This window comes from Euprymna scolopes, chromosome 32 (genome assembly GCF_053919585.1).
Source record: "Euprymna scolopes isolate OS-2025 chromosome 32, ASM5391958v1, whole genome shotgun sequence".
In the NCBI taxonomy this organism is placed as follows: Eukaryota; Metazoa; Mollusca; class Cephalopoda; order Sepiida; family Sepiolidae; genus Euprymna; species Euprymna scolopes.
In genome coordinates, this window is record NC_136513.1 from 17,175,001 (window position 1) to 17,452,500 (window position 277,500).

General features: G+C 33.8%; 1 long non-coding RNA gene and 1 pseudogene across 2 annotated transcripts; both read left to right on the top strand.

Moving 5' to 3' along the window:
• The first annotated feature begins 23,557 nt into the window (after nt 1-23,557).
• Nucleotides 23,558-193,129, top strand: LOC145256103 (uncharacterized). Of its 2 annotated transcripts, none has more exons than XR_013863933.1 (3): nt 23,558-24,027; nt 157,564-157,661; nt 192,649-193,129. It is a non-coding gene; the product is annotated as an uncharacterized LOC145256103 (long non-coding RNA). The 2 variants fall into 2 exon arrangements; XR_013863934.1 differs by lacking the exon at nt 23,558-24,027 and adding an exon at nt 156,132-156,159.
• LOC145256696 (5S ribosomal RNA) lies at nt 28,078-28,194 on the top strand (annotated as a pseudogene).
• Nucleotides 193,130-277,500: the final 84,371 nt, after the last annotated feature.

Genomic DNA, 277,500 nt, shown 5'->3' on the forward strand with positions numbered 1-277,500 from the left:
TGTTAACACTGTATTATACGGAGACAAGAGTCTGTTATGGCTGTATTGATCCAAAGGAGCAGAAGGTATGGGTATCTTAGAAGTTTAAGCTAAGCTTCGTATTATTGTTTTGAGCACCGGACAATACCTGATGGTATCCTAAGATGCAAACCTCGAGATAGTACATGCACATCACGAAACAAGAGACAGCAAAAAAAAACCAATGCTCCATCAGGAAACTAGTCAAACATTATGAACAGGATTATTTTAGAAGTGATATTAAATAAAAATAAGTTTGCTTAAAAAAGCCAGAAGAGTCATCAAAATAGGCCAAGATCTTAATTGCAAAAAATAAATATTGAATAAAAAAAAATAAAAAGAATAGTCCAATTAATAGCATATCACGTAGTTTCTGGACTAAATCACCGAAGATGATATAGATGCGTATTGCTTTAAGACTGGCCAAAACGAAGATCGTCTTACAATTATTGGGATAATATTATAATAGTTGTCTAACATCAAGGCGTGATGATCGATACTTTTAAGATATGTGGTCTCAACTATGAAAATTACCGGTCCTGTCACGCAGAATTAAAGAATGTGAACCACCTGTCATCCAGCTGTATGGTTCTGCTGGGGAACAGATACTGAACAATGTGACTCAGTGAAGGATGTATATACATACACTGAATCATCTGTAAAAAAATGAACTCACAAGCAATTCCTTGGAACATATACCAGAAAAACTAGTTAGAAATTAGTCATGCCTCAACCACAGCTATAAAGCAAGCATAGAGTTATGGGGCATAAAGTAAAAAAAATAAGTAATCTATCTTTAAGTTAGCGTCCCCAGTGATATTAGGTTTAAACAGGGTTTAGATTGAAATGATAACGAAATATCGAAATCTTATGGATAACATCCAAAGAAAACTGGAATCTAGGGAACGTCTCCATTATTGAAGTTATTCCATGAGCAACCGGATTCATGAAGAAGAATTTTAAAAACAACCTAACAAATATACGCGGTGAATCAAGTGCACATTTCAGTCAATTGTGCTTAAAGGGGCGGTGATAATTTCTTAAAATCTTGTGGTTGATATAAATTAGGTGGCGGATGAATGTCTACCAACAGGCAGGCAGCCCCAAACGCTAGATGGAAAATGATAATAAAGTTAAAATAAAAAGGAAAAATGAACGGTGTTTCTGTTAACGTTGATAGGAAAGTAGAGTATAGGATCGTTTTGTATATATATATATATATATATATATATATATATATATATATATATATATATATATGTATATATGAATATGTATATACATGTATATATATGTATGTATATATATATGTATGTATATATATATGTATATATATACATATACATATGCATATAAGAATATGTATATACATGTATATATATTTGATGCAAAATAAAAATCTATTTCTTAGTACTTTTGCTAGTATATATATACATATATATATATATATATATATATATATATATATACTCGGGGTTTTTTATATTCAAAAGTAATGGACTAATGAATTCAACGAGGTTGTTAGATAGTGCTCAATAAAAAGAGCTGATAATACTTGTTTATTGTTATATAAACATGCTCACATTCCGCTGCTACACACAGCCACTTGTTTCAATCAAACAACAGATATCATCAGGCAGCGACTTGACTATTCAAAAGTTCAATGAATAATGGATTTTTATTTTAGGTAGGAACTCTTTAAAAGTTGGAGTTAAAAAACTTAAAACACACAACTTTAATTATAAGATGTAAAGAGGGAGGGGCAATTTAAATAAAGTTAAAAGATTATAATAGAGAGAGAGAGTGATTAAGAAGAGAAAAAAAGAAGAAATAGAGAAAGAAATAGAGAAAGAAAATAGAGAGAAATATATATATATATATAATATGGAGAATAAAAGAGAAATATATAAATGGTTATTATAAAGAGAATAAGGACTAGAAGGGAAAGGAAAGAATGACGAGATCTAGTTAAAGAGAGAAAGAGAGAAAGTAAGAATTTGACAGTATATAGAAAAAGAAAAAGAAAAAGATCTGCGTGTCAACCAATTTATGAACAATTATATAATTCAGTAATGAAACATGTTATTACAAATACAAACAGAAGATACAATCCAACCGTTAGAAATGAGCATGTCAAAAAAGACGGCGAATGTATCCAGCCAACATATTTATCATCTCACATACGTCACATAATATCAACGCAGTTCAAACATACGTCTACAATTAATTAAGCCCTTTATACTAAATGATATAAGTTTAAAGTTTTCGCGTTTTTATTAGATAAATATATAAATAAAAGTTTATTCAATCCATTTGTATGCTTTTATGTGTGCATGCATCTATCTGTACTCTTGCCAAATAATTTGTATTCATATGTATTTCTATATATTTAGTTTATGTAAATTATACATATTTATGTGTGCGTATATATATGTGTGTGTGTGCGTTGTTGTATATTAGTATATGACTATGTGCATATATTTGTGTATTTTTTTGTATGTATGTGTATACATAAAATTATATATATATATATATATGTTTATTTGTATGTCTGTTGGTTCTCTGTGGGTATATACATTTGTATTTTATTATTTTTAATTTGGCTACTATCTACCTGTGTGTCGCTACTTTTGAGTATTTTGTTGATTTAATTACTTCTTTTGCCTGAATATATTTATATATTTATATGTAAGTGTACTTGTATCTGTGTTCTTTGTAATACTGTCTTGAATGTATTAATTTGTGATTTAATATGACTTTATATCTATACTTAAATAGCTTAAACTTTCAACTTAATACTATAGTTACACCTTTACTTATATGCATGTATATATGTATATATATATGTATATATATATATGTATATATATATATGTATTGTATTCTTTTTATATACATAAATATTAGTAGATTTTTATTTATAATTATTAGTCCTATTTAATTTATTTAATCCCCTCTTATGGCTAAATATGTTATATTAAAAAGATAATAAATATTAATTTTATTCTGTTTTTATTATTATTATTATTATTATTATTATTATTACTATTATGCTTATTATTACTATTATTATTAATAATAATAATTTTAATATTGTTTTATCATTATTTTTTCTTTTATTTATATATTTATCTAATAAAAACGCGAAAACTTTAAACTTATATCATTTAATATAAAGGGCTTAATTGTAGACGTATGTTTGAACTGCGTTGATATTACTCGTGGACGTATGTGAGATGATAAATATGTTGGCTGGATACATTCGCTGTCTTTTTTTTTTTGACATGTTCATTTCTAACGCTTGGATTGTATCTTCTGTTTGTATTTGTAATAACATGTTTCATTACTGAATTATATAATTGTTCATAAATTGGTTGACACGCAGATCTTTTTCTTTTTCTTTTTCTATATACTGTCAAATTCTTACTTTCTCTCTTTCTCTCTTTAACTATATCTCATCATTCTTTCCTTTCACTTCTAGTCCTTATTCTCTTTATAATAACCATTTATATATCTTTTCTTTTCTTCTCCATATTATATATATATATTTCTCTCTATTTTCTTTCTCTATTTCTTTCTCTATTTTTTTCTCTTCTTAATCACTCTCTCTCTCTCTCTCTATTATAATCTTTTAACTTTATTTAAATTGCCCCTCCCTCTTTACATCTTATAATTAAAGTTGTGTGTTTTAAGTTTTTTAACTCCAACTTTTAAAGAGTTCCTACCTAAAATAAAAATCCATTATTCATTGAACTTTTGAATGGTCAAGTCGCTGCCTGATGATATCTGTTGTTTGATTGAAACAAGTGGCTATTTGTAGCAGCTGGATGTGAGCATGTTTATATAACAATAAACAAGTATATATATATATATATATATATATATATATATATATATATATATATATATATATATATACTAGCAAAAGTACCCGTCGTTGACTTGGTTGAAAAGCAGCCTACAGAACATGGACTCTGATTTATGAAAATATGATAGATTATGAAAAGGAAGGGTTGTAAAGAGATAGCTTCGAATTTACGGGTATCAAGACCAAAGCAAAATATGATGAAAGTAAAAATAAAATAGATAAACCCCGTAATTTATTATACCATACGCAGACTCCACAATTTTATTATACCATCCCTATTTAAGTTAAAACATACTTATCAAAGTATTATTATGTACATTTATATAAAAAAAAAACTTGTAAACGTTTTTATTTTTTATATTTTTAAATTTTTTATTTCTATACTTTGTGAACCAGACGCGTACGCAGACCCCACAATTTTAATGAATCATCAACACGCATGCGTATATTCTATAAACTATTTGGACAACAATAGTTCTAAGTTGATAATTTGGCAAGACACTAACAGGTACTATCACTTATTAATAACTTTTATAGCAGTTTGACAAGTTTCGTTGGCAAGAGACTGGCGTGATATCTAAACTGACGATTTTAAAACAATTTGGCAACAGCATATCCCCCAGGAAAATGCTATTATGAATCAGCGTGCTCTTCACCAATTACCTATTCACTGATCTTATATGCTAAAAATACCTTTCTGAAGTTATTATTCACTTAATAGCTGGTCGCCCGAATGTTGTTAATTACAAAGCGTATAGCGATACTCAACCTCGCATGCAAGAGGCTTCACGGGCAAATATTAGTTTGGCAAGCAGACGTTTAGCAGAACGCAAATAAAAATGGACAGTGATGGAGTTACGTATAATTTATATTCAATTTGGTGAATCAGATTATTACCTGTTTACTGTCTGTGAAATAGATTTATTATCGGTATATAAATATATAATGGAGATGCAAAACGCGGTAGATCAAACTTGTAAAAATGTAGATATTAAAATTAAATTAAAAAATAACTAATGTTTGCATTCAATCGTTTTTAGAACTGTTATCCTCATCTTTACTCTCATTGTTCGTTAACCACGTTTCGTTTGTCTTTTGGATTTCTCTACGTGATCTCTTTCGCGACGTGATAGGAATGCTGAGTCTTGTAACTTTTCCGCTTATATTTAGAAATTAGATTTGTGACGTCTAGCAATAATCACCTTAGGAACACATTAATTGAGTTTCTAAGGTAAGAGTAAACAGTTATAGACACCTCATTAATCCGTTCTAATGTAGTTATCGCTAGACGTATCGTTTCTAATATTTTACCTAGCATTATCTCTCCTTCTTGTAAGAAGTATTAGGCTTAGAAATACCAAGGTATGAAAGCATATATATTCCGTATCCCTAATTGATGTGATTTCCTTATTGAATGAACAACTAAATGTCTATGCATTTGCATATATATATATATATGTATATAAACTGAATCTGTGTGTGTGTGTGTGTGTGTGTGTGTGTGTGTGTGTGTGTGATCACGAATAGGCTCCTATATGGTTGACTATTTAAAAAAAATGATTACATATAATGATAGAAGATATATCGAGACACAGAAATGGGTATTTTTGATCTGGAAGAATTGTGGTCCATTAAAATTGTGGAGTCTGCGTTCGCGCCTGGTTCACAAAGTATGGAAATAAAAAATTAAAAAAAACGTTTACAAGTGTTTTTGATATAGATGTACATGTGAATACTATAATAAGTATGTTTTAACTTAAATAGGGCTGATATGATAAAATTGTGGGGTCTACGTTAACACCTGACCTCCATGGAATGTAAATAGGCACAAAGTTTAATAAAGACTTTTCATATCTATCTGCATAAGTATACTTTGATAATTATGTTTAAATTTGAAGAAATATGGTATGATAAAATTATGGGGTGTTCGTTCGTGCCTGACCTCCATGGAATGGAAATATGTCACAAGTTTAACAAGGTTTTTTTTTTAATATAGATTTACAGAATATTGCTATTAGTGTTTCAGTGTGAACAGGTATGGTATAATAAATTACGGGGTTTATCTATTTTATTTTTACTTTCATCATATTTTGCTTTGGTTTTGATACCCCCAAATTCGAAGCTATCTCTTTACAGCCCTTCCTTTTCATAACCTATCACACTTTCATAAATCAGAGTCCATTTTCTGTAGGCTCTTTTTGAACCCAGTCAACGACGGGTACTTTTGCTAGTGTATATATATATATATATATATATATATACGTGAAAGTGTCCTTTGTCTATCTGTCTGTCTGTTTGTCTGTGTGTCGGTATGTGTACATAGGTAGTACGCAGGCAACTTTTAAAGAAAGATTCTATTGGCATAAAAGTTCTTTTACTAATCAAAATTACTAAAAAGACACATCATTATCACTTCAATATTGGAAATTAATAAAGGAGAATAAAACTCCAAAGTTAGAATGGCGGATCATAAGAAGATCGAAAGTATGTAATTCATTACATGCACCGTGCTTTTTATGCCTTCATGAAAAATTAGAAATAACGAATTTTAAAGACCGGGAGAAACTATTGAACATTAAACAGGAAACAGCAATTTCCTGTAAACATTTCCAAATACACTCACTGAAAAAATTATAAGAATATTAACGAATTAATCATACCATCGACTTATATATTGTAATATGCTTTATTATTTATTTCAGGATTTTAAACGCTAAATCATATTTACTTACTTATTTATTTTAAACGCCAAATCTATTTTAAACGCTAAATTTTTAACGAAGAATCTATCAAATTTTATAAAAATAATTTTTAGTGAAATTTTTACCGTGAAATAATATAATTAGACTTAGTTACTAATATACTTAACCATATTATAAGAGTAATTTGTATATATATAAAATTTCACGTTTGTTTGTATATATGTCTGTACTTTTGTATTATATAGAGAAATAGCGCTAAATTTATAGTTTAGCAATATATGTATATATTTATATCTCGATTTTAAGGGGAAAAAACCTTAGTTAAATTTATGAATTGCTCTGATATTGGAGTAATAGTTCTAAAAATCCGTATTAACAAAACAAACGAAAAACAATTATAATTATAATGGTTGGAGCTAGAAAATTTAATGCAAACTTATAATAAATCTGCTTCAGAATTATACCTTGAAAAACCTAACATTATTTTGTGAATAGGTTATATTTGTTTTGATATAGGTTGCTAGTACCCCTCTTTCTTTTTAGAATGGTTCAACCCTGTAAAGTTGACTTTAATATAAAGGGATGGTCTTGATTGAAAGTTTCGTGGCTGGTTTTTGGCCTGATGAGGTGATTTTCCCTGCTAGGGGGTCATTGAAACACGTTTGCTAATGTGTAGCCAATAGCTCTCCAACAATCAATATATATATATATATATATATATATATATATATATATATATATATATATACAGACACACATATGTACATGTGTGTGTGTTAATATGTCTATGTGTCTCTTATTCCGTTATGTATTTTCGCACAAACTGCTGAGCCCATTCGGCTGCGATGTTTTATAAATCATTTTCATTATAATAGTACAGCGAACTAAATAATATGATATACTTCGGTGCACATCGAATACTTTATAGCGAATAAGCACAACAAATCCATATAACAAATAAACTAATTATGTCGCATGTTCTTAACAGGATATAATATTTATTGTGTATATATATATATATATATATATATATATATATATATATATATATATATATATATATATATATATATATATATATGGATCTATAATATAAAGGTGCATGTATGTGTGTGTGCCTGGTCACGAATAGGCTCCTATATGGTTGACTATTTTACAAAAACTGATTACATATAATGATAGAAGATGTATCGAGACACATGAATGGGTATGTTTGATCTGGCAGAACGGTGGTTCATTAAAATGGCGGGGTCTGCGTTCGCGCCTGGTCCACAAAGTATGGAAATAAAAAATTTAAAAATTAAAAAAATAAAACTTTTACAAGTGTTTTTGATATAGATGTACATAATAATACTTTGATAAGTATATTTTAACTTAAATAATGATGGTATAATAAAATTGTGGGGTCTGCGTCCATTGAATGGAAATAGGCACAAACTTTAATAAAGACTTTTCATATCTATCTGCGTAAGTATACTTTGATAATTATGTTTCAGTTTGAAGAAATATGGTATAATAAAATTATGGGTTGTTCGTTCGCGCCTGACCTCCATAGAATGGAAATATGTCACAAAGTTTACAAGGTTCTTTAATATAGATCCACAGAATATTATGATAAATGTTTCAGTGTGAACAAGGATGGTATAATAAATTACGGGGTTTATCTATTTTATATTTACTTTCATCATATTTTGTTTTGGGTTTGATACTCCCAAATTCGAACCTATCTCTTTATAACCCTTCCTTTCATAACCTATCATACTTTCATAAATCAGAGTCCATTTTCTTTAGGCTGTTTTTGAGCCCAGTCAACGACGGGTACTTTTGCTAGTATGCATATATATATATATATATATATATATATATATATATATATATATATATATATATATATACCACTAGCAGAAAACCCCCAAGTTGCCCGGGTTTTAATGATGATCAAAGAATATTTCACACTCATATTTTTTTATTGTCATCGAAATTTATGAAATCGCCCAGGGGCGAGGAGCTTCACATGACTCTGTATAGTAACTTAGTAAAAATATGTGTTATTCTACATTGCACTCTAGAGAACTTACTGTTTTTTTATAAAATTATTTTATACAAACTCCTTTCCAGTTACAAAAAAACTATATACATTAAGCAATTTCGATGTGGTGTTTGAACACCGTTAATCAAAAAAAATAAAAAAAATAAAAAATAACACGTAAATTTGTAAATGTTATAGAATTCTTTGCAGTTAACGAAAAAAGAAATTTGCGTGCGGAGTTTGAACCTACAGTGCATGTCATGCAAAATAGAGGGAAAAAACACTATCAACTTAACTATAGTTGAATTTTTGCCACTTCTACAGAATTGGGACAAATTTTCAGATAAAAAAAAACTGAGTTTAACTGATTTTTGTCAGTTCTTATTACAATGGTATCTTACCAATTATGCAGTCGAAATTACCTGAATATTACTGAAGTATTAAACAATATAACTTTAAACGTCTTAGCAGAAAAATTGCTGCCGTCTTATTTAAATCAGAACAAAAAAAATACCTACCTTTATAGCTCTTCTGTGTCTTAAGATTTGTTTTCATCAAATTCTATTTTTTTTCTTTAGTAAATAATTTTCTACCTTATTGATTTTCGTAATTTCTTCTTATACTCATCTTAAATATACGAGGATTACGTAGATACTATTGTTTTCATGTGACATTTTAATATTACGATTTCCGAAATTCCGTTTCCCGGCCTGTTGTTGCTAAGCGATGACGTGCAAAATATTGCTTTATCGATGATGGATAAATAAAAATTACGATTTCCATTATCGATCATCGGTAATTTTCGGGGGTATTCCGAGACAAAATTTAAGATCACACCCAGACTTATAAAGTTTTGTAAATTTTTTAAAAATCTGTACAACCGTTTAGGAGTCTATAAGAAACGAACTCACACACATAGACACAGTTGTATTAATATAATTGTATATGTATCCACACTCTTTATGTGTGCCTAAACCTAAATGTAGATTCCATGAACAAAGTTTCTTTCTTAGAACTGCACACCTGTGAAACACTCTTCCGATTGCCTGCTTTCCAGCTGACTACAATCTGATTGTCTTCAAGTCCAACATAAACAAGTTCTTGATGAACCGTCTCCCCTAAGTAATTCAATTTACAAAATCCCCACTACTTATGTTTACTACTCTATAATCACATTGACGAATGGGTACCCATAAACCCTTAGCCTCGAGTGGCCTCCGGGTCTTGATAAGTCGTGATTCCTGTGTAATATATATATATGAAGAGAGAGAGAGAGAGAGATGTATATATATATATATATATATATATATATATATATGAAGAGAGAGAGAGAGAGGGGGGAGAGAGAGAGATCTACGGCTGGGAAAAGGTGTATGTCTAGCCGCACTGATTAATTGTGATACAACGAAACAGTACGGTATGTGTATGACTAAGAAGCCCCCCCCCTCTTTGGGTTGAGCACTTTGTAAATATATTTCCCCCCTACGCTTATTTAAGCGAATAAGCGAAGCCCACTGTTTGTTTGTAAACAAACTGACACTTTCAGCACTGTGCGACGGGAAAATGCTAATTTAATAGGCATTTGAGGAGAAATATTTGCGGGCACTGATTCTTGGTCTAGTGGTTAGACCTGTCAACGCGATGGTTGTAGGTTCGATCCACGGCTGGCGAAAGGTGTATGTCTAGCCGCACTGATGAGTTGTGATACAACGAAACAGTACTGTATGTGGATGACTATATATATATATATATATATATATATATATATATATATATATATATATATATATATATGTATTAAGTATTTCGAGAAAAGCAATATTAATTTCCGTTTACTCTTTGGTTAAATGTCTATTGTTTGTTTGTTTTTGCTTTTTTTTATTTCTTCTAGCTATTCATGACTGAATAAATATCAGAGAAGAATAAAACAATGTGTTTAAATAAATTAGAAAATTTGACCTGTATAATCACAGGAAGCATCTAGTTCGATTGTGTTGGTCAGGAAATTTACAAAGTGAATTAAGCATAAAAAATCGATTATTTAAAAATAGTTCCATTCGATGCCATGTATCTCACTTTATTTCTTTATCTGGAGTGTCTGATAAAAGTTAAACTATTATATAAGTACTAGCAGGCTGCCCGGAATTGTCCGGTTACAAAATAAGCTTTAATATGATATTTTGATTAATGCAGATATAATGTCTTATTATATTATATTGGACACAATATATAGTAATGATTTAAAATGTATAAAAAATAATGACTCGTGCGCTACAACGGTGAACCGAAAGCAAAACGTTTAACTTGCGATTTATTTTTGCTTCTGCCGTTAATCACTGGACTATGAAGAAATGTTTGCTGAGAGGTTAAAAAAAAGAATGAATCAATAGCTATTACGTTATGCATGCATATTCGTAATGCTGTCGTTCGACCTTCACGTGGCAAATTTCATTTTGTTTTTATTTTTCACACTTTTTTTACCGATTTTCTTCGGCTAAAACAAAATATAAAGTTTCGCATAGGTTCAAATAACTTATATATGAAGTTTCATGTCTTTAGACCAAATTCTCTAAGAGGAGTTTTGTAGGCAAATTTTGTCAACAAAAATCTATACCTATACATAAATATATATGGAAAGAATCCTGTGTTTACGATAAACTTTTAACACAAATATTATGCAAGTATAAATCATGTAGAATATATGCATTAATATAATTACACGTAATAGTTAACTAAATATGATCATGGCATAAGAAAACCTAAAAATCTAAGACAGAATTAATTAAAATGAATTCTTAAAAGAATATGCAAATTAGGTAGATCTTTTGCTAGCGAATGCAATTCCACGACCCATCTATATCTATCTATATCTATAAAAGTGAAAATAACTGTGTGTCTGTGTGTGTGTCTGTCTGTCTGTCTATGTACATTTCCCTACCAAATAATCCAATTTTCGGTCTACAGACTCGAGACTTGACATACGGAGTATTGAGACTGGAAAAATCTTTCTAATAAGGTTTCGGCTAGAAATTTTGCTGTTTGGATGTCAAAGTTCAATGATTTGTCCTTTAAAAACGCTACCAAACTCCTCGACCTATTTTGAGTCTAAACACTTTAAATTTTAGATGTAGATTACTTGGACATGGATCTAACTTTATAATTTAATTTGAGCCCCAAACAATAAATGCAAATAAGTGTCAAATTTCTAAAAAAAAAAAAAAAAAAAATGACTTCTGCGGTTTCTACCAAATTACTAAATTAATTTTTGTCTAAACATTTTAAATTTTACATAAAGTGTATTCACATATAGGCATGGTTTAAATCCGTTTTGGGCCGGAAATTTCGCTACCAAGGGGTCAGCTTTCATAAGATGTTTTTCTTTGCGGTCTCTAGCAAACTATTAAGCCAATTTTTGGTCTAAACATTTTAAATTTTACATAAATAATATTCCGACATGCAGCAAGTTATTTTAATCCGGTTTTGGGCGAAAATTTGGCTGCCAAGAGGTCAAAGTTGAAAGAGTTGACATTTGCAGGCTCTACCAAATTCCTTCGCAAATCTTGGGTCTAAACACTTGAGATTTTAGATGTAGGTTACTTTAACATTGGTCCAAATTTTTTATTTGATTTGAGCCCGAAACAATAAATGTTAAGGGGGTAGAAATTCGGGTCAAAAATACGTCTGTGGTCTCTACAAACTTCTCTCTATGGTAGTTAAGGAAGTCTATTATAATGAAAGACATTACCGTATATATTCACACTTTTTAATATATACATATGCACAGAAAGTTATGAACAGTACATATGGCCTGTACGAAACCGGCCGGAACTCCTAGTATATCTATACAAGTGAAAATGTCTGTATTTCTGTCTGTGTACATTTCCCTACTAAATAACTCAGTCAATTTTCGATCTACGGGCTCGAAATTTGACATAAAGAGTATTGAGATTTGGGAAAAACTTTTTAATCGGGTTTCGGCCAAAAAATAGGCTGTTAAGGGGTCAAAGTTCAAGGATTTGAACTTTGAGAACTCTACCAAACTCCTTCGCCAAGTTTGGGTCTAAACACTTGAAATTTTAGACATAGTTTCCTTGCACATGGATCAAACATTTTATTTGATTTGAGCCCAAAACAATAAATGTTAAGGGGTCATAATTAGGTTCTAATTTTTAAAGAATTGAGCTCTACGTTTTTTACCAAATTACTAATCAAATTGTTGGTCAAAACATAAAATGTATTCAGACATATAGCAAGCTTTTCAATCGTTTGCTTGCTGAAAATTTCGTTGCCAAGGGGGCAAAGTTCAAAAGATGTTTCCTTTGCGGTCTTTCGAAAACTATTAATCAAATTTTAGGTCTAATCATTTGAAACGTTACAGATATGCAGCAAGCTTTTTAATCACTTTCTGGACGAAAATTTGGCTGGCAAGAGATCAAAGTTTATAGAAAACCTTTGCAGACGTTACAAACTCCTCACCCAATTTTGGGTCTAACCACTTGAAATTTTAGATGTAGCTTACTTGGACATGGGTCAAACATGTTAATTTTATTTGAGCCTAAAACAATAAATGTTAGGGGGTCAAAATTCGGGTCAAATTTTAACAAAATTGCCGCCTGCGGTCTTTACAAACTTTTCTCTATGGTAGTTAAGGAAGCCTATTATATAGAAAGGCATTACAGTACATATTCAAAGTTTTTAATATATACATATGTACATAAAGTTATGAACAGTACATAGGGCCCGAGCAAAGCCGGGCGGAACTGCTAGTATATAAGAAAGATAAGAAACTTGTATTTCTTTTTAACTCAATAGTGAAAAAGGTTTTTTATATGAATATCAATAATATATATATATATATATATATATATATATATATATATATATATATATATATATATATATATATATGTTAGTGAAAATGTGTGTGCGTGTATCTATGTGCATTTGTCAATTCCGGTCTACAGACTCGAGATGTGACATAGGGAGTATTGAGATTTGGGAACATTTTTTATTCGGTTTTCGAACAGAAATTTTTCTGCCATGATGTCAAAGTTCAACGGTTTGTCCTTTGAAAACTCTACCAAGCTCCTCTACCAATTTTGGGTCTAACGTTTGAAATATATATCTATTATATCTATAAAAGTGAACGTGTCTGTCTGTCTGTGTGTCTGTGTGTCTGTCTGTCTGTGTACATTTCCCTACGCAATAACTCTGTCAATTTTTAGTCTATAGACTCGAAATTTGAAATACCAGGTACTGAGATTTGGGAAAATCGATGTGGCGGGTGACAGCCAGTAATTTGGCTGTTAAGGGGTCAAATTTCAACGATTTGACTTTTAAGAACTCTACCAAACTCCTCCGACAATTTTGGGTCTAGACACTTGAAATTTTAGATAAAGGTTCCTTGAACCTGGATCTAACTTAATAAAGTGATTTGAGCCCGAAACTATAAATTTTCAGGGGTCATAATAGGGGTCAAATTTTAAAAAATTAACCATTTTTTTTGTTTTTTTGCTTTTTTTGCACAGCATACACCTCCAAACACCCGAGCAACGCCGGGCACCCCTGCTAGTATATATATATATATATATATATATATATATATATATATATATATATATATATAAATGCGTGAATAAAGTCTCAATCAAACTCCTCTCTTTTTTCGTCTTTAGCAGGTAGGAATAATGTCAAAGATTTAAAATTTAAAAAGTTGTGCTTACTAGGAGCACGTCGAATATACTTTTTACTTTAGCGCATATCCCCCAAAAAAGAGAGTATAAAGTCGTTTAATTTTAAACCATTCATTACAACATCGCCTGAGCTGTGTTCACATTCCGTTCTATCTCCTCTGGGATCTTCTGGAAACTCCGTTGTAACAGTTCAGATAAAAATGAAATGTTATAAGTCTTCAGATGTACTTCTCCACCGTACTGTATATCGATACTCTATGGCTGACTGGGCCAGCTTCCGTACATTCATATCTGATCTACCTCTGCATTCCATGTTTAAAAAGGATGTGTCCCTTATAGTATCAGACCTGACCGAATGGTTAATTGTAGGCATAGATCGATTCATACCATCCAAAAAATTCCAACAAAAACCTAACAGTCAGCCATGGTTCTCCCCTGAATGTGCTACTGCCATCGCGCACAGAAATCACTTTTTCCATAGCTACCAACGTAATAGATGTACTGAGACTAAAGCTGCTTTCAGGACTGCCAGCAACCACTGTAAAGGAGTAATAAAACATGCAAGAGAGCTATATGCTCAGTCTGTTAAATCCAAAGTAGCTGAACAGCGGTTTCGTTCCCACCAGTTCTGGCAAATAGCAAACAGGATCTTGAACAGAAGCGTGCGTTCTATCCCAACTATCATCAATGGACCTGATGTCATCTCGTCAGCATCAGACAAGGCCAGACTATTTGCCAAAAACTTTGCAGCTAATTCTACCCTATGTGACAATGACCATCAACTCCCTGTATTTCCTCCTATAACAGACAACACTCTATGCAACATACAAATATCTGTGCGTGAGGTCGCCAAGCTAATCAAGAACCTTGATTCCAGTAAAGCAACTGGCCCTGACGCCATTCCAGTTATAGTGCTGAAAAAGCTCCAACCAGAACTTGCCCCGATACTTACAAAACTGTTTAAACGTTGCTTTAAGGAGAAGTGCTTTCCAACACCCTGGAAAACCTCATCAGTATGCCCTGTATTTAAGAATTCAGGTGAAAAGTTATCTCCCTTCCAGTACAGACCAATAAGTCTCCTGTGTGTCATGAGTAAGTTGTTGGAATCCATATTAAATAAAGAAGTAGTCAACCACCTCAACTGAAGCAACATTCTTTGTGACATGCAATATGGCTTCCGCTCTGCAAGATCTACAGTAGATGTGCTAACGGTTATATCACATAGGATTAGTGAATCTCTTGACAAAGGTTTCCTTTCCAGGGCAATTGCTCTTGACATATCAAAGGTCTTCGACAAGGTATGTCATAAAGTTCTACTTCACAAGATTTCCAGCTACGGTATAACTGGAAATGTTTTCTCTATCATTGAATCATTTCTCTCTGATAGGCTCATAAGAGTAGTGGTTGATGGGCAGAAATCAGAGACCCACAGTATTAATGCTGGAGTCCCTCAGGAGTCCATCCTGGGCCCAACTCTCTTCCTGATCTACATCAATGATCTCCCAAAACACATACTTAAATCATTCGTTGACATCTATGCTGATGACATGACCATCTATGGCAACACGTCAAAGGCCGTAAATGACAAAGTCCTCTCTAATTCTCTCTCCTCTGATCTTGAGCACGTGGTACAATGGGGGAAGAGGTGACTGGTCAATTTTTATGTATCCAAAACCAAGCTTCTATCTTTACATCATCAACGCTCTGATCCCCATCTGGCATCAATCGAAATGGATGGCTCTCATCTTGGGAAAGCCCCATGTTTTGACAAGCTTCTGGGTTTGACCTTTACGCCTGATCTGAAATGGAACTCGTACATCAAATCTGTTGCCAGGGACGCTGGGAAAATGGTGGGATCCTTCTACCGCTCCAGAAGATATCTCACTACTGATGCAATTCTCTATCTGTATAAAAGCCAAGTACGTCCAAGGATGGAGTACTGCAGCGCATTTGGGCAGGAGCTGCTAAAAACAGCCTATCCTGCCTTGACAGAGTACAAAATAGATTTCGTGGTTTAGTGGGGGATGCCCTTTTCTCTTCCGTGCAGCCTCTCTCCTACAGGAGAGACGTTGCGAGCTTGTCTTTGTTTTATCGTTATTTTCATGGTAGGTGCTCGTCTGAGCTCCAATCCCTCGTCGCCCCTCGCCAATCTTTCACGAGAAACACCCGTCTGGCTGAAACTTCTGTCAATAATTTTCCCCACTCTTAATCTGTGTTTTAATCCAAACGTAGATTCCATGAGCAAAGCTTCTTTCTTAGAACTGCACGCCAGTGGAACTCTCTGCCGCTTGCCTGTTTCCCACCTGACTACAACTTGGACGTCTTCAAGTCCAACATAAACAAACTCCTGACAAACAACCCCCTTAAGTAAGACACTCAATCAAAACCCCTAATACTAATGATTACTACAATACTATCTCATTGATTACTGTACACGCAATAACCCTTATCCCTGAGTGGCCTTTGGGTCTTGATAAGTGGTGACCCCATGTAAAAAAAAAAGTTTGATGCTAAAACGCAAACGATTTTTAAGCTAAAGGTTCACAAGTAATGTTTCTTATATAACTTGCATTATTACAATAATAAACAATGGAAAGTTAATCTAAAAATATTATTACGAAATCTACATGAAGTTAATACAATTTTTAAGTGCATTACTCAACCAGGAAACGCCAATCGGTCTTCACATGTTTGTGTATCTGTATCGGAAGAAATCAACATCATTAAAAAATGTAGAAAATCAGTTCTAATAACTAACAATAACCAATGGATAAAAACTAAAATGTAAAATTAGTTTGATTTGGCGATGGGTTCCAAGGATTCTGCAGAGGCATCAGATCTTGTGGGATTATTCATTATATATACCCTCACAAGCATATTCGATACTGCGGATATCGGCCTATATAGAGATTACGGACTAGCTATAATAAAAAAAAACTCCAACAAAGTCAAGGGAGAAAACTTTAAGAAAATCATACACAAGGAAATGAAAAAATTAGGCCTAAAAGCAGACGTATCATAACATAAAAATAACAAACTTCCTGGACGTCACGCTAAACTTAGATAAAAACACATATGAACCATACTTAAAAGATAACGCTACTCTAATTTACGTACACCCTAAGTCCAATCACCCACCATCAATTATAAAACACATTCCTAACTCGATCGTAAGTAGACTCAGTAATAACTCAAGCGATGAAAATGCATTTAACAGGTAAACCAATATCTACGAAACAGCCCTAAAAAATAGTGGATACAAAATATCGATATCAAATATAAGCAACAAAACACCAACAACTATAATAAAAGTAAAAATAGAAGAAAAAGAACAATAATTTGGTATACGGCCCCATACAATCAAATGTAAAAAACAAAACTTGGCAAGAAATTTCTAGATCTTATTGAAAAAACACTTTCCCGCAGCCAACCCCTTACACAAAATCTCCAATAAAAATGCCTTAAAGTTATCCTACAGTTGTTGCGAAAATTTAGAGATGATAATTAAAGCACATAATACCAAAATACTAAATAAAAACAATGTAAAGTGGATGAAACGCCGAATATTCAGTGTAGCTTAATCGCCATATATATTTTATATATATATATATATATATATATATATAATATACATATATATACACATATATATATAAAGTAATTGTTGTGTTATTCACACAAAGAAAATGTCTATTTAAAAAAGTGTCGCCAGCAATAATTTGTTCATTTCATATTTTTTTGATATTTTTTAATATTCTCATAACGTGTTTCGATCCAATTTAGTTTTCTTTAGATATATTTTTAGTTGAAAGTTTTACGGAAAAAAGCTTCTCGGATGCCTTTTTGGAAATTATTTTAGTTCGGTTAGCACGACTGTGGTTTGAAAAGATATTTAATGTGAGACTCGATTTCTCCAATCAGATTTGTTAAGATTTCATTTGGTAAGTATAAAGTCCATTTTGCTGGTGGGAGATGTTAAGTCAATTTGGTGAATATGTTTATGATTTTCTCCTTTTGATGTGTGTGTGTGTGTCAGTGCGTGCATAGATGTAAGGGCGAGTTGTGAGTTGCGAGCGCGATTGCGTGTGTATGGGTTAGAATCTGTGATTTCTTCCTTCCACATGTACGTGTGTGTGTTCCTATTTACTTGTCTCACCATGAGGGCCTATCTGGCACAAGATAAGTCCCAATATAAACATACATACACATACATATATACACACACATATATATATATACATAGATGCATATATATATATATATATATATACATAAATAAAATAAAATGGAAAATAAATGAGAAATATATAAAAAAGAAATAAAATAAGATTAAGGTTATAGATGTGTACATATACACACACTTATACACACACATGCATGCACAAACCCACATACACACACGTACACACACACATATACGGGGGGAGGCGTGCAATAAGTAATGCCCCTTACCAACTTCCCATAGCATTAGAGCAACGAAACTTGGCACAGTTATTAGTCTTTCTCTACATAACAACCACCCAGTGTTATACATTTCTCCCATCGTTTGATGCAGCTCTGGAGACCGTTTTTGTGGAACACCCCAGGTTGGTCCTCCAACCACGACGTGACTTCAGAAATCAAGGCTGCATCATCTGGGAAACGCTTTCCTTTCAAAAACAACTTCATTGCTGGGAAGAGGTGAAAATCAGAGGGTGCAAGGTATGGAGAGTAGGGAGGAGGTGGCTGATTTCATAACCACACACCTGTGCTTCTGATCTGGCGACATGCGAGTTGTGGACCGGACAGTTGTCCTGTCGGAGGAGGGTACCTTTGCTGATCTTGTCCCGCCTCTTGATTTTGATAGCTTCCCTTAATTTCCTCAAAAGTGAAGCATAATAGGCTCCTGTAATTGTGGTACCCTTTGCCAGGAAATCTGTAATCACTACTCCGTCCTGATCCCAGAAGACTGTGAGCATGACCGTCCCAGCGGAGGGCTGCACCCTTGCCTTCTTTGAAGGTGGTGAGTCCAAGTGCGTCCACTGCATTGACTGGGCTTTGGTGTCTGGATCATAGTCATGGATCTAGGTTTCATCCTGTGTAATCAGTCTTTTGAAAAACTTTGACGCATTTTCTTGGTATATCTCCAAATTTATCCTCGAGTACTTGACGCGTTCTTGCTTCTGAGATGGTGTGAGCAACCTGTGAATCTATTTGGCAGACACGTTATGCATATGCAAATGGTCATGAATGATAGTTTCCACATACCCTGTACTAATCTTGACATCTTGGGCTCTCTGGCAAATAGTAATGCGCCGATTTTCCAAAATGGCAGCTTCAACTTGACAGACAGATGCCTCATCAATGGAAGAAGGAGGGCAACAAGGTCTGGGAGCTGTTTCCACAGACTTCCAGCCATGTTTGAATTCACAATGCCAGCGTTTTACACGGTCATATGATGGGGCATTATCACCATAAGTTGCTTTCATTTCATCCAAAGTCTCCTGTGGTGTGCCTCTTTTCAAATACAAAAACAGGATCGCTGCTCGACATTCAGGTTCCAATTCACACCTAAGTTCAACCACCTGTAAAACAGAAACCACAAGTAGTTCAGAACTGTAATTTGCCACATAACCCCTAGAGATATAAATCATTGCACATGCAAAATTTCAGCTAGATCAGATAACTGGAAGTGGGTCAGGGGCATTACTTATTGCACGCCCCTCGTATATATATATATATATATATATATATATATATATATATATATATTGATAGAAATTTCCTTAGTCTAGAGAGATTTTATTCCGTTGAATGTGAACAGATTATTGCATTTTATTTCTAGTAATTTGCTTAGTTTTGGGAATCAGTAATATATTGGATGTGGGTATGTGTGTGTGCAATATACGCAGGCGTGCGTGCGTGTTTGTGTGCAAGGTATGCGTGCCCGTGTGTGCCTCATCGTGCATGTCTTGATTCGTGTGTATGGGCATGCACACTTGTGGGTGTCAGAGTATTTTGTTTTGCTTATTTATATGTGTTGTTATTGGGGTTTTTTTATGCGTTAATGTTTAATGGTATATATATATATATATATCATTTTGGGGAACTAAAAACTAAATTTAGTAATGACCAAATAAAGACGAATTAACATGATATATTTAAAAAATAATATTCAAAAATGGCCACCTCCCCGGGTTTTGATTCTTTCCCAATATAGGTAAATTGAGGAACAATTACGATTAAAACAATTGTCATGAGTATGGCGATAGAGTAACAATATATAATTAAAAATAAACGGGGAGTAACTTACATAGAAATCATATAAAGTCTTAACGGATTTTCCTGTCGTTTGAAAAGAGAATGTCCCTAGGATTAAAAAAAAATGTATTCTAGGATTTTTAAATTGAAAAATTAATGCGACCTGCTTAGGATCGTAAACATGTCGACATTAAAGATGATGGCGCAAGCACAGTAATTTATAACGTGGTTCAATTCAAAATTTTAATTTAATCAAGACCTGAACACATAAGACTTTAATGAATTGTTTAAAAATTAATCTGGACGACGAAATTAAATTAATCACTAAGATCCTTAGCATCAAGTGGGATTCATTAGACATTATTGAATCAACTACTAACAAGAAAGTTTGCATTTTTTTTTATCTAAATAAACTTTAGGCGATAGATGTCCTGTTTACCTTCGTCTATCTTGACTAGGTTATATTAGTTGCCAGACAAATCTATGTCTCTGTAAAAAGTGTAATTTTTGCATCGAATCCACGTGTTGCTATTTTTTGAACTACAGTTTTTGTGAATTTTGCGAAAACTTGCGCGACACTATTTTTCGGACATGACAGCAAAATATTTTATTAAGAGTTATGTTCATGTATACGTTGCTGCATGGAAATTTTCTGCTTTTACACTTTGCTGTCATCATTAGAATCAATTATCTGTTCTATTCTATTGGCAAAACAGTTAAGTTTAATGAGGTGAAATACGTTTAAAAGAAGTCGTTTATTTGGCACGTAATACACGGAAAGATGACTTCAGCATCATAAGGATCGCCATGGATTTGAAGCTGTCGAAATCAACAGTGAATAAATGCTGAAGACAAACTCAGAGCGGAAAAAGAAGAGAGGACTGAAAAGAGCAATTGGCAAGAGAACTGAAATGAGAACTATGTGTGAATATACTTTTATGTAAAATTTCAATTTTATTCTTTTGTGGAAGATTGGCGAGGGGCGACAATAAATTGTAGCTTGGTCCAATACTTGCCATGAAAATAACGACAGGCTCGCAATGTCTCTTCTGTGAGAAAAAGGTTGCAGAGAAAAATAAAGGGCATCGCGTCCTAGACTACAAAGTCGGTTTACAATATAGTTAATATGTAAGATATACTATATAGTAAATGATTTGAGGTTTATCTCGTTAACATACGATTAATAATGAAAACGTGGACTCGTATTAACTTGGGCGCACTATTTATTTTAGTCATATATTTTTGGTACTTTAAAAGTTTATCGTTTTTTTTTTTTTTACAATCAGACAGCTTGGGAAATGAGATGCTAATAGCAAAATGTACATCACACCTTGAACAACAACGTGTAACTTCTGTCTTTACGATTCTATTAGGCGTTTTAGATGTTGTAATTTTTACATTTTATCGTGCATTGTTTACTCATCAGTTTATGGTTAATCTGTATAAGCAGGATATTCGACGTTTCCCAAACCATATGAAGAGTAAAACAAAAGAACCGTGAAAAGTGTGCACTTAATATTATAATAGACATTTAGTACAAAGTTATAAAATTATAAATTTCAAATGTCACTCGAGGACAGGTGTTAATACAATTTTCTGGGGATGAAAAACATATTAATTAGATTGGCAGCGATAGATGATAACCTTACTTAAAATATGAAAACTCAGCAAGAATTAATATTGGAATTGAAATATCGGAATCTGCAATTAGGTAGAGAGCAATCCCAAGATTTGTTGTTTTGTGGAAAGAATCTCGTTAATAGGAGTCGCTTTCAGTTTCAGATACCCTGACGAATAACGAATACTTTTTTAAATAGCTGTAGCTAGCTAACCGTGTTTCTTTTTTGTGAATGTTTTATAGTTTTGCAAAGTGGCCTTGCATTTCATAAGAGTAAGGTACAAAACCGCATTAAAAATTTAAAAAGAAGACATTTCGACTCCTTACTTCCTTTTTCTTACAGAAGAGACGCTGCGAAGCTTCTTTTGCTCTATCATTACTTATGTGGTTAGTGCTAGAATGAGCGCCAATCTATGGTCCCTCACTTAAAAGCATTTGCAAGAAATGCCCGTCAGGCTGCAAAAGCTTTCAATATTTTTACGCTCTATCTGCACTTAACTCTATACAAAAATTTCTACGAGGAGATTTTCTTTACTAAAACTGTTGGTCTACGGAAGACAATACAGTGTGTCTGCATTCCGGCTGACTAAAGCACAGTCATCTTTAATCTAATGTGAATGAGTCCTTAGTGAGCCGTACAGCAGTTCCCTCATTACTGGTCAGGTCATCTTATTATCTATCTAACACTAAGACAAGACCGGATTCCACGCTTGATACGGGCAAGTAAATAATATAATGGAAACAAGGATAGAGAAGAGAAAAACAAACAAAGTTGTAAGTGAGTAATGGGATTAATACTCATAATAATTAAGAAGTTAATTTTCTACTTGGTCAAGATTGTACATAATACTTTCAATGGCACTTTTCTAGACGTGGCAACAATACGTAATCTTCGCACGTGGTGTATTCTTATATGGGCTACGGGTTTTGTCATACTTGAGGTAAACTCTGGAGCGATAGAATAATGTTACAATGAATAGGTCAAACGCATATGCAGCAAATTATGTGTAACTCACATAATATAATAATTATTTACACATTTATATAATAATATTTGATAACATTTACTAAACTAGATCTCATGGCTTTTCTCTTAATGCAAACTGATGGTTCAAATTATTATCACATAATTATAGCAAACGTCTGTTCAAAATATAATTAAATACCATAGACGGCTGCTATATTTATGAGATACTAACACATAATACCTTCGACATTGCCAATAAAATAGTTTAGTGCCTATATTAATGCTTATATAGTCAAGAGCTTTGATTAAATAAAGATTTGGATTGCATCACTTTTAAATATAAGTATTACATCATATCCGGTTACATATTTATAAATAAATTTAATATACACTAATTAATCAGTATATCACCTATTCGTCGAAAGACTTTAGCAGATCGTATTTACTGTTCCGTATAAACGCTTCCTAGGTCCATGTACAGATTTAGTAAAACTAAAGTATCTACCACTTTTGAACAAGTAAGATTGGACCGCAAAACGACACTGTTTTTATTTCGGAAACAAATCTATCAGCACTATGGACGTCGCTGAACAATTTTACATTGACAGCAAAGATACTAGAATTCTCGGCGTAACATGAAGGACAGCTCTTAGACTTAATACACACTTGGACTGGACGCCACTTTCAAGGACAATCCTTTCTTGGATATCCCTGCTACCAATATTTCGATGCTTAGTGTAAGTGCAACGACGATGGCTGACCAATCGGCGTCGACAGTGGGGTAAAACAGTAACGGGTGGACCAGTACAAACATCAGAGCACAATTACCCTCCGAAACAGGAACCCAAATCAGAAATTTAATTACAAGAAAAACAACAGGATGTTACTCTATGTGAGTTGTTTTCTTTCTTTTTGAATTTGACATTTTAGATCGCTATCATTTCATGATTTATGCTGAGGCGATAGATTTAATACATACTATCGACATAGATGTTATTTTTACCCATGGGCTATACAACTCAGCAATAAATGATTGGTAAGATAAATATAATCTTGGGCATAGGAATGCATAAAAAAGTGATATTCCTTATTCACTTTGTCAACACTCTCTCTCTCTCTCTCTCTCTCTCTCTCTCTCTCTCTCTCTCCAACTCCATATCTCGCTCTATACATACACACGCACTTACGCCCTGACACACACACATATAGAACTTAAATGGAACATTCGAATATCTATGTATCTCATATAGAATTCAAGTGTTAGCCCCAGGTTGTGGGACCCTTGATCTCTGACAACTTCGACTGAAGTAAAATAAAACAAAAATACACACACACACACACGCACACACACACACACACACATATATATATATATATATATATATATATATATATATATATATATATATATATATATATATATATATATAAAAATTATAACACGGAAATTACATAATTGTCGATGCAATAATTTATTTCAACCTTATGGTATTTTCAAGCATCTAAATCAGACAATTACATTTTTGATACTGAAAAATAAAAGAAAAATCGTGCTTCGACCCTCAAAAAACCAAAGGTGGTGGTAGTAGCAATCCACTTAATACATTTATAGAGAGGGTGGTAGGGATTTAAAAAAATAAAAATTAAAAATTAAAAATAACAAATAAAAAAATTAGATTAGACACTTATAAGCGGCAGCTCGATGTAACCATAGATACACACACACACACACACACACTCACACAAACACACACGCAACACATACACATACACACACACACGCCTCTAAGATGTACGTTCTGACATGTAAATGCCTTGACACGCGTTTACTAACCTAGGAAGGGGGGGGGCGAAAGTATACGGATATATAGTGAAAGAAATAGAACAGCGCGTAATGGAAAAAAGAAGAAAAAAAGAGGAAGAAAAGAAGAGGATACAGTGATTGAGTCATGGAAAGTAGGTCTATTAAAAGATAAATAAATTAATAAAAAATAAAAAATATAACTAAAAAAATAAATAAATAAAAATAAGAAAATAAAAATAAAAAGAATATTATATATAAAGTTTTAAAACTATCTGTATGTTATTATGTAAAAATTAATATTATCTTATAATTCATTTAAATATTTTATGTAATATAATACTATGAATTTAAAAATTGAGTCTATATATTTAATATTTTATATATTTTCATGTAAATAATTTTATTGGTGATTATAGCGGTCGTTGTAATTAATATTTCAATTCTTAATTGATTAAGAAGTGGGAAAATGTAATATTGATCGCCCCCAATTCGATAGGACGCTTATAAGTGTCTAATCTAATTTTTTTATTTGTTATTTTTAATTTTTAATTTTTATTTTTTTAAATCCCTACCACCCTCTCTATAAATGTATTAAGTGGATTGCTACTACCACCACCTTTGGTTTTTTGAGGGTCGAAGCACGATTTTTCTTTTATTTTTCAGTATCAAAAATGTAATTGTCTGATTTAGATGCTTGAAAATACCATAAGGTTGAAATAAATTATTGCATCGACAATTATGTAATTTCCGTGTTATAATTTTTATCTTATTGCTCTGTTTACCACATTGAGCTCTCATACCCGGATTTCCTCTGGATTTATTCCATTATAACACTATATATATATATATATATATATATATATATATATATATATATATATATATATATATATATATTTCACTGTAAGCTTATGCATTTATGTTTGCATACTTTTTAATATTAACTTCAATATATATGTATATGTGTGTATGTGTGATAATATATATATATATACACACAATCACGCATGTATTTGTGTGTGAATATATATATATATATGTATATATATATATATATAGAGAGAGAGAGAGAGGGGGGGAACGAAAAATTTGCCGCCTTAAAGATAACACTACAGCTTCATTTTAAAACTTTTATTGAAAAATTCCATTAAGTTAATTGATTATGAAATAGAGTTGACATCAAGTAAATGTAGCTGCCATCAGGCTCAGTCACTGCCTCGATTCAAGTCCGGAACTGGTAGCATGCCCTTTCCACAGGTGAGCTCTGCGAATACTCGATAAATACTAGGCCTATGGTGGCGATCAGGCTGTGTTCGATATTGTGGGAGATTATGTTGGTGTTCTCAACATTGACCAAACGAAGTAGTTCGGCAGATTCAGGTCAGGAAAGGAAGGGGACAGTAAAATAAGAGTACAAAGTCGTAGCACTCATTCTGAAGCCAAGTATTGGTCTCTCTTGCACCGTCCGGATTTGCATTTTGAGAGTGCTGGCAATGGTCCTATGATATAACTTGGATCGGTAGAGAGCATGAGTTGAATAGTGTGTCAGTTTTGAACAATTTTGTACACAACTGGCCAACTAATACATAGCTGTATACTAAAATAAAACTGATTTTTATCAAACGGTAATGTAATCATGTGATTATTTCTCTGACGATAATTTCATTGTTCCACTATATATATATATATATATATATATATATATATATATATATATATATATATATATATTCATTCAAAACTCCACTGCCTTGCGGGATTACCCCATTAGGGAAAAGGCTTAAAGAGCAAGCCCCAACAGAAAATCCACACAGAGAGTCCCTAAATCTGCTACAGAGCAGTGAGTGCCAAACTCTATCGACTCTTTTGGATTTTCTGACTTCGCGGAGAGAGAGAGAGAGAGAGAGGAGTGAAACACGAGGAACATCTACTCTTTCATATCACCGTGCCCAGGCTATATAGCACCACTACTACACTATTGTTTCCCGAGACGGACGGTTTCTAGCAAGAATATTTAATATATTTTACAAGATTTCAGTTTCATGCAATTCTGGAGATTATATTATTTAAACAAATTAAAATACGAGGAGGAAATTATTAATATAGGCTTTTCAGCATCAAACTATATCAAGAATAAAGGGGTGGGGTTTTGTTGTTTGTAAGGTTAGTTAGGAGTATTACGTGTACGAGGCACAATTGCTTAGTGTTCATTATAGGGCATCGCATTAAAGTACTCGCAAAACGTACATATATGCGACATTGCAGATATGGGGCAAAGGATAAGAGTTTGGCAAATAGTGCGGGGCATATTAGATTATAAACTCCTTTGTTTGACCCTGTGTTAAATAATTCAACATGCATGAGCGATTTATATTTTTGCAAAAATATAGGATGCTGCCCCGTGTAAGCAATTAGAGGAACCCCACATTCTTAGAAATAGTTTCATTTTGGGTCGTGTCGAAAACATTAGGTAAACGTGTTATATTATTAGTATTACTTGTTTTGATCGGACTATTGTCCTCATCTTGAGTGGCATTTGTTCAACGTTTCGGTCGGTGTAGCCTTCGTCTATCGCCAGGAATGTTGATCTCCATCTTGTAAAAGAAAGAAGAAAATTTACACCCTTCTTATTCAAGATGGCGACAAACATGCTTTACGATGGTCGGAAGGTACACCGATCGAAACGCAGCACAAATAACACTCAAGATAGGAGAAATAGTCCCATCCAACCAAGCACTACTAAGAATCTGCTTTCAACGCAAAAATTCAGAATTGTAAGACTGTTGTAATATAAAACTAGTGCTTCATTTAGTAGATACGTGAATATAACACAACTTCATGATCACAAATAGAACATAATTATATAGAAAATGCATTATATGTCGTTGCATCATTATTTTGTATCTACAGCGAGGTTTTAGCACGTAATTAAACGCAAATAACATCGTTATTGACGTAGTCGTTTAAAATCATTATGAATCTTGTGGCCTCTTCCACATAGCAGAAACTATATAAACGTTGTATTCAAGCAAGAACAATTTACAGACACATTTATTTTAATTGTTTAAATACTAAAATGCAATTGTATGAGAGTGATTGAAGACCAAATAGCATATCTCTATAATATTTATGCTCTATATATACGGCATAATCACGTTGACACACCGGTACTCGTCAGATCACCGAAGTTAAGCAACGTTGAGCCTGGCTAATACCAGATGGGTGACCATTTGGGAATTCTAGGCGCTGTATGTGCTCTCCGCTTATCTCGGCATTGTTTCCAGTCGTCTTGTACCTCAACTTGTCACTGGTATGCAACAATGTTGACTCAGGAGAGGCGTGGTTGGAGATTGCGCAACTCTTCCCACACAAATTTCACGCGCAGGCACCCTTACAGTGGGTATCCATAGTCTGTCAAGACTGAAGGAAGCCTTTTTTTATGTACGATACATGTTCTATTCTAATAATTTGTATAAATGTCTGTCTTATTCTTTATATAATACGCCAGAGAAATATGAATATACATATATATATATATATATATATATGTATATATATATATATATATATTATGTATAAATATAAACAAAAATATACGTATATATATATATATATATATATATATATATATATATATATATATATGTATGTATGTGTGTGTATGTGTGTGTGTGTATTAAACGGGTGTATTTAGTCTTTTTATGGGTCTGGAATGTTGTCATCAAGTATAGTTGGAAATAATATTAAATTAAGCTGTAAAATTTTCCAACCTTACGTTATATATTTTACATATGTTCATGTATATTATATAATAATTCTGTATATGCACATTTCCTCCAGGATGCATTATTATTATTGTTACTAATTATTATTATTATTATTATTATTATTATTATTATTATTATTATTATTATTATTAAAGCAACAACGATAACGGCACTCTTCTCGTTCCAGTGTTTAAAACGTTGTTTTAAATATCGACGATTATAAAAGAGACTGAAAACAAAAACGAATGAAGATGAAACACGGATTAAATTACTTTGTAAACGCAAATTGAATCGTATCAACAACTAACGCTAATATCATTTCTGAAGACAAGATTCCTAATGTGAGCATGTTTCTAATTATGACCTTGTTAAAATGAAAAATAAAGCAAATTAGAAGTGATGCATTTATTAAAACCGATTAAAATCATGTATTTTTTTTTAATTATCTTGTAAATGAATTTCAATAGACGACTAAACGAATTTCGAAGCGGTGAAACTGCCAACTTAAACAAAAGATTCAAAAGAAAGTTTCTGAACCTGAAAGTACGGTAAAACAAATATCATGGTAACATTTGCATAAAATCTACCATTTTGTTTAGTGTTGATTGTACTTGCAATTTGTAGGTTGTCTTGGTGCTTTGAATAGTTTGTTAACAGCACAGGATACTTAAAAAAACACCACCGTCGACGAATCGATTTGCCGCTGTATACCCTTGGGTATGTTAGGGAGTAAATCGGCCGAAATCAATGTTGTTACCTAAGCAAACCGAGAGAAGGAAATGTATATTTTTGTACGTGGGGGTTTCCGTATGTATATTATTAATATTCATATAATCTGTACGATAGCGTGTGTGTTATTTTTTGTGTCACGCTTTCATCCGGGACGTTTAATTGTTATATACTTCCATTTCTTGTCGTAAATAATTTGACCAAGAATTCTTCATAAGTTTTGGTTTCGGTTTCGACTATGACTGAATAAACTCAAGTTATGTATATGCACATATATTTTTCATACGTTTTTATTTCGGTTTCGATTCACGCTAAGAGGCCCGAGTCATATGGATATATCTATATATCTATAAAAGTAGACGTTTCTGTGTGTGTGTCTGTGTGTACATTTTCCTACGCAATAACTCTGTTAATTTGCAGTCTAAATACTCGAAATTTGATATACAGGGTACTGAGATTTGGAAAAATCCTTGTAGTCGGTTTTCGGCCAAATATTTGGCTGTTAAGGGGTCCAAGTTCAACAATTTGACCTTTGAGAACTCTACTAAGCTCCTCCGACAATATATATATATATATATATATATATATATATATATATATATATATATATATATATATATATATATATATTGATAGAACATTAACTCTATAAAAATATATACGAAATTGTTTTGGGGTACAAATCACCCCTTTTTTAATACTAAGTGGAATCAATATAAATATAGCATAATTTACAAGCAACATATCAATATATATAGCATAATTTACAAGCAACATATCAATATATATATAGCATAATTTACAAGCAACATATCAATATATATATATAGCATAATTTACAAGCGTTTACGTTAAGTGAAAAATTAACATTCACGAAAAAAAAAGTATATATTCCTCTTTACCTTAGATTTTCGTTGACAGATCACAAACCTGACTTACACAATAAAGCTAGTATTAGATAAATTGGATCACGCGTTTCCTATTAAGGAAAGATAAATAAGAAAAATTTAGACGGGATTATTTCACCTTTAAAAACTAGAATTAAACATAAACTTTAGATTTCTTTTGGCGGTGTAATATATTGATTTCAGGAAACTCCAGACAAACTTATTATCTTTTAATAATTCTTGATCTATTCGAGGAAGAACTAAAATTAGCAGAAAATTGAACAAGCGGAACTAAACTAAAAGTGGAAATTATAAAACTGGCGAAGAAAACCTTAATTAGATACAATAATGAATTATGGAAAGGAAATGATAGATAACTACTTTGATGTAGCTATGGGTTCGGGCTATGCGAAAGTAACTAATCTGGTAGGTATGTACATACAGTAAGAGAGTATAAAAAATGTAATGGTTTTAATTGGTCCTATATAGGGATGATACATTATTTCTAGTTAGTTTAAGTAATCGGACTACATGAAAAACTAGGAAGAATATTAAATTATTTTAATGAACACAATTTGAATATAGTAATAGAGAGCAATTGTAAGAATGTGAACCTTTTGGGTGTAACTCTTAATTTAAACGATAACACTTAAGGACCATATCACAAACTAAATCAAACACTATTCTATATAGATTGTAAGTCAAATAGCCCTAAGTGCATAAAAAGTTCACTATCCCCACTATATCAAAACAAATATCCGGGCTATCTGAAAATGAGAATTTATTTGACAAAAATAAATATTATTATAATAAAGCCTTAATTAGATCAGGATATCATACGAGAAGTGGATACCATATAAGGATATCATAGTGGAGGGTAATGATAAAAATAGCAGACACAAACCACACAATTTTATACAACATGGCACTTGAAGGTAGAAGAAACCAGAATAATGAAAACAGGTACGAAAATAAGAAGAAGAATAAAAAGAACGAAATCAAAAACTAGGGAGGAAGCGCAGATTGGTGAGATTACAAATAAGAGAAACAGATGCAAACCCAACTCTGATTACTCCCACCTTTCAATGAGCACATTCAAAATAATATTCATCTGGAATTTCACAAAATAACTGATAAAGAGATTCCACCAGAAAACAGATTATGTAAAATAATTAATCAGCACACCGTTAAACTTTCATTCCCGAACACTGCTAATCTTGAAGACACTATATTAGGTTCCAATAATAATAAAATAAACAAAATTTTGATCAATAATAGAATAATTTACAGCCATAAAATGTTTCAACCATAGCCATTTGTTTTCCTAGTTTTGCATGTGAATAACAAAATATCTGATATTTCCCCGAATTCTCTGGCCTTGATGGAGGTGAGACTAAAACTTACTGCTATGGTTTCAAATTATCTGCAATAACAGCCAGGGGTAATTTGCTTCCAAATATTACTTATATGTTATATCTCTTTTCTTTAGTTTCGTATTAAGGAGTGTTACAAAATAAATGATACAAACCTTTCCACCAGTAAAATAACTTTAAATAAGTTTAACTTTTCATTCTCAAACACAACAATTGCTTCTTATAATTGTAAAATTTACAAGATGTTCAATAATAAATAAATTGGATGAAGTGAAAAAATATAGGGAGAAAATGTAACTGTAGAATACCGAACGAATGTCCATTGGTGAAAAACTGCTAAAGTTCTAAAATCGTGTACAAATATGAGGCTTATGTGGATAATAGAGGAGGCGAGAGTAGGGGAAGATATGGCAATGTGATCGTAAAGGCTTGAATCCCTAACCATCATCATCACCAGCTGGTACGAATAAAGGATAATCATTTATATACGTAAAAATGTCGTCGTCATAACAACAAAAAGTTAAATGCGTTTTGTCTATCGTCTGTGAATGAACTTTGAATAACCCTCTTCAAGTATTATGTGTCCCCACCAACATCGTTAATAATGTATCTCCTCTCTATCTGTGTTAACAAGAGCTCTATAAACGTCTCTCTTAACTCTGTATTATAATATAATAAAAAAATTACCATAATAGTCGTCATGATGTACCAAGAATATAAATTATAAATGTATCATTCCTGTTATAAAATGTATCCCATCATATGTCAACAGCAATATACACACTTAGGTATATATATATACAAACCTTGAAATAGATAAACACCCTTAAATATATATACACACTGTGATACGGTTCTCAATATGTGCACGCACTATTAAACACCTTTTAATTTGGTTGCCGTAATCAGTTCACTTTTCAAGGGAGGTAACGAACCTGGGAAACCACAAGCACAACTTGAAAAAAGAGTTCTAACTAACTAGACGTAAAAACATATATAAAAAATAGAGTTTTAAGGTACGACAAAATGCTAGACAATTTATACACACGTAAACACAATATCATGAAAAAAAGAATAAAAAGAACCATGCACTCTCATATGAAAAAAGAGATGATATGCCGTAAAGAGAAAAAATTATGCAATAAACAGAAATATAACTTCAAATCAAATGATTTGAAAATATCTGACTAAAGCAAAGATGATACGTAAATAAAAACATACGCTCGCACAAGGAAAAAAAGTAAAAACAAGAGACGAGGGCTTTAGGAATGTAGAACGATTGTAATTGTTCTTGAAAATAACTAAATATTATTTATGTCAGAGTTAGATATGCACAATACATTTTAGAAATTATGATGGAATAAATAGGTTATAAATTAAACAATTCATTTAGGAATTCCTTTGTTTACCAAGAGCGTATTTGGACTACATAGGTGAAATCCACGTGAATGACTTTCCCGTGTAAAAGCACGCCTCTAACATCGTAAAGAGGGAAATTTCCAATATACTGAGGGTTTGAAGTTAGAGAGACAGTCAAAGTGAATAAAGGATAATAATTTATATATGTAAAAGTGTCGTCGTAATAACAACAGAAAGGTATCGTCTGTGAATGAACTTTGAATAACCCTCTTCAAGTATTATGTGTCACCACCAACACCATCAATAATGACTCTCCATCTGTGTTAACAAGAACTGTATAAATGTCTCTCCCAACTCCGTATTATAATATGGTAAAAGAATTATGATCACAGTCGTCATGATGTACCAATAGTATAAATGTCTCAGCCTCTATTACAAATGTATCCTCCTGTTATAAAATATGTCCCGTCATATGTCAACAGCAATATACACTCTTTGATATATGTTCACACAATATAAGGGCCCGATTCGATATAGATCCACAAACTCCGAAATAGATAAACACGCTGAAAGATATATACACACTTCTCAAAATGTACTCGCACTAATCAAGAAATTTGCGTGCATTCAATATATCCGATGTTTTTCAGGCGTTGTTCGTCACTTATGCAGCAGTATCTTTGTGTGAAGTTCAAAAACAATTAGCATAGCAATTCTTGAGCCTATAGGAAACGAACACACTTACATACACAGAAAGGCAAAGCTTGTGTTTAATAGAGATACATACAATGTTCATGTGATTGTAGGCAACGAAGACATATACAGGTTGGTTATGAGACCTGAAACGTACTTTGATATTTTGCCAGTTAGTGAACGTTTGTTCGTTATGCCAAACTTCATGCAAATACTTTGATAAGAAGTATTTGCCCCGTCGTATTTTCGGTTTTCCCATAAGTGAAAATTGCATTAATGTCACTACACTTCAAATGTCTGTGGATTACTATATTAGTAATGTTCAGTTTTGTCATAGATAATAGATGTTCATAATGACCATGTTTTGTAAAAGCTTTATTTGCGTTTGCAGACATGCATAATAATAAACATGGAATCATACGATTTAGACAATCAGCGGTAAATGATATCTGTGTTCTTATTTCTGGAGTTGCCCTGGACTGTGTGTCAGAAATTTTAGCAAACTAAATAAAGAATTATATTATACTGAGACACATATACATATATATGTAAATATACATATATATATATATATATATATATATATATATATATATGTGCGTGTGTGTGTGCGTGTGTGTATGTGTGTGTGCGTGTGTGTGTGTGGAGCTATCTCACCATCTCGTCGCTATATTATTTCTTTATTCACACATACACACACACTCATATATGCATATAAATATTTATATATATGCACATTAATACACAGACACATGCACACACTCACACACACACAAACACACACACACACACATATATATATATATATATATATATATATATAATTTTTTAAATATAATTAACCACTGACACTTGTTTCGTCGTCTAGGATTAATCAGATTCAGCCACGTGTCAGTGGATAATTATATTTTAAAAATAATATATATGCCGCTCCCCATTAAGCGGGTACGAGATTGGTCGATGGGAAAATTATTCCCAACAAGCATTTAAGTAAAAATGCATTTCCGTATAAATACTTGAATTCATTCAAGAAAGTATCGCTAACAAAAACAAATAAAAACGTCCCTCCCTCTCTCTCTCTCTCTCTCTCTCTCTCTCTCTCTCTATATATATATATATATATATATATATATATATATATATATATACACGTTCAACAATTTCTGTGTAGTTTAATGATGTATTTATAGGCATAATTAATCGTGTATTAATCACTGTGAATGATCTTGTTTGAACTGCATATTTCATGTTAATCTTTTGAAATAATTTTTTTGCAGTTCTACATATTATAGTATATATTATTGACAATGTTTTGTTTTTAATATCCGAGGTGCCTTCAATAAGTTTCCAGACATTTTCCGTGCAAGCATTTAAAAGTGTTGTAGGCTCATGAAAATTCAGTATGTAATTGCTATCTGAGAAGACTGACAACTTTTATGACTTCAAGTTCAAATGAATAGCTACAGCAGGAATTGAAATATACCCTACTAAAGATTGATTATCACTGCTGGGTAATTCCAAAAATGCAATATGGAACTGAGAACACTTTAGAAGCACGATATGTAGTAAATTTCTGTTTTGAACTTGGAAAAATTCCACAGAAATTTACAAAATGCTTGAAGTTGATTTTGGACAGTCTTGCATTTATATAGTGTAAGTTTGTGAGTTGTATAAGAGATTAAAAGAATGAAGGGCGTCTGTGAAGACTGATGAGAGATGTGGGAGGAGTAAGAAGTCAGAACACTAAAGTTAATTGGATAAATAAAGAATTTCATAGATGAGGACCGTCGGGTGTTTGTAGAGACAATATGTGCACAGTGCGATGTCAGTGTAGTAACTGTCCACACAAGTATTCGCGAGGAGCGTTCTCCATGTTTGTTGTAGACTATTAAACCAAGATGACCATCAAGACAGTTTTTCTATAGTCAAGATCTTCCTCTCTGTGGCCTTTGCTTATTCCCTAAACCTAAGAAAAACTTAAAAGATCGTCATTATGAAACAATTATGGGAATGAAAAAGGCTGTGACGACGGTCATTTACACGTTCAAAAAAACAACTTCCATAGGGCATTCCAGAGGTTGTTACAACAGTACAATATTTGCACTGCAGCCGGAGAAGATCACTTCCAAGGCGACGAGTTTCATAGGTGTAATATCAAAATAAGTACCAATACGAGAATATCTGGAAACTTATTGAAGGATCCTGATACTGATATTAAATATATTTGATTTTTTTATGTGAATTTACCGTATACATCCCAGACAAATGTAAGCTAAGCATATATAAATGTCTAAATTCCAAAGGATTGTAATGTATTCTGTTTAGATTCTTTAAAAATGAAATATAGAAAACTGCATTTTACATATAAATTAACCAGAAATTATTTAAGTATCGAACATTTTGTGAAAATCTGACCATTAGTTAATGTTTTCACCCATTCCTGCTTTTTAATGATATAGTATACCACCTATGTAAAGCAAATATTTAAAAGTGAAATGTTCTTAGTAAAAGTGAAAATGTCGGCAAACGAAATTTCCGTTTCTAAAATGAGCCTTTCACATACACACCAAGGTTGTACAAATTATTTACGAGTCAGGTATGAAAAATGCTGAAACAATTTGTAATCTGTCTTTCTTACTATTTTCTGCGAAAGGAAAAATGTAGTAATTGAACTAAAATTGTGATATGCATATGTGTTCTGCTGGAACCCAGAACATGAGCAACGGATGATTGGGCAACGACAAAAAGGCAATTATATAAAAGTAAAAACTTGTGAATAAATATTGATGGAATATAGATTTTTGTAATCATCCTTGCGGATATATATTTTATAAATAAGGCTAGATGAACCAAATATCATATAAAATTAAATATTTTAGACTATGTTCTGTAGTTTTAAAGAAAATAAAACCGAATTTTAAACTTTTCGTACATAAAATATTGTTATTGACTATTATCTTTTTGGTAATGGTGTAGATTTGCCTTCCTTTGTTTACAAAACCATTTGACGGAAGTATCGTCCGACATATTTTTATCTACGGATGGCCAAAACCGTATAGAATGAACTTTTTTTAAAAGTTTTATGCAAACGGTCTTTATTTGAACTTAATGGACTTTTTTTCGTTTTGTTTTGTATTTATTAACTCTTTTATTCTTTTTATCAAACAAAAATAGAACTTTTATAATGAAATATATATTATGGCCTGTTTTTCAAACATCGAAATTTTAAAATTAAAGTTAGTTTTATTTTTTTTTAAAAGACGGTTTTTTTTTTCAATTAAATTATGAACTTTATTTGAACTTTTCAACAAATTTTTACAGACATAAAAAATAAACTTTATAGATATTTTATAATATTTTTTTAAATATATTTAACGGAATGTTTTTTCTTTGACATTTCTCATGTATTTTATGAAACACCATAAAAACCGTATCCAATACATGATATTCCCCAAATAATTGACGTTGTTTATTTTAACTCTTTAACAAATTTTTGCATGCATAAAAATAGACTTTATAGATCTTTTATAACATAAAATTTAAAATTTCTTTAAAGAAAAAGTTGTTTTTTCATTGTTCATGTAGTTTACTCATACATCATAAAAAATCGTATCCAATACATGATATTCCCAAAATAATTGTCTTTGATTCGCCGCCGCCAGATTGGTTGGTTGGTTGTTTTTGTTTTACGGCATATCAACCCTTTTCAGGTTATTTAATGCCGAATCTGGTGATTTTGAAGAACAATTTTTTAATATAGTGCATTTGTTTTTTAAGCCGTATTCTATTTAATCCATAGTTGGGACCCTAACAAATACTACCACTCCGGGTCAGAGTGAACCTGGGAGCAATGGCAATTAAAGGGTGGCTCCACACTCCTTAAGGCCTTCAAGCTGGGGCCTCACCATTGGATATAGGTTAAGGTCATATCCAGAACCGCCGCCGCCAGGGAAATTCTTGTAGATGACTATTAAAGTTTGCATCACTAGTGCCCCTCATAAAATTTCAAAGTGATAAATGGTGAAAAAAAATATCTCGAAAAGAAAAAACACCTCGTCTTTTTTTCGTTTTTAAATAAAACTTTAATGTTAAAATTTCAATGTTTGAAAAACAGTCCATAATATATATTTCATTATAAAAGTTCTATTTTTGTTTGATAAAAAGAATAAAACAGTTAATAAATACAAAAAAAAAGTCCATTAAGTTCAAATAAGGGCTGTTTGATTAAAACTTATTAAAAAAAAGGTTCATTCTATACGGTTTTGGCCATCCGTAGATAGAAATATGCCGGACGTCACTTCCGTCAAAGGCTTTGTAAACAAAGGAAGGCCAATCTACACCATTACCATCTTTTTTATTTATTTTCTAATTGATAAAATGTAGTAAGTAAAAATGCAATCACGCAATTTAATGGATCTTCCAGTGGCTTCGTAAATAAGTCATTACATAGTCTGTTAATCGTCAGAAAAATCATTTACTTTGTGGCCGTTGGACATATGAGACGTAAATAGGAAGTCTTTAAAATATCTAATCAAAAAGTCTATTTAATTTAAAACTATTGAAAGTTTTCCTACAATTCAGATTTAAACGTTAGTGACGACTATAATACTAACAATTTAATTTTATATTTTTTGGGGGGGGTCTATTCCAAATAAATTTCTGAGATGTTTTTTTTTAATTTTAATTCGCTTTTTTCTAAATAATATTATTTTGGAGTATCAAAATATAAGTTTAAGCAAACTATAAAAGAGAGAGAATCCGATAGAAATACAGCTACATTTGAAGAAATTAGCATATTTTAAAATGTAAGCAGTTGGAGGCTGAATTGCATCAGGTCGAATGTCTTAGAGCGATTACGCTGTTGAGAGAGTAAACCAACTTGGGTAAAAAAAAGTAATAAATATCAAACAGAAACAAATTTATGTAATGTTGACAAGACGCATTAGAAATAATTCTTCGTTTTGTGCGTATAACTTGTGCATAGAAAGTTTTTTTTTCTGTTTATAATATCAAAAGTTACAAAGAAAAACCTTCGTGATTTTATATAACTTTTTTATACAAATAAATGTGTTTGTATACATGTATGTATATATTTAGCCAACATTTTTCTTTCAAGCATATTTTATTAAAGCAAATAGACGTTTTCTCACTATTTATTCGGTTTTGGATCCTTTCAATATTCCGATTAACACTCTTCACTTCTGACACAAAGTGGCTGATGTAATCGCAATTTTTTGTGTAAGTCCTGGTGATCTCAAATCCTTCTGGATTCACCAATCAGGACAGATTAATAATATTGTGCTTTTTCTTTTACTAGTGATGTTACTAGGAGCTCAAGTTTATGTGTATTATTAGTCTGTTCAATTACAGCTGTGCTGTCAAATAAAATCCTCCTAAAACGGGGCCAAGGACAGGAATGACGATTAGTCCGGTATTTAAAATTTTCGATGTGTTTTTCATTATAAATTATTTAATAATATACATATGCATACATATATATATATATATATGTGTATATATATAATATATATATGTGTGTGTGCATATATATATATAAGATTATTTGCTTGAATGAAACAATACTAGTAAACAAAAATATTAGTTCATAAAAAGTCGGTTAGCAATGTTGTATACGAGGATCTGAATGTGCTCTATCGTCTGAACAAAAACAGCAAACAAACAAATGGTATCTCACAGCCGATACAATCCTTTATCTGTAGAAAAGCCTTAAATGAAGTACTATTGCCACATTTGAGCTGCTTAGCACACACTATCCTACTTTGACGAAATTTCAAACCGGTTTCGAAATCTAGAACCTAATGCCCTTTTTTCTCACCTGCAGCGTCTTTCTAACTGGACAAAAAAAAACGTTTACTCAAGGTCTACTTTATCGCTATTTTTATGGCAAGCGTTTCACTGAACTACACACTATGATCCCCATTGCCAAGCTTTTACAAAAAACACTGGACAAGCTACAACCGCTATATATGTTTTCCCCCACTCTTTATATGTGCTTAAATCTAAACGCCTATGCTAAGAACAACGCTTCTCTCCCAGAAATGACCGCCTTTGGATCTTTGTTCCGTTGGCCTCATTCCCGTTTGAATACAACATAGTAGTCTTCAAATCTACGTAATTTACACTATTCACAATTACTAAACTATCATCTTGCATTCATTAACCCTTTCTCCTTGAGAGAAATTCGGGCTTTGAGAAAGTGATGACTTCCAATTAAAAAAATGTATTTCACTCATAAAACTTCATGTATTGTAAACATATTTGAAAATTTCGGGAGGTATCTCTCCTTCAAAAAAAAAAAGAAAAATTCATATAAACTTTGAAGTAAATCTGTATTTGCTAATTTATATCTGCAAGATTTCAAAATGAAATGAATCAATATACGAAGATAATTGATGTAAATGCAAACTTCATTCCCTTATTTTTTTTATACGTCCCCGGTATCCTACGTGCCTAACAGCTCGTTTTGTTCACTATAGACAGGTGTTTGTCGATGTTGTATATTTCTTTAGTGGTTAGTGTGATCAATCAACAGGCAAAAATCACTGCTCACACAAATTCTCCCAACTGATTTTGCCGCTTCTCAAACGTCAAATGATTTCTCGATCCTATTCCACCGACAAGTGACCTGTTTTTATAAGGCACGCGCATGTGATCTCGCGAGACTTCGTTCACTACAAAACGTCACGGCCGCTATGATGGACTCTTTCTTTCTTTCTCGACGCGCGCGACTGACAGGACAGACGGACACGAGGACATTTATACGGTAAGCCATTTTCCCCACAGTAAGGTATATGAGTTCAAATATGTAATTTTTTCAGAATATTTCAACTTTAAGTTTTATTTTTTTATACTCGGAAGTTCACGAAAAAAATACACCCATGCATAAATAAATTGATAAAAACACGCATACAGATACTTGAATATATACGAATAAAAATATATGCTTATGCATATTAGTAAATGATTAATATAAAAAATGTCAAATAAGTGTTTTTAAAGTATATATACATAAAGCATATATATATAAATATATATATATAAATTATATATATAAAGGTGCCTGCGCGCGAAACTTTTGTGGCAAGAGTTGCGCAATCTCCAACCACACCTCTCCTGATTCGACATTGTTGAATACCAGTGGCAAGTGGAGGTTAAGTACGATTGGAAACAATGCCGAGATAAGCGGAAAGCACGTACAGCGCCTAGAATTCCCAAATGGTCATCTATCTGGTACTAGCCAGGCTCAACGTTACTTAACTCCGGTGATCTAACGGGAACCTGTGTCAACGTTATTATGCAGTATATATATATATATATATATATATATATATATATATATATATATATATATATGCATATATATATATATATATCCTGAAACAAACGTGCACATGGACATATGAAAACAGGATATAAGTATCCTATGTATATGTATATACCAGATGGATTCTAACTTTTTCTATTCAACTAAATTCACTAATCTATATAATTATAAAACTTAAATGACCTTGTAACGAGTGATGTAACTAACTTTCCGGTTTACGACATCCGGTTGCGCATACGCGCATAAACATTAACCCATAACAACGTAAAAAATGAACACAAATAGCTTATTTTGCAGATTTGGACCTGGAATGAAATACATAAGGTCCGGGTGCGAATCTTAACAACAGTAAAGCTACGCTGAATGGGGGTAGAACACCGAAATACGCGTGTCCGTAGATTACTGTTACAAGAACTGTTCCCAGCTGGGCAAACTTGGGTCCTTGTACCGGAAAAATATCCAGTAAATAAAACTTTGTTTAGTAAATCGTTATTTTGTTTTTGCATTTTTTTTTTTTTTTTTTGCATTTCCATACCCCAAACCTGGATATAAATATCAGTAAAACATCCGCTGAGTCATAAGCTTCATTACAGTGCCTAACTTGCCTGGGTGGATTGCCTGTAGGCTGAGATAAACCGCGTCACACACACACACACACACATTAGGAAAATTTATAATAAGATTAAAAATAATGAATATATATATATATATATATACATATATATATATATATATATATATATGCATAGACTGGTCTTGCTTGTAATATGATTAGCATCTTCCGCTGACTACAATAGATTCTGTTAGATAAAATTGCAGTTTTCCACTCTGTTTCACTGTGTATGAATATCGTTTTACAATTGACTTACTGCTAATTCTCAGTATTGTTTGCAATTCCTCGGTCGTTCTTCAATTGTTTTCACTTAACTTCAGATTTCGTACGATAATTATCCTATACTTCTTTGCATCTAAACAAACAGTTATATGTACGTTTACTTATAAGTATTCTTCTGCTTCCGACTCTAAACAAACACGCTAGTTTTCTTATAGATTAATATTAGGTTGTAGCAAAAAATAACTATTAGAGTGGTGCAAAAACAATATCGTTTTTGATGTTCAACTTTAAAAGATCATAACTCCTTTCATAATAAACTATAAATCGAAATGAGAACCATTAGGATCGACACATTTTTCCAACGAGAAACAAGAAATTTATCATATTAGCATAGAAATCCGGAGTTCTGGAAACGATGAAGGCATTGAAGGGTGATTAGGCATCATCTCGGCTTTTGAAGCATTTTTCGCGGATAAAGTCGAAATTCTTGAAATGGTGATAATCGGTAGGCGAGGGGTCTGGTGTATATGGCGGATGAGACAGAGTCTCGTAGCGCAATTCGTTCAGTTGAGCGGCATATGAGCGAGCGTTGTCACAGTATAGAATTGTTCTCTTCATATTGACCATTCTCGGGCACATACATTGGAGTCTCGTGAATTTCGTCAATTTTTCGCCAGTACTTTTCCATCGTAATGCTGTCGTCCAGATTCAAGAAGCTGTGATGCAGAAGACCGGCTTCAGCCCACCAAATAGTTACCCACTTCTTATCACAGATCAAAATCCGCTCGAGAAAATGGTCGTTTCTGTTGCGCAAAATTATCGTTCGATTCATGCGGCACCAATTTATCACCCTTTTTTACTTCTCTCTTTGCTATAAATGGCGAGTGGTCGACCTCGAGTTAAACAGCAACTTCTCGTGTGGTTTTGCACGAATAGACTTCAAATGTGGCGTTTCAATGTTCGTTAGCAACCGCAGTCGGCCGGCCGCGACCGTCTTCGTCTTGGAGGCTCTCATCACCATTGCGAAATTTCTTGAACCATCGTTATGCCAAACGTTCCTTAGTGGTTCCTGGGCAAAAAACGCATCATGATATCACGAGTTTTCTCGGATGCTTTTCGGCCTAGTTTAAACTGCAACAAGAAAATCGCGTGGATTTGAATTTTGTCTATGCTGTCGAAGAGCCTTCACAAAATGAATGAAGACACTGAGAACGGTAACGAATCACACGATTTGATAGAGCGAAAAACACGCGTTCTTAAATGATATATAACATGGCTACATATATCAATGAATTAATTCAGAAATCTATCTGTATATATCTATAAAAGTGAACGTGTCTGTGTGTCTGTGTGTGTCTGTTTTTGTACATTTCCCTACGCAACAACTCTGTCAATTTCAGGTCTACAGACTCGATCTTTGATATACAGGGTACTGAAAATTTGAGCAACCAATATATAAATGTATGTAGGTATGTTTGCATTTCTTCCTACAACTTTCGACAAAAGTGACAGATTTTCACAAGACCAGTATCGTTTTGAAGCTCGACCATTCAGGCTACAAATACCGAAAATTTGGCTAAAACATTAATTTTTTCACCCTCAAATGGGCACTTTTCTACCGGGCGGGTCGCTTTTTTCACCGCTATTTTCAAAAGTCCTCCTCCCCTTTCGATTTTCTAACCTTAATTTAGACCTCATTTTCCTTCTTTGCGTTACGGGTTCGAACCTGCCTTCCTACTACCACTTTTTTTTTATTTGCTCCACACACACCTCCAAACACCCGGGCAACACTGGGCATCAACACTAGTTATATAAATGTAACATATGTGAGAAAACGATATAGTTTTTCACCAACTTAATACATAAAAAATGACGACATGCATGTAGTTCCGTGAGAGCATATATAGATTGCAACATTCGTTGCAACGAAAACAGTTTCTTCTCTTTACGAATTATTAGACAGCGTTGCAGTCAGTAATTTCTATGAGCAATAGAATCTTTGCCTGAGAGTTCTACAAACTGTCGCCAAAGCTTTCGTTGTAATCCTGCAATGTTTTCCCCTTGTGCTTAATCTAAAACTGCACTGGCAGACTTGCTGTACTGATGTGCTTCCAACTCTAGCTTCCATTAAATGTCAGCAAAATTCACATCTTAAACGTAGTTTTCCCCAAATGCCGATAAACTTTTAACTGTAATAGTGTCTTTACTCGAGTTCTTAGACTGGGGAATCTTTCTCTGTTTTTTTCTTCCTAACTTAATCATCATGTAGAAACTTAATGTAGCGTTTACATATTTCGCTATTAAACTATCTATTTATAATATATATATATATATATATATATATATATATATATATATATATATATATAGCCTATAATCCATAATGTTTAGTCTCAATGACCATGTGCATTGTTTAGTGTGAATAGAAGAAAATATTTTTTTAAATGTTTGTACTAAGAAATCGATTTTTATTTTGCACCAAACTTTTTATTACTAAAAGTTTTCTCGTTTAACTAATAATTCAGCTGAATTATTTTTTGTATTACTATTGATTATGTGCAATTAGCAAACGTGTTTTATTACTACAACCATATATTATTTTTATTGGAATTCATTGAGATGAGTATTATTTGTTAATTTTTATTTATTACGGGCTATTATCCTCATCTTTTCTTAGTTGTTTCACGACGTTTCGGCCAACAATTCCTCTGGCCTTCGTCAGTTGGTAACCGCGACAGATAGTAACCCTGAATCTCCTGACTGCATCCACTGCAATTACTGCCTTCCGTAGTTGTTGTCGTCTCGCCAAGCTTTTGGCCAAGTAAACCCGTGGCGCAGTTGATAGAGACGTTGAATCTCTACTGTTCCAGGTGAGAATTTTCTTAAAGCTTACTTGGCCAAAAGCGTGGTGAGACGACAAAAACTACGGAAGGCAGTAATTGCAGTGAACGCAGTCAGGAGATTCAGAGTTCCTATCCCGTCGCGGTGACCACCTGACGAAGGCCAGAGGAATATTTGGCTGAAACGTCGTGAAACAACTAATAAAAGATGAGGATAATAGTCCGCAATTAATAACAAAAATCTACAAACATCTTCTTAAAATCTGAATCTTGGTTAAACACTATGACATAATGCTTTATAAACAGATTTGACACAATACTATTTTGGTCGTGAAAGTTATATTCAGAACGTTTCGACCGATGTAACCACTGACACATTTTCATATTAATTTTGTGAAACACAAACATTTTTCTCTTAAAATCTATATGGAATTTCGAACGAAACTCTTATCGAAACCACGGAGGTAGAGTATCCTTGTTCCATCAGTAAATAAAGAGTAATTCCTCATATCTTCGCGCCAAAAATTGAACCTTAATCTTCCAAGAAATTGTTACTAATGTTTCATTATCACCAAGCACGTATATCCGGTACGCTTTGGACCATGGCTTATTGAACAATAGAAAGATTTGCATATAATAAAAATAAATATTTAGTTTTAATGTTAGATATTGACCAAACAACGCCAGAAACCTGGTCGTTTATAATTTTTAGAAAACTAAAACATTTAGATTTTGGAAAATGTGGATTTTCAGCTTGGAATGTTTTGTCAGGAATTTAACTCAAAAATATAATAAAGCCGATTTAGGAATTTTAAAGTACATTGAAATTTCGTTAGTTAAGTAAATAAGTTTTTGCTTGCGTAATCGACACGTGATAGTGTCTTCATTGCTGACGTAATAGTTAGCGGTAAAGTTTATGGCACGTTTCTTGACTACGTATAATTTTGAAGAAGCAGCGGCACACTCAATGAGCATTTTACATGCATATAATATTACAGTTCAACCACTAAACGACACACTGTATATATCATAACGTTATAGAGGCACATTTTTAATAGACGTTGTTTATATACATTCACCGCGCTACATAACATTAAAAGGATCTTCTAGCCAGGAAGGTATGTAACTGAAGAAAGCCACCATGTTAGATCTGCTCAAACGCTGTAGGCATATTATCTAAGCTGACTAAAATAATTCGAAGGATCATTGTTCTACGAATTAGCACTTCTCATCTAAAACTTCAAAATTAAACCTTAACCGTTGTTTTATTTTGTGAGGCTTTTAAAATTCATGTAAGCAAAAACCATTAAAATATTCTTGTTCGTACTAATTGAAAATATATCAAAAAGTTTGTTTTAGCAATTAATTGAATCGCCTTGCCTCTTCTAGTACATATGTTAGACAGCATGTTAAGTAGTTTCTTTAACATTTTCGGCATGGGGATCCGAGAGATGTTTTAACTGCAACGAACACAGTTTGAGCGTAACGGATGCGTTGTATACACACACACACGCACACACACACACACACACACACACACACACATATATATATATATATATATATATATATATATATATATATATACAGTATTTATTTCAGCACTATATATATACATATTTCAAAGGCGTACCAGTGGTTTCCTTGCGTTGAATCAACCATTAGAGGTTGAAAGGAGTCAGCGCAAATTCATCAGCGACTTTGAAAAATGAAGCAATGCAAAGTAAACAAACAAAATAATTAAAAAAAAAGGTTAAACGAGCGTTTTAACTTAGAGTTTCAAAATTTAAAACAGAACTTAGTAACCGACACCAATAGATTCTGATTATGGAAGGAAGAAAGCACTGGAACTTTTAGGATGGCAATAAGCCTCCCTAAGGTCCCAATTCGTTTTGCATCCATCTAGCAGAGGTCTGGTTAGTGCTTTCTTTTCTAGCTCTTTCCGTATTTTTTTATCCTCACATTTCGTGTGACTAATTTTTGTTGTTGTTGTTACACAAGAGAAGAACAACCGGGGGCGGGTAATTTACATTCTTTGCAGTTTTCCTGATTCCATGTGATGTTTCTTTGTGTTTTCTCTTCATGACAGTTTCTATATGTTCAACTAGCGCCTATGGATCATGCGTCTTAGTCTCCGAACTCAATCGTCTTTCTTAATATTTCTATTTTTTATTATCGTTGTCTATTGTATATCCTTAGTCATCCTTCTGATTCTAATCTCTCTCATTTTTTTAATTTTTTTTTTAGTATTGTTTCTAGTGCTCCTACTATTAGTGATGTTATCTTTACTTTCTTCATTTTATAAAATCTCTTTTAGCTCTCTGGCTAGTTTCCTGGATGTGCCTCGCTTCTCTGTCTCTTTGATATTCATTCTGTGGACTGCTGGAACAGTAAAATTTACAATCTGGTAGGACGTGTTTCTTATTGTTAGCTATTATGACATCCAGCTTTCTTGCTTCAATGGTTTTATCCTCTTGAATAACCATGTCCAATAGTATTTTGTAACTTTAATTTTCATGTGCTGCTGCTGGTTTGTGCTTGTATCATTGTTCAGTGTGCTCAAGATGATCTTGTCTGCATGATTCCTAATGTACAGCGTTCCCCACAGTATTATGCTTAATCTGATTAAATTTTTTGCTTGTTTGCTGAATTCGCTTATTATGTGTTTTATTGTTTCCTCTCCTATTAATACTGTTATTATTGTTGTTTTTGTTGTTGCTTGTTTTTGTTGTAACTGTGGCTATTATTGTTGCTGTGGGTGTTTTTATTATTAGTGTTGTTGTTGTTATTGTTGTTGTTAGTGAAATGGTAGTTTAATTACTATAATTAGAGCTAATATTTTACTAATAGTACATTATAATCAGGGGTCGTATATGTACATGCGTTCATGCACGTCGAGTTAGTATAATATACGCGTGTATGAAAACATATCATTGTGAAGCTGTAACAAAATAACTTCTCATTTTGTTTTCCCGCGTTTATTCTGATTTTCACGTTAAGGTATTTCTCTCATAGATTTATAAAACTTTCTCTTTCCTGAACCCTTACATTGTCACTTAGTAGCTCAGGCGAATAATCAACTACTGACAAAGTAAACTTCCTCTCGTTGATAGCTTCCGCGTTTTCTCTGACTTTTACTTGTATCTTTAGTCCATATATCAAAACTTAATCGTTCTTTTTTTACCAGGTAAATTCCTTTGTTTATGGTTCATAACACTGAATTCCTGAATGTATCTTATTACATAAGTATCTCTGTTATATGTCATTCATAAATATTCCTAAATCTAAGTACGTCCAAGGATGGAGTACTGTTGCCACATCTGGGTTAGGAGATGCTAAAAACAACCTATCCTGCCTTGAGAGAGTACAAAATAGACTTCGTGACTAAGTGGAGGATTCCCTTTTCTCTTCCCTGCAATGTCTCTCCCACAGAACAGACTTTGCGAGCCTGTGTTTATTTTATCGTTATTTCCATGGGAAGAGCTAATCTAAGCTCCAATCTCTGGCCCCCCCCCTCTCCAATCTTTCACGAAAAACACGCGTCTGGCTGAAACCACTGTCAATAATTTTCCCCACTCTTTATCTGTTCCTAAATCAAAACGTAGATTCCATGAACAAAGCTTCTTTCTTAGAACTGCACGCCTGTGGAACTCTGTTCCGTTTGCCTGTTTCCTACCTGACTACAACTTGGATATCTTCAAGTCCAACATAAACAAATTTCTGTATAAACTGAGCCCCTTAAATAAGACACTTTATCAAATCTCCATTACTAACGATTACTACGATATTATCCCATTGATTACTGTACACGCAATGACCCTTATCCACGAGTTGCTTCCGGGCCTTGATAAGTGGTCACTACCATGTAAAAAAAAATAAATAAATCTAAGTTAAAATTACCCCGTTAGATTTTTAATATGAATATTTCAGCCCAGATCCTTTTCTTTTCAAAATAATCTCATTTACATATATTTGTCAACGTAACACTTAACAAAAGAATAATAATAGTCGTTCAGACCTTTGGCATTGCTGGTCACAACATAACACAGATACTACGTTGTGATCCCCCCCAGAAAAACACAATACACTAGTAGCTGTATTATTTTATTAGTACACTTTTTGATTGATTTTTCTATTTTTATTTTTGCTATTATATGCATTACTCTATTATTATTATTATTATTATTATTATTATTATTATTATTATTATTATTATTATTATTACTATTATTATTATTATTACTATTATTATTATTACTATCAATAGTACCATTATTATTATGTTTTCTTAATATTACTATTATTATTAAAATTCTATTACTCTCCATCCTCACATTAAACAACAATATTATTACTATTAGTAGCAATAGTAGTCGTGTTGTATTATTATTAATATTGTTTAAATCATCTCTATTAGTTCTGAGCTTGTGCTTATGAATTGAAATAGATTTCATAGGCGTAAATGGGACACGGGTTGGCTAGATTACATTCATTTTGCATTTGTTTAATTATTTGCATATTTAGTTTTAGTATTATTTTATTTTTGAAAAAAAAATGCTTTCAAAGTACTTTCTAAATTATTAGTTACAAATATTATAACTGATTGAGATTGTCAGACTGACTTCCGACGATCTCAATCAATGAAAACACCTCATCTCCAAAAATAGAGACAATTACTATTATAACTGATGTTCAAAAGATCAATCATAAAAGATTTTTACGTGAGTAGTGCAATAAGACACTGAAAAATTAGCATTACAGAACGTACGCACACCATTCTTAAGATCATACACACATTCAATTGCACTAACAGAATAGTTTTAGTTACTACTTTTGCACTAGCAGAAGAGAAAACATTACAAAATTTCTCGTCATGTATTACATATTTTTTGGTAACACCTCGAATTGGCAAACGTGGACATGAGTTAATATATGCAAAGAGAAATATCTACGACACATTCTAAAAGCGATTACTTATCTAGTTCAAATGAAATACATTATTCAAAATAGTGTATATATTAAATGTTGAATTTGTACGTAGAAAAGAATTTTGCTAAATAATCATCCAACAATATCTCAACTTATATATTCTAATTTATTATATATATATTTATAATTTATATTTTCTAATACTACAAGTATGCTAAAGGGTTTACTTCTACTTATAGGTCTGTACTATATATATATATTACCAATATATATATATATATATATATATATATATATATATATATATATATATTCAGTAATGTGATCGGTAATTTAAAATTAAAATTAGAATTAAATTAAAAATCCGTTTCACAGGAAGGAACAACAACAAAATCAATAATTTGTACGATCGTTTCGGAAAACAATGTTTTTATTGTGGTAGACATTAAGCCACAGACAATAGTTTTTACAAAAAAAGTTTCCTCATCAGCAAAGTATTGGGAAGGATTTTCAACATATGTAAAAGACACCATAAATAAAGCTAGCATTAAAAGTAAGGCAGATGTATCTGGAAAAAATTAATTAATCATTAATAAATAATATTTATACACACACACGCACACACACACACACATATATATATATATATATATATATATATATATATATATATATATATATATATACTAAAAGGACCCGTGTACCGGTATCCCACCCTACCTGTCCAAAAAAAAAATAAGTACGGCTGTTAGTTGGATCCGCTGTCCACCCATTATAATGTCAGGCACTGACACCGGTTCCAAAAATGAATGTACCGTGCCAATGTACGGACGCATTACATATATATTTATATATTGAAACGTATATCTTCTAAGTAATAGCGTATTTGTTAGTAAGATTTTTGGTAAAAAAATTTAAGAAATGAAATCTCTTGAGAAGATCGAGATCATAGTGTTGTATCTGTTCTGATGCAGTATATCACATTTTCTGAGCTCGATCAGTATAGGAGAAATCCTTCAAGATTGAGGCAATTTAGATGTTTGTTCCTATCCAGAATTCAACGCAACTAAATGGGAACTAACGTTTATATGATAGTCACGCGTCAAATGTAATTTGCATATGAATTTGTGTGTGTGTGTGTGTGTGTGTGTGTGTGTGTGTGTGTGTGTGTGTGTGTGTGTGTGTGTGTGTAGTCGTCGCAGCCGGCGGCACTGTGATAAAATAATTAATAAAATACATTTTCCTATTTTGTTAATGTTAAATGTTGTATTTTTTTTAATTTTTTTTTTGCTAATTCCTACCCTCTGATGAGAAGGAAAGTATTTCTTCGAAACTCCGCGGATTAAGGACTATCCACTTATCAAGTGTTTCCTTTTCAGATTAAATATCTTTTTAACTCTTTTTCAAAGTTTTTGTTTAACAAGGTTTATTAACTGTTTGCTCGTATATATATATATATATAGAGAGAGAGAGATATATAGATATATAGATATAGATATATATATATATATATATATATATATATATATAGCTTGAAAAATAACAATAATATATATATATAGCTTGAAAATAACAACAATAACAAAATCTAAATTTATAAGCGATAAAAATAAACAGTATAATTAATCTAGGGATAATGGCCTAACGGTTAAGGCACCGGACTGTGGTAAGCATGGTCTGAGGTTCGATCCCTAGAAACAGCTAAACTACGCTGATGAGAGGTAATGACCTTGAAACACGCGTGTACGTAGATTACTGTTTTAAAAATAATGAATAAAATAAAAATGTTATATATACGTACAAATTAAAAAGTAATATTAACCGTATGTATCTCTTGAAAAATAACAACAATAACAAAATCTATGTATATATATATATATATATATATATATATATATATATATATATATATATATATAATCTAGCGGTCCGCACGGCTTTGCTCGGGACCTATGTACTGTTCATAACTTTATGAGCATATGTATATAATAAAAAGTGTAATTATGCATCGTAATTCCTTTCTATATAATAGGTTTCCCTAACTACCATGAAGAAACGTTGGTAGAGACCGCAGACATCATGTTTTTTTTTATTTATACCCCAATTTTTACCCCTTAGCATTTATTGTTTTTGGATAAAATTAAATTCAAATATTTGACCCATGTCCAATATAAAATTTCAACTGATTAGACCCAAAATTGGCGGCGGAGTTTGGTGGAATGTGCAAAGGTCAACTCTGTAAACTTGCCAGACAAATTTTCGCCCAAAAACTAATTAAAAAGCTTGCTGCATGTCTGGATATCATTTATGTAAAATTTCAAATGTTTAGACACAAAATTGGCTTAATTGTTTGCTAGAGATCGCAAAGGTCAAATCTTTTTAACTTCGACCCCATGGAAGCCAACCTTTTAGCCAAAACCGTTTAAACAGCTTGCCCTATGTCTGAATACCATTTATGTAAAATTTAAAATGTTTAGACCAGAAATTAACTGAATAATTTTGTAGAGGCCGCAGAGGTCATTTTTTTTTACATTTGACTCCTATTATGACACCTTAACATTTATTTTTTGGCTAAAATCAAGTTATTACGTTAGATCTATGTCCAAGGAACCTATATCTAAAATTTCAAGTATTTACACCCAAAATTGGAGGAGGAGTTTGATAGAGTTCTCAAAGGTAAAATCGTTGAACGTTGTCACTTAACAGCCAAATTTCTTGCTAAAAAAGGATTACCAAGATTTTCCCAAATCTCAATACCCTGTATATCAAATCTCCAGTCTGTAGACTAAAAATTTACAGAGTTATTGTGTAGGAAAATGTACACAGACACACACACAGACACACACGCAGACACGTTCACTTTTATATATATACTAGCATTTCAGCCCGGTGTTTCTCGAGTGTTTTGAGGTGTATGCAGAGCAAAAACAAAAACAAATGGTTATTTTGTTAAACTTTGACCTCTATTATGACCGCTTAACATTTATTGTTTTGGGCTCAAATCAAGTTATTAAGTTAGATCCATGTCCAAGGAACCTGTCCTATTAAGTTAGATCCATTTCCAAGGAATATCTAAAATTTCATGTCTGTAGACCCAAAATTGTCAGAAGAGTTTGGTAGAGTTCTTAAAGGTCCAATCGTTGAACTTTGACCCCTTAACAGCGAAATTTCTGGCCGAAAACCGATCACATCGATTTTCTCAAATCTCAGTACCCTGTATATCAAATTTCTAGTATGTAGACTTAAAATTGGCAGAGTTATTGCGTAGGGAAATGTACACAGACAGAGACAGACACACAGACAGACACACAGATACACAGACATGTTTACTTTTATAGATATGTAGATAGATATAAATATTTATATATTTATTTATATGAATATATACATATTTATATATATATATATATATATATAAGCATTATAACAAGGATTTACTCTAGCTTCGAGAACAAGGATTTACTCAATCTAGCCCCTTCCAGTGTTTATTCTTTTGTACCTAGTCTTATCTGTTTTCAAATTCTTACAAAACAACTTGTTTTTCTATTTTATGCTCCAGAATGTCTATAAATCTTCCATGATTTCGTTTGCAAACAAAAGAAGACAGGAACATTTTGTTTACGTATAGATATCTACATTTACTTAAAGCTGAGATAATTACCGCCTTTAGCCCAGATTTGATTACCGAAAATCAAATAGACCGCCGACGAACATAAAAGCGCCATCCTTGATACTACCATAGATTTATTCAGATTGTAGACAATTCTAGACAAATACAAATCCGTTAGCCCACATTTCTAAATTTTATTAACTGAACATGAAGAAAGATTTATCAAACCCAAGTCAGAATGAGGTTATTTTTTTTTTTCGAGTGACAAAAAGAATCGTTAAATATATGATTACTTGTGTGTATGTATTCTCATCGGATAAAAGGTATTTAATTACTTATACGTATATATGCATACACATTAGAATGGAAATAGAAATAGCACTAACCGGCTTCGTCTAAAGGAAGGAGTCTTATGGGGATATGAAATTCAGAAGTGGTCGCTAGTGTCATGTATATTTCCGCTAGTAGAGATGACAACGTTAGGTCTTGCAACTCTTGCAGGGAGGTGTCGACAACCTCCAACATGCAGGTAAGAACCTTAAAGTTGCCGCCCTTAAGAATACAGCACTACAGATTATTTTAAAACTTTTATTGAAAACTCAATTCAGCTAACTTGATTATGTAGTAAATCTGACATCTATTCAATGTAGCCGATTTTAGTCTCAATCACCGCTTCAATGCAGGTCCGGAACTTGAAGCATGTATTCTCCACGCGCACCGGCAGGAGCTCGGCAAATAATCGCTGATCAGTCGGGCTTTGCTGCTTGAAAAGGTCATGATATTGGTGTCCTTTGCGTAGGACATAACGAAGTAGTTCAGCGAGTTTAAGTCCGGATAGGAAGGGCCCAGTGTGAAAACGGTTGCAACACTCATTCTGAAGCCAATCCTAGGTGTCTTTGAACTTGGGAGCCGGCGACGAGTCCTGCTGTCACACCCAGGGTCTGGCAGCAGCTATCTGATTGCATAAGTAGATCATCACACTCTTTAACATATCCAGATACATTTTTCTGTTGATTTTCAAGCCAACTTCAAAGATGTAAGGTTGCATGATATGGCCTTCACTTGAAGCCGCACCAAAAATCATAATCGTTGTAGGAAACTTCATTGATCTGCGCCTTCAAGCGTTGACCCGTCCGGATTTGCATTTTGGGCGTGCTGGCCATGATCATGTTATAATAACTTTAATTAATAGAGAGCATGAGTTGTACATCGGCGCATCTCTCATCTCGCTCGTTGGAAATTGTGTTACTTTCCGACGTGCCAGAAGGAGTCTATCGCTCTTGGGATTTGTACACAACTAGCCAACTAGTAGATGGTCTGCAACAAAAACACAATCTGGTTTTTATCAAACGGAAATGGAATCATTCCGTCTTTCCTATCATTTGACTCTGTATTATAAATGTAAAGAAAGCATGGATACGACTCGATAGTTTGCCCCTTCTGTACACGGTAAAAATTTATTGTGTGAGGAATTATTTTCTAAATAAAAAGTCATTCCTTATATAGGAAAGTGGAATAACACCGCGTTTTGAATTAATCGTTTGACATTTTGTTTTTGCATTTTCTGATACCGGCAGACATTCGGTCCTGAACTTGATAAGAAAAAAATAGAAGATAAATAATAATCACGAAGATGTAAACAAGTGGGAAAAAAATGTATGATATTTAAAAAAAAAAACGATGGAACCCTAGAACGATAGACTCAGAATAATGTTATATAGGATCCTGCAAAAGATGAAAAATGAAATAGGACAACAAATAAAAGAGGAACATAAATGTTTTAATCAAATTGAAATAAAATAGAAGGAAAGAAAACATAAAAGCAAGAATGATAAACAAAAAAGTAAAGTCAGAAAAAATGACAGAAAGAAATGAAAACAAATGTAAATAAATGTTTATCAACGGAGAACTGTTTAGATTGTTTAAACCATGAAATAACTAGTTCGCAATTACACTTGAATAATGAGCAGTTAAAACCCCATAATGAGCATGCTATATTTCTATCTTTCAAACTATCTGAGTATCTGTCATTTCTGTCGTGTTATGGGTTAAATTATATTAGTGATAGTAAAGATATTCGATAGACACGGCTAAAACGGAATGAGGGGGTAATCATTTTTTTGGGCGGAGTCTTTCCTTCAAAATCTACTATAAACCAAGTAATTATTGTTGGTTAAGTTGGTGGGTACAGTATATTTTTACGGAAAAATAAATCGTAAAATTGCCAACTCATTAATGAAATAGCTGTAATGGAAAAATCCAGGAAATAAACGAAGGTTATAAAATAGAAAACGCGAGTCTTTGAATTTTCCAAAATATTTTGCACTATATATATATATATATATATATATATATATATATATATATATATATATATATATATATATATAAAGATTTATATGGGTACAAAATTTTATAATGAGTTTAAATAGCACTGGGGCAAATGCCATTATAAAAATTGAGGACTTTTTTTTTTCTTGACGTTTAATCAAGAAACACTACAAAGTCTAAAATCGATCTCCAAAACATGTAGTTCAAAATTATTTGAACTGAATGAAGGGGGAAAAAAGTATGAAAAAGGGGGGGCTAAAAAGAATTAAATAAACGGAAGACGTCTTTCGGCCGATCCTTTTCAACAGTAACATCGGCAATTTGAGAGCAAAAAATATATATATATATATATATATATATATATATATATATATATCGAGGTCTAAAGACTAAAAGTAGCGAATGAGTGGCTGAAATTAATGAGGATTGGAGAAACAGAGAAGCATTCTCAAACCACACCAAAAAGTTCAAGATTATGGGTGTGTTCTTTTTGCCTACACAGAGTTGGCTTCCGTAGAATAATTGTAACCTCTTCGAGAATTTTCAAATGTATTCTCGAGCGGGCTCTGTGTAAAATGGAGAATGCTCCATCCGAATAGCCTCCAGTGCAGACTTGACACTTTAATAAGTGTTCACCAATGGCCGAACTATGAGTATGTAAACTTATGGGTGTGGTTTGAGAATGCTTCTCTGTTTCTCCAATCCTCATTAATTTCACCCCTCATTCGCTAATTTTAGTCTTTAGACCTCGATATATATATATATATATATATATATATACTTTTGCTCTCAAATTGCCGATGTTACTGTTGAAAAGGATTGGCCGAAAGACGTCTTCCGTTTATTTAATTCTTTTAGCCCCCCCTTTTTTCATACGTTTTTCCCCCTTCATTCAGTTCAAATAATTTTGAACTACATGTTTTGGAGATTGATTTTAGACTTTGTAGTGTTTCTTGATTAAACGGCAAAAAAAAAAGTCCTCAATTTTTATAATGGCATTTGCCCCAGTGCTATTTAAATCCAATATATATATATATATATATATATATATATATATATATATATATATATATGCCTACAACTCCCTTCTTTATTTGTGGTTACGAATATGCTTAAAACAGTCAGCCGAAATTGAACAAAATATATTGAATTGTGGGAAGGCTGAAGATGGTAGATAAAGTAAACAAAAGAAAATACTTGTGCACTTATTAGATTTTACGGTTGAAAATCCGAATTTTGAATGCGTTTGATATTTCATCGTTTTGAAGTGTGAAATCCGTTCAATACGGTTTATTTTAAATCTTGAAAAATATATGAATAATTGTCTTTTAGTGAGTTCATTATTGGTAATATACCATTAAATGTAAATACTTTGAAGCATCGATCCACAAAAAGATAAAATCCATAATTATATGCGCATTTTACTAAAAACATGATAAATTCTTTCGGTACTATGCCATGACGTGTTATTACCTCAGCTGTGGAAGAGCATAAAGCCTTAAAACAATTGTTCGTATTAAAATAGTTATTACCCCCCCCCCCCCGTTTCTAAAAGTATGTCAAATTCTAATGAAAGTCTTTCTGCACCAATTTTGCGATAAAAGATTCGGGAAAAACCAATTTTGTATGGTTTATGGAAAAACAGTTTTATATGATTTATGAAACGAGTCTATGGTTCACGGGTTACACAAAGAAAAATGATTGTAATCATGAAATTAGAAATACATTCAATTTATGAAAATAAAAGATACTATGGTTGATAAAAAACAAAAATATCAGAAAACAAACCAGTTTAAGTTTATTTTTATTCACAGGTATTTCATAAATAAATAAAGCTTTTCTTTTCACGCAAGAAAGACACAAAGAGACTTTCGCTGAGAGTTTTCTTAAAGGTTATATCTTTGGTGATAATTCACTCACACTGGAGAGAAACTAACATTCTCTTACCTAATTATTTTGAAAAATTTAAAGCTTGATAGAAATTAAAGTGAAGGAAAAATATAAAGCAAAAATAACATAATAATTAAGGTATTTCAACATAAATGGCGTTTGGAATTACAATTTAATTCAATTATTAAAAAAGGGTATTTACCTGTAGGTAACATTAAAAAAAAATATCTGAAGGGTAGAAGTGATCACGAATATAAAAGGGGTAATCTCATAAATCGTTGTCGATGAAGACAACAAACATCACTGGTTTGAGGGGGGGGCTAAGATCAGAGTGTATTATCTGTTCAGATGCCACACTTAACCAATCTTTTCCTCGCTGAATGAAGAAAAATCTTTCTAAACTGGGGCAATTTTTATTTTCGTTTTTATCCAGAGTGCCCCATTTTGGGGAGCCTGGTTTTCCCCACTTTAAAAGCTGATCGTGTGTCTAGCTCAGCCCTCCTGGGAAGGTAAGTAAATGGAAACATCACTGGTTTGTCAAATATATGATGATGCTGTGATTTGCGCTTTACTTAGTTTAAAGAGTGGTGTACTTGCATCTACCAAACTCCTTCGTCCAGAAACACTTGATCCTGATGACAAGCAAGGGTCAAGACGACCAAGCGTGATACTAGGTATAGGAGTTGTCTCCAACACATACAGCATTCTCAAAATGGTTACCCATATGGTACTGGTCAGCCACATCTTTGCTTAACTTCCGGGATCATGTAGGCAACAAATATATATGTGTTTTTTTTTTTACACGATGGTCACCACTTATCAAGGCCCGGAAGCCACTCAGGGATAAGGGCTATTGCAAGTACAGTACGTTAGTGTGGAGATTTGATGAAGTGTTTACTTAAGAGGGCGGTTCATTAGAAATTTGTTAACATTGGACTTGAAGACATTCAAGTTGTAGTCAGGTGGGAAGCAGGCAGACGGAACAGAGTTCCACATGTGTGCAGTTCTAAGAAAGAAGCTTTGTTCATGGAATCTACGTTTTGATTTAGGCACAGATAAAGAGTGGGGGAAATGTGTGTGTGAGTGTGTGTGTATGTGTGTGTGTGCGTGTGCGTGTGTGTGTGTATCGCTTATGAAAACAGTTAAACTCTTATGAAATTGATTCTCCACTTAATCTTCAAAACAAACGTTAAAAATACATGGAAATTTACAGAATAACTGGACTTCATTTAGTCCTATAAGGGCTGTCGTAGTTTGTTCCAAACTATCATTACGTTTTGGATATTTTAACTTCACCACGCGAAATCTAAAGATTGCATAAAAGCCGGAATTATTAGAAATTCAGTTACTTATGTTATAATATTTCTGAATATTCTTATAGCAAATCGTCCTAAATTTTATTCCGACAAAGAAAATAATTTATTAAAAAAAAACTTTTAAAAAAATATTTAAATATGTTATTCATCGAGACAAAAATGGCGGTTAATTGTGTGTTTTTGGATGTTCTAAAATTAAAAATTATATTGCAATATATATTTTCATATAATGAAATTCACGATTTTATCTTACTGGAAAAAAAGTTGCTGAGGAATAGTGGATTTTAATAAATTTTAATTCGTTTAAAAAAAACATTTGATTTTATCTTCCATTTCTTGACCGTGCCTAATAATCAGTATTTTGTATAACGAACTTTTTTAAATAGTTTGTTTATAGATATTCTTATTTTCTCTTTTTTTATATTATGTAAGAGTGTCTGAATAATAAAACTGCGTTTTAAAAACAAATTAAACTAAAAAAGAAATAAAAAGAGAACAACAATTCTTAGCCAGTCCTTCTATATCTGTTTTAACTGTCCAATTATCAAGTGAATAATCGTTATACGCGAGAAAATATTCTCTATTTTTAATTTATTAAATCTGTTATATAATAAGCTGCATCGTCTTTGATATTTATAAACTGAAACAGAGAGAGAGAGAGAGAGAGAGAGAGTAAGATAAGAAATATACCGTACAAAGTACGAGTGATGAATACTGCAATACTCCATGCGAAGACAAAGAACTTATTGACAGAAAATGTTATAGATTGTTTAGGTTTTTTTTACAAGTTACTCGTAATCAGGATAATTCAAATGGAGTTCTCTAAAATAGAATCGGAACGTCTATATTAATTTCATCATACAATATGTACCACGAAATATATATATATATATATATATATATATATATATATATATATATATATATAGTTGGTGCGGTGGAGGTCTTTGCAATTACCACACAAGTTTGAACAGTGGATGTCATGTTCCCTGCAATTGCATCTTTATGTAGTACCTGCGAAGTATAGTTACATCAAATTATAGCCCAAAAAATTGAAAGTGTCAATGCCCACTCGTCAGATTTTAGCTGGTTTCTACCTTTCCATTCCTAACTATTGGAAGTAAACTCGAAGGATGTGGATTTCCGTTGCTGCTCTTGTTGGTGGCGATAATTTGGTTTCAACATAGTTTAAGCTTTTTGCAACCTTTTCTTTAAAGCGCCTCAGTCAGAGATGATTGATGTTTTCCCCATCATTGCCATTGTACAGGCACACTTAAGTCTTCGCCCCCACTTAAATAACATCTTCTGCACTGCTATCTTTGCCAAACAGTTCTGCCTGTTTCAGGAAACTTCTATTGTTCATCACTTTTCGAAATGATTCTACTCTCTAAATTCTATAAACACTGAATATAGAATCACACCCAGTAGTGCATGGATGGACAAAATCGTTGCAACAAACTGCAGGTTCCAAAAATGTCCTCATCTCTTTGATGTTCCATACTTTCACACTTTTTGCACTAGCCTTTGGTTGTGGAGTGAAGAAAGATGTTGTAACCATCATCTCTATTGGCATGACAGTATAGTAGGTCAGTGTCATCTGCTATCAAAATGGTTGCTCTTGTATGTGTAAGTTCTAGCGAAGTCTTCACAATCAATGCGTCCGCTTCCGCGTCTCCAGATGCATGAACTACTTTACAATCTGCTTCCTCCAAGTGGATGAACAATTGTTTGTTTGTTGATTTGCAATAGAAAACATCTTTTCTTTTAATTTATACACTATTCAAGGAGTCAGGGACACATTAACACTAACAGATCCCCTTGCTCGGTGTTGGTGAGTTGTATCTTTAGGGGATGGACCACTTTCATACTCATGAAAGACAATATCTAGTTGTGACATCTGTGATATTGGTCACAGATCTCATCAAATATGTGACATTTTTTCGTGGGAGGCATTGAAGTAGTATTCCAACATCTAAGAGATAGTGTGGTTCTGAAGACTGGACCGGATTGTACAGGGGAAGTCAGTTCCCCTATTGCATCTGTCAAAAACGGTTTTTTGCCTCTCTTCGTAGTCCGAAAAAATTAAAAACTTCAGGTGGGTAACCACAAAGATCACACTGGAAATATTCTTGCTGCTGATGAGTTGAGAGATCATTGGTAGATAGCATACACAGTCTCTAGAATAGGAGTTGTTGGCCAATCTCAATTGCTGCATCTTTGCTGAGCGAAACTTTTGACCCAAGTATAATGGCCTGATCTTTTTTTCAATTGTACTCGTCGAGATTTTCTCCAACTATTAAAGCTATAATTGCTCTGTCAACATTCACTTTTTTGTCTTCAGTTACTTCACTTGGAATACTGTGAATGGACGGATCTTCCGTGAAAAGGTCGTATGCTTGGAGAAACGCTATGAGCATTTATGTACCCTTCACATCTAGCTCTTTTCTTGCTTAAGTAGCTTCCTGACCACTAGTGCCATAACAGACGCGTGCTAGTTCTTGTTTTGTAAACTTGATTTCGGCGCCCGCTGGAAGTGATAGAATCTAAACCAATAATTGAAATATTCATCCATTTCTCTACCATGAGTAAGACCCCCCAGACGTCTTCATGATTTTCATTATCACCTGATTAATAACCAGATCCGTTGAAAAGCCAACCCAGAAGCAATCACTCTGTCTAATAACATGGAATCTTTCAGAAAAGTTATAGTATACTGCAGGATGGCTTTTTTGCTGCAAGTACAAGTAGGCTGACCTTGCAAATAGGATGTATCCTGCTGAAGTGAATATTGGCAGCATTTTCCTTAGAGCGTTAAGCTGCAATTACCAGTTCTGTCATGATTAAGAATTGCAAGATCTATATATATATATATATATATATATATATATATATATATATATATTTATATATATATATATATGTATATATATATATATATATATAAAAGAGTGTAGCCATCAACAATTGTGGGTTTTTTTAAAGGTTTTCATCATATTTTTATTTTAAAATATTTTTATAACGCGTTTCGAGCTTAGGGTGTGCTCTCTTCAGATATTTTCGTAAAAAGTTTTTCTTTAAAATGGGAGTTTGTAGATATGCCTCCGCTGATATTAAATATGTTTTTCATAGTGGTGCGATGCGTGTGTTCAGTGTTTAGACATTCTGTCTCCGACTGTAAGTTGTTCACTGTGACCGGTCAAAGTTAGTTTCAAAGAGTGTTTTTTAGTCCATATGGTGAAGGTTTTTATGGCTTCTTTAGGGTTCTTTTTGAAGACTTTCTTTCCCCATGTATAGCATACACTCACACACAATCACATACGCATACATATATATTCATGTACATGTACACATGCACACGCACACGTACGCAGGCACACACACATACACCCACGTACATACATAGAAATATATGTAGGAGCATACATATATACACATATACATACCCACCTACACACCCACACACGTACTCGCATACATCCACCGCTAACAATTATTTTTATTTTTTTATTTTTTATTTTATATATACATATATATATATATATATATATATATATATACACTTTTTCCCCCCCAACCAAAACACGCATGTATATATGCGCTTAATCATTCAGACATACGTACACGCACCCACACACACACAAGTAAGATGGAGAATAGGTAGAAGATATATATACACACACATACACGCACATACACACATATATGTACACACATATATGTATGTGCACATACACTCACAAACATCCACATACTATTTAGGCACATACACATACACACACACATGCACACACACAGATATATGCAGGGGCTCACACATACGCGTATATCCATATTCACACGAACACATTTACCCACTCATACATGTGCATGCATATGTATATATATATACATACACACACATACATACGGATGTGTATACACTCATCCACCCATATATATATATATATGGGAACATGCACTCACAATCACACACACACATACATATTCATACATCCCACCTTATGCATATATTGGTTGAAGTTTCCTTTCCAATCCATGCACATATGCATACATGGATTCGGTCACCCAAACATAAGTGCACGTACACATACAAACAAGATGTAGTATAGATAACAGATGATATATAATTATACACACACGCATACACAATCATATGTGTACACCCACGCACACACACATATACACACGCACACACGCGCGCACATACACATACATACGTTTAATTTCTAGTTGTTTGTTTAGTTTAGAGAGATGGTACTGTACTGGGTATGGGCGCGCTCACCCGCGAAAATGTGCGTGTGCCTTATTGTGCTTTTTTGTTGTTTCGTGTGTGAGGGTGCACACCTACCCAAGCATGCATGCGTGCAAGTGTATTTTGTGTTTTGCCTATTTATGTGTATAATTATGGAGAGATGTTCAAGGCGGGGTTAAACTTTGTTATGAAATTTTTTTCTTGAGTTAGCAAGTAGAAGTAGTTGTCAGTTTGGAAGATGGGCATTATCTCGAATCTGCCTCCTCTGCATGCGTGTATATGTTGTGATACATGTAGGTGTCTATTTTCCGCGATTTTGATGTTGGATCGGTGTAGGGCTACTCTATTACTAAGGTTTTTTGTAGCGCCTATGTAGGATTTATCGCATGCTGGACATTTTATTACATAGATCACGTTTTTTGAGGTGCAATCTAGATTTTTTTTTTTTGAATGTTTGTATGGGGTTCGTAAATGTGTATGTGTTTCCCTCTAATATTATGTTGCAGACTCCACATCGTTGTTTGTTGCATTTTGTGACTCCTTTGCGACAAATATACCAGTAGAAGATTTGAGAACCCCTAAAGAACGAAACAAAGAACAAATCCTAACATACGTCTCCACACACAACACAAACAACCCAGAACTTTTCACAGAGATAACGAAAAACCTCGTCCTACTTAACCAAAACAGCAAACTAAACAATTTCCTTAAAACAACAAAAATAATAAAAAGCAAACGCCGCCAACCCAAAAACCTAAAACGCATTCTTACCTCATCCAAACTCAATCAAGACGCAACAAAAGGAGTCACAAAATGCAACAAACAACGATGTAAAGTCTGCAACATAATATTAGAGGGAAACACATACACATTTACGAACCCCATACAAACATTCAAAATTAAAAAAAACCTAGATTGCACCTCAAAAAACGTGATCTATGTAATAAAATGTCCAGCATGCGATAAATCCTACATAGGCGCTACAAAAAACCTTAGTAATAGAGTAGCCCTACACCGATCCAACATCAAAATCGCGGAAAATAGACACCTACATGTATCACAACATATACACGCGTGCAGTGGAGGCAGATTCGAGATAATGCCCATCTTCCAAACTGACAACTACTTCTACTTGCTAACTCAAGAAAAAAATTCATAACAAAGTTTAGCCCCGCCTTAAACATCTCTCCATAATTATACACATAAATAGGCAAAACACAAAATACACTTGCACGCATGCATGCTTGGGTAGGTGTGCACCCTCACACACGAAACAACAAAAAAGCACAATAAGGCACACGCACATTTTCGCGGGTGAGCGCGCCCATACACAGTACAGTACCATCTCTCTAAACTAAACAAACAACTAGAAATTAAACGTATGTATGTGTATGTGCGCGCGTGTGTGCGTGTGTATATGTGTGTGTGCATGGGTGTACACATATGATTGTGTATGCGTGTGTGTATAATTATATATCATCTGTTATCTATACTACATCTTGTTTGTATGTGTACGTGCACTTATGTTTGGGTGACCGAATCCATGTATGCATATGTGCATGGATTGGAAAGGAAACTTCAACCAATATATGCATAAGGTGGGATGTATGAATATGTATGTGTGTGTGATTGTGAGTGCATGTGCCCATATATATATATATGGGTGGATGAGTGTATACACATCCGTATGTATGTGTGTGTATGTATATATATATACATATGTATGCACATGTATGAGTGGGTAAATGTGTTCGTGTGAATATGGATATACGCGTATGTGTGAGCCCCTGCATATATCTGTGTGTGTGCATGTGTGTGTGTATGTGTATGTGCCTAAATAGTATGTGGATGTTTGTGAGTGTATGTGCACATACATATATGTGTGTACATATATGTGTGTATGTGCGTGTATGTGTGTGTATATATATCTTCTACCTATTCTCCATCTTACTTGTGTGTGTGTGGGTGCGTGTACGTATGTCTGAATGATTAAGCGCATATATACATGCGTGTTTTGGTTGGGGAAAAAAAGTGTATATATATATATATATATATATATATATGTATATATAAAATAAAAAATAAAAAAATAAAAATAATTGTTAGCGGTGGATGTATGCGAGTACGTGTGTGGGTGTGTAGGTGGGTATGTATATGTGTATATATGTATGCTCCTACATATATTTCTATGTATGTATGTGGGTGTATGTGTGTGTGCCTGCGTACGTGTGCGTGTGCATGTGTACATGTACATGAATATATATGTATGCGTATGTGATTGTGTGTGAGTGTATGCTATACATGGGGAAAGAAAGTCTTCAAAAAGAACCCTAAAGAAGCCATAAAAACCTTCACCATATGGACTAAAAAACACTCTTTGAAACTAACTTTGACCGGTCACAGTGAACAACTTACAGTCGGAGACAGAATGTCTAAACACTGAACACACGCATCGCACCACTATGAAAACCATATTTAATATCAGCGGAGGCATATCTACAAACTCCCATTTTAAAGAAAAACTTTTTACGAAAATATCTGAAGGGAGCACACCCTAAGCTCGAAACGCGTTATAAAAATATTTTAAAATAAAAATATGATGAAAACCTTTAAAAAAAAAACACAATTGTTGATGGCTACACTCTTTTAAATATACATTTTTTCTCTCGTTGGAACTACACAACCATCACTTTAAATATATATATATATATATATATATATATATATATATATATATATATATATATACTAGCATGGGTTCCCGGTGTTGCCCGGGTATTTGGAGGTGTATGCTGAGCAAAAAAAACGGTCAATTTTTTTTTAATTTTGACCCCTATTATGACCCCTTAATATTTATTGTTTTTGGTTCAAATCGAGTTATTAAGTTAGATCCATGTCCAAGAAACCTATATCTAAAATATGTTTAGATCCCAAATTATGGGAGGAGATTGGTAAAGTTCTCAAAGGTGAAATCGTTGAACTTTGACCCATAAACAGCCAAATTTCTGACCGAAAACCGATCACATTGATTTTTCCAAATCTCAGTACCCTGTATATCAGATTTCGAGTCTGTAGACTGAAAATTGACAGAGTTATTGCGTAGGGAAATGTACACAGACAGACAGACACACACACACACACAGACACGTTCACTTATATATATATATATATATATATATATATAAAGTAGTATCTTTCGTTTGTGTGTGTGTATGTGTACAACTCTCCTACAGCCCACACAACTGGACCAATCATGATCAAACCTGGAATGAGTATGGCCCCAACCTTGTGGTGGTGCACACCAATTTCTAAGGTAACACTCAAAGATCATTATATATACTCTCATACATCCCACCTAACTAGATCGAGCTGATATAATGATGGTCTCCGACTTAGTGTACACCATTTTTCAAGGTCAAAGTCAAAGATTAAGGTGATATTTTGTGCGGCACTTCGAATGTTCAATCATATATGGTTTGCGTACACTAAATTTGGTTTTGCCACCATCCCGGGGGCCGCCACCATGAAATCGGCCAACTTTTTGTAAATTTGAATATGATCACCCTCCTCCGCTCCCATTCCCTCAACCAATCTTGATGAAATTTAGCATGATAGTTATCCCTAACATAGACCGAAATTGACTGCACTGTATCTATTTACTTGAGCTTTCAAAATAACCCTGCCACCAACAATGAATCGAATCATTAATTACTCCCTTTTCATGAGACGCATGAAATACTTTTGAAAAATTAAAAATAATGCTTTCCCCTTTCAGATATGCTATGCCACCAAAACAAAATACAAACAGAATCGAGGAAGAAAATATGGCAAATAGGAAGTTAATAGACTAAGAGTTGCTGCAATTCGCTCCAATGAAACTTCTTCACATAGAGAAAGACACTTAGAGCTCAACAGAATACGTCAAAGATAAAGAAGAGCAAGGTTAACAAATATGAAATGAACAACCCATCTTGAAGTTAACAGAACGAGACATGTTGCAATGTGGTTACATTTATCTTCAGAAGAAATCCAATAAAACCAAAAAGGGAAAGGGAATCAAACGAGGAAACAAGAAGACTTATACGTGGTTAGTTGAGGGAGGCAGAACTAAGGGTAAATGAAACATTTGAGGAAACAAAAAAAAGACGTAAAATAGGTGAGTTGAGAGAAGCTAAAAATCGAGAGAATTAGAAACCGAACGCAATTTCGCTTATCGCAAGGGTATGAGCAGAAAGTGGGAAGGAGAGAGATTTTGACTTTGTCCTAGAAAATGACAAAATAGAGGCAGCTAGACAACGAATGACTGCTTGGAAACAGCAAAACAGAGAAAACTTCAATAGAAACAGGATGTTCTACAACAGAAATTAATTTCTCACTTCAGCTGATACAGAAAATGGATAAAGTACTTCAGCATTCATCATGAAATTTAAAAGAGATACCTCTCGTGTTCTGGTAAAGTTGTACTTGAAAGCTTTCCACCACTGCTTAAGTTTTAGCAAGATTTTTCTCATGCAAAGGTCACATCTCTAAAGAGTTCTTGCAAAATCTACGCAGTTACAACAACTATTTCGCAATGACATCATTACGTAGCGAAAATGCGGCGGTAGATGGAATCATTCTTTTAGAATTCGAGGCCAGGTTTTCCACAAAATTGGGATTCTTTTGCCACCTAAAGATGTTTATTCAGCTCTACTTCTTAGATAATCTGGAAGATATGACAGTTGACTCAATCAAAATATTCTCCGAAGACTGACTGAAGTTTTATATGAGTACAACAGTCCAATCTGTCAACAAAGAAAAGGGTTGAAGAGGAAAAATTGAAAGAACGCAAAGATGTCACAAGATAGAAGGCCGCAAGGAGAGAATCCCCGGCAATTCAATGCTCCAACAACACACGTATTAGATTGGAATATTAATAGAGAACGTACCAATTGCAAACCGGTATATTGTTTTGCGTTTTAAAAATAATACATTGAACAGGACCTCCGAACTAAATCCTCTTTACGATACTTTAATATACACGTTACTGTACGCCTATGGTTCTTCATCTTTCATCATCTACGCAAAGGCATTTAATAGACGAAAAGTTGCCCAAAAGCAGTTTTATCCCTACTATTTGATGACTCGACCTGGAAACTATTTTATCCGATACCAAAAGCTGTTCTAACAATGGCTGATTTATATGTACTGCAAGATTGAAACAAAACGTTTACTATTTCTTGAGTGTTAACGATTAAGAGTTCAATTCTTAGGGATAATGGAAATTCAGAACAGATTGTTCAACGAGTGATCCTTCCGGCAACTGATACAGGAGACTCCTGATACATGTTTGAGTGTCAAAGTGATGACATGGTTTATGTTCGACGGATGTGGCATACCAACATCTTCATCACTTTCACAAATTTAAAGTGGACAGAAATTACAGGAAATTATCTTCAGTGACAAGAAGATAGGATCGTCCATATATTGTTACCAAGGTCTTTTGAGAGAAGCTAAAAAAAGCAAATGAATTTATTAAAAATGGAAAGTTTGGCATATGTCGTGTCCTTCTTGTGCAGCACTGATTACCAAAAGAGAAGACTGCCGTATGCACACATCCTCATCTGGCAGGCCCCAGAGGACAAAGTTCAGCTTCTTAAGTAATTAATCGAACACTGCAAAACATCACAGGAAACAGGAAGCTCATGGGTGGCATTCCACGATTATTTGGGGGTGATTTCCGTCAAATCCTCTCAGTGGTTAAAAAGGGCACAAGGGCAAACATTTTCAATGCAAGTGTAAACCAATCCTGTTTCTGGAGGCACGTAGTACTGAGGAAACTGACAACTAATACGAGAGCCCATATTTTTGGAAATACGGACGCAGCCGATTTCTAACAATTGCTTCTTCAAATTAGTAATGGAAAGTTTCCAATCACTTTTCCACCTAACACAATAAAAATTCCGACCGAGCTTGGTGAATTCGTCGGTAATCTGAAGCAACTGAGACAAAATTTACCCGGACGTGCGAGAAAATCACCGGAGTGGCTTGCTGACAGTGCTATTGTTTCATTACTAAACAGCAATGTGAATTGGTTGGATAATTGGATAACCGCTGGATTTCCAGGGGACCCAAAACAGTATGAGTCAATTGAACCAGCGACTAATGAAGGTGAAATTGTTCACTGTCCTGTGGAGTTGTTAAACTCTTTAGAAAAGACTGGAATATCTTCTGAAATTTTAGATCTCAAAACCACATCCCCAATCATGATTCTGCAATATTTGAGACGGCCAAAACAACTAACGGAAACATATGTTCTCAAAATATTGCACACCAATGTGATGCACCATTTCCTTTGGTTCCTACAAAGGCAAAACGGTTTTACTGCCAGGGTACCTTTAGGTCCATCTGACTCAGAAGTTTAATTTAAATTCAGGAAGTTCCAGTTTTGTGTGAAGGTGTGTTTTGCAATGAGTATCAATTAAAATCAAGGTAAAACATTTAAAGCCATTGGCGTAGACCTGACATCTGAAGGTTTCAGGAACGGTGTGTTCCATGTCTCAACCAGCTAGACAGGAAGTTCAGGAAAATTCTGCATTCTGATTCCAAATCAAAGCACTAGATATCCATTCAACCACAAGGTTCTTTAATAAACAGTTCTAGAAAAAGATGTGGTTAAGAAATGATATTATCTTGATTGTGAAAAGTTTTAAGCATTGAATGTGTTAGATAAAATTTAAACAATGAATTCAAATTTACTTCCCTGAAAAATTTACAATGTGATATCATAAAATTTACTATGTGATATCATAAATTTTACTACGTGATATCATAAAGTAACGAAATCTTTGGCAAAAATTCATTAGTCAAATGTTTACTGTTGTTATCCTTTGTAATTATTTCAATGTTTACATGTAACAATATAAGTGTCAACTTAGATATAACTTCTTTCAAATTAATAGTTGGATTTCAGTCACTTCAGCAAGTAAAAAATTTTAAACACCTTAAACAATAGTTGCTCTTACAACATCAACTTACTCCAAGGCTCCGGATGAAGCGGGTACCTAAGCGTAAGGCAAAGGTCTGTGCAAAGCGTAGGTATCATTTCTAGTAAAAGTATATGTTCTTATTTGTTTTAAAATTCAAATATGAAAAAATGATGATGGTTAGTATACATCTTTGGAGATATTTTATTTATTGACCAGCGAGCATCGTCTAACTATGCCCGGATACGAAATACGCTTACATATTTATATATTAATATGATATTGTGTGTTATTTTGTGTGTCACGCTTTTATTTTACAACAGGGCCATGCCAGGCGTCCCTGTTAGATTAGATCAATATTTTGCAGTTTTAACAAAAGAGCTACAATGAGATCAAAACATCTCCATTTACACTGAACATCCTCAGAATGTCAACATCAATAAATTACATGTGAAAAAGTCCGATGTGAAATTTTCACTGGTCTTGCTATTATTTATGAATTCATAAGAGTTATTTTATTATTACAAATGCAATTCCCTATTGAGTATTATATTGTACCTAACATATAATACTGATGGACTTGGTTACCATCAACTTGAAGCAGGCTCCAGATGTTTCTTCTACCGGTGTATCTATCGAGAGATAGGTAAGAAAAAGTAATATTAAACGACTTGTTGAGATGAATTGAATTTGGGCATGCGGAGAAAGAAGTAAAAATATGTCGTCAAGGTGAAATTGCATTTTAGCTTGCCGATATATGTACTGCATGCGTTATTCATTATTCTAAAAAAATAATAATAAACCGTCCTTCGTGTATGCTTAGTATTTCCTGTTGATTACGGAATGGTGTGACCAGTATATTTAGAGTTTATCAATTAAATATTTACACACGGACAGACAATCACACGCACGCGCGAACTTACTGTTTTATTTATATAGAAGATAAGAAATTGCAGATGATGGCAAAAATTGATGTTTTAAATGTATAATTCGCCAAATTTCGTAATTTTCATAAAAATAAGGTCTCTAATTTATGATTATGAGACTTGGGTGAGAATATAGAACGATAAAAAGAGTTATTCCTCTAGTAAGTTCCGCACTGTCAACAAACCGCCAACCCCTGTCCAATCGCAGTAAGATTGCACACTTTTGTTTGTTTTAAACTTCTTTAATCCTATGTGGTGCGACAAAATCTAAACACCGGTGCCCCCTCGAAAAAAAATACGCTTACCTAACCCGACAAGCAATAAATTCCAACGCACTTTTTGGAGCGGTCTTCGATTTCAGAGAGCATTGTTTACGTAAAATTTCTTTCCTCGGAATTTGGAATTCTTTCCTTGTATTCTGTTTGTTCGTAGCCTTTACATGTCCGTAAATAAGTGTATTTTAGTGATAAATACGGGTAGAAAATGAAGTTTGGAACGTCAAATTAACATCTGTTTCTCCAACATTAGTAGTAGTAGTAGTAGTAGTAGTAGTAGTAGTAGTAGTAAGCCGCTTACTTTTGTCTCCACCGGAACTTGAGTGATAATAAGCCTCCTAATGGCCCAGTTCTGTTCACACTTGTCTAGTGGAGGCCAGTCAATGCTTTCTCTCGTTGATCTGTCCATCCTCCTAGACCCTTCTCAGCTATTTGGTATCAGTCTTTGCGGTGGGGGGGGGGGCGGTAATTGAGCAATGGAAGGGAATTGTGAGAGGGAATAGCGGCTCTAATGTTTTTGGTTCCGCGTAACGCTTCTTCATGTTTTGCCTCTGTAGCAGTTAGTATTGCCTGCTTATGTGGCCCCATGTGAATTAGTTTCTGCATTCAAGAGTTTTTCTTGATATTTCAACTGTTTTCATTAGTGCAATTCGTTGTATCTTTCCAGCCATTTGTCTCATTCTAATTTTTGCCATTCTTTTTTCCAAGATTTTCGGAATTATTCCTAGTGCTCCTACTATTTTAGGTATTATCCTGATAGTCTTCATCATTCATATTCCTTTCAGCTCTCTGGCTAGCTCTGTGTATTTGCTCCAATTTTCGTTTTCTTTGATATTCACCCTGTAGTCAGCTGGAACAGCAAAGTCTACGATTTGACAGGACTTTTATTTCTTGTTACTTATTATGAAATCCGTTCTTCTTGCTTAGATTGGTTTATCTGTTCGTATGTCCATGTCCCATAGGATTTTGTGATTGTCGTTTTCAAGTACTGTTGCCGCCTTATGCTTGTACCATTTGTCTGTTCGTTCGAGATGCAGTTGTTTGCATAATTGCCAGTGTACTACCCTCCCGAATTGGTCGTGTTTGTTCTTGGTCAGTTTGCTACGTTCGCTTACTATATGTTTTATCGTTTCCTCTCTTTAACCAAAGAATCTTCATTTGCTGTTTTCTTGTGTTTTGTCGATCTTTGTTTTGATATGGTTGGTTTTTGTCGTGTTATCTTGTACTGCAGTTATTAGGGACGCAGTTTCCCGATTTACATGGCCTTAAAAATCATTATTATTATATTATTTTTATACCTCACAAGAAGGTATATTGCCACGTGCCACGTGGACGCATAAGGGCTAATACTTACACGAATATATACAGGGGGTCATATAAAGATATAAGCGAGATAACGCATCAAAACTCCTACATGTCAGTGCATAATGGGAAACATATAACAAGTAGAGAAGGTCTTCACTGGAATTTGTGTGGCAATAAGCTTCTCCGAAGATCCAAGTCCTCATTTCACTCATTCAGCGGGGGTCTGGCTAGTGCTTTCTCTCGTCCGTCTTTCCATCCTCCTTGATCCTCATTATTGGGTGTTGTGCCCGTTTATGGTGAGACTCGAAAAGAAAAAGTCGGGGCGGTATTTTCAATTATACAGTCTTAGTTTTTTGTTTGTTTTGCATCTGCAGCCGTTTCTATGTCCAGTTTGTGTGTAGTTTATGCATTGTTTTAGCCTTACATTCACTTAATCTTTCTGCGGTTTTCAATATTATTATCATCATCATCATCATCATCATCATCAATATGAAAAGGATTTGCATGCCATGTATATCAAAACAAGAAAAGTTTTAGCAAATTTTGTATATTTCACATTCGAAGTAACGTAGCAAGGCTGTACCAAAAGAGGAAAGACGATGGGAGAGGATTGAAAAGTGTAAAAGATTGTGTTAGACCGAAGAGATGCGGATGAAGGAGAATGTGGTTAAAAGTGGGGAGTGAATGCTTAAGGTTGTGGCCAATGAAGTGGAGGTATGTGAGACCAAGGCTGATTATGTGAAACGTATGGATAGAGAAAGGGCAGAGGAACTGGCTAGGAAGTAAATGCATGGAAGGTTCTTCCAGGATATAGAAGTGGTTGATGAAAGGTCATGCCAATGGCTTAGAGCTGGGTATCTGACTAAGAGTAATGAAGCTTTTGTTTGTGCAGCACAAGAGCAGGCATTAGGAACACGATTGTTCAAAAAAGTGGTTCCAGGAGAGGAAATTGCTGCAGAATGCCGGACTTGTGATAAGACTTCAGAGTCAATTGAACACCTTGCAGCAGGGTGTAGTGGACTGGCCCAGAGAGAGTGCCGCAAAAGACACGATCGCATGGGACTCCGGATATATTGGGAGGTGTGTAAGAGGGTTGGGGTGAAGTATGCTGGAAAATGGTTTGAGGAGGTGCCTTATGAAGTGAGAACAAGTGAGGATGGCAAAGTAGATGTATTGTGGGACAAAAGTGTCATAACGACCAAGCAATTGGAACATAATTGTCCGGATTTGGTTACCATTGACAAAGTCTCAAAAAGCTGGCAGATTGTAGATTTTTCAGTACCCTGGGATAGGAATGTGAAAAAGAAGGAAAATGAGAAGTGGAGATATTATGTTCCATTTGCCTTGGACATAAGGCGTATACACGGGTTTAAAACACAAATAACCCCGGTCGTAGTTGGTATACTATGAGTAGTATCAAGTCGTCTGGAAGGACAACTGAAAAAACTACAAATCCCGATACGATGTTTTAGTCGGCCTTCAGACCTCTAAAATTCTAGGTACCACCAACATCATTAGGAAAACCCTTGATCTTTGAAGCTCCTGGTTTGACACCGGGACTGAGGGAAATCCTCTGGAAATGAATCCTATCCCTTTCCACTTGATAAACTAAATCAGAATTATTATTATTAGTATTATAATTATTAAGATCAAGTAGCTATATATATATATATATATATATATATATATATATATATATGTGTGTGTGTATATATATAAATATATATATATATATATACAATATTAGAAAGTAATTTTATAGATTGAATTTTGCGTTCAACATTTATAGATTGCGTTCAAAACAATATTTCAATTTCTATGAGGTAATTAATTTATGTTACATGCTCAAACGTGTCATTCTGGGACTTTAGAAATTTGCAGAAATAACAAGATATAATCATTGTCGGAAATTACTTGGTTTTATAGAAATACATTTAGTATTGAAATGAGTAACTTGCAGGTGATGTCCTATCTATCACATTGAATCAAATTTATAATGTTTAGTTCTGGTAACCCGAACGTTGATATTAAATTAAACTGTTTACAATTAGATTACTCAGTACTTTGTTACTTTAACAATAATTTAAACAAATTAAAGTTCATATAAATTAACGAGTTACAGTGTTTCTCTGCGTAGGGAAATATCAGCATGAGCTGTAAGATACAGTAGAACCCCGGGATACGGCATTAAAATTTAGTAACACTTACTAGTTATAACATTGTTGCTATTATTATTATTATTATTATTATTATTATTATTATTATTATTATTATTATTAATAATAATAATAATAATAATAATAATAATAATAATAATAATAATAATAATAATAATAATAATAATAAAAACTCACAAGTAGTTACGCAAGCCATCATAAAAAAATTGCTTTTTGAGAACAATGTTCCCTGGAATCTGAGTCACCCAGATTTCCAGTACTTTCCACCACTTTCATAATCTTTGCAATAGAATTACGCATGTATATAGTCGAATTAAATTAAAGTGGGGTAAATACTGTAACCAGGAAAAACGTCATATTCCACATCGTAACCTGAAGAAAAAACGAATCCTAGAGGCACCGTATCTCGGGATTCTACTGTAGCTGGCTTACCAAAGCAAAAACACATATGCAAATTAGGAAGTATGCGAGATAAAAAAAAAAAACATGTCGTGGTCGAGAGAAAAAATGTGTGGTTGAAAAAGAAAAGTCGAAAAGAAGAAATGACTGTTGTAGATCAGAAAGAAAAACGCTCCTGAGGGGATAGGTAGCTGACCCTGCAGTAGCGAGAGAAACTCGTTAAGCTGGTGTCGAGACAGGAAGAAAGAAAAATGCTAATAAAAGAGAAAAATGCCGACCCGATTTTTTAGTTATTTCTTTCCAATTTTTTTTTTTTTTTTGGAATTACTAAAATGTAACGCCACCCAATGTTACATTTGAGCAATTGTAACGTTTTACGTGAGCGGTTTGAGTTAAAATTTTGTTTGCCGATAGATCTCAAAAAGGTGGCACACATATGTAAAGTGAGTACATGACCAGTGGTTTTCGTGGAGTCCAAAATGCATGAAGTTTCCTGTGTAAATATATATGAGTGAAATGCCAATTATTATTAATAAGAAATACAAAAATACATACAAAAAATACACACATACATTATACACACACACACACACACATATATATATATATATATATATATATATATATATATATATATATATATATATATATATATATAGCTGAATTGGTAAATAGTGAAAACTTGAAGAAGGTGCTCAATACTATTGCAGAGAACAAATATATATTTTTTATTTTATTACAATTTTATCTGTTTAGTTACACATGTTTCCGCTACCGAATCGTATCAATGATCCAGTAACTTCGTCAGACTTGGACAGAAGTAGGTTTTGTGATTAAAACTTCTGTCAGGAAATCTCGAACTGTATTATCAAGAAGGGATATGTTAGGTCGGTACCGGTATATAGCGCTTAATGTAAACATACGTGATTATTAAAAATGTAATACTATGATTAAAATTTCTTTCCAATTCTGACGAAGCTACTGGATCGTTGATACGATTCGGTAGCGGAAACATGTGTAACTAAACAGATAAAACTGTAATAAAATAAAATAAAATAAAAAATATATGTATATATATATATATATAGGATCAAAATAAGAATAATAAAATGTTTTATGTTGTAGGTGCTTTAAATTAGAAATCATACGAATAGTTTAATTGGTGTATTATGTTGACAAGGAGGTTATTGCTGAATTTTATATTTTGATTTCAGATGATGTATATATATATATATATATATATATATATATATATATATATATATATATATATATATATATATATATATAAGAACAAGTAGTTAATAAAACATGTTAAAAAGCACTTTGAAAAAGAGTTAAAAACATATTTAATTTTAAAAAAGGCAGCACAATATAAGTGGATAATCCTATATATTTATATATATTATAAAAAAAGTTTTGAATCATGATTAGAATTAACTAAAATTGATTAACTGATCGGACAGATGGTATCAATTATTACATATAATCTTTGTTTAAAACGGTTAAATTTAGTTTGCAAATAGGAATAACTGAAGTAATGTGTATTTAGGGTGTTTTTCCTATGCTAACTCTATCTATACTCCCATAATGTTTTTGGTTGTTGTAATGATATTTATATAAAACGAAACTTTTTTTTCTATTTATTTAAAAAAATTAATTCACACTATGTTATATGGGTGTCGTAGAATTTCATTCACTAGCAAAAGATCTGGCTAATTTTTATATACTTTTAAACATTCGTTTTAATTAATTTCCTATGAGTATTTTTTCGGTTTTCTCCAGGAATGATCATTGGTACTTGACTACTTAACTAAATTTAACTATTTAGTTAACGACGGTTTGTTTTTTAAGAGTTGTGAACACTGAGGTTTATTTCAAACTAAGACGATCCCTTATAGTTTGCATTTAAGACAGACGCTTTTAGCAGATAAGTTGTTACTTTGCGATATTTCTATTTTTAAAAATGTCAATGTTAATCTTAATTATATTTATTTAAGTTTTTAATTTATATTATTATTTCATTGTTTTATTTAATCTATGATATGTTTTAATATAGCAAAATAGATCCGACAATTCTATTTATTTCCAGTAAGTGAGAGGGAATTCGATCGCTATACATTCCCCTAAACATGTCAATCGAATTTATGTTAAGTAGAATACGTAATATTATTACCATTTTTAATGGAGAGCAGACAATGTATTGTGGATGTGTTATCGACAGCTCCTATAACTCTCGCTTCTCGTAATCTTCCCTTCAGTTCTCATTAACTATGACTGATATTTCCTGACAAAGGCAGAAAAAAACTGTATTCTAGGTCGGCAGTATTTTTGTGTTAATTGTAGCCTGAGATGTCGTAACTCTTCTGTTCCCATGTCTATCCTTGTGGTCATTTCACTAGTAAGGGTGCTAGAGGAAAACGTTTTATCTGAGCTGACGTTATCCGCCTGATAGTCAGGGATTCGAACATTGGATTAACGACGAAGAAGGCTGTCCTATTAGCAAATGCAAAGTACTTGGGCTGCTGTATTGCCATTTAGTGTATGAATTTTGTACCATGCAGTAACTTCTGGTGGGGCTTCTCAATGCCATATTAGTGGGTAATTGTTACGGTTTTACTTTATCATGTGCCACAAAAAATATTTCTTCGTTTCTTTTTCTCTCTTACTTTCCTTCTCTTCCCTGCTCTAACTAAGTCTGTCGAGCTGTTCCACAAATCCCAAAACAACATTATGACAAGTTTCCAGAAAACCCAGAACTCCAACTTCCAACGTAGACCCCCACTACCATGTTTCTTTCTCCAACTTCAGGGGTCTATGTACCAAACTTCTAGAAATGAAAACCAAATTACAGAAGACTAAATTAGAAGTATTATTCCTTAGCAAAACTGGCATTGGACCGACTATTTCCCTCCATGTGTTTGTAATTAAATGATACTCTGACTTATACTCCAAATCTGGCCCCAAAGGTCGCCATGAGCATGGAATATGTGCCTATATTTAATATGGCTTTCCATGTGGTAGGGATATCTCTAAAGAAGATCCTAATTTACCCTATTCGTGCTTCCAGATTGCACTTGCTCACACCACTGCGTTTATATAGTTTCCCTCTATCGCCCCCATAACAACGAAGTTACTACCTTTAAGAGCATATCTGAGAAAACTGACCACATCCTGTCCGCTCATCCTTTGGCTAACATTCACGTCTGTTCACAATGTAGAATGATAATTTACTAAAACAAGAAAGATGATGAGGGGAGGTTCTGTCACGATTTCTCCATTACTAACTAACTCAGATTGTTCTCAAACCTACTCGTTTGCCCGACACTGACGGTCAGTACGCAAGTCTCCCAGACCATTTTCTCACAACTTTCCGTTAGCTATGGAATATCAGAATACTCTGTTGTATCAGTTAGGATAAAAACGAAATGTAATAAGTCCTCCGATATAGCTCTCCATCGTACTGTCCATCGATACTCTATGGCTGACTGGAATAACTTCCGTAAATTTATATCAGATCTTCCTCTGCGTTCCGTGTTTAAAAAGAATGTGTCCTCTATAGTATCAGACATGACAGAGTGCTTAATAGACAGCTTCATCCCCTCAAAAATATTCCAGCAAAAACCTAACAGCCAGCCGTGAATCTCTCTAGTATGTACAGCTGCCATTGAACACGGAAATTACTTTTTCCGTTGCTTCCAACGTAATAGATGTACTGAGACTAAAACCACTTTCCTGACTGCTATCAACGACTGTAAAAGAGTAATAAAGAACGCGTGCAAGGTGTATTCTCAGTCTGTGAAGTCAAAAGTAGCCGAGCAGCGGCTTGATTACTATCAGTTTCGGCAAATAGCAAACAGGGTCCTGAACAGAACCCTGTAGTCTCTCCCAACCATCATCAATGGACTTGAGGTAATCTCGTCGGCATCAGACAAAGCTAAACTCTTTGCCAATAACTTTGCAGCTAATTCTACCCTGGTTGCATTCAAATTATAGTACTGAAAAAGCTTAAATCAGATCTTGCTCCTATACTTTAAAAGCTGTTTAAGCCTTGTACTGATACATTGAAAGTTTACACATTCTAAAATAAAATTTGTAATTTATTTTTAAAGATTAATAGTATGCCTATTTTCGCGTTTTCGTTAAAAAATATTTTTATCCTCATCTGAAGATAATAATTATTGATAACATATTCAATGAATCTGACAGTTCAAAATGCAAAAGATAAAAAAAATTAAACACATTCAAATTTCGGATTTCAATATTCAATGTCGAAGACACCCTGTGAATTATGTTTTCTACATTCGTTCATTCTCCTACCAAAAATGTGTGTGCTTCGTGGATTACGGAAGGGGACGAACAAGGGACAAATGAGGAATGGAGGGACAATAAAGTCCCGAAAAATATATTTATACAACGAATAGGGAAAAAATTACAATATATATAAAGTGCATTCTTTACTTATTAATCGGTGAAAAATGTATATTGATTAGATAATTACCTGATTTTTTATATATTTGTTTCGGCATACTCTTACGAAAATCAAAAACACTCCATAAATTTGGCGGTCCTTAGTTATCTCGTAGGATTAGCGAATCTCCTGATTCAAACTCTCTTTTTAGGGCAATTTCTCTTTACGCGTCAATGGCCTTTAAATAAAGGTCTACTTCACAAAATCTCCAGCTACGGTATCACTAGAAATGTCTTATCAATTTTTAAATCATTTCTCTTTGATAGGTTCATAAGAGTAGTGGTAATAGAAATCAGAAGTTAGCAGTATTAATGCTGGAGTCCCTCAAGGGGCCCATCTTGGGCCCAACTCTCTTCCTGATCTACATCATTGATCTTTAAAATCACATCTTAACATCACTCGTAGATTTTTATGCTAACGACACTACCATCTATCGCAACACATCAAAGGCCGTAAATGGCCAAGTTCTCTGATTCTCTCTCCTCTTATCTTGAGCATGTGGTACAATGGGAAAAAGCATCTGGTTACTTTGACTGCAACTAAAACCAAGCTTCTATCTTTACATCATCAATGCTCTGTTCACCATCTGGCATCAATTGAAATGAACGGTTCTCGTTTTGGGAAGGCTCCATGTTTTGACAAACTTCTGGGCTTGACCTTTACTCATCATCTGAAATGGAACACGTACATTAAAACTGTTGCCAAAGTCGCTGGAAAAATAGTGAGGTTTTCCTACCACCACAGAAGATATCTCACTCCTGATGTAATTCTCTACTTATATAATAGTCAGATTCGTCCAAGTATGAAGTACTGTCGCTACATCCGGGCAGGAACTGCTAGAAAGAAATTGCCCTGCCCTGCCTTAACAGAGTTTAAAATAGACTTCGTAACCTAGTGAGAATGCCTTTTCTCTTTTCTGTAACCTCTTTCCCACAGAATAGCCGTTGTCTCTGCTCTATCATTATTTTCATGGGAAGTGCTCATCTGATCTCCAATCTATAGTTCGCCTCTCGCCAAAATTCACGAACAATACTCGTTTATCTGAAACCACTATTAAAATTTCCCCTCACTCTTTATCTGTGCCTAGAACCGCACACCTGTAGTGCTCTCTTCCGTTTGCCTGCTTTCCAAATGACTACAATTTTACTGTCTTGAGTTCAGCGTAAACAATTTTTTCTTGAACCGTCCCCTTAAGTAACACAATTTACCAAATTTCACTAGTAACAGTCACTACGATATTATCCCATTGACTACTGTGCAGTCATTAATCCTTATCCTCGAGTGTCCTCCGGGCCTTGATAAGTTGTGACTCTTATGTTAAAAAAGTACGTGTAATTATGTTCATAACAAAGGTTATATATATATATATATATATATATATATATAATTATATATATTTGTTTAAAATATTTTGCCTATCAAAATTATCTATCAGTTTTTGGTCTACGGGCATAAAAATTACGAGTATGCCTGTGTATCGTCATAGCTATTGGTTCGTGTTTTACTTTTTAGCATTGCAGCAAACATGTCTTCATATCTCAGGCATTAGCGTCAAATGAAAAATTAAATCGTAATATAACGTGTTAGTTTCGATTTTCGGTAGTACGCATTTGTATTTTTTATTAACTTTTTAAATCATTGCTATATATTGAGTCTCATATAATATGATTAATTATAAATACGAAATCTGCATTAATCAAAATATCATGTTTAAGCGACTGGGCATTGTTGGGAAGCCTGCTAGTATATATATATATATATATATATATATATATATATATATATATATATATATATATGAGTGTGTGTGTGTTTTATTTTTTATTACCGTTTTTTCTGTTTTGTTACATATGTTTCAGATATTGAACCATGTTTACGATCTAACACCCTCGTCAGACCTTACAGAAGTGGTTGTTAGCATTAGGAAGAAGTGTTTTAGAAGAAATACGAAAAAAGGGGAGGTTGAGGTAGGAGATAATAAGGGGGGGGAGACGGGTATTGACAATATTTCACTTTTGAGGCTTAAGATACATTAGATTGTATTGTGTGTGTGGGGGTAGCAGATTCAGGTAGGCGTGGACGGAGATATATGGATATAAGGAGGGGGAGGTGAAGAGAGTATGGTAAAGAAAAGTAAAAGGGAGAGGTAAGGAGAGGAGGAGGAGGTGGAGTTTCAAGTTTTAGGTTTTAAATTTTAACTGCCTTTTGCTTGTTCAGTAAGGTATATTAAGTAGCTGAGAGAGAGAGAGGGAGAGCGAGAGGGAAAGAGAGGTAGAGCGAGACGGAAAGAGAGGGAGAGAGAGGGGAAAAGGTTAGTGTAGATGTCATGTCTTTTGACAGGTATTTTCGAGACACCTTAACATGAGTGGGTATTTTTCTCTTCTATCTAAATTTGATGTATATTTTTTTCAATCTCAGAGGAAAATGAATATTATCTCACAAATCTACCATGTTTAATATTTATTTATATAGTTTTTGTTGAATTTAAATTAAGTTAATACTTCTTTACGTTACATGATTTTATTTTTTAGGAGAATTTAATGTATTATGAATTAAGATTTTTTTCTATTTCTATGCATCACGCACATACCCCATATATATATATATATATATATATATATATATATACATATATATATATACATATATATATGCGTGAGTGTGTGTGTGCGTGTGCGCGTCTATATATGCGTGTATATTTTTTTTTATTTCGCGTAATAATTCAAATCATTTTTCTTCAATAGAAATGTATAAATTCAATTATTATTTAAAAAAAAAACAATGAATAAATCGTAAACAAATTATATTTACGTGTGTGCAAGTATTTCTAATGAAAGGCTCTCTCTCTGTGTTATTGTTTTGTTTTAAATAATACTAGCAAGTGGGTGTGGCCGTCTTTGCCCGGGCGTAAAATACGCTTAAATATATTTCACTTTGTCTAGATTTCGTATATATTATTATAGAGTCGTGATTTCAAAAATAAAAAAGAAATTAGAGTAGAACCCCGGGATACGATGGACTTAAGATGCGTTTTTTTCAGGTTACGATGTGGAATACGTTTTTCCAGCCCCTGATTCCAGTATTTGCCTCGCCTTACGGTGGAATTTATAATGTTATTTGTATATAGACATGTAATATATTCTGTAGTGTATTTTGCTGCTAATTTTAATGTCGTATTCCAGGGTTCTATTGTATTTAGATTACATCAGCTAAAATCAAAACCGAAACTGTAGCATTAAAAGCTGGTGACGTTACCACTATACCAACGTTACCCGCATATAAACTGATTTCAAATTAAAAATTAAAAATAAACTTAGATGAATGTACAAAATATTTAAAGATGTGTTCAATTTTGACCCGTTTTTTGACCCCTTAAAAACAGTTTTTATCGGCTAAATACCAATAAAAGAATGGTTCATAAAAGTTCAATCATGTGAGACCCTCTTGCCCCACTCTGCGACTTTTAGTTTCGGATGAGATAGAGTTTGAAAGTATGGAAACATACAGACAGACAGACACATAGACATATATATATATATATATATATATATATATATATATATATAGCCGTTTATATATTAGATTTTCATAAAAAAACATTTTAAAGATATGAATGGTGTGAAGTGTAAAACGACGTGTCTATTGACCAAGCTTATCAGTTTCAAATTGTATAAGTACCAGAGCACATTTTTTTCACTGTATTTGTGGAAAACATCCAGGTGATTTTTTTCTTGTTACTTGTCGATTATAGAAAGCAATATCAACACCCAACCTAAGACGATACAAAAAATGTGTACCCATATTTTCCAATCGTTGAAAGGTGTTGTAATCACCAATTACATTCTAATTAACGTGATGACTCCAGGGCTTGATACGCGATTCCACATAAGCAAAGAGAAATATTTATACGAATCCATGTGTACGATTATGTCTTATTCTGAAGTGTTACTGAATACACATAAGCCTCGATACACTCAAGTATTAGTAAACATTTCTTTATCAGTGACAATTAATTTAGAACATTAATTGCATGCACCTGTACTAGTACTTTATAACTTTTATAGGCATACAGGTTCTACGACACGGAAGTAGAAAGTCGTAGCCGCCTGACCTCCAATTGTAAGGTTCTATTAAGAGACGTTTATTTTACAATCTGACTTAATAGAGTGTCTCAATATCTACACTTGATCATATGTACAATGTTGAATATCCAGCAAGTCCTATGAACATGCACCGCTTAAAGTAGCCGTTATCGGACTCTATACACGGATTGCAGATCTCACGAATCTATTGTGAATTTCGAAATGAATCCTTCATTTAATGATTGGAGGGGTGTAACAATTATCCGATTAAAAATACGTTTTTTATGACATTCAATATTTCATCATTGATGATGAGGATATAATTATTACCCTAAAAGAATATTTCATTAGAATTAATTGTGCATCTATACGCCTACAAATTTGGACTTTTCTGTGTATTGATATTCATATCAAAAACACAGTTTCCTATTCATTTAAAAAGAAAATACAACTTGTTATAAATGGGTCGTAGAATTGCATTCGTCTGCAAAAGATCTAGCTAATTTGCATTTTCTTTTAAACCTTCATTTCAATGAATTCCATGTTAGTTTTTTTCGGTGTTCTTATTGGATTATCATATTTAGTTAACTATTATGTGTAATTATATCCATGCAGATATTCAATATGATTTATACTTGCGTAATATTTGCGTAAAAAGTTTATAGTAAACACAAACCTCTCTCTATATATATATTTATGTATGCGTATATATATATGCATATATATATATACATTCGTGTAAAAATTTTGCCTACCAAATTCCTCTGTTAGTTTTATTGTCAACAGGCATGAACCTGCATACATAAAGTATTCGGACATATGGGAAACTTTATATTTGGGCTCTAGCCTTGCAAAACCGGTGGAAAATGTGAAAATTAAAAAACTGGAATTTGCTAGGTGAATGTCGAACGACGAAATTACAAATATGCATGCGTAACGTAAGAGCTATTGGTTGTATATTCAATCACTTTTACAAATCGTCGAATGGCGAGAAATACCGCACATACTAAATATGACTCCAATAATTTCTTGATCCCTTTGGCGAAAGTGTTTTACCATATTCAGAATATGCTGATTTCCAGTGAAGGTAGTATATTTTACACTTACCCTAGCCAATTCGTATGTTTGTAATTCAAACAAGTAAACGATGACAGATCTACATTCCGTTTTCCAATTATGTTACCTTTTCAAATGTCTGTCTTTTAAATTAAAACCTGCTTCGTTCAGCTTTCACATCTATATTACTGATTTATAGTTTTTTTTACATTCGAGAAAAACATACTTGTGAATAGAAATAATATGTTTAAAGATGCAGATATGAAAGTAGATGCATTTCATGCAAACTTTGATAACTTAAAATTATCAAACTTTCATAAATTGTAACCCACATTCTTAACTTTCTGATCTTTAAAAATGAGGATTCATAACTCATATCACTTGGATTATTCTGATTACTTTTCGCATTTCGAGTGTTATTAGTGCAACGTTTTGATCTATGTAACCACTGCCTTCATTCAAATGTGTCGAACTCAGTGACATTTCTGTAGAAGCCAGAAAACTTCACAGAATTTAGAACCAAGCTATTTAATTCACGCAGCGACGCTGAAAATACAATTGCGACTTACATAAAACTTCCACTCAGTCATTGTGGAGGGATCGAAAATAGTCCACTTCAGTAAATTAAATAAAGAGATTTGCTCGAAATCCTGTGCAGATTCCCGAGTTCGACCCGAAACGCCTAAATTACATCACAGGTTACATAAATAACCAAGATGATCCAGGCCCTGTTGGTGGGGCATTAGAATACGCTGACTGCCCCCCTGCAGAGGGTAAATGTCCCTCAATGGGGGTCCTGGGTATGACCTTAAACTATATCCAGTGGTGAGGCCCCAGCTTGTGGGCTTTGGGGAGTGTGGAGCCACTCTTTAATTACCATTGCTCCCAGACCCACTCTGACCAGGAGTGGTAGTACCTTTTAGGGTCCCAACTATGGGTTAAATAGAAACCGACGTGAAAACAACAAATATATTCTATTAAAAAAAATTTTCTTCAAAATCTTTGGATTCGTCATCAAATAACCCGAAAAGGGTTGATATGCCGTAAAACAAAACAAACCAACCAAGATGATCCAATAGTTCAAATAATCTATATAACATAAATATGTCATGTTGTTGTTGCCTAACCCGATATATATGCAAATGATGAGAGATCTCACAATGAAAACTACTTCTATTATCTCGTTCTTACTTGAATTTAACACTTCAGTTGAACATCCATTATTAGAACTGGCTTCAATATAATTCTGTCCTTTAATAATGTGCAATTGTCGATGTACATATCAAATAGTAGATCGGGAAAAATATGTAGAATCTGAACGACGGTCCTAATCCGAAAAACGATGAAAAAATATTTGACAACAAAATGTTATGTTGAGTTGAACATCCATAATAAGAAGCGGCTTAAACATAGTTCTATCCTTTAATAATATGCAATTATCGATGTGCATCGTGAAAGTCGTTTAGAAAATGGACAATTTTAGGATAAAGCGTTACAGACCAACAAACGAAAATGTTTAGATCAGACTAGAATTAATTGTATCGTTTCAATATTTCACGTTTAAGGATAAAGAATCCATTCAGAAATAAGGTGGACAGGGTTAATCCACGGACAGTCTTTCTGATTTTCGCATCGAGTGTACGGAAATTAAATGTTGGCAGACAAAAGCTGGAAGTTTCTAAACACGATTGTTGATCGAAAGTATTATAATTGCTTCGAAAATGTCGAGATAATTATTCTTATCAAAGGTTAGGTGCGAAGGTGAATACTACGTTATTTAATAACATTATAAAGCATTGCTACATTGAAGCGAATGTGAAATCCCTGCATAGACTTGACGTTAAATGGGCTGGTAAACAGCAAAACAAAATAAACCAAATACAATACGCAAAAGTCCAGCTAGAATTCGTCACTGACAACTTTCTCTCTCAACGTCCAGTACGTCTCTCTCCACTGCCTCTGCCAACAGACATTTTATCAGAAAACTGACCCCACCCCATTTGCATACGTGTGCAGTGGAAGATGAGATCTCGTGAGATTCCACGAGACTACACCTTATAAATCCATAGCAGCCATCTTTAATTTCTCAGATCCCATCCTAAGGTAAGTTGTATGAACGCACGACACACACACCCGGGCACTTTCCTCTTTGATTATTCCATTCAACTTTACAGGACTTTTGCAGGTTGATGTCTTATTGTCACAGATTTAATATGACATTATCCCGAAATCGACATAGGTAGTCGACTAGAAATTAGATCTCAGAAAACTATCACTTTGTGTGTGCGTCCTTCTTCCTCACTTAGCCGGGCATATTTAACGTCACGAACAATAAAGTTATTGGCTTATATTTTGTATAGCCATATTTGTAGACATTCTTTTGTGCATAGTAAAAATTCAACAATTAGTATTGAAATTAAAGTTTTCCTTTTAACTGCCGAATACTGTTAAATGTTCATGCAAAAAAAAAGAGTTTTTCTTCTTCTTCAGCTTGCAACGCTCTCGGCACACACACAAAAAAAAACGACAATCCTTTTTCTCTTCCAGTTTCGACGTTTGTAGAAAATCCGTCTTTCTTTCTTTCCACTGACACGCGAATTAACCGTACGTTCAAATGACCTCGAGTGAACAAATTTCCCAGCTTTTATATCTTATCTAGAAAAAAGAAAAGAAAGAGACAGGAAAAAATAGCTTCTCCCATCATGCCCTGCCTTCCCAAGATGCCCTTCGCGTATATAAATGAGCTAGTCATCCTTTCCTTCTTCTTTCCCAAAGAGCGATGCAGATACGTCCGGTACGTTTTTTTTTCTTTCTAACCATATACCCCACAGTTTCATAGAGATATTTCGACGTAGCTTTAAAGTCGTATCAGTTCAAGCTGTTTAACGATTGAAGGGCTCGTTAAATAATTAATTGCTATCTATTCAGCACTTTCACAAATTTACTGTTAACGATTCTGCCCTTTAAACTAACAATTCTTGGGGTAAAATTTGGCACACATCCTCTACAAAACTCTCAACTCTAAACTCAGCAGACTACTTAGCTGTTAAAACATGGACGCTAACAAACCAGTATCTTTTCTATTTCATTTATTCCCCACCATAATATTAAACTTGTTCTACTGTTGTCATTTAACTTATTGTTTATGCAAATTAAAACACAGACGTAATCGATATTCGAGGTTTGCGATACTGGCGGGAGAACAACAGATTTTGTAAACACACGGACACATCGACATACACAGAAAGCGTAAGATAGACATATAGGGAAGAGGTTCAGAGGCAGACTGATACCTACATAGAGATAGACAGAGATTGAGAGAGAGATGGAGAGAGAGCGGGAAAGAGCGAGAGAGAGCGCTAGAGAAGAAGAGATAGAAAGCGAGAGAAAGCGAGATGGAGAGAGAGAGAGAAAAGAACCTGTTAGACAAAAATACATACTTCTTACTTATAGGACATTTTCTTTGTTTTTAAACAATACGAATAGAAGTTTATAGACCTTTCCTTTACTTTACTTCAAAACAATACGGACAAAAGATTTTTTTGTATTTTTTTAAATTTTTTGTCTTATACACCGTTATTAAAAATCTTATACACCGAACTTCTTATAATTTTTTTTAAGGGAAAATAGTATTGTCGGAATTAGCATACCGATGAGTAGGGGGGAGGGGGAGAAAAGACAGTCTAAGTCTTGAAATGAAATGTCGACGTTGATCACACAATGGCCCCCTTTTATGATAACAATACAATATATATATACATATGTATATATAGGGTGGTCGCTAAAAAAAACGGGAAATACACATCTATTTATGACTTGAAAACGTGCTTGGCAAGAACTTGGAATGATATCCCACAAGTTACCCTTCAAAACGCCACACGAGCTCGGATTTCTAAGTTAACGCTGCAGTGAATTGCACGTGCGGCATTTTGAATATTCATGAGTATGATATAACATTTGTCTTTGAAAATCTTTGTAAAAAGTATTCTTTGTAAAAATAAATCGTTGTTTGAGAAATTTCCCGCTTTTCTAGCGGCCACCTTATATATATATATATATATATATATATATATATATATATATATATATATATATATATATATATATATATATATATATATACTATGAAAACAAACCTCTATACTTATGCAGAAAGGGTTCGTTCTATCGTCAGAATTTTCCGAGCAGTTTACGTGAACCGCTGAAAAGTCCCGAAATATTGAGCCCATCAATGCGATCACAGCACGAGGTGCCTTCAAGAAGTTTCCAGACTTTTATCGTATAGGCACTTTTATTTATAGTACACACACGAAACTCTAGTACCTTCTGACTTTATCTCCTCCGTACCAACAACTTCGGAAATGGCCCCATGAAAGTCTTCTTGTGAGGGCGTATAACTGATTAAAGTCACAGCCACTTTCATCTTCTGTATTGTTTAATCATGAGAGCCTCTAAAGTTTTCCGTGGGCTTATGGAATAAGAAAAGTCACAGGGAGCAAGATCTGGACTATAGGGGGGGTGAGGAAGAGTTTTGATACTCACGACAAGGTATTTCGTTTTGATCTCATCTGGGAAAACTTGCGCAAATCTTCCGCATCTTCAGTTCCTTACGAATAATTGTGTGTACAGTTGCCATACTGACATCAAACTCTGCGCGTATTGTCTCTATCGACACACGACTGTCCTTATCCATGAAATAATTTATTTGGCAAATCATTTCTGGTGTTCTGACTTCCTTACTCTTTTCACACCTCTCATCATCCCTCACAGACTCTCTACCTTCCTTGAATCTTTTATGCCACTCAGAAAAACTGATAATCGATTCATGCAAGACGGTTCGAAAGCAGTATAAAGCATCCCATGCGTTTCTCTGGCATTTTATCCAATTTTAACGCAGAATTTTATTGCATATCTTTCTTCTAAAGTATCCTAATGTCCAAATTTCATTTTGTTAAATTCACAAGCTGTGACGATCGGACTTTATTAGTGTGTATTCCAATTCCTGCTGTAATTTTTCATTTGAACTTGAAATCATAAAAATTGGTCAGTCATCTTATAAGATGTATATTTATTGAATTTTTAAATGTATATTTATTGAATTTTCAAGAATCTATGAAAAAATTTAAATGCCCGTACAAAAAGTTTGTAAACTTATTCAAGATACATAAAACTTGTTTCTAATTATTATTTTTTAATTTCTAATTATTTTTTTTTATTAATTAATAAAAACCAAATATTTATCTTGATTCGAACAATAAATCATAAAAATGGAAAACATTATGTGAAAATTATTTTTTTTTATTTTCTACTTGTTGTTTATTATTCAAATAAATGAATATATTTATACATATATATAATTTTAATATAGGTGTTGGTTTGAATTAAAATGTTATTTAATTCCGTAAGAGTTTCATTAAATTTTCCAACTAAATGAATATTAATTGCATGTTTCAATTAATTCTTCATTGAAGTTCCTTCATAAAAGAGAAATAATATATTTTTCATTTTAAAAAATTGAGTAAAGTTTGCCTGAAAACAACTTCAAATAACTTTCGGTTTTCACGTTCGTTTTACGTAAACAGCCCGTCCATTTTTCTGCATAAATACCAAATACTTACATGCATAAATAAAACAACTTCAGTTCGTTTCATTATGGCTATTGAAGTAAAATGTGTGAGTAACGCTGCAACAAACACGTACATCATACAATAGCAAAGTATAAGCAAGGTTAAACAAAGACCTCTCGAATATACTATTAAGAAAAATTACCCTGATTAAGAAACGAGTCGTACGCTATCCGCAAACAAGCATATGTTCGTATTATTTAGCTTCTTTATACGGCTGTTTGCATTATTAGCACTATTATCAGAATGTCCCGGTCGATGTAACCTCTGGCCTTCTCCGGGTGTATCATTGAGATCCCGGTAATCTTTCTGTCGATCTCGAAAATCTTCTTTTTTTCTTTTTTTGAACTAAAGAATCTGCATGGACATTCGAGCGGAACTCTTTATTTTCTCTACGAGTATCATGTCCTCATTCTCTCAGCCATAATTTGCTAGAGCTCTTAGCTAACTTGCACGTGGATGCCGCCCGCACTGAAGCTCGAAGCTTTATTTTATAGAAGAGTATAACTTACAACCCGAATTTTAGCATGTATTTTATTTTTTTTAACGCCTCGAGGTCTATTCAAACCATCCTAGCACAAGTTTTAGAAAGGTTTAAAACTTATTTTACTTTGAGAACGCCTTTTAGAGGTGCCTGAACGTAGATTATATAAAACATAAAAATAGCATTATATATCCTTAGATCGCAAAATTGTTATTTAAATAAAATCGTAACAGGTAGACTGACAACCAGATCTACCTACAAGTATACGTGGACATAGTTACAACGAGATACATGCATTCAATTTTGCAAGGAAAATGATATTATAAACGAAATATGACTGACCAAGAGACAAACATTCACACAGGCATATGACAAGAACACATAACATTACGGCCTGAAGAATCTTATGGGATATTCCTTTATTGATTTGATGTCCTTTCAGGCAATTTATTAATCTTTCAAAATTTTGAAGGCTGTCAAACCGAATACTCGGTAGACGCTTCATTCGGCTAAAGATGACTGGCATAGTTTGAACACTTTTTTTCTGTGAAAAACAAAAGCATACAAAAAGCATGGAAGTCGATCTCAAAATATGTTAGTGCAAATCTCTAGATAGCATCGTGTTATTTCTGTTCTGTCCCATCGATCGCAATAGGCTTTGCTCTTTTCAGAGGTAGAAAACAATGTAATGATTGGTTAACTCGGGGTTGTTATCCGTTGGAAATATTTAACCATGTTATCCGGAAGAAACCACTGAAATGATGTTAGAAAAATGTACACGCTTCTATTAAGGAAGAAGAAAAAAATTTCCTTTATCTATATAATAAGACACTTGATCATTTGATGTCACTATGCATGTTATCATTCATCATACTCATTTAAAATTTACATAATGATATGAAGGTCTTTTATATTTGTGCGTACGTTATCACCCTTCACACTCATTTAAAATATAAATAATAAAATGTTAACGCATGTCACATTTGCACGGATATTAACGTATTTTACACTCATTAAAATATATGTTACTATACGCAAACACAATGCAAGATCTAATATATATATATATATATATATATATATATATATATATATATATATATATATATATATATATATACTAGCATGGGTGTCCAGCATTGGCCGGGTGTTTTGAGGTGTATGCTGAGCAAAAGAAATAACAAAAAAAAACGGTCAATTTTTTTTAACTTTTACTCCTATTATGACCCCTTACACTTTATTCTTTAGGACTCAAATCAAGTTATTAAGTTAGATCCATGTCCAAGGAATCTATATCTAAAATTTCAAGTGTTTAGACCCAAAATTGTAGGAGGAATTTGGTAGAGTTCACAAAGGTCAAATCGTTGAACTTTGCCCCCTTAATCGCCAAATTTCTGGCCGAAAGCCAATCACATCGATTTTCACAAATCTCAGAACCCTGTGTATAAAATTTCGAGTCTCTAAGCTTACAATTGACAGAGTTATTGCGTAGGGAAATGTACACACACAGACACATACACACACAGACAGAGATTTTCACTTATATATATATATATATATATATATATATATATATATATATATATATATATATATATAGTAAGTTATAAAATGTATATGGCGATTAGGCTACACTAAATATCCCGCGTTTCATCCACTCTAGGAAGAGTCCTAGAGTAGATGAAACGCGGAATATTCAGTGTAGCTTAATCGCCATATATATTTTATAACTTACTAACTAACTCTACCTACGTATTGAGCACTTTTGAATGCATAAATCTATACTTTCGTATATTACGTTTATGTGAGTAAATTAAGTAGTTATATATATATATATATATATATATATATATATATATATATATATATATATACAAGTCTATTTGACTCATGTTCAGATAACCTACATATAAAATCTCGAGGGTTTAGGCACAAAATTGGCGGATGGGTTTGGTAGAGTCTACAAATGTAAACTCCTTAAACTTTGACCTCTTGACAGCAAATTGTCCGCCCAAAAAAAAACGATTAAAAAGCTTACTGTATGTCTGAATACATTTGTGCAAAATTTCAAATGTTTAGACCCAAAATTGGCTGAATAGTTTGCAAGAGATAGCAAAGAGCAAATACTTTGAACTTTGACCCCTTAGCAGTAAAACTTTTGGCCAAAATCCGAGTAAAAACTTGACCTATGTCTGAATACACTTTATATAAAATTTCAAAAGTTTCGACCCAAAATAAGCGGAGGTGTTTGGTAGAGTTTTCAAAGGTCAACTCCTTGAACTCTGACCCCTTGAAAACCGATTTAAAAGGTTTTCCCAAATCTCAATACTTCATATGTCAAATTTCGAGTCTGTAGACTGAAAAATGAAGAATAGTTTGTTAGGGAAATGTTAAGACACGGACAAAAAGACAGACAATTTTACATATATTACATATATATATATATATATATATATATATATATATATATATATGGGGGGGGTTATATCTATAATATCAAGCTGAACGCTGTGTGTGTGTCTTGTCACGAATAGGCTCCTATATGGTTGACTATTATAGAAAACTAATTACATATAATGATAGAACATGTATCGAGACACAAGAATGGGTATGTTTGATCTGGCATAATGATGATTCATTAAAATTGTGGGATCTGTGTACGCGCCTGGTAAACAAAGTATGGAAATAAAAAAATTTTAAAATTAAAAAAAAAAACGTTTACAAGTGTTTTTGATATAGATGTACATAATAATACTTTGCTAAGTATGTTTTAACTTAAATAGGGATGGTATAATAAAATTGTGGGATCTGTGTTCGCGCCTGGCTTCCATAGAATGGAAATAGGTACAAACTTTAATAAAGACTTTTCATATCTATTTGCGTAAGTATCCTTTGATAATTATGTTTCAGTTTGAATAAATATGGTATAATAAAATTATGGGGTGTTCGTTCGCGCCTGACCTCCATAGAATGGAAATATGTCACAAAGTTTAACAAGGTTTTTTAATATAGATCCACAGAATATTATGATAAGTGTTTCAGTGTGAACAGGTATGGTATAATAAATTATGTGGTTTATCTATTTTATTTTTACTTTCATCATATTTTGCTTTGGTTTTGATACCCCCAAATTTGAAGCTATCTCTTTACAACCCTTCCTTTTCATAACCTATTATACTTTAATAATTCAGAGTCCATTTTCTGTAGGCTGTTTTTGAACCCAGACAACGACAAGTACTTTTGCTAGTATATATATATGTGTGTGTGTGTGTGTGTGTGTGTGTGTGTGTGTGTGTGTGTGTGTGTGTGTGTGTGTGTGTGAACCTATCATACTTTCATAAATCAGAGTCGATTTTCTGTAGGCTGTTTTTGAACCCAGTCAACACGGTACTTTTGCTAGTGTGTGTATATATATATATATATATATATATATATATATATATATATATATATATGTATATATACATATTCGAACTCTTCACCCAAATGTCTATAAAATAAGTTCGTCGGTCTGATGTTGGTCAATTATTTAACGTCACTAATGTTAATAAATCAGATTTATCTATCTTAAAATAATAGTACAACATCATATTATGTGGTCTTTCCGACGAAAAGAGTACACTCTTACATAAATTGGTTTCAGAACATGATACTCGTGTGATTGATTCTAAATATGTTGGACTGATATTTACATTTCAATAAGTATAGAAAATACGTATTGTTTTGAAATATAATTTGCCACAAACCTATATCTGTTATAGTAAAGTCGTACTTCTCTCTGTTTGTTTGTTTATTTGTTCACTCAAGCTAATATATACAAAAGATGCACAAAGCTGACATTTATTATTAAAAAAAAAACTTATGTTATGCTTAATAGTAATGTAAGAAACACCTATAGCTATAAATGTGGCCAGATTAATAAATGCACAATAATCTAAACGTGATTTCAAACACGTTATTCCTAGAAGGCATCTAAGCGAAAGCTTAGCTCGAAGTTAATAGCAGAAAATAAAAAAAGCCTTTGTTCCTAGAGGGCTTTATATATGATAAGCATTACATTTTAAGCACCGACTTGTAAATGCACGTCATCAATTCCGCGGCGACAAGTACGTTGCAATGAAAAACGTGTACTTGCAATCATCCACAGGAGCTATAGACATCTGTCCGTTTTTATCCTAGCGATAACAGAAGAATCCAGCACATTTGGATAATTGGACAACCTTCAGCAATATGAGGGAGTAGAAAATAGGTCCCAAACAGAAGCTTGCTTTTTTTCTTTCTCGTATGCTTACCATGCTCGTTGCAGTCAATAATTACCGTACAAAAAAAGCTTGAACCAAGCATGCAATGCCCGAACAATATCCGATAAAAGTAATATTTCCAAACCAGGAAGACGTATAGCACTAGTTGCAAATGAGTTTCAGCGTTATTTCCATTGCAGAATTGGCGAAAAAAAGAGTTTTCATAAAGAGATAAAGGAGGTGGTGTCATCGCGTACCAGCTAACTACTATCAGATTTGTAAACAAAAAGTCGCCATAGGCTGAGACTTGACACTCCCGGAAATACGTTACAACCGCGTGTGCTAAAAATAGCAACGACCGTTTTCAAACAACGAAGAGAAAGCAAAATTTCATCTTTCACAAACTACAAAAACTAAATGGCTATTAACTAGAATTAACTATTAACTAGAATTAACTATTAAGTAGAATTAACTATTAACTAGAATTAACTATTAACTAGAATTAACTATTAACTAAAATTAACTGTTAACTAGAATCAACTATTAACTAGAATTAACTATTAACAAAAATTAACTATCAACTAGAATTTACTATTAACTAGAATTTACTATTAACTAAAATTAACTATTAACTAGAATTAACTATTAACTAGAATTTACTATTAACTAGAATTTACTATTAACTAGAATAAACTATTAACTATAATTAACTATTAACTAAAATTAACTATTAACTAGAGCATAGATTAAAATACAGTTAATAAACGCCGATGACATATTAAACCGAAAGTAACACGGTGTAAAATAGATCGTATCCATTCGTTGTTTAGCGACACAATCACTGGCCGAGACTCATGTATCACGAACGGCTATGCATAAAGCTAGCGGCTTTCACAGAAAATCTTTCAGCTAAACTTAGAAGCCAGGAGCACACTTATCTCGACTTGCTGAGAGTCAACTCGGCGTTATCGCCCTAGGAAGCAGACGTGACAGAACGTGATGTCCACCTCACTTACTACTGCTGCTTGCCTCTTCGTCTCCCCCTCACAGCCTGCCATTCCAGTTTGTGAATTCCTGACCATGCTTCAACTCCAGCTCACTTTCAGTGACTCCAGCAGCGATCTAAACACCTCCAGGTTCCTCCTGTAGCTCCTCCGGCCCTAGATATCCGGCCACAAGCTCCAATGCCCAATGCAACCCAGCTACCCGTTTCAGTGCTTACTGACGCCCGACTATCTGCTCTGCTATGACGTCTAGCTATCTGTACCAGTGCCCACTAATTTTCAGCTACCGGTACTCATGCCCACTGACGTCCAGCTACCTGTTCCAGTGCCCACTGACGTCCAGCTACCAGTTTCTACTTCACGGACGCAAGAATCTCAACCGCAAGACTCCAGTTCTTGCTCCGGCTAATCCTGAATAAATTGCTGTCCATTTTAGTTTTTTCTTGGTAAAGTCTGTTATAGAGCGTGGTGCCATCAGCAAATATACCACTCTCAGACAATTTTATTTGGAGGATAATTTATGAATATCAATAATAATACACGTCCAAAGATTAAGTATTGCCACACCCGCATTTATATCATACTGTTTGAAGTACGACTATCAAAGACACCTTATATTTTTATCTTAACAAAAATAGATTTGTCCAGTAATACTATATGATTTTATTTTCAGCAGATGGTCATCGTATTGAACCCTGCCAAAGACTTAAGTTTATCTAAGCCTACTGCACTAGCTTCCGCTACTTTATCCAGTGTGTAGTATATACTTTGGAAGATTAGAGATAAGTTATGTGGGATACCTCATATATATATATATATATATATATATATATATATATATATATATATATATATATATATATATATTGAATATGTGTGTGTACATTTCCCTACCAAATTACTCTGTCAATTTTAAGTCTACAGACTCGAAATTTGATATAAGATGTATTCAGATTTGGGAAAATCTTTTTAGTTGGGTTTGGTTGTCAACAAGTCTAAGTTCAACGATTTGACCTTTGAAAACTCTACCAAACTCTTCCGTCATTTTTGGGTCTTAAAACTTGAAATTTCATATGTATATTCCTTGGACGTTCATCAACGTTTTTAACTTTATATGAACCCAAAACAATAGCGCAGTGTCCTGTTAAATGACTTTTTGGTGCAAATCTGATAAACTTAATAATCTGTGTTTCCTGTGATGCATTAACCTGCAAAATTTATTGTATATTTTGCAAACCTCTTCCCTCTGATGAGAAGATTAAAGTTTTTCTTGTTTTATTTGGACTCTTTTTATACCTTCCTCATAGGTTTATTAGTTTATTTTGAAAATTAAAATAAATTTTCAATATTAAGATTTTTATTTTATACACACACACACACACACACACAGAGCGGCACTGATGAGTTGTGAAACAACGAAACAGGTCTGTATGTCGATGACTAAAATATATTTTATAAAGCTCCCCTCTTTGGTAGAGCACTCTCGTAAATTATCTTACTCGCTACTTAATTTAGCTGAAATAATGCGAAGCTCGCGATTTGTTTACAAACAAACGTTTGAGCCCTCTACGAGTAGCGGACGGATGTTTATTTAAATAATCGTTCGGACAGGTTAATTTCGGCCACCGATTCCGTAGTCAAGGGGTAGGACTGCCGACTGTCATCACGACGGTTCTAGGTTCGATCCTCGGCTTGGGAGAGGTGTTAGTCTAGCGGCACTGATGAGTTGTGAAACAACGAAACAGGTCTGTATGTCGATGACTAAAATATATTTTATAAAGCTCCCCTCTTTGGTAGAGCACTCTCGTAAATTATCTTACTCGCTACTTAATTTAGCTGAAATAATGCGAAGCTCGCGATTTGTTTACAAACAAACGTTTGAGCCCTCCACGAGTAGCGGACGGATGTTTATTTAAATAATCGTTCGGACAGGTTAATTTCGGCCACCGATTCCGTAGTCAAGGGGTAGGACTGCCGACTGTCATCACGACGGTTCTAGGTTCGATCCTCGGCTTGGGAGAGGTGTTAGTCTAGCGGCACTGATGAGTTGTGAAACAACGAAACAGGTCTGTATGTCGATGACTAAAATATATTTTATAAAGCTCCCCTCTTTGGTAGAGCACTCTCGTAAATTATCTTACTCGCTACTTAATTTAGCTGAAATAATGCGAAGCTCGCGATTTGTTTACAAACAAACGTTTGAGCCCTCTACGAGTAGCGGACGGATGTTTATTTAAATAATCGTTCGGACAGGTTAATTTCGGCCACCGATTCCGTAGTCAAGGGGTAGGACTGCCGACTGTCATCACGACGGTTCTAGGTTCGATCCTCGGCTTGGGAGAGGTGTTAGTCTAGCGGCACTGATGAGTTGTGAAACAACGAAACAGGTCTGTATGTCGATGACTAAAATATATTTTATAAAGCTCCCCTCTTTGGTAGAGCACTCTCGTAAATTATCTTACTCGCTACTTAATTTAGCTGAAATAATGCGAAGCTCGCGATTTGTTTACAAACAAACGTTTGAGCCCTCCACGAGTAGCGGACGGATGTTTATTTAAATAATCGTTCGGACAGGTTAATTTCGGCCACCGATTCCGTAGTCAAGGGGTAGGACTGCCGACTGTCATCACGACGGTTCTAGGTTCGATCCTCGGCTTGGGAGAGGTGTTAGTCTAGCGGCACTGATGAGTTGTGAAACAACGAAACAGGTCTGTATGTCGATGACTAAAATATATTTTATATATATATATATATATATATATATGAATTCGTATTCCTATCTGTTCACAATTTGATTAATATATACAAAACGTGTCTTACTTTAATCTTTCATTTATTTCTATATATATTACGATACTTGGAAAAATATACAATTAAGCGATCACCTTATTTGCATATGACATTAAGAAAAATCGATTTTGCTAAATAGCGGTATCTTACTTAATGGTTTTAGCGAGGGAATAATTTTAAAATTGTAAGTTAATAAATTTTAAACAACACTTATATTGATAATATATTTAATTTAATTATTTTGTGAATTAATATTTCCAACAGGAACCTTTTTAAAAACTTTTTAGAATTATTTGCCCCTAGATGCTATCCATAAAAAATAACAAACGTTTACCAAATATCATTTGGTAATTTCATTAAGTGTCCAGCTAGAAAAATAATTCCGTGTAGATAGAAAAAATGTTTGGCTTGTTATTGTTTTTTTTTTGTTTTATTTTATATTAAAAAAACACTTACGAAAAAAACTGAAAAGATTTAATTTGTTTGTTTTATTGTATTCCTTACGGGAATACAGAAATCGATAAATTTTCACCACGTAATTCAACGTCATTTAATACCTAAAAACTGAAGATCTACTGCTCCCCTCCTCTAAATTCCACAATTTACACTTTTTTTTTCTTTTTTCGCGTTAATTTCATCGATTACAAACTTAATTTTCTAATTAAAAATGTAACTTTATACGACGTGACCCAGCGGCGTTTAACCCCTAAAAAAACGAGGATCTACTTTTTTCAGCCTAATAGATTTAAACAGCCTTTATAAATATTATGAGAGAATAAATTTTGAAAAAAAATAAAATAAAATATGTTAGAGAAGGGGGTCACTTTTCCATATAAATTTAACGTCACATGAGCTCCCACTTTTGGGTCACCAAGCGGTAAACGAGATATGTCACCTCTAGCATTTTTTTCAAGGTTGGCGATTGAGGAACACAGCAAAATCTGACGAATACAATTTTTTTCTGGTGGGGAAATTACATTGGAAATATAAAATAACGATACATTTAATTATTTTTATGAGACCATTCTCTTCTTTCACCTAACATTTTATTAAACAAAACAAAGCCCAAAATATGACAAATCCATTTTTTTGGGGGGGGGATTATATTAGAAACATAAAACGATAAATGAAAAGCAAATCGAAAAGTCCCCCTCCCAAAAAAGCAAATCTAAAATTTCCTTTATTTACAAAAATAAAGCCAGTAAAAAAGTGCCCTTACAAAAAATAAAGGTAAATGTGTGGTTTAGCGGCGTAAATTATTTGACAGACAAAAAATATATAAAAACTATTTATTTTATATAAAATATTATTAGACACAAAGGTTGAAATAAAACAAAAAAAATCATTTTTTTTTTTCATTTTTTATTAGATTAAATATGCACGCCTTACACGTTTAAAATTTGGCCTCTTTTAGGTTTGGCTGATTGGCTTTTTTTAGGCAAATTTGGCTTTTTTACCCTCTTTCATTACAAAAAAGTGGCGGCTAAAAACATAGTTCATGAAAGAGCTTAAACGGGCCAATCTGACAAACTTAGAAAGGCCAAATTTTAAAGGCAATATAGCGGCCACGAATAATTGATATAAATGATAAAAAAAAATAAAAATGAAGTTTTTTCTGGTTTAATTTCAGCCTTTGGGTCTAACAACGTGTTTTATATAAAAATAAATATTTTTTATTCTTTTGTCTGGCAAATACTTTACGCCGCTAAACTACACATTTACCAAAATAAAAAATAAATGCACGCATTAATGTTTACAAACCTCATATTTTTAGGTTCACAAAATCGTGAATTGTCTTAGGACAATGATCCTTTCTGCCGAAATTTGTAAAGAGGGTATGAGATACTTCTTACAGGGGGGCACGATTACATTTACATGTTTTTATCCGTTCTTTTATTTAGCACAGGCGTGTTTCAAACGGAACTTCATGTCAACCCAGGCAACGCCGGGTACCCTAGCTAGTATATATATATATATATATATATATATATATATATATATATATATATATATATATATATATATAGTACCAGATGAGTGACTATTTAGGAATTCCAGGCGTTTTATGTGCTTTCAGATGATCTCGGCATTGTTTCCAGTTGTCCTGAACCTCTACTTGCCATTGGTATTTGACAATGCTTACACAGGAGACGTGTGGTTAAAGATTGCGTAACTCGGCCCGCGAAAATACCACGCACGTGCATCCTTACAATGCGTATACATGCCAAAACCGAAAAACCTATTTTATGCATATATATATATATATATATATATATATATATATATATATATATATATATATATATATATATATTCGGGTTTTTTATATTCAAAAATAATGGACTAGTGAATTCAACGAGGTTGTTAGATAGTGCTCAATAAAAAGAGCTGATAATACTTGTTTATTGTTATATAAACATGTTTACATCCCGCTGCTACAAACAGCCACTTGTTTCAATCAAACAACAGATATCATCAGGCAGCAACTTGACTATTCAAATGTTCAATGAATAATGGATTTTTTTGGATAGGAACTCTTTAAAGGTTGGAGTTAAAAAACCTTAAAACACAGAACTTTCTGTGTTTTAAAGTTAAAAAAATCTATTATTCATTGAACATTATAATAGTCAAGTCGCTGCCTGATGATATCTGTTGTTTGATTGAAACAAGTGGCTGTTTGTAGCAGCGGGATGTAAACATGTTTATATAACAATAAACAAGTATATATATATATGTCTGTGTGTATATATATACAATATTTATATATATATATTTATACACATGCACCCACGTACATATATATATGTGTGTATGTATATATATATATATATATATATATATATATATGTGTGTGGGGGTGTGGGGGTGGGTGTTCGTGTACATTGTGATAGAATAGTTCTCAAAATCTAAAGTATTTTTCTTCTGGCAATTTATTGTTTTCTCCATGTATACATTACAAGATTGCTTCGTTCGCGACAAGATTATTATCTTTGCTGCATTTTTAGTCGCTTACTCTTAGGATGGTCACCTTTTAAAAATAAAAAAAAATTATTTTATTCTATTCCCACGCAACCAAAATTCTCCCAGTTTATTAGTAAAGATCGTTTAAATATGTAAGCAATATGCCTATTAACATATGTAACCTTTTTTTAAAATAATTGCGTTTAATTAGACATTAAAGTGACGTTTGGGTGTCATGATAGTAGCATCGAGTATAGAGTTGTATGTCTCTCCCTTCTCTTGCTGTGTAGCTGCGTTATAATAGTCTTTCTAAGATGACTTGACAGAGATCATACAAAAAGAATGCAACACGATATTTCTTTGGGTTCTTATAATTATTTTAATGCAGTTTTATTTCGCATAGTTAGCATTATACAATGTTAAGCAGCTGTAGCTTCTTCCCCTCCTGTCCCTCGTATTATTGAGGGGAAAGATCCTCAAATACTTTTTCACCGCTTCACAGAAAAACATTAAAAAAGTTTGTTTTTTATTAGTTCTGCCCATTTGCCACGCGCTTGTATTTTAGTGGATATAGGAATATTTCCACCAGAAGAAAATATCACACCTTAAAAATGTTAGACCGTTTTTATTAAGCGTGCTATCTCATAAAATCAGCGAATATTTTTTATGAACTCGAAGTATTTGTTTCCATATTTGTATTGTGCGTTGTATATAAGCTATATTTCATTTTTATTTATATTTTTGTGTACTATATGTGTATCTTATATCCAGTTTTTTATAACCATTTAATAGATCGTTTATGTTTCCGAAGCCAGATAATAGATACATTATATTAGAAATTTTTTAGATCGTAATCTGCTTATTATATATGGGATGTAGATAATGCACGTGGGTGGTTATAAAAAGAATATGATTGTGTACTTTTAAAGAAAACTGATTTTTATATTAAACACGTCAACTTATTTGGAGTTATTATTTATTCAAATTTTTAATTATGTCATATTTAGTTTTTATAATATATAGAAGTTTTATTGTGTGTTACTTAATATAATCCCATGGTCTACGTGCTTATGAACAATATTTGATAACCGGTGTAGTATATTATTATATTATTTATGTCTCGTGTCAAAAGCTCCAGCTACTGTATGGTTTGAAATCTTTTTAATTATAAAAACATTTCGCTCTTATAGGTCTTAAGATTAGTGAGTAATATGAAGAAATAGAAAGCTCACGGTATAAATGCTGGAGCCCCTCAGGGTTCTATTTTGGGCCAATCCCTCTTCCTGATCTACATAAGTGATATTCCCAATCACATACTAAGATCATTCGTAGCCATTTATCCTGACGACACCGTAATGTTTAAGATGTTCAGAGGTATCTCCAGCTCGCAGGTGTAATGCTGGAAAGAAAGAAATAAACAGAAACGCAGAAGGTATGTTTACATGGAACGGGTTCCAGCCTCTAACTTACGCACGTGTGTTTTATTTTATTTATATACTATCAAAGGAAGGCCAATCTTTTGGGAGATATTTTCGTTTGTTAGAGATATTACAGCCAATACAATCTATGGCAACACTTCAAAGACAGTAAACGATCAAGTTCTGTCTAATTCACTCTCCTCTAATCTTGATCTTGTAGTGCAATGGTAAAAGAGGTGGCTGATTAATTTTAATGAATCTAAAACCAAGCTTCTATCTTTATATCAACAACGCCCTAATCTCAACCTGACATAAATTTTAATGAATAGCTCTCGTCTTGGAAGGCTCCATGTTTTGACGAGCTTCTGAGTCTGATCTTTACTCCTGATCCGAGATGGAACACGTACATACAAACCCGTTTCCAAGGCTTCTAGAAAAATAGTGAGCTCGTTCTACCGCTCCAGTAGATCTCTGACTTCTGGTGTAATTCTTTACCTGTATAAGTGCTAAAATTCGTCCAAGGATAGAGTACTGTTGCCACATTTCGACAGGAGCTGCTAAAAGCAGCGCTCCTGCATTGACAGATTCACAGCCTATTGGGGGATGCACTTTTCCCTCCACTGCAACCTCTTTCACACAGAAGAGACGTTGCGAGCCTGTCCATGCATCATTATTCTTTTCATGGCAAGTGTTCGTCAGAGCTACAATCTATGGTCCCACTTGCCTGACATTCATGAAAAACACTCGTCTAACTGAAAACACTATAAATACATCCCCCACTCTTTATCTGTGCCTAATTCTAAACGTAACTTCCAAGGATAAAGCTTCTTTCTTAGAGCTGCACGCCTGTGCAGCGTTGTTCCGTTCTCCTGCTTTCAAACTGACTATATCATTGTCGTTCTTAAGTCAAACGTGAACAAGTTCTCGATGAGCCGTCCCCTTATGTAATCCAAGTTACTAGATTTTTACTAGTAACTATTACATTTTCCCATTGACTACTGTACACCAAGTAACCCTTATCCTCGAGTGGCCTCTGGATCTTCATAAGTGGTAAATTTTTGTAGAACAAATAACATAAAATAAAATCGTATTATGTAGAGTCTCCGGACTGCTGTTCTCATCTTGGGTATTATTTTAACGTTTCGGACGATGTGCCATACAAACTTCTTCAGCTGTATCTTGTCAAACTCAGGAATCTTTCTATCGTACTTGAAAAGTTGTACGGAATTTCTAATGGAACCCTTTATTTAATCCACGGGGTAGCATGCCCTTCTTCCGTTAGCCACGACTGGGAAGAAGTTCTACATAATTCACAATTGCATTTTGAGTGTCTTTCGCAGTGAGGATATAATTTTTAATCTTCATAAAAGTGTAGATTTTACAATTGAATTTTATCAAATCTTCTATGCACTGCCCCACGGGTGCGTGCAAAAAGACTATGCTACCTCCATGAATTAAACAGATAGTTCTGCTCGAGATTTCGTGCAGATTCTTGAATTCGACAACACGATTCCCAAGTTCGACAAGACAAGACACATCTGAAAAAGATCGGAGTTGACATCAGCTAAAACGTAGTAAAAATAACAGTCAAGATAAGAGTAGTAATCCGTAAAATCCAAATAATACGAGCAATGATTCCTCATCTAAAAAAATGTAACCTTGTACAAAATTACTTTTACAATTATTTTATTGTTAGTTGCTGATAAAAATGACTGATTTTTTGATGTGCTTAAATATTCTAAGCTCATCTTTATTTGTGTGTAGATGTGACGATGCACAATTAAATGGTTTATGTAGTGTTGTTTCTTGTTTATGCTCGCATAAAAGACTCTAATTTTGTAATGAACTGCTTGTTTTGGGGGGTATTTTCGGGTGTGCTTAAATTTAAATGCAATGTATCTTGTTAAATATAAGGTATTGTACATAAATGCGGATTATGTTCGCTTAAGTGAATTTTGACGACGTTCACACTAAATGAATGATAACCAAGATTTTTACAACAGAACTATTCCCAGAGTTAAATGAAAGAAAGAAGGCCGTAAGGTTTACGTAGGGGCCATCAATTCAATCAGTAGACAAAATACAGTTGGGCAATTAGATATGACGTTACGTTTTCGAGCGGAAAAAATAGTCTTCAAATCACCATTGAAGCCTTCAGAAAGAGACAACGCCAATGATATATAAAACCGATGATCTTAGCGAATGTTATCAATGTTTCTGTCCGTGTACGTATATCATTTCAATAGGTTTGGAAATATCATAAGAAATAGATTATGGCAACCATCTGTCTCTTATGAGACAATGGCATCCTGCACCTTGTTTGGTTTATTACAGCGTAAACTATGGCTAACCAGGCGCAGGTCTGGACAGGTAATCAGAGAACCATGGTTTGCCCATTTGTAAGAGTCCCCCTCTCGGCGTTGCAGACAGACTCCAACGGTAAGTCAAGCCCATATAGTCGGTGCCAGCGTGACTGCAGGAACTGCCGGAAAGAAGTTACAGAGCTTCACGATTCGCTTATCGGAACTCCAGTCAAAAGGCAATAGGGCTATGTTCTCATAGCTTGGAGATTCTTCATGGTACACAACAAATAACTAAATGACCAAAAAATAAATAAATAAAAATGATAATTAGCTAACAAAACATAAGTCTTTCTCTCCTGAACCCATGCTCTCCAAACAAAATCTTAATATCTGCTTATCCTCTTTTGTCATGAAAATAATCTTAATTAAATAGCAACCAGTAGTTTAAACGGAGATTACGAATATAAGTGAATATTAAAAGGAAACAAGGTATAAACCCTGTTTTTATGTATAAACCTATGATTTTTGTTAGTGGAAACATTACAATTAGACGATTCTTCGTCACCTGAAAAATCATAAGCAGTCTGCGTTATGATGTTTGTAATAGCGAACATAGTTGTGTTTATGACATATGAAAATTACATGTGTGCTTTCTACACTTCTCCATTGCACGTTAGGGGGCGATAACTCCAATTTCCTCTTTGTCAAATAACACGACAAAACGATTAAAAAACAAGATGGGTTTTTTTTTCCGAACACAAAATATTTGAAAATCAAAACACTTATTGTATAAAAATGTATCGATATACAATCGTAAAAACATTTGTTTAAAAGTCTACGTTTGAATTAAAATAACATTGGGTTTTTGCCGAACAATTTAATAATTTAAATGAAACGCTTTCGACTTACAGCAACATTAGATATTTTTGGAATTAAAGTCAAATAGTCACTGTGACAAAATATAGTTTTAATTTTTTGTGGCATCGGTTGAAAAGTCAACAATCTATATATCTATGAAAGTGAAAGTGTATGTCTGTCTGCCAGTGTGTTTGTCTGTATGCGTACATTTCCCTACACAATAACTTTGTCAATTTTCAGTCTGCAGACTGGAAATTTGAAATACAGGGTATTGAGATTTGGGAAAAGCTTTGTAATCCGTTTTCAGCGAGAAATGTGGCTGTTAAGGGGTCAAAATTCAACGATTTGAACTTTGAGAACTCTACCAAACTCCTCCGCCAATTTTGGGTCTCAACACTTGAAATTTTAGCTATAAGTTCCTTAGATATGAATCTAACTTAATAACTTGATTTGAGCCCAAAACAATAAATGTTAAGGGGTCATAATAGGGGTTAAAGTTGAAAAAAATTGACCTCTGCAGTCTCTACCAAATTACTCAGACAATTTCTGGTCTAAACATTTAAAATTTTACATAAAGGATATTAAGAGATAGGGCAAGAATTTTAATCGGTTTGGGTCAAAACTTTGAGCAACAACTATATAAATGTATGTACGTATGTTTGCATGTCTGCCTAAAAATTTCGACAGAGGCGACGGATTTTCACAAGATCAGTATCGTTTTTAAGTTCGACCCTTCAGACGACAAATACCGAAAATTAATTAAAACCTACGTCACTTCCGATTTGGCGGTGGTCGTAACAGCAAATACGTCACGTTTTAATCACGTTCTTTTCCTCCGTCGCGGTACGGGTTCGAGCCTGCCTTCTGCTACCACTTTTTTTTTTGCTCAACACACGCCTCCAAACACCCGGGCAACGTCGGGCACCCATGCTAGTTTATTATAATTTTACTTTTTTAATTAATAAACAAGTTGAATTAAGAGAAACGCTACCTGGCGTATGTGTAATGCAGAAGTACCACGCTTTTAATATGTTAGCACCGAGTATAGATTTATATTCCGTTTTATTCTTCTTCATCATAGCTCCAGTTATAATCGTTCTTTCCTTAGTCGGGATCATATAATAACAACTACATCACATGATATTGTTTTTGTTTTTACTCATGCCTTCCGTGTAGTTTTATTACCCAATACTATAATCATACAGGATGTAACAGCATGGAAAATTCTCTACATGTTCTCAGCAGTAGATAGCAGGGAAACGTTTTCCATACAAAAATAAAGGAATACTTACATCTTCTGTCTTTCTGTAACGTGTTTGCTTTTTTGCGTCGCCTTTAGATAGAGAATATTTTGCGTTAATAACAGACTAGGTAATTTTAAAAGACGTTTTGTCTGAATTGGGAGACGCATTACTGTCCTGACTTTTTTTACGTCACTGCAGAGTGTTTACGTCATTACGCGAGACGACTTTCGCTGTTTTGTGAGCCACTTTTTTTTACACAGGAATCACCACTTATTAAGGTCCGGAAGTCACTCGAGGATACGGGTTAATGGGTATACATCAGTCAATATGATTATAACGTAGTAAACATAAGTAGTCGGAATTTTGTAAATTGGATTACTTAGGGAAAGGGTTCATCAAGAACTTGTTTACGTTGGACTTGAAGACAGATTGTAGTCATCTGGAAAGCAGGCAATTGGAATAAAGTTCCACAGGCGTGCAGTTCTTAGAAAGAAGTTTGTTCATGGAATCTACATTTAGGTTAAGGCACAGATAAAGAGTGTGGAAAATTACTGATAGTGGTTTTGGCTAGACGAGTGTTTTTCGTGAAAGTTTGGCGAGAGGTGGACCATAAATTGAAGCTCAGACGAGCACTTGCCATGAAAATACGGATTAGATCGCAAACCATTTTATTACATGTATGGGGTCATTTAATCTGTCTGCAACCAAATGTTTTTTTTCTATTATCTATTGTATATTTACAAAATATAATGTTTTAATTAAATATTTGCTCATTTCAGTACGTTAGAGAATACGGAGACGACACAGTAACGACGAATAGAAGCGAATATAAAAGGAAACCTGTTATAAACACTGTACTTATGCATAGAGATGTGTTTATATTTGTTAATAAAAACATTACAACCAGACTAAACTTACCAAGGATATTCGAAGATAAGGTTTAATGAACGTAGGATGGTAGTTTATGAATCGTTAATGGGAAGATTGGGTAAAATGTTGACTATTCAAGGGAACGGCTTAACAAGAACTTGTTTATATTGGACTTGAAAGCTATCATATTGTAATCAGCTTGGAAGCCAATTAGACAGTGTCCCACATGTAAGAAGGCCACAAAACTTGGTCAGTCATTTTATAAGGTATATATTAATAACATACCGAATTTTCAAGTGTCTACGATAATTTTAAATGCTTATACAAAAAAAGGCTGGGAAGTTAATAAACGGCACCTCGTACTAAATCTGAGACGCAGAGGTATACCTAATATAAATATTCGGAAGTTATCTTCATCAGCTATAGAGTATCGATATACAGTACGATGGAGAGGTACATCTGAAAATATATTATATTTTATTTCAATCTTAGTCAAGAAAACTGAGTGATCAGAAGATTCCAATTGAGAACGGATGACGAGCACAATTCTGCGCAATTTGTAAGAAAAAACTTTCCGTTTGTATGAGGCATACGGGTGGGTTCATATACAATTAGTGTTAGATCCTGAGCAATCGAGAAATCATGACAGTATCTCCCCTCGTCATTTGTCTTGCTATAGTGGTCGATCCATTCAACATTGTGAATATTGAAGTTTCCAAAGATAGTCAATTTTCTCAGAGACAATTTCGATGATAGTGGCTCTGCAATTATAGGGACAATGAAGGGCAAATATAAACGAAGTACGATGAGCCAGTGCTACTCTGAATCACACATAGTGCAATTTAGCATCTTCTCTGGAGATGTCCTTACCACATGAAAAGCCATATCTTATTAAGACACATGACGATTTGGAGGGTAAAATTTTGATGTCAAGTACGAGTATCATTTAATCGCGAACTCATAAAGGGTAACAGTCGGACCTATGTCAATTTCGCACAGAAACAAGTTTTGGCCTTCTGCAATTGGATTTCAACCTCTGGAAGTTTGGAAAATAAACAACGATTGTGGCAGCCTCGCGTGCTCGGGTCAGCAACTGACCTCTAACCTCATCGGAAACTGTGGCTCATGATTCTATAATACGGTAGAGCTTCACAATGGTGTTTTGTGTCTCTGTGTTGAATTCTGCTGAAAAGCAAAAATAAGGCTTTGCATGCAAGTCGGAAAGGACAAGACAGACACTCAGGGTTCTAGCTACAAAAATTAATTTCACAAAAGTTACAGATTTTTTACATATGTACATCGTCAGTTCAGCGAAACACTTCAAGTCTCACAAAGCCTGTGCGGCGGTCACGATGAAGAGGGGGAGGGCTCTGGGAGTTTATTTCTTCTCGAAAATCGGCCTCAATCTGCTCCCAACCGTTTGGGCGCTTGTTTAAATATTCAGGGACGGGTTGGGGTCCGGCGGTTTGCCAGATCAACCGAAATTTAACACGTCACGACGGGAATCCCGCAGCCATTTTGCGTGTGTGCAATTCAGCAAACGGTCCGCAGTTCTGAAATCTGAGATCAAAAATGAAATCCTTTCCACACGTCCTCAAGGGATCAACACCTGTCATTCAGAAAGCCATTGTCTGAATAGGTGTTCGTCAGGTCAGCATAGGTCTGGCTTCAGTTTCGTATTATTCTATCATTTCCAGTCCCTTCGTTTTCAAACAACAAAATTTATGTCTGTTTTTCCCCAAGTACAAGTACATCAATTTTGATAGGTCGCCCGCCGCTGTCCGGGATTCATTTAACGTTCAACAGACAATCTCAGCATATTTACCCGGCCTCTCTCAGGGTTTAGGGGATCTCAACCTCTCCAATGGGGAGCAGCATCGCTCCCTCAAGACGGTGACGTCATAGATAACCAGTTTGTAATAATAGTGAACAGTTAGATCAGTGACACATGGAATTGGCATTCGTGCATTCATTATAGTAGTATAGAGTACAGAGTAATATTCGTTTCTTATTCTCTTTTGTCGTAGCTGTAGTTATAATCGTTCCTTCCTTAGCCGAGATCATATAATAACAATTACAACATTAAATATTAATTTGGGTGTTAATGATTCCGACGGTGTAGTTTTATTATTCAATTTTATAATCATACAGTCTGAAACAGTAATGTTTCCCGTATTAGAGAGTATGAAACACGTTTTCCGTAGTAGCCGTAGTAGAGAGGAAGGAAAACTTTCACCAGATAAAAGCATGGTGTCTGTACTACTTTTTTGTTTGTTTGTTTTTTTTTTTTGCACGTGCCTGCCTCCTTTCGTCATCTTTCGATAGAGAACATTCCGCGTTAGGGAGATGGAAGGTCATTTCAAAATACATTTTCTCTTTATCGCATTACCATCCCTACCTTTTTGCCACATTCGTTTTACGTCACTACCTGAGACGGTTTTCGCTGTTTTGTGAGCCATTTAGGCCGCAAACCATTTTATTACGCAATTGAGAATATATCATTTGTGTGCATGCAAATTTTATCATCACCACTTTTGTATATTATCTTTCACGCATTTATGTAATAAAATATTAACATTAGTTATTAACAGTACGCTGCATTACGGTAAAGCTCGAGCTCATTAATTCGTATGGCGGCCATTTTTATTTTAATGTTAATGTTAATGCCATTACAAGTTGTTTCTTCATTGCCTCGGATTTAATGAATACTTTATGATTCGCCATTTTTACTTCCACATTACAAACTTATTACTTATACAGATTAGATTTTTCTACATTAAAGATAATGAATATTTATTATAAATGCAGCTGAAATGTAACATTACATGACAGTAGATAAATGGGATGTAAAAATTGAAAATGAAATCTGATGTTGAACTTTATTTCCTAAGAAGAACAGATATTTAAAAAAAAATAGTATATTCCACCTGCGCGTCTAGCGAGGCAATCTCTTATAAATATCTGAAGGTAAAGATAAAATTGTTCGTATTATTTGATTTTTTCAGACTACTGTTCTTATCTTGACTGTTATTTTCACAACGTTTCGGTAGATGTAATCTCCGATATTCTTCAGTGATATCTTAAAGCATAATCGCGTTGACACACAGGTTCCCGCTGGATCACTGAAGTTAAGCAACGTTGAACCTGGTCAGTACTAAATTGGTGACCATTTGGGACTTCCAGGTGCTGTATGTGCTCTCCGCTTATCTCGGCATTGTTTCCAGTCGTCCTGGACTTCTCCTTGTAACTGGACCCAAACAGTGTCGATTAAGAAGATGTGTGGTTAGAGATTTCGCGACCCTTGCCTTACAATTACACGCGCAGCTGCCTCTCCAGGGGGTATCCTTTGTCTTTCGAGACTGAACGGGGGCATCGATATTTTAACGAAATCGGGAATATTTCTGTCTAACTCTCGAATCTACACAGACTTTATATAATCCACGAGAGTTGCATGCTACACTAGGAAACACCTAGAACCATAGTATAATATCTGTTCCAACATCTCGCTCCCTCCTCAGTCAGTGGAGGAGAAATCCCTCATGACTGAGACAACTATCATCCCTTCTATCATCCCCCTCCCATACATATACCCCTCCAATTGGCCCCTCCCCTCTGGGGAACAAGATCTTCCCCACACTAGGAACCGATCCTGAGTCTGGCCATACCCACATGGAGAGACAAATAAATAGAAACATTAAAAAATCCCCTATACATATTTTCAAATACACCCCTCTATCTAAACAAGTACAATATAAACAAACATAATATAAAGAATACTCGAACAGTCTAAGACTGAAACGAAAAATCACAATACTAAAATCCAAGAATCCAAAAATAAATATCAAAATAGCACCCCTACCCTTATTTCAGAAGAGCTGGTTCTCCCCCCCCCTCATCATGCATACACATTAGTAACGACCTTGGATAACAGTCAGCTTCCTAGGGAAGCAAATAACCTCATAATACTATAAAACAGTACACACATTCTAAAACCAATAAAAGAAAACACACACACTACCCTAAAGGAAAAGAAAAAAAAACACAAGCAGAAAGAGAGAGTGAGAGAGAGAAACACAACACAGGAGTGACCACAGCCGAGGTCGGTGGCACAGCCCAATAAAAGAGTAATAAAAATTGAACCTTCAAATAAATAGTAGACACTTACACGCTTCCACCCCTTGGAAACACTTCAAATGAACTACGAAAATGCTATTTTTACATCTCCAACACATTTGAAAATAATTTTTGACGAGGACGCTTCACAAAACGTATGAAACGCGTTAAAAACGATTTCAATGATTTAAGAACATTATTATAGTAATCAAAACATAATTCTTAATGAAAAACCAAGACACGGAATAATAAAATAATGTTAAAAAATACACATTGTTGGTGACTACCCCCTTATTTAAATATATATATATATATATATATATATATATATATATATATATATATATATATATATATAGTGATTGTTGGAGAGCTATTGGCTACACATTAGCAAACGTGTTTAAATGACCCCCTAGCAGGGAAAATCACCTCATCAGGCCAAAAACCATCCACGAAACTTTCAATAAAGACCATCCCTTTATATTAAAGTTAACTTTACAGGGTTGAACCATTCTAAAAAGAAAGAGGGGTACTAACAACCTATATCAAAACAAATATAACCTATTCACAAAATAATGTTAGGTTTTTCAAGGTATAATTCTGAAGCAGATTTATTATAAAATTTGCATTAAATTTTCTAGCTCCAACCATTATAATTATAATTGTTTTTCGTTTATTTTTTTTTGTTAATAGGGATTTTAGAACTATTACTCCCATATCAGAGCAATCAATAAATTTAACTAAGGTTTTTTTTCCACTTAAAATCGAGATATAAATATATACATATATTACTAAACTATAAATTTAGCGCTATTTCTCTATATAATCCAAAAGTACCGACATATATACAAATAAACGTGAAAATTTATATATATACAAATTACTCTTATAATATGGTGAAGTATATTAGTAACTAAGTCTAATTATATTATTCACGGTAATAATTTCACTAAAAATTATTTTTATAAAAAATTAATAGATTCTTCGTTAAAAATTAATTTCACTTTTTACATAAATTTAGCGTTTAAAATATATTTGGCGTTTAAAATAAATAAGTAAATAAGATTTAGCGTTTAAAATCCTGAAATAAATAATAAAGCATATTACAATATATAAGTCGATGGTATGATTAATTCGTTAATATTCTTATAATTTTTTCAGTAATGTATTTGGAAATGTTTACAGGAAATTGCTGTTTCTTGTTTAATGTTCAATAGTTTCTCCCGGTCTTTAAAATTCGTTATTCCTTATTTTTCATGAAGGCATAAAAAGCACGGTGCGTGTAATGAATTACATACGTTCGATCTTCTTATAATCCGCCATTCTAACTTTGGAGTTTTATTCTCCTTTATTAATTTCCAATATTGAAGTGATAATGATGTGTCTTTTTCGTATTCTTGATTAGTAAAATAACTTTTATGCCCATAGAATCTTTCTTTAAAAGTTGCCTGCGCACTACCTATATAAAATTTTATATCACTAGGATTTTCTTCCGGGAATATTTTAGCTTGGTAAACTACTGATTTCGTTAAACATTTATTATTCATGGGACAAGTACTAGAAATTTTGCAGTTAAATTTTTCAGTATTTTTATAATTATTATCTTTATCATTATGATTTATTTCCCCAGTATTTTTACTATTGTTGCCTTTTAGTATCCTATTATTCTTTCAAGATTTTCACAACAACTATAACCCAATTTTATAGTATTTCTATTGAAAATACTATTTAATATACTACCTGGGGGAAAGTGCCTATCTAGCAATTACAAAAATGTCCTACCCAGTCCAGTTTTAAGAGCACTATTAAAGGGAGGTAGAAACCAAATTATTTTCCTGTTTCTTATTTTACGATTATTATTATTATTACTATAGTTGCGTTCATCATTACTATTCTTTTCAAATGTAATGTCTGCGTTTTTGAAACCACTATTTCTTAATGCTACATTGTATCTTTCTTTATAGTTATTAAAAACTTCTTCACTAGATGAATTATTGTTAATTCTCCTTTCTATCGAGGCTGGGATATGATTAATGATGGAAGGTGGGTGATTCGACTTTGGATTAATATATATAGGACTTGTGTTTTCTTTCAAATTTCAAAAGAGGCAACAATAGTAAAAATACTGGGGAAATAAATCATAATGATAAAGATAATAATTATAAAAAATACTGAAAAATGTAACTGCAAAATTTCTAGTACTTGTCCCATGAATAATAAATGTTTAACTAAATTAGTAGTTTACCAAGCTAAAATATTCCCGGAAGAAAATCCTAGTGATATAAAATTTTATATAGGTAGTACGCAGGCAACTTTTAAAGAAAGATTCTATGGGCATAAAAGTTCTTTTACTAATCAAAAATACGAAAAAGACACATCATTATCACTTCAATATTGGAAATTAATAAAGGAGAATAAAACTCCAAAGTTAGAATGGCGGATCATAAGAAGATCGAACGTATGTAATTCATTACACGCACCGTGCTTTTTATGCCTTCATGAAAAATAAGGAATAACGAATTTTAAAGACCGGGAGAAACTATTGAACATTAAATAGGAAACAGCAATTTCCTGTAAACATTTCCAAATACATTACTGAAAAAATTATAAGAATATTAACGAATTAATCATACCATCGACTTATATATTGTAATATGCTTTATTATTTATTTCAGGATTTTAAACGCTAAATCTTATTTACTTATTTATTTTAAACGCCAAATATATTTTAAACGCTAAATTTATGTAAAAAGTGAAATTAATTTTTAACGAAGAATCTATTAATTTTTTATAAAAATAATCTTTAGTGAAATTATTACCGTGAATAATATAATTAGACTTAGTTACTAATATACTTCACCATATTATAAGAGTAATTTGTATATATATAAATTTTCACGTTTATTTGTATATATGTCGGTACTTTTGGATTATATAGAGAAATAGCGCTAAATTTATAGTTTAGTAATATATGTATATATTTATATCTCGATTTTAAGTGGAAAAAAAACCTTAGTTAAATTTATTGATTGCTCTGATATGGGAGTAATAGTTCTAAAATCCCTATTAACAAAAAAAAATAAACGAAAAACAATTATAATTATAATGGTTGGAGCTAGAAAATTTAATGCAAATTTTATAATAAATCTGCTTCAAAATTATACCTTGAAAAACCTAACATTATTTTGTGAATAGGTTATATTTGTTTTGATATAGGTTGTTAGTACCCCTCTTTCTTTTTAGAATGGTTCAACCCTGTAAAGTTGACTTTAATATAAAGGGATGGTCTTTATTGAAAGTTTCGTGGATGGTGTTTGGCCTGTGAGGTGATTTTCCCTGCTAGGGGGTCATTGAAACACGTTCGCTAATGTGTAGGCAATAGCTCTCCAACAATCAATATATTGCTCTGTTTCATGCATTGAGCACTCTTTTGAATGACATATGGTGTTGTTGTTATGAGTTACTGAAAAATTCTACCTACAGTATATTAATATATATATATATATATATATATATATATATATATATATATATATATATATATATATATATATATATATATATATATATAATGTATTTCGATAACTGTCTTTTTTTACTTTTCTTTTAAGGGGCTTCCGAATTACTTTTACTATTACGCGTAAATTAATTTACAAAATATAACATCTATTGGCTGACTTACCTATACCACAATTAACAGTTAACGCTACATAGTACAAACTTTTAAATAACTTGTAATTATGGTTAGACGTAATGGATTACTAAACATGGTTTCCTCGTGACAGCTTGTAATTATGATTAACAAACCTGCAGAATGATGAAACACGTTTACCGATGCAGTTATATAATTAGCGTAACATTTCCAATCGAAGCTTGGTAATTTGCAATGTTCAGAATTGGAAAGTTAGCATTCGTGTGTGGATGGGTTATGGGTAAAAGGCTTTACATGTCGAAATCATTTGTAGCTATCGGTAAGAATGTAATGACTGAATATTACAAAGTAGACAAGAACTCAAAGTACGATAGAAATGTGTAGTCAGCGATAGAGGAAAAGCAAACAGGCTTCATAACCTATTGGTTGATACTATTTTTCCTTCCCAACTACCATCTTTCTCACAAAAGAGACGTTGCGAGTCTGTCTCTGCTCTGTCATTAATTTCATAGCAGATGCTTGTTGGAGCTTCTATCTTTGGCACCTCTTGCCAAACTTTCGCATAAACAACTACAATCATTATTCATTATTTTACCTCTCCTATCTGTTCCTAAATGTAAACGCAAATTCCATGAAGAAAGATTCTTCCCGAGAACTACCTGCTTGTAGAAATCTGCTCCGCTGGCCTGATTTACATCTGGCTAAAACATAGTCGTCTTAAAGTCTACTGTAAACAAGTATTTATTAAGCCGGACCCTAGATTATCAAACGAATATTACACTATTATCCCGGCGACTACTGTAGACTCATAAACCTTTATCCTCGAGAGGCTTTCGGGTCTTGATAAGTGGTAACTCTCCTATAAAAAACAATAATAGACCAGTAAGAGAACAAGGATATTCTACGTCGGCAGTATTTTTTCGTGAGCAGCCGTCTGAGATGGAAATTTTCAGTATCTATTTCTATCCTTGTAACCATGCTATTTATAAGGCTTCTGGAGGTAAACGTTTTACTGACAGGCGTTATCCGCCTGACAGTCAGAGACTCTAACCTTGGACAAGCCACTAAGAAATATGTCCTATCAGTAAGCGCAATGTGCTGGGGCTGCAGTATTGTTATTAGCTGAATGGATTCTGGATCATGCCGTAGTTTCTGGTGGGATTTCTCGATGCCATATTAGTAGGTAATTGTTACGGTTTTACCTTATCATGTTTTAAAAAAAAAAAACATTTCTTCACTTCTTTTTTTCTTTCCCTCTCCGTCCTGCTCTAACCATACAACAAATCCTAAAACTCCACCATGAAAAGTCTCAAGAAATAATACATGATTAAACCTAGAACTCCAAACTCTAACGTAGATTCCCACTATCATGTCTCCTTTTCGGCGTCAGGTTGAAATCAAACTGAAGGAGAAAAAGCCAGACCTATTCTTCCTAGGTGAAATTGGCATTTTATCAACTCTTTCCCTAGCGTCAGACAGCATGAATTGTGACAAATACATTGACATTGGCAAGGCTTTTGCAAAGGCAGGTTCCCTTTACCCTACTAGAAAAATACTCATATGAGAGCAACCATATATTTTACAAAGCTGCAATTCGCTTATGCATAAAACATTGCTGACGCATCACTCTTTGACGGTATCCAAAAAGAGTCTTACTTTCGGGTCTTACTTTCCAACGTCTGTCTTTTCATCGCAATGTCGCACGCCTGTGCCTATTTATAAGTACTAAATGGAATGTGTTTTTATGAAGTCATAGTACTGTTATCTCATCAACGTACATGATCGGACTAACTGAACAAGGAACACAATCCAACCCATTCACTGATGAGGTACCTAGATGCCCCTGAACTCCTGAATCCCTTCTACTTATATAGTTTTCTATCTTAGGTGCTGGATGTTTTAATTCCTTCCATATTTTCTGCTTACCTAAGCAGTTTTAATCTTTAGAAGTTTGACTGTAGTGTAAAAACCTTGCCCTGCTAAATGCCACAAAGTCCACTATTATATATATATATATATATATATATATATATATATATATATATATATATATAATAAAACAATAATTTTTCTTTACAACCAAAAATACATGTCTTACATCCGTAAGCAATCATCAGTGTAGGAGGTGACAATTCCTGCCGGTTATGAAATACAAACACTAACCCCGAAACCACTTTTTATCTCCATTTGTTGAGATAAGTGATTTCAATTTTAATCATGCTTTTTATTTTAGATTTAAAATATTAATTACTCCATTTTATTTCAATATTTAAATTTGTGTACTTCTGTTTTATTAAATGCTAGCTTTTTTTCTCGTCCAATACCGGCTTCCATCTTATCTCGAAATTACTTATAACATCACCAACTTACTTTCGGAAGAATCCCCCCATCCGCCTTTTCTTTTACATCGTAAGCTTCTTAAAACGTGACTAGCTTAAGTTTCAGAATAAAATCACGCTTTCTTTTAACGGTAAATCAAAAAAAAAATGTTTTGAACGCTGCTAACTCAATTTTCTTTCACTACAGTTTGCAATTTGGAGAGGGAATTGTTTTTGTTGAGATAAGTGATTTCAATTTTAATCATGCTTTTTATTTTAGATTTAAAATATCAATAACTCCATTTTATTTCAGTATTTAAATTTGTGTACTTCTGTTTTATTTAATGCTAGCTTTTTTTCTCGTCCAATACCGGCTTCCATCTTATCTCGAAATTACTTATAACGTCACCCACTTACTTTCGGAAGAACCCTCCCATCCGCCTTTTCTTTTACATCGTAAGCTTCTTAAAACGTGAATAGCTTAAGTTTCAGAATAAAATCACGCTTTCTTTTAACGGTTAATTTAAAAAAAAATGTTTTGAACGCTGCTAACTCAATTTTCTTTCACTACAGTTTGCAATTTGGAGACGGAATTGTTTTTGTTGAGATAAGTGATTTCAATTTTAATCATGCTTTTTATTTTAGATTTAAAATATTAATAACTCCATTTTATTTCAGTATTTAAATTTGTGTACTTCTGTTTTATTAAATGCTAGCTTTTTTTCTCGTCCAATACCGGCTTCAATCTTATCTCGAAATTACTTATAACGTCACCCACTTACTTTCGGAAGAACCCTCCCATCCGCCTTTTCTTTTACATCGTAAGCTTCTTAAAACGTGAATAGCTTAAGTTTCAGAATAAAATCACGCTTTCTTTTTACGGTTAATTTAAAAAAAAATGTTTTGAACGCTGCTAACTCAATTTTCTTTCACTACAGTTTGCAATTTGGAGACGGAATTGTTTTTGTTGAGATAAGTGATTTCAATTTTAATCATGCTTTTTATTTTAGATTTAAAATATTAATTACTCCATTTTATTTCAATATTTAAATTTGTGTACTTCTGTTTTATTAAATGCTAGCTTTTTTTCTCGTACATAAATGTTTATTTATCTACCGAGTTGATTGCAAAAATAGATTACGAATTGTACTCATTTTTAGTTCGTGTGAGGGGAATCTATCACCATACTTTCCCTTAAACACGTCTGTTGGACTTTTAAGTACAATACTTAATAGTTTTTTTTTTTTTTTTTTTTTTTAATGGAGAGTAGAAAACGCATTGTGGATGCGTTATCGGCAGCTCCTGTTACTCTCGCTTCTTCTCATTTGTCCCTCAGTCCTCATTTTTTAATGAGTGATTTTTCTGACAAAGGGAGAAGAAAAAGCTGTTTTCTAGGTTGGCAGTATTTTGTGCGAACAGTTGGCTGAGATGGCAGAAATTTTCTGTTTCTATGTCTATCATTGTGGCCATGTCACTAGTAAGGGTGCTGGAGGTAAACGTTTTGTCTGGGCTGACGTTATCCGCCTGATAGTCAGGGACCCGAACCTTGGATTAACCACTAAGGAGGCTGTCCTATCAGCAGGTGCAAAGTACTGGGGCTGCTGTATTGCCATTTGGTGAATGGATTCTGGACCATGCAGTAGCTTCTGGTGGGGCCTCTCGATGCCATACTAGTGAGTAATTGTTACGGCTTTACCTTATCATTAGCTACAAATAAAAAAAATCTTCGTTTCTTTTTCTCTCTTAATTTCCCCTCTCTGTCCTGCTCTAAGTAAATCTGACGACCTAGTCCACAAATTTCAAAATTTCATCATGACAAGTTTCAAGAAAAAATACACGATTAAACCCGGTTTTCCAACTTCCAACGTAGACACCTACTACCATGTCTCCTTCTCCAACATCAGGGGTCTACGTTCTAACCTTCCAGAGGTTGAAACCCAATTACAGGAGACTAAACCAGACCTTTTATTTTTAAGTGAAACTGGCATTGGACAGGCTATTTCCCTAGAAAAGTTCGCAATTAAAGGATACTCTAACTTAACCTCTAAATCTGACCCCCAAGATCGCCATGGGTATGGAATATGTGCCTATATTAAAGATAGCTTTCCATGTGGTAGGGACATCTCCAGGGAAGATCCTAACTTACCCTATATGTGCTTCCGGGTTGCTTTAGCTCACACTACGGCATTTTTATTTACTCTCTATCGCCCCCACAACAGCGGAGTTACTATATTTAAAAGCATATCTGAGAAAATTGACCAAGTCCTATCTGCTTATCCTTCAGCTAACATTCACGTATGTGGAGACTTCAATGTTCACAACGTCGAATGGTTGACCCACTCAAACAAGACCGATGATGAGGGGAGGTTCTGTCATAATTTCTCCATTGCCTATGACCTCACTCAGATTGTTCAGGAACCCACCCGTGTGCCCGACAATGACGGCCAGTATGCGAGCCTACTAGACCTTTTTCTCACAACTTGCCCTGAACTATGTTCAGTTTCTGTTCTGTCGCCTCTTGGATCTTCCGACAACTCTGTTGTATCAATTAAGATAAAAATGCAATGTAATAAGTCCCCAGACGTACCTCTCCATCGTACAATATATCGATACACTAAGGCTGACTGGGATAGCTTCCGTACATTTATATCGGATCTACCTCTGCATTCCATATTTAAAAAGGATGTGTCCTCTATAGTCTATAGTATTAGACCTGACGGAATGGTTAATTGTAGGTATTGACTGTTTCATACCCTCGAAAAAGTTTCAGCAAAAACCTAACAGCCAGCCATGGTTCTCTCCAGAATGTGCTGCTGTAATTGCGCACAGAAATCACTTTTCCCACTGCTTCCAACGTAATAGATGTATCGAAACTAAAGCCGCTTTCAGGACAGCCAGCAACCATTGTAAGAAAGTAATAAAGAGCGCAAGATGGTTGTATGCTCAATCTGTTAAGTCCAAAGTAGCTGAGCAGCGGCTTGATTCCCACCAGTTTTGGCAAATAGCAAACAGAATTCTGAACAGAAGTGTGCGCTCCATTCCAACTATCATCAATGGACCTGATGTAATCTCGTCAGCATCAGACAAAGCCAAACTCTTTGTCAAGAACAGCTAATTCTACCTTTTGCGATCAAGGCCGCCAGCCCCCAATATTTCCTCCTGTATCTGAAAACACACTATGTGATATACGTATATCTGTACGTGATGTTGCCAAGCTAATCAAAAACCTTGATTCCAGTAAAGCAACTGGCCCGGACGGTATTCCAATTATTGTACTCAAAAAACTTCAACCTGAACTAGCGCCCATACTTACAAAACTATTTAAACGTTGTCTTAAGGAGAATAGTTTCCCATCTCCCTGGAAAATTTCATCTGTATGCCCTGTATTAAAGAATTCAGGTGATCGCTCATCCCCCTCTTAGTACAGGCCAATAAGTCTCCTGTGCGTCATGAGTAAGTTGCTGGAATCTCTGTTAAATACAGAAGTAATCAACCATCTCAACAAAAATAACCTTCTTAGTGACACTCAATATGGTTTCCGTTCTGCTAGATCTACAGCAGATGTGCTTACAGTTATATCTCATAGGATTAGCAAATCTCTCGACGGTGGCAACCTTTCTAGGGCAATTGCTCTTGACATATCTAAGGCCTTTGATAGGGTTTGGCATAAAGGTTTACTTTATAAGATCTCTAGCTATGGTATAGCTGGGAATGTCTTCTCAATTATTAAATCATTTCTTTCTGATAGGTTAATAAGAGTAGTAGTTGAGGGGCAAAAATCAGAAGCCCGCAGTATTAATGCCGGTGTCCCTCAGGGGTCCATCCTGGGCCCAACTCTTTTCCTGATCTACATTAATGATCTTCCAAATCACATCTTTGCATCATTCGTAGACATTTATGCTGACGACACTGCCATTTATGGTAGCACATCTAAGACAGTAAACGACCAAGTTCTCTCCAATTCTCTCTCCTCTGATCTTGAGCATGTAGTACAATGGGGAAAGGAGTGGCTGGTTACTTTTAATGCATCTAAAACCAAGCTTCTCTCTTTACATCATCAACATTCTGATCCACATCTGGCATCAATTGAAATGAATGGCTCTCGTCTTCAGGAGGCCTCAGGTTTGACAAGCTTCTGGGCTTGACCATTACTCCTGATCTTAAATGGAACACGTACATCAAATCTGTTGCCAAGGCCGCTGGAAAAATGGTGGGATCTTTCTATCAATCCAGTAAATATCTCACTGCTGATGCAATTCTCTATCTATATAAGAGCCAGGTACGTCCAAGGATGGAATACTGTTGCCACATCTGGGCAGGAGCTGCTAGAAAGGACTTGTCCTGCCTTGATAGAGTTCAAAATAGACTTCGTAGCCTCGTAGGAGATGTCCTTTTCTCTTCCTTGCAACCTCTATCTCACAGAAGAGATGTTGCGAGTTTGTCTCTGATGTATCGTTATTTTCATGGAAAGTGTTCGACTGAGCTTCAATCTATGGTACCCCCTCGCAAAACTTTCACAAGAAACACTCGTCTAGCTGTAAACACTATCAATAATTCCCCCCACTTTTTATCTGTGCCTAAACCTAAACGTAGATTCCATGAACAAAGCTTTTTTATTAGAACTGCACGCCTGTGGAATTGTCTTCCGTTTTCCTGCTTTCCGGCTGACTACAATATGGTTGTCTTCAAGTCTAACGTAAATAAGTTCTTGATGAGCCGTTCCATATAAGTTATCAAATTTAACAAATTTTCATTACTAATGATTATTATATTGTCCACTTTCTACTGTACACTCTTTAACCCTTATCCTTGAGTGTCCTCTTGGCCTTGATAATGAGTTGATACCTATGAAAAAAAAAAGAAAAAGTCCAATGTGAACAAGTTCTAATTGAATCGTCCCCCTAAGTAATCCAAGTTATAAAATTCCCACTGTTTACTATGCTAAAATCACAATGACTAATGTATACCTATTAACCCTTATCCTCGAGTGGCCTCTGGGCCTTGATAATTGGTGACACCCTTGTAAAAAAAAAAATTTCCTTAGCCTTTACCAAATAATTGCAGCAGAAAGAGAAATAATTATATAATATAATATATATATATATATATATATATATATATATATATATATATATATGCTTCAGAATAAAATTATCCAACAATCTCTCTCATTTTGCATGTCCTGTCTGCTAAAGGGTCTTTAATTTTTTAATTTTTATTTTTTTTAATGTTATTTACAGTTTGAAAGTTATTTTAGAGTGGAATTTTAAGCTTATGTTCTATAATTATAAAAAAATATTAAATGTATCAATTTATATGTTTATTAATAAACAGATCCACCGGACATATATATAAAAAAACTTTTTACCGGACCCATTATAGAAACAAAGGAAAATTGCTCCAGGAAAATGCCTAATTCGGATCATTACATTGTGATGTGGATTAATCAAAATATACTTTGGATCATTTTATCACACTGCTTTCAAAGACATTCGCTTTGGATTTTACCATGCAATTTCAATATGAATTTTATATCCTTTTCTTTAACTTCCCTTACTCTATGACTTTTAATTAAACAATTTTTAATTGTAATTTCCATGTATTACTGACATTAGCAAATGGGCGTAAACCATTATAACTATTTCCTAATATTTTCTCCTCTGAAGAGATGATACACATCGAAATCCTATAGGATAATGAGTTAAAATATTTCTAATGTAATCTTTGTCTTACATAGAATAATAAAAATCTTTTGATCTGAAACTCAAACATTTTACGTCATATTTTTTAAATTCATTGAATGAGTAAAATTTGATATATATATATATATATATATATATATGTATATGTATGTATATATGTGTGTGTGTGTGTGCATGTGCGTATGTGTGTATGTGTTGATTGTATTGCAGTTGTTCCTAAATGTTGTTTCAATAAAACTAAAGTGTTTATAAAATATGACTAAATAATGAGTAAAATTTATTTTAAAAGATTAGTTGTTACTTATGTGCGTACATGTTGCAGCATTCGTGTTCGAAATTCATAATTTTCAGTTTTAAATAGTAGTCTGATGACGCTGGATGTCTGAAAAATCGTAGCTGAAATATGCATGCACACACGTAGCCAATAATATATTATAAATCAAGAAAATTATACAAAATTATTGATATAAAGTATTATGTCATGTATCGACAGAAGACTGTATAAGAAGATATATTTTATGTATCTTTTTTATCGTTTCATTTTTTTTTCTAGATTTATGTGATCCTGTCCATTTATTATTTTCTTTTAAAGTTAAAGAGTTCTAATTTTTCTGAAGAGTAAGAGCGGAAAATATTCAAAATGTGCATAAAATATTATTGTTTCTATGCTACGAAACATGTGCTCTAAAAAGATAGATGTTTGACATCTTGAAATAAAATCTTGGACTTTAGAATATAGCTGTTTTATCATATATCCAGGGTGGAACGATAAAAGTGTCGCTTTAAAGAGAACATTACTTCAGCTTTATTTGGAAACTTTAATTGTAAAAAAAAAAAAAGTTAGGTTCTCGATGTATGACCAAACGAATAGTCAAGCGGGTTCAGATTGGTTTAGCGAGGGTCAGTGAGAGAAGGGTACAAAGTCGTAGCACTCCTTCTTAATGCAAGTAAGGATATCTTTAGACTTGTGGGCCACCTCTGAGTTCTGCTGCCACAACCAGGGTATGCCAGCGGCCATTTTATTGAAATAAGGGATTACCACACTCTTCAGAACGTACATGTACACTTTGGTGTTGACTTCAAGCCGACTTCGAATGTGCGAGGTGAAATGATGTGGCCCTATATTGAAATCATACCAAAGACCATAACCGTGGCAGGAAATTTTGTTTTCATCACCCTGAGCACGACCCTGTTATACGTGTGAATCGAGCGAGGCATTTTGATGGTCCTGGCAATAGTCCCGCTATCATAACTCGGATCGATAAAGAACATTAGCGGCGCATCTCTGACCTTGCTCGTTGAATATTGGGTCACTTTCAGGCATGATAGAAAGCTCCTCTCGCTCTTCGGATTTGTACAAAACTGACCAACTAGTAAATGACTTGCAACAAAAAAGAAAACCGGGTTTCGTCAAACGGAAATGGAATCATACGGTCTTTTTTAGAACGACACTTTTATCGGTCGACACTGTACACACACACACACACAAACACACATACATATATATATATATATAGGAACTTTGTGTGTCTGTGTTTCAATGACTTCGCTCATTATGGATTCGAAAAAGCCTGGGCTGATTTTTATGAAATTTCACACGTAGGAACTCGAGCTGCCATGATAGTGTTCTTAGATATCTTTTATTATTGGAAAAATGCATTGTTTAGTTTCCTCTCTTGACATTATTTCGTACTCGACCTGTTTTCGAATATATATGACGAATGTCATCTGAATTTTTATCAATGTAAAATATTTTATCATTTTTCAAGTTATACTCCGATATAATAGTGTTAATTAAGAATAGGTTTCTGATTTTCTGAGATGAGCAATGATTATTCGTATTATAAATATTTTCCGGGTTGATGGTCTGATCCTGGGGTATATTTTCACGAGGTTTCGGTCGCTATAACTCCCGATTTCCTCCAGGCGTTTTTGTTGAACTCTGAAACCTTTCTGCGGAACTTGGCGAAAGGAGAGTTGGCGGGTTTCGTAAAGGGTTCCGTTTGAAATTTCGTGTATATTCAAGATTCAATAGAAAAGATTCCGAGTTCGACAAGATACACCTGAAGCAGCTCAGAGGTTACATTGAAAATAACACCCAAGACCGTAAGCAAGGTGAATTGATATTGCCTGGAGCTTATCACATCGGTACATCTTCCCCTTTCTTTTTCTTGTCATATACAACTAAAGGACACGTAAGTACCCTCCATCAAAAATTCTGACGGAAACATATAAGAGAATTCAATTAATGCGCCTTTTCTCAATAATGAACACGAACAAAGCATATAAAACAAATACATGTCAGTGTGTGTTTAAGCTTTACCGGAGTAAATTTGAACAGCTTAGCTTAAGATGTTAGAATAGAATAATTAATAGTAACTTTATTAAAGGGGTTTTCTTTGATATTCTACCCAAAATATTTAAGCTTTAATATTTAAAAAGAAATTTGTTTCTTAGATTAAGACAATCTTTATCTTTTTAATATTTAAAAAGAAATTTGTTTCTTAGATTATGATAATCGATTGTAAATTGAATTTCCGATATTCCACGATATCTGATATAATCATGACGTGTTAAAATTTTTCATATGTTCAGTCAGATTTTATTATTGAAAAAATGTGCTGTTTACATTATTTCGTACTCGATCTGTGTGCAGATATATATATAACGAATGACATCCCAATTGTAATGGATAAAGTCTGTACAAAAATCATATAATTTTTCAAGTTGTAATCCGATGTCATCATGTTAATGCTTTCTGAAACGTGTAAAAATTTCTGATTTTTTTTTTTAAATATGGGATATAATTATTGCATATTATTTACATTCTCCATGCTGCTGCTTAGATGTTAGGTGTTATTTTCCCAACATTTGTGTGCAATTTCAAAAACCCTGAAGCCAAGTTTGAATCATGGCAAGTGCGTTTTGAGTACCTTCGTGTAAAATGTCATGATAATTGGCGCAGCAGTTCTTCAAGTTCATTGAGAACTCACTCACTTATGCCCTCACACACACATACACACAGACAGAAGTTTTATTCATATAATAGAAAGATAGACACCCAATTTGCTACAACAAAACGTAAGCATTAAGAAAAAATAAATAAATAAACTACGAATAAGCAAATCTTACTTTCAGATGTAATTTTAAGAAAGTACATGACATTGGATACAATGCAACATATGTATAAGAACGAAAAATATTCTCAAGTGGAATACTTTTGTGGAAGTGTCGCTCATGAAACGCTATCCTGGTTTAACTAGGAAGAAAATTGATTTCACACTCCGGTGTGTAAGGCTATTTCACATCCATGCAACCTCTTTTGCATAGAAGAGACCTGGGTAGTTTGAATCTGTTCTATCGGTGTTTTACTCGATTGTAATCGACTGATCTCTAATCATTGTTTTCTAAAACACGTTTTTGCAACAACTTGCTTTTTCTTCACTATGCACTTTAAATCAATTGGAAATTCAATGAACAAATGTTCTTTCCAAGTACTTCGGAACTTTGTAATAAAATACCGCGAAGTTGCTATTTTGCTTTCTATAACATGGTCGCTCTCAAGTCTAGTGAAAACAAATATTCACGAGTGATCCTCTTAGATATTAATATTTAGCTCATTCCATCATCGATCCAAATTCTCGCAGAGTATTGTTCAACGAAAAATTAAATTGTCTTATCAAAAGGCACCTCGTAATTTTCGAAACAAAGAAAGCCGGAGGGAAACCATACACGTCCTAAGAAATACGGGCGCATCCCAGTCCTTAGTGAGACAAAGCATGTTCAAAAGTGAGAATGGCTACAGGTAAAGCAATCAAAATTATTGGCATAGGGAATAAACCCATGAAGGTTCTGCTGCTCAAACTGTCTTCCCTTTTCCACTCCAGATTGAGCTTAGGCTTAAGAGGTGTAACAGAAAGGACAAAGACAAAAATAGAAATGCCAATCGTAATAAGAAGAGAAGGAAAAACAGCAGCTTTATATGCCATAAATATTTCTCCCTCTCTCCCGGTTTAGTGATTTTAATAAAAAAAATTCTGGTGATATCGGAAGCGATTGCAAACCGGCCCTTTTCTGCCTTCCTATAGTCTACTTAACAGAACGGCATAACTAACCGCTAGAAACTCATCCCATTTTCTAATGCCTAGCCAATTCACTAATATATTGGCCTTCTTGTGATTAACTCAAATTGAGCCTAAACCGATGTCACAAACAGTGATTAATTTAAATGCTGTCGGTTTCCTATTCTAATCAATAAGTCTCTCTTATATGACCTATTGAACTTCTAAATTGGCTTTCTTTGTTATGGAAAACGTCATTAAATTCAACTGACAAACACATCGAGTGATTAACACAAATGTTTACAATCTGTATTTGAAAAGTATTTGAGGTATCTTAAATAATTTTCCAGACTTTTTTTTGTATGGACACTTTTATTTATAGTACACACACTTTGTGGCACTATTTCCTTGTGTCACTGTTTCTAACACACTCTGCAGCATGGACGGGTGGTAATTTGTCCATGAGCGTAGAGATACAAAGAAATCCCTTCCCATAATTCCCTTGCTATCTTTCTGTCTCTTTCCTGCACGACGCATAGCCTGCTTCTCCGTAAATGAGGGGGGGCACCCCCTCCATCAACACTAGTCAGGGTAGTTAGTTTTGAAAAGCCTATTGTCCAGTTTTAATTGTAAAAATTTACTGTAAATTGTTTTTTTTTGTAATATATATTGTATCTCTAATGTAAAATAAAATAGTTAGTTATACCTTATGTATATTACAATTGTGTCGCGTGTCGTTTTTTGTCTTCATAATGCCTTCATAAATGTCTGAAGTCGAAAGGCGGCCCTGAGGACAAAGAGATGAAGATTCCCACCAGAATGCCACCAGGGTGAAGAGATCAGCTTGAGAAAAGAAAGGAGCCACACCCAGATCCAACATCTCAGGTATGATTTTCTTCTTACTACACAGACCCTAATGACTGGCCCATCTTCATATCTTCATGAGACCGCTTTAAGACATTTACTATAACACGTCTGTCGGTCACACCTCAGTGACTGGCTGATAGTGGTATAATTTAACTCTAGTCCCTTTCGAAATAATCTCCTCCGGCTGCAATGCACTTGTACCGCTCCAACTTCTGGAAGGCCCTATGAAAGTCCTCTTATGTGAGCATATCAATGACTCTCATCACAACCTCTTTCATCTGTTTAATTGTCCTATAACGACAACCTCTAAGGTTTTCCTTGAGTGTAGGGAATTACAAACACTCACAGGGAGTAAGGACCGTTTTTATGAAGGGTGATGAACTGTCGTGATGCCCATCTTGGTCAAATAGGCTTCTTTGAGCACATTTGTGACAAACTTTGCGCAAATCTTCCGCATTTTCAGTTCTCGCTAATAATTTCATGTACAGTTCCCACACTGACATCAAACTGTGCACTCATTGTTTCTATAGACACACGACGGTGCATATCCATGAAAGTATTTATTTAGCAACTTAACTATGGTGTTCTAGTATCCTTACTCCTCCCACGCCTGTCATCATCCCTCACAGATGTCTTTGCTTTCCTTGATTTTTTATGTCACTCGAAAACTGATGTTTGATTCATGCAAGATGGTCCAAAAGCAGTGTGATGCATTCCATACGTTATTTTTTTTGGGGGGGGGCATTTTTTTGCAAGTGTAAATCAGAATTCTATTGCATATCGTTCTCTTTTAAAGTGTCCACACATCCAGACTGCATGTTTTGAGTTCATCATCTGTTATAATCAGGCTTCTAATTTGCTCAGTGGGGGAGCAAATAAATACCATCTGTTATAATCAGGCTTTAATAGGTTGTATTCCAATTCCTGCTGTTCATTTGAAACTGAAATCATAAAAAATTGATCAATCATCTCATAAAATATATTTCTATTAGCATACAGAATTTTCAAAAGTCTACGATAATTTTAAATGCCTGAAGAAAATGTCTCGGTACTCATTGAAGGCACCTCGTATACGTCATTTTATAATCAGGCATCTTGGTAATGAAGTTAATGAATTAGCTTTAATTTCATATAGACTTTCAGTCCATTCTGAATACTAATCAACTTAATATACGTAATTAAGTATTGGGAAATGTGTATATTCGTTTTCTTTTTTGTATAAGTCTTTTTGTTGCTTTTTTTTTGTTTTTATGGAAATCGCCTCCGACAATGGATGAAGCCTCTTGATGTAACGAATTCACAAGACTTAAAGATGATTATCGCAATGACAGAAGATACCTATTGACCTTAGTCTTGTAAAAAGGCTGGCTGGGAGAAGTCATCGAGAAAATGTTACACAAGCCTGCAATATATGGAAATAAGCTACCGGAAGAGGAAGTAGAATTAAAATGAGGTGTGAAAACAGCGAATTGATGATGCCGACTAGACCACCAAATCAACCGAGTTGAAACAAAGGAAGCAAGAAAACATCAGACATTTTTTTAGAATACGAGTACATGTCATAATAATGTTTATAGAAAATACTGATATTTGCAACATCATGGCTGTGAGAAAGAGGGTGCAGAGATGATGATTATTTAGTTACAGTAATGTGTAAAACATTTATATAGCAGTTATAAACATTTGCGAAGTTAGGTTATCGCATGAGGACCAATCAGATTCAAGAACGTATTGGTCTTAACAGAACCATATAACATAATTTAGAAAAGTACCTGGAGTAAACAGAGTTCCCTGAGGACAACGAAAGAAATATTTCCTTTCCTTTTCGCTATACAGATAAACAAAGCTAGAAGCGACACAGCGTGAAAAGGTGTCAACCACTGGACTAACCTACTTTATTATTTCCTTTTCTGTTACACTATTTTAACTTTCGGGAACTTACACCTAACGCTTTCGCTTACACAAATAAATAGATGATTTACTAGCTATAGAAGGGCGTTGTTTCTTTTCAGTTTTGTTGCAAAAATATAATAGAAATTAGTCATACCATCTATACGAAGATTTTGGTTAGTGCGCCTGCTATTAGTTATTCAATTTTGGACAGAGATCAGAAGAGGGTCGCTAACCTAATAAGTCCCGCATAGTCAGTTAGGCCATTGTTGCATCCCGCTGCCTGTTTTACAAATATTTTAATATTGGGTGGTCCAAGAACTATATGGCCTTTTACCCCCTTTTCGTAATTACCCTCCACAAACCCGACAAGCAGCAAAATCCCACCCTTACACAGTAGAGATCCCCAAGAAAGTCTACTCTAATAGTTTCTTCCGAATGACTGTTAGAGTTTGGAATTCCTTTCTGAGTTCTTGCTTCTCTGTCTGTATTGACATGCAAAAGTTCAAGTGTAATGTAAACAGACATCTTGCTGCTCAACTCCCTACATTCTGCAAATGCTGTCTCAAATAGTAGCCACACTGCCTTATTTGGGTGAAAATGCAATAAAAATTGCAAGCCTGTCGTTTTTTTATCGTTATGTCCATGGGAAGTGCTCGTTTGAGCTCCAATCTCTGGTCCCCCCTCACCAATCTTTCACGAAAAGCACCCGTCTAGTTGAAACCACTGTCCCTAATTTTCCCCACTCTTTAACTGTGCCTAAATCAAAACGTAGATTCCATGAACAATATATGGCGACTAGTCCGGTAAGTGCATGTTCATTGGCTGATAGGAAGGGTGCGGTGGATACTAGAAAGCTGATTGGCTAACTAAAATCTCAATAGAAGGTGCGTATATAAACACACAAGCCAACCACAAAATTCGCGCATAAGCATGAAGAGTCCTAGAGTGGATTAAACACGGAATATTCAGTGTAGCTTAATCGCCATATATATTTTATAACTTACTAACTAGCTCTAACTACGTATTGAGCACTTTTGAAGTAAATACTTAAAGTTTATGCATAAATTTATACTTTCGTATATTAATTTTAACAGGTCAACCAGAGGTCAAATAGGCCTTTGTCCGGTAAGTGCATACCCATTGGCTGATAGGAAGGGCGCGGTGGATACTAGAAAGCTGATTGGCTAACTAAAATCTCAATAGAAGGTATGCATATAAAAACGACAGAAAACCACAACATTCGCGCATAATCCTGAAGAGTCCTAGAGTGGATGAAACGCGGAATATTCAGAGTAGCTTAATCGCCATAAATATATTATATCTTACTATATATATATATATATATATATATATATATATATATATATATATATATATATATATATATATATATATATATATATACTTTTTTCTTTACTTTTTAGGTTTGGTTTAAATTTATGCTGATACACGCAAGTAATATTTATATATTATTTTATTTTTGAAATTAAAGCTTTTAATATATATCAGAATAGAAAATTTACTCTAATAATATATATGAGACTTGCATAAATTTAAAGATCATATTAAAGCGTAATTTTAATATCGGGCTACGTAGGGCGTCCCTACTAGTTTAGATACATACTTTGTAGTTTTCACAAAAGAGCTACACTATTAACAGCCAATGAACTGATATACAAGCTTATTCATATGATTTAAATAAAGATGGTATACTAGGAGTAATATTTTCCACGCCACTGATATGTCCGAATAATTACAGCGTCAAAGGTTTTCATATCTATGTAGAAAAGTCCGATAGTTGTTATCCTTTTATGTGGGTGGTTTATGTTTTTCTTCAATACTAGAGTGTAAATATATTGTATAAGTTTATATGCTTCGTTATAGAGGCAATATACATGCAAATACGTATAAATAGCATATATTTGTCTATATTGGTAGAGTATTCCGTTTCCAAAGACCTCTAGTTAGAGTACCTAGTTATTGTTTTAGCTATATATATATATATATATATATATATATATATATATATATATATTTAATTTATTTATACAAAAATTGATGGCTACATATGTGCATACATGTTTCTGTAATCGCCCGTTATTGGGGAGGTTACGTCTTCAGGCCAAGAATGTCCCTCAAAAACTGAAACACAAGATACAAAAACATTTTCTTAAATCACTTACAAAATTAGAATCTTGTCATAGAATATGGGTGGGGTTGGTCTGGGGGGATGAACAAGGTCTCTGATCAATCCATTTATCTCAGGCTTTTATTTTTTCTCATCTAAACTTCGGTAGGGACAATTTTTATTTTTATTCTCTTTATATAATCTTAAGATTAAGTATCTACTCCCCGGTGTAGGATTGTAAATTGCTTGAGAAGTCAGACAGTATGTCGCCTATAGCCAACGGTCAAACTTTAAGTGGTCCGCAATTCTAAACGGCCACCCAGTATGGACAAAACGATATTTCCGATTTTCACACACGCATATTTCGGAAGTATACACACACACACACACACACATACATACAAATACACAAGAGTGGATTCAGCCATTTTGTATATTTCCTTACACATAAACGCAGAAATATAAAATATAAAAGAATAAAAACGTAAGAAAACCAAAGAATATAAAATGCAACAATACATTATATACATGCATAAACACATAGACCCGCATACATCTGCGTACATATATGCATGAATATACACACATACATATATATATCTAGACATACACATCCATATTATTTACACTAAACGTAAATACATATCCATACAATATGCATATATATTTATACACGTACTTACACCCACACACATATGTCTACATACATGACCATATACATACACGCATAACATATATGTATACATAAAATATATACGTATACACATACATACATAGCACATTTACTTACACACACATATATATAGAGAGACGGAGGAAACTAATTCCACAGAAAACATGAATAAATCTATGATTTATTTATCTACATAATTAAATCATTTAGCATGAAAGTTATTTACATATATAACGAGCAAAACACATACCTTCTCACATAACGTTTCATGTACGCGTTAAGCACTACATACACTCCCAATGCATGAAAGTTATATAAAAATCCACATATACACTCGTAAGCCAAAACAAAATGGGCTAAAAAAATTTTATACATTTTATTGCACTTAAAGCTATATTGAACAAAGAACAATTGATCAAGGAAACTTAAACGAGTCAGATAAGAAAGAACAAAGTATTTACTTTAATAAATGCTTAGGATGGAATCGCATTTCCTTTTGCTTTCTTTAAAATATCAATCCTTTTAGACATGCTCTCAAACAAAGTGGAACACTGTGGAGAGGAGATGCTATTCTATTCGCTTTGCACAGCTTCCCACAGTTTATCATTGTTCTCAAAAATTCTTCTGGACAATGCATGAGATATTATGCATCAAATATTCTCGATTGGGTTTAAATCTGGGCTTTGATCAGGCCAAAATATCACATTAATTGAATTATCAGAAAAATCATTTGTTGTGGATTTATCTGTGTGTGTAGGAGCATTATCATATTGAAAAGAATGTTCTGGGATATTCTCAGTTTCTGGATTCTTGGTAACAGTCCTGTTTCTAACGTTCGAATGTATTCCCTTGCATTGATTCTCACATCTAATAAGTTCCCCAACATCTACTGCAGTAAAACTTCCTCATACCATTATCTCTCCATTCCCGTGTTTAACTGTCGTTTTTATACAACATGGCGAAAATCTTTCTCCAGTTCTTCGATTGCACCGTTCGAGAATATCGGGAGCATCACCAACAAGACAACATCTTGAAACATCTAACCAAAAAACATTCCTGAATCAGTCTGCATCTTTCTTGCCATAACACGAGAAAACTCTGTTTCTATCATTCATGTTCTTCTTAGATATAAATGGTTTCTTTGTGCGCCTTTAAGAGGAAAATCCCATCTCTTCCACATGTCTAAATATTGTATATCTAGAAAGAGAATTACAGCGCCTGTTTTGAATTCTTTGATATGGTGAACATTAGTTGTCTTTCGATCCTTCAAAACAGTGTATTTAAGTCTGTGGTCGTCTTTCAAAGTGGATGCTCTAGGGCGACCAGATTCTGATTACCCTTTTACCAAGCGTGCGACTTCAAACCTTTGACCAGTTCGCTTCACTACAGAAAGAGATGTTTTCACATTTTCTTTTCTTAAAATATCAAACATCTGCTTGTAAGTAATTTTGGACTGCAATTCGGTTTTTATATTCTCGCCAAGATGCGGTCTTACTATTTTTAGGATTTATTTTTTCACTTATTATTATATTCTATAATAATAATGATATGTAAAATAGAAATTTCTGTTATAATTAACAAAAATCCATGGAAAATATTGAGAAATCGATATCTTCTTTCTTTCACTCTTGGCCCAATGTTTCGCTCATGAGTGTACACACACATGCATACATATAGACATACATATAATACAGATACATACTAATACACACATAGGACTACATACACGTACAAAATATATATACATATACATAAATATACATAAACATACACACACACATATATACATATATGCACATACACACATTCACATACATACAGATACATATCTACATATAGCCACCCACATGGACATATATATACAAACATATAAATAATTATCGTCGACAAACGTGCAGACCTGTGATTAATCAACAATCATAAAATAAGCGTATTTTCAACATGATGATCCACTACAAAAGTATAACTCCAATACGATTTTTTCATCTCAGAGTCAGACACACACACACACACACACACCTATGTATATATATATATATATATAGTGTAGTGTATGTTAGATTCCAGTAAGAAGATATTTATTGATTTCTGCATAAATCGTTGCTCCATGGACCGTTTCGTTACCACTTCGATAACCAACATATGGAATTATATATTATGGTTTTTCTATAAATGTAAACTATCAGAAAAGAACGCGCTTTCTTTCAGTGTAAGTGCTTTTTACACAGTCATTTAATATATATATATAATTCATAAATGAAAAAATTCTATATTCCAAATTTGATTATGTTGAACTTCTTTTAATTTATTCCTTTAATTCAGTTGACATTCACAATTAACAGTGTCTGTTTCGTAGACAAAAATCATTTTCTTAATTATTATATCAATTACTGAATCTGGTTAGCTCTTAACTCATCATTTTGTGCTACGAAACAGATACTGTCAAGAATGGTGAATGTCAACTGAATGAAAGGAATAAATTGTAAGATGATCAACATTATTAAATTTGGAATATAGACTTTTGTCATTTATTCATTATATGTTTTGCAATTATATTGAGCTTCTCAAATAAAGATTGGTATGTATAAAAAGGAAAATATAAGTGAATAAAGAATATTTTTACTTAAATGTATATTATATACATGTATATATATATATATATATATATATATATATATATAAAGACTTTTATGGCTGCATAATTTTATAAAATATTTGAATAACACCGAACGTAGTGACCTTATTAATTGTTGAGGGTTTGGTTTGTTTTGTTTTTTTTGTTTGTTTTTTGTTTTTGTTTTTTATTTGTTTTTGTTTTTTGTTTTTTTTTACCCTACAGTTTAAACGTAAACCATTAAAGGAGAAAATACAGTAATAGTTTAGGAGAAATATACTTTTGGTTTTCTTTTTAAAATGTTCTTCTTTAATGGTTTATGTTTAAACTAGAGAAAAAATTAGGCATTTAACAATTTATAATGGCACTACATTCGGTGTTATTCGAATGTTATATATATATATATATATATATATATATATATATATATATGTATATATATATATATGTATATATATATATATATATATATATATATATAACCGTATTTTATATATATTTAACCGTATTTATCCTTAGAAAAAAACAACGACACCAACAATCTAAAATTTATAAGTGACAGAAATATGCAGTAGGAGTTCGTAGCGGAACGGTTAACGTTCCGGACTCTGATACACATGGTCTAGAGTTCGATTCCTAGAAACAGTCAACCTACGCTGATGAGAGTTAGTTACCTTAAAACACGAATGTACGTAGATTACTGTTTTAAAAATAATAAAAATAAATAAACATGTTATATACGTCTAAATAAATTATGTGCGACTTTCTAAAATAAATAAAACTGAGCTCCGAGGCGGAGCCACTATTTAACCGTATTTATCGTTAAAAACAATAACAGCAAATATATGTATTTATATACCACTACGACTGAACCTGACATGTGCACCAGAGCTAATTTTCATAAATATTTTAGCAGTTATATACTGACATGCTTGTGTCTTGTAATTTATATATATATATATATATATATATATATATATATACTAGACCACCCGTGACCCGTTGGGTCAGTACGTTATATTAGCTATGGAATTCATGTATGAGCGTGACACTTGTGGCATAAAGAAAATAGTTTTTTTTTACATAACAGAAGCATTTCTATGAAAGTATATTAAAATGAAAAAAGAATATAGATAGATTTCTATGAGTCGTTCTGTTTATTATAATTGTTATTTTTTTTTAAATTACAGTTACTGAATTATAAGTGGTTGGTCATACTTATAGGTAAATATGCACTGAACATGTATCATAATCCTTATTATAGTTAAATTCAAATTTTGATATATCATCTTTTAAATGAAATTGTTAGTTGAAAGTACAGAATAATAAAAAAAACACTCTCCACATGTTAATAATGGCTTTTTAAATAGAAAATGAAAATAAAATGTAACTTTTTTCATTTAATTTAAGCAAACATTCAGTACCCATTGTGTAAAACATTTAATTTGTATGTTAATAATAAGGTCAATAAAATTAAGACAATTCTTTTCTATTTACATTTTTTGTACAATTAATTTTTTTTAAAGAAAACTTTTGTTATCCTTTTGCTTAATTGAGACTTCTTATCATATTCTAACTCTCTTATATCCAGATTAATTATATTAATCAATTTATTTTATTGAATATGTATCGCTGAAAAGCACGGGTGCTTAAGCACTTATTGTACAGAAAATAAATATTGTATCCATATGCTAATAATAAGGTCACTAAAACTAAGACAATACTTTTCTATTTACAACATTTTTTGTACAATTTGAGTGTTTTAAAAAAACTTTTTATGTTTTCCTTTCGCTTAACTATCCAGTTTTACATCGCTCCCTTTTTCTCTCTCTCTCTCTCTCACACATACACGTAACTATTTCTCGCGTACGTAACGAAAACAGAGGGAGTAGGAGTGTTGAAATCTATGAGAGTGAAAGTGAGAGGTGTTTTCTTTCACCGCCGCTGTTTCTATTAATAATGAGTGTTGTTTTTTAAAAGGGAGAAGTTTTTTTGAAACTGCGACAGACTTTACGAAGTTGAATGTTTTTAGCCGTTAAAAAAAAAACTACGGTTGATTTTATAAAATTATTTATTTATAATGACATGAATTAAAGATTTCTCGCGTACGTAACGAAAACAGAGGGAGTAGGAGTGTTGAAATCTATTAGAGGGAAAGTGAGAGGTGTTTTCTTTCACCGCCGCTGTTTCTATTAATAATGAGTGTTGTTTTTCTTGTTTGTTTACTTTTGTTTTTTAAAAAGGGAGAAGTTTTTTTGTAAACTGCGACAGACTTTACGAAGTTGAATGTTTTTAGCCGTTAAAAAAAAAAAAAAAAAACTATTTGATCAAATTAAATGAAATTGTTTGTATTAAAAGCGATATAAAAATTCCGGAATTGGAATAACGGATTGAAGACGTTGCTATTTACGCATGCGCAACCGGATGTTGAAAACCGGAAATCTGATTGCAAACATACAAGATCCATAGACTTTTAGTATTATATAGATATATATATATATATTACAATCACTTTACCAAGGTAATCAAAATGGTAAACTTAAAATATATTATAAATATTAAAGAGTTAATATTTACAAGTAAAGTAATCTCAACCAGATGTAATAGCTCAATAAAACCGAAAAGGAAATAGAGCTTATAATATGAACAAATGATTAATAAAACATGTTAAAAGACATCTTGAAAAAGAGTTAAAAACATATTTAATTTTAAAAAAGGAAGCACAAGATAAGTGGATAGTCCTTAATCCGCGGAGTTTCGAATAAATACTCTCCTTCACATCAGAGGGGAGGAATTAGCAAAATGCGGGATCGGATTTTGCATATAAAAGTATTTAATGAAACTGCAAGTAAGTCACAGATCTTACTTGGTTTAAAAAAGGGTGAGGTAAGGGGAATAGGAGGTAAAAGAAAAATGATAAAAAGATTTCACAAGGACTATCCACTTATCTTGTGTTTCCTTTTTTAAAATTAAATATGTTTTAACTCTTTTTCAAGATGTCTTTTAACATGTTTTATTAATCATTTGTTCATATATATATATATATATATATATATATATAGTAAGTTATAAAATATATATATAAAATATAATATATATAACTTACTACCTAGCTCTACCTACGTATTGAGCACTGTTGAAGTAAATACTTAAAGCTTACGCATAAATTTATACTTTCGTATCTTAATTTATGTGATTAAATGAAGTAGTTATATATATATATATATATATATATATATATATATATATATATATATATATATTTCTTTAAACCTTTCTGCTTTTCCTGTCGCAATATTTCTTTTTAATTTCGTCAGGATATGATTACAGAAAATTCGAAGATTCTACTTATAGAAACTGTCTATAGAAACTGTCTATAGAAACTGATTATAGACACTGGCGCTAAAAACTTAAATGGTGCTTAAAATGAATTATGATATTAGATCGATGCATAGTTAGTAACAAAAAATAGGAATTGATGGGGATTAGTATTTATTGTAAAAAATTACCACAAATAGAAACACACATTTGGCAGGAAGTACACATTCTATAATGGTTGTCTGTTTCTAACGAGTTAAAATTCTAATTTATATTTAACTTTTTATGGATATTTGAATATTGCATTTTCTTAATTTCTTCCTGCAACATGGAATAATATTTTACTAAGTTTCAAGTAATCTAATATATAAACGGCTATATGTTTGTCTGTATGTCTGCCTCCATATTTTTTAACTTTACTTCTCCGAAACAGACAGTCGTAGAGTGACGCAAACAGCCTCAAATAATTATATTCCTTTTACGAACCGTTCTTCTATGAGTCTAAGCCGTTAAAATAGTTTTTTTAAGGGTTCAAAAATGGACCCAAATTGAAATAAAAACGTTATACATTTTGTACATAAATATTAATAATTTTTAATATTTAAATTCGCAATAAGTGTGTCACGGTGGTAAAGTTGTCAAGTTTCTAGATGGGAATGCTACATCCCGGTTCCGATTCTTGCTAATGACACGCACATACTTTGTTTTTACTTTTAAAATGATGACTCCATAATATTATATACGAAATCTAGACAAATTAAAATATCATATATAATATCATAATATTATATACGAAATCTAGACGAAGTAAAATATCATATGTAATATCATAATATCATATACGAAATCTAGACGAATTAAAATATCATATATAATATCATAATATTATTTACGAAATCTGGACAAATTAAAATATCATATGTAATATTATAATATTATATACGAAATCTGGACAAATTAAAATATCATATGTAATATCATAATATTATATACGAAATCTAGACGAAGTAAAATATCATATGTAATATTATAATATTATATACGAAATCTGGACAAATTAAAATATCATATGTAATATCATCATATTATATACGAAATCTAGACGAATTAAAATATCATATGTAATATAATAATATTATATACGAAATCTAGACAAATTAAAATATCATATGTAACATTATAATATTATATACGAAATCTAAACAAATTAAAATATCATATGTAATATAATAGTATTATGTCCGAAATCTAGACGAATTAAAATATCGTATGTAATATCATAATATTATATACGAAATCTAGACAAATTAAAATATCATATGTAACATTATAATATTATATACGAAATCTGGACAAATTAAAATATCATATGTAATATAATATTATATACGAAATCTGGACAAATTAAAATATCATATGTAATATAATAGTATTTTATACAAAATCTAGATGAATTAAAATATCATATGTAATATAATATTATATACGATATGTAGACAAATTAAAATATCATATGTAATATAATAATAGTATATACGAAATCTAGACAAATTAAAATATCATATGTAACATTATAATATTATATACGAAATGTAGACAAATTAAAATATCATATGTAATATCATAATATTATATACGAAATCTAGACAAATTAAAATATCATATGTAATATCATAATATTATATACGAAATCTATACAAATTAAAATATCATATGTAACATTATAATATTATATACGAAATTTAGACAAATTAAAATATCATATGTAATATTATAATATTATATACGAAATCTGGACAAATTAAAATATCATATGTAATATTATAATATTATATACAGAATCTAAACGAATTAAAATATCATATTTAATATTATAATATTATATACGAAATTTGGACAAATTAAAATATCATATGCAATACCATAATATAATATACGAAATCTGGACAAATTAAAATATCATATGTAACATTATAATATTATATACGAAATCTGGACGAATTAAAATATCATATGTTACATTATAATATTATATACGAAATCAAGACAAATTAAAATATCATATGTTACATTATAATATTATATACGAAATCTGGACAAATTAAAATATCATATGTAATATCATAATATTATATACGAAATCCGGACGAATTAAAATATCATATGTAACATTATAATATTATATACGAAATCTAGACAAATTAAAATATCATATGTAATATAATAGTATTATGTACGAAATCTAGACGAATTAAAATATCATATGTAATATCATAATATTATATACGAAATCTAGACAAATTAAAATATCATATGTAACATTACAATATTATATACGAAATCTGGACAAATTAAAATATCATATGTAATATCATAATATTATATACGAAATCCGGACGAATTAAAATATCATATGTAACATTATAATATTATATACGAAATCTGGACAAATTAAAATATCATATGTAACGTTATAATATTATATACGAAATCTGGACAAATTAAAATATCATATGTAACATTATAATATTATATACGAAATCTAGACAAATTAAAATATCATATGTAATATTATAATATTATATACGAAATCTGGACAAATTAAAATATCATATGTAATATTATAATATTATATACGAAATCTAGACGAATTAAAAAAGCATATGTAATATCATAATATTATATACGAAATCTGGACAAATTAAAATATCATATGTAACATTATAATATTATATACGGAATCTAGACAAATAAAAATATCATATGCAATATTATAATATTATATACGAAATCTAGACCAAGTAAAATATCATATGTAATATTATAATATTATATACGAAATCTAGACGAATTAAAAAAGCATATGTAATATCATAATATTATATACTAAATCTGGACAAATTAAATATCATATGTAACATTATTATATTATATACGAAATCAAGACAAATTAAAATATCATATGTAATATTATAATATTATATACGAAATCTGGACAAATTAAAATATCGTATGTAACATTATAATATTATATACGAAATCTAGACAAATTAAAATATCATATGTAATATTATAATATTATATACGAAATCTGGACAAATTAAAATATCATATGTAATATTATAATATTATATACGAAATCTAGACGAATTAAAAAAGCATATGTAATATCATAATATTATATACGAAATCTGGACAAATTAAATATCATATGTAACATTATTATATTATATACGAAATCTAGACAAATTAAAATATCATATGTAATATTATAATATTATATACGAAATCTGGACAAATTAAAATATCGTATGTAACATTATAATATTATATACGAAATCTAGACAAATTAAAATATCATATGTAATATTATAATATTATATACGAAATCTGGACAAATTAAAATATCGTATGTAACATTATAATATTATATACGAAATCTAGACGAATTAAAAAAGCATATGTAATATCATAATATTATATACGAAATCTGGACAAATTAAAATATCGTATGTAACATTATAATATTATATACGAAATCTAGACAAATTAAAATATCATATGTAATATTATAATATTATATACGAAATCTGGACAAATTAAAATATCATATGTAATATTATAATATTATATACGAAATCTAGACGAATTAAAAAAGCATATGTAATATCATAATATTATATACGAAATCTGGACAAATTAAAATATCATATGTAACATTATAATATTATATACGAAATCTAGACAAATTAAAATATCATATGTAATATTATAATATTATATACGAAATCTGGACAAATTAAAATATCGTATGTAACATTATAATATTATATACGAAATCTAGACAAATTAAAATATTATATGTAACTTTATAATATTATATACGAAATCTAGACAAATTAAAATATCATATGTAATAGTATAATATTATATACGAAATCTAGACAAATTAAAATATCATATGTAATATAATAGTATTTTATACGAAATCTAGACAAATTAAAATATCATATGTAATATAATAATATTATATACGAAATCTTGACAAATTAAAATATCATATGTAATATCATAATATTATATACGAAATCTAGACAAATTAAAATATCATATGTAATATCATAATATTATATACGAGATCGAGACAAATTAAAATATCAGATATAATATCATAATATTATATACGAAATCTGGACAAATTAAAATATCACATGTAATATGATAATATTATATACGAAATTTAGACAAATTAAAATATCATATATAATATGATAATATTATATACGAAATCTAGACGAATTAAAATATCATATATTATATCATAATATTATTTACGAAATCTGGACAAATTAAAATATCATATGTAATATCATAATATTATATACGAAATCTGGACAAATTAAAATATCATATGTAACGTTATAATATTATATACGAAATCTGGACAAATTAAAATATCATATGTAACATTATAATATTATATACGTAATCTAGACAAATTAAAATATCATATGTAATATTATAATATTATATAGGAAATCTGGACAAATTAAAATATCATATGTAATATTATAATATTATATACGAAATCTAGACAAATTAAAATATAATATGTAATATAATAATAGTATATACGAAATCTAGACAAATTAAAATATCATATGTAACATTATAATATTATATACGAAATCAAGACGAATTAAAATATCATATGTAATATCATAATATTATATACGAAATCTAGACAAATTAAAATATCATATGTAACATTATAATATTATATACGAAATCTGGACAAATTAAAATATCATATGTAATATAATAGTATAATGTACGAAATCTAGACGAATTAGAATATCATATGTAATATCACAATATTATATACGAAATCTATACAAATTAAAATATCATATGTAACATATTAATATTATATACGAAATCTGGACAAATTAAAATATCATATGTAACATTATAATATTATATACGAAATCTAGACAAATTAAAATATCATATGTAACATTATAATATTATATACGAAATCTAGACGAAGTAAAATATCATATGTAATATGATAGTATTATGTACGAAATCTAGACGAATTAAAATATCATATGTAACATTATAATATTATATACGAAATCTAGACAAATTAAAATATCATATTTAATATTATAATATTATATACGAAATTTGGACAAATTAAAATATCATATGCAATACCATAATATTATATACGAAATCTGGACAAATTAAAATATCATATGTAACATTATAATATTATATACGAAATCTGGACGAATTAAAATATCATATGTTATATTATAATATTATATACGAAATCTATACAAATTAAAATATCATATGTAACATTATAATATTATATACGAAATCTGGACAAATTAAAATATCATATGTAATATCATAATATTATATACGAAATCTGGACGAATTAAAATATCATATGTAACATTATAATATTATATACGAAATGTGGACAAATTAAAATATTATATGTAACATTATAATATTATATACGAAATGTGGACAAATTAAAATATCATATGTAATATTATAATATTATATACGAAATGTAGACAAATTAAAATATTATATGTAACATTATAATATTATATACGAAATATAGACAAATTAAAATATCATATGTAATATTATAATATTATATACGAAATCTAGACGAATTAAAATATCATATGTAATATTATAATATTATATACGAAATCTAGACGAATTAAAATAGCATATGTAATATCATAATATTATATACGAAATCTAGACGAAGTAAAATATCATATGTAATAGTATAATATTATATACGAAATCTAGACGAATTAAAATATCATATGTAATATCATAATATTATATACTACATCTGGACAAATTAAAATATCATATGTAACATTATTATATTATATACGAAATCTAGACAAATTAAAATATCATATGTAATATTATAATATTATATACGAAATCTGGACAAATTAAAATATCATATGTAACATTATAATATTATATACGAAATCTAGACAAATTAAAATATTATATGTAATATCATAATATTATATACGAAATCTAGACAAATTAAAATATCATATGTAATATTATAATATTATATACGAAATCTAGACAAATTAAAATATCATATGTAATATCATAATATTATATACGAAATCTAGACGAATTAAAATATCATATATAATATAATAATATTATATACGAAATCTGGACAAATTAAAATATCATATGTAATATCATAATATTATATACGAAATCTAGACAAATTAAAATATCATATGTAATATCAAAATATTATATACGAAATTTAGACAAATTAAAATATCATATATAATATCATAATATTATATACGAAATCTAGACAAATTAAAATATCATATGTAATATCATAATATTATATACGAAATCTGAACAAATGAAAATATCATATATAATATCATAATATTATATACGAAATATGGACAAATTTAATTAAAATATCATATCATATATCATATGTAAAATACCATATAGGTTGTTTTACGACCAGGCAGAAGCAGGCGCCCTACCCGCCTTTTTTAGTTTTATAAGGTGATATAATTTGATTCAACATGTATATTTATGATTCTAGTATAATTATTACAATGCAAGAAGTGTTGCAAAAAAATCGAATTCCTACAACCTCGCGTTTTATTTAGTATTATCTTGCAGCTCATTAAATGTTTCGTTACTGGAACTGATACTTTCGAAAAACAAGTAATGAATTCTAGAAATAATTATATTTAAATCTTAAAGAAGTTACTGGCATGGAAAACTCTTAATTAAACGGTATCTTAAAAATCTAATGACCGATTGATTTCGCCAATGAATTTGATTTAGAATCAGCTGACGCTAGCGCTGTGTTATTAATGTGTCATGTTTGAATCTCTTGAGACCAAGGAACTCGCTTGTCTGCTGTAAATGCTGTCCACGATTCATTTGGGAAATAATTTGCTGCATTCTTTAAATAACCAACAACTCATAAAAACACGCTATGCACATATAACAGATTAATTATAAAAAAAATAGACAAGCAACGTCGTTCGTGAACACAACTAAGAATCCATTGTTCTAAATTTGAGTGTCGAGATGTCACCGATCAAAGTGAGAATTTTTATATTAATTATGGAAATACCCCGCAGCAATCAAGGATATATATATATATATATATATATATATATATATATATATATATATATATATATATATATATACTTTTGAGGAAATTAGGGACGACAAAACATAGCAAGTTTGTGGATTATATTCTCCCCAGGAAGACGAGTAAATTTGAATTTTCTGAAGCAGTCAAACTTTTATCCGAACTAATCAACCCGAATTCAACGCTTTTTCATAGAAGATGGAAGTGTTGGAACCTGCGAAAAAGCGATGACGATGATTACCTGACCTTCGCGTCCGTGTTAAATAAACACTGTTATGATTTCTGTCTATCTGACTTATCGGCAGATGACTTCAAGTATTTAAATTTTGCGCAGGGTCATGTCTCATCCAAAAACGCTGAAATTAGACAGGTTCTCTCTAGACTTGAGAGCGAACAAGGCCTCACCCTCCAGAAGTTGGCCGAGGATTGTCAACGGGTAGTCTGCGTAAGGAACAACTCGAGACACGTCGAGGAGTCAGTCGCAACATTCATTTGAAGGACGACCTTCAGACAGGAAAAATACGCACCTCGATAAAGCAAAGCTGGAAGAAAGAAAACTCTACACTTAATACGAACCACCCAATCACAAGACTCGAATCCCCTACACGCCGTGGTAGAGTCCATGTTTTTTACAAATATAAGTACTGGAACGAATATGGCAGGAAGGGCCACAAAGCAACCCAGTGCAGGAAGAACAAGATCAAGAACAGAGTCCGACTAGATCCGACTTGAATTCGGATAACAATCGACGCAAATATGTCACACTTAACATCGCAAATAAAACTTTGCATCTATAATTGGATTCCGGATCAGACCTGTCTATCATTAACCTTAAGGCATAGAAAAGTCTAAGGAAACCAACCGATGAACAAATCAGCTCGAGGAATTTCCAAATATATTCTCACCAGGACTAGGAAAATGTACAAAGGCTATAGCAAGATTCGAACTAAAAGAAAACACCTTGCCCGTTTTCAAGAAGAAACGAAACGTCTCATTTGCAGCAACAGAGAAAATCGATAAGGAATTGGATCAGCTAGAAGAGGCCGGATTACTATCGAAAGTAAGCAGCAGTGATTGGGGAGCCCCTACCATATATGTGACCAAAAAAACAAACCAGATTTGTGTACGTGCGGATTTCTCCACGGATCTGAACGCAGCCTTCAAACATAACCACTATCCACTCACCACATCAGAGAAGATATTCAACAAATTAAACGGTGATAAAGTATTTTCTAAGATGTATTTGAGCGACGCATATTTGCAGATATTGGTCGAAGCGGAATGTTCAAAACTCCTCTGCAAAAAGCACTCAGGGGACTCTACAAGTGTGAAATGTTAGCTTTCGGTGTCAAGGTTGCACGTGCGATTTTCCAGCAGGTCATGGGCACCATGCTGGATGGTCTCGATTTTGCTTGCGTCTACTTGGATGATATTTTCATAGCCAGTAAATCCTCAGATGAGCACCGAAAACACATACATGAAGTTTTTTAAAGAATTCAAAGTTTTAGTTTGAAAGGAAAAGAAGCAAAATGTGACTTCCCGATGAAGGAAATATGTTACTTAAGCTACATTATTGATGAAAATGGTAGACAGACCGATCCTGAGAGGGCGGAAGCCATAAAAACATGCCGGCTTCCAATAAGGTGCAAGCACTACAAAGCTTTCTGGGCCTGGCTAATTTCTACCAAGTCTTCATCAAGTATATGCATTATTTGAGCGCTCCACTAAATGAACTGCTAAAGAAAGAGAAAACCTGGGACTGGACGCCAGAATGCCAGAAGGTGTTTGAGAAGATCAAAGGGACGTTAACTTCATATCTTTTTTTGACACACTATGATCCAAGGTTGAGAATAATAGTAGCGTGTGATGCAAGCTCATTTGGTGTGAGAGTTTGCACACTTCATGTAATGCCTGATGGTACCAGAAAACCGATCGCACATGCATCTAGAACGCTACCAAAGGCCGAAAGACATCACTCTTAAATTGAAAAAGAAGCGTTGAGTATTATATTCGCTGTGACAAAGTTTCATAGATATTTACACGGCAGAAAATTTATATTGCAGACGGGTCATAAGCCGTTACTTACGATTTTTGGTTGCAAAAAGGGTTTATTGACATATAGGGCCAATAGACTGTTGAGATGGGGTACATTATTACTGAATTATGATTTCATCCTGGAGTACTTGTCTTCGAAACAAATTAGCCATGCGGGTAGCCTTTGAAACGGGACCGTTTGAAGATTCCATCATTGTCACTCTTCGGACGGACGGAGAAATAAAAACGATGATGGGCAACACAATCAGAGAACTCCCGGTGCCTCTACCGGAGATTAAAAAGGAAGCAGTCAAGCATGACTTCATCTGTGACATAAAAAATAATGTCGCCATAAAGGGCGATGTTCCGGAAGTATTTTCGCTTTGCGATGAGGTTTTACTATACGGCGCAAGAGTGGTGATTTCCAAATGTTTCAAAAACGAATTCTACCGGATTTTCACACAGGGCATTCTGGGAAAAAGCGTATGAAGAGTTTGATGAGGAGCTATGTCTACTGGCCTAATATGGACAAGGACAGCAATGAGCGGATAGACTCGTGCACAGGCTGTCCCCTTACGGCTAAATCACCACCGATTACGTTTAAACCTTGGTCGAAGATTGACCAACCATGGTCTAGGGTGCAGATCGATTTTGCGGGTCCGCTCGAAGACAATTATTACTTAATCGTAGTCGATAATTTCACCAAGTGGCCTGAGGTATTAAGGTGCAGAAGACCGACAACTGGAACGACTATAAACTTTTTATATGAACTGTTCGTTTCGGTGTAGTCGATTGCATCGTAAGTGATAATTGAACCCATTTTATGTCTGCTGAGTTCAAAAGTTTTTTGTGATACGTTCCAAATGAATCATATCACCACTCCTCAATACCATCCTTGAAAGAATGGGCAAGCGGAACGCTTCATGGACACTCTTAAAAGACACTGAACAAAGCTCAAGGGACCCTAAAAGATGAACAACGTCAACAATTTCTACACGTGTATAGGATTGCACCCAACCCAAACACACCACCAGCAGTCTCACCTGCAGAAACGATGTTTGCGCGGAAAGTTAGATCCGTTTTTGACAAGCTCTTACGCAAACAGTCAAACCCCTAGTGACCACTTATGTACCCAGTGAACGTTTCCTACCAGATGAAAGAGTGTTTTTCAAAAGTTATAAAACCAACACATCATTCTGGGAGGTGAGTACAATTACTAAGAAAGTCAGTGACATGGTATATATCATCCAAGGGCCAACATATACACACAAACTTCACCAGAACTAAGAAGATGTCGATCAGTTGAAACCAGCGACATTCCACCATTGGAAGATGAGCCGATAGACACTGTCTTCGAAACTTTTGGCTTTGAACCTCCTCGACCAACACCTGCACTACGGCGGTCGTTCCGTAAGAGAAAGGCTACCGAGCCATTGATGGTAAACCCTAAAAGGAAGAGATACTGACAGCTTTTACGAAATAAAACTTGGGAGGGCGGTGTTGGAGACGCCCTTCCATGGGATAAATAGACTATTTCATGACTACACTTCCTCTGGTTACGTCACTTCGGGTATCGAGTACCGGTGCCTAGCAGTCAGAGATTGGCAGGCGGCCAACAGGTCGTGTGCACACGCCTCATCGTTGAGGAATGGTATTGCTAAACTCGCTTTGCCTGTAATATATGTGAATACATGTGTTTTCCTAAGAATCCTGTGTTCCTTTCGTTTATTACCATTTAACCCCATAACACACACACACACACATATATATATATATATATATATATATATATATATATATATAGTAAGTTATGAAAATATGTATGGCAATTAAGTTACACGTTTCATTCTTGTGAGAATTCGTCAGATACAAGATTAACGAATTCTCACGAGAATGAAACGCAGAATATTCTTTGTAGCTTAATTGTCATATATATTTTTTCATAACTTACTACCAAGCTCTACCTATGTATTGAACACTATTGAAGTAAATACTGAAAAATTAACGCATAAAAGTATATATTCGTATATTAATGTGTGTGATTTAATTAAATATATACATAGATGATGGAACGAGAGTATATTACGTCTCTGAATTATTTAATGTGTTCAGTTCGAAATTCGGTGTAGAATCCAGAGTTAAACAGAAATATTTTTGGAGTTTGATAAAATTTATCTGAAGAAGGTCGGGATGTTACGTTTTGGGAAATGTTATTAAAATGACACGCAAGAGGAGAACAATCGTCCGAAGAATTCAAATAATGCGAGTGTTAAACAGAACTCGATATTTTATACTGTATTGTATGTCGAATGATGATGAAATGAGCTAAATGAAACATATCTTGAGATTTTACCCGGTGTGGAAACTGTTGAGTTCTGTTTTATAAAGCTCATTTTACTAAATAAATTTAGCTGAACAAATTTACCGGAATCTTTTATCTTAATTTTAATGACGTATTTGAATATTGCTTACTTATTAACTAATTATTTTTTTTCTAAAAGTCCTATTGCATATTAACTCCATAGTATTCTATACACAGATGCCCTTATGAAAAAATGCTTTATTTCCCATTAAACGAAAAGCATCGCACTTTCGTAAAGGGTTTGAGTCCTCCTATTTATAAGTGCCGCATGATCGCAAATAGAAATATGTGGATTGTAGAGAAAAAAGGATAAGCAGAATACACACTTAAAACTGATTATTATTTGTTATGCCGTGAGTCCCTGCGAAAAAAATCTAATATGAATTCACTAGTAAAGCCGTCCGTTTGACGATACGTTCTGAGTTTATTTCTGTACTATCGTTATTTTCGTGGCAGGTGATCAGATGAATTTTAATCTGTGGCCTTTCCTGCAAAACATTCGCAACAAATACTCGTCTTGCTACAATAATTGGCATGGCCATTACCCTCTATCGGTGCTTAAAACTAAACGAAAATTCCATGAACAAAAATTATTTCCTAGAACTGACTGTCTGTGGAATAAATTACCGTGGCGCTGCTTTCTAGTTGACTATGACGCGGTTGTTTTCAAATCTAATTTAAATAAGTCTTTGTTTAGCCCCCCCCCCCTTCCATGTTCCACCATTACTGGTCATCAAAGAGTTGTTTTGTTGTCCACCCGACATCCATTAATCTTTATTGCCCAGTGGCTGTCGGGACATAGTGACCTCACAATAAAAATAACGTTTTTGACCTGGAGTCTGCTACACATTTTCATTATAAAAGTTGAAGAAAATGAAAACCTCGCGTAGGCATCAACGGTTAAAACAAAATTCAAGAAATTCTTAAACGTTTTTGCAATGGAAAGTTTTTAACAGAATCGTTTTTTAAAGAGAGTGTTTTCCTTTTATCAAACTCTAAAAGATATTTTAACTGGTAGGTTTTTTTTTCATATACATTTAAAGAAATTACCATATAATACTAACATAAGATCATCACATAAATACTTTTAAGTTGGTAACCTGTTTTTGTGATCATACCTAAAAAAAGAAAACGAAAAACTTACTCGGAACTAATTTCTTACAAGAGATCCTGCTAATTGAAACGACCTGGGGGTATCAATGTTATTCTGACCTTCTGTAATGTAGATTGGAACGATAAAATTGTCGCCCCAGAAAACACGACATAATTCCATTTCCGTTTGATGAAAACCGGTGTTCCTTTCTTTTTTTGCAGACAATCTACTAGTTGGCTAGTTGTGTTCGAATCCAAAGAGCGATAGGAGCTTGCTATCATGTCTGAACGTGTCACAGTGTTCGACGAACAAGACCAGGATGCGCCGCTGTACAACTCATGCTCTCTACCGATCCAAGTTATGACAGCAGGGCCACTGCCAGCACGCTCAAAATGACAATCTGGACGGTCCAACTCCTAAGGGAAGAGCTCAATGAATATTCCGGCCACGTTTATGGTTTTCGTGTGGTTTCAAGTGAGAGCCACATAATGCCACCTCACATCTTCGAAAGTCACATCTTCGAAATGATTGAAAGTCAGCACCAAAGAATACCTGAACCCACTGAGATTACTTTGTTTGATTATACGTCGAGAACATCACCAACATGACCTCAAAGCCATTCTGATCGCCGCCATTCGCCGAGTATTCGACGAGCTCCCGCCGGCGCTTGTGGAAAAGGCGTTCTCCCAGTTCCGGGCCCGTATTGAGGCGGTGATTGAGGCTGAAGGTGACCACATTGAATAGATGTAAGCTCTACTAAATAATGAAGTTACCTGAATTAATTTTTTCAATGAAAGTTTTAATATAAATATATAGTATATTTTTAAGGCGACAAATTAATCGTTCCACACAGTATAAATAAATAAATTACGCTCTTATTTCTTTTATTTTAATTAATGATTGAGCTCTCTGCGAAGGGGTTCCCTTCTACTAAATTTACACATACACATACACAAGCATACATATCCATATATTTGCTGTAATTGAGTACCATGCGTGTTTGTGCATATGTGTGTGTACTAATGCAAGTGTGTATATGCGTGTGTACTAATTGAGCATCCTGCTAGGGGTTCTATCTCATTAACCTTACACAGAGACACACGCATGCATGTGTGTGCATGGGTGTGTAATAAGCAAGCGCTCACCTTAGGATTCTATTCAACTAACGTTACACATACATACACACATATGCAAACATACACACACACACACATACACATAATGTTTCCAATTAACGTAGCTCAATGCTTTTCCATGAAATGAATTAAGTCCTCTCGTTTACCGGTATCTTAGAATTTGTCAACATTGCAGTACATTTATTTTAATCGATGTAGTTTCTTTCGCCAGCATAAAAAGGCTGCGTCAATCTACATTATATACATATTATAAAATGATTCTGATTTCTCTTGGTCTCTATATTTTTAATAAGAGATGAGCGAACTCTTCCTCAAAAATCTTTTACACACACAACTTAAAGCATTTCCTAAAGTGTGTTTCAATAAACTATGCGTAAATGTGTTCATTATTTTAAACGATGAATCGAATGAATTACACAAAGGATTGGAAACAGGCATTCCCAATGACTGAATGTTTAAATTACGATACTTCTATATTTTTCGACAGGGTGTGATTATTGTTTTGATTTTGAAGTGTGTACGTAATTTTTAAGATATTACTGAGATTGGATAGAAGAAATTTCTATATTTAATGTATTTTTTATTCAAAAATAATCCTGTGTATGCGAGTCACGTGAGAGGATGTATGGAGTATTGTTTTCATATTTGGGCTGGTGCATCTGCCACTAGTCTCTCACTCCTAGACAAGGTTCGAAAGAGAGTCGCCAATCTGATAGGTCCTGAACTGTCATCTAAGCTTCAGCCCCTGTCCCATCGACGAAACGTTGCATCTCTCTGCCTTTTCTACAAATACTTTAACGGTGAATGCTCTGACGAACTGCAAGCACTTGTGCCCCCTCGACGAAAATACCCCCGACAAACCCGACAATCAGCTAAATCCCACCCCTTAACAGTGGAGATCCCTAGATGTAAGAGAGCCTTCTACTCCAGTAGTTTCTTCCCTAGGGCAGCTAGACTTTGGAATCCCCTGCAGGCTCCCTGTTTCCCAACTCTACTGACATGCAGAAGTTCAAGTGAAACGTGAACCGACATCTTGCTGCCCAACTCCCTACACAGTACCCCTGATGCCTATGTCCCTGATAGTAGCCCCCTACATCAAAGTGGCAATGTACCTTGTTTGGGATGAAAATGTAATTTTTAAAAAAAATTTAATACAAGCAGGTTAACATGTTTGGGACATTTTTTTTTTTACAAAGTGGTAACTACTTATTAAGGCCCGGAATCCACTCCGGGATAAAGGTTATTGCGTGTACAGTACGTTAGTGTTGAGATTTGATAAAGTGTCTTACTTAAGGGGGCGGTCCATCAGGAATTTGTTTATGTTGGACTTGAAAACATCCAGGTTGTAGTCAGGTGGGAAACAGGCAGACGGAACAGAGTTCCACAGGCGTGCACTTCTAAGAAAGAAGCTATTTTCATGGAATCTACGTTTTGGTTTTGGAACAGGCTGAAACTACTGCCAATAATTTTCCCCACTCTTTATCTGTGCCTAAATCCAAACGTAGATTCCATAAACAAAGCTTCTTTCTTAGAACTGCACGCCAGTTGAACTCTCTGCCACTTGCCTGTTTCCCACCTGACTACAACTTGGACGTCTTCAAGTCCAACATAAACAAACTCCTGACAAACCGCCCCCTTAAGTAAGACACTCTATCAAAACCCCCAATACTAATGATTACTACAATACTATCTCATTGATTACTGTACACGCAATAACCCTTATCCCTGAGTGGCCTTCGGGCCTTGATAAGTGGTGACCCCAATGTAAAAAAAAGATAAAGAGTGGGGAAAATGTTTGACGGTGGTTTCAGCTGGATGGGTGTTTTTCGTGAAAGATTGGCGATGGGGGGACCAGGGGTTGGAGCTCAGACGAGCCCTTGCCATGGAAGTAACGATAAAACAAAGACAGGCTCGCAATTGTGACAAACATGTGGATCGAAGGGTTCTTTTTAAAAAAATACTAAATGTAATTATGTTAATGAAACACGCATTGGAAACTGTTATACGTTGTTACGTAAAATATGTAGCATTTTATGTCTTGGGTGTGAATCTCCAAATGTAAAAAGATACAAACGACTTGACTTTATATGTTACGTAAACAAAACTTTTCTATGTGGGATTAACGTTAAACTCAATTTTCAGGATTAACTTTCAACCCATCAGGGTGGAAATTTAATCTTGAAAATCTGTAAGTCTCTTTTTCTTCTTTCACCAGGAACTTAGTATTGATTATTAGAAACTGGCGAATGATCGCGCTCCACAATTCTTGATTAAGTTTTCAACGTTCGTAGATATCTCCGTAGGCCGAGGAAGCAATTTGTTTAGAAAGTATTCATTTTTCTTCTCTTTTTATTTACAATTCAACAGGATGAGTTCAATTATTTCCGGAATATTTCTGCCAGGTCGGATGAAAAATAATCCAAGGGGAAGATTAGAGGTAATAAAGTAGTTCGTTACATTAGAAATAGGCTCCAAATTTGAAGCAATATCAAGAATGACGTAAGATTGCCCAGGCTATATGATATCTTTTGTTTATGATTTTTAAAAATCTTTAAATAACTTTTTCGTTATATGTACTGATGAGCAAAATATATTTTTAGTCATAGCTGAGAACTTTGCAAATTGCATTTTATTCCGTCTTATGGCATAAGCCATTGTAAAAATCCCTTAAATGAGGACATTAATATATTTTTTTCAATTTTGTTAATTACATTTCATTTCCTCTGATGATATAAGTCATTATTGGAAAATCTATGGATTAAGAAAAGAAATATAATTGTTTTCCATGTATTCCTTGTTTCAAAGATAAATTCCTTACTTGAATATATATTTATGTATATTTTTATCTACAAAATTAAACTTTAATCCTTCAACTTATATACACGTATTATATATATATATATATATATATATATATATATATATATATATATATATATATATATATATATACATATACATACACGTATATATAGGTTTCTGTCAGTCTTGACAGATTTGGATACCCAAATTATTATTAAAAGCTCGAGGTTTGGTATTAATATTAATTTGCTGATATGTATTAGTTAAATAGTTTGAATTACTTCTCCTCAAAGTAACAATATAATAAATTCTAAAAATGAACTGATCTCTTTCTGTAAACATAAGTCCAAATTTAATTATGGCAATTTTGAAATTACATAGTTATTACTTTTACCCTTTCTATAGATATAAAATACTTTTTCTTTAACTTTATCGTTTTTCGACATACTTCTTAATACTTTATAATTTAATAATCTTTTATTTTAATTTTTTATCTCTTCTTTGCATGGCTGGTTATTATCTGCATGTTCTGTTTTATTCTTTAAACTTTCCTATCTATCTAATATATCAATCTACCCACACTTTCATATCTTGTATGTATATTTACTTAAATTTTACTATATGAATTTACTTATTTTTTTTCCTGAAATTGCAGATATCGGCCATCTTCTCCACTTAAATAATTTTTATTTTTTTATTTTTATTCTTATTTTATTTTATTGTATATTATATATTATATTTTATATTTTATTTTTTATTATATTTTATTTTTTATTTATTTATTTATTCTTTATTTTCTATTTATTTATTATATATTCATTTATTTGTTTTTATTTTTCTTTTAGTGTCGTTAAACAACTCTTGCTGACATTTTTTAAGTGATGACCTGTACATTTCAGTTGACCTATATTATTTTGCCTTATATATATTTTCGCGCCTTTAACATTTCCTGTCTGGATCATTTTGACTTTTATTTCCCTTTATTTTATATTTTATATTTAACTTTATCATTTTTTTTCTCTCTCCTTTCTCTTCCCAGATTTTTTTATTTATAGTTATGTCTCGGAGACAAGTATGGCTCAATGAAAACAGTGCTGACAGCAAACAGAGACGAGATGGTGCCGGTTGGCATTAAACGTTGAGTATTCCAAAGAGATTCGTTATCTCTACTCTTTTTGTAATGATAATGTGTAACACCTTTTCTGATGAAACTTGGCTAGGACCCCTGTTTATCTGGAATTCTCAGCTCGTGTCGTCTGGTCCTTTTCTGAGAGCTGTTACTTTGAATCCTGTATGCTGAAAGCGAATATCAAAGCCGCATGCAGGTAGAAAAACAAACACGTGAAACTCTATTCTACAAAATTGATTGCACAAACTTATGTACAAATGTTTTTACAAATATCATTCAGTTCTTAGTAAGTTTTCAAAGTCTCAAATCTCTTCACAGATGGCGTCAGACTGGTGGATGAGGAGGTAGACTCTGACTAATTTTCGCGCGACATTCGTATATATAGTGAGGTATGTGGATGAGGTGGAAGTTTCCTCAGCCAATAAGATTTCGCCACGAAATCGGAAAGCCCCAGATTTGCGTATGTGCAATTCTCGAATCTAGGGTCTGAGTTCTACAGACATATTAATTCTCATGACCTCCTAATGTCAGATGTCACTTATGACATCCGACTTTAAGTTCAGCAAGACCAGAAAATGTTATGCTTCAAGTTTCCTGTCATCAACTTTAACTGCAAAATATATTTCTCTAGTTTCAAACAATATCTTTTTTGACATGAAATAAAATATATATATTTATATTCTTTATTTTAAATCCTCGAGGTATCTGACGCCACCCTGGAACGATTAGCTATCTAGCATAGTTACTCGCTCCCCAATGATTGATTATATTACATTGATGCCACTGAGGATCTTCTTGAAGAGAGAGAAACTTGGGTATAACTTTGGATCTGCTGACAGACGCCTCAACCATCTACTGTTTATGGATGATTTGAAAATATTCGGTAGAAATGAAAAGGAGATTGGTAGAACTTGTGGGAACCTACTCAGAATACATTGGGATGACGTTTGGGATTAGTAAATGCTCGGTGCTGGTGATGAAAAGAGGAGTAAAGGTTCATTCGAATGGAATAGTGCTGCCAAATGGAAAAATCATAAATGAAATAAAAGATACAGGGTATAAATATTTGGGAGTGTGGGAGAGTGTAGGCATCATGAACAGAGAAATGAAGACGAAAGTCAGGAAGTGGTATCTTAGAAGAGTGAAACTAATTGCAAAGTCGAAACTGTATGGAGGAAACCTAATGAAAGCAGTGAATGCATGGGTAGTCAGTGTTTTGAGATACAGTGCGGGAATTTTAAAATGGTCTGACAAAGATGTGCATGTCATGGATATCAAAACAAGAAAAGTTTTAGCAATGTTTGGTATATTTCACATTCGAAGTAGCGTGGAGATCATGTATCAAAAGAGGAAAGACGGTGGGAGAGGATTGACAAGTGTAAAAGATTGTGTTATAACTGAGGAGATGTGGTTTAAGCAGTATGTGGTTAGGAGTGGATGCTTAAGGTTGCGGCCAATGAAGTGGAGGTATGTGAGACCAAGGCTGATTATGTGGATAGAAAAAGGGCAGAGGAACTGGCTAGGAAGAAAATGCATGGAAGGTTCTTCCAGGATATTGCAGAAGTGGCTGATGAAACATCATGGCAATGGCTTAGAGCTGGGTATCTGGCTAAGAGTACTGAAGCTTTTGTTTGTGCAGCACAAGAGCAGGCATTAGGAACACGATTGTTCAAAAAAGTGGTTCTAGGAGAGGAAGTTGCTGCAGAATGCCGGATTTGTGGTAAAACCTCAGAGTCAATTGCGAACCTTGCAGCAGGGTGTAGTGGACTGGCCCAGAGAGAGTACCGCAAAAGACACGATCGCATGGTACTCCGGATATATTGGGAGGTGTGTAAGAGGGTTGGGGTTAAGTGTGCTGGAAAATGGTTTGAGGAGGTGCCTGACGAAGTGAGAACAAGTGAGGATGGCAAGATAGAGGTATGGTGGGACAAAAGTGTCATAACGACCAAACAATTGGAACATAATCGTCTGGGTTTGGTCGTCATTGCCAAGGTCTCAAAAAACTGGCAGATTGTAGACTTTTTAGTACCTTGGGACAGGAATGTGAGAGAGAAGGAGAATGAGAAGTGGAGCAGTTATGCCCCATTGGCCTTGGAGATAAGGCGTATACACGGGGTTAAAACACAAATAATCACGGTCTTAGTTGGTACACTAGAAATAGTATCAAGTCGTCTAGTATGACAATTGAAAAAAAAACTACAAATCCCCGCAATTGCAGGTAGCACCAACATTCTTTGAATCTCCTGGTGTGACGCCGGGGTTGTGGAAAATCCTCTGGAAATGAATCCCATCCTTTTCCAGAGAAATGTTGATAAACGAAATCAAAATAATAATAATTATTATTATTATCACTATAATTATTATTATTATTATTATTATTATTATTATTATTATTATTACTACTACTACTATTACTATTATAATTATTACTACTACTACTACTATTATTATTATTATTATTATTATTATTATTATTATTATTATTATTATTATTATAGCCAATTATAATATAATAATAAAGATGTGTGTATCCCGGATATAATAAAAATTATTGTTCTTCTTTATTTTCTTTTTCCTCTTCTTCCTATCATTATTATTATTATTATTATTAGTAGTAGTAGTAGTAGTAGTAGTAGTAGTAGTAGTAGTAGTAGTAGTAGTAATTTTTATAATAATAATACTTATTATTATTATTAATATTATTATTATTCATTATATTAAAAACATTCATAGGATTTTAAAAATGGCAATTAGATATCAAATCTCATTTTTATAATATTTGGGAGGGTCTAGGGATTTTTATGCTATAATAAATATATAATATACAGAATGTAAAAGATGCTAGAGAAAATTTGAAGAAACAAAGAAACAAGAAATTAAACAGTAAAGAAAAAATTTTATGTGGCATTTTATTCAATTTGTTACGGGATTTTATTGAGGCTGAGTGATTTTAAAATTGGTTTATTTGCATTTTACCTTACGTTTGCATTGGAAAATTGATTTACTTTTTTGTATAAAGCATAGTCTTCTTTGAGAGGATGTTATTATGCGAACACCCTCCGAAATGTATAGGCTACAAGACTATATATATATATATATATATATATATATATATATATATATATATATATATACATATATATATATATAATAGTAGACGTACCCATCGCTGACTGGATTTAAAACAGAGCTTCAAAAGTGGACTTTGATTTATGAAAGGACTTAACTAACACATATCAAGCAAACCGCAGAGAAAACAAGTTAATACTTTGAGATTGTAAAATAAAAAACATCGGGCTCTAATGTATTGAGCACTTTTATCTTACTTTTTACCACATAGAGATCTAAGTATATATATAAGTATGTATATATATATATATATAATAAGTATATACATATATATATATATATATATTTGCATAGATATATATACATATATATAGTCTTTAAAGTTTTCAACCTTTAAAACTATACAAAAAAGTATTTTTTATCATTCGTTAGAAAACCATCTAGTCAGTAAGTTATTTAATCACCTGCAATCACTGCATCAACTCGCTCTCGAATTTACTATGTTACCAATGATTTATTTTTCAATGGATCATCATTTGTTTACCATGAAACACTGTTTCGGGGATTTAAAAACAAAACAGTATATTACATCATGGCTCCCCAGCAGTGTTGAGCAAACATCACCACCCTTAATCTTAGGAAGAATTCATGTTACAAACATTTGATCCGATTTATTATTCTTAATTGCAGTTACTAACCTTTTCATACTATAAAAATGAATTTCTTACCTGTGTTATTCATCAATTTCCACATTTAAAATGGATATATTTTTTAATTTATCAGTCTTTATATATATATATATATAATTTTGATAGTTAGAAGAAGAGAGCAAATTAAATTCTATAAGAGAAGACTCACCGGATAATATAAAACTTAACAAATTTCAGTGGAGCTTATATAGGAGACAATATGGGTAGAAAATGAATTCATAAAATATAGAATGAGCCATTTATTCAATAATGGTCTACATACATATAGTTGGGGGGATAAAGGGGAGTCTTTATACCAAGTCATTTCGAAGCTTAATGCTTTTCATCAGAAGAGTAGAAAAGATGCTAGGTAATAATGATGGGAATGTGACGTCTAGTGAGGGAATCATCGGGAACGAAATAAATTAATAAATTCTTGATGCTGTTAGGGGAAGCTATATTGAATTCTTAGATAAAGGAGGAGCGTACTACATAAAGTGTAATGTAAAAAGGTGTATAGGGTTTCGATCATAGTCTTAAATAATGCAGTTAATTCATGTGTTTTAGAGTCAAGGGGTGGTACAGGGGTAGTTGGGATGTTGTTCTATTTTATTCGTATGCAAGATGCATAGTATCTATGCAGGGGGGTTACGCTAAAAGGTTTTTTATCGACAGAGGTAACCGAGATAACAACAGCACCTAGAAACGGTGTATGTTTTCAGGTGAATTCGCCCTAGGACTAAAAAAAAAAAGTAATTTTTGGGCTCATGGAGTTTAAGTGTCTGAGGGAGTGGCACTCGTCTGACAAGACGTTGCAATCATCATCATATATATATATATATATATATATATATATATATATATATATATATAATGGTAGTATAGTTTGGTTTCCCAGATGTAGATCCACTGAAACCTTTGTGATTATCGAAGAGTACTCAATGAAGAACACAGTCTATATATATATGGTTTGTTTGTGTGTGTGGCATCCGTCAGTCGAAACGACTATGGATGTTGCCTGTTTGCATCCTTTTGTGTGACTGTAGAGACCAATTCTTGATTTGCATAATCTGCCACAGCCTTGACATACGAAGGTTGTTATGCAATTTGCCGCTTCGTCCGGCTGTTCCGCCTGTACACTCGCTCTTCTCCTAGCTCTCTTTGCAGCATTTTCAACATGGAGGGTCCTCTCGCTGATGATAATCCCCTGGCGTATCATTTTCCTCCAGGCAGTTCTGTCAGCTGCAGAGGCTTCCCATGTATTCCTGTCCACCGAGAGAGCCTTCATGTCACGCTTGCAGACATCCCTGTAGCGAAGATGGGGTCGCCCCCTCTTTCTTGAGCCTGAGGCAAGCTCGCCATAGAGAAGGTCTTTAGGGATGCGCCCATCATCCATCCTGCGCACATGGCCCAGCCAGCGAAGACGTCGCTCACGCAGTAGGGAGTAAATGGATGGGATGCCCGCTCTCTGCAGAACATCAGTATTACTCACTCTGTCCTGCCATGTGATACCAAGTATCCTACGTATACACCTCATATGGAAGACCTGGAGTTTCCTCTCTTGTGTTGAGTATGTAGTCCAGGATTCACTCCCATACAGTAGAACACTGAGGATGCACGCTCTGTAGACGGTCATCTTGGTGGAGGTGGTAAGGTGCCTGTTTTCCCAGACTCTTTTAGTTAGTTTAGAGAGGGTTGTAGATGCCTTTCCAATCCTTTTGTTTAGCTCCACGTCCAATGAGAGGGTGTCTGAAGTAGTGGAGCCTAGATATTGAAACTGGCGTACGACCTCTAGTGGTGTGCCTTGGATTGTGATGCTGGGTGGGGAGGCGGTTGCTTGTCCCATGACTTGAGTTTTCTTCTGGCTGATGGTGAGACCGAACAGGCTGCAAGCATTAGCAAACCTGTCCATCAGTCTTTGAAGACCATCTTCCTGATGCGATGCTATAGCTGCATCATCGGCAAACAGCATGTCTCTTATCCGAACTGTCCTGGTCTTTGTCCTGGAGCGGAGTCTGGCGATGTTGAAGAGACCACCATCTGACCTGGAGTGCAAGCAGATACCATCCGTTGTGTTCTTGAAAGCATGCTTCAGGAGCAGGGAGAAGAAGATGCCGAAGAGTGTTGGGGCCAACACACAACCCTGTTTGACACCACTCCTCACCCCGAACTCAGCAGACATGCCACCGTTAAATTGCCCAGTGCTCCTCATGCCATCATGAAAGGATCTTATGATGCTGAGGAGTTTTGGTGGGCATCCGATCAGTGGGAGAATTTTGAATAGTCCATCTCTGCTCACGAGATCGAATGCCTTGGTCAGGTCTATGAAGGCAACATACAGAGGCTGGTTTTGCTCTCTGCACTTCTCTTGCAGTTGGCATAGGGAGAAGATCATATCGATTGTTGATCTCTCTGAACGAAAACCGCATTGAGATTCTGGGTAGATTCGGTCGGCAAGAACGTTTAGTCGCAGTAATACTATACGTGCGAATAGCTTGCCAACGAAACTCAACAGTGAGATACCGCGGTTGTTGTTGCAGTCACCGCGGTCCCCTTTGTGTTTGTAGAGAGTGATGATATTTGCGTCTCTCATGCCCTGAGGCACTGAGCCTTCTCTCCAACACTGTATCAGAAGACTATGGAGGGGCTCAAGCAGGCTAGCCTTTCCACTTTTTAAGACCTCTGCTGGAATATAGTCCTTTCCTGAGGCTTTTCCTGATGGTAGTCTGTCTATTGCCCAGGATAGTTCTTCTATGGAAGGCTCCTCATCGAGCTCATGCATCAGCGGTAGACGATCAATGGCATCCAGGGCGGACCGATGTACCATGTTTTCCCTGGAGTAAAGCTCGGAGTAGTGTTCAACCCATCTGTCTAGCTGTTTAACTTTGTCTAGTATGGGTTCACCCGATTTAGACTTCAGTGAAGCAGTATGGGTTCACTCGATTTAGACTTCAGTGAAGCAGTTTTTATAAGCTTCTGGGCTTGATCTTTACTTTGACCTGGAATTGAATACGTACATCAAGTCAGTTGCCAAGGTCGCTTGAAAAATGGTAGGATCCTTCTACCGCTCCAGAAGATATTTCACCCCTGATGCAATTCTCTATCTGTATAAAAGTCAAGTACGTCCAAGGATAGAGGACTGCTGCTGAGCAGGAGCTGCTAAAAACAGCCTATCCTTCCTTGACAGAGTACAATATAGGCTTCGTGGCCTAGAGGGTGATGCCCTTTTCTCTTCTCTGCAACCTCTCTCCTACAGGAGAGATTTGCGAGCCTGTCTTTGTTTTATCGCTACTACCATGGCAGGTGGTCGTCTGAACTCCAATCTCTGGTACCCCCTCGCCAATCTTTCACGATAAACATCCGCCTAGCTGAAACCACTGTCAAAAATATTCCCCCACTCCTTATCTGTGCCAAAATCAAAACGCAGAATCCATGAACAAAGCTCCTTTCTTAGAAATGCACGCGTGTGGAACTCTGTTCCGGTTGCCTGTTTCCCACCTGACTACAACCTGGATATCTTCAAGTCCAATGTAAACAAATTCCTGATGAACCGCCTCCTTAAGTAAGACACTTTATCAAATCTCCAACACTAACGTACTGTACACACAATATCCTTATCCCCGAGTGGCTTCCGGGCCTTGATAAGTGGTGACTACCTTGTAAAAACAAATTAAAATGTTGAAACCCTTGAATCGTTGAAAACGAATGTTACAAGACCCACGGCAAATTAAGATCAGAGAGGTTTCAACATCTAACGGTGAAGCAAGATCTTCATTTCGTAGACCCCACGACGAAGGCTATTACGAATGTGTGGTTCGCAAGTCGACTGAAAATATTATTTGGAAAAAAAAACCCAGAAACAAGAGGCAGAAAACTAAATAACAAAAAGCATTACATTAAAAATATAACTTTTCTTATAAAAAATACCAACAAAAAAAGTAGTTTTTAAAAAACTCATTATACAAAACAGAAAACTTTATAAAAATGTTTTCATTTAAAAAAGTGTATGTAAATCTTTATTTCATAAAATTTACGGTGAATCCATGTTATATTTTTATTTTTTCTAGTTCCATTTTTTATTGTTCTTTTTTTCATTCTTTTTTTTGTTTTTGCTAGCGGTTTTAAATTGGATCAGCCCTCGGCATATTACAACGTGTACGTACTACTATATCAAGGAAACATCACGTAAACATGGGTCAATAAACGTAGAAGTACAAAAGAAATTAATAAAAATAAGTAATCAGCATTCGCTCAAGGCGGGTTGAACCGGCTTCCTTCGAAGGACGGAGTTTCATGGGAATATAAAATTTACATGTTGTTCCTAATCACAAGTTGTTTCCAACCGCATTTACATCCCGGCCATGAGAGATGACGACGTTAGGTTTTTGCAACGAAGTTGAGATCCTCCTAAATCCACCACGTGGCATTCCCAAATGGTCATTTATCTGGTACTGATCACACTCAATTTCGATGATCTAATGAGAGACGGAGTGTGAACGAGATTATGCCGTGTAATAAAATAAGTATAATTTCACAATTAGTTAAATAAAATCAGCACGATTGCTAAGAAAAATGATTAATAATTCTACCATTTCCTCTACTCCCCCCTCTCTCTCTCTCTCTCTCTCTCTCTCTCTCTCTCTCTCTCTCTCTCTCTCTCTCTCTCTCTGTGTGTATAGATAATCTAACAGAACATCCATGTACAATATTTCTTTTCTTGAACATCGCATTAGTTGAACAATATACCACATGAGCTGCCTATCACCTTACAGTAAAGTGGTCAAGTCTAACGAAAAGAAACATTCCTTGAACCAACTATTAAAGCTAGATATGTCCTAAGATGAACTACTGGTGCTATTTCTGGGAAGAAATACTCTTTCTTGCGGTGATATATTCGTAAATCGATTACGAGTTAAAGTGGGAATGATTTCTTCTGTGCATTACATCGCCTTTATCATAGTAGATACAATGCTAGCATTTCTCTACTCTATTGTTATCTTCGTGACATGTGCTCGACTGAGTTTTGCTTTCCCTCTGTAAAACATTTACAGCAAAAACTCATCTATAGAGAACCACAGCATAGACCTTTCCTCTCCCTCTTTCCCTTTCTCTATCTTTCCCTCTCTAATTATATATCCATTTATATCTCGCATCTCTCTATCTATTTATCTATCTGTCGGTTCCTACTCTTCTCTCTCCCCCATTTCTATCGTTATGTCTATCTATAGTAATCTCTATCTATCTATCTATCTATCTATCAATATATATATATATGCATATATATATGTTGATTACTACTCTTTTGTCACTTCCCCTTTCTCTCTCACTATTTATCTTTACCTATCTATATAAATCTATTACTATATATCTCTCAATCTATTTATCTATTTGTCGATTCGTACTCTTCTCTCTCCCCCCATTTCTCTCTTTCTTTATATATATATATATATATATATATATATATATATATATTGGCCTTTTTCCCACCTGACTACAACTTGGATGTCTTAAAGTTCAACATAAACAAGTTCCTGTTGAACCACTCTCCTAAGTAAGACACTTTATCAGATCTCTATTACTAACGATTACTACAATATTATCCTATTGATTACTGTATACGCAATAACCTTTAACCCCGAGTGGCCTCCGGGCCTTGATAAGTGGTGACTTCCTTGTAAATATATATATATATATATATATATTTGTCGATTACTACTCTTTTGTCTCTCTCCCCTTCTCTCTCACTATTTATCTTTATCTATCTATATAAATCTATTTATCTATCTATAGATTCCTGCTCTTCTCTCTCTCTCTCTCTCTCTCTCTTTCTTTGTCTCTCTTTATCTTTGCTTTCTATATATCTGTTTATTTCTGTCTCTCTATCTATATCTGTATAACAATTTCTACTCTCTTCTCTCTCTCTCTCTCTCTCTCTCTCTCTCTCTCTCTCTCTCTCTCTCTCTCTCTCTTTGTACAGAAAATCTAACGAAACAGCTATGTATAATATTTCTGTCCTTGAACATCGCATTAGTTGAAAAAGATACCAGAGGAGATACCTACCAACTTACAGTAAATTGATCAAATCTAACGAAAATAAATGCTCGATTAACCTTCTTAAATAATAGAATTCAGCTCGTTACACCCACCGTTTCCAATTATATCATGGTATTGCTCTATCGCTAAGTGACAATCTCTTTAACATCTTTCCTGGAGTGGCCTTTAACTTTGTTAAAAGCTTACCCATTATTAAAAAATACTAAATTTTACCCATAAACTTAGCTGTTAATATTTATTTTCTCTTTTACTATTATTGTGTTCTATTTTGTTTCTGCGAGACCTCCGTTGCCAACGGTGATGACAAGTTCAAATGAAAACAGTTAAAACCCTTAGATCTCAAATAGTGTCGGTTTTAGTCTAACTCTAATAGGGGATGGCATAAAGGTCTGCTTCACAAAATCTTCAGCTGCAGGATTACTAAAAATGTCTTCTCAATTATTGAATCATTTCTCTCCGATAGGTTTATAACGTTGATGGACAGAAATCAGGAGTTCATAGTATAAACGTTGGAATCCCTCGGAGTTCTATCCTAGGCCCAACCTCTATTCCTGCTCTTCATATAGGATCTCTTAAATCATATAATTATATCATACGTAGATATTTATGCAGACGATACTACCGTCTGTTGCTACACTTCAAAAGCTGATAATGACCGAGATCTTTCTGTTTCACTCTCTTCTGATTTTGAGCACGTTTTGAAATGACGAGAGAGTTTGCTGGTTAGTATTAATGTATTTTAAACCAAGCTTCTCTCTTTCCACCATCTAACCTCCATGAGGTTCCAACTGAAATGAATGGCTCTGGTTTTAGGAAAGCACCTTGTGTTGACAAGCTTCTGGATCTGACCTTCATCTCTGATCTGAAATGGTGTGCATACATAAAATCCGTGGCCAAGGTCGCCATAAAAATGTTTGGATGATTGTACCACTCCAGTAGATATATCACTTCGGATGCAATCATCTTCCTGTATAAGAGCCAAGTACATCCTTAAATGGAGTGCTGTTGCCATTTCTTAAGCAGAGTTGCTCGGACCACCGTAGCCTGCCAAAGAGTTCAAAACGGGCTTCGTAACCTGGTAGGTGATTCCCTTTTCTCTTTCCTGCAACCTCTTTCTCACGGAAAAAACCTTGCTAGACTGTCTATATTTTATCGTTATTTTCATGTCGACTCCTCATCTGAGCTCCAATCTATATCCCTCTTTCACTAAAATCAGCTGTCTAACTACAAGCACTTTCGACAATTTATCTCACCCTATGTCTGTGCCTAAATCTAAACGGGATTTCGTTAATCGTACACCTGAGCGAGGAGTTACAAATGAAAGAAACCACAAGTAATGTAAAGTGTATAAAATATATGTATTTATCATAAAAAATACAGGAGCCACTAAAGTGGTATGAGAGGAACGTGTTCGTAGCATGCGGTTAAACATGGTATGAATGTCTCCATTTAGTCTCTGAAACCAGTGGTATTCATAGGACTGGTTGATTCCACTTAGTTCTGAAATAGGAGTGATTTGTACCCCACAACACCCCGAGCTTTTCATTCCTAAGAGATGATCGTATAACTCTTTTTCCTGGGGTTGATCTCTATCGGGTCGGTCATTTTCTTTTTTCTCGAGGACCGGCGTTGTCCCGCTGCTTGTAGTATTACCAAGTCCAACGCGTCCTATTGTGATCTGATTGACCTAAGGGTGCGTTTTTGCTCCCCATTCTAGGGATCAGACTTCCCAGGAGCCTGAGGAGGACCGGATAACTATGCTGAGATATCTTTAATAGATCCCAGGCAACGGCGGATATTCCAAGACTTAAGTTGAAATATATAGATATATTTTGCTTTATTGTTTGAAAATCGGAGATATATTATTGTTTGAGAGGTGGACAACAGGAAATGTGAGAATGTTAGAATAATCGACTGTACTTGTCGACCTAGAGGGTCCTTCAGACTATGGCTGTCTGAATGATGGGACGTGACTTTTGTAGGTCATGTGAATTAAATGTTGATTTTGGTTCCCAGATGTCAAAATTCTCGACTATAAGTCGAGCTGCACACACGCAAACCGCACCTGCATGTCGTAATTTGATTGGCTTAGGAGACTTTTCACTCCGACACCCCATCCCCTACTATATAATGCTAACCCACTCGAAGATTAAGCAGATTCCCGTGTAATTCCAAGTGTTATGAGAGGAACGTGATCATAGCACGCGGTTAAACATGGTATGAATGTCTCCATTTTGTCTATGAAACCAGTGGTATTCATAGGACTGGTTGATTCCACTTAGTTCTGAAATAGGGGTGATTTGTACCCCACAACAATTAACAAAACTTCTTTTCTAGAACTCCTTGCCAGCTTCCCAGCTAACTACTATATGACTGCCTTTAAGTCCGATGTAAACAAGTTTTTGCTGAAGCGTGCCCTTAAATAATCAAATTATATCAAATCCCCACTACTAACGATTACTACGCTGTCGTTCTGGTGTATACCGTACACCCATTACTCCTAATCATCGAGTAGCCTTCATGCCTTGATAATGTGGTGAACCCCTTGTAAAAAAACTCATGGGGAAGAAAAGACAGATATTCCTGGAGTACACAAGCCACAAAGCAATACAAAACTGCTAAACGCGAGAAGAAATATATCATTAGAAAAGACAGAACAGTCAGCACCTCTTGTACAGAATCACCTAGTATTCTACAGAAGGGGGATACTTCAGAGTTCGAATCGGACTGACAGGCTATCTCCAAACCCACAGAACAATTGCGAACGATGAAGTAACATCATTTTGTTTCCGTTGCAAAATTTTAAAATGAAATTTTTGCGCAACGTGGAATAAATCTTCGGTATAATTTAATGACGCAAAAGACTTTTCCATAGTCGCCTTAATGATGGCGGCAGCGGAAATTTATGTGTTGTTGTGATGTTTCTGGGAAAGGCTTAATTTCATGTTTATTAATTATATGGTGCTTAAAAGTAAATTGAGAGACACCGAAGTATTCTTTTGTTTGTTTGTTTGTTTGTTTGTATCATTCTTTTCAGTCTTTAGTATTAAACGGAAATGCATCTTTCGCCCGAAAACTTGTAAATCTTCGTGATTTTCTTTACTGCCATTATTCGTAACTAGAACATCATGAAACAGGAAAAAAATAATCACCGCAAAATTTCTTTTATTAGACTTTGGGAATTCTGGTTGGTTGATTAGTCGTCTAATATCACGGCATGTTAAATAACAGCTGTGTTGGGAAGTGACGATTAACGACACGAACTTACGACCTGGGTGTTCCAAGTTCGATTCCAGTTCGTTCCAAACATATCACTTTAACTTAGGATATTGACAACCTTTACGTGATCCTTCCCCTAAGTATGCGATATGTTTCTAGAAAGAACTCTAACTAGAAAACTATAGGGGAAACCAATGTCAATCTTCGGATTAATACTATATGATGTTGAAAAACAGTTGGGTAATCATGTTAGATGCTAACCCACGATTTTATAAAATAGTTAGGTGCTTCTTCGTTATAAGAAAGAAAAACCAACGACATTTTGAATTTCAAGAATAGCATCTACTTAATTGTCATGCCGAATTCAGTATACATACATATCCAAAAATTACGAAAATTATGAAAATCAAAAAAGATTTTCGGAGAATTTTAAGTTTATACAAACATAAACAGCATGACGCCAGGGGAAGTAACTAATATCAGCTTTGTTATAATTCATGGCAGATGTCATGGTCATAGATCGGTCAGCGTACATGTTTTATGTAATAATTGCTTATAGGTGAAATTTACATTAAGAAAATAAGTAGATAACATTGTTTTTTAATTAAATTTTATTTTTTCGACTTTTGTGTTTCGCTCTTATAAAGAAGAAGCACCTACACTTAAGAATAACAAGATATAAAAGGGCAGCTGTGCTAAACTTAATGAACCCAAAGTCAGGGTTGTTGTTGAATATGGAGACGGAGCAACACCGATAAAATCGGAGATGGGCACACATGCACATTTCAGATTACCTACATTCCTGTGTCCTATAAAAATTACCTGAATTGTAACTATCACCCAAAACAAAACATGGCTTACATTTTAGAATTACGTAATGCAAATTAGAGAAAGGAAATTAAATATTTTAAATATTTAATATTTAGGAATACCAGTCGATGTCTTTGTAAGCCGCGGATAACAAATATAAAGATGAGGGTAAAGAGAAGGCCAACAGTCATCCAGCATGAGTGACAAGATCCGTCATCGCCTAACACATGGACCCTTACCGCTAAACTCTCTCTCTTCCTTTCTCCCCTCTCTCCCACCTCTCTCACCTCTCTCTCTCTCTCTCTCTCTCTCTCACTCTCTCTCTATTGTCAATCGCTATCAGTACTGACGGAATGGTTAATTGTAGACATAGACCGTTTCATACCCTCGAAAAAGTTCCAGATAAAACCTAACAGCCATTCGTGGTTCGCTCCAGAATTTGCTGCTGCCATTGCACACAGAAATAACTTTTTCTATCGCTTCCAAGGTAATAGATATATTTAGACTAACGCCGCTTTCAGGACTGCCAGTAACCATTCTAAGAAAGTAATACAGAACGCAAGAGAGTTGTATGCTCACTCCGTCAAGTCCAAAATAGCTGAGCAGCGGCTTGGTTTCCATAAATTTTAGCAAATAGCAAACAGAATCCTGAATAGAACGTGTGCTCTATCCCAACTATCATCAATGGACCTGGGGTAATCTTGTCAGCATCAGACAAAGCCAAACTCTTGGCCAAGAACTTTGCAGCTAATTCTGCCCTTTGCAACCAAGGCTACCAACCCTCAATATTTCATCTTGTATCAGAAAACACGCTATGTCATATACACATACCTGACGTAATGTTGCCAAGCTAATCAAAAACCTTGATTCCAGTAAAGCAACCGGCCTGGACGGTATTCTAATTATAGTACTAAAAAAACTTCAACCAGAACTAGCGCCCATACTTACAAATCTGTTTTAACGTTGTCTAAGAATTGCTTCCCATCACCCAGGAAAATCTCATCAGTATGCCCTGTATTTAAGAATTAAGGTGTTCGCTCATCTCGCTCTCAGTACAGGCCAATAAGTCTCCTGTGCGTCATGAGTAAGTTGCTGGAATCTGTGTTAAATAGAGAAGTAATCAACCATCTCAGCAAAAATAACCTTCTTAGTAATACGCAATAAGGTTTCCGTTCTGCTAGATCTACAGCAGATGTGCTTACAGTTATATATCATAGGATTAGCGAATCTCTCGACGGAGGCTACCTTTCTAGGGCAATTGCTCTTGACATATCAAAGGCCTTTGATAGGGTATGGCAGAAAAGTTTACTTTATCTCCAGCTATGGTATAGCTAGAAATTTCATCTCAGTTATTAAAATATTTCTTTCTGGTAGGTTCCTAAGAGTAGTAGTTGATGGGCAAAAATGAGAAACTCACAGTATTAATGCTGGAGTCCCTCAGGTGTCCATCCTGGGCCCAACTCTCTTCCTGATCTACATTAATGATCTTCCAACTCAAATCCTTACATCATTCGTAGACATTTATGCTGATGTCACTACTGTCTATAGTAGCATATCTAAGACAGTAAACGACCAAGTTCTCTTCGATTCTCTCTCCTCTGATCTTGAGCACGTGATACAATGGGGAAAAGAGTGGCTGGTTACTTTTAATGCATCTAAACGAAAGCTTTTATCTTTACATCATCAACGCTCTGATCCACACCTGGCATTAATTGAAATAAATGGCTCTCGTCTTGGGGAGGCCTCAAGTTTTGACAAGCTTCTGGGCTTGATCTTTACTCCTGATCTGAAATGGAACACGTACATCGAATCTGTTGCCAAGGCCGCTGGAAAAATGGTGGGATCCTTCTATCGATCCAGTAGATGTCTCACTGCTGATGCAAATCTCTATCTATATAAGAGCCAGGTACGTCTAAGGAAGGAGTAATGTTGCCACATCTAAGCAGAAGCTGCTAGAAAGGGCTTGCCCTGCGTTAATAGAGTTCAAAATAGACTTCGTAGCCTCGTAAGGGATGTCCTTTTCTCTTCCCTGCAACTTCTATCTCATAGAAGAAATGTTGTGAGTTTTTCTCTGCTTTATCGTTATTTTCATGGCAAATGCTCGACTGAGCTTCAATCTATGATCCCCCCTCGCCAAACTTTCATAAGAAACACTCGTCTAACTGAAAACATTATCAATAATTGCCCCCACTCTTTATATCTGCCTAAACCTAAACGTAGATTCCATGAACAAAGCTTCTTTCTTAGAAGTGCACGTCTGTGGAACTGTCTTCCGTTTTCATGCTAAAATATGTTTGTCTTCAAGTCCAACGTAACCAAGTTCTTGATGAGCCGTTCCACTTAAGTTAACAAATGTACCAAATTTCCATTACTAACGATTACTATATTGTCCAATTGACTACTGTACACTCTTAACCCTTATCCTCGAGTTGTCTCTGGGCCTTGATAAGTGGTGATGCCTATAAAAAAACAAAAATGTTGACAAAATTCTACCGATCAACTTGTCATTTGTTGTTAACCGCAACACTCTACCACACACACCATCTCTCTCTCCCTCCCTCTCTCCCTCCCTCCCTCACTCACTCACTCACTCACTCAATCGTAGATCGTGGTAGTATTATTGCAAGCATAAAATTTCCACTTTTGTGATAATATAAAGTGGACCTGAGGTGGACTTGAGTCACTAAGTGCTGATAAGGGGGGCAATAGACAAAGGGATAGGAAACGTCCTACAATAAACAATAGATAGGAAGTAGTAAACAATGAATCTGTAGGGATTTTTAGATCAAGCTTTTAGATTTGAAAATGACAATAAAAACCCACAGAGCAGATAAAACAGGGAAGGGCAGCTTCCGGTATTCGGAGTGGGGGCGACTTCAGATACCGACACAAACAGTTGACATCGAGTTGCCGGTTGCGACGGATCGGAGTTGATAACGACAACGGTTGGACTGTTGTTACAGTTGACTGAGAAACAGAAATAAAGACGAATTGCGACTGACAGACGAACGTACCATCGATAGAACGGGGAGAAGACACACGCGCGTGCGCGCTCACAAGTCCAGCCGTCAAATATATGTGAAACATTGACTTTTGTGTTTTTCCTTTCTTTGTTCCACGACTTATTATATTTCTACTTTGTGAAACCACGGGCGTTCCCATCGAAAGTCGTCAGCGGGAAAATGACGATCCGGCCATAAGTTGAATAGTCGAACGAAAAATCCACGACATACGACGTTGGAAGTCGGCGATCTCTCGGAGATACACGTCTGGTCACACATTTTTATATACCTAAAATAAGCAGTGTTTGTTATATGCATTCGCCGAGCATTTTGGACAAGCGATTTATGAATAAGTACAACTACAGCAAAACGTAACAAAAGTTTCAATATTTTTTGATAAATTTGGACTATTTAGCAGCTATTTTTCTAGCTACAAAAAGGAAAGCAGAAAACAATGTTCCATAAAAATGCATTGATTTTACCCGCCTAGCGCCGCTCTGCGATCTTGCGTCTCAGTTGAGATGCACTTTGAAAAATGGAGACATGCAAACAGACCTACTGGGTTTTATTAATACGATTGAACATCTAATCCGCTCTGTTTTTTGCTGGTGAAGTATCTTTATTTCTCTGTTGTACTACCTATATGTTTTTTGAGAGTTGATAAATGGTATCATACGTACTCTTTAGAATGTTTTACGACACCACCATTAACCATAAATGAGATATTTTGTTCGACAAGCACCTGCTGTTTCAGTATAAGAGCAGGAACGCTTCTGCTGAAGGTGTTTAATATATAAAGTCGTGTTTTTTTTCTGTATGAAAACTGATAATCCTAACCGATGCAGGTGCAATTTTTCTTATATTATATATATTATATATATTATATATATATAATTATATATACTATATTATATATATTAAATTATATATATTCTTTTCTATTGTATTTACAGATTCCTTGATTCTTTTTTTAATATATTCCATGTCTCTATCTGAATAAATTTATTTTAATTTACTGTGTTTGATCAGGTTTTTCTAGTCATGCAAGTCATTTTCAGCATTTGAGTACTTTTTTCTTAATATCCAATGTCGAGCTATTTTAAAATACTTATCCTCTAATTTCTTCATTTTTCAACTTTTTCTTGTGATTGCCTTATGAGTATAGTTAAAGCAGTCTTCTTCATATTCTATATTTCTGCCCGTCTTTTGCAACATTCGATTACTTTTCTACATCCTTTACCTGCAACCTGTGAACTGCTTAGACGGCGAAATCTATAATTTGCAGTTTTATTTCCTTCTTGCTGCTTATTATTACATCCGGTTTTATTGCTTAAATTATTGTGTACTTGTTTATTTTAATGTCTGAGAAAATATTATAAATGTCTGAGAAAATATAAATTTTGTTTCTCACTTCTGGCTCAAATTTATGTCCGTATAATATTTTTGTGTGTTCAAGATGCAGATATTTACATAGTTTCTAATGGACTACCTTTGCCCACACATTCTGTTTTTGTATCTCTTTTGGTCTACTTCATTGTTTTTACTTATGCGGTTTATTGTTTCTTCGCTTTGTCCAATGAGGCTACATTTTTTGCCTTTTCATATATTGGCTTCAATGTAGTAACTTTTTATCGCTTTGTTTTGTTCCGATGTCAGTAGAGATTCAGCGTTTTTTCTATGTTTTTATATGCTATTCATTTGGTTAATCTAAAAACCGTCATTGTAATGCTTTCTCTTCTCATGGTTTCATGGCGAAAGTATATTAGATTGGTGCAAAAATAATGTCGTTTTTTTATGTTTCAATTAAAAAGATCATAACTCTATCCATAATAAACTTTATTAATTGAAACAAGAACCATTAGAATCGTCACATTTTTGTCAACGAAAAACAAGTTTATTTATCCCATTAGCATAAAAATCCGGTGTACTGGAAGTGATGGAGTCATTGAAGACCGATGCGGCATCTCGGCTTTTGCAGCATTTTTTGCGCAAGAAGTTGTCGAGATATTGAAAAAGTGATAATCGATGGGCGAGAGGTCCAGTGAATATGGCAGATGAGGCAGAGTCCTGTAGATCAATTCGTTCAGCTTCTCCAGGGTTAGTTGAGCAACATGTGGGCGAGCGTTGTTATGGAAGAGAATTTGGCCCTTCATATTAACCAATTTCGGGCACATACGTTAGAGCTTCTGGTGCCTTTCGTCAATTTGTTGGCAGTACTTCGTCGCCGTAATCGTTTTGCCCGGATTCAAAGAGCTGCGATGGATGAGACCAGCCGCATACCACCAAACAGTCACCTTAATCTTTGGCGGGGCTGCAATTTCAGCTTCATGAAGTGTCGTGGAGCTTCTCTGGAATCAAATCACTGTGCAGAACGTCGCCAGTTGTAAAGGATCCACTTCTCATCACACATCACAATCCGTTCGAGAAATGGGTCGCTTTTGTTGCGCAATAGGAGAGTAGAAGATACCTCAAAACGACGATTTGTTATCGTTCAATCCATGCGGAACCCATTTATCCGACTTTTTTGAAATTCCTATTTGTTTTAAATGGCAAACAGCTGATAAGTGATTGATCTCGGGTTCAACAGCAACTTCACGTGTGGTTTTGCGAAGATCAGCTTGAATTAAGACTTTCAAATATTCGTTATCAACCGCAGTTGACCGTGCCGGGACCGTCTTCATCTTCGAGGCTCTCGTCGCCATTGCGAAATTTCTTGAACCACCGTTGTGCCACACGTTCTTTAGTGGTTGCTAAGCCAAACGCATCATTGATATCATGAGCTGTCTCGGCAGCTTTTCGGCCTAGTTTATACTGGAATAGGAAAATCGTGCGGCTTTGAATTTTATCCATGCTGTCGAAAAGCCTACACAAAATTAAGGAAGAAATCAAGAAAGGTAACGAATAACACGATTCTATAACGCAAAAAACGCGCGTCAAAATGATATATAACATAGTTAAATATATAAATGAATTAGGTCAGAAATCATATATAAAAGTAACATATGTGAGAAAACGATATTGTTTTTGCACTAACCTAATAGATAATGAAGCCACCCGTTCCCCGAAACAAGGAGTAAGCAATTTCTGTGAGAAAGTGTTAAAGATTAGCAGGGCAACGCTGAAGGTATGCTGGTCGACGATGTTATGATCGTTGTAATACTTGTACAAGTAAAATGTCATCATGTCAAAATAAATATTTACAGAGAAAATTATTTATGTTAAGATGTTTAATAGAAAATATATAGAAAATACATAATTCAAAAATAGATCGACCTCGAGTCTTACATAGTATTACGTAGAGCTAATTTTAAAGTGACGTGGAGTTTATGTAGAATTTTGGGGGAAAGAAACACATAATTTGAGAGTCAAGAATAGGAAGTTAGATACAGAGCGGATCGAGTCGAACGTTACATATAGAAGATTAGGATCTGTGAAACAAATTCGATTTGGTTTGTAGACGGTAAAAGTAGCTGCTAATGGATCAAAATAGAAAATATTGAACTTGGCAGGCGTAATTCGTTTCCAATGTGTACTTCTAATATGCAAATATAAATACATACGTTTAACTACATTATTTTAATAAAATGTCATCATAGCAAAATAAATATTTACAGAGAAAATTATCTATGTTAAGATGTTTAATAGAAAAAATATAGAAAAAATAATTTAAAAATAGGTCGACCTCGAGTCTTACATAGTCTTACGTAGAGGTCATTTTAAAGTGACGTGAAGTTTATGTAGAATTTTGGGGGGGAAAAACATATCATTTGAGAGTCGAGAATAGGGAGTGAGAGATAGAGCGGATCGAGTCGAACGGTAATGGTTCCTAGTAGAGGGGATCAGAATGCCTTAGTCCAGGACCAGCGGCAGCTTTCCAATTGGAAACATCGGTAAATAAAGCTGCTGAAAAGACAATCACAGATTTGTTGATTCATTTGGGATGAATCTTCTTTGCAGCTTTTCCCGTGGATCCGCCAAACAAGATCAGAAATGGAGCAGGTATGTTTCTCAGATTGGCCTGACGTTATAACCCTAGATAACTTATTTGTCCCTCTTGTTATAACTCCGATGAATAAAACACATAGTATTATACGTAACATATACTACTCTCTAAGCTGAAAATGGAACAGTCGTAAAATAGTACTACTATAAAAAAATAGTAATGTTTCGATTTCAGACAGACAGATACCAAATAATCATTATAATCAAAATCTAAATTAAAGTGACTTTATCCGTGTGCGCGGTACAGTCTCTAACAAACTACTCTGTCACTTTTTGGTCTACAGTTTTTAAAACTTTACATATAAAAGATTAGGATCTGTGAAACAAACTTGATTTGGTTTTTAGACGGTAAAAGTAGTTGCTAATGGATCAAAATAGAAAATATGGAACTTGGCAGGCGTAATTCGTTTGTAATGTGTACTTCTAATATGCAAATATAAATATATACGTTTAACTACGTTATTTTATTAAATCATGCTACCTATGTTTCCTTAAGTCAGATGGTAGCAAATAATGCTTGAGAGCTAAATTTTTGGTTTAGATTCTAGCTGATAGCACTCAAGTTATGTATTTATTTTTTTTTTACTTTTGAAGTCACTACTATATATTGAGTGCAATATATCAGAAATAGATTATAGGCTCTACAATAATAAATACGATATCTGCATAAAATAAAATATCATATTTAAGCGTATTTTCGACCAAGCAACACCGAAAAGCGTGCTACTATTAGTTGATTTTCGGGATTCATAAGGGTTATTGAAACAAATAACATTACACCAGCCCCTGAATTGCGGTCAAATAATGTTGCTAATATATCATCATTTATTTCCACCAAGAAGGACCAATTAATCTCTATAAGTATAGAATCATGACAGTATTATAGTTATCTTAAGTATTATCCCTCGGCTAATGTGTGTTGCGCATGGTCATTAAATTCGTGATTTTGTTTATATCTAAGTTCTTTTATTCAGTTTTCGACAGGCCTAGATTATCTTACAATAGATACTGCCCAAGTATGTACAGGGTGGCTCATAAGTCACTTTACAGTTTGAAAATCAAATAACTTTTTCTTAAATGATTGTATTTAATTAATTCTTTTTTATTACACAGTTTATAGTGTGGAAATTTGTTTTGACTTAATTACGAAAGATAATGTCTCTTAAGTAGCCTCCGTTCTCGGCTTTGCAAAGTCGAGCTCTTTCTAAGCTATTCTTTATGACAGTTCTTAACATCGGGAGTTGTAGGGGAAGACTTTCCTGCGTATGTTTGCCTTAAGTTCTTGGATGCTTTGAGGCTTATTTGCATACCCTTTATCTTTAAGAAATCCCCAAAGCCAAAAGTCTAGTTCTGTCAAATTAGATGAACGTGGAGGCCATTCAAAATCGAAATTTCAAGAGATGTTTCGATCCTGAAACATCACAGTTAACAACTGCATTGTTACTGTATGTGCAGTTGCTCGATTTTGTCTGCCACCAATACCCTGGCATGTTTACTAACTGAGGTTGAACAAATTCAATAGCATATCTTTTAAGAGGATATTGAACATTGTAATGACGCATATAAGATCTTTGCATTGCAACAATTGACCGTACATTTTCAAAGTGAAATTCAATTATCCCCACCCGTTGTTCTGTTGTAAACTTATCTAAACAAAAGATTTTCAAAGATTCTAATTTATAATTATGAGGAGAAATTAAAATATATTAATAGAAAAAAAGTTATTGAATTTTTAAAATGTAAAGTGACTTATGGGCCACCCCGTATTTCTTTAATTAGATTTTTGCTGTACATTTTGTTTCCAGTAACTGTCTTGGTTTTCTTAGCTAATTATTTTCAACCATCTATTTCATCGTTCTTGGTTATATAACCTTGGCTTTCAAGATGTATTGGCGGGTTTTGGGTTCACTAAATACCATCACCGTATCTCGATCAGACAATGGTATACTTTTTGTTGCTTTAACTTGTCTCTTTTTTAACGGAAGCACTGCCGATTTCTACATCTCAAACTGCATTAATACAAGGTGGAACGATGAATTTGTCGCCTTAAAGAAAACAACACTACACCTTTATTTCAAAACTTTTATTGAAAAAATCAATTCAGTTAACTTGATTATGTGTGGCGAAAATTGTGGGAACACAGGCTTACCTCTTAAACGGCCTCGGTGTGCGCTTTGCCAACGCAGCGTCATGATGCTGAAAAGGATCGAAGAAGATGGCGCTTGCGGCATTATATAGCAATAAAGTCTCGCAAAATTTCGTGCAGATGGTAGAGACCTGAAAACGAGTCTACATGAAGTACCGACAGACGACACTGCTGCAGTGACCTGAGGTTTTGAGTACTCTTTTTTTTCTTTTCCACAACGTTATGTAGTGAAGCTGATATCTCTTCAATGTAGCTGCCTTCAACCTAAATCACCACCTGTATACGGGTCAGAAACTGGGAGCAGGCTGGCGTTGGTGTTGTGGGGTAATGTTAGTGATGTTTTCGATGTATGGTCAAATGAAGTAGGCCAGCGGGCTCAGGTCTGTGGAGGAGGGGGCAGTGATAGAAGAGTACTGGACCCAAGCCTGGATTTTTTTTTGGACTTGTTGGGCGGCGCTGGTTTCTGTTGCCCCATCCAGGTTCTGCCAGCGGGTACCTAACTGCACCAATGGATCGCCACCCTCTTTAGCACATCCAGGTACACTATGGTGTTGACTTTGAAGCCGACTTCGAAGAAGTGAAGTGGCATTATGTGGCTCTCACTTGAAACCAGACCAAAGACCATAACCGTGATCGTAAACCTTGTTGAGCTGTGCCCTCAGGCGTTGAACTGCCCGGATTTGCAATTGTTCTGTTTGTATAACTTGGATTGGTAGAGAGCAAGAGTTGTACAGCGACGCATCTCCGATCTCGGTCGTTGAACATTGTGTCACTTTCAGACATGATAAAATGCTTCTATCGCTTTGAGAATGTATACACAACCGAATTTGGCGCTGGATCATACGCTTGCAACAATATGATTACACCACCAAACATATTAATAGTAGGAATAACACGGCAGACACACTCTCTCGGCAAGCAATTAGGTATCAAAAGGCAATCTCACCCTAAAAAGAGATTGCTGAAGGGTTTTTCAACACCATTGTGGCAAACAGCATCCCTAAATCTATTAGTTTATCGGAATTAATGGATGAATCTCAACGGGATCCAACTATCATAGCAATGGAAAAGGCCATAGGAAGACTGAAACAGTAAATTAACAGAACCATATAAGCACGTGAAGAATGAGTTGACGACCAAACGGAGCATGGTTAGACGTGGAGCCAGAATTATCATACCCGAAAATCTACGGAAGCAAATCTTCAAGTTGACACATGAAACACATCTGGGTATAATGAAAACGAATCGCTGCTTAGAACTAAAGTATGGTGGCCTAATATAGACAAGAACATAGAGGCCACCATAAGCCAATGTATTCCGTGCACAACCTTAGACCTTAAAAGAACCATTGTCCAGTTCATATGGCCGAATTGGGAAGTTCTCCACATATGTGGGCCTTTCCCCAACGGGGATTACGTCATTGGAATGGTGGATGAAGGCTCAAGATGGCCTGAAGCATTTATTACAAAATACACCAGGGCCAGTATAATTGTATCGACAATCCAAAATTGTTTCTATACACATGGCATCTCAGCAACCATTGTTTCAGGTAATGGGGCCTAGTTCATATCCTCTGAATTTAAGCAATTCTGTAAAGAATGGGGTATCCAACACCGAAAGATAACCCACTTTCGTCCTCAAGCTAATGAGAAAATCGAGTGGGTCTTTGGAACCTTGTTGAAAGCAATTCGAGCGATGAATACGGAAGGAGAAGACTGGAGAAAACATCTGGGAAAGTTCCTAATGGATTACCGAAATAGCCCCCACGCCATGACTGGGGAAACGCCTGCAAAGCTCCTCTTGGGTAGGGAAGTTAATATAAACCTACCAGGACTGCAAAAGGGGCCGGAAAGCCAGGCTGTGAGAACAGCTCGGCAAAAAGGCCACAAAGAAAAAGACAAATTGAACAATCGCACAGATCAAAAAACATAATGCTAAACAGTCTAACATCGAACTCGGAGATATTGTACTCCTTAAACAAAACAGATATAATAAATTAACTTCAGTATACCACTCAGCACCATGGACAGTAAAACAACGTAGAGGGGACTTTGCAAGTATAAGGCAAGGCGAAAAACTAATCGTTAGACACACGTCGCAACTGAAAAGAACCCCCAAAGAAAGTACCCGACAACAACTAGAGTATGACGATTTCCCTTTAAGCAACGACCTGAGAAGACAGAAGGAAGATGAGCCAAAAAGCGAGAAAGAGGAAACTGAAGAAACGGACCTCCCGATCGCCCTCAGACGAGCAAGACGCCACATAAGAAACCCCCGGAGATATGCAAGTAGCAGTTCACAAGATGAGGAAACCAATATGAATACAATGGATGGGGCAGATGTGACGTTGGATATGACGTTACGAGAAAGAGGTATAAATAGAATTCATTGAGAGAAGTACGGGACTCTTCAGCAAATAGCAAAGGCGTAACAACTGATAATAGTCAGCCTATTGTTGTTCTTTAAAATGATTTAAAATGTATTGATTCGATCAGAAATACCATTCGGTAAGGAAGATAATGATTTGGCAAGGCTGGACTTAATGACAAAATCAAAGCCGGATTGACGAGGTTTGTTTTCATTCTCCCTGCTCCCCACTAGCAGTATCAGAATTTTGGGGGCATTCGCAGGCGAAGTCGCCATTTTGAATATACACCTATCTTTCTATCAGATTTTAATAATAGTAAAACGTAATTTAAACCCGTAAATTTTATTTCAATAAAACGAGCAAAGACCAAATTTTAATATCATAAAAGCTTTAATAGAGAAATAAACAATTTTATTTATTTTTCCGTCGATTTCTTCACTTAACATTCGAACAATAACATTACTTGAATCTTACGATAATTATTTTAACGGCAAAATAAAGAACTTACCTGGTTAATGAGTAAGATATGCTTTCTTTTAATCTTCCTGTATGAGAATTTATTCATATTTATGTATTATAATCCATGTATTTTTAAATGGAAGGATTTTTCCAACACACGACGACGACGGCGTGTCTTTAAAGCAAGTTGTAACGACACCGGAAGTGAAAAATTATCTCTTACTTATGTACGGAGGCCTATAAGTGTAAAATAAAACCACTAATTCAGAAACCTTAATAATCTCGATATTGGATTATATTCCTTCAAATTTTCCACTTTTAAAGGTTTTCGGAGGCGCTGAAAACATAAATAACCATTTATATATACGGCAAACGAAACTAGTAGTTTCCAAGATAAAAAATTTTACAAATGGTCACAAAGTGGGGGGGTCACTTTTCTATAATGATGTGACGTCAAATGGGCACCCACTTTATGGCCACATTGCAATGAACAGATTGACGGTAGCAGTACGTTTTTGCCTGACTTAAGGGAGATAACTTGTCCGGTTTTTTTTTTATTTTTGTGCCTTGACGCTATCGTAGACAAAATCTGATAGTTTTCATTTTTTCATTAACACGAATTACTATATGACGCAGATGTTCAATGGTATTTTTCTTTTTTTAATATCTTAAAGAAATACCTGAATATTTTTTTTATTATACTATAAATCTGCATTATCCGAATTCGTCTTTTTTTTTATATATCGAAAAAAAGGAAACCAGGAATTAAATATGATTATATAAACTGATCGACTATTAATTACTGGAACATTCTAAACAAAAATTAAGCTTCCACGTAAAAAAAAAACAAAAAAAACACGTGGTTATCGAAAAAAGAAGGATTTAAATTTTGGACTTTACCGGTAAATTACCAGATAAGTGATATTTTTTGTTGTTTTAAATTTGAGTATTTTATTTATTCATGTTTTATCTTCAATTTGTGATATATAAAACGTTTCAAGCAAAATTAATTATTAAATTTCTCATAGACATTCCAAAATGGGGGGGGGGTGAATTTATAAAACAACGTTTGTCTAAAATATTATATTTAGTTTATCGGAAAGAGCATAAAATTTTACATTCACCCTGAAAAAAACGTAACAATTGAACGAATAGGAAAATTTTGATAGATTTTTAAAGTTTAAAAATTGAAAAATATTCATCTCATAAAAATCAATTGATTTCATTACGTAACAAAATGGCTCCCTAGAGCGCACGCACGCACTTTGTAAACAATGTTTTTTAAACAATGAAAAATAATATTTCTATTATTTTTTAAACAACTTAAATAGTTTATTTTGGAAGCATATTCTATAAAAAAAATAAATAACCCACTTTAGAAAGAGAAATTACGAGTTTTCTATATTTTAATCGCAGTTTTCTGTTAGGGGTGTCAAAAATTCCCCCAAAATTCTGATACTGCTAGCTCCCCACCCAAAAAAAATCGTACCCATCCTTTTCCCCTCTAAGTCGGGAATTACCGGCCAAGCGTATTTCACATAACACAGCTACGTCAATGTTGTATTTCTGCCACTCAAGAGACACAAGAGTTGTTTTACGGTCTGGTGCCGAATCCTTATTCTGATCATACGGACATTTCAGAATCTAAAGTACAAATTTCTTTTTGCGGTTATGTTGTATTCTGTTGTTCTGAGTGATATATTGGATAAGCAGACAGAAATTTCCAGTAATACACTTTACTTGTCTCCGTTGCCTTTACTTCATAACCAGTGGACCGTTGCAAGAACATAATGAGGTAATTTACAAACAAAAATAACAAACCATGTAAAGCTGTCAGAAATCAACATAAATGGTTTAATTAAAGTGGTGAAGGCACAATCCACATTTTTTGGAACTGTTGATTAACTAAGTCGATGCAAATAATTGCAACAGAAAGAGCAGACAATCGACCTCTGGTTTTACATTAGAGATTTCCTCTCCTAAATGTATATTTTAACAAATATTAAATGGTACATTTCTACTAGTAGTCAAATATGTGTGTGTGTGTGTGTGTGTGTGTGTGTGTGTGTGTGTGTGTGTGTGTGTGTGTGTGTGTGTGTGTGGTAACTCTTCAGAACCTCAGAGAAAGGCTAACAGATGCTACACCTTGCTCAAGGACTATCTGGAACTGTGAAAGCAGGGGTGCTCATCTCCATGAGCTATTATACATACCTACATACCCATTTATATACATGTATATATATATATATATATATATGTAGTAATTTATAAAATATATGTGGCGATTAAGCTACACTGAATATTCCGCGTTTCATCCACTCTAGGACTCTTCAGGCTTATATGTATATACATGTGTATATATCCTAAAGTGTACTATATATATATTAGATTTCATGTACGAATTCAATTATTATTTATATTTCCACTACAATGCGATGATATAGCAGACGCACAAATATGCACATTCATTTCTACGTAGGAATAAGAGTTCTCTTAATATATCGGCATTCCATATCTCAAGGTAGTTTTGATTCCTGATAATTTTACTCGAAAATTGAACTTCGGTAAACTTTTGTTCCTTTGGAAATGAGGAACCAAATGTTGTCACTATTTAAAATGCTGAAAGCTGGAGTTGCTAATTGGCTTCGCTGGCTTTGGTTTTAATGATTTCCCTCACCATATGTGGTATTGAAAAGAACACACCTCCGCATTTTTTCATAAAGATAATTTTAAATATTTCGGTGTTCATAATTTGGCAGAATACACTCGACCGTGATTTAGCTGTCAATCAACGTTTCCACCAGTTTTGGTACCGTTAGCTTTTGTTGAAACTTGTACACTAACCGGAAAGGCTTCCCCGACAACAGCTAACAGAAACACTCCGACTTCGTACTATAAAAACTCCATTACCAAATACTAAGATAGAAACGATGAAAGTATTATTGCTATCAGCGAATAGTTAGCTGATATTGCGAAAGATGAATATCAAATACCAGGAAAAAAAGTCGATTTATAACATATCGTGGACGAGCGTATGCAAATGCATGTGAAATGGCGTCACTGGTAAAAAGAAAAGACTATAAAAAAGAGAAAATGATAGAGAGCAATCACGTTCGGGATCACATGAGAGACGTCGATAATGTTCGGGTTAACGTGGATGACGTCACGGCCATACCAATTAGAAAAGTTATATCGTCGTTTACAAAAACAAAATCGAGTGTAAGAGTTTTCTATTCTTTGTCTACTTTGCGACTGAGACCAAAACGTGTGTTGGTCCCGGACATCTTTGTCAATTATATGTCGTAGGTACTAGAATTTTGTAAGAAAAATCACACTTATCTTCTTTGCCCATCAGTTTGTATTCGATTGAATAATTATTTGATAGGGATTGCTCGCTATAATGACGTCACCTAAATATGCGATGACGGTGGCCTTGTCACTCAGCATAGTATCCCTGACCTGCTGGAATATAGTAGGTGCTAACTTGACCCCAAACGTTAGTCTTCGTATCTATACAAACCCCAATGAATATTACTACAGAGGAGGTTAGCGTTTTTGTCGTTTACAGGAATTTGTAAATAAATATCGCTCAGGTCGATCTTAGAAAAAACTTACCGCCATTTAATTCTGAGAATACTTCCTCCGGGCTGGGTAATGGATAGTGGAAATTTTCTAACGACCCGTTGAGTCAAGTCGAGAATTCGGCGCGAACGCGTATTTTCCCGGGCGTTTTTTACGTAGACTGCCAGCGTAGCACACACTGTATCAATTTTAGACTGAATACCGATGTTTCCAATCTGTCGAGTTCCTGATTTGTCTTGTTTAGCGATGCAAAAGGACGTTAGGTTTTTAAAAAAAGGGGAGGGTTAAACTTAAAATCTGCGGCCATTTTTGTACATCTCCCATGACGAGGAATGCATACATGTGGGGATGTTCCTTACAGTTAGTTATTAGTGTCCGTAGGGCAGGCTTCTTTTTTTTTTTAAATGTAGAGATAGGTAAGTTCCACATGTTAAATTCATCCATCCACTTGGAGCCGAAAAGTAAAAAGTGAAAGAGTTATGTAATTCTTTTAGCGTAAAAAAAATCAAGTCAACTCTAAATAACAATTAACAGTACAGAAAAAAGTTATGTATATTTTTTCCAGTTGTGGGGGACAATAGAATAAAGTTGGGTTTTTTCGGGGGGGGGGGGTAAGTTATACCGAAAGAAAAACAGCGAATTTTTTTTTTTTTAAACTCAACCCAATCAGAAGATTAAGAATTTGTTTTTATTTTAATATTTAAATGTACTCTACATTTTATTTACAGCTTATCCGGGTTTTTTTTTTTCAGGAACTTGAGTTTTACCCGGGGGGGGGGGTTAATCAATTAACAGAGTTGTTATTTTTCCCCTTCGAATTAACTGCGAGAAGTAAAAAAAAATCTTCCTTGAATCCATATATTGCCAGTGTTATGGGAACGCTTGTTTATTAAATCCCTTAAGTCGCCAGTGTTATGGGACACTGATTTATTACTGATGGTAAGGCATTAGAGTTTCAGCATGCGTTCGTTTCTCCGAATGCTGCTGTCGCCAGTGTTATGGCTTGTATTAACCACAATGAAAACAGAACAACGGTGAAAGTTAAGACGTGTATTAATAAAAAACAACAAAACATTACAGAATGAAAAGTGTGTTACGTTCGATCGAGCACGTGAGGAAATAGCGATCTGTCATAAGCTATTGGCTCATGTTTTAATTTTTTGCCTTGCAGCAAATATGTCTCCATAGCCCAGGCATTAACGGCAAAGGAAAAAGTAAATCGTAAGCTAAAAAATTTGGTTTGGCGCACGATTCATTTTTTTGTTTGTTTTTGCTCTTTAATTTATTACTGTATATTGGGTCTAGTACAGGGTGACCCCGCCAAAAAAAACAAAAGCTAAATGGAGGCCATCTAGAACATATGCTGTAGAACGGAGAAAAAAAGGGCAAAGACCCTAGTGTTTTGATGTGATGTTTTGAATATAATAAACTAGTTATGACCAAAGTTTCATTTCATTCGGACAAAACACTAAGAAACGGGGCCTAATTTGGCCTGTTTTTTTTGGGTTTTTTTTTTTTTGATCACCATGTGTAATATAATAATAAATACGAAATCTGCATAAATGAAAATATCAGATTTAAGCGTATTTTACGACAAGATATTTCCGGGGCATTGGTCGGCGACTTGCTAGTATATATATATATATATATATATATATATATATATATATATATATATATATATATATATATAGTCAGAGAGATAGAAAATAAGGAAGAGGGATAAATCCCAACTGTCCGTTTAAATGTATGTATGTATGTATGTATGTATATTTGCCTAAAACCTTTAATAAAGGCGACGGATTTTCACGAGACTGGTATCGTTTTGACCCTTCGGACGACAAAAATCGAAAAGTTGGTTAAAAGCATTAATTTCTTCACCTTAAAGTGGTCACTTTTCTACAGGGAGGGGTCACTTTTTTCACCGATAATTTTTAAAGTCATCCCCATTTGATTGATCAGCTTTAATTTAAATCTTTGTCACTTCCAGTTTGGCGAAGGGCGCAACAGCAAAGATGTCATGTTTTTGTTTGTTTGTTTTTTCGTGTTCTTTTCCTCCTTTGCGGTACGAGTTCGACTCTGCCTGCCTACTACCACTTTTTTTGGCTCAACACACACCTCCAAACACCCGGGCAACGCCGGGCACTCGGGCTAGTTACAAATAAAATGAAAAAGTTAGAACGTAATATCTATATAATTTTAAAACACTGTGAACCTTCCAACTGCTTTTGATTGCATCTTGTCTATTAAAAACGTTGTTGTCATGAAAACCAGCTTGTACTATTATAAAATTCACACTCGTTTCTACAGTTCAACCAAGCAAATAAACTCATACAATTGCTTTACTTGTAAATATTGTTTCAATCAATGTTTTTTTTTCGGTTTCGATTCTAGCTGAAGACACTGAAACTAGATTTTTGTTTTACTTTTGAAATTTTTTTTTTTTTTTGCATGGGAATCACCGCTTATCAAGGTCCGGAAGCCACTCGTGGATAAGGGTTATTTTGTGTACAATAATCAATGGGATAATATCGTAGTAATAGTTGGTATTGGAGATTTGATAAAGTGTCTTACTTGAGGGGGCGATTAATCAGGAATTTGTTTATGTTTGACTTAAAGACATCCCAGTTGTAGTCAGGTCGGAAACAGGCAAACATAAGAGAGTTCCACCGGCGTGCACTTCTCATAAAGAAGCTTTGTTCATGGAATCTACTTTTTTATTTAGGCACAAATAAAGAGTGGGGGAAATTACTGAGAATGGTTTTAGCTAGACGGGTGTTTATCGTGAAGGATTGACGATGGGAGACCAGAGATTGGAGCTCAGATGAGCAGTTGCCATGAAAAGAACGATAAAACAAAGGCAGGCGTGCAACGTCTCTTCTGTGGGAGAGAGGTTACTGGGAAGTGAAGAGAGCATCCCCCACTAAGCCACGAAGTCTATTTTGTACTTTGTCAAAGCAGGATAAGCTGTTTTTCGAAGCTCCAGCCCAGATGGGGCAGCAGTAATCCATCTTTGGACGTACTTGGCTTTTATATAGATAGAGAATTGCATGAGTAGTGAGATATCTTCTGGAGCGGTAGAAGGATCCCACCATTTTCTCAGCGGCCCGGGCAACAGACTTGATATACGTGTTCCATTTCAGATCAGGAGTAAAGGTCAAACCCAGAAGCTTGTCAAAACATGAACCCCCCTCCAAGACGAGAGCCATCCATTTTAATTGATGCTAGATGAGGAACAGAGCGTTGATGATGTAAATGTAGGAGCTTTGTTTTAGATGCATTAAAGGTAACCAGCCATCTCTTCCCCCACTGTACCACGCGCTCAAGATCAGAGGAGAGGGAATCAGAGAGAGCTTTGTCATTTACAGCCTTTGATGTGTTGCCGTAGATGGTCGTGTCATCAGCATAAATGTCAACGAATGATTTAAGTATGTGTTTTGGGAGATCATTGATGTAGATCAGGAAGAGAGTTGGGCCCAGGATGGCCCGCTGGAGAACTCCAGCATTAATACTGTGAGACTCTGATTGCTGCCCATCAACCACTACTCTTATTAACGTATCAGAGAGAAATAATTTAATTATTGAGAAAACATTTCCAATTATAACGTAGCTGACTATATATTGGATACAAATAATTTGAACGTACTGACACTATGATTATAAATACGGATAGTTCGTAGTTATAGAATACTTAAACTTATCTTCCAAATCTGACCCTCAAGATCGCCATGGGTATGTAATATGTGCCTACATTAATGATGGCTTTCCATATGGTATGGACATCTCCAGAGAAGATCCTAAATTACCCTATATGTGTTTGCGGGTGGCACTTGCTCACAGTACTGCGTTTATATTTGCTCTCTATCGCATCCACGACGGCGCAGTTACTATCTTTAAAAGCATATCTGAGAAAATTGACCAGATTTTTCGGCTCATCCTTCGGCTAATATTCACGTCTGTGGAGACTTCAATGTTCACAATGTGGAATGGTTAACCCACTCAAATAAGACAGATAATGAGGGGAAATTCTGTCATGATTTTTCCATTGCTTATGCTATCACTCAAATTGTTCACGAACCCACCCGATAACCAGTATGCAAATCTCCCAGACCTTTTTCTCACAACTTGCCCTAAGCTATGTTCTTCATCCGTTCTGTCTCCACTGAGATCTTCCGACCACTCGGTTGTATCAGTTAAGATAAAAACGAAATGTAATTCTCCATCTTACGGTATATCGATTTACTATGGTTGACTGGTACATGTACTCCGTACATTTACATCAGATCTACCTCTGCGTTCCATGTTTAAAAATGATGTGTCCTCTAAACTATCAGACCTGACGGAACGGTTAATTATAGGTATAGACCGTTTCATTCCCTCGAAAAAATTCCAGCAAAAATCTAACAGCCAACCGTGGTTCTCTCCAGAATGTATTTCTACCATTACGCACAGAAATCACTTTTTCCATTGCTTCCAACGTAATAGACGTACTGAGACTAAAGCCGCTTTCAGGACTGCCAGCGACCACTGTAAAAGAGTACTCAAGAACGCAAGAGAGTTGTATGCTAAGTCAGTGAAGTCTAAAGTAGCTGAGTAGCGGCTTCATTCCCATCAGTTTTGGCAAATAGAGAACAGGATCCTAAACAGAAGCGACCCCTCTCTGGATCCCAGTGTAGGATGAAGGAATTGCTGTGTTTAGCTAATTTTTCGATATTTGTCGAACGAAGAGTCGTTTCAAAATTATTCCGATCTCGTGAAAATCCGTCGTATCTGCCTAAATCTTTAGGCATACATACATACATACATTTAAACAGACAGGAGAGATTTATATAAGAAACTAGCATGGTTGCCCGGCGTTGGCGAGGTGTTTGGAGGTATTATTGAGAAAAAAAAGAGTGGTGGTAGGCAGACAAGCTCAAACCCGTACTGCGAAGGAAAAGAACGTGAAAAAAATGTAACTGTTGGGCCCATCGCACAACCGGAAGTGGCGAAGGTTGAAATTAAGGCTAGTCAATCGAAAATGGTTGGAGGTTTTCGAAAATAGCGGCGAAAAAAGCAACTCCGTCCCAGTAGATAAGTGTCCAGTTGAGAGTTAAGTTATTTATGTTTTACTCGATTTTTAAATATATGTCATAAAGGGTCGAGCTTCAAAATGATACCAATCTTGTAAAAATCCGTCGTCTCTATCGAAAGCTTTAGGCATACATACATACATACATACATGCATACATACATACATGCATACATACATACATACATTCATACATTTAAACAGACAGGTGAGATTTATATTATAGATTACAGAAGATTAGAACAGCGAGCGAGCTGCCAAGTTTTGGGGAGTGAGTTATTTACATAGTCTGTAGTGTCGGGCTGCAGTGAAGAAACGATAGGTGTCCACTCTGTAAGATTTGAAACTGAAGGTGCCAATGTCTTTCTAATCTCTCGCAATATATACAAGGGGTGTATGAAAAGTTTTAAACACCGTGTAGAAGAAGCGTTGATGTATGGTTAAACTCATGATTTTTGTATGTACAGACGTTTGTATTCTTGTCAGTTTTTGAAATTCTATCGTGTTTCTTCTTATTTTTTCAGATTTTTGAATAAGCGCGAGTCAAGAATTTAGTGAAAAATGGAGGAAAAAAGAAAATCGTGCACTCATCAAGAACCTGCATTTGAAAGCCATGACTGCCTCAGAAATTCATGAAGACATGGTGAAAACATAAGCAGAGAGTGCTCTATCATATGCGATAGTGATACGTTGGATCAGAGAATTCAAGCGTGGCAGAGACAGCATTGAAGATGACCCAAGGTCAGGAAGACCCCCAACTACAACAACCAAGGATAACTTTGACCTTGCTTTGCAGATGGTCATGGAAGATCGTAGAATATCATGCCGTCAGATAGCAGACAGACTTGGGATACTATTGAGCGAGCAGACAAAATTTTGACCAAAGAACTGGGATTCTCTAAGGTTTCTGCAAAGTGGGTCCCTCGTCTTTTAACAGCTGAACAGAAACGCACCAGGTGCACTGTGTCCAAAACCTACGATTCCTGATTGTGGATTCGAACGTTGCAATTATATATATATATATATATATATATATATATATATATATATATATATATATATATATATGTGTGTGTGTGTGTGTGTGTGTGTGTGTGTGTGTGTGTATTGGACATCCATTTTTTACGCAAAACATTATCAGCAAAATTTTAAAATTTTTATTTTGTTATTTTTTTAAAAAAATTTTAATGTTTAAATCAAAAAAAAAAACAAGTAATATTTCAAAATTATAACAAGCACTTTCGAATCATTCGAGAATCATCTTCAGATTACAAAAGCGATAGTTAATTTTGTACTTCTGCATTTTACTGCCCGTTTTTTCCGTGAGTCTTGCTCGGCAACGTTCGGCGGAGGACGGAAACCACCGGATTACACCGAGTGAGCAAACACAGACGCGAACTAGCAGACTGTAAAAATTGGAAGAAGAAAGGAAAGGAAAGGGTTCTTAAAGAAAAAGAGGGCAGAGTATCAGTGCGCTTCTTTTAGCAACAAGTAGAGAAAACAACTAATAACGTCATCCGGTACGGCGTTAGACATCAAAACAGCAAACCAGTGAAGTTCCATGAATTCTAGTAAAATACTAATTTTCTGTCATGAGCAGAAGTGTTGTGTATGGAGGTCTAATATACTTTTTAGTGTTTGACTATAGAGTAGGCAAAAAAGAGAGAAAGACTGAGACGCTTGATATTGAGATGGACAGAGTGCTTGATTCAATCGTATGGTTTAGGAAGAACCGATTAAAAACAGAATAAACGGATTTATATGATTTTTTTTCATATCGTTTCGGTCGCTGTAGCCTTCAACATTGTTCAGGTGTATCATGTCGAACCCAGCAATCTTTCTGTCACACTCAAAATCTGTACGGAATTTCGAACAGAACTCTTTATTTACTCTACGGGATTAGCATGCTCTCTGTCCGTCAGCCGTGACTGGGTAGAAGTCTTAAGAAAGTCGCAATTGTATTTGGAGTGTCGTTCCGTACTAAGGATTGAACCTGTAACCTCTAACTTTACAACTAAATTTTACAATATACTCTATCCACTACGCAACAGATCCGAAAACTCCAAATAATATAAATAGCAAATCCTGATCTCTAAAATTAAGATATCTACGCTTCAATAAATGTTATCGGTGCAACTTTACTATCGTGTGTCGTCTGACCCAATCGTGTATTTTTAGCAAAGGCATTTCAGGGAAAAACATTATTATGTACTAACGTGTTATACCGAAATTAGCATAAATTGGAAAAATTACGAATAATGGTTTAGTAGAACATGTGTTAGAGCTGATTTCCAGAAAAAAAAAGCGAACAGAAGATTCGAAAAGAAGCAAAATAGACTTGTAAGATGGTGGCATTGGATTCTGCGCAAAGCAACTTAAATAATAGAATTTAGTTGTCTCTCCCTGATTTTGATTTTCTTTTACAGTAAAAAATTCCAATTTCGAAAAATTCTGTTTTTACTTATAATTATTTTCATAATGGACCATTTTTCGTAGTTATTGGAATTTATACTAATTTCGGCATAACACGTAAGTATGTAATAACGTTTTTTTTCTTTGAAGTGCATTTTTTTCGAAGATATAGTATAATAAAGTTGCACCGCGTTGTGTTTATTAAATATGATATACACTATATCATATTCAACAATATCGTTACAACTATTTCGTGTTAACGTGGACAGTTCATTTCATTGATGTGAGGATATTATTAAACGAACACTAACGGTGAGAACGTCGAGTCCAGTTTATTATCACGCTGATATTGTATTGTTTGCGTCGTCCGGTTATAATCTAAGTTGAACGCTGCCACACGTTCTTTTCACGCTAACTCTTCTATAAATAAAAGATGGCGTGTTATTCATGTAGATTGTGGACATTTTCCGATTCTATTTTTATTTTACTTTTTTTATTATTTATTTTATTTTATTTGGACACAACCCAAATCGAGCAACGTTGGTAAATCAAGATGTCGGAAAACCAGTCGCCGGTATAAATCCACGAGGTGTAGAAAAGACACCAGTTGTGCGTGTCTGTTAATTTTAAATCATTCGTCAATTTTAAACACGGGTTAATATGACATTCAATGTGACTGTGATTGGGACTATGATGTCAACAATAAACATTGATTGAAGACATTTAATCAAGATCATGAGTTTATTAATTGATTTTTCTCCCTATTTACCAAGACTCGAGGGAAAACTGTCTATTCAATTTAATGTAACGGGATACTAAATCACTAAAATGAAGCACTTTGTAGCAGCCATTACGCTGTTTTCCGACAACCGTTCCCGCCAACGATCACATTGTTTTTGTTCCCATACCATTCATTCGAACGGCTGCTCAATGAGTAACATCTCTACCTGGCGAAACTCTCTCGTCAGTGACCGATACGTGCGTCAAACGTCCTTGCGCGACTGTGTACTAGAATCAGATTCGTTCACTTTAACTCGATGTGATTGTGAAAAGCGGACGTTCCTCGTCGTTATCGCCGTTGTTCGTACGATCGACGATATCCTCTATATTGCTGTCGTGTCTAGAAATTCGGGTTTTTCACCTTTGTCCGGGCTCCTTGTCGTCGTCGTCCGCCGCTGTCGAAGCCTGTGCCGTTGGCGGACGGGCAACAACCTATGAATAATAACGATATTTCCTTTTCTGATGCCTGACAGTATCGGATAAAATGTAATTTGTCGTCAAGCTTTCACGTACCTTGAACTGCTCAGATATATACATAGGCGGGTTAGTTATTATGACACTGATGAATCAAGGTTTGCTAACTTGGAGAAAGGGGTATGATGTTGAAACACTCAAAACACCCGATAGTGCATGGCAAATCACTCGCAGGTACGTACGTCACAAAAGAGAATTAATAGTAACCACTATTACAGCCATAGCAATAGTATACGTATCACGTATGCGTGATTGGATTGATATTGGATTTATTTTTTTAAATATTTCCTTTGTGTTCATTGAATTGTGACACGTTTATGGAAATACAATTTAATCAAGTATCGAACAAAAATATATACAAAGAAATAAGGTTGTTAGTAAAGCTTCGTTTTCGTCATCTGCTTGATAATTATTGAAAACAGAAAAAAGACTGGATGCGTTGGGTAAGTTCAAATCGAAGGGAAGATAAGTCGAATGTATTTTCACCCAACGTGATATCGATTGGATGTCTCCAGCTCTTCTATTATATAAAAGGGTCTTTGTTTGTCTGTCTATGTGAGTTCGTTCCGTATGGGCTCGAAAACGGCTATGGCAATATTTATGAAATTTCACACGAAGATATTCATGCCCCTGGCAAATAGGTTTTGTATCGGGATGTCTTCTAGAAATATTGATAATAAATAATCGAAATAATCCGATGAAAATATGAACAGGCGATTTTGACCAAAGTTTGCACTTTACCCGGCCTAACATTACAAGTGCATTTTACAAGTTTTATTTCTATACAAGCCGAAAGTTTCGACATATAAAATCAACAGAAGGTTCTTTGATATGACAGGGGCACGTTCGAAATGAATGTTTCGTTTAAAGCACTATTGAGCAATGATACTTGACTTTTGGATGGTAAACTTTAATTTGAGCCATTATCACTGCAAAATCTACAGTATGTCCTTTGATATAGCAAGGGCGTATTCGAAATAAAGGTGTCTGTTTAGAGCACAATTGAAGCGTGATACTTGACTTTTGCATTTTAAGTCGTTATGAATTTTAAAAAATATATAAAATCAACAGTAGGATTTAACTACTATACAATATAGACTAACATAAATTGTGAACTAAGTCATTGCATCATTGCAAGAGGCACGTGAGCTACCTCCCGGTGCGCCGCGATGGGTCCCCAACTAGAGTAGGCAATCAAACGTTTTGATTGTAAAATGGGAAAGTTCACCTATTTCGATAAGAATAAAATCATGGAAGTGTGAAACATTCGTTGATCATCATTTAATCACGGGCAACACCGAGTTACCCTGCTAGTCTAATTATAACTAAAGCTTTCTTCCTCATCTGTGTTTCTTTACACGTGTTTTATTTATACTCGTGCATTGGTCATTCAGCTATGAATACTGAACAACAGCCAATACACGACGTGCAACGGGTGAAAGGAAATCGTCATACTAGAAAAAAAAACACAATCCAACTCATCTTGAGTGTCATTTCCACAACTTTTCGGTCGATGTAAGCTCCGACCTTCTTCGGATGTATCTTGCCGAACTCAGGAATTTTGTCTGCTGATCTCGAGATTTTGGTCGGAATTTCGAACGGAACCCTTTTATTTACTTCACGGGCACAGCATGCGTAAATATATTTTCCGGTCGCTCACACTGAAGAAAGTGTGAAAATTACGCTCAAGATAATAACAGTAGTTCGATGAATCCAAATAATCCAAATAATTAATACTCATCTCAAAAACTTCAGAAAGTATGCAACTGGTTCTACTATTATTTTTTCTCTTTTCTAACGTAAGATCAAGGCGTGATGCTCACTAAGTAAGTTGTAAAGACAGAGTTTCAAAAATAAATGTGTATTAAACGAAACGTGTTACTCATCAGATTCACCTCGTATAGCAGTTTATATATATATATATATATATATATATATACATATATAGATACATATATATATACATATATATACGTATATATGTACATATATATACATATACATACATATATACATATACATATATATACATATACATACATATATACATATACATATATATACATATATATACATACATATATATACATATATATACATATATATATGCATATATATATGTATGTATATATATATGTATATATGTGTATATATAGAAACTGTTATACGAGGTGAATATATATATATATATATATATATATATATATATATATATATATATATATATATATATATATATGACCGGCGGATAACATGCTAAAAATAATATAGATTCTTCTGTGGTGAGTTTTTCGTGAAGAGTTAATATCGGAAATACGAAAAAATATCGATTGTATTTCTGATGCGGGGAAACTAAAATTATATACCAAACCAAAATTTATACCAAACCAAAAATTATAAACCAAAAACGGAGACGCTTATCTAAAATTTATGAAAAGTTAATGTAAGAAAATGAGAATAAATATCTATTTGGACTTTTAATATACTTGATGCGAATAGAAATGCATAAGGAATTAAATTTAACATTAGATTCAGCAGTAAAAAAAATATTCCAAGAGTGTATTAAAACGTTTTCTGACGACGACGATCTATTAAAAGAATCACTTTGGGAAGTAGTAGACAATCTCGTAAAAAATGAAAACCACTTTTTAACGTTGCTTAAAACAGAAAAAATAGGAAACAATAAATATGAAAGACTGGGAGGAAACGAAAAAAGGGAACAGAAATAAGATTGCTAAGAATATCAAATACAATTAAAAACAATCTATTATATCTATAAAAGTGAAAGTGTATGTCTGTGCCTGTGTGTGTACATTTCTCTACTAAACTACTCTGTCAATTTTCAGTGTTCAGACTCGAGATTTGACATAAGAGATATGAACTTTGGAAACATCTTTTTAATCGGTTTTCGGACAGAATTTCGACTGTATATGTCAAAGTTCAGCGATTTGATAACGCTACCAAACTCATCCGCCAATCTTGGCTCTAAACACTGGAAATTTTAGATGTAGGTAACTTGGACATGGATCAAACTTTTATTTCGATTTGTGTCCAAAACAATAAATGTTAACGGATTAAAATTTGAGGCAAAGTTTTAAAAAAATGACCTTTGTTGTCTCTAGCAAATTAGTAAGCCAATTTTTGGTCTAAACATTTAAAATTTTACATAATGTTTATTCAGATATCATGCAAGTTTTTCAATCGTTTTTGACCGGAAATTGTGCTGTCAAGGGGTCAAAGGTCAAAAGATTTGACCTTTGAAGTCTCTAGCTAACTATTCAGCCAATTTTGTGCCTAAACATTTGAAATTTTACATAAAGGGTATTCAGACATGCAGCAAGCTTTTTAATCAGTTTCTGGGCATAAATTTGGCTGTCAAGAAGTCAAAGTTGAAAGATTTGACCTTTGCAAGCTCTACCAAACTCCTCAGCTCATTTGGGATCTAAACACTTTAAATTTTAGATGTAGGTTAGCTGGATATAATTCAAACTTTTTAATATATATATATACATATGCACATAAAGTTATTCAGAGTACATAGGGACCGAGTAAAGCCGGACTGTACTGCTATTAATAAAGATATTAAAAATAAAAAAGCTAAAATTCAAAATAAACAAAAAATGTTGACATGGTACAAAAAATAAGTTCGATTGATAAAAGAACACGTCAATCGAAATAGACGGTTCTATATAAACTGAATCGACTGTAGCCGAAAGCTTCATCTATCTGTAATCAAAAATTATATTCTGACAAACTTGTTTTGATGAGACATGTGTATATAAAAGTGCGTGTTTTACACACACACACACACACACACACACACACACATATATATATATATATATATATTTATTTTTTTTTTAATATAATGGGCGGAAGTCTCTCGAGAGCTCTTTCAGCTATCATCTTATCAGGAGAAAATCGATAGCGTAAAAATAATAAAGGAAATTCAGGTCTCGTATTATATACTAAACGCAAGGACACAGAATAAACGCAGCCATAAATACTTCTGCGTATCTGTTTGGAAAGTCTGTTACTCTTTTCCCCAATCGACGGTAATTTTAAATAAACCGGGCATTTCGTAGGTCCAAACTTTTTAGGGGATTTAAAATCCCCTAGAAGTATTTATGACTGCTTTTATTCTGTGTCTTTGCGTTTGGTATATAATACGAGACCTGCATTTCCTTCTTTTCGCAAGGATAGTTTGCCTTACATCCAAAATAGCAATATTGTATATCAATTCAAATACCAGTGCGATGCTGGTTATGTTGGGCGAACATCCTTGCATCTTTTGACTCGTATAAACCAGCATGTTCCATCGAAGATCAGACAAGGGAGGATGGGGTCTGATAGTCTCCCTCCTTCTGCAGCCTTGGACTCTGCTCTGGCCAGCATTTGGTTGACAATTCGTGCTGTGCCGATAGATATAAAATTGAATGGTTCGAGGTGCTACATAGAGCGGACTCCAGAAACCATTTAACGGTTTTGGAGTCTGTCTCTATTGCGGTGCGGAAACCTTCTTTGTGCCGGCAGAAAGAAACATCTAATACATTGTTTCTCTTTGGGGAACTGTGAATCCTTTCTCCCGTTTTTTTTTTTTTTGTCTCTTCCCCTCGTTGTGCCATCATTTTAATCGTTTTTTAAACGTTAATAAACTTTATTTTAGTGTCCCCGTAATTTTTGGCACATTCAATAGTTCCCCATCAGAACTCTTTACTTTCGACATAGTATTTTTTAACGCTATCGATTTTCTCCTGATGAGATGATAGCTGAAAGAGCTCTCGAGAGGCTTCCGCTTATTATATTTAAAACTGTATTTAAATTATGTACCTCTAAACATTTATATATATATATATATTTGTTTTTTGTTTGTTTATTTTCGTGTATTGCTATTCATATTAAACATACTTTTTCTCTATTCATTTAGAAAAAACAAGATCGTGGTTGTATATGGACCGTTTAATTGCATTTATCTGCAAATGATCTAGCTAATTTGTATAATCTTTTAAACATTCATTTTAATTAAGTTACTACTAGCGTTTCGCTTTTCTTATGAGATGGCCATCTTTAGTTAACTACACTGCGTGTCAAATTATTAACGAGATAACATTTTTGTTAACAGTTTTAGAACCTTACTGGTAGACTCGTATTAAAAGCTTCGGAAACGTTGGCAATGCTGAGCTGCACATACTATTAAATTTTCGTACTGTTCCGCGCAATGTAAACAACTTGCCATCGTAATTGCTGAATCCACGGTATTAGAGGTGTGTCAAATTATAAACAAGGCAGTTTGTTTCGTCAATTAAATGGTCATAAACGTTGTTTGAGTAGTTCTGAAAAGAGTACAATTTCAGAACAGCTAGCAAAAGGTAAACTTACCCTCGAAATATCAAAATGATAGGGAAGGTACCATCAAACTGAAAAGAACTTTGTCAAGGATCCTACAAAAGTACATAACGGTAAATATATAGTTGTTTCACGCCGTTTTCTACTCCAAATTAAACGTGAAGTTGTTAAGAACCCTGGGTAGACAAGTCGAGAAATCTTTGACCAAGCCGGATTGAAGAATGTTTAAAAAAATACTCGATGTCGCCTTCTGAAAGAAGCGACAAAGTCTGTTAAGCCTGTGACAAAGCCTCCATTAAAGCAATATCACATACAAAACCGATTCAAATGAGCAGAGGACAACATGAAAACGGAATTTTCGAAAGTTTTGTTCACAGATGAAGTGCGTGTCACTCTTGATTGCCCAGATGGCTGGAGCAAGACATTGGTCCTAGATGGGCGACATCATCATCAGCGTTTAAGGCGTCAATAAGGTGGTGGTGGGGTAATGATTTGGGCTGGGATTATCGGAGGTACTTTAGTTGGCCTATGGAGAGTCTCAGAAGGCGTAAAAACGATGTCAAATGCATACATAGCTTTCTTGAAGGAGCACTTTGAACCCTGGCTGAAGAAGCAAATGATGACGTTCAGAAGAACCATTATTTTTATGCAGGATAGTGCTCCCTCGCATGCAGCAAACAGAAGCAAAGAGTATTTGCAACAACTGGGGTTCTCTGGGCTACGGAAGGTGGAGTGGCCTGCAAATTTACCAGATTTGAACCTTTGAAGTATCATAAAATGATTCCTTTATGCAAAGGGATGCCAATTTAAAAGCAACGATGAGTTGTGGGATGCTCTCCAAGAGGTATCGCGGGAAATAACTTTAGACGAAATCACAAATTTGACTAATTCTGTGGACCAAAGTCTTTTACAAGGCATTCATAAAAAAGACTCGAATATCCCCTACTAAGTATGCCAACGTAGAAATTGCTATGTAGTTATTGTGTTATAATCATTTTTCTTAGTTCATTTAATGTTTGAAAATTATTTCAATAAACAAGTTATGGCTATATTGTGTTTTTTCTCAACCTGATACTGCTTTAAATCCTTTTATTTTCTGACTGGAGTAGCCGAATAGTATTGTAAGCACTTTCTCAAAGTTTCATGGATTTTTATTCACTCGTTCCTAAAATATTTTCAAAAATGTAAACTCGTTAATAATTTGATATGCAATTTATTACGTGTAATTATATTCATGCCGATATTCTACATGGTTTATACTTGTGTAATAGTTTCATAAAAAGAATATGGTAAAGACAAACCCTTTCCATATATATTTATTATGTATGCATATATATATTTGTTTAATAAAAATTCCCACCAAACTCCTGCATTTTTTTGTATACAGGCATGAAACTTCATATATAAAGTATGTAAACATATGCCAAACTTTATATTTTGGTTTTAGCCCGGGGAAACAAAGTATGAATTTTTTTTTTTAATAAAATTTGTCAAGTAAAGGCCGAACGATGGCATTACGAATATTCATGCATAACGTACTAGATATTGGTTCATGTTTTAAGTTTTGCCTTTGCAGCAAACAAGTCTTCATAGCTCAGTCATTAAGTGTAGAGAAAAAATAAATCGTAAGCTAAGCGTTTGGGTTTCGATTCTCGGTGTTGGTGCACGAGTCATTATTTTTCTAAACTTTTTAAATCATTACTATATAATGGGTCCAATATAAGATAATAATAAATACGAAATCTGCATTCATCAAAATGTCGTATTTTACGACCAGGCAATGCCGGGCGGACTGCTAGTATATATATATATATATATATATATATATATATATGTATGTGTGTGTGTGTGTGTGTGTGTGATGATTGCAACGTCTTGTCAGACGAGTGCCACTCTCAGACACTTAACGTCCGTGAGCCCAGAAATGACTCCTATCGCCATAGGACTATTTTAATAAACAAATACCTGAGTATCTGTACACGGGTGATATTACAGAATCTTAGCTTTGTACGACAGCTAAGTTTCTCTCTCGGTTCAAAATGTTGAGATCTAGCAACAAGCAAGAGCAAGATAGCCAGCAACAAGTTAAACTGCAGACCAGCTTAATGCGGGTACTGGTCTCCCGCTTTATGTTTTTTTTAATCAGAGATTTGCTTCTCTTAGAAAGGTTGCTTTCACCACGGCTTACGGGAGCTCTCTCAATCCCAACACACACATACATACACACAAACACACTCGGTGCTAGTTGGCCGTTGACCCCGAAAAAGGGTTCATTCGCCCTTTGGAAGGTCTTGTTTTTAATCGTCCAGGGAGCCTAGCCACCCTCCTCACCAAACAAGTCTGGTGGGGAAACCAGTTTAGTCGCCGGTGACTCGACCATGAGGCAGGTAGTACTGGGTTACATGGTACCAGTAGCATATAACATAACCTGTATATAATAACATATGTATGTATATACATATATACATGCATATGCATAAATATATATATACATACATATACACATATATACATATATATACATACATACATATACATATATGCATATATATACATATATATACATATATATGTATATATATGTATATATATGCACAAGTAGCAACTAATGTACGATTAACACATCACGAATATCTTTATTACGAACATTGGCGTTTGCTCTCGTTTATTGGTGTTCAATTGTGAGCAGTGTTCAAGTTTAATTCAACTATATACAGTGTTGTTTATTAAATTATTAGATGCCTCCCATGTTTAGAATGGGGTTCTTAATAATAATAATTTATAATAACGTTATTCTGCATAAATAAGCATGGGTTAATGATAAGAGAATGAATATAGCGCAGATGCAAAGAAACGTATGAAATACATGAAATCATTTTTTTTTACCGAAATAGGAAGTTTTTTTTTTTTTTTGTAATGTTCGAAACTTGAAGATGTGACAATGAAATAAATGGAAGTCCTCAATTTAGTCCCCTTTTAAAATAAATAAGAATAAGAAAAATAAGAAAAAAAGATGGCGAAAAAGAAGAAGAAGAAGAAGAAGAAGAAGAAGAAAAAAAAAGAGAAGAAGAAGAAGAAGAAGAAAAAGAAGAAGAAGAAGAAGAAGAAGAAACGAAACAAAATGCGTTAAATGTGGTTTCATGATTGTTGGTGACTGCCGAACGAGTATTGTCTGTTTTTATTGTGTTAACACGTGTTAGATATTACAGTAGAACCTCTAGATACGAAAGACTCTGCTTACGAAATGTTCAACTTACGAAACTTAATGTGATAAATTTTTTGTCTGTCTATTTTGTCTCATTTCAGGATACAGAAAGATACGAGTGTCAGACAAACTACTTTTAAATCGAAAACCGTTTTAAAATTAAGGGTTTCTACAAATATTAGTGTTGATTTTCATCCGGAAAACATATTTTTCTTGGACTTAAATTTATTTTATCTATTTACCAACTCATAAATTTAAATTATTTTAAATAATTTACTCATAAATTTAAATTATATATATATATATATATATATATATATATATATATATATATATATATATATATATATATAAGAAGAAAGAATAATAATAGAGTTGGTTGGTTAATTTTTGTTTTTCGCCATATCAACCCTTTTTAGGTTATTTAATGCCGAATCCAGTTATTTTGAAGAAAATTGTTTTAATAGAATATATTTTTTTCAAGTCGGTTTCTATTTAATCCATAGTTCGGACCCTAACAGGTACTAGCATTCGGGGTCAGAGTGGCCCTGGGTGCAATAATAATTAAATGGTATATCCATACTCCCAAAACCCGCAAACTGGGGCCTCACGATCGGATATAGTTTAAGGTCCTATCCAGGCCTAAGAATAGAGAAGAGATGTTTAAATACGCAACTATCTATAGTAACAGATTGAATTATAATTCTCTCTCTTCTGGTGTGGAACATCTGTGACAATGGGAGAAACGTAGCTTAGTTACTGTAAAGATTAATAAACTCAAGCTTCTCATTTCATCACTACCCTGACTCCTCATGCAGTTCTCTATCAATGTAAGAGTCATATGAAGTTCTGGTGTGAGAGGTGACCCTTACAGTATTTAGAATCAAGTGGGCATTTCTTTTATCTATTCAATAATAGAGACGCTGCTTGTTTCTCTCTATCATATCGTTTCATTATTATTATTGGCTCACATGGAGCTTTCACACAAGTCAACAAACGATTTGATTGGAGACCTGTGGTGTTCTCTGGAAGCTGAGTGACAACAAGTCTCCCCAGACGTCCAGACCTCTCCACCTCCTTCGATAGCATTTGCAAATGAATTTGCATCATCGCAACAGCCGCTTACCATTGATTTCTCGCTGGTAGTGGCCATTGGTTTATACTGGAATTTGAGTGGCACTCAGCCTCCCCAAGGTCCCAGTTCTCTTTGCGCTTGTCCAGCCGATGTCTGGTTGGCGCTCGCTCCTCAGTCTTTCAGTCCTTATTGACCCTTCTCGGCCCTTTGGTATCATTTGGGGGGGGGGGTCGGTGATGAAACAATGGGGGGAATGCAAGGTGCCTGGTTTGGACTCAAACCTCTCATTTCTCCTTACTACAATGAAGAAAAACACCCTTTGTTTTTCGGTGGCCTTGCGTCAAGTAAAATTTCCGTGAACAAAACTTTTTGCAAGGCCTTCTATTTATGAAACACATTACCACGTGTCTGCTTCCTTGCGGATTATAACTTGGTCGTGCCGCTTGTACAAGTACCAGAATCATCCCATCGTATTAAAGTTTATCCTCGGGTTGAATCGAGTCTTGATGAATGATTATAAAGGATGTATTTCCTGCGAATTTAACAACATTTTTATGGCTGATAATTTAACCCGTGTAGAGTATGATATTAAATTTAATTCAGGAAAAAATACTTATACGTTTGACGTGAAGCTTTCCTCGATTTCTTCTCTTCTGATTTGGAACACCTGATGCAATGAGGAAAGCGTAATTTGTTGATATTAAGATTTATAAACTCAAATTTCTTTCCTTTCATCACCAATGTCTAGATCATTGTTTTGCTTCGTTCAAAATTAATGATTTTTATCCCTGGTGTGGCTCGTCAATTTGATCAGTTCCTAAGACTTAGTTTCATTCCAGTATTAAAATGAAAATCTTACATCCAATCTTTTTCTCGGACTACTGGCAAAATACTTGACTTGTTTTCCGCTTCAGGGGGACTCTGACTCCGTATGCAATGCTTTATCGATATAAGAATCTTTCACGAAAAAAACCCGTCTAGCTGAATCCACTGTGAAAATTTTCCCCCACTCTTTATCTGTGCTTAAATCAAAACGTGGATTCCATGAACAAAGCTTCTTTCTTAGAACTGCACGCCGGTGGAACTCTGTTCCGTCTGCCTGCTTCCCACCTGACTACAACCTGGATGTCTTCAAGTCCAACGTTAACAAATTCCTGATGAACCGCCCCCTTAAGTAAACACTTCATCAAATCTCCACACTAACGTACTGTACTTGCAATAACCCTTATCCCTGAGTGGCTTCCGGGCCTTGAGAAGTGGTAACCACCATGTAAAAAAAAGAAAGAATCAAGTATGTCCCAAGATGGCGTACTGGCGTTAGATCTAAAGAGGTGATGTTAACAGCATTTAGAATCAACTTCGAAATCCAGTAGGTATAATTTATTTTGTCAAATAAAGTTTTTTCTCACAGAAGAACGTTGTTAGTCCCTCTCTCCACCATATCGTTTTTTTTGGGGGGGGGAGGGTTGAAGTTGTCCGGTTTGAATTCGAATCTCTGGTTCCTCCAGAAGATATTCACAGCGAGAACTCCTTTTGCGACCACAACGTAGAAAAACGCTCCCGTTGCTTTTTTTTTGTGAAAAGAAACTTTGCCACCTTATCGGTTTCTCCGCAAAGTATAGCTTAGTTGAATCATTTCATCTCATTAAAGCTTATCCTCGAGTGAAATCGGGCCTTGATTAATGATGATAAAAGTATTAATTCGTGCGAATTAAACAACAATTTTTTATGGCTCATGATTTATCGAATGTAGAGTATGACACTAAATTTAATTCAAAAGAAATACCAAAGGTAATCGACGATTGGCAAGTAGGTGTATGCGTGTCCAACCGGATATTACTTCCAGATTGTCATCATGTCTGCGCCAGATTTAATGCTTATGCCAGTAAGTACCCAAATCATTCTATCTCATTAAAACATTTTAGTGAAAAAAATACTAAGCTTTTCTTCGAGTGGAATCGGACCTTGATTAATATTAAACACATTTTAATAATAAAAAATATTGATTTATATTAAACACATTTTAATAATAAAAAAATATTGATTAATATTAAACACATTTAATAATAAAAAATATTGATTAATATTAAACACATTTTAATAATAAAAAAATATTGATTAATATTAAACACATTTTAATAATAAAAAATATTGATTTATATTAAACACATTTTAATAATAAAAAAATATTGATTAATATTAAACACATTTTAATAATAAAAAATATTGATTAATATTAAACACTAATAATAAAAAATATTGATTTATATTAAACACATTTTAATAATAAAAAAATATTGATTAATATTAAAAACATTTTAATAATAAGAAATATTGATTTATATTAAACACATTTTAATAATAAAAAAATATTGATTAATATTAAACACATTTTAATAATAAAAATATTGATTAATATTAAACACATTTTAATAATAAAAAATATTGATTTATATTAAACACATTTTAATAATAAAAAAATATTGATTAATATTAAACACATTTTAATAATAAAAAAATTGATTAATATTAAACACATTTTAATAATAAAAAAATATTGATTAATATTAAACACATTTTAATAATAAAAAATATTGATTAATATTAAACACATTTTAATAATAAAAGAAATTGATTTATATTAAACACATTTTAATAATAAAAAAATATTGATTAATATTAAACACATTTTAATAATAAAAGAAATTGATTAATATTAAACACATTTTAATAATAAAAAATATTGATTAATATTAAATACTAATAATAAAAAATATTGATTTATATTAAACATCTTTTAATAATAAAAAATATTGCTTAATATTAAACACATTTTAACAATAAAAAATATTGATTTATATTAAACACATTTTAATGATAAAAAAATATTTATACGAGAAATGTTCTAAAAGTAATTCCTTTTATTTTTATTTCGCCCGAATGAATCAGACGGAAACGTCAAATTTCATTTTTATAATGACTAAACGTATGCATTCATGGCATGAAAGTTTCACCACTCTGTTGTAGACATTGGCGGTGTCGTACTCTTACAAAGAGACCAGAATCAGAGATGCAGCATTGAATTCATCCATGCAAAAAAAACGAATGTTTATGAAAACAATTCAGTTGATGTCAGTAGGCAGATTTGTCGATTTAAGAGTGATGACAGAGGAATCGTTTATCGCTGACAAAAATGTATTGAGAATGGTGTCGACTATGTAGAAAAAACATATTCTGAAGCACAAAAGATCGTTCGATTGAATGATATCACTCCCGTCTTGGTAGCTTTCGAACTTTTTTAGTAAAAATAAATGAGTTTTTACTTTAGAGACGATCCTTAACATGGCAAAGCGCACTCCAGACGCCCATGCACTGCCATCGGTCATCGCTTGCGTAAGTACATTGAAAATAGTAGTGATCATGTAGAAAAATACACTCTGGGCACGAACGGTCGCTCGGTTTAATGGTACCATTCGTGTAATCATATATCTTTAACTTTTTTAGCTAAAACGTAGGAGTCTTTACTTTTGAAATGACAGTTTTAGTTACTTATGGCGGACATTCTATACATAGTATGAGATAAAGTCACACTAATGTGTATGTTTTGTTCTTTGCCTCAACTTTATCACTATACCTACTATTATATAAAAGGAACTTTGTGTGTCTGTGTATGTGTTTTGCAGTGTTCTTGGATATGTTTCGTATTGGAATGTCTTCCATAATCGATAATCAAAATAATCCAATAAAAAAAAGAACAGGCGATTTTGATCAAAGTAAACATCTTACACAGCCTAACATCACAAGTGCATTTGAGAGCGTTTATTACTGCACATGCTGAACTGCTTAACATCTAAAATCAACAGTAGCTTCTTTGATATGACACAGGCGAATTCGAAATTTGTTTCTGTTTAAAGCACGATTTTACAATGATACTTTTTTTTTTCATTTTAAAACGTATATTCAAGCCATTATCGCCGCACACCCAGCAATTTAAATATAAAATCAACGGTGGGTTCTTTGATATGACAAGGGCGCGTTCGAAATTAATGTTTCTGTTTAGAGCACAATTGGAGTATGATACTTCATTTTTGCATTTTAAACTTTATTGCAGGCAATTATATATATATATATATATATATATATATATTTAAAAAATGATATAATAAATGATACGTTCTCTACGGTACAATATAGATTACAATATATTGTGAACTCGGTCATTGCGAAAGACATATCGGGCTTCCTCCATCGCGATGGCTCCCCAATTGAGCAAGCAATCAATCGAGTTGATTGCAAAAATGGGCTATTTAATCGATTTTTGATGACAATAAAAACACGGTAGTGTGAAACATTCGTTGATCATCATTCATTCCCTGGCAATGTCGAGTTATCTTGCTAGTTAATTATAAATGTATTGATTTTGTACGAATTTAACACTAATTTGTTACGGCTCATGATTGATCCCATGTAGAGAATAATATTAACTTTCATTTAGAAGAAATACCAAAGGTAAAGAACCATTGGCAAGTAGGTGCATGCGTGCCCAACCGGATATTATTTACAGGTTATAATCACGTCAACACCAGAGGAAATTAACTTAATTTCAAATTTTCCAGCTTATTTCCTGGATATTTATTGTCTTCCTCACCTGTTTGTGCAACACAAATGTAACGACTATCAGTTTTTCAACCAGGGGAACTTGGAAATACTGCAGAACCCGACCATCAATCTTATAATAATAATAATAATAATAATAATAATAATAATAATAATAATAATAATAATAATTGGAATCAGAGGAATAACTGCAAAAGTAAAACGACTAACGATAATGAAAACGACTGAAATATTAAGGAAACCCCTTGAATGCGGCGAATAATACAAGACAATAAAACGAATAAGCGTTACAGGGAATGAAGAACACCGAAACTGCATATTTACAACCTCTACACCCCCCATCATGCACTCCTCCATTGTTTCATCACCTATCCCCCAAAAAAAAAATTATACCAAAGGGCCGAGAAGGGTCAATAAGGACTGAAAGACCGAGGAGCGAGCGCCAACCAGACATCGGCTGGACAAGCGCAAAGAGAACTGGGACCTTGGGGAGGCTGAGTGCCACTCAAATTCCAGCATAAACCAATGGCCACTACCAGCGAGAAATCAATGGTAAGCGGCTGTTGCGATGATGCAAATTCATTTGCAAATGCTATCGAAGGAGGTGGAGAGGTCTGGACGTCTGGGGAGACTTGTTGTCACTCAGCTTCCAGAGAATACGACAGGTCTCCAATCAGATCGTTTGTTGACTTGTGTGAAAGCTCCATGTGAGCCAATAATATGTATATATATATATATATATATATATATATATATATATATATATATATATCATGGTTAATTACTACATGAAATTGCGAACATAGAAATGAATTCTACTTCATTTACATGTGAAATATAGATTGTCGTAAAAAGAACGGTAAGCAAAGAAATCTTACGAGGGCCATCATTTTATTTTTTATTACATATTTAACACCTACAAACACTGACAGTTTAAGTAAGCGAGTCGTAATCTTTCCTCTGTTCATATTTAGTAATAGTACACTTGAGTAGAGAGAACATTTATTAATACAAAGAACACATATATCTTGTATAGGCATCCAAAATAAGGAATCTTACATAATACAATGGGGTTAACCCATTAAGTAACACTGTCCTATAAATAAGACATCAAAATGCTATTTTAGAGTCTGAAGAATAACTAGCAGATAGACCTGACGTTGCCCGGGATTGAATGAGGACTACCGAATGTTTCATAGGTTCATATTTTTATTATCATCGAAATCGGTGAAATCGCTCATTTTTTTTCAATCAAATCGGTCGCTTGTATGTTCTAGTTGGGAATCCATAGCGGTGCACCTGGAGGTGGCTTTAAATGCCCTCCCGCAGTTACTTAATCCACAATTTATTGTAGTTTACATTGCATTGTAGAGAACCTACTGTTAATTTTATAAAAGTATGTTATACATATAATGGCATGAATTATTGTTTAAAATGCAAAAGTCAAGTATCCTGCTTGAATTGTGCTATAAACAGAAAAATTCATTTTGAATGCGTCCCTGTCATATCAAGGAATCTACTTCTGATGTTATATGCCGAGCCTTTCAGCTTGTGCGGTTATAAAACTTCTCAAATACACTTGTGATGTTAAGTTATGTAAAGGGTTAATTTCAGTTGATAGGGTCTGTTGCTTATTTCATCGGATTATTTCGATTATAAATTAGCGATACTTATCGAGGATATTCTGTAAGCCTCCCGCCTTAGATCAGCAGATGTGGCTTCTGACCCTGTCTTCTCCGGGAGTGCTTAACAGGATTCTCAGCGACGCAAGCTTCGTGTCGATTTCCGCTGAAAATCAATTAGCTTTTCATGCAAATAAAAAAAAGAAAACAGCCTCAGGGGGTTGTAGTCTACTAAAAGTTAATTCACGAAAATTACAGGTGTTTTACATATGTACAATTGTTCAGTTGGTTTTCATTTCCCAAAACACACTTTCAACTTATTCTCTCGAGTTAGCGGTGGTGGCGACGGACGAGTAGGGGTGATATCCCTTGGTTAGGTTCTCTCTCCCGAGGTCTAATTTAAGCTCCCCCTTTTTGGCACGACACCTCCTTTTTTATATAAAGGTATCGGGGTAGGTAAGGGTACCTTCTAAACCAATTATCAATTTGCACTCCACTGCGCCAGGGGAATCCCCAATCCTATGTGGGTGTGCAACTCTGCAAACCGTCATCGTGTGCAAATCTGGAATTACCACTAAGCTCTATACCCACACTCTCAAACGTTGGCCCCTTTCAGCACTCAACAGCAAAACATCCTTGAGCTAAGGTTCGTCCGGCCAAGAACGAATGTATGATTCCCTTCTAGCTTTCAAAAATGCCATTACTTTCTAAAACAATAAAAGTATATGTGTGTCTTCACAACAGTTTTTATTAAACTTTTGTGAAGACACACATATACTTGATTCTTCATACAAGTGAACACATACATATACTTCATACATGTGAAGACATACATATACTTGATTCTTCTTTTCAGCCGGACTGACGCCGATGCCCCGGCACCCAATAATACTTATATTAACAATAAGAAAACTAACAGAAAACCTCAACCTGACGCCGATGCCCCGGCACCCAATAATACTTATATTAACAATAACAAAAATAACAGAAAACCTCAACCACACTAGCAGTATGGTTTAAGGAATTAAAAAAACCTAAAATACTAAAAATCAGGAAAAAAAATTATTAAACAGACGACAGAATTTAATTAACGGGTGTCTGCACAGAAATCGATATTTAATTTCACGCATTAGACAAGACTAAAAAGAACATAAACGTAAACGAAAAGCTAGTAACAAAAAAAAATAAAACAAACATAGATCAATCGACCATGGAAGAATAAGGTATAGATCAATATAATGGAGGGTAAAAGTATAATAAAAAAAGAACTGGATCTAAAATCAACAGAAGTGGTACTTGTGCATTTAACGAACCAGACGTAACTCAGCATTTGTTCGGCTTTGTCCGGCGCATGACGTCAACAGCCGGATAAAACCGATAAAAGCGATAAAATAAAAACAACGCTACAACAAAATAACTGTACAATGAAATTGTAAAATGTAGAAACATAAAAAAAATTAAATAAGTAAAAAGCAAAAACCTACCGTTCATTTATGTTTTTTTATTATTATTATTGTTTGAAATTGTCTTCTGTTTTCAAAATAAATACATATAAAACAAGTTTTGTTGTTAAATAATAGGAAACTTTTTTTTTTGTCTGAACTGTTTTTGTTTTTTTTCAATTTTTAACATAAAAAAACATTGTCTATGTCTTAAACACGTAAAAGTTAATATATTTTTTTTTTGCAACTTTTTATGTTAAATAAATGGAAAAAAGTCTTAAAAAAGGGCAATAAAAAGCATTGGGGGGGGGAACAAGAATTATTTGTACATTTTTTTTTTTCGCCAGAAACAAGGATTTCTTTTTATTTATTAGTGAAAGGAGGGTTTCGGCGTTCCTATTTGGTACAGTGACCAAGAAACCCTCCTTTTCGGCGGGGTCGTATCCAGACCGGTGTCAGAAGTCTGCCGACGTTGTGTTTTCTGCGGTTAAAAACGGACTCGTCGATTTCTACTGTATGGCCTGGGCCTCCAATCTGCCGGGGATTCCTAAGAAAATAGTCCCTGCATATATCACGCAGGAAATTTTTCCAATCCATAATTGTGTGGCGAGAACGTAACCCACATTCACGATGGAGATTTTTTGTAGATGCCATCTCGAACGCCCATAAGTATATTATTTTTATTATACATGCGATGGTTAGTCGGGATTTTGAGAAGAAGGTCCCAATCCTAATGGAGGTCCATCGACGACGACATGTTACACTTCTACACCTCCAACCGTAAACGTCGGAAAGGCTTGTTCTCTTTGCAAGTACACAATCCTGGCCAAAATTTAAACACCTTTTCTCTTCTGCCAACAATTTCCGTTGCTGGCAAAAGTTTAGTGCAGCCTCTGGGGTCTGGAGCTGGTCCGCAAGGTTTGTAATATTCATTATTATTTCGTCAGTTATCTTTTTAAAACAAAATTTTTTTTTAACTCTCTTCAAATAAGCGTTTCTTGAGTTGTGACACTCTTCCAATTGATAGCGAAATTCTCGTCTGCTTAATCGGCAACGCTCGGTTTTATCCGGCTGTTGACGTCATGCGTCGGACAAAGTCGAGCAAATGCTGAGTTACGTCTGGTTCGTTAAATGCACAAGTACCACAGAAGTTTTCTACGGTGCAATGTAGACTACAATGTGTTTTTTACGAAGTCACTGCGGGGAAACATGTGAAGCTTCCCCCTGATGCACTCTAGTAGGTCCTTTACTAGAGCAGGCAACCAATCGATTTGATTAAAAGATAGGCAATTTCACCGATTTCGATGACAATAAAAATATAGGAGGGAGAAATATTGGTTAATCATCATTCAATCCCGGACAAAGTTGTGTCTCCCTGCTTGTTAGTAATGAACTAAATATTTCTGAAATGGCGACAAATATATAACCTGAAAAGGTGGACTTCCTACAACTGCACAGGACTGTACATAGGATCGATAGAGAACATGCGATCCTTAAAATAGTACAGATTCTGCCATGATGATTTTCCTTTGTCACGCATTAATGTCAGAAATATTAGAAAATATCGATTTGGCTTGTATTTTTAATGCAATGAAACTGGATTTGTAATATCCAAAAACTGAAATGTTTATCGAATATTTATGAAAAGTTAATTTCGGAAAAGTAAGATAGATATCTATTTGAGCTTTAAATAAACTTGATTCGAACAGAAATATAGAGAAAATTAAATTTAAAGATCGGATTCAGCAGTGAAAAATATTCCAGTAGTGTATTAAAACGTTTTCTAACGTAGAGGATCTATTAAGAGAATAACTTTGAGAAGCAGTAGACAATCTCGTAAAAAATGAAGACAATGATCATTGCGATAAAACAGAAACCAATAGAAAAACATAATAAATATGAGAGATTGGAAGGAAATAAAAATAATAATGCTAAGAATATCAAATACAGATATAAACAATAATAAAGATATAAACAAAATAAACAAAAATGGTACAAAAAATAAGTTTGCTTGATAAAGGAATAGGTCTATCGGAATAGTTGGTTCTATATAAACTGAAACGTATCATTATTTTCATCACATTTGAAGAATGTAAACTAAATCGACTGTAGTCGAGGAAGATCTGAAGGCTTTCTTTTGTATAATCAAATAACGTATTCGGACACACTTATTTTGATGAAACATGGGTGTACACATATATATATATATATATATATATATATATATATATATATGTGTGTGTGTGTGTGTGTGTGTGTGTGTGTGTGTGTGTGTGTGTGTGTGTGTGTGTGTGGAGGGGTATATATATATATATATATATATTTTTTTTTTAAACTATACATACATATTCCAAAGACGAACCAGGGGTTTCATTGTATTGGAACAGCCTTCTGTGACAGATAAAACCCAATAAAAATCACCAATATCAGATGAAAGGAGGAAAAACAAACGGAAAAATGAAAACTGTAAGGTCTTTGGAATATGTATGTATAGTTTTTAAATAGATATTTTAACCCTTACTTTCGCGATCGAGAACTTTATTTGATTTCTTTATTTTCATCCAATTCTGACACCCTATATATATATATATATATATATATATATATATATATATATATATATATATATATAGTGCCAGGCAAAAGTATTGGATATATTACATTTTTCTTCATAACTTTAATTAGGGTTTAAGATTTTACCTAAAATTTGGTCAGTATATTCCTATTGCTATTCTAAATTATATTTGGGGTAGTAATTACAAAAGTTAAAAAAGTTTATCTTAAAGGAAAAATATACATCAACTAATGCAAAAGTTTTGGATTCATTGATTTAATATTTGGTTGCATAGCCTTTATTGCGTTCAACGGCTTCCAATCGGTTTCTATAGTTGCACATATGTTATTTGCAAAGATATGCAGGTATTGTGCGCCATTCTTCTTTGCAGAACTGTTCTAGTTGTTGGATATTTTGTAGATTCCCCCTCCGAACATTGATCTTCAATATTTTCCACAAATCTTCAATTGGGTTGAGGTCTGTTGACTGACTGGGCCAAATAAGAAAGTCAATTTCGTTATTTCCAAGACACTCTTTGGTTAGTTTGGCAGTATCATGGGATCATTGTCCTGCTGAAAAACCCAATATTGCTATTATGCCCCAACAAATCAGCAGATGTTTTTAGGTTTTTCTCCAAAATCTCCCTGTACATACGTCCATTCATTCTACCATTGATGATTTCTAGTTCACCAGTCCCTTTGGATGAAAAATACCTCCAGACTATAATCGAACCACTGGTAAACTTTACCGTAGGAATGGTATTCTTTTTGTTATAGACGGTGCCATTTTTACGCCATACATGTGTTGCTGTGTTTCTTCCAAAGATTTCGATTTTCGTTTCGTCTGACCAGATTACCTTGTTCCAAAATTCTTTGGGTTGTTCTCCATATGTTTTAACATAATTCAAACGTGATTTGGCATGTTTAAGCTTCAATAATGGAACTTTTCTTGGGGGCCTTGATAAATACCTACACGATTTAGAACTCTAGTAATTGTATCCTTGCTCACATTAATCCCAGCTTCTCTGAGGTCGGTTTGAATTTCACCACGGGTAAGAAAAGTTTTTTTTTGTACCTTTCTAGTCACCCACATTGACTTTTTTTGTTTAATTTTCTTGGCCGACCACATCGTGGAAGATTTGCAACAGCTTCACCAGGGTTTTTAAACTTTCTAATAACGCTTCCAGTTGTACTAAGTGGTAGATTAGGTTCCCTTGATATTAGTCGATACCCTTTTCCTTCTTTGTGCTTATCAATGATTATTTGACGAATGTCTATTGACAACTGTTAAGTTTTAGGCATGTTTATAAATGAACTTGTTGACTTTGAAGGAGTGAGCCCAAACTAGAAGAATTTTATAAAATTATTTTAATATAAAGCTCTCTGATTGGTCAGTGATAACTCGTTTGCATTACTGCAACACGCTAAGCAAAAGTCATTTAAATTTATTTCAGAAATTTTTTTTAAAGTGTATCCAATACTTTTGCGTTTATTAATTCATATTTTTCCTTAAATATAAACTTTCTAAACTTTGATTTTCTAATTAATACTCCAAATATAATTTAGAATAGTAATAGGAATATACTGACCAAATTTTAGGTAAAATCTTGAAACCTAATTAAAGGTATGAAGAAAAATGTAATATATTCAATACTTTTGCGTGGCACTGTATATAAGGGAAACAATTGCTAGAATAAGAAGCTTACAGCAAGGCATGAAACCGGATGTTAAAATAATGTGATGTATGGACAAAAATGGAAAAACTAAAAATGGTATTCAAGCGTTTCTTTTTCTTATCAAAATGAAAGGTTTTACAGAATGTCGTCAAAATGAACAATATCGTTAAAACGGAACCGGAAGTGGAACTAGTTAAACTGTCAAGCAGAAATAGGGTTTACATATTGGGATTAGGCGTAAGTATATGCCGTTCTTTGAATTTTAATCTTAAACAACTCCAAATTCATGCATATAAGTTTAAATATTGAATTTACAACGTTACAATATATAATAATCATTTAATGTATAAACGGCTATATGTCTGTCTGTTGGGGTGTCTGTCGGCCTATCTGTCGGCCTGTCGGTCTGTCTCCATATTTTTAAACTCTATTTCCTCTTAAGCTAAAACTCGTAGAGAGGCGCTAGGGGTCTCAAATGGTTGCATTTTTTACGGAAGTTCTTTTATGAGTTTAAGCCGGTTTAAATTGTTTTTAAGAGGTAAAAAATGGGTCAAAATTGTAAAAATCGTAACACATTTTGTACATTCCTCTTAGTTTATTCATTAATTTTTAATCAGTTCACATGCGTGTCACGTTGGTACAGTGGTAACGTCACCAGTTTTTGAATGCTACAGTTGGGGTTTCGACACTAGCCGATGGCACTTAAATACTTGCCTTTTTTTACTTTTTAAATCACGACTTTATCATAATATATACGAAATCTGGACAAATTAAAATATCATAATTAAGCGTATTTTACGCCTGGGCTAAGTTTGACGCCCCTCCCCCCCCCCGCCTAGTATAAGATATATCTACACAAGTAACAACTAATGGAAGATTGTCACATCACAACAGTCTTTATTACGGGTATTGGCGTTTGCGCGAGTTTATTGGTGTTCACTTGTGGGCATTGTTCAAGTTAAATTATCGTTAGTTGCCTCCCATGTTATGGATGGGTTTCTAAATAATAACGTTATTATTTTAATAAAACTGTTTGTAGTGTTCGTGGTAATCAGTCTGGAAGTCTGTCTAGTAGTGCTACGTGTGGTAAACGGAAGTCTCTATTATTTTGTTGAAACGAGTCAGCAGGGAAGTCATACTGAAAATTAGCTTGGCAATGTGTTAAACTATGAAACGAAATTGCTTGAAGTAAAAAGAAAGGGTGGGTTCAGTAATTGAGATATAATAAGCATTAAATAACTGATAATAAAAGTAAATAGTAAAATTAAATAATTAGGGATGCGTGTAATATTTAAACCTATGAAATATTTGGTAACGGTGTAAACTGGGATAGGAAGAGGAAATAAATAAGAGTGGGGAAGTCTCTCCCTACCACTTATACGTAGGACTTATTTGGAAGGGCGAATCTCCTCGGAATTATTGTAGGGATTTAGTATAATGAACCAAAGCAATTGATAAAACCCGAAAAAGACGCATTAAGCATTGGCAGGTAACAATTATTGATCAATGTGTTGCTTCGGTGTTTCATTTCCTATAATGTCTTTTTAGAAACAGGGAAAATTGACTTCGTTTTATTAATTATATATATATATATAAAATAGATATGCTTAAATATGGAACTATCTATAGCAACAGATTGACAAACGCTTGATATTAAACGCTCACTTATTTCCTCTCTTCTGGTATGGAACAGCTGGTACAATTGGAGGAACGTGGTTTTTTTTATTGTTAAGATTTATAAACTGTTCTCTCCTTCCATCAGCACCCTGACTCCTCATGCAATTCTTTATCGATATAAGAGTCAGATATGTCCCAAGATGAAATTCTAATGACAGATCTTGAGAGGTGACGCTGACAGCATTCAGAATCAACTTCGAAATCTAGTGGGCATTATTTATTTCGTTCATTCAAGATATATTCTCACATAAGATGCGTTGTTTGTCTCTCTCTACCCTATCGCTCTTTTTTTATGGAAAGTGCCCGGTTTTGGAGTCAAATCTCTGGTTCTTCCTTGTAAGACATTTACAGTGAGAACTCGTTTTGCAACCACAACGAAGAAAAACGCCTCTTTTTCTCTCGGTGTTCCTCGCATCATGTTGAATTTTCCACCAAAAAAACTTTTTTCGCAAGGGCCCCTTGCTTATGAAACGCATTGTCACGTATCTGCTTTATAACTTGGTCGTGTTGCTTGTACAAGTATCCGTATCATTTCATGGATTGATGATGATAAAAGATTAATTTCTTGCGAATTTAACAACAATTTGTCGTGGCTTATGATTCATCCCGTGTAGAGTATGATATTAAATCTAATTCAAAAGAAATACGAAAGATAAACAACCATTGGCAAGTTGGTGCATGCGGCGCCACTGGATATTACTTCCAAATGGTAATCACGTCAACCCCAGATTCAATGTAAATTCCTATCACGAACCAGCTCCACAAGCACCCGAAGCATTCCGTCTCATTGAAACTTATCAGAAGCAAAGATTCATCATTGAATTCTTCCATGCAGAAAAAATTGAACCGATCAGCCTTTATTGACGCTTGTTGAATGGTCACAAAGGCGATGCAGCTAATGTCAGTACAGTTAGTAGACAGGATCGTCGATTTAAGAGTGACAACAGAGGTGTAAGTGACATAGCGCGCCCCGGACTTTTACGACGGAGGCATCGTTCATCGCTGGCAAAAGTGAATTGTTAAAAATGGCGACTATGTAAGAGGAAAAAAATTCTGGAGCACAAAAGACTGCTCGTTTTAATAATATCACTTCCCTCTTCGTAGCTTTCCAACTTTTTAGTTAGAAAAATACAAGGTTTTATGCTAGGATCGATCCTTGTATAGAACAGCGCTCTCCACGCACGGCCATCGTTCATCGCAGGGAACGGTGTATTGAGAATGGAAGTTAAAAAAAAATGATGCATTCATTACCTGAAAGTTTCATCTCTCTGTTGCAGATATAAACGGTGTGATGCTCTACGAAAACAACCTCTTACATGGACGAAGGTCAAAAGCGGAGATGCATCATTGAATTCTTCCACGCATATAAAATTTGAACAGATGAACATACATGACATGTTTATGAAGACGATGCAGTTGATTCAGTAGTCATGCTCGTCAAATTACGAGTGGTGACAGAGGCATCGTTTAAAGTGCATTCGAAGTAGTGGTGACTATATAGAAAAGTAGATTCTGGAGTCGTTCGTTTCGATGCTATCACTCTCGTCTCCGTAGCTTTCATCTTTTTTAATTAAAAAAATACGAGGGTTTACTTTAGGAACGAATCTTGTATGGCAAAGCGCGCTCGAGACACCCATGCACGACCATCGTTTATGGTTGACAAAACTGTATTTAGAATGGTATTGATTATGTAGAAAAATAAATTCTGGAGCATAAATGCTCGTTCGTTTCAATGGAACCATTACGATAGTCGTAGACCTTTAACTTTTTTTAAACTAAAAACTATTAAGCTTTACTTTTGAAACGACCGTCTTAGTTACTTATGGCGGACACTGTATAGATCGTATTAGATAAAATCACACTAATCTTTGTGTGTGTTTTTGCCTCAACTTTATCTCTACTATTACATAAAAGGAACTTTCTCTGTGCGTCTGTGTGGCAGTGAATTCGTTCCCTATGAACTCGAAAACAGCTGAGCAGATTTTTATAGAATTGAACACAAATGTATTTCCTGTATCTGGCAGTGTTCTTAGATAAGTTTTTTTATCGGAATGTCTTCGATAAGTATCGAGGATCGATAATCGAATAATCCGATGAAAGAAGGAACATGCGTTTTTGACCAAAGTTAAAATTTTACACAGCCTAACATCACAAGTGCATCTGAGAAGTTTTATTATCACACAAGCCGATAGGTCTAACATATAAAATCAAAAGTAGATTCTTTGTCATATCAAAAACCCTTTGTTACGACAAAGGCGCATTCGAAATGAATGTTTCTCTTTAAAGCATAATTTTATAATGATAATTTACTTTTTCAAATGCACTTGTTATGTTAGGTTGTGTTAGGTGTTAACTTTTGTTAAAATCGTATGTTCGTTTATTCATTGGATTAGTCAGATTGTCGATACTTATCGAAGATATTCCGATACAAATCATATCTAAGAACCCTGCCAGATACATGATGTTCCTTCGTATGAAATTTCATAAAAATTGGCTCAGCCTTTTTCGAGTCCACAGGGAACAAACTCACAGACACATAGACACACAGGCAACGTATTTTTTATATAATAGTATACACACACACACATATACATATATACATACATATATAATAGTACATATATATATATTTATATATATATATATATATATATATATATATATATATATATATATATATATATATATATATATATATATATAACGATTTTTTTGGATGCTTTATGTTTTTATCTCAATTTTTCACGTTATCTGTTAAATATTTGTTAATGAAACCTATATAAACATGTTCCTTATTTCATTTCAAACATTTTTCTTTCGGGAGAAATGTTCAAATTTTTGATTCGGACGACGTTATTCAAAAGATTTTGTTTTGAAAATTAAAAATTTTATTTTATTTTTCATACTTACATATGAGATTATTGATAATGGCAGTAGAAAGAGAAATACAGATGAACACAAAGACTATGAAATACATATATATTAATAAAGAGTAAAATAATCTACATTATACTAAAACCCTGTGGCTGCTTTGTCACATAGTTTAATATCTAATAAAATGTATAGGAGGTTAGAACTTGTGATTGATGCTCTGGAGGCCTTCTTGCTTTTATCTAGTACTTTCAGTGGCGCTGTGGGGGGGTTAATGTTTTTTCACTGCTCACTTAACAAAATATGTTCTCTTCTGAAGACGGGTGCGGTAAACAAAAATGTGCTTTTAGTATTGCTCTTTATGCCTCCTTAATTTTAATTAGTGCTTTCAATAGCGCTCTAGAGGCCTCTTGTGTTTTATGTATTTTTCACTGACTACTTAAAAAGTCATTTTTATTCTAGGAGTTAGAAACTTAGTTTTAGTACTGGTCATGATGGCCTCCTTAATTTTCATTGGTGTTCAACTAGTGTTCCGGGGGCCCCCTGAGCATTATTTTTTTCACTGCTCACACTAAAAATATTTTCCTTCTGGAGAAAAGGTGGTTAAAAAGTTGCTTCTAATATTGCTCTAGTGGCTTCACTTATTTCCGTTAGTGCTTTCATAAGCGCTGTGGATATCCCTATGTTCTATGTATTTGTCACTGCTCGCTTGACAATAATTTCTTTTCTAACGGCTAGGTGTTGGAAACATAGTTTTAGTAGTGCTCTAGAACCTTCTTTAATTAATTTGGTGCTTTCATAAGAGCTCTGGAGGTTTTCTTGGCATTATCCTTTTTCACTGCTCACTTAATTTTTTATCTTCTAAGGAGCGGAGCGGTTAAAAACTTGCTAATAGTATTGCTCTGAAGGTCTCGTTCATATTTACTAGTGCTTTCGGTAGCACTCTTAAAATATATGTTTTATTTATTTATCATTGATCACTTTAAATATTTCTCTTTAGGAGTTGGGAATTAGAAACTTAGGCTTAGTACTACTCTAGAGGATGTCCTTAATTTATTTGGCGCTTTCAATAGTGCTCTGAAGGCTTTATGATTGTTATTTTTTATTGCTCACTTTTAAAAATATGTTTTTTTTCTGCGAAGGATGCGATAAAAAAAATTGCTTTTTGTACTGTTCTGGGTGCCTCCTTAATTTTAATTAATGCTTTCAGTAGCGCTCTCAAAATGTTTAATCTTTTTGTTAACTGATTACTTTAAAAGTATTTTTAGGGGTTGCGGGTTAAAACTTTGGTTTTAGTAGGTTAGGAGGTATCCTTTATTTTATTTGGTGCTTTCAGTAGCGTTATGGATATCGCCTGCGTTGATTTTTCTTCACTGCACAATTATGAAATTATTTTAATCATCAGATTTTACTTGAAAAAAAACACGTGAAAACATGTTACGTATTAAAGTGTCGATAATAGTATAAATCCTAAAAATTACGGAAAATGACCCAGTATAAAAAATAATTAGAAGAAAAAATATAGGTCTTCTGTAGATAGGTGATCTTTTCAGCTAGTACATTTCAGGTAAAAACATTTTAAGGTTCTTGCGTGTTAAAGGCCAGATAAGTTACTTTTTTTTACATATATAAAGTTTTGTGTTTAAACTTATTTTAAAGTGTTTTTTCTTGCAACTAAATGTATATTGCAGCACATCACTGTTACTAAAGTCAAAATAAGTTATTTAAACATAAAAACATGGTACATAATTTTTCCCAATAAAACAATAAATAAATAATGAATAAAACAAACAAAACTTAACTCATTACGAAAAGAAAACATTACGTGAAATCATTTAGTAGATTTATTTTAAAATAAGAACTATGGCATAATCACGTTGACACACCGGTTCCCGTAAGATCACCGGAATTAAGCAACGTTGAGCCTGGTCAGTACTAAATGGGTGACCATTTACGACTTCTAGGTGCTGTAAGTGCTCTCCGCTTATCTCAGCATTGTTTCCAGTCGTCCTGGACTTTTCCTTTCTGGAAGGGATTATTGTAAAATATTAGCATGAATATTTTTATTTGCGTGTTACAATTTTTAAAATTTTAAATTCTGAATATATATATATATATATATATATATATATATATATATATATATATATATATATATACACATATATATATATATATAGACGTTGTTTTGTTTTGGTTTTAGCGATATGTTTTGAATGAATTCAATCATTTACGAAAGTGCATTTTAACCTAAATGCGAGTTGGGAATAATTTTCCCTTTTTAACCAATTTGGTACTCCCACATGGGGAGCGGTATATATATATATTATTATTATTATTATTATTATTATTATTATTATTATTATTTTAATGTAATTATCCACTGACACGTGTTTCGTCGTCTACGACTCATAAGAGTGGCTGTATCTAGCGAGATTCGAAATAGGGACCCGACGGTAATGAGCCTAAACCCTTAACCCTGAACCATCTCGCTAACTGTCTGGATATATCGCGATTTACTTAGATGTTGTTTTGTTTTGGTTTTAGCGATATGTTTTGAATGAATTCAATTATTTACGAAAGTGCATTTTAACCTAAATGCGAGTTGGGAATAATTTTCCCTTTTTAACCAATTTGGTAACCCCACATGGGGAACGGTATATATATTATTTTTTTTAATATACGTACACACATATATATATATATATATATATATATATATATATATATATGCGTATGTGTGTGCATATATATATATATGCATATATAAATATATATATGTATATGTATGTATAATGTTCAATAAGTCAGTCAGACGCTTGTTAAACATGATGACGCTTTATAGTTTACTCTCTTTTTCTCTTAAATCACTTCTCTTGACTTCAATCTGGAGACTTGGTACTCTTTTAGTCAATTATCATTTTAAAGCCAATAAGTGATAAGCGGTGATTACCTATGTAAAAAAAAAAAAACTACTGTCGATGACTACAATTCGTGAGCTGGTTGCATTTGCGGAAATTTGCTTATGTCAAGGGGCGATTTAATCACTCGCCCCTTCCCACCTGGCCGTATTTCGACTCAGCCTGGACAACGTTTCGTTTGGACCCCTTTGCCAAAATCATACGATAAGGACGAATCCGAGCCAACATAAGTGAAAACTGCTATTTCCGCTCTGAGGGGAGCAATTACAAGATGTTTATGAACAATTAATTGGGAACATAATGAGAACGCATATGGCCAACAAGATTGGGCATGTAAGCAAAACTGAAATTTGATGATGATGATGATGATGATGATGATGATGATGATGATGATGATGATGATGATGATGAAGAAGAAGAAGAAGAAGAAGAAGAAGAAGAAGAAGAAGAAGAAGAAGAAGAAGAAGAAAACTTACGATTTGGGGAAACCTTCTCACCTTTAAAGAATGCCATTTTTAAAATAGGTAATATTTAAGCAATATGTTCATGGATTGAAGCCAATCAATAAATCCAGGTATCACTTACCAACCTTTGAAATAATAATAATAATAATAATAATAATAATAATAATAATAATAATAATAATAATAATAAACTGGTAGAAATCCACTTAACTAGAAATATTATACCGAAAAATAATTGTGTTAAAAAAATCGGTTTGAGTTTTAAAGTGTTTGAAAAAAATTTAAGAGAAATGTTATAATCCAAAATGAATCAACAAGAAAAATAGACAGAGCAGATAAAGACTAATCTCTTAATCTAATAATTGCGTCATGTACAAAATCCTAACAAATACGAGTTATCGTTCATATGAATAGATTACCTAATAATTTGGATGTAGTGGTCTGTGCATAGGTATTAGTACCTGTTTTTTTAGAAATTTCGAAGTTCTTGATCGCCCGATATATTAATAGTTCTGACTGTTTACAGAGATTTCCTTTTGTTTTACATTTTCGTAAGATTTCTACTATAGAATTAAATGCGAATTCGTGTTTAATTCTTTTTACTATAATTTTTTATTTACAGTTTCAGTCTAAGTTTACAATTTTTGTTTCATTCTGCACAACCAAATATCAATATCATTTTACTAAACAGCACATAACTTATTTAGATATCGGCCATGGTTTAACCTAGAACTACATTACTTTTGTGTATCTCAAGGTGAAAGGCCAATGTTACGAAACAGTTAAGTTACACCTTTGTCCAAAACATTAGTTCTGTTTATAGTGGAGGTTCACAACTAAATCAATATTGCTGTAATGAGGTACTGCATGTTCTATATCCTTAAATTTATTTCGTTAGAATTCGATGCTAATATTTGATGATTTTGCATAACCGAGTTAAAAACTTTAAGGATTATTAAATAATATAACGCTTCAGTTATTTAAATCTTCATGTCATGGTCTGAAGAACCTCTCCCTAAAACGAAGCATATATATATATATATATATATATATATATATATATATATATATATATATATATATATATATATATATATATATATTATACCATTAAACACCTGTTTGGATGTTAATTGTGTTATACACAGTAGAGATCCACGCAGAGGAATCAACAATGGGAATTCAGAATAATGCGTTAAAAGGAATTTTGTCTTTGTATGTGTGCGTATGTGAGTTCATTTCTTATGGATTCCAAAACGACTGGGTCGATTGTTTTTTTTTTAATTTAACACGAAGGTACTTGATGTGTCTGGGAATGTGCTTATGAAGTTTTTTATTGGCATGCACATGATAAGTATAAAAAATCAATAATCAAAACAAAAATTGAATTTGAACTCAGATCGGTGGGTTTGCATGCACATTCATTAAGTTATAGAGGAAGACTGAAAATAAAAAGAAAAAAATGTAAAAAACAACAACACGCTGTGCACGCACATGGCTTATGGGTTGCAGTCTTAGAGACGAACTGAAAATAAAGGGAAGAAAAGAAAGGAAAGGAAAAACTGCTTTAGCATGTAAATGGTTTAATCACCTTAAAGATACTAGTAAAAGTGAAAATAACAGGAGTTTATAACTCCGAAAAATGTGCACGTATAACCGAATATAAGATCCTTGACTCATGAGTTGTTGAAGTTTACAATTGCATGAGTGCATGTTTAGTTATTCAATGAGTGCTATTTCCCTGATGATATGAACTAATAACTACGTACGGATGAATGTGCACGCTAATATCCCCGCTAATATACACTGGTATAACCAGAACCATTGGATCAAAACATTTTTGCATGCTGAATGAACAAATTTTGTCCGTTAACTTTCATTGATTTTGATTGTAAACTTACTAAGTTTCTGACCGGCGTTTTTGATGCAGCATGCTTAGGTGTGTATTGCTCAGAATTGACACGAAAAAAAGAAAGGGTACGTGTAACGATGTTCTATGCCCGGGTAACACCAATTTAGCTTGCTTATAGGCTAAGAGTAAGGTGGGGGTTGATATGGAGTTTAACAATCTTATCTCTTCTCTAAAGTCTGGAATATATCTTTATTGCCAAGATGATAAACTAAAAACATTTTAGTCGCGCACTGCAGATTCCTTAATTTTAATTAGTACTTTCAATTACGCCTAGGAGACCTCCTACGATTTTTTCTAACGATCGCTTTAATTTATTTGGCGCTTTCGGTAGCGCTCTGGAGGCCTTCTGATTGTTATTTTTTGGTCATTTTTAAAAAGAGGATTCAATTAAAAACTTTGTTCTTGTAATGTTCTGACGACCTCCTTAATTTTAATTAATGTTTCCAGTAGCGCTCAAGACGTGTTATGTTTCATCTATTTTTAACTTATTACTTTAAAAGTAATTTTTAGAAGCTGTGGATTAGAAATTTGGGTTTAGTACTGTTATGAAGAAATACTTATTTAATTTGGTGCTTTTAGTAGCGTTCTGGGTGCCGCCTGCGTTTGATTTTTTTTTCACTGCACAACTATAAAATTATTTTAATCATCATATTTTATTATTTAATTAATTGCTTATGCAGTAAAGTTGACATGGCGACAAAAAGTCTGCTTTGGTATCTGGGAAGTAATGTCAGTTTGTCCTCCTGTTATATTTAAGCGCCAGACAACCAAGTAAGTGATGGAAATTGAATCCTGAAAAATAATACAGTTTCTTTGAGAGAAAATAATTTTGAGTTAGGGAGAAAGAGGAAAAAAGGAAAAGAGAGCTGGAGGGTGATAGGGTTTCGAAAGAGAAAGAAGAGATTCACAAGAAAAGAGAAACGAAAAAGAATATAAAATAATAGGATAGAGAAAGGAAAGAGTAATTTCTAGAGAGGAAAACAGAATGATCTCAAAAATTACGTTTGATAAAAAACGATTGTGGTTTAAGAAATAAGGGATTTTGGCTGGGTGGCATTGAAGAGAACGCATCGCCCCTGGACTCTGGCCGAAGGAGCAGAAACACTCATAAGAGCTTAAAGGCTCTTGTTCCTAGATGGGAAATTGTCTAAATGAACTTAAGTTGTAACAACCTGCGTCAGAAAGTCGTTGAGAACCCAAAGTACTTAGCTTTCCTTGTACGAAGTTTACCGTGAACATCCTTTAAATAATTATTTTTGTTCATAAGAAATGATCTCAGAGTTATTTTTGTATTGTTAACTTGAAACACGGTTTATTACAGCACCGACGCCAAGTTGCGATTGAGAAGAGCAGAATCCAAGCCATTCATCAGGATGAACTTAACCGCAGCATCGAACGACGAACGGCCAGCTGAAGATAAGAGTTGCCACACAGACTCAGTGTCGTGCAGGTTTTGCATGTCCAGAGTATCAGAGCGGTGGTTTCCAATAACCAGTAAGCGTCTGGATACATTTTCAGTGGTCAATCACTAGACAGCTAAGAGTGTATTCCTACTTGGTTGCATCTATGGTCCTCTGAGACGGGATCGACGAACACGGCCAGGGGTATATCACAAATATAAAGTCTCGTGAACCAGGATTGCGACAAATGCAACCCAGTGTTGTAATAGTACAGTATAACAAAATAAAAATAAAAATAAAGCAAAGTTAATTTTAATCTAGCTTTGAAAGTCCGACTAGATAACTTTATATCTTTGATAACAATATATACATATGGCATTCATCAAGCTCTATCACATAAGCTCTACCAATTACGAATTGATGGCTGTAGACAGATTATTGTTGAAAAACTATGAGCGTTCTGGCCATATATTTATTATATATACAAAAACATTGTGTATATCTCTGAGTGTGTCTGTGTGTGTGTGTGTTGGGTCGAAAACTGTTGGGTAATTTTATGAAATTTCGCACGAAGGTACTTTATGTATCTGGCATAGTTCTTAGATATGTTTTGTATTATAATGTCTTCGATAAGTATCGATTATAAAAATAAACCAATGGAAGCAGGAGCAGGCGAATTTTATCAAAGTAAACACCTTACACAGCCTAACATAAAATTAACAGCAGGCTTTTCGACTTGACAGGGGGGCATACAAAATGAATGGTTATGTTTTAAGCACAACTGCACCATAGTACTTAACTTTTTCACTTTTAAACTTAAATTAAAGCTATTATCACCACACACGCAGTAAGATCAGGTATAAAAAATCAACAGTAGATTCTTAGATATATTCAAAATCCCTTTTTTTTGTTTAGAGCAATATTAAAGCATGCTTGTTGATTTTTGGATTTTAAACTATAATGAAAGCCATTATATATAAAATAAATATAAAAAATATTTTTATATAGTCAGAACTCAACAATAATCTGTCGACAGGCTAGGAGAACAGCATATTCTTTTCATTGTTTTGGCTCTCGGCTGTGTATCTGTTGATATCTTTTATGCCTGGTGGTGTGGTTCTTGATGGATTAACTGTGTCTAAATGTGTTGGATGTATACTCGAGAGTCAAAACAATGATAAGCATATTCTGTTGTCATGACTCTAGGTATAATATCCTTTTTTGTGTTTTTTTGGTTTTAGCGGATTCCAGGACAAAACTTTATCTCGTCAGGGGGAGTATACAGGTTCGTGTTGTTACTCGTGCAAACATCATTAAAAGGTGCAAGATTCCTCTTAAAAGCCAGTATTGGTTAGTCATCCAACGGAGATCTTATTTGTGCTGCGAATACAATGAGATGTTGAATATTTTGTCAGATTTTACTGGTAGGCAAACGTATCCTCATCGAAGGTTCGCCAAACAAACTTCTGTACAGAGGGACCTGAGACACTCAGGGATAGTGTTTCGTAGGTATTCACGTTCTCAATATTAGGCATTCAAATTATCTCCTCTACTCTCATTTCTCAATTCTCTCTTGGGATGGGTGTGGTTCAATTATGCGATTTCTGTCTTAAATCGTTTCTCGTAAATCGTTTGATGCCCTTTCTGTATGTTTTATCTTCTATTTTCAAGTTATCTGTGGGGGATCAGTATTCGTTGGTTGGGTGACTTGTTTGCCGCATTCAAGGATTATCATTAAAGTTTCAGCTGTTATCTATCGCCCTTTCTATATTTATATATCTTTTTTTATATATCATTTCTTTAAAAAACAAAAAAAAAAAAATATATATATATATATATATATATATATATATACATCCTTTTTTATATTAATAAAATTTATTTGTCATTCATTATATTTTATATAAACATCTTTTTTATATATTATTTGTTAAAAACACAAATAAACAAAATAATATGTAATACCATTCGATACGGACTTATTATTCTTTTTATTATTATTATTATTATTATTAATATTTGATTATTTTTTATCATTATTTTATTATTATTTTGTAACTACCGTTGTCACTCAGACTTCAGAGAATTCCACAAATTGTTCTCAAAGAGAAATATTTCATGATTGTCTGCGTGAGTAAAAAATTAAAAATATAATAATAATAGAAGTAAAATAATTATAAAAAATAATTGATTATCATTTCATTATTGTTATTTTGTCATCATTTTTATTATCAATATTTTAAATCATTATTTTATTTTTCCTATATGGTTTTATTATAGTTTTTTTATTAATTTAATTTGATATTTTTTATTATTTTATGATTATTATTTATAATCGTTATCATATTATTTTTTATTTTTTATTTTCATTTTAGTTTTAATCATATTTTATAATTCTTTTATTTATTTATTATTATCATTTCATTATTTTTAATTTAATATGAATATTTTCTTTATATTATTAATTTATTATTATTTTGCTTTTTTATTTTATTATTTGTCTTATTGTATTATTATTATTATTATTATTATTATTATTATTATTATTATTATTTGATTATCATTACTGTTATTAGTATAATGTAACAAATATCTTATCATTATTTAATTTTATTTTTTATTCTTTATTATTATTTTATTATTTTTATTTTACTGTTTTCATTTCATAATTATTTTATTATCATTAATTTACTCTTATTATTGTGCTGTTAGTTTTTATTTATTATTATTACTTTTTTTGTTTTTATTGTTTTTTTTCATTTTTTTCTTTTTTCTTTTTATTATTTTCTTATTATTTTATCATCATTATTTTATTATTGATATATTTTCACTATTTTATTATTAATATTTTATCATTATTTTTAGTTTTAATTTTATTATTATTATTATTATTATTATTATTATTATTATTATTATTATTATTATTCGTCTGGAAGGACAATTTAAAAAGCTACAAGTCCTCGAAGTTTTAGGCGGTATTCAGGCCCTTTCAATTGTAGGTACCACCAACATCCTTAGGAAACCCCTTGATCTTTAAAGCTCCTGGTTTGAAGCCGGTGTTAAGGGAAATCCTCTGAAAATTAATCCCATCACTTTCCAGAGAGACGTTGATAAACGAAATCAGAATTATTATTATTATTATTATTATTAATAAGGTCATTATTATTATTATTATTATTATTATTATTATTGTTGTTGTTGTTGTTGTTGTTGTTGTTGCTGCTGCTGCTGTTGTTGTTGTTGTTGTTGTTGTTGCTGTTGTTGTTATTGTTGTTTTACTCGCTCAGGCAACCATCAAAGATTTCTCTTTGAGAACAACTCGTGGTGTTCTCTGGAGTCTGAGTAACAACAAGTCTCCCCAGATTTTCAGTACTCAGAAAACACTATCATTAATTTCCCCCACTCGTTATCTATTCCTAAACCTAAACGTAGATTCCATGAACAAAGCTTCTTTCTTAGAACTGCACGCCTGTGGAATTGTCTTCCGTTTTCCTGCTTTCCAGCTGACTACAATATGGTTGTCTTCAAGTTTAACGTAAACAAGTTTTTGATGAGCCGTTCCATATAAGTTAACAAATTTACCGAATTTCCATTATTAAAGATAACTACATTGTCCGATGTCTACGGTTCACTCTTTAACCCTTTTTCCCGAGTGGCCTCTTGGCCTTGATAAGTGGTAATGACCATGTAAAAAACTAATTGAATGGCTTTTAACAACGAGACATCAAAGGTAAATAGCAGTTGCGATAACTTGAAATAATTTGGCTGGATTTGATAAAAGTGGAGTGACTAATTATCGCTCAGTTTTGAATGAACATCACAGGCTATTACCAGAGAGTGATCGCTGGTGATGGGCAATGTGAGACCTAGTAAGTGAATAATAATAATAATAATAATAATAATAATAATAATAATAATAATAATAATAATAATAATAATAATAATCAGTATTTAATTTATGTATTTCTGTTTTATTAAATGTCCATAAATGTTTATTTATCTACCAAGTTGATCTTAAATATTGCATAGACTCAATCCATTATATTATTATTTCAGTCTCCACCCCTCAATCCTGCTTTCATTTTATCTCGTAATTACTTATAACATCAATAACTGACTTTCGGAAGAACCCCCCCCTCCGCTTTTCTTTTATATCGCAAGTTTCTTAAAACGTGACTAGCTAAAGTCCAGAATAAGATCACGCTTTTCTGTTAATGGTTGCTTTAGCTCACACTACTGCGTTTATATTTACTCTCTATCGCCCCCCACAACAGCGGAGTTACTATCCTTAAAAGCATATCCGAGAAAATTGACCAAGTCCTATCTGCTTATCCTTCAGCTAACATTCACGTATGTGGAGACTTCAATGTTCACAACGTGGAATGGTCGACCCACTCAAACAAGACCAATGATCAGGAGAGGTTCTGTCATGATTTCTCCATTGCTTATCACCTCACTCAGATTGTTCACGAACCCACCCGTGTGCCCGACAATGACGGCCAGTATGCGAGTCTACTAGACCTTTTTCTCACAACTTGCCCTGAACTGTGTTCAGTTTGTGTTCTGTATCCTCTTGGATCTTCCGACAACTCTGTTGTATCAATTAAGATAAAAATGAAATGTAATAAGTCCCCAGACGTACCTCTCCATCGTATCAATACACTATGGCTGGCTAGGATAGCTTCGGTACATTTATATCGGATCTACCTCTGCGTTCCATGTTTAAAAAGGATGTGTCCTCTATAGTATTAGACCTGACAGAATGGTTAATTGTAGGTATAGACCGTTTCATACCCTGGAAAAAGTTCCAGCAAAAACCTAACAGCCAGCCATGGTTCTCTCCAGAATGTGCTGCTGCCATTGCGCACAGAAATGACTTTTTCCACTGCTTCCAACGTAATAGATGTATGGAAACTAAAGCCGCTTTCGGGACTGCCAGCAACCATTGTAAGAAAGTAATAAAGAACGCAAGAGAATTGTACGCTCAGTCCGTTAAGTCCAAAGTAGCTGAGCAGCGGCTTGGTTCCCACCAGTTTTGACAAATAGCAAACAGTATCCTGAACAGAAGCGTGTGCTCTATCCCAACTATCATCAATGGACCTGAGGTAATCTCGTCAGCATCAGACAAAGCCAAACTCTTTGCCAAGAATTTTGCAGCTAATTCTACCCTTTGCGACGAAGGCCGCCAACCCCCAATATTTCCTCCTGTATCAAAAAACACGCCATATATATGCATATATCTGTACGTGATATTGCCAAGCTTATCAAAAACCTTGTTTCCAGTAAAGCAACCGGCCCTGACGGTATTCCAATTATAGTACTCAAAAATCTTCAACCAGGACTAGCGCCCACACTTACAAAACTGTTTGAATGTTGTCTTAAGGAGAATAGCTTCCCATCACCCTGGAAAATCGTATTTAATCTGTATTTAAGAATTCAGGTTATCGCTCATTCCCCTCACAGTACAGGCCAATAAGTCTCCTGTGCGCCATGAGTAAGTTGCTGGAATCTGTGTTAAATACAGAAGTAATCACAATTTCAACAAAAAATAACCTTCTTAGTGACACTCAATATAGTTTCTGTTCTGCTAGATCTACAGCGGATGTGCTTACAGTTATATTTCATAGGATTAGCAAATCTCTTGACATATCTAAGGCCTTTGATAGGGTATTGCATAAAGGTTTACTTCACAAGATCTCTAGCTATTGTATAGCTGGAAATGTCTTGTCAATTATTAAATCATTTCTTCCTGATAGGTTTATAAGAGTAGTAGTTAATGGGCAAAAGTTAGAAGCCACAGTATTAATGCTGGGGTCCCTCAGGGGTCCATCCTGGGCCCAACTCTTTTTCTGATCTACATTGATGATCTTCCAAATCACATCCTTACATCATTTGTAGACATTTATGCGGATGACACTACCATCTATAATAGCACATCTAAGACAGTAAACGACCAAGTTCTATCCGATTCTCTCTCCTCTGATCTTGAGCACGTGTTACAATGGGGAAAGGAGTGGCTTGTTACTTTTAATGCATCTAAAACCAAGATTCTCTCTTTACATCATCAACGTTCTGATCCACATCTGGCATCGATTGAAATGAATGGCTGTCGTCTTCGGGAGGCCTCAAGTTTTGACAAGTTTCTGGGCTTGACCTTTACTCCTGATCTTAAATGGAACACATACATCAAATCTGTTGCCAAGGCCGCTGAAAAAATGGTATGATCTTTCTATCGATCCAATAGATATCTCACTGCTGATGCAATTCTCTATCTATATAAGAGCCAGGTACGTCCAAGGATGAAATAATGTTGCCACATCTGAGCAGGAGCTGCTAGAAAGGACTTGTCCTGCCTTGATAGAGTTCAAAATAGACTTCGTAGCTTCGTAGGAGTTGTCCTTTTCTCTTTTCTGCAACCTCTATCTCACAGAAGAGATGTTATTTTCATGGAAAGTGTTCGACTGAGCTTCAATCTATGGCGCCCCCTCGCCACACTTTCACAAGAAACACTCATCTAGCTGAAAACACTATCAATAAATACCGCACTCTTTATCTGTGTCTAAACCTAAACGTAGATTCCATGAACCAAGTTTCTTTCTTAGAACTGCACGCCTGTGGAATTGTCTACCGTTTTCCTACTTTCCGGCTGACTACAATATGGTTGTCTTCAATTCTAACGTAAACAAGTTCTTGATAAGCTGTTCCATATAAGTTAACAAATTTTCCGAATTTACATTACTAATGATTACTATATTGTCCAATTTCTACTGTATACTCTTTAACCCTTATCCTTGAGTGGCCTCCTGGCCATTATAATGTGGTGATGCCTGTGTAAAAAAACAAGAAGTAGAAGAAGAAGAAGAAAACGACCAGCTTAGTTTACAAAGGGCAGAACTACGTTGATACAGAGGACACAGAGAAAGGAACCGCCTCCAGCAACTATAGGCCTTTCACATGCTTACCCACTATTGACAGCACAATTGAGGGAACAAATCTACCACACCCTGAATAATCGAGACTCCTCACCAAGGAACCGTAAGGATGCCAGAAAGGAAAAAGAGGGACACATGATCCTAAAGAAGGTAAAAAGAAGAAAAAAAATAGCCATGGCATGGATTGTCGACAAAAAGGCGTACGACAGGATCCCTCAAGCATGGATTATAGAATGTATAAAATACCAAGCAGGATCATTCTTAATGTCCAAAATCTACGATTTGTTTCCTTGCTTGGATAGTTTTATTTGTTTGTACCTCTGTATCTCAAGGGATTTTATGATTTCTGTTTTCAAGGACTACTCTCGGTTTCTATTTATACCACTAGTCTGGATATTCAAAGTGCACTTGTTTGCATAATTCCCAGTGTATAGCTTTCTCCACATGGTCATATTTGTTGTTGTTGTTGCTATTATTATTGTTATTAGCTCACAGGGAGCTTTCAAACAGGTCTTCAGAGATCTTTCCCTGAAAACAGCCTGTGGTGTTCCCTGGGAGCTGAGTGACAAAATATCTCCCCAGGTTTCCAGTACTCTCCACCTCTTTCGATAACATTTGCAAAAGAATTTGCATTATCGCAAGAGCTGCTTGCCATTGATTTCTCATTGGCAGCAGCTATTGATCTTTGCTGGGATTTGAATAGCATAAGCCTCCCCAAGGCCCAGTTCTCTTCGCACTTATTCGGCTGAAGTCTGGTCAGTTTATCGGTCTTTCATTCCTTCTTAACTCTACTTGGTTATTTGGTCTCGCTCTTTGGGGGTGGTCAGTGATGTGGCAATGAGGGTAAGGTTGATTATTATTATTATTATTATTATTATTATTTATTATTATTATTATTATTATTATTTATTATCATTATTATTTATTATCATTATTTATTATTATTTATTATTGTTATTATTTAATATTATTATTTATTATCATTATCATTATGTATTATCATTATTTATTATTATTTATTATTATTATTTATTATTATTAATCATTATTAATATTATTATTTATTATTATTATTTGTTATCATTATTATTATTATTATTATTTCTTATTATTAACATTTTTATTTATTATTATTATTATTATTATTATTATTATTATTATTTAATAGTATTATTTATTATTATCATTATGTATTATCATTATGTATTATTACTAATGTCATTATTATTATTATTATTAATATTATTATTATTGATATTATTATTAATATTATTATTATTATTATTACCATAGTATGTTTAAAGTCATTTTTTTTATACGTATCATATAATCGTGATATAGATTTTTTTCCTAGATTTTGACATCTAATGCGCAGAATATGTAAATAATGTTTCGTAATGCATATATATAAATATTCAGTTGCAGTTATGACAAATTTTCACGTGCTTGGTACCTTATTTAACTAAAATATCTCAAAGTCCAAAAAAATTATTCAGTATAAATTTGCTGCGTCGTCAAGAATAATTGGAAAACAAATGAATTTACTTTTGTCTCCCTTGAAAAATAAAAAGCAGCTTCTATTCCGTGGAACAGCCTGTTGTGACGATGTGATGGCAAATTTCTTTCTTAAGAGACAATTGCGTGCACTGTAGTGTCTGGTTTGGCTATAAAGTCGAAGTTGCCTCTCCGATTATAAATCCGGGCAAGTGATAAAGAGACCTAGGTTTGCCCAGTTACTAGGTACCTGTTCGTGGCATTGCAAACAAAGCCCAACTGAATGGCAAACCAATATGAGTGAAGACAGCGCAGCTAAAGGGGTTGCCAGATAGGTGTTGCAGTGCTTCGTCATCTGCCTATCAGACTCGAAAACCAGATTTTCTGTCAAGTTTTAATTCTTTAGGCTTTGCGTTTTCCTGTTGCAAGGTATTAACAAGCGTATCCAGGTTTAAATTGGTCTCGGACACACATACAAAATATATGTGAATGTAAATATCTCCTATCTGTATATTTACACGTTTTGTCGAACTTTTCTATTCTAGCCAAATATATTTGATTTGGTTTGAACTTCACTATTTTATAAAGTTTTACATGTTTGAACGGTAAACTTTCTATTGAAAAGGTAAATTCAGATGACTTCATTATGTAGTAGAGATGACATCTAGCACTGTTTCTGAAGCCAAGCCTGAGTCTCTTTCAGGGTTTGCCAGCGACTACCTGATTGCACTAAAGAAAATACCACACTTTTCAGTACTTGAGGTACACATTGGTGTTGACTTTCAAGACGACTTCGAAGATGTGAGGTGGCATGATGTGGCCCTCACTTGAAACCACACCAAAAACCATAACCGTAGCCGGAAAAACTTTGTTTTCATAACCCTGGGTACGTACCTGTTATTCGTGGCAATCCAGCGATGTATTTTTAGGGGTGCTGTCAAATGTCCTGTTGTCATAACTTGGATCGGTAGAGAGCGTGAGTTTTACACAACGACGCATGAGCATGAGTTTTACAACGACGCATCTCCGATCTCGTTCATTGAAGATTGTGTCACTTTTAGACATAATAGAAGGCTCCTATCGTTCTTGGTATTTGTACACAGCTGGCTAACTAATTGATAGTCTGCAAAAAAAAAACCCCCGGTTTTCATCAAACGAAAATAAAATCATGTCATATTTTCTAGGGCGACAATTTTATCGTTTCACCGTTTATATATGTATATATATGTTTTAATTTTTCATTTCCCATCTCTCTAATTTCAAACTGCGTGTGAGAAAAGCTAATTAAAAGCACAAACATACGGTGCTGATTTTTTTGTAATTATTTTTTACGACGAAGAAATAGAATTATTGCTTATTATTACTCAAAATATTTATTTGAACGCCACGACTTATTCCAGAAATGTATAGGAAAATTTATTAAATTTTAAGTTTTAATTTAAAAAGAAACGCTGTATGTACTATATACATGTCTTTAAATAACTTTTAATTATTTTATCTATTTATTTTTTATTTAGTTAATTATTTATTTATATAATTATTTTGTCCACAGTCTGTTGCTATATCACATCTATAGTTTAGTAAGCTTGAATATCTTTAAAGTTAGAACATTCATTTTCTCGTTCCAACATAACCATACACGGATCGTCTAAATATATATGTGTGTACTGGCCCATCGTAATACTTTCCACTCAGTATTTTTACTCGTTTTTACCAAACAAGGAGTATTTGAAAATGTGTTCTTTGAAACGAATTGTTTGATTTGTGATAATTTATACAATAGTTGGATTTTATCGATTGATACCCTTATTGACCACACTAAATTCTGGAAACGAAACGAGTGGATGAGTAAGAGAAACCAGAACTAGTTGATTAAAAGATATTAAATTAGATAGAACTTGAGAATTTCAATAAACATCCTCAGCCACCGATAGACATGATTAATAACACCTGAGATCTCATTGTTCAAACTCATCCGTTTTAAATTCACAAGTAATATAAATTCGAACATTCTTATAGAGGATATTATGAAAGCTGCTGCAATGGATTGCAGGGTCTCTATAATGTGCTAGAAAATTATTTACACCCCATAGTATTCTGTATCTCTATAAAGTCAACCTTCGCGTATTCATGGGGTATTATTGACACATAGGATCAGGCGCCTCTACCAATAGTCTTTCCCGTTTAGAGAGAGTCCAATGGGTAGATGAATAGATTGATAGATAAATATGAGCAGGCTGAAGTTGATATATGTATAGATAGATAGATAGATAGATAGGAAATAGATTGATATATAACTATGAAGAGGGCGACGTAGATAAATTGATAGATAGATAGATAGATAGATAGATAGATAGATAGATAGATAGATAGATATGAACAGACCAGGGTAAATAGATAGATAGATAGAAAATAGATTGATATATACAGATAGATAGATGGATAGAAAATAGATTGATATGCTGATATAAACAGGGCGACGACGATAGATAGATAGATAGATAGATAGATAGATATGAACAAAGCTGGGTAGATAGATAGATAGATAGATAGATAGATAGATATGAACAAACCGCGGTAGATAGATAGATAGATAGATAGATAGATAGATAGATAGATAGATAGATAGATAGATAGATAGATTATGAAATTTCTATAGGCAGCATGTTTAGTCCGAGCTGAATCTATGCAACATACGGCCAAAATTGGTTATTACAGGCAGAGAATAAATGAGAGATTTTCGCTATATATCAGCCATCCACCTATTCCAGTATTTGAGAATGTTAAAAAGTGGCGAAGACAACAGTAAGGGACGTCTCTTGACAGGAACGACGCATTTCTCGACAGTTGATGCGGTCGGATTTTCCTGTCACACAATGGCTTCTTGAACCAGGAAGGCAGCCTGGAATGAACGGCGATAATGCCTGCAGTTCAGACTTCGTTAGTAAAGACAAGAAATGAATGCATAAACTTATTTAAAGATATCGCTATTTATTCCATTCCCTGTAACTTGTTTTAGCATTCGACTAGAGTTATTTGTCTAGCGTTTGAGGTTCAAAATTGTCTTCCCTGTAAATGACTATATATACATATATATATATATATATATATATATATATATGTGTGTGTGTGTGTGTGTGTGTGTGTGTGTGTGTGTGTGTATATATATATATATATATATATATATATATATATATATATATATAAGTCTAAATGTATGGAACTAAAAGAATAAAATCTTTTCAGAAGTTCTCAATGCATATGTAGAGCTTCTATAAGTCAAATTATATAAACATCATTAAAATCCCTAAGCGGATTGATCTATATTTCGACGATTTTAGGGTTTATATATTGGCTAATATAATTTTTAAAAAATACATATTTAAAAAAAAAAATTTTTTTAAGGAAAAAGATATTTGTAAAAATGCAATTCGGTAAACTCATATCAATTAAAATATATAATTTTTCGTCTAGATAATTCGCACCTCATACTAATATATTTATCGGGTACGCATAAAATATTTCCACTTCCCCTTGAAGCGAATGTTCCCTGATTCGATACCAGTCACAGATCTCACTCATATAATTTACTGGCCAAAGAAATAAAGAGAAAAAGAAGGTGGGGAGTTTTTATGTCTAAATTTCACAATCAGTCTTACATTTCAATTAGATTTTTATTCTTAAGAAAATCTATACTCCTATAAATTTGCTATTCATATTAAAAACTCTTTTTTTTTCTATCCGTATTTATTTGCTTCCCCACGAAAGCAACATGTGACATCAAAGGCCATAAATGACAAAGTTCTCTCTGATTCTCTCTCCTCTGATCTTGAGCGCGTGGTACAATAGGGGAAGTTGTGGTTGGTTACTTTTAATGCATCTAAAACCAAGCTTCTATCTTTATATCATCAACGCTCTGATCCCCATCTGCCATAAATTGAAATAGATGGGTCTCGTCTTGGGGAGGCTCCATCTTTTGACGAGCTTCTGGGATTGATCTTTACTCCTGATCTGAAATGGAACACGTACATCAAGTCTGTTTCCAAGGTCGCTGGGAAAATGGTGGGATACTTCTATAGATCCAGTAGATATATCACTGATGATGCAATTCTTTATTTTTATAAAAGCCAAGTACGTCAATGGATGTAATACTGCTGCCATATCTGGGCAGGAGCTGTTAAAAAAGCCTATCCTGCCTTGACAGAGTACAAAATAGACTTCGTAAGCTAGTGGGGGATGCCCTTTTCTCTTCCTTGCAACCTCTCTCCTACAGAAGTGACGTTGCGAGCCTGTCTTTTTTTCTCGTTATTTTCATGGGAAGTGCTCGTCTAAGCTCCAATCTCTGGTCCCACCTCGTCAATCTTTCACGAAAATACCCGTCTAGCTGAAACAGCTGTCAGTAATTTTCCCCGCTGTTTATCTGTGCCTAAATCAAAACGTAGATTCCATTAACAAATCTTCTTTCTTAGAAGTGCACGCCTGTGGAACTTTTTTCCGTTTGCCTGTTTCCCACCTGACTACAACTTGGATGTCTTCAAGTCCAACATAAACAAGTTCTTGATGAACCGCCCCCTTAAGTAAGACACTTTATCAGATCTCCATTACTAACGATTACTAGGATATTGTCTCATTGATTACTGTACACGCAATAATCCTTATCGCCGAGTGGTCTCCGGGCCTTGATAAGTGGTGACTTTCGTGTAAAAAAAAGGGTCGTTTTTTTATGTAGGGATAAACCAGCTCCCCGAATAGAAGGCAAAAGGGGCACTATAGTTGGGACCAAAAATAATAATTGTCTCAGTATAGAGGGTTTCCCTTCCATTGACCGAGACACATTAATTTAAGAGTAGCATCGGCATAGATATTGCATTTTGATCTTGGCCCGAAGCCAAGAACAATAGAAAAAAAAGGCTTGCCTTTTTTTCTATTTATTTAAAAAGAAAATACAACTTTGTTATATATGCACCGTGGAATAGCATTTGTCTGCAAATTATTTAGCTAATTTGCATGTCATTTCAAACATTCATTTTAATTAATTCCTTATTAATTTTTTTTTCAGTTTTCTTATGAGATAATCATCTTTAGTAAACTATTACGTGTATTTATATTCATACAGATATTCTACATGATTTATACTTGCGTAATATTTGCGCAAAAAGCTTATAGTAAACACAAACCTCTTTCTATATATATTTATGTATGCATATATATAAATATATATATATATATATATATATATATATATTTGTTTCAAAAATCTTGCCTACCTAACTCCTTCTTCAGTTTTTAGCCTACAGGTATGAAACTTAATATATAGGGTATTTGAACCAATGCGAAACTTTATATTGGGGTTTTAGCCGGGGAAAATTAGCACAAAAGTGTGAAAATAAAAAAATAATAAATTTGTCAGGGAAAGGTCAAACGACGGCATTACGAATTTGCATGTGTAACGTAGTAGCTATTGGTTTTAACTTTTCGCCTTGTAGCAAGCATGTCTTCATAGCTCAGGCATTAATGTCAAAGGAAAAAGTAAATCGTAAGCTAAACATTTTGGTTTCGATTCTCGGTGGATGCGCACGAGTTTTTTTGTTTTTTTTTTACTTTAATCATTATTATATATTGGGTCCAATAATAATAATAATAATAATAATAATAATAATAATAACAATAAAAACAACAACAACAACAACAATAATAATAATAATAATAATGATAATAATAATGATAATGATAATGATAATAATATGTCCCGGTGTCAATTATCGCTCTCACTTTGTTTGCTGCACAAATACAAATACGCCGTTGGCAGAGAAACTAATACTCCTTGAAATACGCTACCACCACGTGTGGTAAAAATCGCAACGAATTTTTACAAACATCAAAGAAAAAACAATTTTTCCGTAATTAAACAAAATAACAGAATTTTATTTTGGATAGAAAAGAAAATATTTAGAGGCAATTAATCCCGCAGACATTTGTTTACTTGTAAGAAATCTGTCCAAAAATTAATTTTAATCATTCGTTTGTTTAACGACAACATCGCCGTCATTCCTTCATTTCTTTTTCCTGCTTCGATTCTTACTCAGTTCTGCGACTCATGGCCCCAGCTCACTCCTGCAGCCTCCAGTGCTTCCAGACACCAACACCGCGTACACTGATGTCTCCTACCTGTTTACAGTGCCCACTGACATCCAGCTTCTCGTTCCAGTGCCTTCTGGAGCCCAGCTACCTATTCCAGTGCCCTTTGCCGATTAGTAATCAGTCGACGTTCGGCTACTAATTTTCAGCATCATATCTCGTCTATACGACTCAGACCATCCTGAAGCCTGTCATCCTACTCCAGAGATGCAATAATTCTCTCTCTTTATTTATTTGGCCAGTAAGTTATGTGCGCAAATATATGTGACTAGTTTAAATCACTTACGATATAACCAAGGAACATGTGCTGCAAGGGGAAGGGAAAAATATTTTATGCGTACCCGTAGTGGGGGGGATGAACTATCGAGACAATGAATTATATATTTTAATTGATGTCAGTTTGCCGAATTGCATGTTTGTAAATAACTTTTTCCTTTCTTTTATTTCTTTATTTATGTTTTTAATTATTAATACTCTCACCTGAACATACATGTGTATATACATACGTATACAGAGAGAAAGAGAGAGAGTCATTGTGTGTGAGGGAGAGAGAGAGAAAGAGCGAGCGAGAGAAGGAGACATCGGACATTCAGTTGTAAGGTCTAGCTGGCGGACGCCTACTATATAATGAGACAAAATGTAAATATCTCCACTGGACCATCTGTAAAATGTTGAACATCAGCGGTAAGTCCTAGTGTAACGTTACACAGTAGCCAACACGTTGTAGCCTCTATTGTTATGGAGAAGCAAACGAAAATGGACAATCGAATCACCGGGTTTGTGATAACTTGGATCCATGACGCAAATCGTTAATGAGTCAGGCCGGGGAAAATGTTAAGCAGTGTGCAAATGAACTCGTGTCCAGGCCGACAAAATGGACAAGGGAATTCCGGAATTACAGTGTCCAGGATCTATGACGTAAATCGGTCGTGGGTCAGACAAAGCAAACACCCCGGGCTGGTCAAAATCTGGATCATTGACGTCAAATTGTTTATGGGCCAGACCAAACAAAGGAAATTCCCCTGGTTGGTGAGGAACTGGATTACCAGGTCGAAATACTTCTATAAAAGCGAAATGATAAACAAAGTCACCAGAGAGAGAGATAGAGCGAGAGGGAGAGAGAGAGAGACAGGGAGAGAGAGGCAAAGAGGCATATGCAATACACTATGCCCTGAATAAATTATATCACTATTTGCATAGTGCAACGTTCACCATCTATACAGACCATAGACCATTAAAGTTTTTACTAAACTCACCAATACAAAATAGGAAGATACTGACGTGGGCTTTAAGTATGGCTGGCTATAATTACACCATACAGTACCTGAAGGGGAAAGACAGCATCTGTGCGGATTTCTTGTCACTCCCTGTTCATTTGAGGCAGGACAATGATGATACCCTGTAGAAATAGACAGTAGGAATTACATGGTGAGTGAAACAAACTCAAATCATTTTGAGCCAAAAACGTTTGCATCACATAAGGATGCTGAAGACTCATCGGTAGCACACGAGCGTCCTACATTATCGGGTCTAGATGTATGTAAGTAACAGAAGCAGATAGGGAGATTGTAGATTTAAAGACGCGAATGAAAAACGGTAAAGCGTCCAAAATAGAACAGAAAAAATACATAATAATAGCAAAGTTGAAAGGTTCCACAGAACGATGCATGACGTCCTAGCGAAGAAAATAGGGGACAATAGACAGTTGTGTGACATATACATGAATCAGATGTTAGCGGCTGGCAGGTTCTATGTAAGCGAAACTTTTCACCCTATTATTTACTCTACAATAGATATGTTGTCCTGCCGTTGGACAATATTCTAAGACCCCGTAGAGTATACTTTGGAGATTAGAATCACGAAATCGCTCTATAGGAAATGCATCGAACCTTCACTTTAGTAAGAAATAATGTAAAGAAGGCTAAAGGGAAAAATGATAGATAGATAGATAGATAGATCTAAGAAGAAAACAAAAGCCGTCGAATTTAAGGTTGGTGATTTGGTGTATTATAAAAACCACTAAAAGCGAGTAAAGCTAGATGTACGATGGAAACCGTACTACGTAGTGATATAAAAGACTGACCCAGTCTCATATAGAAGTCTCATATAGAAATTAAGGATAAATTAACGGGCTCTGTAAAGAAAGCGCATGAAGAAAATCTCAGGGCAACATCTACCGAGGAGTGTGTGTGTATAATTTTTTTTTTTTCTGGTGGCAGGGGAGGAATGTTATGGAGAGGCAAACGAAAATGGACAATCGAATCACCGGGTTTGTGATAACCTGGATCCATGACACAAATCGTTAATGAGTCAGGCCGGGGAAAATGTTAAGCAGTGTGCAAATGAACTCGTGTCCGGGCCGACAAAATGGACAAGGGAATTCCGGAATTACAGTGTCCAGGATCTATGACGTAAATCGGTCGTGGGTCAGACCAAGCAAACACCCCGGGCTGGTCAAAATCTGGATCATTGACGTCAAATTGTTTATGGGCCAGACCAAACAAAGGAAATTCCCCGGACTGGTGAGGAACTGGGTTACCAGGTCGAAATACTTCCATAAAAGCGAAATGATAAACAAAGTCAGCAGAGAGACAGGGAGAGAGAGACAGGGAGAGAGAGACACAGACGAGGAACAGACAGTCACGTTTCGCAACCAACCTCTCCCACCAACCCCCTCCGCCACCGCATTGTGTTGAAAAGTGTATTTGAAATACATCGTAAATAAACTAAGTCTGTTTTTATAACAAAGTGTCTCGTATTCATTGATGAATGAATTAACTGTCATTTTAACCGCTGGACGATTTCCAACAGACATATACGTAACACTATTTCAAAGCAGCCAAATAATAGAAAATTATTTCAACTCGCTTGTTCGCTTGTTCTCTTGTACAACGACATTTATTTGCTCATTCTCTCGTTATCGATGTGACGTCTCTCACGCGATTGTCCTCTCAAACGTCCTGTCTTTCGTTTTTGTAACCGTTTTCTTCGCACACGGCCCGGCATTTTTAAACGCATTCGTCTGCACTATGTCACACTGGGAACACATATACGAAAGAACAGTTGGAAATAAGTCATACACCATGCACTACGACTATGTAGTTCCTATAGCTACGTACTTAGAACACAAAGCTATAAAACCTAACATACATTATACGGGACAAGAAGCAGAAAGAGCAACCTTAGTAGAAGTCAGTGTCTCTTTATGATGCTTGGGTAAACAGAGCTGAGAAGGAAATTATAACGAAATACAAAGGTCTTATTTACAACATGAAAAGAAATTGGAATCTTAGGAAGATCTTCATCATTCAAGTAATAATAAGAGTAACTGGACTGATGAAAAAGAAGTTCAAAAACTACCTGGCAAATATACGCAGTGAACCAAGTGCAAGAGAGATTAAAACAACTGAGCTTAAAAGAACGGTCAGAATCCTAAATTAGTTGGAATAATTGAGTTAGCATTGCAATGTTTTGCGTCCGGTAGGATACCTCATCTCCATCTTGAATAAACTAACAATATTTTTTTTTAAATACAATCAAAATTACACAGACACACAAATAAAAAATACACATCACTAGTCATTGACTAACCATTTGCGTACATAAATAAAGATAGGCAGATGACACTGTTTGTCTCGTCAATTTATGAAACTGAAACAAATCTTTCTTCTTACTAAATAACATGCATCCAGCATTAAAATATGCTTGTTTAGAATTAAGCTTAATAATAAAAAAAGAAAATATAAACAAATATTTGAATAATATGCGAGGTGCCTTCAATAACTTTCTAGACATTTTTGTACAGGCATGAAAAATTGTCGAAGACTCTTGAACATTCAGTATGTCATGTATCTTATAAGACGACTGACAAATGTTTATGATTTCAGGTTCAAATGAACAGCTACAGCAGGAATTAGAATACATCCTACTAAAGCCTGATTATCTCGGCTGGTGAATATACAAAATTCCAATCTGCACGTAAGGACACTTTAGAAAAACGATATGCAATAAAATTCTGCCTTAAACCTGGAAAATGCCGAAGATATGTATGATATGCTGCAGGCTGCTTTTTGGACCCTTTTGCATGAATTGCGCGTCGGTGTTTGAATACATAAGTGATTCAAGGAAAACAGCGAGTCTGTGAAGGATGATGAGAAGCGTGAGAGGAATACGGATGTCAGAACACCAGAGTTGGCCAAATAGAAATGTCATTTATAAGGACTGACGTGTGTCTATAGAAACAATAAGCGTACAGTTTAAACGTCAGTGTGGAAACTGAACACAATTATTCGAGAGGATACGGCATGATCACGTTTGACACACAGGTTCTCGTCAGATCACCGAGGTTAAGCAACGATGAGCCTGGTCAGTACCAGATGGGTAACCATTTGGGACTTTCAGGTGCTTTATGTGCTCTCCGTTTATCTCGGCATTATTTCCAGTCGTCCTGAACTTCTCTTCGCCACTGGACTCAAGCAGTGCCGATTGAGGAGAGGTGTGGTTGATGATTGCGCAACCTTTGTCACATAATTACACGTGCAGCTGCCCCTACAGAGGGCATCCTTTGTCTCGTGAGACTGAACGGGGGCATCGATTCGAGAGGTATTGAAGATGTAGAAGATTTGTGTGAAGTTTGTCACAAGGGTGCTCAGAAAAGATCAGAGAGGAAGACGTTGTCATGACAGCAGGGAGATCGTCAAGCTGATCAATTCAGATCCCGCAGTCCAGACCTCACTCCCTCTGTGTTTTGGTCATTCTTTAAGCTCAAGGAAAATCTTAGAGGCTGTCGTTGTGAGAAAATATTCATTTCAAAGCTTTATTTTTCAGGAAATCAGCCAATTTTAATGAAATTTTCAGTATCTATTAAGTAAACTAAATGATATTATCATCGAATTAAGCATCGTTAATTCAATATTTTTACTAAAAAATAATAATTGCAAAACATATTTCATGTTATTAATAAAGTAATATAAATATTTGCTTTTATAGATAAACTTTACTCCATTTTGTTTCAAATAGAATCAAAATTCAGACGTAAACTAAAAAAAATAATTATAATAATCCTATTTAAAAAACATAGGGGTCCTTTTTTCAGTTATTTTGTCCGTGCGTATCGTTTAAATTATCCTGTTTACTTTAGCGGCTCGGCACAGGTCCTTTTTTCGGACCGAATAAAAGCTTTCGATTCAATTAAAACAGAAAACTAATCTCGGTAGGTAGAAGAGTAACTTATCTTGCTTTTGTTAACATTCATTTGTTATGTATTTGATTTAGTGGCCTTTATTTCTGGTTTGTTGGCTTCTCTACTAAATCCCAGAAAACGGTTTTGTCATTAGACTTTATCTACTTCCGGTAATTCCTGGGACTCATGACCAGATTCACAGGACCAGACTCAATAGCGTCAGCAGGTTATATGACTTTAGTGCTTAGGCCATCTTAATGTTACAGAGGGTTGTGATTATATACTCGCTGAGATTCATTTTGTCGCAGCAAACAAAGTCTCTTCTGTAGGAAATGGGTTGCAAGAATAAGAACAGGACAACACGTACCAGACTTTGAAGCCGGTTCGAAACACGGTCTAAGCAGGACAGGGTGCAATCAGCAACTCCTGTCCAGATGTGGCAACAGTTCTACATACAAGGGCTACTTGGCTCCTCATGCATGTCATTGCGAAAGTTCGTCTATCAACACACCATCATAATAATCACCTGATTTATAATTTTGAATGTGGGTGCAGTGCCAATTAATTAAACAAAGATATGTTGAGATTGGAGAAAGGGATTAAAACCACATATCAACAACACATATGCAGAAATATGAGGAATTAAATATTTTGTTCAACAGACGTGATAAAATATACATACAGGTCCTCCATCACGAAAAATTTGATTGTGAACACGACGTTGTATATATATATATTTCTTCACCATATTCCCTCTGCTTAACTTTTTTTATCAAGTAAGATCTTTGACTTACTTGTAGTTTCATTAAATACTTTTATATGCAAAATCATATCCCGCATTTTGCTAATTCCTACCCTCTGATGAGAAGGAAAGTATTTCTTCGAAACTCCGCGGATTAAGGACTATCAACTTATCAAGTGTTTCCTTTTCAGATTAAATATGTTTTTAACTCTTTTTCAACGTGTTTTTTAACATGTTTTATTAACTGGTGGCTCTTATTATAAGCTCTATCTTCTACTTGGTTTTATCGAGCTTTTACATCTGGTTGAGATTACTTTATAGATATTAATTCTTTAATATTTATAATATAATATACTTAGTTTTACCATCTAAGATCCTTTTGGTAAATTTAATTGTAATTTTTATTTATTTATATATATATATATATATATAGATATATATATATATATATATATATTGTGTACAGAAAGTTGTTAGTTGAGACAGGTCATTGGTACCGTCGGTTTCAAGCCCGATAATAAGGCCCGTTTAAGGTATCCTTATCGAGCTCTCTTCAGCCAATATTCGTCTATCTTATTCTGTACACAAAATATAAGTACGCTCTTAAAATTTGGATTTTCCTTTTAATTGAGCACTCTGCTGGAATTCTTTTTCCAAAAAAACTAATCATATATATATATATATATATATATATATTTATTTATATATATATATATATATATATATATATATATATATATATAACACTTGTGCTTACTTCTTCTAAATTCTATTGTTTTTTTTAGAAACTCTCTCGATTTAACTCTGTTAATTGAGGAGGAAACCGGTCAGCTGACTTTTTTCCTGTAATCATGACCAATAAAATATGCTTTTCTTTTTGCACCGGCAGTAATAAAATCATGTACTTCTAAAACATAATTATATACATATATATATATATATATATATATTTATATATATATATTTATATATATATATATATATATATATATTTATGGTCACGAATAGGCTCCTATATGGTTGACTATTTTTAAAAACTGATTACATATAATGACAGATGCATCGAGGATCAGGAATGGGTATGTTTGATCTGGCAGAATGGTGGTTCATAAAAACTGTGGGGCCACCGTTCGCGCCTGGCCCACAAAGTATGGAAATAAAAAATGAAAAAGAAAACGTTTACAAGTGTTTTTTTATATATAGATGTACATAAGAATACTTTGATAAGTATGTTTTAACTTAAATAGGGATGCTATAATAAAATTGTGGGGTCTGCGTTCGCGCCTGTACTTCATGGAAATATGGCAAAAACTTTAATAAAGACTTTTCATATCTATTTGCGTAAGTATACTTTGATAATTATGTTTCAGTTTGAAGAAATATGGTATAATAAAATTATTGGGTGTTCGTTCGCATCTGACCTCCATAGAATGTAAATATGTCACAACGTTTAACAAGGTTTTTTCAAACAATAACACCTTAGCTTAAATCTTAATTCACGTTAGATTTTATTTATTTATTTTTTAGTTTAATCATATTGTGTCGAATAAATTCACCTCATAAATTCACGTTCTTATTAAAGCGAAAGCAAAAAAAGTCGGAACTTTAGACAATTCTTGACACGAATTTTGCATAACTCTGTTTTTCCTTCTCCACTTGCATGTGGCACTCTTTCGAAAATAGATAAATAGATAAATAATAAGAAATAAGAACGTTACTTGTTATTGTGTCAAAAGAAGGAAAAAATCTACCTCACCTGTTTACGTGTCTTTTGAAAAACATTTACATAACCTTTTTATTTTTATTTATATATCTGTTTAAGCTTTTTTTGTCAGTGTACTAGAAGAAATTCAGTTGATTACAACCCTTTCTGCGTGTTCTTTATATTACAATAGTACAACCCTGAATCCGACGGCGCAATACTACACCATTTAATACTGTAAAACTGAAACGAAGCTGTTCTGCTTGAAAAGGGCGCCATTTTCTTCTTATTCATATTTATAGCAATTATTTGCTTTAAAAAATTAAAGTAATTGCGTGCTTACTTTTTTAATATCCCATTTTGCTGTTTCGGATCATTTTACTAAAGTAAGTAAACCTTCATTATTTTTCCAAACTGTCTTTGTTTCTTTGATTTTCGATATTTCGTCGATATTATTTAGTAAGAGTGTTTAGCAGAAAAGGCAACAAACAAATACCCAAAAAAGTAAATATACAAGAAATGAATGTTACCATAGTCAATAAAAGTTCAGTTCATGTTTTTTTTGTTTTGAAATAGTTTTTAATGCTCTTTACTTGAAAAAATTTCAGTGAACTGAAATTAAAACGAAATTTGAGGCGATAACTACTTAAATGAATTTTTATATAAACTACACATGCCATAATCGACTATTCCATTAAAATATGTTTATAAATATTCCTTACGTTGACGTATAAATATTCCTTACGTTTAACAAGGTTTTTTAATATACATCCACAGAATATTGTGATAAGTTTTTTAATGTGAACAGGTTTGGTATAATAAATTATGGGGTTTATTTATTTTATTTTTACTTTCATCATATTTTGCTTTGGTTTTGATACCCCCAAATTCGAAGCTATCTCTTTACAAACCTTCCTTTTCATAACCTATCATACTTTTATAAATCAGAGTCCATTTAGTGTAGGCTGTTTTTGAACCCAGTCGACGACGCGTACTTTTGCTAGTATATATATATATATATATATATATATATATATATATATATAATCGAGATAAGACACTGATTAGAAATAAGATGAAAGATCCTGATAGATATTACTTGAAGTAATACTTTCAGAGCGATCCTAGCCAAAAAGGAGAAGTTTTATATATTTATATTTAAGCATAGAGCAATATATAAGTGTACTAAACTTTTTGGATTTTTATAAAACTTTCTGAAAAGTTGTAACTAATTGATTTCTACATAACTTTATCTATACTTCGCGATATCTCTTTAGTGTGGCGCAGGGGCTCTTTTAGGGCTAATAAAAACACTCCATTTTTTGGACTATTTTACCATATTTGTCCAAAATGTTCTGTGTATGTCTATTTATTAGTAGTTTTGCATGGTATCGAACTTTAATTTAATATGTTAAGGCCTTGGGGATTTTGGGGGCTAAATGGGAGCGGGGGAGTAAATAGTGGACTAAGTCATTTCTAGTTTTTGCATGGTGCAGAACTCAAATTTACATATCTTAAGGGTTTAAATTGTACCGTTTGTTCATTTTCACCAGAATTTGACGTCCCCTGGGGATTTTTCGGACTAAATGGGGTGGGGCAATGCTGAGCTTAGTCATTTTTATGCATTGTTCACTGTGCACTCACGGGAAACCATGCATGCTTCACTTGTTTAGATAAGGATGGATGACACGGATGAGGAAAGCATCTTTGATAACATAAATAGGTTAGACTAATTAATCTGAGGCGATACCGTATTTGTTCTTGTGGTAAAGGGATGTGGTGTTTTATCAACACTGCTGGAGAGTCATGATTTAATATACTGTTTTGTTTTTAAATCTTCGAAACAGGATTTCATAGTAAACTGACATTACCCTGCAAAGTGTGTACAACATATACGAGTAAACCCGAATTGTTTTATCTATTTGTATATGTATTTCCGTATGCTGTTTCTATCTCCTTCGCTTATTTTTCCACTTTCTCAACCTTTTTCTTTTATCATTGGCTCTTTCATTAATGATCCTAATTATTTCATAGTCACCTATATATTTTTCGAAATGTTACTTACGTATTTACTACCCCTCCGATTAACCTTCACATATTGTACCTATTTTATCTACTTTTTACCATATTATCGTATTCCTTTATTCTCATTTCATTTTAAAATGTCAATAGCACAGTTTTTTATTGTATATTTGCACTTTGTATAATTCTGTAATTTCTCCTCTTCTTATGAGAAGCATTTAGCTTCGAAAGGCCATGGCCTAAAGAGTTTTTTTCTATATTTGCATTTTCCATTATTCTGCAATTTCTTCCATAGTTAATTGTTTTGATATTTAATTTAGAGACAATCTATTATCGTTTAAAACATACCTCTCTCTGTAAACAGAAGAATTGTCTGTTAGTATTGAGTGTAATTAATTTCTTATACACGTCCCCTAATGTGTATATATATATATATGTGTGTGTGTGTGTGTGCATATATGTATATAAACATAAGGCGATGTGTATCAGATATACAGATATATATATATATATATATATATATATATATATATATATATATATATATATATATATACTATGCATACAGTACTTTTTTAAATAATCTATTTTTAGATAAGAATAGATGACACTGATAAGGAAGACATTTTTGATAAAATTAATACGCTAGACTAATTAATCAGTTTTTACTCTTGTGGTTAAGGGGTGTGGTGTTTAATCACCACTTTTTTTTTCTTTTATCATTGGCTCTTCTTTAATGATCCTAATTATTTCATAGTAGCCTATATACATTTTTTTTTAATATTACTTACGTATATATTACCATTCCGATTTAAGTTTATAGTTTTTACCATAGCATATTATTTCATTATCATTTTATTTCAAAATGTTATAATCACGGTTTTTAGTTCTATATTTGTTATAATTCTGGAATTTCTCCTCTTCTTATGAGAAGCATTTAGCTTCGAAATACCATGCCCTAAAGCGTTTTGTTCTATATTTGCATTTTCTATTATTCTGGAATTTCTTCTCTTCTAATGAGAAGCGGCCCTGTCGGTGGGGCATTAGAATACACCGACTGTCCCCCCCCCTGCAGAGGGTAAAAGTCCCTCAATGGGGGTCCTGGATATGACCTTAAACTATATCCAGTGGTGAGGCCCCAGCTTGTGGGCTTTGGGGAGTGTGGAGCCACCCTTTAATTACCATTGCTCCCAGATCCACTCTGACCCGGAGTGGTAGTACCTGTTAGGGTTCCAACTATTGGTTAAATAGAAACCGACTTGAAAACAACAAATATATTCTATTAAAAAAATTTTCTTCCAAATCTTTGGATTCGGCATTAAATAACCCGAAAAGGGTTGATATGCCGTAAAACAAAAACAACCGACCATCTAATAAGAAGCATTTAGCTTCGAAATGCCGTGGTCGAAAGAGTTTTTTTCTTAAATTTTACCGTAACCTTTCCTTATTGAGCTGATGATATAATAAACTTGTATATAACTTTTATTTTTTATTTTTTTATTTAATATTATTGTTTTTGTTCCTCTTAATAATGTTGAGCTTTTCTTTTGATAAGTTTTGATTTATTAAATATTTCTCTTCGATAACATAATTGTATTATATATAATGTTTAATTTATTATAAGAAAGAACTGATAACAATCACATAAAAATTGAATAAGTATTGGACGACTTTTACGAAACTTTTAGAAAATCAAAATTAAAATCAAGAAAAAAGTTTCATCAATAGATATTACTTTTTAAATAAGTAACAAATGATAGAAAAGAAAGAACCTTTTTGGCTTTTTTATGTTATTTTTTCTTCGTTTTATGATTTTATTTCGTTTATTTGTTTAAGATTAATATTTAGATTTTTTTTATAAACAAATGATAAAGAAATGTTTTCTTTATGACATTTTTGTATTAAAGTGAACCGTTTTCCGAAAATCGAGCAGAAAATTCCGACTATGCAATAGTCTTTAGACTGTATAAAACCTTAATATATCTGCAAACAAAAAGATATTTTATTGTATTTGCAAAGAGGCTAATTTAATAAATGCTTATCTTATGTTATGAATTCACTGCAAATATATTTTAGCTTTTGTATAACTTACAAAAATTATAGTTCATTATAAAACATCTACATATTAATAGGATGGCGTGTGCCTTATTTATTTAGTGTCATGCTTACATCCGAGTGACTGTCGTTAATTGTTATGGACTACCATTTCTTATAATAAATAATTTTACCAATAATTCTTTATAAGTTTTTGTTTTCGTTTCGATTATAACTGAAGAAACTCAAGTCATATATATATATAGTTATAGTTATAGTTATATTCCATGAGAATGGCCTCATCTTGAAACAAAAAGCTGAACTAATCAATAATAATTCGAAATTCGAGACCAAACAAAATGAATAAATACGCATGAATGTAGTAATAAAAAAATAACATATTTTTATAATTTTTATTACTACATCCATGCGTATTTATTCATTTTGTTTGGTTTCGAATTATTATTGATTAGTTAAGCTTAGAATAAATAATTTAAAAAATGGAAATTAAGACTAAAACAAAAAATAAAAATTACGAAAATAAGGCTTAAAACAAGAATTTTAGTTTGCACGGTACCCAAGATGACCGATCTGTAACAACGTAGGGATGGAATTTATTTACCCTAAACGAACGCACCAGGTTTATCACGTACAAAATTAACTTTTTGTTGGTAACATCCGATGGAAATCACATCTGACGAGTTGATGAGAAAGAAAATATTTATGAAAACATAAAATCATAAAATTGGCATTCCATTAACGAAACGGCTGTAATGAAGAGACCCAAGATTAAATAAACAAAAGTTATATAAAAGAAAAAATGTAAGTCTTTGAATTACAACAAAATTTTATACTGTATATATTGATATAAATATATATATATATATATATATATATATATATATATATATATATATATATATATATATAAGTTTTGGTTTCGGTTTTATTCAAGCTCATGCACCAATGTCGTATGAATATATTCTTTTTATTATTGAAATCGCAACTTAATAATATATACAAATTGATAGAACATTAACTCTATAATAATATATCCGAAATCTACAAGAATTAAAATATCATATTTATGCGTACTTTACGACTGAGCTAGGCTGGACGTCTCTGTTAGCCTAGACAAATACTTTTGCAGTTTGAACAAAAGAGTTACAATAATATCAGGGCATCTCCATTTACGCTGAACATCTACAGAATATCACCATCAATATATTACATATGAATGAGTCCCCTGTGGAATTCCCACAGGTCCCGCATGTTAAAATTAATTAATTATAATGAATTAGCAACGTTTTAAATTATGTGCTTGTCTCACTTTGACCCCATACATTGATTGGGAAATTTCCGTGAATATTCATATTATTTGGACTCGTTGGATTACTTTTGCCATCTTGAGTATTATTTTCAGAACGTGTCGGTCGGTGTAACCTCCGACCTTCTGAAGATGTTATTTGTCCATTTAGGGTATCTTTATGCCGAAAACATGACAGGTTGTTGTGCGCAGATTCCCGAGTTCGACAGAAAAAATGTCGAGTTCAACAAGACGTAACAAAGGAGATGTCTTTTTCTATTCTCTGCAACCTCTATCTCACAGAAGAGATGTTCCGAATTTGTCTCTGCTTTATCGTTATTTTCATGGAAAGCGCTCGACTGAGCTTCAATCTGTGGCTAAACCTAAATGTAAATTCCATGAAAAAAGCTTTCTTAGAACTGCACGCCTGTGGAACTGTCTTCCGTTTTCCTGCTTTCCAACTGACTACAATCTGGTTGTCTTCAAGTCCAATGTAAACAAGTTCTTGATGAGCTGTTCCACTTAAGTTAACAAATTTACCTAAATTCTATTACTAACAATTACTATATTCTTTAATTGACCACTGTACACTCTTAACCCTTATCATCGATTGATCTCTGGCCCTTGATAAGTGGTGATGCTTATGTGAAAAAAAATCACTGATGCTGGTTAAGCAGCAAGAGTCATAGGCAAATAACCGAGCAAGTATCCGATTTTTTTTTATTAATTTGAAAAGATACAGTGAAGATCTAGTGCTCCGGGTTTAGTTGCCGTGTGGAGACATTAGCCGAGACCCATAGTGGCTTCTTTCAGTGTGTCCGTTTATGGATCAATAACCCAAGACACGACCCTTTTCTTTCTGTTCCAAAAGAATGACGTCAAAGAACGACGTAATTGGCTGATTTGAAATGAGATCAATTTTAGAGCGTCAGCGAGTGAAAACGACAAACGTTCTAAATATGTAATCAAACAACTGAGAAGCAGAAGAAAAGTGTGTAGAATTTGAGTCCTCAAAGAATTATATGGCGCTTGCGGTTCGACCCAACATGCATGTGTTCAAACGCCGAAATAAAGCCACTTTTGAAACTGAAACAAAAGAAAAGCTCTAATGTGATAATTTGCAAGTCACCCGATATTGGAAAGGTCTTTATTACAGAGTCTATAAGACGAGTAGGAATTAAAGCAAGTAGTGTCGATAAAAGAAACCTAACTCAAGATATGTCTGTGCAATACGCACGCCTGGTGCTTTATTGTTGTCATCGATCATTTATGTGAAATGGAAATAGTATCCCGTTTATAAAACTGCTCCAATGTTTAATTTATTATGTATATGTAAGCTATCTGTTTATTGTACCGGTTTACTGTATCTGTGTTTAAACACATTCACGCACACAACACATTGATGCGAGGTTTAACGCTATCGCTTATGGGAGCACCCGGGATCGGTCACACACGGGCTTCATCAGTGTGGCTAGCACCGAGAGATCCAACCTCCAGCCTAGTGAGGGAGGAATTGATGGTTGCCACTGAGGGCTGTGCAAACAGGGACCGCAAATACGGGCGCTGTTTAAGCTAGCATACGTCAATAGTATATAGCAGGACGGGTATATATAGTCATCTACATACTATACTGTTTCGCTCTATAACAGTTCATCAGTGCTCTATAACAGTTCATCAGTGCGGCTAGACTAGCAACTCATATACGATCGATAGATTTTACGTAATAATCGAATGAAAGTAAGGACAATAATTGTTTTCGCTTAAGTTGACTCTTCGAACGATGAAAAGTTATCATTTTGGCTGAGTGTTGATCGGAAGTGTAAAACTAAAGATTGAACCCGACTGACCTTACGCTATTATCGGGCCGTGGGATCGAACGTATTCTTGAGACATTTTAGGGTGCGAAGGAAAAAAAACTCGAGAACAAGTTGGCCAATCAACAAACAGCCGATAATGGAATAGAAGCTGTTAATTAGCTAGGCAAGGAACTGCGTGTCACTTACCAACCTCATTACCTGGGTATGCTGCACGTTCGGATTGAGCCAGAGAAGAAGAAGAGACGGAGAAAAAAGGAGACAAAAAAACGGATTCAGAGAGAGTCGATTCCAAACCCGAACCGATTGACGTGGATGTAGGCCTAATTCGCCCGAACTGAAACATACCGTCTCGGAAGGACTTCGAACTTCCAGCTGTTCTTTCTATGGTGCAGGCAAGTTGTTCTTACTTCTGTTTTCCTGCGACAGAGTCTACGGCGTGTTGAATATAAAATGTTCAAATGTAACGACGCCTTAATAACGGTGCACAACATTACAAAGATATATTTGAATAAGGAAGGAGGTTACATCCACCGAAATGCTGTGAAAACAATACTCAACGTGAGAACAGCAGTCCGAAGAATCAAAATAACAGAAATAAGAAACGGCGAAACCTTATAAATGACAGCTTAAACGTCTGGATTTATTCAAAAGAATTCGTGATCAGAGACGCGATTAACACACACACACACACATATATATATATATATATATATATATATATATATATATATATATATATATGTGTGTGTGTGTGTGTGTATATATATATATGTATATATGTATATATATGTATATATATGTATATATATATATGTATATATATGTATATATATATATATATGTATATCCCTGAGTGGCTTCCGGGCCTTGATAAGTGGTGACTACCATGCAAAAACAATAATATTATATGTGCATATACATGAAATAGTATAGTTATATAGAGAGAGACGTATAGAGAAAGATCATCAAACAATTATACAGATATACACACCTAGAGAATGAGAGAAAGAGCGTATCAGAGCGCTATGTAGTTATACACACTTACAAAGACGAAGAGAGGGAGAGTTAGAGAGAGATATTCATATATCAACATAACCAAAGACGTTAACGTTTACTATTTATTATTTATTATTATTTATTTGTACTTTATAAAAATGTTTTCAAATTTATCTTTCTTTTTTTTTTTTAATTACGTGTTTCGGGCCTCCGCTCAGTCTATTGTGTGGTGAGTCTTTTGTGAAACAAGGGTTGCTCAATCTCAAACATCATCTATCTTGAATGGTTTTAGTTGATTCTAATGGCAATAAGTCCAGGGCGTAGGTAAGTAGCGTCCAGACTAGTCAATATTAAATGGAAATAGCAAGTAGTAGTAGTAGTAGTAGTAGTAGTAGTAGTAGTAGTAGTAGTAGTAGTAAATTGGATGTTTGCATTCGTTTCTCTAACATCTTTCTAGTTAGGAATAATAAATTGATTGATATAATGAACTAAAATATTTTACATGGCGGTCTCCAATGAGTATTTGCAACGATGGATTTCGAGATTACAATGTGATCATATGTAAGAATATTAGGAATTAACTGTCCCCAGGAAATGAACGCACATTCATTTTCTGTTGCAACATTTTGATAAGTATTTATATCCTATACAAGATTTTGATTGCAGACATTCCCCTATGAACCAAAGTACCGTAGGTTTCCTACAACAGATGCCACATACAGATTTGCTATGTCTACATTATTAGCCACTATCGTATGTAACTTTAGAACGATATTTTAGACACATTTAGTCGTTATAATTAAATCTCACATTTTATCCTAGGAGCAACATCATCACAATCGCAACCATCTTTAGAGGGAGTAGTTCTTATTTTTCTCTCTAAATTACAAGTCCTCCCACCGCTTCCAGTCATCACTGAGGGGGGGATATTCTGCACTTTGGACAAATATTAGGTTTCACCCTTCGTAACTGGATCATAAACTCATTGATATAACATAATCTTTCCTTTTTCCGCTATCAAAATAAAAAAACACTCCCTAGACTAATTCCGGTCCTTCTGATTGGATGAGCCAAGCGAGAAAGAGTCGAGGGTCGACTATGCACAAGCTCTGTAACTGCAGGCCGGCAAAAAGTGTTCACTTAAATTGAGTCACGTCAACTGCGTTCCTATGCATGAAGAACTCCCATCTCACTTATACCTCCCGACCACCCGCACCTAGTAACCGACGTTTACTACAGACTTCTCCGAAAGAAGAAAGAAAGGAAGTGTATCTCAGAAAGAGAGGGGGGAATATGTGCTGATAATTTTAATAAGACTGTTATACGATCTTCAAGCAAAAGTTGTTGTTTTTTTTTCTAAAGGACGAGCAATGGACGCGTTTCTATTTTCGGTATACAAAAAGGAGTAATTCTTTAACGGACTGTTGGCTTGACGTTGTACAAATACATATTTACCCGTCTCTAGTTGCCAAGGCATTGTATATTTTTACAGTTTCTTTTTAAACTTTGTAATTATCTATTTCTTAAAATATAAACCTTGTATAGAACCCGACCAGAGGAATTGATCGTCCTTTGATTTTGGTGTGTGGCTTTGGAGTTAACGTACTTTAATTTGCACAACCACCAACATCAAGGTCATCTTGTGGACTCCTCGCGCGGAGAGTATGGGAACTTAAAGTGACCAGCCAACGTTGTCCGTGTGCGGGTCAATCACGGCCAAACTATTGAATATGTGAGCTATTTTTGGTGACTATAATAGCTGTGGAACTGTTTTTGGATACACCTGGATTCGAACTCTTATACCAGTAAGCACCCGTTATGGTCTTCGTTGGCTTATAACTAAATATTGACAGAGTAGTTTGGTAGAGATCGGTCCTCACCCATACTCACAGACAAAAAGTCAAATTGAAAAAAGAAATGGAACTAGGCAGGTGTAAGTTATTAATTCTTACACATACGCAAGCATGCATTTGTAGCTTTAGCAGTAAGGTTTTTATATGTGCATCGATTTAGATCTGGCATTAAATTCTAGATAATGTCACCCAAATCATGCGTTTGTTTTCATTTTCAAATAATTATCATATATTGGGTAAAATATAAGGAGTATTAAAGTATTATCTCTATAATGATAAATACGGAATTTGAATAAATTAAAGTATAATATTTAGGTGTATTTTAAGACGGAACCATGCCTAGCGGCCTGTGTATATATATATATATATATATATATATAGTGATCAACGAAATTATATATATATATATATATATATATATATATATATATATATATATATATATATATATATATATATCATTTCGTTGATCACTGGAGTAAAGTTTAAAATAGAAGTTTAAATAGTATCTCCGTTGTTTGTAACATGTAAGTTGGAAATAATGTGGTCGTTTTTTAAGCTTCGTTGGTCTGTTATGTTTAACTTAGAAATAGCATAACCGTTGTCTGTCACGTTTTAGTTAAAAATAGCGTTTTCAGTACAAATAAGATGCATACTCATTTCAATTCGTCCAAGGATCCTTAAAAAAAACACTTGTAGTAGTCGATGTGTACCCATTGACGTACAAAATCAAAATGCGTAAACGCGTTTGTGCGCATATCGTCTGTGCATAAACTATCCCGAATAAAAATAAATATTCATATTTTGGACCAATCAGAAAACTTTCTGGATTTTTATTGAAATGGTCTTTCTGGGAGCTACTTAAGTCCTTTGAAAGACAAATCTTTCTTCAATAAACTAGTGGAACCTAGTTGATCCGAGTCTACGCATCGGTGTCTCTAGGCTCCCAATTGTGGGCGATAACCTTGGCAAGAACTCTCCACACACACACAGACACACACACACACACACAATACATACAACACACACAACTTATTATCGTCTAGAAATCTCTATCAACTTTATTCATTGAAATATTTCCTATCTCTATCACTGAATTATCTTACTAATACGAAATCAAATGAATACTAACTCATATACAACTATCAATGAATTACAATTCATATAAAAATGAGCAGAGAAGCTTTGATAAGGATGTGTTCAACCCTGAAACTCACTACTCTTAATTAATCAATTCATACTACGTCAATGTCTCAGCTAATGAACATACTTGTTTTTATAAGAACTTTAAAAATATTCAATGACATTCTGTTTTTTTTTTTCTTGCTGTAAGTTTACATTTTTTTAAATATATAAAATACCTCTTTTGTGAATATATGCCTTCAAAACTCATTATTTTGTTTTGTTTATCGTATGATAATATCTTTCGTTTTTCTCGCATTTAATTAAAAGAAACCTGCAAAACTTTTTCACTGAAAATATTTTTTTCTGAATTCGGCTTGTTATAAAAATACTTCTTCCATTACAAAGCACCTCTAAAGTAAAACCCAAAAAACCAGCGTGAACATATCCCTAAAAACCGAGGACAGAAATCCCATACACGTCATCAGGTGTTCTGTTACGTTCAGTTTTAAAATATCATTTTCGTCAGTGTGTCACAATTAAGTTTTAAACGTTTTCAAATGCATATACAACGTGTCCAAAAGGTTGAAAGTCTTCGTCATTTTACAATTAATGGTTTCTTTTTCTCTATTTCAAATATTTTACAGATAATATTTTGGGAATTTATTATAGACTAGCGGGGGTACCCGGCGTTGCCCGAGTGTTTGTTTCCGGGATGGGGGGGGGTAAAAAATGTTATGGTAGGTAAGTAGGAAGGATCAAACCCGGAGTCATGAGTAAAAGTAGGAAAATAAAGTGTGAAAAAAAAAACATCTGCAACGTTAACAGTTCGTCCACCAAGAAAAGTCCATTCCAGTTGTTTAGGAAAAAAAAAAAAAAAAAAAAAAAAAACGACTACGGTAGGTCGGCGCGAACGTGAAAATATAACGTGAATTGTCCAGCACGCTAACCACTACGCCACAGAGCACTGCAGCTTAGTTTAGTGATTTTAAATAACTTCACATGAAAGAACTACGAAGCCAAACCGGTGTTCTCTTCTCAACTGTTCCTTGTGAACGATCCCCAAACGGTGTTAAGTGGTGGCAGGGGGAGGAGGAATTTATTAGAGAGAAAATATTTTACCACATCCATTGATCTTAACCGATTTTGGCCGTGACTTCTCAGCAGAAAAAGTATAGAAATCTAAGATTATCGAGGAATTTGAGAAATAATAAGCCTATAACACACCTCAGATATTGTTCTGCCGTTTGTGCATATTATATTTGCATGAAATATCTTGATTTTTAATCCTATTAATGTCAAAATCAGACGGGAAAAAATGAGTTCATTTTATTTATATATATATATATATATATATATATATATATATATATATATATATAGAAGAAGAAGAAGAAGAAGAAGATAGATAGAAAGTAGAAGAAGATAGAATAGAAGAGAAGAGAAGAGAAGAGATGAGTATAGCATTGAACAATGTATGCAAGTTGTGAAATTGTTTTACCAAAATCAGGCAATACTTTGGCGACAACATTATCTCTTGCTATGGCAAAGTCAAATCGCCATCACCTGCCCCAGACTTGACTAGCCCCGACTTTTTCTTGAAGAAAGGGTCTATGTTAACAAACCCCAAACCCTGCAAGAATTTAAGTACAATATCAGGATGTAAACAAGAGAGTTAAATCGCAATCCAGATTCTCCAATCTGGCATGAATAATGTTTTGGAAAGAGCACAAATATGCGAAGCCGAAAATAGGAAACATTAAAAAGACATTGTTTTTTATAAAGATTATTTGAATTTTAGCAGATTTAAGTTTATTTAAATTCTCAATATCTAAGTCAGATTGTGTTAAAATTACAGAAAGATGTCATCAAAAATGAAGAATCTATCGAAGTGCAAAATCCTTCAGTGACTTTTTGGACAAACTGTATATGTCATTTAGGAGAATAGAAAGCAAATTTGGGTTTACTTTCGGCAGCCTCGTAACTTTCCTTTCCCTTTTGTTTATTCCTTTAGTTTTCTGTCAAAGGGGGGAAATTGATGTTTTCTGAGTTGGAATCTATACATCTAATACATATCGTTGGGTAGTTTTTGATCTTTAAATATTTTTTAGTTCCTTGCATTTAGTGACCTAATGTCTTTTCTGCAGCGACTTCAATAACAAATTGAATTTTGAGCGCTACACCCGCAAACATAATGCGTCTTTAGCCTAGCAATTCTTATTTTATTTATACCGCTTTTGGTTTTTCATCCCCTATTTTATTTCTTTTTTTTTCTTTTCATTTTTCCTTTTCTCTCTCTCTCTCTCTCTCTCTCTCTCTCTCTCTCTCTCTCTCTCTCTCTCTCTCTCTCTCTCTCTTGCGTGTCCAATATTAAAATGATCGACGATTCTCATAAGTAGATTCCCGCTGTAAATATCTATGAAGGACATTTAAACAAAAAACTTATTGTTATATTGTTATTCGTTTCTCCAACAGCATTAACTCGAAGAGGAGACGACTGAATATCCATAACTCAGTTTTTCCTTCAGAGCAAATCGGAATGGATTTTCCTCGGAAATTAATTATACCATGAATCGCTATCGGTGCTACGAGAACGCAATCACAATAGAACTCCCACCGCCCCGCTTGCCAATATCGTTTCTAAGTGATATCCGTTCCATCTTTTACGACTTCCACGACATTTCTTCCTTCTCCAAAAGATGGAATAAAAAATGTTATCTAATAACTGGATGAGAATAGATTTATATTGAAACGATGCCGGAATAGCCGAATATTATGTGTGTTTAATGTAATATCCGTCTCAACGTTTAGAGACAATCCGATCTATTCCTGCCTGTGAATTACTGAGACTATTTTCCGAAAATTTTTAGACTTGTATTGAGGATTAGATCATGTGAACTACTTACGACGTTTTGGCCGCTGTAATGTTCGACCTTCTTCAGGCGCGTCATGTCAAACTTGAGAAACTTTACATGGAATGCGGGAATTTGTACGGCATTTCGAACGAAACTCCAAAAGTAACTAAATAGTGTATGTATGTATATATATATATATATATATATATATATATATATATATATATAGTAAGTAGAAATGGTAAACCTCCCACACAACAACCTAACGTCCTTAAACTCCAAAACTAAAACATTACCGACATACCAAGCACCCCCTCCCACCTTTCCCCCTTGTTCCCTTCCTCTTTTTTCCGCTCTTCTTGCACCCTTCATCTGACATCATTCACTCTTTCATCCCATCATAACGAACATTTCTGTAAAAGTCTGAGGAAGCTAAAGACGGCCAAAAAACGGCCGGGTAGCCGAAACAATAATGTAACTTAACAGAAAAATACGGTAATAAAAAACAAAACGCATATATGTATAGTGGGTGAAATAAGTACCAGATACAAAGCGAAAATTTGATTTATGTTATTACACGAAAACAAAAACTATAACAAAATGCTATTCTAATGTATTTTTGTATGATAAATACAAATCTCGTATCAAAAAAAACTTATATAATTACGCATTCACTAGATAATTACATAAATATCCTTTCTAAGGTTCAAAAAGTATCCAACACGAAAAAGAAAGTTTCAATTAGCTAAAAATTTGTCATGTGATGGTTCAGAGAGTTACGTACAATCCAGATAACTCTTGACGGTGTATTATTTATTTTGGTCAACTTGGTCGCACTGTTTATACTGGAGAATTACCGGGAAAGACAAGAAAATCAATTGTTCAGCTACACATGGATGGTTCAGGGTATAGAAAAATTTCAACAATGTTGAATATCTCAATTTTGACCGTCGGAGACACAATTCGCAGATGGAAGTCCTGCCAATGCACTTCAAATCTGCCACGTTCAAGGCATCCTTCCAAATCTTCTGACCGTATAGCTCGATATAGAATGAAGAAGCATCCACGAATAACTCGTTCTGACCTCCAGAAAACATTAGATGTGTATGCACGAATGCAATTAGAACAGTGCTTCGAAAGAAAGGATTCCAATTGCGGAAAACAAGAAACCAAGAAATTTGCCAAAGAACATTTAGAGAAAACTTCAAGTTTTGGGGATAAAATATTATGGTCAGATGAAACGAAAATTGGGTTATTTGGTCGAAATAATGTAAGTCATGTCTGGAGAAAGAAGAACTCAGCGTTTGACCCAAAGAATACCATTCCTACAGTGAAGTTTGAATATAATCGTTTGGGGTTGTTTCCCTTCATCCGGCCCTGGAAAACTTCACATCATAGAAGGAAAAATCGAATTCTCAAATATATCGAGCTATACTTGATGATAATCTCTCGAGGTTTGCAGAGGATTTGAACTTGCCTAAAGGTTGGATATTCCAGCAGGACAATGATCTCAAGTACACGGCTAAGGCAACTACCGCATGGTTTCGGAAGAAGGAAATAAAGGTATTAGAATGATCAAGTCAATCACCTCACCTCAAACCGATTGAAAATCTGTGGCAAAAGTTGAAGCTGATGGTACAAAAGGGAGATCCGAGGAATCTGACAGAACTTAAACGAATCTGCCCAGAAGAGTGAGAAAAAATTCAGTGAACATTTGTAACAATCTTGTAAAGAAGTATCCCAAACCTTTGGAAGCTGTTATGGCGAGTAAAGGCCATATTACTAAAAACTGATACTATTTTTTTTTTCTTTATTTTGGATACTTGTTGAACCTTAAGTATGACATTTATGTAATTATCTAGTAAATGCATAATGATATAAGATTTTGATACGAGATTTGTATTTATCATACAAAAAATACATACAAATAATACACTTTGTTATTGTTTTTGTTTTCGTGTAATAAAAATAAATTAACTTTTTGCTTTGTATCGGATACTTATTGCACCCACTCTGTAAATATATATATATATATATATATATATATATATATATATATATATATATATATATATATATATATAAATATGATATAATATATATAAATTACAATTAAATTTACCAAAATGATCCAAGATGGTAAAACAAAAGTATATTATAAATATTAAAGAATTAATATTTATAAAGTAATCTAAACCAGATGTAAAAGCAAGTAGGAGATAGAGCGTATAATAAGAGCAAATAGTTAATAAAACATGTTAAAAACATTTTGAAAAAGAGTTTGAAACATATTTAATCTGAAAAGGAAACACTTAATAAGTGGATAGTCCTTAATCCGCGGAGTTTTGACTATCCACTTATTAAGTGTTTCCTTTTCAGATTAAATATGTTTTCCACTCTTTTTCAAAGTGCTTTTTAACATACCTTATTAACTATTTGCTCTTATATGTATATATATATATATATATGTGTGTGTGTGTGTGTGAGTGCGTGTGTGTATGTGTGTGCGTTTATGTGTGCGTGCGTTTATGTGTGTGTGAATATATATATATATATATATATGGATATATATATTGATATGATGATTGCAACGTCTTGTCAGACGAGTGCCACTCCCTCAGACACTTAAAATCCATGAGCCCAAATGTCTGAGGGAGTATCTATACAAATATGATGTTACAGAGTCTTAGCTTTGTACGACAGCTATGTCTCTCTCTCGGTTCAAAATGTTGAGATCCAGCAACAATCAAGAGCAAGATAGCCAGCAACAAATTAAACTGCAGACCAGCTTAATGCGGGTACTAGTCTTCCGCTTTATGGTTTTTTAAATCAGAGATTTGCTTCTCCTAGAAAGGTTGCCTTCACCACGGCTTAAGGGAGCCCTCTCTACCCCAATACACATATACACACACAAATATACACGGTGCTAGTTGACCGTTGACCCAGAAAAAGAGTTCATTCATGAATGATATATTGATATATATGCATACTTATACACCCATACATACATACATATATATATATATATATATATATATATATATATATATATATATATATATATATATAAAACAAAAAGTATATATTCCAAATCACCAGATGCTGCGTATCTTACCGTTTCACATTTTGAAATTTGGAATATAAACTTTTTGTAATTTATTTGTATATGCTTTTTGTTAAATCGAGCTTCATAAATTAAAAGATTGGTATGAATAAAATGTGAAATATAATTGAATAAGCGTATTTTCTCATAAGTCTCTCTCTCTATATATATATATATATGTGTGTGTGTGTGTGTGTGTGTGTGTGTGTGTGTGTGTGTTGTAAGTTTTGAAACTATATATGGCAATCAAGCAACACAGAATTTTCCGCGTTTTATTCTTGTAAGGATTCGTCAGGATATTGCGTCCCCAATTCTACTTAGGTATCGAGCACTGTCCAAGTAAACACTGAAAAAATGAGACATAAAATGTTATGTAGATAATTAAAATATCATATATATATATATATATATATATATATATATATATATATATATATAAAGTCCAAATGTATTGAATCAAAAACCATATTTTTATCAAAAGTGCTCAATACATATGTAGAGCAATTAATAGTGAAATTATCTAAACATCGGACAACTCAACTCTCTTGATAAAGTATGAAATCGACTTTATTGGGATATTAACGCTTTTAGCCTCTTCCTATTGTATCATTATCTCATGGGAGATTATCAACTGAGATCTAATCTCTGCGTATTAATCTCTGCGTATTTTATTTAAAACGTGCACAGCAAGATCTCGTGTAGCTGTGGCTTTCTATTCATCGCAAACCAAACGAACGTTTTATTAACAAAGTTTCTTTATGAAAAAGAAATCAGCTCATCTGTGGAACAAGATACCACAAGTTTAATTCCCAACCAAATACAGCATGTCGTCTAAAATGAACAAAAATTGTTAAGCCGTTCCTTTGGGTAACATTGAGCAACACTTTTTTTTACTTTTTAAATGTTTACATTTCTACAACTGATTTAAGGTGTTTTTGCAGTACTGAATCAGGAAATGGCATTAGATTTTTCTCCATCCGTGTTCGATATTAGCAGGGAAACACCGAAGGTATGCTTGTCGACGATTGTTAGGATCGTTGTAATATTTGTAAAAATAAAATGCTATCATAGCAAAATAAATATATACAGAGAATATTATTTATCTTAAGACGGTTAATGAATTAAAGAATGTGGAACATAAAAATTTTTTTTAAATAGACAGAATTCTAGAGTCTCACGACTCTTACGTAGAAGTCATTATAAAGTGACGTGGATTTTAGGTAGAATTTTGCGAAAAGATACGATGCTTTGTGAGTCAAAGATCGGAAGTGAGACAGAGAGCAGACGCAGTCATGGTTAAGGAGTACAAGAGAGCGGATATGGTTGGACGGTGATACCTCCCAGTAGAGGGGATCAAAATGCGTTTGTTTAGAACCAGGGGCAGCTTTACAATGGGGAAACATTGGAAATAAAAAAAAGTGGTGAGAAGACAACCTGAGATTGGTTGATTCATTGGGATGAATCTTCTTTGCAGTTTTTTCACGAGGATCCGTCAAATAAAATCAGGAATGGAACAGGTATGTTTCTTCGATTGGTTCGATGTTACAACACCAAAAATAAGTTTATTTGTCCCTTTTTGTTTCATATCCGTTTGTTAAAATGTATCTGTTCTCATAATTGTTATGCCACTAGACATAAAATGGGTTAAACACACGTACGTAATATATACTCCCGTCCATGCCATAAAGAACTCCCGACAATACATCAGGTCAGATTTTTATCTTCCGTTGATTTGAAAAAAGTCAAATCATGTGAGAAAATCGATACCATTTCTGCGGCATTTTCAGCTGATTTTTGCCAACGGATATCATCCTTTATATTGTAAGAGAAAAAACATGTTTTGCTAATAACATATATTGATAACCTGATAGAAACATCGATCAAATATAAGGTTCCGTTCAAAATCTGTGTAGATTCCCGAGATCAAACAGTCTCTCCAAAAAGTAAGGCATTTGAGAAACTAATATACAAAGAAGGTACACAAGACTGGCTGAAAATTCTACTCCTCAGCAGACACGTTTGCTTTTTTTTTTTTTTTTTTTTTTTGTTGGTTTTGTTTTGTTTTGGGTTTTTTATGTGGGTAAATCCAGTTTCCTAAAACGGAATACTTTGGATTAAGATATAATCTTTTTTAAAGAGTTCCTCGCTCGATGACATAAAAGATGGGGGCATAGTATCAGAATAGACACCACGCATTGTTTCTAACTAAAAGAACAACGAACGTCATTAAAATATTTTAAACATATATATATAAGATAAGGATAACGGTGCGCAAATAAATAAATAAATAAATAAATATACAACTTAGTCATCTGAAAGGATTCTGATTAATATATATATATATATATATATATATATATATATATATATATATATATATATATATATATATATATATATACATACAAGCGCCCATACTTACAAAGCTGTTTAAACGTTGTCTTAAGGAGAATAGTTTCCCATCACCCTGGAAAATTTCATCAGTATGCCCTGTATTTAAGAATTCAGGTGATCGCTCATCCCCCTCTCAGTACAGGCCAATAAGTCTTCTGTGCGTCATGAGTAAGTTGTTGGAATCTGTGTTAAATAGAGAAGTAATCAACCATCTCAACAAAAATAACCTTCTTAGTGACACTCAATATGGTTTCCGTTCTGCTAGATCTACAGCAGATGTGCTTACAGTTATATCTCATAGGATTAGCAAATCTCTCGACGGAGGCTACCTTTCTAGGGCAATTGCTCTTGACATATCTAAGGCCTTTGATAGGGTATGGCATAAAGGTTTACTTCACAAGATCTCTAGCTATGGTATAGCTGGAAATGTCTTCTCAATTATTAAATCATTTCTTTCTGATAGATTCATAAGAGTAATCGTTGAGGGGCAAAAATCAGAAGCTCACAGTTTTAATGCTGGTGTCCCTCAGGGGTCCATCCTGGGCCCAACTCTTTTCCTGATCTACATTAATGATCTTCCAAATCACATCCTTACATCATTTGTAGACATTTATGCTGACGACACTACCATTTATGGTAGCACATCTAAGACAGTAAACGACCAAGTTCTCTCCGATTCTCTCTCCTCTGATCTTGATCACGTTGTACAATGGGGAAAGGAGTGGCTCGTTACTTTTAATGCATCTAAAACCAAGCTTCTCTCTTTACATCATCAACATTCTAATTCACATTTGTCATCAATTGAAATGAATGGCTCTCGTCTTCAGGAGGCCTCAAGTTTTGACAAGCTTCTGGGCTTGACCTTTACTCCTGATCTTAAATGGAACACGTACATCGAATCTGTTGCCAAGGCCGCTGGAAAAATGGTGGGATCTTTCTATCGATCCGGTAGATATCTCACTACTGATGCAATTCTCTATCTATATAAGATCCAGGTACGTCCAAGGATGGAATACTGTTGCCACATCTGGACAGGAGCTGCTAGAAAGGACTTGCCCTGCCTTGATAGAGTTCAAAATAGACTTTGTAGTCTCGTAGGAGATGTCCTTTTCTCTTCCCTGCGACCTCTATCGCACAGAAGAGATGTTGCGAGTTTGTCTCTGATGTATCGTTACTTTCATGGAAAGTGTTCGACTGAGCCCCCCTCGCCAAACTTTCACAAGAAACACCCGTCTAGCTGAAAACACTATCAATAAGTCCCCCCACTCTTTATCTGTGCCTAACCTAAACGTAGATTCCATGAACAAAGCTGCTTTCTTAGTACTGCACGCCTGTGGAATTGTCTTCCGTTTTCCTGCTTTCCGACTGACTACAATATGGTTGTGTTCAAGTCTAACGTAAATAGGTTCTTGATGAGCCGTTCCATATAAGTTATCAAATTTACTGAATTTTCATTACTAATGATTACTATATTGTCCAATTTCTACTGTACACTCTTTAACCCTTATCCTTGAGTGGCCTCTTGGCCTTGATAATGTGGTGATTCCTGTGTAAATATATATATATATATATATATATATATATATATATATATATATTATATCATTGGATATGGACCCGACAATGGATGACCAAGCTAAAAGCGAAAACTTGGATTTATAAGACCAAAAAATCCAATCTTAATTGCCTTTCGTGGCTAGACGCATAATACATAAATAAATATGCATATAAAATAACCTCGTCTCAGTATAATATGTGCATATGTATAAAAAGTTTGAAGCCAGCGTTGTGCAAACAACAGGCTCGTGTATTTAATCATCAGACGTGCAGTTTGAAATCACGTCGAAGGCATCAGTTCGTTACGTTTCTATGACGTGTCAAAAAAGAAGTTTTTCAGTCTACATTATGCATCATTTGTCAGTAGTTTCAAGTACCGTTCTTCGTGTTTCGTTGCTGAGGTCTGTTAGTCGGTACTGCACGTTTATATTTGTTTGATTCAAATGTAAGCTGTGAAATAAACAACCCTTATACAGTATCGTTCTGATATTCATTCTAATTCGGCATTAAATGTCTTATTGTAATCAATATATTAATACCGTAGTACGGTTAACGTATGTACGTACGTGTGTGATGGTTTTCAGATTATAAATTATTCGATCGGGGGATCCTATTTATTAAAAAGGAGGATAGCACGTAATAACATACTACGAAAATTAGATAAGTATATATTAGGTTGAGAAGAAATTTCTTGCGGAATTTTTAATTTTCATTTCAAATCATGTATTTTCAAATAAGATTTCGTCATAATACTTTTACTGCACGTTTTTTCTCTATCTAATCGTTTAAATTGCAATCGTTTTAAAACCGTTATGTATTTTTTTCAGAACGTGGAATACAAGATGAAAAACTAGCAAATTCGCACAATTTTTTATTTCAAATCAAGCTAGGCCGCAAAGCTGCTGAAACCGCTAGCGAAATCATCGAAGCGTTTGACCCACGAACCACTACTGGACGCACAGCACAATGATAACTTAAGAAATTTCGTAGCTGCGACGAGAGTCTTGAAGATGATAAGCGTAGTGGTCGGCCATCGGATGCTGACAACGATCAATTAAGAGCTTTAGTCAAAGCCAATCCACGCACAATTGTTAGACTAACGTATACGACGATTTCCAACCACTTGAGAGATTGGAAAGACAAAAAACTTCATAAATAGGTGCATCTCGAATTGAACGACAACCAAAAGAAACGTCGTTATGAATGTCATCGTCCCTTCTTTTGTGTAACAAGAACCCGTTTCTCGACCAGGTTGTGACTTGCGATGAAATGAAAAGTGCGTTCATTACGATAACCGGTGATGCTCAGCTCAGTGGTTAGACGCCGACGAAGCTCCACAAAACATCTCGAAACCAGAATTGCGCCAAAAAAAGGTCATGCTGACTGTTTGTTTTTGAATGCAGGCAAAACCATTTCATGGCAGAGAACTACTGTCAACAAATGGAATTAATGCATCAGAAACTTCAACAACAGCACCCAACATAAATCAACAACAAAGGCCCGATTCTCCTTCAGGGCAATGTCAGACAGCACGTTGTTAAACCGACCCTGCAGAAGTTGAACAAGCATCTCGATAACTTTCTGCATAAGAAATGCTTAAAAAACCTAAGCGATAAACAAAACGCCTTCAGCGACTTTATCGCCACCAGAACGCAAGACTTTTACGTTACTGGCATAAAAATGTGTACTGATTCTGAGTGTTCTTATTTCGATAAATACTTCTTTGCTCGAGCCGAGATATGTTCATCTGAATTTAAAAGTTAATAACCGCAAAAATGTTTTTATCAACCTGATGGATATGTGAATTTTATATCTGTAGTATATTATCATATTCTGTCCTCCTTTTGAATAAGTAGAATCTGTCGATAACTGAAGATGCAATGTAAACAAGACATTGAAATTTAAAAAATGATGTTGCTTTTTGGCTGTACATGAAATTAAAATGTATCTTCTTAGTCTTCTGGCCAGGACCCTAGGGTAGTATCTGCTTTTGTCTAAAGGTGGTATTATGATGTTGTGGGGTTTCTATTCGCGCCGGGCGTCCATACAATGAAAATATATCAAAGACTCCCATAAGTATGTTGGAGATAAACTGTAATAACCAGATATATTCTGATGCTGCATAAACCGAATTACTTAGATAAATACTCCTACAGTTTTAACAAAAGGACTACAATAATATAGCGGTTAATTCATTCACGCTGAACGTCCACAGAAAGCCCAGCAGCAATGTACTATATATGAAAGATGCCGCTGTGGAATTTCCATAGGTCCCGCTGATAATAATAACTGTCAGAGACTCGTGAAAATTTCAGTGCTTTTATACATCAATCTGGATAATTTACTTGTCTAGCCGCACTGATGAGTTGTGATACAACGAAACAGTGCTGCATGTGGATGACTATATATATTAAGCCACCCTTTTTGGGTTGAACTCTGTCGTAAATCTATCTCGCCTGCTGCTTATTTGGCTATAAGCGAGGTTCGCTGTTTGTTTGTTTGTTTGTAAATAAACTAGTAGCTTGACCACTGTAAAAGCGATGGACGAATGTTTATTTAATGGACATTTAATGAGGTCGTTTACGAGCACCGATCCAGTGGTTAGAACTGCCGACTATCAACGCGATGGTTGTAGGTTCAATTCACAGCTATGTAAATGTGCTAGTCTAACCGCACTGAAGAGTTGTGATACCACGAAACAGCACTGTATGTGGATGACTATATATAATTCACTGTTACTAATAATATTCCTGTTTAAATAAGAAATGTCTGTAAGTTTCAATACTATTAAGAAGAGGTTACTTGTTTTTCTGCCATATAAATAATTTTAATTGTCATCCAAATATTATTTACATAAATAAAACGAATATGCTTCATCTATGCTAATTTATTATCTTAGCGATTTAAATAAGAAAAAAGAATCAACTCTTTTTAAAAATTTAAAATATCATTTTTCGACTGTAACACCGATTAAAAAAATCCCAACTTTGTGGATGTTTGTTATGTAGTTTTAAGTTTTACTTCCACACGATAGCTTCCTTCAGTCTTGACAGATATATGGATATCCACTTCATGAGTGTCTGCGCGTTGAATTTTTGTGGCAAAAGTTGCGCAATCTCGAATCACATCTCCCTGAGTCGATGTTGTTAAACACCAGTGTTAAGTTGAGGTTCATAGCTACTTGAAGCAATGCCGAAATAAGCAAAGAGCACATACAGAGCCTAGAATTTCCAAATGGTCACCCATCTGATATTAGCCAGGCTTAATGTTGCTTAACTTCGGTGATCTGATGATGAGGTATGTCAACGTAATTGTGCCGTATACATGGGCTGGACATACAAATATACAAACAGACATTTGCCATTATATATATATATATATATATATATATAGATAGATAGATAGATAGATAGAGAGAGAGAGAGAGAGAGAGAGAGAGAGAGAGAGAGAGAGAGATTTAGATGCTGGTTATATTGGGCGAACATGCTTGCATCCTTTGACTCGTATAAACCAGCATGTTCCATCGAAGATCAGACAAGGGAGGATAGGGTCTGGTAGTCTCCCTCCTTCTGCAGCCTTGGATTCTGCTATTGGCCAGCATTTGGTTGACAACCCGTGCTGTGCCGATAGATATAAAATAGAATGGTTCGAGGTGCTACATAGAGCGGACTCCAGAAACCATTTACAGATGTTGGAGGCTGTCTCTATTGCGGTGCGGAAACCTTCTTTGTGCCGGCAGAAAGAAACATCTAACGCATTGTTTCTCTTTGGGCAACTGTGAATCTTTTCTCCCGTTTTCCCTCCTCGTTGTGCCAATATTTTAATCGTTTTTTTAAACGTTAATAAACTTTATTTTAGTGTCCCCGTAATTTTTGGCACATTCAATAGTTCCCCATCAGGACTCTTTACTTTCGACATAGTATTATTATTTTAACGCTATCGATTTTCTCCTGATGAGATGATAGCTGAAAGAGCTCTCGAGAGACTTCCGCACATTATATTTAAAACTTTATTTAAATTCTGTACCTTTAAACATTTATTTAAATATAAAATTGTAGCAATTGAATTATTTTTAAAACAATGAATATTTTTGTCTCTTAATGTAAAAGTAAAAAACTGACACCTATATATATTTCAAATCAATTAAACGAATGTCATATTTTGAAATCAATAACTTAAAATGGTGCTGCCCCCTTTTTTCTTGAGTGGCGTGCGACTAGGACACCTGCGCCGTGTGCATCAAGTGTGTCTTGCACACGAAAACCGATGCTTTAATGCAATGAACTTTCGCGTACATCCCAATTTTATTATGGTCAGCCCAAACATTGCAGATCATGAACAAACTCCACAATCATGAATTATCTCGGTAACAATTTTAAACAAACACTTAATCTCAGATCGCACGCACGCACGCAGACATTTTTATGCATTTTTTCACAAAAACTATTGTTTATAAAAATGTATAAATATGCTTTTTTTTTTTTTTTTTTTTGTTGTTGTTAAATAAAGTCTACGGTTATATATATAAACTTGGCACACGTCGTTATTGCAGTGAAAAATAAAAAAGTAAAAACAAAACAACAGACGAACGCGAAAGCTTACCGTGACAAATTCAATTTAAAATGCCTCAAATCGGAATACGCAGTCGTAATGACATCAGATTGATCATCAATCACTATCGAATAGCCGCATTTTGTTATTTTGTGGCACAATGATTGAGCTCTTCAGGAGGAGCTTTGGAGCCCCCCACGTGTAAAAGCCTTCTACTCGTATATTCTTGTCCTTTGGAAAAACACGTGAAATCAAGTCGTTGCTATTTTCATCTCGAAATGCCAGCGCACCTGGAGACAGACAGATAAAATCCCAGTGCAATCGATGTACACGGGTGCAAAGAGGTCAAGCATGCTTTGTCGGCACCAGAATTCGCTCTCTCTCTCTCTCTCTCTCTCTCTCTCTCTCTCTCTCTCTCTCTCTACATATGTATATATATATATATATATATATATATATATATATATATATATATATGATTGTGAATCAAAGGCAGAATTGTAATTCAACTGAAGTCTGCATATTGCCCGCGACAGATCGCAAAAAGTTGGAATCCGATTCCAGTCGGTGACGGACGTAAAAGTTGAAGCCGAGACACTATCGCAGTCGGGTTGCAAAAAGTTGAAATCTATTCTAAAAAGAAACAATTTCCGACGCGCTTCTGTCTTATAAAAGAGCCTACTATTGATTTTATACAGCGAGCCTTCCTGTTTGTGCAGTGTTAAATTTCTCAAATGCACTTACGATATATATATATATATATATATATATATATATATATATATATATATATGTGTGTGTGTGTGTGTGTGTGTGTGTTAAAGTTGTTCAAAATCGGTCTGTTCCTTCTTTAATCGGATGTTTTCGATTGTCGATTTTCGATTGTCGAGTTTCTATACTTGTCAGACGTATTCCGATACAAAACCTACCTAAGAGCACTCTCAGAACCACCAACTACTTTCGTGTTAAATTTCTAAAAAATCGTCCCCACATTTACGAGTCTATAAGAAACGAACTCACATACAGATTCACACAAAGTTTTATTTATATAATAGTAGAGATTTTAAATAATCTAAGAATATAACATTCATTCCAAGAAAGATAGACTTTCTTTGACATCAAATAATGT